Source organism: Micromys minutus (genome assembly GCF_963924665.1).
Source record: "Micromys minutus genome assembly, chromosome: 26".
NCBI lineage: Eukaryota > Metazoa > Chordata > Mammalia > Rodentia > Muridae > Micromys > Micromys minutus.
The window spans coordinates 14,362,728-14,651,085 of NC_137961.1; the positions used below are offsets into that span (position 1 = coordinate 14,362,728).

At 41.2% G+C, this 288,358-nt stretch overlaps 2 protein-coding genes and 1 long non-coding RNA gene across 9 annotated transcripts in view; 2 read left to right on the top strand and 1 right to left on the bottom strand.

Moving 5' to 3' along the window:
• Positions 1–65,732: 65,732 nt before the first annotated feature.
• On the top strand, positions 65,733–226,742 carry CLVS1 (clavesin 1; the record flags this gene model as incomplete). Its single annotated transcript, XM_080938471.1, has 5 exons — positions 65,733–66,187; positions 137,494–137,668; positions 204,335–204,445; positions 209,387–209,622; positions 226,655–226,742. 5 exons carry the CDS (start codon positions 65,733–65,735, stop codon positions 226,740–226,742), a joined length of 1,065 nt encoding a protein of 354 aa, XP_080794597.1.
• Positions 226,743–228,684: 1,942 nt separating this feature from the next.
• The window catches only part of ASPH (aspartate beta-hydroxylase), a 186,567-nt gene continuing 126,893 nt past the window's right edge, over positions 228,685–288,358 (bottom strand). For all 7 annotated transcript variants that reach the window (XM_080938668.1, XM_080938667.1, XM_080938664.1 and 4 more), the window contains 9 exons: positions 286,110–286,260; positions 284,108–284,244; positions 278,620–278,718; positions 275,724–275,813; positions 270,101–270,238; positions 253,677–253,812; positions 246,461–246,552; positions 245,973–246,106; positions 228,685–230,758 (listed from right to left, as the gene is read on the bottom strand). In XM_080938668.1, coding sequence (XP_080794794.1) covers positions 230,608–230,758; positions 245,973–246,106; positions 246,461–246,552; positions 253,677–253,812; positions 270,101–270,238; positions 275,724–275,813; positions 278,620–278,718; positions 284,108–284,244; positions 286,110–286,260 — 1,128 coding nt within the window. In that variant the 3' untranslated portion in view covers positions 228,685–230,607. The remainder of the gene's footprint in view (positions 230,759–245,972; positions 246,107–246,460; positions 246,553–253,676; positions 253,813–270,100; positions 270,239–275,723; positions 275,814–278,619; positions 278,719–284,107; positions 284,245–286,109; positions 286,261–288,358) is intronic.
• Positions 263,958–280,998, top strand: LOC308437581. The gene is made up of 5 exons (XR_013975564.1): positions 263,958–264,097; positions 265,054–265,135; positions 268,327–268,427; positions 280,428–280,599; positions 280,694–280,998. It is a non-coding gene; the product is annotated as an uncharacterized lncRNA (long non-coding RNA).

A 288,358-nucleotide genomic window follows, 5' to 3' on the forward strand; every position in this document is an offset into this window, starting at 1 on the left:
AAGAGACAAGTGTCTGACTCACAGGTTCAGGCAACCAAAAGTCAAGCAGATGTGAGAAAAAAGGCCAGCCTTTCACCTTTGATAGTGCATCCATGGGCTGTGGGAAAGAGTCAGTTGTTTTTTTAGCGAAAGTGACTTTAAGTTTCTGTAAGGAAACTTAGGCAATAGCTCTGTTACCCACTTACTAGGGGTTCTGAGGTCAGGGATTTCAATAACGGGTTTCTCAGTCATGTGATTTCAAATGTCAGCCATATGTAAGAACTGAAGAAACAAAGCGGAAAGGAGCAATTATTATTATTTTTTTTTTTTGCCCAGTAACAACTCCTCTTGTTTCTACCTGTTGCTTGTGTGGCCCTATTGACCAATGCTTGCCTTAGATTATGGAAACCCTTACATGAGGGGTACACAACTAGTGTTTTGTGACAATGGTGCTAACCCCGTCCCCACAGTCCCACCCTATGGTTCTCATATTGTACTGGATCCTCACAATTGCTAATACAGGAAACATCCCCACAGCACACTTAGCAAGCTTTTAACCATAAGGAGATGGTTGTAGTCATTGGCAGAACAAATCAAAACATCTGAAGATATTCTAAGCTGGTATTTGGTGCTACCATTTGGTGACAGGACAACATTTTTATTTTTCACATCTACATCTTCTTTATAATATAGTTTATTTCATTTTAAATTATAGTTATACCATTACTTCCCTTTTTTCTCAGTCCCAACCCCATTCCACTCCACACTTACTCTCAAATTGACTGACTTTTATTATTGGTTAGCACTGTGGTATACACACACACACACACACACACACACACACACACACACGAACACACACAAGCATGCATGTGCACACACACATGCACACACACACATCCATACACAACATGCTGGAGAATTGTTCCTATCTATCTCATTCATTTCCTCCACCATTCCCTACGCTTCCCGAGTCCTTCCTGAGCTGAGAATACAGGAGCTCAGTGATTCACAGTCCTTACTGATGGGAAACAGGTATAAAGACCAGATCAGACCAGTGTGGTAAACTGTGAGGAGACACTCACTGTACCCTGAGACTTTATTGTGCCTTCACCCAGCCTATGTTTAGGTTAGAAATCCCCATACAGTCAGTCATTCTGGGTTCAGATAAAGAGCATGTGTAGCTGCCTTATACACTGGTTTCTGTCACAGATTATATATCAGCACGGTTTTCCTAACCTTTATTGAGACCTCATTGTCACCTGGCAGAAAGTGGGCACCACGGGAATAAGACTGAGAGGGAAGAAAGAGGAGCCCCCAAAGCTTCTTGATCAAAACCATGTTCTGGAAGCCACGGTTTTCTCTAAGAGGTCTGTTTGAGGTTTCCCTGCTCTGCCTGCACCCCAACCTCCACTCTGCCTGTGCGGACTTGGGTAGCAGACTGAATCTTATAATTTCCCCAGAGAGGTGAAGACAAGTCGTGGAAAGCTTGGCTCTGGTTCGCAGACACTGCAACCCCAGGGTGAGTTAATGCAGAAGACTGGCTCCTTTTTCAGAGTAAAGATACAAAATTCAGGTTGTCTTCTTTCAAAGCAGAGTTGTAGGTCTTGGTTTGGGAGTGATATTTGAGCCAAAGTAGTGGAAGACATGTAGACAATCCAAGGATTTAAACTCAGAAGTTCTGGCATTACTATGATCGGGTTTTTGATCCTTGTTCAGCAGGGGACGGTTTGTCATAGTTTAGCTCCTGTCTCAGTGCATTTCTGGCTTGAATCTATGATGCTAAGACAGATTTCTCATTGGGATTTTATTTCTTCACTGCATAGTGAATGGATGACTGCACACACGCACAGCCACAATTAATGTCAGAAAGCACTGATTTAGGATCTTTCAGTTTTCCTTATTTATCTATTATGTAAAATGTCTGCTTCTCCCAAATTGTCTTATCTAAAACACCATTTTTAAATTAGTTAAATTTACTTAGTGTGTGTGTGTGTGTGTGTGTGTGTGTGTGTGTGTGTGTGTGCACCACAGGGTATGTTGGGAAAATCAGTTCTCTCCTTCTATCATGTGAGTCATGACATACTTCAATCACTTTATAGGTTTGTCAGTCTTAGGCTTGGTCATCGTGCTAGATAGTTTTATGCCAACTTGACACAAGCTAAACTCATCTGAGAGGAGGGAATCTCACCTGAAAAATATGTCTACATGGGATCAGGTTGTAAGCAGGTCTGTAGGGCATTTTCTTAATTACTGATCAGTAGGAGAGGGACTAAACCATTGTGGGCAGTGCTGTCCCTGGGCTGGTGGTCCTGAGCTCTACAAGAAGGTAGGCTGAGCAATCCATGAGGAGCAATCATGTAAGCAGCATCCCTCCATGGAGACTGCATCAGCCCCTGCCTCCAGGTTCCTGCCCTGCTTGAATTCCTGTCCTGACTTTCTTTAATGATGACGATGAGTAGTGATGTGGAAATGTAAGGCAAATAAAGCCCTTCCTCCACAAGTTGCTTTCGGTCCTGATGTTTTACTGAAGCAACAGAAACCCTAACTAAAACAACCATCAACTATAAAAAACAAAACAAAACAAAACAAAACAAAAAAAAAACAGTGAGGTGTCTGAGTCGGAGTTTCTCAAAATTGTTACAGGTGAGAGAGATGAACAAGCAAATAGAAAATGGCACGGGAATGTGCCCAGGCATAGGATCAATCCAGCTGTCACGGCAGGGACTTTTCTTTATATCTTTCTGTATGGCCATGGATCTGGAGATTTGAGTCATAGGACAGGGGTTCAGATAAGGGTCAGGACCAAAGTGGCCCCATCTAAGCTGAGTGTTTATCGTTCAACTCAACTCAAGCTAAAGTCAAAGATGTCAGGCATGAACTCAGGGTTGAAGACACTGGCTCTGGTGTAAGCCTTTGTATGCCACTCTCCTGATTTCTTTGTCTTTTGCACACTGAGAAATTATGAGAGGAAAAAAAAAACAGGTAGGACTATTTAGGTGCTCAACTGGGACTTTTGACTCAGGTAGCTTTAGTCAAGTCAGACTGAATGCATTCTTTTTTGTGTTCTACTAAAGTAATCTTATAGTTTTGAATCTGAAAATGAAAAAAATATGAGTATAAATGCTTCATTGTCTTTTATGTATAGTATAGACTTAAAGATTTATTTTACTTTTAGGTGTATGTGTCAGTGTTTGTATGTATTGTGTATGCTCATGTGTGTGTGTGTGTGTATGTGTTTGTGTGTGTGTGTGTGTGTGTGTGTGTGTGCCCAAGGAAGCCAGAGACACTGGATTCCCTGGAGCTGTAATAAGAGGTGGTTATGAACTGCCTAATGGGAATATTGGTAACTGTATTCTAGTTCTCTAGAAGAGGAACAACCACTCTTAACCACCTAGCCATTTCTCTAACCCCTCCTGATGGTTATTACTAACAGTGATCTTTCTCTGTTTATACTTACCAGGTCCTAGGAAATGTTTTTTTTTTTTAGGACCATTTTTATTCTCTCCCTCCTTGTATGTGTCTTTTTCTCTGTTGCTCTTTCCAAGAAAGGATCTCTCTATGTAGTCCAAGCTGGCCGCATACTTCTGCCTCAGTCTCCCAAGTTTGGGGATCATAAGTATGACTCACTGTGCCCACCAATAATCTTACATTCGTGTCAATCGAAATCCTTGGCTGTCTTTCAATGCTCTGGATAGAATCAGATTTCAAAATGAGATTTTCCTCAGAATTCTAAGATCTTGGTGAGCCAGGTTGTATTCCAAAGGATCATTCTAAATTCCTGTCAGTCATCTTTTCATTTTACAGGAGCTGAATAAGACCGTGAGACTTGAACCAGAAGCAAAAATTCTTAGGGTTCTTTTTCTTTTCTTTCTGCAGAACACAGCATTCGAACAGTAAAAGGAAAATGCATTCTGACAACGGTCATGTATTTTAGGCCTTGTATACAGCCTCTAGTGATCTGAGCCACTTAGCTGGACGTTGTCTACATTGTAGGACAAAATAATTAGTTAGACTTAGATGGAACTGGGGTTTCAACTGAGCCCACAGGCACCTCACACGCTGTGTTAATTCCACGTTTCCATTTGCTCCCTTGATGGAGTATTCCCCCTGGCTAGGAACTGCTCAATGTAGCAGAGAGAAAAAGCAATGTCCACTACTTCTAATTACGCTGTGGGATACACTGGCTTCTTTTCAGATTATATAAATCTTTAGTCTTTTACAGTTCCACCATGAAGCTTAGTGGAGCCACCGAGTCCTGTATTGTCCCCATGAAGTTACCTTTCCCTGTTTCTGAAGGTGTTTATTTTGTGCAGGCTTTCAAAGAGGAAATAAAAAATCCCAAGTCTGAGTTTTAGTTATAGATACAAGAGTGACAGCCACTAATTGTGACTGTGGTAAAAATGATTACTAGGCTCATTCTGGCTTCAGAGCATTCACATGGAGTAGAGATGTTCATTTGGATAAAATTAATATGTGTCTGAAATGAAGAGGCAGATATTGGTCATGTCAACATAATTACTTTATGAAACTTTTTGAGTCTTTCAAGATAGGAGAGTTAATTAGTGAACAGTCAGTTACCTTAAAAAAGAAGCTCTTCCCACGGTTTATTGTTCAAAGGTATTGTTAGAAACATTTTTGTACAGTGAGTACATTCTTAGCTTAAAAATAAGAAATTTGATTAGAGGGCTGGAGAGATGGCTCAGCAATTAAGAGCACTGACTGAGCAGAGGTCTTGAGTTCAAATCCCAGCAACCACATGGTGGCTCACAACCATCTGTAATGAGATCTGATGCCCTCTTCTGGTGGGTCTGAAGACAGCTACAGTGTACTTATATATAATACATAAAGAAATTTGATTAGAAAAAAATTAAAGCAAACAACCAGGCACAGTGACGTGTGCCTGCATTGAGCTATCAGAGAGGGTGAAGACGTATAGTTTCTTGAACCCAGGGGCTCAAGACTGGCTTGAACAACATACAGAGACTCCATCTTTTTACAAAAGAGGATGATTAAGTTTTCAAACTTTTGAGTTACATTTAGTGTTCCAACTTGAAACTTTCTCTCAAAATAGGAAGGCATGTTTCACATAGAAATGATTTTACTTTGCACACAGCTGAGTTTGAACCTCTTGATGGCTTAAGTAACATAAAATGAATAGCAATCCCAGAGTCATCTCCTTCTCCTTTTCTCCTTCTCCTCCTTCTCCTTTGTTCTCCTCCTTCCTTCTCCTTCTGGTTCTCCTCCTTCTTCTTCCTCTTCCTCTTCTTCTTCTTCTTCTTCTTCTTCTTCTTCTTCTTCTTCTTCTTCTTCTTCTTCTTCTTCTTCTTCTTCTTCTTCTTCTTCTTCTTCTTCTTCTTCTTCCCCTCCTCCTCATTGTAGTTAATTTCAAACCTCTCACTGATGGACAAAACCGTAGTGTACTCACAGCCTGTGGTGTCCTGTTTTCATGCATTTACCCTGGAATGGCTAAACTGAGGGTCTCAATATTCCCATTAGCTCATTTTGCCACTGAGAACTTCTCAGATCTGCCCCTTAGACAACTTGCAAGGCCCTGATGTAACTGTAGCCGCTGTACTGCGCAGCACACCAGGCTGTTTCTTCCTGCTATCTGATGTAACTTTGGTATCTTTTGACTGACGTCTCTCCAGTCTCTCTACTCTCTGTTTCTTTCCGTTTTTGTGAGTCCACTTAGTTTTCAAACACAGTGGATACAGCTGAGACCACGTGATGTTTGCCTTTCAGTGCCTGGGTTGCTCTGTTTGGTGACTTCTCTATCTACCTCTGTTGTTAAAACTCACAGCTTCCTATCTGAAAGGCTGAATGATATGCCATTGTCTAGTTAGACCACACTCTATCACTCTTCATCAGCGCATGGAAACCCCACTTGATTCCATGTCTCAGCTTTTGTGAATCATCATAGGAACCAGATACCTGGCCACATCCAGGTGTTGGATCACTTGGCAGTTTTAGATATAGGCCTATGGGCAGGCTGCCTGTTTTTATTTATGGAGCACCCCCATACTGCTTTTCAGACAGCCACACTCCCCTTCCCATCCTCCCCACCAATTTTGTTTGTTTTATAGTGCAGACTGGACCCAGAATCTCACACATGCCAGGCAAATGCTCCACTTCAGACCATTCCCAGCACCTCATCTTTATATTTATTATTTTTTAATAGCAGTTCTTCTGGGAGGGGTGAATTGATGGCTCATTGTGATTTTAATTTGTGTTTCCGAGATGATTAGCAATGTGGATCATTTGTTTTCCTTCATGTACCTGCTGGCCGTTTGTATGTCTTCTTTTGAGAAATGTCTGTTCAGGCCTGGGTTTCCTGAATTTCAATGAACGAGTTAAAGCTTGCAGCTAAGTGATTTGTCTCATCCGTTCACTCATTAATTCATTAAAAATATTGAGTGCCTGCTCTGTGCCAAACACTGTCAGGAGAAATATATCCAGGGATGAAGCGGAGTCTTTGTGAGATTTATATTTAAAGGGATAACATTGGCTCTTACTGAGCACTTGCCTCATGCGAGGCACTTCCATTGTGTTCTCATTTTGCTGCTCACAACTCTATCTAGTCTCGTTCGTCCCACTTCTACACAGAGAATTAGAATTCCAGAGTTTCATGTGGTCTGTGGATAGTATCTTGGGTATTCCGAGCTTCGGGGCTAATATCCACTTATCAGTGAGTGAATACCATGTGCACTATTTTGTAATTGGGTAACCTCACTTAGGGCGATATTTTCTAGTTCCATTAATTTGCCTGTAGCTGTCATAAAGTCATTGTTTTTAATAGCTGAGTAGTACTCCATTGTGTAAATGTACCATATTTTCTGTGTCAATTCCTCTGTTGAGGGTCATCAGGGTTCTTTCCAGCTTCTGGCTATTATAAATAAGGCTGAAGAAAGAAGACCAAAGTGTGGATGCTCCAGTCCTTCTTAGAAGGAGAAACAAAAATATTCACCGGAGCAGAGATGAAAGGAAAGGCCATCTAGAGACTGCCCCACCTGGGGATCCATCCCATATGCAGACAGAAAACCCAGAGAATTTTGCTGATGCCAAGAAATACATGTTGATAGAAGCCTGATATAGCTGTCTCCCAAGAGGTTGTTCAAGATCATGATAGATACAAAGGCAGATGCTCACAGCCAACCACTGAACTGAGAATGGGGTCCCTAGTGGAGGAGTTAGAGAAAGGACTGAAGAAGCTGAAGGGGTTTGCAGCCCCATAAGAACAACATCAATCAACCAGACTCTCCAGAACTCCTAGTTACTAAACCACCATCCAAAGAGTACAAATGGACAGACCCATGGCTCCAGCTGCATATGTAGCAGAGGATGGCCTTGTCGGAAATCAGTGGGAGGAGAAGCCCTTGGTCCTGCCAAGACTTGATGCCTTAGTGAGGAAGTGGTAAGGGAACAGAATGCCAGGATGGGGAGGTGGGAGGGTGTGGTGGGGTGGGTGGGTAGGTGGGTAAGCACCCTCATAGAAGCAGGGGGAGGGAAGATGGGATAGTGGGATTCTGTAGGGGAAACTAGAAAAGGGAGTAACATTTTAAACATAAATAAAAACATATCCAATAAAAAAATTTCTTAAACTCCCTCCCCACACACAAAATTTTTAGAGAGTACCTTGTCCAAGGCACAACAGCAGATGCAAAAATCTGGAATCAGAATTCTAGAGCCTGGAAATTCCTCAGTAGAGATACCAGCCGAGGTGGTTGATGGTGAAGAGCTGTCTCCTGGTTTATAGATGACTGCTTTTGCCTGTGTCCTATGTAGTACAATGGACAGACGGAATGAAATCTTTTTTGTATCAGGTTAGGAATCCAGTCGGTGAGGATCTCAGCATCAGAATTGATTCATCTCAAGAGCCCACCTCTTCCTGCCATCCCATCAAGGGAGGTTACAATAAAACTTTTGAAGAGGTGGGTTCATCTGTGATATTTCTGGGTGAGAGAGAGCCAGCTACACCCCTAGGGTCGGCCTTTGTCTGTGCACTGTCCTGGACGATTTGACCAAACATCAAGGGAATAAGTATCATGGCAACAACTTGGCCATGCTGTTGTCTCCTTAGGACAGGCAGGGTCACTTGGGTAAATTTGATATTTGCTTAGACTTTATTATTTTTACTTTTTTTTTTTTTTTGTTGAAACCAGCCATCTCTTTAATGATTCACTTAATGTCTGGAATTTTCTTCACATTTAGTCTCAGTTTCCTAGGTCCAAGAAGATTAACATATATAGAAATCACATAAAATAATATCTAATAGAAGGTAAACTGCTAATACTTTTTATATTATGTGTTAAGAACAACCCTGCTAATGTCTTTCAAAAACTAATCAAATGAAGAATTTCTTGATATCTGCGGCTCTGCATACAAGGACTTTCTGAACTTTTATGAAGAAATTACACAGAAGGGAATTGTACACACGTCTCTCTCTCTAATAAGTAAAAGATAATAGGGAGTATGAGCTTATGTGCTAGACAAGCTAAGTGAGAGCCAGACAATTTATATTCCAGTGGGCTAACCGAGGATTTGATGAGGGCGAATGCTGTAGATTGAATGAGGCTGTCCCTAGTGGATGAGTTAGAGAAAGGCTGATATATATGAACACTCCGTCTCCAGCTGGTGGTGCTGTTTGGGAGGCTTAAGAGGTATGTCCTTGCTGGAGGAAGTTTATCTTTGGGGATGGACTTTGAGAGCTTTTAAGGCCTCACCTTACTCCCACCTCTTTCTATCTGCTTGGGGCTTGTGCTTGCGATATGAGCTCTCAGCTTTCTATTCTTGCTGGTTTTTTTTTTTTTTCTGTTCTTTATAAAAAAATAAAAAGAGGTGGGGATATGTTTGGTGGATTGTGGTGAGGTATGGGGAAAGGGGGTGCCTCAGCAGGCCCATACTGAGGCATCGCTTCCCTCTGCAGGAAGCCACATGACAGCATAGTATAGAATAAAGTTTATTCAGGGCATGAGGAGGGGAGTTGAGAGGATAGTAGAGGCAGAGAAAGGCACACACACACACACACAAGCACACACACACAAGCACACACATACACACACACACAAGCACACATAGTGGGGGGAAGGGAGAGAGGGTGGAGGAAGTGTATGTGGGGGAGTAGAGAAGTAGACTGGCTATGAGCAAATGGGGGGAAGGGAATGGGGAGAGACAGGGGAAGGGGTAATGGGACAGAGCAGGAACAAGAAAGGAAGAGCAATAGAAAGAAAGAGAGAGAGAGGAGGGGGCAAGCAGCCCCCTTTATAGTGAGTCAGGCATACCTGGCTGTTGCCAGGTAACTGTAGGGTGGAGCTTAGACAAAATGCTGACAGCCAGCACGTCTGCAGCCTTGCCATGATTTCTGCTGTGGTGGATCTTATCTCTCTGCAACCGTAAACACACGCATTCATTCCTCTATAAGCTGCTGTGGTCACTGTGTTTTTTTATCTCAGCAACAGAAAGTTAAGTGACAGAGTGACCATATCTGAGCTTATTGGTCGTAAGGGCTACAAACTGGCCACAAAGACTTGACATGTCCGTATTGGGTAGGATCTGAACAAGGAACGGGTTTTTCCTCCATCTGCTCTTAGTCAGTTTGCATCAGTATTTTGTCTCTCAGTCCTTAGTGAAGTCTCGAGACGTGCTCTTTGCTTTCTGCTCACAGTCCAGCTCTGTCTCGTTCAGTCCAAGGAGAAGTGTGTACCCTCGCAATGTCCACCAGGCTTAGCTTGTCACCTGCCTGTCATCTTGATACACAAGGCTAATGTCCACTCATAGATGACGAACCCGCCCCTTTTCCGTGCACACACAGCGTTTCCTTGTGGGCTCTCTCATTCATGCAGGGCTTAGGCTCTCTGTTCCCTGTTCCCCCAAAGGAGGACTGTATGATTAGAAAGAAAGGATTAGAGCTCTGAGTCCTGTTCTTGGGTGCAAGTGGTCTTTCTTTCTCTCACCACCTTCCTTCCGAATGGACGAGAGGAGGAAGTGACGTCAGAACGGGTAGCTGAATTAGACAACCATCTCACAGGAAGCCACGGATAGAGAAACTACCTTGAAAAACGAGGGGAGCGTAATGATACCAGTTTGTATTTACTTTTGGATCCAGCCTCCCCACTGAGACAAAGGAAAAGGCCTCAGCATCCCATTGCCATTGCCCTGGAGCTGCCTCATTCCAGAATCTCGACGCAGACCACGAACCGGGGCCCACTGGACCTGGAGCACCAGTCTGCTTGGGTGAAGGTGTGGAGAACAGGGGTGTGTGGCGTCTGTTCTCGGCTTGACGAACAGTGAGCACAGACTGGTTCCAGGACAGCACCTGGTCTGATTAGCACTTGCTGTGCTTCGTTCTTCTCTTCCTGCTGGAATGGGTCAGCTTGCCAAAGGAGGCCTTTGTCTGTGCGTACGTCACTGTGCGTAATTACTCCGAAGGAAGAGGTGACTCGTCCCCGCCAGGACCATCTGTACAGGCAGAGCTTGTGCGTGTCTGTTATCTGAGTCTAGGCAGGCAAAGGGCCAAACTCATTGGAGCCTTGCTCTCATTGGCTGTGGCAACAGGAGGGGAGGCAGCTTCCCTGTCACCCCAGGTGCACTGACAATTTACAGCGACAAGTCACACAGCTATCCACTGCCCCTGCTCATGTGGTGGACACACTGGCTCCTATCCGGAGCACTCTGAGGTGTTTGACATTTGGGGGTTGCTTTTTTTTTTTTTTAAATATGGAGTTCTTTTTATGTGCAAAATTTTATGCTAGATGTTCAGAGTACACAGTATAAAGACACAAGTCCCTGTTCCATGTGAAGATAATATGAAACGTGTAGTCAGTTACCATATTAATCCAGGGGTATCTAATCAAAATGGGCACATGTTATGGGGCAAACAGTATGGCTTTTTATGTTCTAGCCATGTAATAATAGCAACAGTACTTGTATGACATTATAGAATTGGAGTGTCTCTATCATTCAGATGACAGCTGAGGTGTAGGCATCTTTACATATCGCGTATGGCCTGTACCTACCCAGGAGAATGACTGCAGCACACCAGGGGCCAGCCTGGTACCTGTGCTGCAAACCTTCATGTAATCAGCTCTTCTCAGATCAGAAGACATGGGTTCCAGCAGCTAAACGAGGCATGACTAGATCTCTCCAACCATACATGGAATGACTTTGGATCTTTTCATAATGAGCTCTTCCAAGCCAAAGGTAGTTGTGGTTATTTTCAAACCCAAGGCTCAAAAACCAGGTGCGTATCTTCATGGGACATGTATCCGGGCCACACTGCCAAAGGATTGTTGTTACCCTAACAAAAGTAAGATCAGTATGTGGCATACAAGGCTCACTGCACTGTAGAGATGAATTCAGAGGCCACTTAAATAGAAAATCTTGGGAGCCTAGGACACAGGGGCACCGATGGGATGTGTGTGTATATCTCAACGGCTCGGCTGTGCTATACATGATTACTGCAGAGGCTGTAGAATGTTCGAAGAGGCTGTGGAATAAATATTTCAAAAGTCATAACCCGGAATGTGAGCTAAACACAACACTCACTGACCACATGCCAAGAGAACGATCAGTGCCCCCCAAGGTGGGATGGTGCCAGGCAGTGCTTACATCCAGAGCACAAAGAACTTCCTCCAGTATCCTACCAGCGGCATGGCTCTGACATCCATTAGTAAACTTGCTCTCAAAAGACAAGAATCTCACATTATAGATAGAGTTAGCCTGAGGACGGTGGTTAACAACAACCCCAAATACCTGAGGGGGAAAATGGAACTTAGCAGGACCCGTCTTACATAGTTTCTAAAAACTGTGCAAGTGCCGTCTACAACATGATTTTAATTCTTAAAAGTTTGGAATGTGTTCGCATAGAACAGCAGTACATTTTGAGGACTGTACAGATTAGGAAAAGAGAGGAGAGTTCCCTGCTTGGACACATCCCCTTCTCGTGCCTTCTCCAGCTTATATCCAGAGAAAAGGAGTCTTCATGTGTAAGGACATGGAAACTCACAAGTTTCTTCTGATTTCAATTGCAGGTCAGTATATGAATGTCTTCCTCTCTGGCACATCCTGCGTCTAACAGTTGAAGCTGCACGTACAAACCACTTCCTGTTGCTGGGAACATACACTGTCCTGAGACTTCACCTCTGTGTTAATTGCCCCCATCTCTAAAGCTGAAAACCAGGCTGGCGAATGCAATGAGTCATTTGGCTCCTGCTCAGGTAGATGGTTCCAGCCCCACCTAGCAAGCTTGTTTCAGGGCCATGAAATCAGAGGCTGGGGTCCAACTGAGACTCGCTATATTACTCTCAGGATTTCTTGGGATGCTCCTGGCCTGCTTCCCTTAGTTGGTGAGAAAGCAAGGCCTGCTGGTGATGCCTTGGCTGTGTCACACTGCCCTTCCATCTCTTTTGGCTGTGCTTATCTGATGTTGAAGCGAGGCAGCAGGCTGCCAGGCTGAAGAGGAGCCGGAGTTGGCCCAGTGTTCTGCATCTCAACAAAGGGTGAAGGAGACTCTCGAAGAGTGTGCTCAAGAAGGTGACAGCTGACAATTAGTGATGAAGGTGGGCAGCTCACAGTCCCACAGCTTCTGAGGTGAAACCTATGGGGCTCCATGTTTGATTTTAGCGACAGCAGGCCCTGAGAAGGCTTCCTTCCAAAATGTGGCCGGCAGGAGGGTGTGCAGTCTTCCCTCCATTTCCTCAGGCCTCCCTCTGGGACTGAGAAATCTGACCCTCAAACAGCTTGGCCCAGGCCACGAAGCTGTCCCAGCACAGGTGACCCCGTTCCTGGCCCAAACCTTGGCTTTTTTTTTTTTTTTTTTTTTTTTTTGTGAAATCTTACCTCTCCTTCCAGCCTCCACACCTGCTCTGTTCTGTAACATCTCCCTGGGGCCAACCTCCAGCTGGGCTTCATTTAGGAAAACTAGAGGGAGGACAGGTTTCTCCAAAGAAACAGCAGTAGAGTTCACTTTGTTGATATCATTTTCAAAAACATAGAATGGTGGTTAAGCAAGGTAAGGCTACTTCCCTGGGTGGTTCAGCTACTGCAGGGAATTAATTCAAACAAACGGCCTGTTCTAAGTGCCAGGTCAGCCGAGCCCACAACTGCATCCTAGCATCCACACTTCCTTAGTGCTCATGGGTGAGGGAACAGTGAGCAATTCACAGGACGGACATGGTGAGCTATGTTGATATGGCAGGATGAACAATTTATCCAGAGAACCCAGGAACACTTTAATTTTACCCCCAGTCCATCAGTGTTTCATACACCTATTAATTCAGAGATGAACTGGAGAACAACCAGTTCCAGCATGTTGTGCCAAATCTGAAGCAAATTTTCTTAAATATTAAGCCCTGACCAAGATATGGCCTTTAGTCAAAAATCACTCCCTAAATTTTCTCAGCTGAATGGCCCAAGACTAAAAGGGCTGAAGGGGCTTTTATGGAGAAAGGCTCATAGGTGACTTCACTTTCCTATGAGTCTTTGTTATTTTCCCATGAACTACAACTCCCAGCATCCCAGAGGTTGCCTGGCCCTTGGTCTGGTGTGGCTTACAACTTAATTTTTGAGTCTTACATTGTCTACTTAGAAGACGTAGACACATGGGAACATGATCAGGAAGACAGAAGAGGATATTTTTTAGGTAGCTGGGGCTTGTCTCTAACCTATGAGAAAGCTGTCAGGATGAATTTGAGGCACTGCATGACCGGTATTTGAACAGAGATCGTTCGGCTACCTAGTTCTAGCACTTAGCAAATCACTGACCATAGCAATAGAGTAAGCTTCAAAGAGGTTGTTCATAGTTCTCTTAGGGAGGAAATAAAGAAGGAGGGGATAGTCCAAGGAAAAGACAAATTCTGTTTTCTGAGAATCTTTAAGCTCCCCCTTGACCCCACAAAAGCTGGAAGAAACTTCAAAACTTATTTCTCGAGTCTTCAATTATTAATTCAAGTCTAAGGGTACTGAGGTATAGACAAATAAGACAAAATTGCTTCTACTCTGACAAAGGTTTAGCACCTTGATGTAGACCCTGAGTCAGCATCCATTCTAGTGACTGCTGGTTTGAAGGGAACCTTCAAGGCCCAGAGGCCAACAAAAACGTGCCACTCTAAGGAGCTGCAATACTGAGAGACTGAGGCAAATGGAAGATTAGCCCCTTGCCAGAGTCACCTAAACTCTGGTAGACGTTTGGCCATTTTTGTTCCCAGCAATCTCTGACTATTTAAGAGCTACTCTGAGAAGCTGTGACAGATAGAACTCTGTGACCCCAATAATCTACCAGAGTCACATAAACAGGCTAAGCTAGCAAGACACCACTTGGCCAGAGAGCCAGGTTTACTAAGAACCTAAAAAGATCTGAGGGCTCTTTCATATTTACTTCTCACAGGCATGGGTTCCAGCAAATGACATGGCATGTACGAAGGAACCAAACAGCGAAGAGACCATTAAGATTATGCTGTATAGATTTTCAAAATCAAAGCACATTTATACTTTGAATACTCAAAAGAGTCTTCAAATGTCTCCTCTCTTCCCCTTTTCCTCCCGGCTCCATTCTTTCTCCTCTCCTTTGCCTCCCCCTCTCTGTTCTCTCTTCCTTCTTTCTTTTGTTCCTTCCTTCCGTTTGTCTGTCACAAAAGGGTGTAAAGAGGTGTAGGGAAAGTCCCAAGTTATTATGTTCTGGATGAATATGCTGTTGACTAGGGTGTGGTCATGTCAAGGACCAAAAACCAAAGACTCATGGGGAAAATGGGTGATTAAGCCTTTCTCTGGTCCATGTGTGGATGCTGAGAGTGTGTGCAGAAAATACCCATCACAGCTACCTTCCCATATCCCCTATCAGGTATTTACAGTCCAGAGACTATTCCTTTACAGCCCATGCCTACAGAGAATAGATAAACCTGCCTCCTTGTCCAGCCATACACAATACTCCTGCCTTTCTGTTCAACTGTACGTAGGAAATGTACTGAGCTTTGGAACACTGATTTTCTTCATCATCGACACCTGATCCCAGCTTTTCTATGTGTCTTTCTGCTTGTCTTTTGTTCATTCTCCGGAGCCAGATTTCTATCCGAAAGGATACACGTGGCGTTGAGGAGCTCACGGATGTTGGTATTCAGGGACAGATCTGAGGTGAGCATAGCCCCAGGACTCAGTTTCACTTGGCAAATGTATCATTGCTCGTTCCCTTGCGTAGGTGGGTTTTTTACTGCTTTTCAAGGAAATTGGCAGATAGAGAGAGGTCAACAGTAAGAGCTCTCAGTTCTGCCTGTCAGTTGGAATAATGCTGCCTACAATTATATCATATTGTGTGCAGTTTCTCAAGTTTTTACATGTTCTTTCAGAGCATGCTTTAAGAATATTTTATCAACCAAAGATAACATAATTTGTTTAATCAGCCTGCTATTGAGGCCATGTAGGTAGTTTCTAATTTTTTAATTCTGATACATATTTTTGTATGCATGGTTCATACCAGCATTTCTGTGTAGTAAGTAAACTCCCACATGCTGAGAAGGAAGACTTTAGTTTAAAGTTACATGTGTTCTAATAGATTTGATATATTTTTGCAGTTTTTTTTTTCTTTTTAGAAGGAGGAAACTAATTCACAACTTCTCGTTGCCAGCAAGGGACATGTCCATCTATAGAGTCCTCAGAATTTTATTTTCCCATTTTGATAGTTGAAAAACTGCTATTAAATTTTTATTTCAATTTTTTCCATTTTTTGAGATTACATTTACATCATTAACTACCTTCCCTTCTTTCCTATAAACTCTTCCATATACTTCTCCTTGACATATATCAAATTTATGACCTATCTTTTTATTAATTGTTTGTGTGTGTGTGTGTGTGTGTGTGTGTGTGTGTGAGAGAGAGAGAGAGAGAGAGAGAGAGAACATACATATTCTTAAATAAAAACCTGGTCAGTCTGAATAATGTTATTTATATGTATGTTTCCAGGGATGACCATTTGGTTTTGGATAACTAGTTGGTGTACTCTTCTTCTGGCAAGATGATTTCTTCTGCTTTCAGTATTCTTTAGCAGCCTGTAGATCTTTGTGTAGGGTAGAGCCCTTACAGGTTTTCCCCCTTTCTACCAGCCTATTCACTTAATAAAGATCTTCTCATTATTTATTTATTTATTTTTTATACTCCAGATTTTACCCCCCTCTGACTGTTCCATATCCCTTACCTCTCCCCTACCCCTTTGTCTCCCAGAGGATGTCCCTACCTCCCACCCCCTACTACATCAGACCTCTCTACTCCCTAGGGATTCTAGTCTCTTGAAGGTTAGGTGCATCTTCTTGGACTGAACCCAGACCTGGCAGTCCTCTGCTTTATGTGTGTTGAAAGCCTCATATCAGCTGGTGGATGCTGCCTGGTTGGTGGTTCAGTGTCTGAGAGATCTCAGAGATCCAGGTTAATTGAGACTGATGGTCTTCCTGTAAGGTCACCCTCCTCTTCAGCTTCTTCCAGCTTTTCCCCAATTCAACTACAGGGGTCAACAGATCCTTTCCATTGGTTGGGTGCAAATATCTGCATCTGACTCTTTCAGCTGCTTGTTGGGTCTTTTGAAGGGCAGTCATGATAGGTCCCTTTTTGTGAGCGCACCATAGCTTCAGTAATAGTGTCAGGCCTTGGGGTTTCCCCTTGAGCTGGATCCCAATTTGGACCTATTTCTGGACCTTCTTTTTCTCAGGTTTATTTTCCCAATTTTGTCCCTACAGTTCTTTCAGACAGGAACAATTATGGATCAGAGTTTCTGACTGAGGGATGGTAACACCATCTCTCATCTTTTTGTAAGAAGTGGGCTCTACAAGTGTCTTCTCCTTACTGTAGGGAATTTTATTTAAGATCCCTCCATTTGAATCCTGAGAGTCTCTCACCTCCCAGGTCTCTGGTACATTCTTGAGGGTCCTGCCAATTCACCTTTTAAAGAAGTCTTTATATACTCTAAATTAAATTTTATATATCAAATTTGCCTGCTCTCTCTCTCTTTCACACACACACACACACACACACACACACACACACACACACACACACCCCTGTCCTATGTTTTTGGATCACTCAGCTAACTTCCATAAAAAAGGGTTGGGCAGGGGCTTAGTTGGAACTGATAGAGCAGATGGCTTCTGCTTTCCTAGATCCCTTCTTTACAGAGTTCCCTCCTTACTTTCTTAAAGTCCTGGTTGCCTGCTGGATCCTTCATAGACATGCAGATTTTTCTTCCATGGCATTTGTGCTATGTCATTGCCACCTTGAGAGTATCTGTCCTTGAAATAAAGCAATTGAAGAAAATGTAAAACTTTCCCATGTGAGTTTTAGTCTCTTTAAAATCTGCTAGCTCATAGTCACATACTAACTATCTGGTTAGTTGTTTTTTATTTTATTTAGAATTTGGAGTTATCTGAGAGAGATACATCATGGTAAGCTCTTTTGATCTGTATGAAGACATTTAATTTCCAAGTTAAATTTTCTTGAGTTGTGATATTCTGTCAAATTTTAGTTTCACTTGGTCATAGTTTTGAGTTGAATCTTTTGTAAAAGATCTAAATATGTGCATTCGATCTAAGATTATCAATTTTTAGGGATAGAATTAGTTAAAATAGATTCAGATAATATGGTTTTACCATCTGTGCTGTCTGTAGTGATACATCCTTTTATATTCTTATTTATTTTCACATTCTCACCTCTCATTCTTCCTAAGGTAATGTCAACCATTTTAATGTTTCATTGAACCAGCTGTTGGCTGTTGAGTTGTTGGCTGTTGAGACCTCTTGTCTCTCAGGAGAAGAAATTTCTGGACATTCGTATAAGTAACTACCCTGCCATGAATGCTTTATGGTGTGGAAAAAAATTCTAATTCATATATTTCCCTTTCAATCTACCATCAGTATATATTTAATTTACCCTTAAAACCAAAGACTTGAGTCATGAGCCTCTAAAATTGGTGTTTCCAGTATATCAGATAATCGGGATTGAGCACTGACATCATTAATTTTTTTCTAAGATCAAAACACATTATGTATATGTATAAAAATGTTATGATGAAATCCAATGCTATATAGACACAACACATGCTAACAAAACTCACAAAAGATTATGGGTCTTCATATTCATAATTTTGCCATTTTTATTTTAGATTCTAGGTCATGGGTTTGTAAAATCTGTTAAGCAACATGGTTTATGGAACATGTAAGTCTCTAAACTGTCCCTGCTTAGAGAATCAAAAGAAAATTTTACTGGATTTTACAGTAGCTTTCAGATTTTTATATTCCATGAAGAACGTGTTTGAATATTGTATATTGTTAATGATTATCTGTCTAGGGCCTCCTGAAGTGTCATGGTTATGAAGTTATCTTTAATAAAGCTGCATGTAGTTTGGCTTAAGAAAAATAACCCCAAATTGGCCTTACTCTAATAAGTCATATGCTTTTCAAATCTAAATACCATCTTTGCCTTAACAATATGTGACTTTACATATATTACATACTATTGCTTTGAGAAAAGATTAACTAACATATTTTCATTTTTAAACTTTTTATTGATTCTTTGTGAATTTCACGTCATGTACTCCAATCCCATTAATCTCCCGTCCCCTCACTCCACCTTTTTCTCTTGCAACCTCCCCTCCAAAAGAAAACAACTTGTTTTAGATGCTGTAGTATGTCACAGTGTGTCCCACATTATACTCATTTTTCTATACTGCTTTGATTACAAATTCTCATTGCAACAAGTCATCAGTTTGGTTTGAAGTCTATAGCTTCTGCTACCCTATCAATACTGGAACCTCACTGGGACTCCTCTTGCATATCCTGTTGTTGCCTTGTGTTATGGGGACCTTGTAGTTTTGGATACATAGGACTGGCCCCTTCAAATGCTACCACAGACGTTGGGGTAGGCCAACTCAAAGCCCTGTATCTGAGTTGGTTAGGACTACAGCTTTCTCACACTTACAACCTCAGGAAGGGCTCATCTGCAACTCTGCTACCAGAACCAGCTCTATTGTTCCAGTGTGATGTGCTGCTCTCCTGAGTTCTACAGCTGGTGAGGGTTGGGATCAGCTCTCCCAGGATGCCCAGGGGAAGGGTTGTACCAATTCTTCACAGCCATCAGACTTCAATATGGCCCCAGGCAGCAGCCCAGAGAAGGGGTAGAAGCCTGGCCTTTGATGGTAACAGACCTGGATTGCTGCAAAATCATGAACACTGCCCTTAGTGGCAGAACAGGCCAGGACTACACCAACATCTACTGAAATCAGGCTGCTTCTCCAGTTCTGGCTCTCCCCATTATGCACACATCCTTCTGTTTCTTTTCCTTCCATCTCTCCACCACTTACTTGCTCATCTTACTGCACCTGGGGGTCTCTGGGTGTCTGGGATCATCTCAGAAGTGATCTCAGGAGTGCTATGCCCAATTCATGCAGTGTGGCACTAGGGAGGGGTCACCTCAGGCATGGTCTGTCACCAGCCTGCACAACAATAGACTGGTGGTTGTCTTAGGTTAACTCCTGGTCCAGATCCCCTAGTGCTAGACTTGTGATAGTCCTGGACTCACTCCCCATAGCCCCAGGTTGGGGTTGTCCTATTTATGTCACCTCCCACCCAGGCTGCATGGTCCTAGGCAGGAGTCCCAAATTTCCATTTTTTAAAAAAACATAGTGAATACAAATTTATCATCAAATTTATTTTTGAGTCTGAAGCACTTAGTGACTTATGAAACCCCGTCAGTTGTGCATCTAATCCTGTTATTATTTTCTAGAACTTTTATACCATCCCTCATTGGATGGAGCCTGACACGGTGACTTTCTCTAGCTCCTCACAATAAACTTCATTCTGCTTTCTTTGGGGGCACAGTCTCTCACTATGTAGTCCTGATTTGCCTGGAACTCACTACATTTAGGTGGTCCTGAACTCCCAGAGGCCCACCTTCCTCTGGCTTCTGAGTGCTGAAATCCCTTCTGTTTTCTATCTCTGTGAATTAGTCTATTAGGTACTTTACATATGGGAAGGCACACAACATATTAAAATACTATTTAAAAGCTAACTTACACGGTTAGAGAACTCACACAGTATGAAACCATCAGAGGTCGCTCTGTCCCGATATTGTTACTGACTGTCGTTTTTCTTTATGCATTCTGCTGATTAGATTTGAGAGGTGGTTTTATCGAAGGAGGCAATTTTAGAAAATTTCAAATCAAATAAATCACTGCAGCCTTCTCATGTCACACAGAGCTTCTAAGTGGATTAAAGAAAGCAAGTTTCACTACCAGGCCTACTTATCTACTTACACAGTGTGGTTATTGATTTCCTAATTGGAAATGTAAGTTTCTAAAGACCTGCAGGGTCTGACATCATGTGGCTATGGGGTGGTGGTCCTGATGCAGAGGCGGTAACGTCCTTGCTGTGACTTTCCCCCCCTGACCCACGAACCATCACCAAAATGCATTTGATTGATCCTAACACAGGCATTTCAAACTGACCAAACCCGATTACTGCCGCACTATTTGATTTAAACAGAACACATGTTGTGGGGCTAACTCCAACAAACGCATTAGCGGTGACACTTTCATTTCCTGTCACTGTGCTAATTGAGCAGACAGACATTTCCTTTGCTGTTGTGTGCGACACTTTGCAGCAGACAAAATATTGATAAAAAAATCTTTAGTTCTTGCCCATTACGTTGATGGAGGGCAGGTCTTCAAGGCCTATAAATTTGATATTTACTCCACAAAGCCCCACAGTTCAGATTCTAACATCTAAGATTTTATGAGCTTTAAATATGTCTTAACTCCAGACCATAAATACTTAAATTATATGTGATTTGTATGTACTGGGAAAAGATGGTATGCTTTCAGTTCTCTGTCTTCTGAGTAAATCAGCTTTGGACATGGAATTTTTTCCTGTCTGATGGCAAAGTTGGTCGTAGTTTGCCTGCCATAGAGAACAGGCTGAAAGACTATGTAGATTTCTATCCATGTGCCAAGGAGATTATAGAACATTTAGTGCATTTTATCAAACTATAGGGATGAAGGCTGGGTGACGCAGTGAGAGAAAGATGGAGCAACTGACAGCAGGAAGAGAGAAGTTCTGAGCCCAATGAGGTGAAGGGATAACGTAGGTTAAAACATTCCAGTTGTAAATCAACACATCTACTTAGATCTTCAGGTGAGAAGGCAAACGTGACAGCATGCCGCACACTATTCACTCCTGAGTTACTGGGTACATTTGTGTGTGTGTGTGTGTGTGTGTGTGTGTGTGTGTGTGTGTCCCCTTACTACATCAGCAGAGCCTGGTTTTGCATTGCCGTTTAGTGCATACTTGTTTGGTTATTAGCATTAATGGTGAGGATGATTCTGGCAATAAGTCACCACAAAAGTCAGGAACAGAAGGCAGGTCAAGATAGAAAGGAGAGATGGGAAAGGGCCTGGGGAAGAGTGGGAACAGATGCTGGGAAGAGCAGCTGGTTCCCCTCATCCCGCTCCACTCTTCTCCCCCTGTACTGCAGGGCTGGAAGTGCTCAGGAATTCTATTGTTTTAAGTTGGGAATATATCTTCCTTGAACTTCAAAGCCCTTAGTCCACAGTGAACTCAATAAGGACTGTGGAGTAAGATTTTTCAGAACTTTTGTGATAAGTCAAATGCATAAAAATACCTTAGCATTTAGGGAGTCAAGACAATAGCATTCAACAGTGCTACCTTCTGTTTCCAAAGCACTGCATGCTTTGTATCTTAACATTACAGTGCATCCCCATCTGCAGACATGACAAAGCACACCATGAACCCTGAAAAGAGGAGAAACTGTGTTATACAGCTGAGCAAGTGTGTGTGACCTGGACACTTGGAGTCAAGCTTAAGGCAGAAAGCAATAGAGGCAGAGCCAGGGGGAGGAGACCACAAGCCAAGGCAGTCCAGTGCCAGACCTCGCCCTGTGTCCCAGAAATTCAACACAGACTCTTGTTATTTCTTTCTTTCCTCATCCAGGACAATGGGACAACTTTCACCTAAACAGCTAATCGTCCTTGATTAACAAATTCCAAACCATCTATGAGTTTTTTTTTGTGAGGACAAGGAAGTGCAAGTGAATTTCTGTATTATGAAGACAACTTGACTAGTGAATTGATCACATGACTAATATTCTTGTTCCCATAGGTACTTACTCAGCACAACCCAGAGGTGTTGAGTGTGGGGAAGGTAATGTCTAATTGTAGTTTCAATTCATACATTCCAAGAACAATGGAGAGCATAATGCATAGGGTGTGGGTACAGCCTTCCTCTGACTCTGTGGTCCCTTTGATATGAAATGTTTGCAGTGTCCTATGTCTGCAAAATGACATATTGAAGATTATGGTAAGGCCTAGCAAGAATATCACAGACATACTCTCACACTTGTCTAGTTACAGCATATGTTATGAACCACTCAGCGAGCGAGTCAATACACCGTCTTGGTTGAAAAAAAAAAACAACACAGAATATCATCAGCAAATGGCTTTAAACATTGCACCTTACAAACGAAATACAATTCAATCATGTTGGCATATGCCTATAACCCCAATACCTGGGAGGCTGCGACAGGAGATGTCTGTGAGTTCAGGGATAGATTGAATCACCTCATAAGGTGGAGACCAGTCTGAACTGTATCATGAGGCCCTGTCTCCAATAAGAAAGAAAGAAGAGGGGAAAGGGGAGGGGGCAGAAAAATGAAGCATCATTGTTAGATTGCTAGGAAATGAAGCTGTCTATTTGGGAAAGTGCACAATTAAAAAAAAAAAAAAAACAAGCAAACAAAAGACAAAGGTCTAGGTTTTTATTTTTTCCTTTAGTACTGGAGGCGGGACCCAGAGTTTCATGCCTGTGCCATGGACTTTCCTACTGAACCCAATCCCTGCCTATCAAAGACCCGTCACAAAAGAATGAAATGATACACACAGGATGTTGTTCATGTGCCCTGCACGGACAGAGGTTCCGAGACTTAGCAACATGGAGTTATCGTGGCATCCGGTCAAGCCTGGCTTCACCATGTGAACGGAAGCATTTGGCTCTCTAGAGTACTGAGCCTTGATTAATTCCGTGTGTACTCAGGGCGAGCAGCTGGTACTGAGCAGGGATGTGCTTCTGAGTCAGGCTGCCTGGCTCCAGCTGTTGGCAGGGTACTGTGCACAGAATGTGCCCCGATCCAGCTCTTCCAGCCGAAGTTTAGCCTTTGCTGTACCCTCTTGGATCCCATCCTTGCCCATTCCCAGGGCCCAGCTGTTGCAGAACTCCGGCTCCCTCCTTCACACAGACGGTGGTCCCTCTGCCTCGAATGTGGGAATCTCCTTTCAGTAGTCTCCCAGTTTGCTCTCATTTTCAATGTCTCTTCCTCCTCTGCTTGCCCCCTCAAAGGACAGCCCCATCTTGGTGTCTTTCATTGTGCGTGTATATGTACTACGTGTTATTGGTGCACGTATAATTCTATGTACTCCCATTCTCTTATGAACAAAGGTGTCTATGGCCAAAGACTTCAAGGGGATGCTGGAGTCTGCTCAGCTTCATTAACAATGGTGATAGGGCAGGAGCATCAGGAAGTATGTCTGACTTCATGTGTATCCACCCATTAAATGATGGAGCAGGCAGTGCTTTATGCTTTCTCTCCCTTTCTCTCTGGCTCTAGCAGAGCCCGTCAGGGCGTCCCCTTCTGTACACCCACAGAGCAAGATCAAGTGTCTCATTCCTCTATTCTCTCTTCTGTCCTGCCAGGGCTCCGTCACTTCCTTCTCTTACTCCTAACCTTGCTGTTGCCTAAGGATGCTGGGCTGAGACTTCAGAGTTCAGGATCCTTTCTTTCACTCAGAGGAGGACATAAGGAGATGGGGCCCCACCATGACCCAGGCCAAACAGACTGACCCAAGGCCTAGGCCCTGTGTTTGGTACTGAGTTATTTATCCTTCTCTTTGCTGATGCTAGAAAATCACTGGTCAGTGTGAATAAAACACAAAATTTTGCAAAATCAACAAAAACAATTCCTCCCCCATTCTCTCCCTCTTCTTCTCTTCCACTCCTCCTCTTCCTTTCCACCTCTTCCTCTTTTTTTTTTTTTTCAAAGAGGGTTTTAGTTCATTACCTAAGTTGACCATGAAATAGCAGTCACCTTGCTTCCGATGGCTCAGATTATAATCACAATACCATACGCAGGGAGAAACTTCTTAAGATAGAAATTCCCAGGCTTTGCTAATATCCTGGGTTTCAGACAGAACTAGAGTAAGTACTATACAGGATGCACTACTCAATCCTCAGCATCACAACAGCAAAAGATCTTACCCCTTATTGAAGTTGAACTCGCTAGATCTATGCAGCTATAAACCCTCCTGGATATCACAAAAGCCAGCCCATTATCTTCAACAGTCACAATGACTACAGCTCTGTGATCTGAGTCAGAGTTTCCAAGTCACATGTGCTCAGATAAGTTTCCCAGAGATGGCTAAGTGATCCTGTCCCAAAGGCTAGACCTTATCCAACCTTATTTATATACCTTTCTGTGTCTTACAAATACTGTCTTTGGTTCTGAAAGTCCTGATATGAAAGAGTGTTGGCTAAGTGCCAGCTTCCCAGAACCTAAACAGGCCAACTGTCCCCTAGAGAGGAATTGTTGTAAGAGGACATAGTCCTTCCACAGTGTCCACAGAACCTGGAGTTCCATGACCCCCAAGGATATTCTAATCCTTGTCTATTCAAGTTGCTGATGTAAAGTCCTGTTGGGCTTACGCACACACAGTCAGTACGTCTTCTGAATACTTAAGTCATCCCTAGAGTACTTAGAGTATAGGATAAATGTGAGTTCTGTACAAACTGTGGTTGTGCATAACTTCTCAGGGAATAGTAACATGAAAAATACATAGTAGGTACAATATTTTTCAATGTTGTGGATTTGTGGTTGGCTAGCTCTTCTGATGTTGAGACAATGCTGCCATGATTTAGGTCCAGGAGAGTTCAACAAGTACCTCTGTTCCAGATCTTCAAACTCCTTGCATGTAGAGAGATGCAAAGGCTGGGGCAGGAGTGTCAGCTGTAGGTTGGGTGGATGTTTGTGCTCCTACTGAGTGCATACTCTGAAAATCTTGTCCAAAATGTGATGACAGCCCTAGCTGGTGGAAGAGTCATTGGGGGGTGATGGATAGAGTGGAGCCTTTTAGTATGGAATCGGTTCTCCAGCATGAAATTCTAGGATGTTTACTGGGTGTCTTCCACTTCGTAGAGTTCAGGCCACTTGTAAACCCCTCACCAAACATCAAGTCTGTTTGATGACTTGACCTTAAGTGTCTCAGTCTCTAGGACTGGTAAAAACAAAACAAAACAAAAAACAACAATCGCATTTCTTTTGATGATGAGACATTGAACTGGTGGCATTTCCTTGTTTTCACCCACTAAATGCCTCAAGATCTCGCTCTCTCCTTTTCTCATTTCTCCCTCCAAATTCCAGTGCATTTAATCACTAAAACATGCATCCATCTTTCTGCCTTTAGACAATGCCATGCCACTGTTTGTAAATTTCCAGGAAGTCCACCTTAAACCACAGAAACCCCATCAACTGCAGTGCCTCTAGACCCTTGTAGCTGGAGTTATCTATGGGGATCATGGAATTCAGGCTCCAAGGACACTGTGGGAGGCCTGTGTTCTCTTTCTGTGGGATTTTCTTAGTTAGGGTTTTACTGCTGTGAACAGACACCATGAACAAGGCAACTTTTACAAGGACAACATTTAACTGGGGCTGGCTTTCAGGTTCAGAGGTTCAGTCCATTATCATCAAGGTAGGAACATGGCAGCATCCAAGCAGACATGGTGCAGGAGGAACTGAGAGTTCTATATTGTTGTGTGAAGGCTGCTAGCAGAATATTGGCTTCCAGACAGCTAGGATGAGGGTCTTAAAGCCCATACTCATAGTGACACACCTACTCTAAGAAGGCCACACTTACTCCAACGGGGTCACACCCTCTAACAGTGCCACTCCCTGGGCCAGGCATATAAACCATCACAGGGACAGTTGGCCTGTTTGGGCTCTGGGGAGGTGGCACTTAGCCAACACTCTTTCACACTTGGACAGTGGAGGACTGCAACGTTCCTATTCTTCAGGTAAAGATCTCTCCGTTCATCTACATTTTGGCAGCAAGTATCATCGCTTTGTATTCTGAGAGTGTGCTGTTGGATGCTTCTTGGTAGTCTAAAGGAACAGTGTTCACGCTTCAAACAAATAGCTTCCTAGCCATACCTGGTAAGATCTTCTTTTCCAACAGGAAATCGACACCATTTCAGTGAATGAATTACATCCAATGACATGTGATAAGCTTTGCTGTCAGTTCCAGGACAGATAGAGACCCGCTTTCCACCATGCTGGCCAAAGCCCAAAGTCATGCCCAGTCTCACCTGAGCACTCATTTGGCCTGGACACAGAATGTCCTGCCTCCTAAACTGCAGGCTGAGTGTGCACTGGCAGAGAGGCATCGCTTCCTTTCAGCCTCTTCCCTCTCATTGGCAAGCCCGTTACCGATGTCAACCTCAAGACGCTTCTGGTGCACAACAGCAAAAGGCGGGTGTTGCTTTGGAAGTCAGCAAGCAGCTCGGGCTTAGAGGTGTTAGGGTGGGGCATGCTGTGATTTACGGTGGGCTCCCTGGAAATGCACATACATCAGCAGCATGGCATTGTCTCAAAGTAGGAAGATGAATGAATCTTTTAGTGATTAAATCCACTAGAATTTGAAGGGATGAAAGGGAGGAAAGGAAGGAGAGGGAGAGAGTTATCAACATCATTGGGGCACTTTATGGGTGAAAAATGACCTGGTTAAACGGTTCTTGGTTTAATAGTCAACTCAGCTGTATAAGATGAATGGCTCATACTTCCCCAGTTTGTCTAAGATTTCTGCTACATCATCCTTAAGCATACAAAGCAAGACCTGGGTTTCACATATTACTTACTTTTAAACACATGTTCGGTTACTTATTGTAATTGGGACTAAGAAAGGTGGGGTAAAAGCAGAGATGGCGCCTACAAATATGCCCAGATTTCAGTCTCCAGAGACCAGCATCAAGGTGCAGATCTAACTTTTACTGTTCAGTACAATAATTGACATACAACTTTTCAGCCAATAAGGGTGTTGGTTACACAATAAAGGACAAAATGGGGCATTTCACTTATTGTCCTGTTGAATCTAATTTGCTTGTCTGTGACCTGGGAGGGGGTCAGTCACCCAGAGGAATTGCTGTGGAGACAGAGACTTGGCCACCAGCCTAGGCTCCTTTGTTCTGTCTCATTTTTATTTTGCTAGGAGCCATTTCAGGTGGCAACTCTGTGGCTGGACCAAGATTCCTCAAATGCAGAAGACCATGGCTTTGTTTGTTTGTTTTGCTTTCCATCCCGTTTTTCCTTCCAACAGATTTGTTCTCACAACAGTCCAGTTATACAACTGTGGTTTTAAAAGCTGTTGATTAGTTTTGCCTGACTTTTGGGCATAGTTTTTTTATTTGCAAAAGAAAGCAGGCGAGTTTTGTGGTTTGAGAATGTGCATTTTGCAGAATGGCTTCCAGAGTAAGTGTGAGAAATTGCCCAGTTCCTGTCTGACGCCTTATATGGGCTCTTATCTATAACCTGTGTTGTCTTGGCATTAAATATCATCAACCCAGAGGACTTTTGGCTAGCAAAAGAGACAAGGCTTGTATTTCTACCGTTCTCGCTTAGTTTAGTGAGTGGGAGATCCAGGAATGGCTCTGAAGCACACTGGGGTGCTGAGTGAGCACATTGCCGCAGACAGGGCAAGGAATGTGAGCTCCCAAGATGTAGCTGGAGTCTCAACCTGTCTTATGACACCCAGTCTAAAGCCGGCCATTCAATGCCACTGAGCACAAAGATCTTGTCAGTATGTTGCTTGCTTCAGGCTTGGTTATAAAGGTCAAACAAAAAAATAGCAATAGGTCATAGTGTCTCCCTCCATATTTCACGGAGTCTGGGGCGCCAACATAAGCAGAAATCTCAAGTGGAGAAAGTGTAATTATCAGAACAGTTGAGAGGATTTTCTCTATAATCTACCAGGAGAAAATGAGCTGGTCGACAAGATGGTTCTCCCTCTGCGCCGCCAGCAGTTTCTCTTCAAGTCATTGGAAAACGATCTGTTGTGCTTGAAGTTTAAATGTCCCCAAGGAATACGTGTTGGAGGTCCGGTTGCCAGTTTGTTACACTATTGGAACCTGGTTCAGCTTTTAGGAAGTGGGGTCTGGAGGAAGGAAGGGGAGTTAACTTGGGGAGTTAACCTTGAAAGACATGTTTGGACCCTAATGCCTTCCTCTCTCCCTTTGTTTCCTGTCTGTCATGTGATAAACAGACTTTATTTAACATGCTTCCATGACGCTCTCCTCCAGGACAGACCCAGTACATGGTAACTGACCCATGGTCTGTGAAGCCACCAAGCAAAGAGAAGCATTCTTCGAGTTAGTTTATTTTAGGCATCTTTTCGAAGACATAGAGAACCGGCTCACACAGAAATGGTCAGTGTGATCTCACACTGCAGCCAGGAAATGCAGGTCTGAGGGGTAAATGCAGGCCATGTCTCGTGTCTCTGCTGAGCCTTGGAGTGCCCAGAGAACATTCCTTGTCTCTTCCTTCCTTAGGTGACCTCATTTGATCACATGCTGTTTAGTGTTGTCTCTATACCAAACATGTTCTAGGTTCAAGTTGAGACTTTCCCTGAGCCCCAGAGTATGTCAAATGAGACCTTCAGCACCATCATTTGGATGTTTTTTTTGGGCATTAGAAAAATAATAAAGACATTCTGAGTGGTCACTCTCTCAAACCCACCTTTTCCCATCCCCCAACTACCTTAACAATAGTGCTACCATTCACTTTATGCTTCAGGTTCACACTAAAGAGCCATTTATTCTAGGCTTTGCCCTTGGGTAGGGTAGTTATTGAATCTCCATGTTTACAGTCTCTGAGAGAGGGAGAAGGGGGGAGGGAGGGAGGGAGAGGGAGGGAGGGAGGGAGGGAGAAAGAGAGATGGAGGGAGGGAGGGAGGGGGAAAGAGAGAGAGGGATAGAGAGAGAGGGAGGGAGAGAGAGAAGGATGGAGGGAGGGAGGGGGGAAGAGAGAGAGGGATAGAGGGAGGGAGAGAGAGAGAGAGAGAGAGAGAGAGAGAGAGAGAGAGAGAGAGGGAGAGAGAGGGAGAGAGAGGGAGAGAGAGAGAGGGAGATGACATACGTATTCATTTTCATGTAAGTGCGTGAAGACACATTGGAGGCACATTGAAGAGCCTCTGAAGGTTTCTTTGCTGGCATGCATATTTCCTTGTGCCTCAGCTAGACAGCTCTGCTGTTAGCTTGTATTAGTTACCGTTTCTGTAGTTGTGATTGAAGACCTGACCAGAAGCAACTTAAACAGGGAGCAGAGGCAGCATGGTAGCTGTGTGCTGCTGGGATTCCTCTCATCTGGAGACATCGGGATTCAGGACAGGATCCTTTACGAATCCACTTCTTCCAGATAGATCTTACCTCCTAAAGGTTCTACAATTGCCCCAAATAGCTCATGGGGACAAGTGCTCAAACAGCAGCCGGTGAGGGATGTCACAGCCAAAGGTCAGACTGAATTTGATTACTTCTTACCATCCTGATATCACAGTCCCTCTTAGATAGTTTTTGATCTCTATTCAAGTCCCGGACACTTTCTATTCCACCCCCCCTGTCTTTGCTTTCCCTGACTATAGATCAGCCAGAATCCAGTTCCTCACAATGCTTTCCTCTGTTTGGATGTGCCTTCCTTTCATCCTCAAGGCTGCCCTCTGTGCTAAGAATAAAAACAGGTTAATATGAATCCTGAGATGGGGTGTGATTGGTAGACACAAGACTGCAGAAGTCTCTTGGAAGAGGCTGCATTTAAGCTGCCAAGTAAAGGATGACCAGAAGCGGCCTGGCAGGTTAGACTGTGCTGAATAACAGAGCTGAGAGAGTGTTTTTATGAAGAGTAATCAGATATGATAAGTGTTTATCACTTGCTTTATATGCCTGGTGCTCTCCTTCATTACGGTTCACTTTTATATCTTCCCTGTGAGGCAGGCACAGAGCATAGCATTGCTTGTATTGGGCATCACACTAACAGTGTAATGGCCCAGATCTATAATCCTAGCATTCAGGAGTAGGACGCAGGAGGAACGGAAGACCAAGGTCATCTGCCACATAGCAAGTCGAGCTACGTAAGGACTGTTTCAAAAGAGCTCTTAGAAATCATAGTCACTGTTAAGCTCCATGCTCATGAGGGAGACTAGCCTTATGTTACCCAAATCAAAGGAACTCCAATTATGCTAGAAGATTATAGAGATGTATTAGAGATGATTGTGATATTTGTGGTTATTATATACTGTGTTTCTCTTGGTTTTTAATTGAAATACAAGCAGAAATATAATATAACTTTATATACACATCTAAAAATGACAAATCCTGCTTAAGTAGTAGATTTTCCATTTTTTTAAATGTTTGCTAAAGAGGACTTGGAATTGGAGCCACAAGGAGAAGGTCCAAGAAGACATCGTGCAAAGAAACAGCTGAAGCAGAGAGAGATAGAACAATATTCTAATTCGTCCTCCCTCTCTTTCTTCCCCAGGCTGATAGAAGTTTCTGCCCTCTTCTATTGGGTGACCAGCCTGGATTGTCAAGACAGAGACTAAATGGTAAAAACTGTTTACACAAAATGTAGACAGGAGATTCTTGACCTACGCATTACAGTGCCATGTCTGGATTGGAACAAGATCTGAGGGCAGAGAAACCAGCCTCTGAGTAACACAAGGGTAACATTTACACAGTGCACAAATCATGGTGCTGACAGATGACTTCATAGGAAAAAGTTTCTGCAGCCTTAAAAGACAGGCAGCTCATAATTTTCACATCCTGCCTAAACAACTGATTAAAAATTACAAGTTTCCACCCAAGTTTAGCCTTCCCTCTTCTTTGCGACTAAGCATCCTTGTCAACTGCACATAAATTAAATGATAATCATGACTGAGGTACACAGCTAATTTGGGTTTATTGCCTTCTTGTATGTATAACAAATATAAGCCTTCGCAGATAGTTTCATTTTATTTTAAGACCCATAAAATGTGCTCCGATTTATTGTAGCTTCATTGTCATTTTAAGTTAATTTACACAGAAAAACTCTGTTCACTGTGATTAAGGAATCCGTCTCAGGACTGAGGATGGAAAGACCATTAATTAGACCTTTATTGGTGGATTGATCAGATGAAAATGCTGCCCCTCCCAGGCCTGGGATGACTTAATACAATGGAAAAGTTTTGAAGGCAGCAGCTTCAGGACTGGATGGCCATTTTAAATCTGCCAATATTAGAGGTGGTTAATTATACTGTCCGTAATTCTTACAGATAGCATTCAGAAGTGTTTTAGATGTTTTGACAAACAGCAGGGACTCTACACAAATTTGCATTGTATCCAGCCCTATGTTAGCAGCTAAGGGCTGAGTAAAGGGGGGGGGGGTGTGTTCTCAATCCTCATTTAGGGAAACTGTTCTACTTTGTCATTGTCTGCTTAGATGACATTAAATACACTTTGGCTCCATTTCTCCCACATCGTTACCTGATGGGTTTACTTAATTCAGGTGAAATTAGCTCTATTTGCCCAAGTCTAAATCTCCTTCATAGGTATTGATAATGCCATTTTTCTACCCTGATGAATCACTTAACCAAGGACATACTTAATTCTGGAGATTATCTCATCCTTTTTTTCCTTTCTTTTTACTCTCTTTTTTTCTCTTCTATCGTAAGCGAACTCTGATTAGTGGGTTCACTGCTTCATGGGCCTGGATGTCTTTACACATGTAACAAATTTGAGATCAAAGCAGAGAACTTGCTGTTTCCTCTTTTCATTTTGCTGCAATTGATTTTTCCAGCCACAAGAATTTATCCTCATTTTGGGCATGCATCATAACAAAGGATGTGCACAGTCCCTCATTAATTTTAGGTTTGGATGACTCAAAACACGTATCTTTTGTCCAGATTAAGTCGCTTAAAATGTGGTACCACTTTCTCGAATCGATTAACCTCTGCAGTCTGTTCTGCCTTCATAACTAACATTGCCGTCTTTCTATTTCTTCAAGTATAAGGAGGCCTGTCAGACATCAGCCTGCTATCATTGAGCAAGGCATAGATAGTACCACCGATGGCTCGGTTCTCTGGTAATGCAATGAATTAATGAACCAAAGGTGCCTAATTTGCAATCAGATGATCCTGAGAGATCAAAGCCAAATAAATAATGCCTATGAAATTATTAGAAATAGAATGGAAGAAAAAAACCTCATCTAACCTGGAGATTACAAGCATAAGGCCTCTTACAGACAGATTGCTCTTCAGTTTTGACTTTGGGTGTCTTAAGGGAATGCAATTGAGCGCTAGTTTACTGTGCTCCACCAACACCACACACACACACACACACACACACACACACACACACACACACACACACACACATGATTATCTCATTTGCCTGGGACCTACAGGCACTCAAATCTGAGACTTTTTAAAACAACCCAGGGGATGAGGAGATGATGACTTCAAAGTGACTGATTGGCAATAGGAGTTTGAACTTGCAAGTTGAAAGCTCCTTGGCCCTCAGAGCCGATATCTGCATATGCAAGACGACATTTCACAGGCAGCCTGGTTTCACATCCTGAGCAAGCCCCTTCCACCTTGTATACAGTAGCGTGCATCAGGATAGTTTAAAGTCAGAATGAACTAAAAGTCTGGGCCATTAATATAATACTGATACTGCAAGAGTATTTGAAAAGAACAGCCAACAAAAAGGTAATGGTTCCTCCTTACTCAGAGGTGGACTCAGATGATCAAGCTGAGCTGGAAACTGCATCGTGAGTCATGTGTCCAATGCCTCTTATGGGCTGACGTATTGCTCATTTGCGCAATGATGGTAAAGCCAATAATTACTAATTAACTTTAGCATTTCTTCTTGCAACAGTGAGATCAGAGCTTCCAAAGAGATCTCCGTAAGACACTTGCTTTCAAAGAGCCATCAGTTGCTGAAAGGAAGATCACACCAAATTAAAACAAGGAAAAACCTCATGGTAGGCGGGAAAATTATTTTCTTAGCCATTCTGTTACTTATCAATTACTCTCTTCTTTCAATATAAATTACCATTTTAAAAGATTGTTTGGGGGAGTGGGGAGATTGCTCACTTGGTAATGTTGCTTTACAAGCGTGCATCTGAGTATCATCCCCACTAGCCATATATGATTTCTAGAAGTTATGGTGTGCCTTTAGTAATCCCAGCTCTGGGGAGGCAGACTGGGTACAGGGGGTGGGGGCAGGGAGGTCACTGGCCACACAATCTACTTCAATTGATGAATCTCAGGCTAAGAATGAGACTCAACAGAGCAGACAGTATTCCCGAGGATGACAAATGGGAATGCTCTTTGGCCTATATACATGCCCCCCACCCCCACAAATCTCCACCAGTTAGTGCCTCCCTTTCCCCACCCCAGAGGCACACTCACACACAGGAACACACAAACCAAAAAGATCATTTGTTTTTATATAAAAAGCAACGGCATTTCTAAATCCACGTTGCCATTGATGTGGTCAACCACAAGTCCTCCTGAATCTTGAAGAACAAAAGGGAACACGGAAGTTTGCTCTGGGCACTACCAGACTCTTTGAACTTTCTGATTCAGAGCTAAACACCCTTAAGCAAACGATGCTTCCGTGGCCTCAGATTTGGAACACACCATTAACAAGCAGCAGGGAAGGTGACCACAGATGAAGGACAAAGTGCAGCCTGCTAATTAGAAATGCTCTCCCGTTACTCTTGACCCTAACAGGTGGTGTTCATCACGTTAGTTTACACTCCATTTCCAGTCTCTTCCCTTCCCTTCTTATTTCTTAGTCCCTGTGCAATCGATGAACTTGGAATTAGTCTCTTCTCATTATTTTGTTTTCTCTAGTGCAAGGTGATGCTAAGGAGCCCTAGCAGATGATGCGTATGAGTTAGGAACATTGCCCAAGAAACCCTTGTGCTTATGCATGGCGAGGCTGTGTTTCTGGCAGTGTCCTCCAGTTTGTTTTAACACCTTCATTAAGCTATGGCTTTGTCTTCACACCTGTAGTCAGCACCCTTTGAGTGCCTCATAATTATTTTCTCACTTGTTCAGTTCCTCCATTTGACTCTCTGTACCACGAGGACGAAGGATTACATCTCAGTTTTATGTTCTGAATACCTAATGCAGTGTGTGCTAGATTATTGAAAGAAGAAAGAAAGAAAGAAAGGGACAACTTAATAAAACCTCACAAGGTGAGTATCTGCAAGGAGTCCTACATTTAAAATCTCCAAGTGTTAGTTAACATATTAAACCAGAAAAGAGACACAGTGGTAGATTTGAGAGAACCAGAGAGGACGATTTATTCAGGGGCTGGTACCTCCAAGAGAAGGGAAACTGACTCCAGGCCTATGGCCCGAGCAGATGAGAGACCATAAAGAGTACAACAGTGCTTTCTGTCAAGTCCCCTCCTTATTCTGTGCCTTGCTCATTACCCTCTCACCACCTCACTGAGTCTGAGGTGATCTGTTCAGCTTACCTTTCAGATCTACCCTCTTCTGTCTCATTATAACACCAACATAAGAAACGTAAGTCTCCTTTATCCACAGTCCCGGCTTGTTCTATTATTTGCTCTTTAGGTGTGTCTGTTTACCTCTTTCTTACCCCTGGCCCATTTCTCTCTCCTTCTCTGTCTGTCTCTTCCGAATCCCCATCATGAGTTAATTCTAAGTACAGATTTAAAATTGGATACTTGGGCATGGGAAAGACTTGAGTCCATGACTCTTTTGAGATGTTACTGTCCCCAGGGATATGGCCAACCTCAATTTGAATCTTCTTTCCGTATTTTGAGGACCCAGCCTATAAGAATATTCTATCTAAATGGTTTTCAATTCTGTGTTTAGAGCTTGCGTGGAGTTCTTCCAAAGGTCTTGATGACAGAGTATCTTTGTGCTGTTGGTTAGGGATGAGGTTTGATATGCTTTCCAGTGTGTATTGCTCACACGCAGGCAGATGTCTCCTTCAAAGATGCTATGGATAGCAGCTTCTGTAGGAGGGGAAAATAACTGTTTTAATTTTAAAGGTTGGCTTTATTTTTAGTTTTGTGTGTTGGGTGTACCACTATGGATACAAGTATGCTGTTGCCTGTGAGGGTTGGGCTAGAGGTTCTGGACTCCCTGCAGCTGGAGTTACACACTGTTGGAAACAACCCAGCATGGGTGCTAGGTCCTGCTAAGAGGTATGTTCTCTTAACATCTGAGTTGTCCCTCCAAGATAAACATAAATATTTAGAAGGAAACATGTCCCTTTAGCAAAAACAATGGTAGAAAGTTCTTCTAAGTGATAAATGCCATCTCTAGTCATTGGGTTTTTATCAGTATTACAGTACCAGGCATACATTTACCGGTTGTGAAACAGGTCTCAAGTCTAATAAAAAATATGGATGTTTGCATCCACAACTGTAATGCAACATTGGGGGCTACCACCAACAGAAGAGCACGCAGGGGGTAGAACTAGGTCCCCCCACACGTATGTAGCAGACACGCAGCTTGGTCTTCATGTGGTCCCCCTAACAATTGGAGCAGGGACTGTCTCTGACTCTGTTGCCTGTCACTGGATCCCCTTCCTCTATCCAGACTCCCTTCTTGTTTAGGCCTCAGTGAGAGAGGACGTGACTAGTCCTGATAGTACTAGATGTCTCTCACCCTGGAGTGGTACCCAAGGGAGGCTGCTCCCTTTTCGGAGGCTAAGGGGAGGGAGTAATGGATGGAGGGATTTGTGAGGGTGGGACTTCGAGGAGATAGGGAGTGGATCTGTGGTTGGGATGTAAAGTGAATAAAAAGTAAATTGTTATTTTAAAAGATATAATAACCCTTTTCTGTTCAAACTCTCTTTTTGTCTGTGCTTTATCACAGCAAATGCAAGCAAAGTGCTCACTGGTCTTAGATTGCTAGGTAATAATTAGATTCACGTGCCTCTAAAATTTCAAATGATTCTCATTTTAGGATAAGCCTTTTGCCTTTTTTGTAATTTATTTTAGGAAACTTTTTATTGATTCTTTGTGAGTTTCACACCACTCATCTCAGTTTCACTCATCCCCCTGTCCCTCCAAATCTGCCCTTAGCCCTTGCAACCTCCTCCACAAGAAAAGTAAAAACTAAAAAACAAAACAACAACAACAACAACAACAACAAAAACAAAAAACAAAGCAAAACAACAACAAAACAAAAAACAAAACAAAACAAAAAAAAAAAAAAAACAAAGCAAAACGAAAAGCATCTTTCCATGGAAGCTTAAGTGTGTCATGGTGTGTCCCCTAGTGTACCCCTTTGTCTGAGCATCTTTACTGCAAATGTTTATTTCAGTGAGTCACTGGTCGGGTTCGAGGCCTCTGGCTTCTGCTGCATCATCAATGCCGGATCCTTCCCAGAACTCCTCTCCGTTATCCTGTTGTTGCCCTGTGTCATGGAGATCCTGCAGCTTTGGATCTTCACAGGCTCCAGCAGTTCACAGATAGGGTAGATGTTGGGATGGACCAACTCCAAGCCCTGGACCTGGTCCCGGGTGGTAGCGGAGTGGGTCAGCCCCCAGCTCTCCTGTACCCACACCAAAAGGTGCAGCAGCTCTCTAGCACTGCCCCCAGCTAGCTTACCTTAGTACTGGAGCCATCAGGCAGGGGGCCAGCTCTCCTGATCTCATGCCCTTGGGCAGGTTCTATTGCTGACACCACTCGAAAGGAATCAAGGGGTAGAGACTCTCTTCTGAGTGCTGCAGTCTGTTTAGAGCAGGACAAGCTCTTCTTGGACATCAACATGGTTTTAACAGCAGTCCCTAGCAGGGATGTCTGAATGGCCTTTTGGTAGTAACATTGGCCACAGACATCGACACAGCCTGCTGCTACATTCTCATGGACCTGCTCACGGCCCAAAGGCAGCAGCATGGGCCAGGACCTCACCACCGTCTTTGGTGGCAGCACAAGTTATTCAAATCAGGCTGTTCTTCACCACCTTTGAGTCTCTAGCTCTGACTTTCTTCACAGTGCACAAACCTTTCCGGTCCTTTTTTTCCCACTTCTGTACGGCATATATGCACATTATACACATCATACGGGCTACTGTGAACTAGAAAGGCTTGCACACTTTGCAGCACTGGTGGACCTGTGGTGCCTAATGGCGGCAGGCAGGCTCCAAAGGATTCTTAACTTTAAAAAAGTGTGTGTGTGTGTGTGTGTGTGTGTGTGTGTAAGAGGGATCAGAAAACACAAAAGATCTAGGGTGGTGGATGTGTGTGTAAGGAAACAGTGTCTTCTGCACACAGTAGGGCAGCTGCCCCTACAAACTCTCGGCTCTTGTGATAGCACACACAGAGCCTATTCTAGCCCAAGGCAGACTTCTAGACCATGACTCCAGATCACCAATATGGAGAATTCTACCCTTTGTCATGAAGCTGTTGACAGTTTAGTTTCTGAGAGAGGAGAGGTCAGCTGCTTTTTTTTTTTTCAATAGAGTAGCCCTTAGTAAGTCACCTGCAAGCCTGTGGAAAGACAAGAATGTCTGGGCAGCACAAGTTTATGTTGATGGATTCTTTTTAAAAAGACATGTTTAGGTGGATGGGAAGTGGGGTCGATCTGGGAAGAGTGTGAGGAGCAGGTGAATATGACCAAAACACACTGCACAAATTCTCAAGGAACTAAGAAAATTATTTAAAAACCTTTAAAAGTGTGAAAAGTTTTTTTATACTTATTCTACTTTATTTGAAATTTTGTTTATTTTTAATTTTGTGTGTAAATGCATGTGTGTGGATTACATGTACACCTGCTGCCAAAAAAAAAAAAAAAAAAAAAAAAAAAAGAGTGTCGGTTCTTCGGTAACTAAGTTACAGACATTCATAAGCTTCTAGGTTGGTGCTGAAAACTGGACCTTTTCAGGGGCGCCAAGTACTTTTAAAACATTTTATTGGATATATGTAAAAAAAAGGTTTTATAATATTTTGGTGAGCATTGTTTCTGTTTCCTAAGCCGGTGTTTGAAATCTTTTTTGATTTACTATGAAGTTGCGGGATACAACTCTCCAAGTTCTCTGGTGATGTCAGTCACAGCAGTTCATTTGTCTATATTGGGTGCTAGTTGACATAAGAGCTGAAATGTGTGTGTGCATGAGTATGTATGTAGCCCACATGCACCACATGTTATACTTTCCCTTTCAGTGAGGATGCATACATGCATGTGTACATATATATATATATATATATATATATATATATATATATATATATACAATACAACATATACATATTATATATACACACATACAGAACACACATATACATATTATATACATACAGATATAGTACACATATCTACATATTATTATATACAGACAGTATACATATATACATATTATTATACACATATAGTATACACATTTACATATTATAGATACACTCATACAACAATAGATATATTATTATAGGTGTACTCATACAAATCATGAACATATTATATATACATGCATAAATACACACATGTACACATTTATTCTTCTAGGAAAAAAGAACCTTGAAATCATCTTTCTCTAGTACTCTTCCAGTTTACCAGAACCCTATGGAAGTTGAGTCTTTCTTGAAAAACTTGCTCATCTTGAAGTCACTAAGGATAACTTTGCTCTGGAATGTAAACCAACTAACCATCTCTTACCCAGTTCCAGGGTTCAGGGTCCTTCTGGGTCCTCTGAGTCAGGTTGGTGCTGAACACCAGAGCACTAACAGCCTCCGTTTGGTGCAGGGACCACGAGAGTGAAACAATATGCTCACTGACTGGACCCACATCCTCTCTGTAGGGCTAGGTCCCATAGGCCATAAATGACGGACAGACACTGGCTATGGTGGGCCAATTGAACTTCAGCTCTAGATTCCAGATATTGGGGCCATATTCCTGTAGACTTATCTAGCATCTGGGGTGTGGGTGCAAAACATGCTATGCCTGAAGAAACCGGAAGTGTTTCCCAGTACTTCGCCTTACTTACAGCATAATTCTCCTTCTACACAAATGTGGAGAACTCTTGCTTCAGGCTGGTTCCTCTGCTACATCCCAGCTTCAATTTCCATGTGGCAGGAGTCCAAGGCCACTTTGTGGCCCTTTTTCTTCCTTCTTCATGCAAAAACCCCTTCTCTCTATTTTCTGCGTTGCCTCCTTTCTTTGCTCCCAGCAACTTTGTCCCTTTGCTTCTAATGGCCTTTTAGAGTAATGACTTGCAAATGACCAATTTAGCAACAGAACTCTTCTAGATGCCGAAATGAGCTGCAGAAAAAAATTCTACAAGATTTGAATAATAATATTCAAATTTTGCAGAAACCAGAACTTGCAGTGGCTAGAATCAGTTAAAGCTAATTTGTGCCTTAATTTCCCAAGCCATAAATCTAAATCCCTGCTATGATATCCACTGAGCACTCTGGAAGGTTGGAAGATTGTAAATTTAACATATACTATAAGAAAATGAATCTGAAATATTGGCTCAATAAGGTGAGCATGCAAGTTTGATGTTCTGTAAATTAGTCAGTCATTTATGAATGTATGTATAGAATATACCCACCTACAGTATACTGATGTTTAAAAAATTTTTATTGCATATTCTCTGCATTTACATTTCAGATGTAATTCCCATCCCTCAATCCCCTCCCCCACCCCCTTCCATTGCCTCCACGAAGGTGCTCCCTCTCTCAACCACCCTCTTCCACCTTGGTGTTCTACTACACTGGAAAAATGAGCCTTCACCGGACCAAAGGTCTCTCTTTCCATTGATGCCAGAGAATATTATCCTCTGCTGCATATGCACCTGGGGCCATGGGGCTCTTCATGCGAACTCATAGGTTGGTGTTCTAGTCCCTGGGAGCTGTGGTGGGCTTGGTTAGTTGATAATTTTGTTTTCCTCATGGGGTTGCAGACCCTGTTAGCTCCTTCAGTCCTTTCTCTAGCTCCTTCATTGGGCTCCTCATGTTCAATCTGATGGTTAGCCACAAGCATCCTTCTCTGTATCAGTATGGCTCTGGTAGAGCCTCTGAGGAGGCATCCATATCAGATTCCTGCCAGGAAGCACTATTTGGCATTAGCAACAGTGAGTGGGTGTAGTGGCTGCATATGAGGTGGATTCCCAGGTGAGGCAGTCTCTGGGTGATCTTTTCTGCAATTCCTGCTCCTCTATTTGTCCCTTTATTTCTTCCCAGTTTACTGATTTTTAACCTGTAAGATGTGTTGCCCAGGTTCAGGATCTTAGCAATATTTGTGGCAAAATCAATGTGAAACTTAGAAACGATCCTAAAAATTTAAGATTAATTATTGAGTGTAAAATTTCAACGTAATTGCTGGGGCTGGGAAGATAGCTCAGTGGATAAGTGCTCCTGCTACACAAGCATGAGGAACTGAGTTCAAATCCCCAGTACCTATGTAAATCCATGGGACCAGACATCATAATATGTATGCCTATAACCTCAGTAGTGTATGGGAAGGAGGTAGAAGGAACTAGCTTGCCGGTCTCCAGGCTAGCTTCAGGTTCAGTGAGACACTAAGAGAACGAGGTGGCAGAGAATTATACTTGGCATGTTTGGCCTCTGGATATGTGCAATTCACCCCATTCTGTGCATATACCACACACATACACACACGCACACACACACACACACACACACACACACACACACACACACACACACACGCATACACACATACACACAGTATAAGAAATAGAAAGACGTCGGTGTGACAATGTTTCTTTCTGTAGGTTTATTAGTTAAAAGAGTTGAACTTGGGAGGGAGATGGGAGATATGCTGGGAGGTGGGGAAAATGGAATGAGGGGCAGGTGAATGAATACACATGAACAAGATACATTGTATGCATGTAGGAAATTTCTGGAAGGAATCTACCTGAACAAAACATGAGTGTAAATTATAAATGTTTTACTTTGTATGTGATAAAAGTGAGCACAAACATTTTCTTTTTTCCTTATCGGTCACATTATGTAAGGTATGAAACAAAAAGTTTAGTTGAGGCTTGTAAGCAACAAGCCTAAAACCCACAGTTTCCATAGTTTGTCTTCTATATCAGATAGATCTTTCCTCTGGGATCAATTTGATCATTCTTTTTAGATTAGAATATTGGCTTATACTAAATTGAAAGTAAACATGTGAAGAATATTAAATATCTACATTAACATATGGTAACAAAGTAGTTTTTAAGAAACGCAGGACTTTTCTTCACCCAACCCCCCTAATTTTACATGTAGCAGCTCAGAAAGAGAAGAATAAATTCTCTATGCATCTCTATGTATCAGTTTAACAGTCAGTTACTTTTTAGTCCACACACATATGTTCCCATAGCTTTTCCCTCTAAAGGACATTACAATTCACGTGAGAAATGCATGAGTCTTCAGATATGGAGTCAGTGAGGAAAGGTCCTCAAATGGCTGCCATTGAACGGATTTGCTGCATTTGTTTCAGGCAGATTCTTCTTTTTGAGCAGAATCACCAGCAAGCACTGTTGGGTTTTTGTTTGTTCTTTTCTTCTTCTTTTTTTAATGTCCAAAATCTCCCAAGGATACTTGGCCCTGGTAGTACAAGTTTGTAATCCCAGCTACTTGAAAGGCTGAGGCAGAAGGATGCTAAGTTTAAAGTCTATGAAAGGCCCAGTCTCAGCTTTTAAAAGTTAACAAAAGCAGGGGTTGGGAGCTAGGAATACATTCAGTGGCAGAGTGCAGTCCTAGGCTCAAGCCTCAGTTTAAGAAAAGAGGTTAAAGATGGGAGGCGGGCCTCAATATCTCTCATCACTACTCAAATAGCAAGTTATTCTGAAAAGCTGCACCAGCTGGTGATCTGAGTAAGGAGGAGGAGGGTAGATTGAGGCTGTTTAAAACCCAGAAGGAAAGGGGGCATTGTGGATTAAACTACATCTCCTTTCAACCGTATACTGCATCCCTCTTTCCCAGTGTGAGAGTGAAAACAAAAGTCTTTACAGGGTCTTTAGATGATCAGATCACAAGAGTGAGAGATAGCGTAGACAGAGCTCAGGGGCGGAGCATTCGCCCACCTCGAACAAGAGCAGAGGCCCTCGCTTCAGTTCCGAGCGCATAAAGATGATCATGGAAGCTGGAGCTGGGACTTGGAACTGTTTGACTTCTGTAGGAGCCCTGCTTGTTCAGTTCTGCTGGGAGTAGTCTACCTGGGTAGTCACAGATCTCAGGGTTTGGTGGGAGCCACCATGATCCTAGGTTCTTGTCTCCCTTAGGCATGGAAATGAACAGAGACACAAGGGTAGTAGCAATCGTGAGACTATTTTATCTGAAAAAAGAACACACTGTTAAGGCAAGAAGCAGATTGGGACAAAGAGAAACATTTCAAAGTTCAACGACAGTGCTGTGCAGAGAACGGAGCTTTAATGTCACATGGCATTGGTTCTGTGGTCCTCCACTTGGGTAGGTGTTCTTGAGTAGTCTGTATCTGTTACACAGTTCCAATACAGTAGCATGCATTGCATGTTATATAGTTGCATCTTAAAGCTCTATTTTCTTCATTGAAGATTTTGCATTTTAGTATTATAACAAACCACAGGAAACCTTCAGACACTGTGGGGTTCCTCAGCGCCTATGCCAAAGGTTGGCTTCTGTGGAAGGGAGGAGTCTACTTTTACTCTTTAACAAAAGATTTTTTTACATATGCTACTCTGCAACCTTTGTGTGAGGCTTTCAGGACCTTCCCTCCTGCCCTACTCTACTGTCTCAGTAAAGCAGAAACATGGTTCAGGAATACTGGCTTTGGGCAGTCATCAGTTGGCCATTCACCCAGTCTCTGCTCTATCTCTGTCTCTGCACATCTTGTAGGCAGGGTGCCTTTTGGGTCAAAGATTTTTTTGTGTGGGTTGCTGTCCTTATCCCTCTGCTGGGAGTCCTACCTGGCTACATGAAATGGCTACAAGATCTATATCCTCCACTGCTAGGAGTCTCAGCTAGAGTTACCCCTGAAGACACTCTGGGGCTTCCCCCATCCCAGGTCTCCAGCATGTCCTTGAGATTGCCCCCCACTGCTGATATCCCTTCCACCCCAGACATATGATCTTGCCCCCACCCCTGACTCCTTTGCTCTCTTCCACCCAGTTTCCTCCTTCCATTGACCTCCAATATGTATTTTGTTTCCCCTTCTGAGAAAGAGTCAACCATCCTCCATTGGGCCTTCCTTGTTATTTGGCTTCTTTGGGTCTGTTGATTATAACATCGATATCCCGAGTTTTATGGATAACATGCAATTATGAGTGAGTACATACTATGAATGTCCCTTTGGGTCTGAGTTACCTCACTTGGGGTGATTTTTTTCTAGTTCCATTCATTTGTCTGGGAAATTCATGATGTCTTTGTTTTAATGACTGAGTTGTATTTCATTGTGTAGATATACCACATTTTCTGCATCCATTCTTGGGTTGAAAGATATCTAGGTTGTTTTTAGTTTCTGGCTATTATGAATAAATCTGCTAGGAACATAGTGGACCATGTGTCCTTGTGATATAGTGGAGCATCTTTTATGTATATGCCCAGGAGTGGTATGACTGGTTCTTGAGGCAGAAATATTTCCAACCTTCTGGAAAACAGCCAAATTAATCTTCAGTTTGTACAATCTACACTCCCACCAGCAATGGGGGATATTCCCCTTCCTCCACAACCTCACCAGCTTGAGTTTTTGATCTTAACCATTCTGATGGGTGTGAGGTGGAATCTCAGGTCATTTTGATTTACATTTTTATGATGACTAAGGACACTATTTTTATCTCACAGACAAAAACCAATTCCTGACACTGTGAATGATACTCTGTTATGTTTGCAGGCAGGAATCTAGCATAACTGTCCTCTGAGAGGCTCCACCCAGTATCCAATGAAAAGAGATACAGAGACTCACACCCAAACATTAGATGGAGCTCTGGAGTCTTGGAAGAAGGATTGAGGGGCTTATAGAGAGCAGGGACTCCACAGGAAAACTAACAGAGTAAACTAACTAACCTGGATCCTTAGAAGCTTCCAGAGACTGCATCACCAACCAAAGAGCAAGCATAGGCTGGGCCTAGGCCCTCTGGACTTATGTAGCAGAGGAGCATCTTGCTCTTTATGTGGGTCCCCCAACAACTGGAGCAAGGGCTATTCCTGAGCCAGTTGCTTGCCTGCCTGTGGTTTCTGTGACCCAAAATGGAATGCCTTGTCTGGCCTTGGTGGGTGGGACAGGATGAGCCTAATCCTTCAGTGACTTGATGCAGAGAAGTGTGTTAAGGGATGGGGGTGGGGCATGGGGAGTGGTGTTAGTTGGGGTGACACTCAGAGGGGGTCTTTTCATTCTCAAAAGAGAAGAAGAAGGCAAAAAGGGGTGGGGTGAACTTGCATGACAGGGTGCTGGGAAGGCAGGAAGGTCTGATGTTGGGTTGGAAAGTGGATAAATAAATTAAAAACAAAACAAGCAAACAAAACCCTCATGAAGCAGTGACTACAAAGGAAAGACATTGTTCTGGCAGACAGATTGGGCAAATTCCTGTAAAGGGACTTACTGTGCGATTATGAAATAGGAAAAAGTACAAAGTGTATTTACATTAAAAAAAAGATACTGTTCTTGGGAACAGGCAGCTATGGATTATGACCCCAACTGCCAAATTACTGAGGTATGATACTTAATTTCCATGACTCAGTTTTCCTAATAAAATGGAAACCATAAAAGTACCTGGCTCATGAAACTGCTGTGTATGTCCAATGAAATAGAGTTTGTAAATTGCTATATAGTTTGGATACAGGAACTGCTGATGTTTGAGCTGTTACCACTATGAACTGTTCATATCTGTTTAAGAAAGCTTCCATTCGATAAGTTAAATAAAATCAGGTCTGTTCCTCATCATCTCAAAACATACCATGATGTAATAATTCCTCTCTAGAATGTACTTTCATCAGGAGTGGTTTCCTGGGAATATAAATTCGAATTGTTGTTTTCTTTTTTTGTCTGTGTGCGCCCTCACAATGTAAAATCTGCTTTAAAAAAGTTAGGATTCCCCAGAGCATGTAGGCAAATCCCCAGCAAGGGGTAGTGCCCACTGTGGCTTACTGCTCATTTCCTTCTCTCAAGTAGGAGACCCCCAGGGAGGCAGTCATTAAGGGGTCTATTTCCTCAGAGGAAGGCTTACCTCACTGAAGCAGGTCTTAGGGGGAAATCAGAGCCCAGCGAGTAAAACAGTTTCAGAAAAGTCAGTCAAATGGAGCTGATATATTTTAATATCAGTGACAGAAATACATTTTAAATTAGTGTGATGGGCTGTGTTGGGATTCTGTAAACCCCACCCCTCAGTTACCTGGCAATAGCCAGGCATGCTCTGCTCCAATTACCTGGCACTATAAACAGGGCTGCTTGCCCCCTCCTCTCTCAGTCTCTCTTGCCCTCTTGTTCTCTTTCTCTCCAACCCTTACCTTTCCTTTCCCCTTTCCCTTTCCTCCACTCTCTCCACGTGCTCATGGCCAGCCTCTACTCCTCTACTCCTCTACTTCTCTCTTCTCTCTCTCTGCCTCTACTACCATCTTAACTCCCCCCATGACCTGAATAAACTCTATTCTATACTGTACTGCATCATGTGGCTGGTCCCTCAGGAAAAAGGGATTCCCAACATGGGTCCCCCAGAGGCATCTCCCTTGTCCCCAGGCCTCGCCACTCCTCTGTGGGCCACATCTTTCCCATTCTCTTCATCCCTTTCCTAACACATGGCTAAAATAATTAAAGAAAGAGCTATCGAAAACAAATTTTTGGGACAGGAAACAAATGCCACATTATTCCCACAGTCCTGTTCCTAGGTCTCAGAATCTCCTGCTTCTTGCTTTCTTTGTTTACTGTGATGCTCTGCTAAAATGAGTGATAATGGTCTAGGGACTCTCAAGTCTGGAGAAGATATTTCTTCAAAGGAATATGTGTTTGTCACTGTAATTAATTCATCTGGGATCTCTCAGCTAGAACAGATTTGAATGCCTGCTGTCTCCAGGTTTCCTGAGCTGTCCCCCCTCACACAGTTAGGGATTACTGAGCCCCGCTGTGGTTTCAGGTTACCAAAGTGATGATTTTGGTAACTGAGGTTGGGCTTTCTACTTAAAAGCTTTTCGGACTTGCTGGGCAGACTGGATTACTTTATTCTTTCTTTCTGTAAAGAATATCCAACCTTTGGCTGTTTGATGCTACACCATGATTCTCTGGGTGAGTATCAGTTTTTAATGATGTACTGTTAATCTGTGTTCTAAGCTTCTCCTAAAGGAGCCTGTACTTCCTTTTGAGCTTCTCCTATATATTGAACCTCCTTGCCTTTCTCTGTGTGGTTAAAAAGAATGCAACGATTTATTTTGGACAAGATGATAAAAGAAGTGACTGAGTTTTCAAGTATCCACTTCCCCCTCCATGATGGCTTTCACAATAATAGAACTTAGCTTCCAGTTTGACTTTGCAGAGTACAGGCTTCTTTCCCCCCTAGCTCCATCTCCATTCAAATTAGCATTGAAATCAAATTTTGTTGGATCAGACTTCTGATGTCATAGGTGCTATTTGTTGTCCTAACACAGATATAATGCCTCGAAAATGATTTCTGAAGAAAACAGTTTTCTGAAGAAAAAAAGTCATGTACTGTTGGGAGTTGCTAGCACTATGTGGTTAGCAAGTGAACATAAGAAGGGCTGTGGTCATTATGCATTGGTAAAACCCTTCCTGAAAACTGTCACTCTGGGCTGGAGAGATGACTCAGCAGTTAGGACTGCTTGCTGGGCACAGCCACCTGTAACTTAGGTTCCAAGCATCTGATACTCTCTTTTGGTCTCTGTAGCCAACAGGACACACACATAATCAGGCACACACTCACACATTTGAGGAAGAAGGAGAAGGAAGAAGAAGAAGGAAGAGAGAAGAAGAAGAGGAAGAGAAAGAGGAAGAGGAGGAAGAAAAACGCAGCAACAGCAGATTACAAAAACCTTTTAAAAATCTTTTATATGCAGTATCTCAGGAGTGAGAGCATGTGTTTATGTGGTTTACACAACATCCTAGCATGTATGTCATATTATTTACTGCACTTTTCAAGATAATGAAGAAAGAAACAGCCTGGTTTTGTAAAAAGAAATAAGACGACAAGCTTCTAGAAATCTAAAGTTTTGACATGTTGTAAAAACAAATTAATTCATGCTTTCAAAAGAAGAGGTAAATTAAGAAAGCATTTGAAACCTAGCTAATTGCTCAGGTTAGTGAAGTCATGGACTGTGGAGAAGAACTTACAAGCACCACTTTTCTAACACCAGCATAATCCCTAATTATAGTGTATGCTTCGTCCTTACATCACAAATAAATGTAATCCTCATGTTAAGGTCTTTCCACCAGAGACCATCATTGAACATCACAGCCAATTAAAATTCAGAGCTGTGCAGCCCAGTTGCAGAGGACCCATCTATAAAACATCTTGTACACCCAAAGTTTTGGAAGCATTGTCGAAGAAGAAGTAAGGGTGGGAAGACCGGAAGAACCAGAGGATCAGGGAGATTTCTGTGAGACTGTAACTCCTAGCACTGTCAGAAGGCTTCATGGAATTCATAACACTCACTGACATGAGTACATAAGCGAAAGCTGAATATGGATAACAGAAATAGACATGCCAAAGTGGATGAGCAAAAAGGTTGAGGCCTCAATTGCACACACACACACACACACACACACACACACACACACACGCACACACACAAATATGGGGAATTAAGGAATGCTGAGAGTGGGAGAAATAGTCTACCCAGGGAAACAGTACTCCAATATCAACGGTCAGTCCTGGAAATATACATACTGTTAATGACCTACAGCATAAGAAAGTTATATTGTGTGTGTGTGTGTGTGTGTGTGTGTGTGTGTGTGTGTGTAACAATGAATGAAAGCAGAGACCATGTATTTGGAAGAGAGATGAGAGAGGTTTATGAAAGGATTTTGAGGAAAGAGAAGATGCAATAATAGTATAATATCAAATATAAAATAAAATATACAAAAAGAAAAAAAAAGACTTGAGGAAAAACACCCTTGAAGCCCCTACCCCCATTTCCCCCCAAGAACTACATTTAAGGTATATTATTTAAGCAACGTAAAACCTTGTGGTAACCTAGAGTGTTTCAAAAAGATGTAAAATTAATTTGATCTTAAACTTTTGAAGATCATTCTAAAGGAACTAAATTGCTTTGGTAAGCACGGGGCCTGGGGGCATGTGAGAATGTGTCAATCCAGGAACACGCAAGCTGGAACTTGAGTGAAATTGGAGTGAAACTTTGGACCACAGGAGTGTGAGGTACATCACTCTTGTCCAAATCAAAGCTGCTGAGAACCCTAGGACTCTTACATCACCACGCCTTTTGTGGATCAGTCTGTGAAATCAGCTTACCAAATTCACCAAGAAATACTGAGCTGTTGTCTCAATCATCAGGAAGCCCCTGCTTGTGGCTATGACAGAAGCACTGTTTAACTCAAGGATCTAGTCTCAGCTTTCTTATTGTTTTAAAATTTGCTACCCAGCCAGTCAATTGAGGAGGTACATATTGGAACATTTAAATATTTGATGCTGTGTTTTTCAAGAAAATGTTTATTTATTTGGGTGTGTGCATGTTGGCATGAGTATACATGCATTATATGCTTGCAGAAGTCAGAGAGAGAGAGAGAGAGAGAGAGAGAGAGAGAGAGAGAGAGAGAGAGAGAGAGAGAGAGATGGGTATCGCACTTCTTGGAACCTGAGTCACAGAAGGTTATGGGCTGCCTGATGTGGCTGCTGAGAACCAAACCCATGTCCTTTGCAAGAGCAGCAAGTGTTCTTAACCACAAGTCATTGATCGCTCCAGCCCCTAGGCATGTGACTGCTGACTACATAGGTCTACTCCATAGTGTTTGTTCTAAACTGATCTCAGTTCTACTGCAATTGAAATTCAACTTGGAAATGAATTCAACTGAAGACATTTTCCTCAATTGCCATTTTAGATATGTCCGAGTAGGGTGATGGAAGCCAAAACGCTGTCCTGGACTGCGCTGTCATGCATCAAAGAGAACAGTGAGCAGCATAGAAAACTCCCACAAAGCAACTCTCCTAGCCTTCTGTACAGAAAGTCTTTTCTCAGACTGCCCATGATATTTCAGAAAGGAGAACTCAATGAGAAACAGATGCCTCCATCTTTTCCTTCTTGGGTTTAAGTATTTATCATCATCTACTATGCCACTGTCTGCTATGGAAGGGGGTTGGAGATTATTTGTCTTTTTAGATTCTCCATCTTTTAGAGCAGGAAGTTCTCCATTTGACACAGCAGGCATGAGGCAGTCACATCAGACCTAGAGATCTGGGATTGAAAATAGGTGTAGGGGTTGAAAGATTCTTTGGAGATGGATTCAGCATGTTCTGTGGGGTAAGAGAAAAAAACTTAAGATGTTTTGTTAATAGTTATAAGAACAGGCTGGTGTGTAAGGTGACTGGTCACAAAAGACCTTGATGATTGCCAACAATTCCCAGCCTCCTTACGTCAGGCAGGCAGGACCGTTAGACTAATTCTGGCTAGGTGCAGAAATGATTTGTGCTGAAGCCTAAGAGCAGGTGCAAGTTTTGCAAGCATTATTGTTCCCAACGAAATAATCCCTTGAATGGTACTTAAGTCACTATGCAATTCAAGCCCCTTTCTCTCTTCATCCCTCACCTTTCCTGAGAGTAAGAAAGAAGCCATTGTTATTGGAAGCCAGAAGACTTCTAGGCCATTCTGACTAGTATGAACTTTGGAATTTCAAAACTGACCTATATCCTCTGTAATAAAAATATCAGTTACAATTTTTATGAGTATATTGAGATATATGTTTCGGAAATACGAGTGAAATGAGATGTGATCTAGTTAAATAGAATGTTCTCATTGTCGCAATTTGACCTTAGTCCTCATTAGTTCATGCAGCCCTTAAACATTTAAGCTAGGCAGATGTCCAGAAAAATGGTGCCATTGTAATATCAGCCTATCATCTATTTCATAAGCAGCTGAATTCTTCTGGGTACTAATCCACACTTGCACTCTCAACTTTAATGCACCCTCAGGTGGATAAACTTTTGCATGTTGCAGACCAACCCATGTCGTCTAGATCATAATGCCCTGCAGCTCATTTGGGGATCACATACCAAATATCCTGTGTGTCAGATATTTTCAGTATGATTCATAAGAGGTAGCGACACAGTAATTTTAGGATTGGAGCTCACCACAACTGTATTAAATAAATGTAGCATTAGGAAGGTGGAGAACTGCTGGAATAGAGAGATGGGGTTTATATAAAAACATACAGAGGCAGCAGGCAGAGTGTGAAGGGAAAGCACATACTGTTGTTGGCACTTTGGGGAGAGAAACAAATGTTCACAAATATCAAGTACATCTGGTTTAATTTTCAGTGTAATTGACCTACCTGACACAGACCTATAATTCCAGCACTCCAGAGGCAGAGGAGAAGAATTGTAAGTTTATAACCATCTTTTGGCACCCTAGTGAATTCTAGGATACCTTGGGCTATATGCAACTCTGTCTCCCGAACTAATAGAATGAAAACAAAAGGCCCTTTTACATTATTTTCAGTGAAACTGAATTCTAAGCTTGCATCTTTAAACTTTAGGATATAAGACTGCAGTATGTTAGCTAGTAGTTTCTGTGGTCACCACACATCCCCTTGATGTGCTATGGGGCTATGGTTTTCCCAACAAACAGAGTATCAGCATTTATATGATCAGCATATTATGATCTCATGCATCTGATTTTTACTTAAAAATGCATTTAAAACTCAGCTCTGTTATCAATGGTGCCATTCAAATGTCTTGATCATCATTGAGCGTTATCTAAAAGGTAACAATGGTCAAGCAAATGCATCAAAGAACAAGTCAACTTTAAGCAAAAACTATTCATTTATTTATTTTAGAACTACACTCTGCTGAAATGCCCATGTCTCGGTTTGCATTTCTCTTAGCAGGAATAGAATTGAGAAAGTTGTGTATGTGCTTGTGTGTGTGTGTGTGTGTGTGTGTGTGTGTGTGTGTGTAACTGGTATCAATCAATACTACACCTCAGAAGAAGGGAAAATGTACAACACTTTTTTGTAAACACATAGTCCAGGCTGGCATTCCACCCGGACCCGCCCATGTTAGGTTCCTAAGGTATGAGATTTTAAGTCTGTGCCACTCCATCCAGTCCACAAAAGTATTAAAAATGGCATAAATCAAGAACAAATGAAATATTAGAATGGCTATTATTTAGAAAACACAAAAATGGTAAGTAAGAAATGGGAGAAAAAATCTTTATGCATGCTGGCAGGAATGTAGATTAGTCCAGTTTCTATGAAAATAAACATGGATATTACTCAAAAACCTCAGCATAGAACTACCATGTGATCCGAAGGGATCTAAGTCAGCATACCACAGGAATATCCGCCCAACAATGTTTATTGCATCATTATTCATAATAAGCAACATATGCAACTGGCCTAGGAAACCCTTAGGATATAAACAGATAAATAAAATTATATTGTTTTAGCCACAATGAAGAATGAAGCCATGTTATTTGCTGGAAAATGGATACAAATGGAAATCACCATGTCAAGCAAAATAAGTCAGGCAAGACAATACAAGTATTACATGTTTTTCTCATATGCAGAATCTAAAACAATGGAAAATGAATGAATAGCATGAAGGAAGACAGGGACCAGTACAGTACAGGAAGTAGTTCAGAGGTGCGGAGCGGCAGAGAAATGATTAAAGTACGCATGCGCATGAACGGAAACAGCACAAAGGGAATTAATTAGGGAAAGTGTTTTCCTTGGACAAGTTCTCATTTAGTGTCTTTGCATGTGTCTATGCTGAGCTGCGCTGAGCCTTTGAAGGCATCGCTCTAACTAAGCTTAAGCCACGAAAGCTCAGCATCCCCTGTAGACCATTTTGATGTGCTGAGCCTGATCAGATCAATTTCTATACAAAATTCATAGCTTCATAAAATACTTTAAATACACATATACGTGTTGTGGGTTATGTCACTCATCCATTTGCTCTTCTACTCAGGGCTTTTATTGAAGTGCTGAGAAGTTTCAGGCAGCCTTCCATAGCTTCTTACAAGCAGCAGCGAACAAAGTGGAGCTGTCCTCTGCCACAGAAGTTGTATATAATACGAATACATACGAGGGGTGGGCGGGGGGGGGAGGGAGTGAGAGGGAGAGGGAGAGGGAGAGAAACAGTGAGACACAGAGAGAGACAGAGACAGAGACAGAAGAGAGGGAGAAGGAGAGGAAGAGAGAGGGAGAGGGAGAGGGAAAGAAACAGTGAGACACAGAGAGAGAGACAGAGACAGAGAGATAGAAGAGAGGGAGAAGGAGAGGAAGAGGGAGAGAAAATGCAGTAACACTCGAGAGCTGGAAGATTATTTAAAAGTCATGGGAACTATATAATAGGAACACTGGAAAGAGACCCATCAACTTTCAGTGTTTAAATAAATTGTCGAATTTAGGTGACTATATGGAAGAAGATTGAGTCGCCTTAGCAGAAAGCATGCTTCTTACTACCCAGTGCTCCCACCAACCCAAGGAACAGAGGCTCCATTTGTGTCTTGTCCTCCTCATTTCTATTCTGCAAACATTTCTCTGTCTTTACTCTTCAGAAATGTGGCTTTTATCCAGAAAATCTTGCCGCCTGTATAAAATTAAGTTTATTGGTTTTGATCATTTCTATGATCATTAATGGAATTTATATGCATAAATACCTACACAAATTGCTGAGTTGATTAGAAGACTGTATATCATATACATTTTCAGACTCTTGAAATACATTCTGAATTGGGCCTGTAGGAAGGTTACATTTTACTCACTAACATCATAGGATATGGGATACTGTGTGAATTTAAATGTTTTTATTCCAAACCATACATTGTTGCTCTTTTACCCTTCTTTCTCCGTTTCTCTCTCTCTTTCTTCCTTTAGCAAGTCTTTGGTGCTGTATTAAATTAGGTGTTGCTTTTTAGTGGTGAGGTTGACTTTTGAAATGTTTGTTGGTTCTTCAGCATTTTTCTTTTTTCTTAGGAAATATCTGTGTATGAAACACATATTTGCTGTGATTTTTTTCCAAGTGATAATCTACATTCACAATCTTTGAGATTAAGAAATGTTATGCATTCAAATTTGTTGACCTCTTTCCTGTGTTTTCTTTTATTATCCGGCTTAGAAAATGTTCCATATCCCAAGATCATTAAAAATAAACATCTTGTACTTGTTTGTCAAATGTTTTAATTTTCATTGACAGATTTAACTTACCTGTTTCTATTTTGACAAGATGGAGCCTTAGATTTGAGCCTTTTCCAACAGCCCGTTTTCTGAATGTCATTTGCTAATAAAAAATAATTATTTTTTCATAGCCATATGGTGCTTCACCATTGGTCTGGCTTATATACACGGGACCTGGAACTTGAAATAATCTGCCTAAAAGAGTTTTCTTTAAATGTGGAGAGCGATTGTTTCCAGTACTCCCCCCACCCCTCAGTTGTTAAAAGATTACAACAATCCTTAGTACTGTATTGCCAGAATGGGTGAGACCAACCTGCGGAGGCATTTAGGACCCAGGGGAAAGCCAGGCTTGGTATAGAAGGACAGAGTCTCTGGCGCACACGCCTCCTACCCAAATCACAGCCCCGTGCAGCCCGGGCTCTCATTCACAGCTTTCTAGAGAAATCTGAGCTCCAACTGCCAGGATAGGGGATATCACCCACCCAGTTCAGCCGCGAGGACACCTGCAGAAACACATTCTCAAAGCAAGCCTGGGCGGCGGTGTGAAGGTATTTGTTGCCTTTTTCTTCCTTCTGTGTTCGCAGCGCCTCCCCGCCCGTCCCCGCTCTAGCGGTGCCATGGCTGCGGCGTTTCAGCACTTCGGCGCATGGACAGCTCCCATCTGCAATCCCACTGCACTCCATCCCTTCTGCACCCCACTCTCCACCGCCTCCGCGGTCCATCCTCTTGCCACGCCGCACAGCCTGCGCTCCCCAGCCATCGGCACCCCATCTCCACCATCGCCGTCATCATCGCCACCACCACCGGCGCGGTAACTACAGTCCACACAACTGTGTCTTGTCACTTAGACAAAGCCTGAGGTCCGCAAGGTAGAGAGGAAAGAGCTCAAGTTCTCAGGCATAGAAGGGAAAGTTCGGGCGGGCGGAGAGACCCCTGAAAACAAAGAGAGACGCCTGCTCCAGAGAAAGGGGAAGTGGAGGCAGCAGGAAGAGACCCCAGCAAAGAGACAGATGGGGACTTGCCAGACACCAGCAGTTAGCCAGCTGCCTTTCAGCAGATTAGAGACTGTTTAGTTCAGGAAATTAACATGGCCTGGGGCATAGTGTGATTCCAGGAAGAAATGTTAGCTCAGCCCAGATATTCTGGTTTTCCAATGGAGAGTCACCAGGAAGCAGGGTGGGGGCGATCGGTGGTGACTCACAGCACCCACATGCCTGTTTTTCTTCCTAGCATTTACCGTAGAAACTCCGAAATTAAGTTTTTATGGAACTGTTCTATAAAACGAGAACCCCTAAAGGTTAACTCCGTGGCCAAAATGAAAATTAAAACGATGGTCGTAAGAACCTAACAAATAAGGCTTTCCACTAGGAAATCCTGTTTGCTCAAATATTTCCTTTTCTTGTCTACTTACTTCAATTACCCATTCTTAAACCTCTCCTAGAAGGAGAACAGATATATCCCTGGCCCAAATGGCCAAAGTGGTAATGATATTCAGAGCAGATGGCCTGGCTTTGTTCATTACTAGTCAAGGACTGGCTCAGATTTGGAAGGCGAGATTTTTGTGTGCTTTCTCAGTAACCAGGAGATAACACCATTTTCCTATAAATAGTAAAGGGTAATAGAGTGCAGAAATTGAAAAGGCATTTTATGTAACTGTGGTTTGCCTGCCTCTGCTTTACAGTGTTATCGTTTCTTATCAAAGCAGATGGGGAGTTGAAACATCTTTCAAACAAAACATTAATTTGGACCTGATGGTCCAGTCTTAGCTAGGTCAAGGCACTTCCTTGATTGAACCAGGGTCATTTGCTTTCTAAAAGCTAACAAAGTGCAGCAAACAAGGGCTTGCCTCTCATGAACAAGAGTGTTGAAAGGGACTCTTTTGGAATTGGTTTTACTGAGCTGCAAAGTGTTGTAGTTTCTTCTGCTGCTGTCTTTTTTTTTTTTTTTTCTTTTGTATATTTTTAATTGTCTGTTTGCTTTTGGCAACATTAAATCAGGGTCTTAATTGAAATGTGTGGTATCTATGTAGAAATGTAGTCAGGTCATAAGAACATTTAAGCTAAAGCTCAGAAAGCCCCACTCAACAGCACCCTTGTACATTTATTTAATCTATCTCTTGGAGAAGGGTCAGAGAAGCTAGTTTTGTTCTTGCTTATCTTGAGAGGCACCACCCAAAAGCAAAGAGGCTCACAAACAGATATGTTCTGGAAGGAGTTTTGTGCAAAAATCCATGCTCAATAATCTTTATGAGTGAGGACTAGTTGTGTTGTGACAAAAGTTTACTTACTGTTACTAATTATATGAACTTAGGATTAGTTCTATTTGTCTCTAAATTTTACTCATTTTTAAGCTCAAAGCCTGAGAATATTTGGCAAAGTGTATTGCATTTAGTCATCTACCTGCTGTCCTTAGACTGATAATATGTACAACAACCAGGAACTCTCAGGTCTCTGGGAAAGATTTCTTAAAACTCCCTTATCTCTGTGCAAACAATGGTCCAGACCAGGAGGCTGAAAAAAATGTGTTCATGTTGCCAATTTGAGCTGCTTCACCAGAAACACAGGCCTGGAATGCAAAGCTTCCGAAGATTCCGTCTTCCTGTGCTTAATGCAATTTCCTGAGGCTGGTGAGATATCAAAGCAGGGCTGCTTCAGGGAGATTTACAGGTACCTGTCTCAGAAGCAATGCTTCTCCTCCCTGTCTGAAATACGCCAAGCTTATTAATTTCCATAGGGTGCTACTGTTGTGGCTTTCATAGTTTCTTAGGGCTGTTAATCTTTCATATTGATAATAACACAACTTTCTCATTTGAAAATGGACTTAAAGGCCATAAGAAACATTTCAACCCCCCCCCCCCCATCATAGTTCTCTTCTTGTGGATGTGCTTATGGAAGGGAACAGAATTTTAGAATCTGAATCTACAGCTGGGAGGTACATTTCCTAAAAGATGAAACCGTGTCCTCTTAGAACGGATTATGTCTGTTTACATCTTTGGGTTTGATAAGAGAAACACGTTATTATTGCTTAGAAATCTGCCCCATGACTTCACAATCTCTGTTGCTGCAGAACCACCTTTCATAAATGGACTCTGGCTGGCTTTGATCTTCTCTGTTTTTGTGACACCGTAACTTGGACGGAGGAGGTGACAAGCAGCATAGAGATAAAAAGCATGGCGCCTGTATGAATACATTAACCCAGAAAAGCCCTCAGGGTCATCAAGTGAGCTGGTCCTCCCTTTGTATACCTTTTCCCAAATAGTCATTGTTTAGGTAATTATCACTCATCCAGATTTCCTATGAATGAAGCTTTAAGAGAGGGCCCACAGTGTGACTGACTCCAAGTCTGCAATCCTCATTTGCCCAAGTGCTATATCTCTTTAGAGAAAACTGGACTCCAATTTCAGTTCAAGTTTTTCTTGGCTTAAAGGAAGTTAGGTTCACCTGGAAATATAAACCAGCTGGTTGGACACTGTCTGCCCCATGAAGAACCTTTATTTATTCAGATATAAGTTCATTATTTCTCCCACATTCTCTCAGTTTTCTCCATTGGGTCACCCTGTGCTCTTTATTTTCTATAGACTTTCTCTATGTCTGGAGGTATGGAAAATGCCCTTTGTAGGAGGCTAATTCCCCAGGCACTTGTCTTTCACTTGACTTCTGTGCAAGGAAGACTGTCTCAGGGGGGATAAGCTCTGTGTCCTAAGCACTAACAGCTGAATCTCTGATTCTTAGATATCATCCACATATCTGTTGCCCATTTCTGTTCCTTAAAATAGCATCACCTCAATTCAGATTCTATTATTGCTCAAATGGTATTATGTAAACGCCTATACCTTTATGTGTGTCACATGCATAGGTGACTTGGTGTTCTGAATTTTACAGTTTTGGAAGAAACAAGAACAAAGCGGTGGACCAGGAGAAAATGAAGGGGCTCAAGTTACAGGATTTATAAGCAAACTTTTCAAAATGGAGTCGTTTAATATTTCCCTCACACTTTCTTTTTATTCTCTTTATTTCCCCCCTCTTCTTCTTTTCCTCTTTCCCTCTCTTCTTTCCTTCCTTTCTTCTCACCCCATTCCTCTTCCTTCTCCCCACTTTGCCTTCTATCTTCTCTTTCTCTCATCCTTTCTTTCCTCCCCTGATCCTTCTTTTTAGATGCTATATAGTATGCAAGTATACATACATATATATATATATATATATATATATATATATATATATATATATATATATAATTTATAGGCTGCTATATTAAGCTGCCTTGGGAGCCTTTGCCACTAGTGACATACTTATTTTTTCTATTACTGTGGTACTGCTGCCCACAGACATTGTGAGATTTGCTTTGGGACAGGTCATTCATCCCAGCAATTTGAGGTCATTGCTTCTTGGGTCTGACATTATTACTCATTCAGTGAGTCAGGGGTACATCTGTGTTCCCAATAATAACTTACGAAGTTATGAGACTGCTACTGACTAACGAACTACTTTTGGTGAAATTCTTGATTGATTGATAATAGTTACACATATTTTGTGGGCTATCACGTGATCTTCCAGTGAATGTATATAATGTGCAATGACCAAACCATGCTTATTGTGTTAAGACCCTTCCTCCTTTTCTGCTGGGTTTAAGATATATAGTCATTATGAACCGTAGTTGACCCACAGTGCCCTGGAATAATGGAGCACGTTGTCCAAGTCTAGCAATATTCTGGTCCTTGTCTCACTTCTTCTCCATCTTTCCTCCCCTTTGCAGCCTCTATGACTATTCTCTTCTACCAAATCAATGAGCTTTGTCTCTTATATGTGAGGGAAACCATACTATTTGTTTCTCTGTGTCTGGCTTATTTCACTTAACGTGATGAATGAACCTCCCCCAAAGAAGGAAGGGCAACAATTACTCTCTAAAACTTCACACCACCAGATGTAATTGATAATGGATATTAACTGCAAGGAAAGGCAAACCATTCCAATGTCGGCTGAGGGGAAAGTTGTTGGGGCTCCTCTTTTCTCTCATCTGGCTCTGAAGCAACTTTCTCCATCCCACTTTCGCCTGACAGTTTTCTTTTTTCTGCTCATTGCTGGGCCCTTTGTTGTCTCAACTTCATCCATGAGAAGAGCCCCAGTTACATAGATGCCCTGGAAAAGCAGAGTGAAAGGGGAAACTTAGTGCCAATTTGGGCAGCTACATCTTCTGTACACCTCTAGATTATTTTCCCCAAATAATGGAGTCTGCTTGGGGAAACATCTTTTCTTTGAGGCAAAATAGTCAAGCATTTCCACATCTTCTCGTCCTCTCCCAGAGATATGCCTAACAAACACAACTGACCCACTTTGGATATGAAGTGATAACTAGTTGGGACTTATTATGGCAACAGAGTGATATTTGAAGAAGACATTTCAGTCTAATTTTCACATGTTTGTAACTGTCTCTCCCATGCACTGTCTTTCCACAAGATTATAAAGAGAAACGTACCCCAGTAAAAACCTTCTCCCACCTTAAGCAATGTAGAGGCAGAAGGAAACTCTGATGTCTTCCAGATTGCCTAGCCCCCTTTTGCATTAGCACACAGCAAACAGAAACCATGAGAGATGACAAAAGATTGTTCTAGAACTTAGGAGTCAACTGTTTGCCAAATTGCTCCAGTGTACCTGAGGCCTTGTCTATTTTCATTTTGATCTGGCATCTATTTTGGGTAAGAAGTTCTCAGTGTCTCTAAGTTGATGGAACTCCTTCCAATTTACTTTTAACCTTTCTCAAGAGTGGGAGCAAATGAAAGCACATGACTGTGTTTGGTTGCTATTTTAAAAGGATCCAAGGGAATCTGCACAATGAATATTTATGGGGCAGGAGTAAGCCCTGGGTTAAGGATGAGCTAAAGGTGATGGAATGTTGACAGTGAGCCAGGGCTAAATTCTGATCACACTACACTTTCTGATAATTAAAGGTCTCCCCTTTGTCCTTCCAAACTTATCTCCCTACCCCTGGTATAGAGAATTTTTATCTGAAAGTCGGCAAATATTTCATGAAAGTCAGTGCATGCAGCAACATAGGCAAATCTGGGACTTTGGTCCCTTGGTCTACAGAAAGGAAGAAGTCCTATAAACCATACCAACCCCATGAAAACCCAACAACTGCAAAGCCCCATTTTAAAGATAGACACATTCAGAATGTATAATTAACAACCCCTGGGCTTAAAGTGTGGGTTCCACTAGCAATAAGAGAACATGTTAGCATTCAGGAAAGATCTCAGAATCACCCAGAGGAAGAAACTTTGTTCAGCGTGATTGTAAACATTTGTCTAGATGGTCCAGTATCTACTTTGACTTTACTTGATCTAAAAATTCCTTGCACTGAATGTGGTAGTGAATTCCTATAATATGAACAATCAAGAAGCTGAGACAGAAAGATTGTGAACCCAAGGCCATCTGAGTTACATAGCAAGACCCTTTAAAAAAAAACACAAGAATAACAATAAACAGCTACAAGATAAAACAATCAAAGTAAACAAATTAAAAATCTCTGGCATTTTTTAGTGAATGCAATTTATATATTTGGAATGGAGTTTTAAGCAAAATATGTTTGAAATTTGTAAAAAATTTTTGTCCTAGTGGATGAAATATTTATTAGACTTTAATAGTTTGGGTTTATCATAAAGATTCATTTTTATTTCTTTTGTAAAAGAGGAAAACCCACAAAATAAACATGATTTTCTCATTTCATATGCATATTAATATCTTCTATGCGTTACTAAGAACACACAGAAATCACACTCCTTTGAAGCTTTATTTATTAGTAATTTGTGTCCATATGTTTCAAAGAATACTAAAATTTTGTTATAGGTTCTGTTGTTATTGTTTTAAGACAGGGTCTAATTTTGTATCCCAAATTGGCCTCAAATTCATAATCCTGCTTCAATCTCCTGAATCTTGTAATTACAAATGTAGTCACCGTCTAGTGAGGCTTTGTAGATATTATCTGTCTGATCATGACAATATTCCCTTCCATCTTCACATTTCATGCCTGATGTGTGAGTAAGTGTGTAACTCAGTATGTGAGTGAGTGTGAATGAGTAAGTGTGTGTGTGTTTGTGAATGAGTAAGTGTGTATGGGTGAGTTTGTGATTGTGTGAGTGAGTGTTTGATGAGTATGTGAGTGAGTGTGTGTGAATGAGTGGGTGATTGTTAGAATGCAGCTATCAAGAATGAGTTGCTAAAGATGGCAACTCCTCTGAGATAACAGATAGCTATGAACAAAACATGGAAGGTAATTTCCAGTATGAAGGCTTGTTTGTATTTGTATATGTATGTGTATGTATATTTATTTTATGTTTATGTATACATATGTATATATGTATACATAAATATATATACATAAATGTCTAATATATATATATACATACATATACACATATGTCTAAGCTCTCAGTCTCTCACCTAATAACTAATAACGTGACTTTAGAGATTGGCTGGAAATTAGATAATGTAATGTCAAGGCCCTTGGCACATAACAAGAAGTTACAAGTATTTGTCTTTTCCCATGCCACCACTAGCTCATTATTCGACTTTAAGCCAGCCCTGAAGCTAGTGTGCATCTCAACATCTTTTATTTATTGGGAGACAACATAATTATGATATTAACAAGAACACCACAGCTAATGGCAGATAGATTTTTTCATTTTATAAGCATCTTCAGTTGTCTCATTCCACATTATTTTCTTAGTGTTTCCCAGGAAATTATCTTTCTTTGACACATCGAAGGATCATTGTAACAAAGGGAATAATAATTGACAAAAAATGCTTTGAACTGTTACATATTTTTAGAGAGAACATTGCTACAATTGTTCTGATCTCTCCCAGGTATCGATATGGGTTTCTGAAGATGACCATAACAATAAAATTTATGGGAATAACCAGTGATGAAGGACCTGAAATAGGTTAGACTTGAAAATCTGTTTCACTGAGGGTTTTTTTGTTATTCTCTATACAGATAAAAATATGCTACACATTTATAAACCACTTCCTTAAGAATGAATTGTGTATAAGCGAATATTTATTTTTGTCTTACTTGAGATGAAATGCTTATTTGGAATCTATGGATGCCCGGTGTTTTAACTCCTAGCAGCAGAGACTTCCTTTTCTCCTCATTTATCCTAAAATACTACAACCCAAATTTCTAGTTTATTAGACATTTTCACAGATCATAAGCGCAAGCATTCTAGCCTCCTCTTTCAGAATAAAAAGCCATGAACGACCCTGTACCAGCTGGGAGAGCTAGCTGCTTTCTGTGCCCGCTTAAAACTCCCTCTCTGCTTGGTGAGCAGACTTCACTGTGATGGCATGTTTGTGCCTCTCTGAGGCATGGTAGAGGCAGAGTCTTTGATCTGTTATATTGGCCGAGGAAACAAAATGTTACTGAGAGCCGGAAAAGCACAGTCCTAAATAGCTCCAGCCATTTCCCAATGTTACAAAGAGGGTAGAGATAGTGGGTAGCTATCTGTAAGGTTCACCGTCGAAGGCTGTCTAAGAAAGTCTGGCAACCCAGAGGCAGAGTTGGGCTCACAAAAGGGTTAGTATGGAAGAGATTCAAGGGAAGGAGAGCAAGTGTCTCCAGCTTTGACAGGAATGTCAAGCAGATGTTGAGTAGTAAATACTTACACCTCTGCTACAGAGCAGAGGCAAATCACCACATGAAGAATATATTCCAGAGAGAGAGAGAGAAGAGAGAGAGAGAGAGAGAGAGAGAGAGAGAGAGAGAGAGAGAGAGAGAGAGAGAGAGAGAGAGAGATATTGTTTGGACCATCCCTTTTCTCCCTCTTGGCAAGACATTTCATTTCTTTGCATCTCAGATTCTACTCATTTTGTCCAGTTGTTCTGACATGTAGTGTAGTATCTAAAGAGACTATGTGAGTGTCTGGGATGTAATAATACAGCAATAATAAATAATGAACTATAGCTATTATCATGGATGCTATCAGGAAAGTAAACCTCTTTCACTTATGAGTAGCATATCAACTCCAATGTAATCCTATTTATAATTCAGAAAAGTCAAGCAAGAAAAAAAGCCAGTGGTTGGTTGAAAATGCTACATTGTAATAAACATTCTTCATACAGTTTTTTTTTTTGTGTGTGTGTGTATGTGTACCTCAACTAGCATTGATTGGTGTTATTTAAATAGCAGTTGGTTCAGGATTTCAGTGTGAAGGATTTACCTTTAATGAAATATATGTATCATATTAAGCACAAAATCCAGTGATCCTGGCTAGACTGTTCTCACCAGTAGCTTCAATTGCGTGCTGAGCACCGAATAAAGATGTAGATTGGAGAAAATTTATTTTAGGAATTATAGATCAGAGCTCCATACATAGCTATGTATGGAGGCAGGGCATAAAATATGCACCCTCAATTCTCCCCTTGAACTCACAGTAATTTATCTGAGATACATTGTTGAGTTCCTTGGACTGTGAGGTAAGTAACTTGCTCCAAAGCAGCTTTAAATCTTCTTCAGAGAACAAGCTGTTGCTGTGTATTGTGTGCTTACTGCTGTGTTCCTTGGCTTGGAACTGTGAACATTACCCAGAATGCTTTAGTGAGACCAGGAGCTGAAATACAATGTGCCTAGAGGAAATTCTCTAGGTGGTGGGGAGGGGGGGTTCTTTATAGATAAGGGAGGGAATTAAAGGTTAGCTGAATGGCTTTGAGAAAAACTAGCCTGCCCCAGATGTGGAAGAACCACTCACTGACTTGTAAAAACAGCATTTTGGCTGTTGTTTGCATTGATGCTTGTATAACTGGTCGCATCGGCTGCAACATGTACCCTGTCCTAGGCGCTGACAAAATGTCAGTGGTCACGATGTACTTCTTTGCTCACAGAGTTGACCCTCTTTATGTTTCAAAACCTGAGGATTCACAGATCAATAATAGACTCCCTCCTTTTATAGGCAATTCTGAATAAAAGGGTGGAAGGAGATGCTAATAAGACATGGCATGGTTAAGTGTCTGTGTATCATCTGATTTCTGAAGGTTGGGGAGGGTTTCCTGGGGACAGTGACTCTCAGACTGAGTTTGGAAGAATGAAGAGTTGGCAGCTAATCGTGGATGTTAATCACAGTGCGATATGAGTTTGTTTCAGTTGTAATACAGAGAGCAATGGGAATGCAGAAAATAAATTGGCAGCAAAGGCCATGGTAGAAAGCCTGTTTTCACCCTAAACACAGGAATGGATGATGGCTCCAGTTATGTCAGCACCCATGGATCTGGAGAGATGGGAAGATTTGAGAGCTAGTAAAAACGCAACTGCCTGGAAACAGGCGGTGAAGGAGAGCACATAAGAAGAGATGACTTTTAGATTTCCAGAATGCGAACCTTCGTAGGAGTTATTATCATTCACTAAGGGATAAAGCTGGGGCATCAAGTTCGGGATGGGGAATTGTGAATAGTTCAGTTTTGAAGGTAATGTGCTTGTATGGTCTGTAGGCTATATGCAGGAAGATGCTCAGGAGCCTGGAGGTCAGAGGAAAGCTAGGGAATGAAGCTATTTGCACACAGATAGACAGATTGTGGGGCAGGATCCTGGAAATTCTGGTATTGGCTTGCAGAAAGGGAGAAGAATGAGCAGAGGAAGGCTGTGGGGAAGGGATGGCCAGGGCGTGTGAGCAGAGAAAGGAGTTAGGGAAGGAGAAGATAGTCTAAAAAGGAAAAGGTCAGTATCCTGTACTAATGGATGTCACCCAAACTGGAAACTGAAAATTGTCTTTTAGATGTAGCAATATGAATGATATTCAACACTGTCTGGCCTGCTTTGTACCCTTGTAGTTTATGTTTGTTCCAGCATCATCATTGTCTGTCTTAGCCAGAGCCACTATTTCTGTGATGAAACACAATGACCAAAGGCAACTTCAGAAAGAAAGGGTTTTTTGCCATACATACCCTGAATCACATTCCACTGAGGGAAACCAAGGCAGGAACTCAAAGAAGGTGTGAACCTGGAGGCAGGAGCTGATGTAGAGGCAATGGAAGGGTGTTGAGTTTACTGGCTTTCTCTTCATGCTTTGCTCAGCCTGCATTCTTATAGCACCCAGGACTATCAGCCTAGGTGTGGCACCACCCACAATGGGCTGGGCCCTCCTGCATCAATTACTAACAAAGAAAATTCTGGACAGACTTGTCTATAAGTTGATCTTATGGAAGGAATTTCTCAGTTGATGTTCCTCCTCTCAGATGACTCTAGCTTGTATCATTAATACCTATGTTTTTATAACAATGATACCCTTATCTTTGGTTTTTTTGGTGAAAAGATGTTGACCAGGATGTCTAAGAGTGTAGGGATGGATTGGAAGAAGGAAGTATGCAAGAAAGATTCAAAGAATACAGGTGATTTTCTTTTTGTTGCTGTTTATCATTTGTATGGAGAAATAAGATGATAATCAAGACATTTTTTCCTGTGTAAAACAGTATCTCAGGACAATGGAAAAATGGATGGATTTAGAAGCCCATATGGGTGAGGTAGAGAGCAGACTGAAAGCCTCGTGTGCCTGTGGATTTCTTAGCAGGGGTGGAAGAAGCCAAAACAACAGATTCCACATGAGCCTGCAAACCTTTTGCATGGCCCAGAATGTCCTTCATTAAGGTCAAGCTTCCAGCCCTGAACTTGTCTGGTACCACCCAAGCCTTGGCAATAATCTTTCCATCAATTAGGCACTTTAGGGTTAGATTAGAGTGACCTTTAGTATCCTCAAGCTGCGAAGGGTTGCCTTTAAAAGATGTGAGAGGTTGGTTGACTTATGTCTGAGATACTTGCTTAAGAAGTGAGGCTAATGAGAAACAAGCAGTTGTGTAGCAGCTTTAATATCTCTGCTGTATTCTGGTTCAGGAATAGCCTCATAAACCTGCCTTAGCATCATCAACAATAAAACCATTTATTAATAAAATATCACTATCACTAATTTGACCACAGATCATTGTCTTAAGGAGTCACTCACTGTAACTAAAACTTTGTGAATGTATTTTAAATATTTGTATATTAACTATTCAAGTTGATAATAAAAAGGCCAAATGTCCTATCTAAAGGATTATATGCACTTAGTTACAAGGTATACCCTCATCAAAAGAGAAATAAACTCATTTTTATATAGGCTTTAATTAATATGCCCAGATATTCTCTATTTCATCTCTCTGTTGTTTCTCTTGTGTGCATCTGTTTTTCAGTAAGCAATGGCTTCGGTTTTCCTTCTCTTTTGGATGCTACCACCACATAGGACCTGAATGTCCTGCTGTTTTTTAAGGACAGAAAGAAGACTCTGTACCTGTCTGCTTTGGGAGCAATCTTGTAGGAGGACCATTGAATGGGCCACGGATTCAGCATACTTCCATGTGAATGGGACCAGTTTCTGTTCTTCCCAAACCTCAGAGCTTAAGTGCTTGGGAAGGAGATTTGGCCAAGATGACACATTTGCAGGCTGGGCTCAGTCCAGACACTATAGAGAAAGCTCGCCTAGAACTGAATGAAAACCCAGATGTTTTACATCAGGACATTCAACAGGTCAGAGACATGATCATTACCAGGCCAGACATTGGGTTTTTACGTACAGATGATGCCTTCATCCTGCGATTTCTCCGAGCCAGGAAGTTTCACCAAGCTGATGCCTTCAGACTCCTGGCCCAGTACTTTCAGTACCGCCAGCTAAACCTGGACATGTTCAAAAACTTTAAGGCCGACGATCCCGGGATTAAGAGGGCTTTGATTGATGGATTCCCTGGAGTGCTGGAAAATCGCGACCACTATGGCAGGAAGATTCTCCTGCTGTTTGCTGCCAATTGGGATCAGAGTAGGTAAATGTAGATAGTGTCTTTACTTGGCTTTGCTTTGACGTAGCATCATCCCTGCATGCTTCAGAGGTCAAATTCATTCCATATGCCCCCAACAAGGTTCTAAGACCCAAGTGTAATGTCACCCAAAAGCAAGAATACAAGAGAGTCATACCTCTGAGTTTTGTTGGACTTTAGAAGTAGGTGTTTCACTCATCAAATTGGGTCATTTCTTTTAACAAATCCAAATCCAAAGCTGGTGTTGTAGAAGGCCCATCTATTCTGTTTGGCATTATCACTTTTAGCAACAACAGTACAAAAAAAAAAAAAAAAAAAACCCAACAACTAGAAACCAAACCAAACCAACCAACCAACCAACCAACCAACCAACCAAACAACAACAAACCCGGATTTGCTAGATTGGTGTCCACGCATAAAATAGTTTTGTAGATGCTCTCTGTCACTTTAGAATCCTACCCTTCTGGGTGGCAGATTTCCCATCCAGATGAACTCCCTTCCTAAATGTCCTTTTTAGATCTCCAGACTCCACATATCCATGCGTGCTTGTTCATCTCTCTACCCAGTCCTTCATGCCAAAATATGGAATCAACTTTGGTGTCGGTCCCAATATCTGACTTCTCCCCAAATTCCACCCATCCCCATCTTTTCCTTTAAAAAGCTTTGCCAGTATCTCCACTCCACTGACCCCATCACTGTCGACCCAGTGTGGGTTCACATTATTTTATGAAAACAAGTAAAACAGAAATGTAAGAGTATATTGTTCAGCAGATAATGTTTTTGGAGCTTACCATATTGTCTACTAGGTATTTGTATGATCTCAGCTAAACATCCGAGACCATAGAATTATAAATGTCCCTGCCATTACTCATACTTCACATGTGATGGCACAAGAATACGGGAAGTTACAGACCTGGATTCACTGTTCCACATTTAGTGAAGCCAAAACGGAAGTTGTGTCCTGTTTGTATGCCTTGAGAGCCGGTTGTCATAGCCCAGCTATGTGATGCCTGATATCACTGTGTGTCATGTGACCAGGGAAGATGATGCCTGTGCATGTTTATCTCTTTGCTGGGTAGCACAGGAACCAGCAGATGTTGACTGGGGAAAAATGGAAGGAACCACTTGCTAGAACATCCACTGTGGCTGGGGCTTTCATAACAGTATCATAGATAGAAATTTTATGTCCATGGGAAGACACATGCTTAATGGAAAAATATATCAAAACCTTCCCAATGTTAGTTAAAGGAACTTCTGGTCTGTCTTTTAATTGTCTCATATTATGGCTCTTCCTACAAATAACAGAAGTGCAGGGGTTTTTCACAATCATTTATTCCTGGTGGATAAATCAAGTCAGGACCATCTGACTTTAGAAAAGTGCACAAATGTCAGAGCCGCACTTCAACGGGTTATAGTGATGTGGAAGAGACACACTTATCAAGTTCAGTTGTGGTTCACACTGAGCCTTGTTTAGTAATGCTCCACCGAGGAGAATGGTGTCTGGATTTTTACACTCTTTCATTTCTCATTTAATCAAGAAGCCTGTAGAGGTGTGAGTTTGAGGCACTTAAGACCATGTTGAGGACATACTGCCTTCATCAGTGAAGACCCATGTGTAGGTCATGGTCCAGTACATGGTGCAGTAGATAAATTTCTAGACGCCACCCTCTACTGAATAAGAACCATAGACATGTTATCTGAACTGAAGGGGACAGTTATGCTCCGAGAATGGCACACTCCCATTTTGGCTCTGGAAACCAGGCGGTTCTGATGATTCTGAAGAATAATCATGCTGATGTCACTGTGCTAAACTGCCAGTGTTCTGAGGCGTCCATCTGCTGGGACGAACTATGCACAGAGCACCCCCGAGCTGTGCTGTTCACATAAAGAAATGAGCCACAGTAAGATGTTTTATTTCGTTTTAAGATTTGGTCTGTGTATATCCCCAAATGTATTAGGAGGAAGAAAGAGGCAACACATCTCCGAGGAAATCATGGAAATGTTTATGATTATGGTAACTGTGGACAAGCTACTTCCTTCTCTGTTCCTTGAATTCCTCATGTGTAAAATAAGACTCTAGCTCTAATGGCTCATGTGTGAGAAGCCCATTCAGCCTCATCCAATGGATGAGAAGGGATTCTCAAATTCACTTTATAGGCACCCCATTTACTCAACTTTTTAAAAGTAATCTCTCTCCTCTCCTCTTTTACATAGTCCCATGACCTAATTTTCTTCTAACTATAATTTTATCCAAACCATTTTGCTTTTGACAAGGTAGTATCGGTAAGGCTATCCAGTTGGTATCAGACCAAATGCAAACAAACCAGTTTGAACATGAATATGAGCATCCCACTTGTGGCTCTATGCCCTCAGACAAGCAGCCTCCCTCAGACTGGTTCTTCTCCTGTAAGTCAGAGGAAAAGAGCAATGCCTTTACGTGGAGTGGGAGAGAGCAACGTCACACTGAAGTTCATTGTGTGGCATTGGACAAGCATTCAAGTAGACGCTGGCTTCTGGTGTTATCACTACTATTTTAAAACCTGATTTCAAAAATAATGGTAGACAGATGGCAAATAAGTTAGAACTAGATCCAGGAGGACACTATTTCAAAGCTGGAGTGGGGATTATACACGAAAGAAATCCGCCCACTGAACTAATGCACCTGCTTGCTTTCCCCAGATACCTGTCACACAGACCCTGTCCAGAGGAGGTTCAAAAGGCCACGGGATTATCTCAGCCTTGCAAATGTGATTGCGTCTCTCTGGGGGGTGTCAAATGATCAGGCAGTGATTTGAATATCTCACGTTACTGAGATTAAGGTGATTATTAGTATTTATTAAAACGATGTAAAATTTTATCTGTCTTGACATGACACATGTATAAAAGTGACCAGCTGGATGCAGATCACAGCAAATGCAAGGTAGCAACTGAGCTACCAGAATTCAAGCTGGTCTTGCCCAGCGGTGGAGACTGCAAGAGCAGAAATCTGTCTGGTTCCTATGCTTTCTGCAGCTGCCGGGCTGAGCTGAATGGTTCAATACAAAAGAACCACAAACTCATTCATAAAGTGAACATGGCCAGCCCTTGTAGGGCTAACAGAATTTTTCCAGTGCACATGCTTGATATGCATTGGGAGAAAACATTCCCTACTCAGTGATTCTTCTGATCGCTCGCCTTATCTCAGAACAGCATTAGCAAGACTTCACAATCTGCCCCTTTAAGAGTCCTAAAGAAAATCCATTCCTTGCCTTTTTATCTGAGCTGCAAATTTGCATGTGCACCCTTGCTGTCAGGATCCTGGTGCTACAGAGGGAAAGGCAAGCAGAAAGATGTGTGTGTATTTCTTCCTGGATTTCACTTCTGTTAAAGACAAAAGTTAAGCTTGGGTCCCATTGCTTTACTGTTTGCACTCTCGTTTTCTCAAGTGGAAACTGGGTAAGGCATCAGGCCTTTCAGGCTGCTGCAAGGACAAACCCAATCTTGGAAGAGTCCCAGAGGCAGAAGAGATTGACAAACTGAAGCCAGGTGGCTACCTTAAATTCCAGCACCCTCCCAACCAGTCCCACACCTACAGTTGAAACCACAACATGCAGCTGAAATCCTATCACGAGGTCTCTTGCTTGCAGGAGTGGTGGACATAGATTTACACCGGTTGATGTGCAGAAGGACTTCTTTCTTAAGAAAAATAAGCTAAGCAGGTAACACAGTGGGATACCAGGTAAAAAGATACTTTCCAAACACAGAAACTTTGATAAAATTATCAACATTTTTCCACCTGGAAAACTGATAACTGGGACAGACCATAACTCCAAAATTAGCTTGTACTGGAAGACTCTGTTGTTCTTATGAACCTGGTTTAAAAGCCTCTTCATATTGTTGATCATCAGTTGTAAGAAAAACAATTAGGGGACCCCAGACAACACAAGTCCCATCACACACTATAATCACATCCACAGTACTATCTGCTGTCCCCATCCCAAGTTCTAGGATGGGGGACCACAACAGAGGAACTATTACAAGTCAGAGTGTATGACGATGTGGAGAACATTCTTCTGTCAATACCATTGTTTCTCACAGCTGAAGGTTCAGAAATCAGCCAGCACATTGAAAACTAACCTGAAACATTGTTTTTTTAGGGAAGTTGAGGCACTGCAAGAAACACTTACATTTGGATAACTTTTAAAGAGTAAAGGAGGCTGGTGAGGAAGCTTGATTCATATCATCATACACAGGGACAAGAAGAAGGCCAAGCATTCAGCAGGCTGCTTCTCCTTTCAACATGTGACACAGGACAAAAGGACTGAGGATTAGCAAGCCCCAGGCAAGGTTTAAGACACAGAGCTAGGACAAAGCTGAGACAGTAGAGGAAAAAATTTAGAGAGGGACGGAAAGCCTCAGTAATATACTTAAAATAAATCATATTCCAATGAAATGATTTAGAAATTCACACTTGGGATAAAAAACATAGTTAATAAAAATCAACATTTCTAAAGGCTTGACAGCACATTTGCTTTGTTCTGGCTTGACTAAGCACAGTTCTGCCATGTCAAGCCAGTTTCTTGGGAAAAAAGCCTTTATTAAATTGTATTCTGTTATTTTGGTTCCAGTCCCTACAACAACAGACAGAGAGAGACACAGCTGCAAGTGTATTACTTTTCTGAAGCATTTCTAAGAGCATCTTCTCCATTACTGCCAAGAGCTGTTGGGCAGACAGAGCATCCCTAACTTACTGATGTTGAAGAAAGGGGTTTGGGAGGAGATGGTGCGGTCTTCTTCAGGGAGCAATGTAACTCACCCATGGAAAAGCTGAGGCTCACAGCTTCTATTCCAAGTTAATTTCAAAGACATCTGGAACCAATTACTCAGCCCTGGAGTTATTAGATGTTTCAAAAATACCATTGGAGCTTCTGCAAAGCTCTCTTTGTGTACATTCGTGAGTGCATGTGTATGTCAGAGGTTAGAATTGGGGGGGAGGTCTTCCTGGATCACTCTTCAGGGTCTCTTACTCAGCCTAGAGCTTATTCATTCAGTTGGGTTCTCCCCATGAACTCTGTGAATCTTCCTGTCTCCTACTCTCCGGCACTGGAATTATAAATCTGTATTACTATGCCTGGCTTTTATGTGCATTTTGGGTACTGAACCCAGGTTCACATACTTGCAAAACATGCATTTTACTGACTGAGCATCTACCCACCCCCTAGACTTGGTATTCTTTAATGTGATAAGTAAGAATGCATTCCTCATGGATTTTAGAACAACCAGAATAGTCATCACAGTCTGATCTGCTATGCTTCCTTAAGGTCCCCATGTAGTTCTCCTGTCCTGGGCTCTATTCAAGAACCACATCTCCCAGTTGTACCCCAGTCATCCCCTCCAGGCCCATCTCGTGAGGAACATGAATGTTCAGGTGTTGAAGGTGAGGAAATGATATTTCCTTCTGATGGTAGATCCAAACTAAGACACCTGGATCTGTCTGTGCCTAGAGATAGTTGTCTTTCAACTCAGTATGGTTTCTTGTTGTTCCCTTCCTTGTTCCTTGACACTGTGCAATAGTTCAATCTGGTAAATTTTTTAGAGATGGTAGCTCTGTCAAACCTCACTGGTGATTGCATACCTGCAACAACCTCTGTAGAACGGGTGTAGAAAAGGTGCAAGATGGCTGGCATGTCTATCGTGGATGAGTTTTAAGTCAGTTTTTTTTTATTGAAATCCTGAGACCATAGGTTGGGTGTACCTCTTAAAATTACAAATAAGTTGGCAGGCTGAGGCTCTCCTATAAAGGCACTCAAGAACCTTTTGCATCTGGCAGGAGTTTGTGCCTCATCTAGTTTGATTTTCCTGAATGATAGGCCACATTCTCACACATTCATGCTGAACACTTGTGGAAAAAAAAAAACTGGGGCTGGGGAAGTTGCCAAAAATTTCACTAAGGTCAGGTGAATGCTGTTCTCCAAATCCCCAAGGCTATTCAAAGGGAGATCCACCAAAAATGTTTAGCACCCTATTCTTTATAAAACAACAACCCGGAATTCCTATGGTAGTGATCAGTTCTCTAATTGTTAGGAGTTTGGAGGTGAGCTGGAGAGGGAGAGTGACCAAACACAAAACTAAGCAATGCTGGATATTTATCACATGCTAAGAAGTGCTCTCGCATAGACTCTAATAACCATATCTAGCAGGTGATGAAATTAAATAAAGCTCAAGGAAGTTAAATCATCTATCTGAGGTCACAGAGCTGTAAAGTGCTAACATGGGCAAAAACTTGAAGCCCAACTCCTTAAGTACAATAGCACACTACACAGCTTGCCTCTGGAACCTATCTGCCCATTTGGGGGCTAACTAAACAGACATTCAGAAGAGTGCTAAGGAAATTGTGAGGAAGCACTGTTAGTCACTTCTGGTCTCAAAGGACATGAAAGACCTCATGGTCTACAAAGCAAATCATTCATCATATCCTACTCTAATCCAATAGAAGCCTTGAAGATCACAGGTTGAAAATTCTTATCTAATATACTAGTTTGATTTTCTCTTGCTGTGATAAACACTACAATTGAAATTAACTTTGGATGTAACATTTTTGGCTGTTTGCCCGTTTTTTCCCCTTACTGGTTATTGTCTACCATCGAAAAAAGGAAAGGTAGGAACTCAAGGCAGGAGGCTAAAGGTAGTAACTGAAACAGAAACTGTGGAAGAACATTGCTTATTGCCTTGCTCTTCTGGTTTCTTCAGCTATCTTTCTTTCTTATATAGCCCAGGCACACCTTCCTAGTGATGGCATCACCCACAGGAAGCTGGGCCTTCTACACCAATTAACAAGTAAGAAAAATTTTCAAAGACACAACCACAGGTCATCTGATCCGGACAATTCTTCAGTTGATATTCTCTCTACTCAAGTATGTTGACTATCAGCTCTAGCCACCACAACCAATTATACTTGATAAAGTCAACCATGACAACAGAAAAATAAAATAACTTTCATTTTCACAAACTCATTGTCCAGTAAAGAAAATTTAATGTGACTTGAAAATTGTTTTTTTATAAATGACCTCAATCTAAGCCAACAATAGGGGCCAACTTTACCTACCCATTCCTTTTAACTGTTAAGAAAGTGGTCCTATCTAGATTCTCAGTTGACATCAGAATTTCAGCTCTTTGGCTTGTCAGTCTTCAGCCTCAGATGGCAATACTTTCTTCTCAATGTCCTTATTCAGTAACAATAAATAGCACGTGCTCAGCATAGCTGCTGGGATGAGCTAAGGTGCAGTAGGAAGAGTTTTCCACACAGTGAAGCCTTCTTATCTTTTTTTCACAGTTAAGAAAGTCCTCTTACTTTGACGTAATTCAGAGCCTCTAATGTCCAAAACAACATTTCCCATTCAACTGAAAGACAATAAAATGTGTTATGCAATTCAAAAAAGCTACTGATTGCTGAAGGGATGGGCTTGGAAGGGCTTATAGTATCCCTTCATTGCCGCTTCTTTAATGTAGCTTGTTATGCTAGATGGCCAAGCGATTCCCTGTCTCATTCAAATCTCTTCCTACACCAGTACTTGTTTATAGGCACAACTCATCACTTTCATTGTAACCAATAGGCAAATGCTCAGAGAAGTCTTCTGTCAACACCTCTAGGCCTGGTAGAAGCCATATCTCATGTAAGCCAATGGATGAGAAAGCCATATGTCTGAGTTTAGAGATATCACAGTAAACATGTCTGTGTAAGCAGAGTGCTACTTCCAAGGAAGGCATTAGTGCCTCTTGTCTCATGGCCATTACTTACAAAGACCAGTGGATTTGAGCTTAAGGAGTTGTAAGAATTCAGTGAACAACGTTTGATGGACCAATGTCTTTCTCTGTCATCTTATCATCTTGTGGATAAAACACTCTTGAGTGCAGGCACAAGATGACTTCTTCCTTTTTAAGGCAGGTTCCGGTTAAGGCAACCTGAGGAAAGTTGGTGTCAATTCCCCCATTTGGAGTGGTCTGCCTTATGAAAAATGGCTTCCATTAACCTTGTCTTAGTTTGCTCTTCACTGAGGCGTTGAAACACCAAGACTAAAAGCAGTGTGGGCAGAGAAGTAAATCTTTCTTTGTCTTATACTTCACGATCACAATCCCTCTGAAAGGAGGCACAGACAAGAACCTGGAATAAGGAATATGAAACAGGCCATGGGAGAACACCACTTACTGGTTTGTTCTTTACGGCTTACTCAGGGTGCTTTACTATATAGCTAGGACCACCTGACCCAGGGTGGAACTGCTCATAATGGTCTGGGCCCTACTGCACCTGTCATTAGTCAGGAAAAATCCCCCACAGGTTTGCCTACAAACCAATTTGATTGGGGGCATTTTTCTCAGTGGAGCTTCTCTTTCCCTAGATGGTCCTAACTTGTATTAAACAAAGAAAAAAATATTAAAAATTTTTTATTTATATTTATTTGTGTATGTTTATAAATGTGTATACTATGGTGTGTGTCTATGTGAGTCTCTCTCCCTCTGTGTGTGTGTGTGTGTGTGTGTGTGTGTGTGTGTGTGTGTGTATGTGTGTGTGTAAAAGGAAAATGATTCAGGGAATCAGTTTTCTCCTTCCATCACATAAATTCTGGGGATCAGGCTTGGTAGCAGAAGCCTGTTTCTTAGTCATCTTGCTGATTCTAAGAAACTAGTGTCCCTGAAGGAGAACTCATGGAAGAGCATTGCTCATCGTGGTGTCCTGCATTCACTTGAAGATTTTCCTGAAGTTGTAGCAGGCACTTGAATGTGCGTGCTGCTCTCTAGCCCTATGCTGAAGTGCTTCAGATTTTCAAGGAACCTGGACAGCATTTTTTGACTACTTGAGAAAGACAGCGTCAAACTGAAGAAACCTCATGGCACAGCCTTACCACCCCACGCTGGAGCACTGAGCCTCCTCAATATCCAACCAGCGGCTCTCGCGCCCTTTAAATATGGTTCCCAGATAATCACCCCTGAACGGTGATATACAGAGCCTTAAGCAGCTGCTGGAGATGATTAAGTGGCCGTGCTTAGCGGAGGCTGTAAATCAAGCTCAGAAGCCATTTATTGTGAGTGTACTATAGAGCAGCAGAAGTTATTGCTCCTCTACTGCGAACTGTAACATTAGGCAAGAAAATAAAGAGAGGCTGCATTTTGTTCTGAAGGTTTTAAGGTGATGTGTTCTTCTTCTTCGGCCTATTTTCTTTCTGTTTCTTCCCATTTTCTTTGCCTCTATTTCTTCCTGGTCACAAGTTTTCCATGCTGGACACATTATGCAGTAATTTAAAATATGGTTCTCCTTGGAATAACAACCAGTGTTATTCTGGGTCAAGGGCATTGGCATCAATAATTGTCTTGGGCCTGTAAACCCACATGTCCCATTATTTTAGTTAATCTTCATCACAGTGTTTGCAGAAGCTGCTATTGTCTATTTATCTGTTATTTTTTCTTTTATTGAAAATAGACTTTAATATAATATAGTTTGATTATCACTTGCCCTCTCTCTACTCCCCCAGTACCTTCCCACATCCCCTGTCATATGTATACATCCACTTTCGTCTCCAATTAGAAAACAAACACGTACCAAGAAAACTTTGACTATTTTCAGGTTACGTTTTGTTTTACATGTACTTTATGCTCATCGTAACTAGTAAGTTTTCAATGCACCCTATCAAAACTTAAGAAAATCAAGTACTGACAACAATATATTCATATAGTTTTATGGCAAAATGCTTTTTAAAATCTGTACATTTATCTCTGTTTTTTAAAATAAAGTTGTTTAATTAAAAAAGAAAACAAACAGGCATCTAAAGGCTAATAATAAAATAAAATACAACGAGAGAAATCAAAACTTAACACATCAGAATAGGGCAAAACAAACAGATACAAGGAAAAGACCTCAAAGGGTGCAAAGATGTGCATGTAATAGATCCAGATGCAGAGACTCGTTTATTCTCACGATCCGGAATCCGATAAAAACACTAAACTAGAACCTACATCATATACTCAAAGGATCTCTAGAATAAAATAAGAGAAAAATACATATAGATAAAGTAAAAATAAGATAAAAATCTTAAAAGCCCTGACATGACATTATGAGACAAGAAAAGCCCCCCAAAGATGCCTTTGTGTTCGTTTTTCTGTTGGGCTTCTACCGTTGGGCACACAACCACTCCTTAACTGTAGTTGTGTCCCCAGTGAGACTTCTTTGGAGAAAACTAAACTTTAACTTGCAAGTTGTTATCAACTGAGGATTGTTTCTGGATTAGAGATGAGGAACATGCGTCCATTTCCTTTATGAGTTCTAGGTCCCCCTGTGTTGTAAGCCTGCTCAGGTCCTGCGCACACTCTCTCAGTCTCTATAAATTCATATGTTCATTGACCTCGTAGAGTTAGAGAGGCTTGTTTCCTTGGTGTCCTTTAACTCTTCTGCCTCTTACACTCTTTCTGAAGTGGTACATATTGAGAAAAATTATCTATTTCTTTTAAATTGTGTAAAGTATATTTTATGATTCTCTGCATTTTCTCATCATGTGGCGTTATATCCCCCTTTCATATCTAAGTTTGACTATTTTGACAGCCGTTCACCAATTAAGTTGATTTTGAATAAGAGCTTGTCAGTTTTATTGGTTTTCTCCAAGAACCAACTCTTCGTTTCATTTATTCTTTGTATTGTTTTGTTTTTATTTTATTGGTTTTATCCCAGCATCCTTTGATTTAGGCACGACTTCTTCCTTTTATTCTAGAGCATTCTGGTGTGTGCTTAAGTTGCTGGTAGACTATCATTCCAACTTTTGTTTTTAATGGAGGCACTTAGTTCTACAAACTTGCCTCTTAGAACCACATTCATTGTGTCCCATAAGTTTGGGTATGCTGTGTGTTCATTTTTCATTCAGTTTTAGAAAGCATTTTATTCCTTTCTTAACCCTTTCTTCATTCAGTAGTAAGATGTTCAGATTCTATGAATTTCTAAGCTTTCTGTTGTTGTTATCTAGCTTTAATTTATGGTGGTCACATAGGATGCATGGCTTTATTTCAATTTTCTTGTATCTGTTAAGACTTGTTTATTTATGTCCAGTATATGCTCACTTTTGGAGAAAGTTTCATGTGGTGATGAGAAGACGTATTCTTTTATGTCTGGGTGAAATATTTTGTAAATATGTGATAGGCCCTTTTGATTTATGATATCAGTTAGCTCCAACATTTCTTTGTTTAGTTTTTATCTGGATGGCCTGTCTACTGGTCAGAGTTGGGTACTGAAGTCTCCCATTGTCAGGTTGTGAGGATCAATATGTTGCTTATGCTGTAGTAGTGTTTCTTTTACAAACTTGGGTGCATCTTGGGAACTGCAAAGGTAGATTTTTCCTTTGATGATTTTTTCTATTTTTTTCTGATCAGTTTTGGTTTAAAGTCTACTTTGCTAGATATGAAAACGGCCACACCAGCTTGCTTCTTAGGTCCATTTGCTGAGAACATCTTTTCCCAATTGTGAGGTAGTGTCTATCCTTGATGCTAAGGTATGTTTTATGGATGCAACAGAAGGATTCTGTTAGTGCATCCCATTTATTCATGTCTGTCTTTTTATTAGGGAATTGAGACCATTTGTGGTAAGAGATACCAGTGATCAGTATTCATTGATTCCTGTTACTTTGCTGTGGTGCTTGTCCCTGCTTTTGATTTGATGATACAAGGTTATTTCTTCTTATGTTTTCTTGGGTGCAGGTAATCTCTTTAGACTGGAGTTATCCTTCTATCTTGCTTAATTTACACATAGATGTTACCCAGATTTGCTTTTATAGAGAATGCCTTATTTTCTTCATGTATTTCGATCAAAAGTTTTACTGGGTATAGTATTTTGGGCTAGCATCTGTGGTCTATTACAGTTTTTAGAACATCTACCTTCTGGATTTTAGAACATCTTCCTTCTCCATTGAGAAATTCTAATAGATCTGCTTTTATGTGTTCCATGGTCTTCATCCCTTGAAGCTTTTTTTTTTTTTTTTTTTTTTTTTTTTTTTTTTTTTTTTTTTTTGCAGAGAGGATGATCTCCTTTTCTGGTTTAGTCTATTTGTTATTCTATTCACTTCCTGTTTCTTAATGGACATGTCCATCTTCAGGTTAGGAAAATTTTCTTCTATGACTTTGTTGAAATATTTTCTATGACTTTGACTTGTGTTTCTTCTCTTTCTTCCATTCCTATTAGTCTTGGCTTTGGTCTTTTAACTTTTTCTAGATTTGCTGGGTGTTTTGCACTAGGATTTTTTTTTTAGTTTTAACAGTTTCTTTAACTCAGGTATCTACTTCTTCTATTATACCTTTGATGTCTGAGATTCTCTCTTCCATTTCTTGCATTCTTTTGGGGTGGCTTGTCTATGAGGTTCCTGTTTGAGTTTCAACATTTTTATTTCTGCATTTTCCTGACTTGTATTTTTTTAATGATTCTATTTCTATTTAAGATTTTAAACTATTTTATTCATTTCTTTCCACTGTTTGTGTTGTTAAAGATTTATTTAAGGTATTTATAATTTCCTCTTTAAAGACCTCTATGATATTCATAAAGTCTATTTGTTTTGTGCCTCAGCTATGTTGCAATTTTCAGGGCCTGCTGTGGTAGGATTGCTGGCCTCTAATAGAGACATATTGCTCTGATTATAATTGATTGTATTATTATTCTAGCTCAAAGACATTTGGCTTTGGGGAAATTGTAATTCCAGAGAATGATATCTGGTCTTGTCTTTTTGGGGTGGGCAGTTTGTTCCTAGCTTTCTGTTTTCTCTTTGTGTTAGGAGGGTATGGGAGCTGTGTATTGCTTGGTAGGAAATTCTTCTGGGATTCTGCTGGGTGTGGCTACTGAGGGTTCAGGGTAAAATGTGTTTCTAGGTATTGGTAGCTGACGAGTAGAATTGGGGATGGGCCTGGAGGATGCTGAGGAGTGGTCCACAGGAGGAAAGAAAGCAGGGTGTTCCACCAGATGTTATTTAGTCCCTTGGAAATGGGGACTAAGACAAAGAGGAAGGGCTCTATAGGCAGTTCAATACTGAACTGGGAATGAGACAGGGATACTGGATTTGGAAAAGAAGAGGGAGAGGTGAAGGTCTGCACCTACCCTACCTGGAGGCCCACTGAAGACAAAACTGTCCAGACACAATGATCCTAAGAAACAGAGCTTGCTAATAAAGGAAAACCAAAACTGGTTCTATGGAGCATAGAGTACCAAGGGTTAGCTAGGAAGAGGTGAGGCTTAGGAGCTAAGTTGAAGCCAGGAACAGAAAATTTAGTTTTATGCCAAGGACACATCTCCTACCTGCCTTCTTTTTTCTTTTCTTTCTTTCTTTTTTTTTACATTTGATGTTATTCTTTACCCCGCCCTGCTCTTATCCCCCCTCACCCTCCAGTTGCCTTCACAAAGGTGCACTCCCTTCTGATCCCCTTCTCTACCCCATTGCTTTGGCATTCCCCTACATTGGGAAAACAGGATCTCTCTGGAACAAAATCCTCTTCTTACATTGATGCCAGACACTTCTATCTTCAGCTATACACACAACTGGATCAATAGGTCTCTCGAAGTGCACACGAAGCTTGGTGTTTTACTCCATGGGAGTTTTGGAGGGTTTGGTTTGTTAATAATGTTGTTATCTTTCATGAGGTTACAACACCTTTCAGCTCCTTTACGTCCTTTCTTTAGCAACCGCATTGGGATTCCCGAGTTCAGACCGATGGTTAGCTGCAAACAAATTCAGCTGTATCTATATGATTCTAGCATAGTCCCTGAGGGGGCATTTCTGTCTGGTTCCTGCCAGCAAATACTTTTTGGGACCAGCTATAGTGCTTGGATTTGGCGACTACATATGTGGTGGATCCCCAGGTGAGGTGCCTACTTGCCTTTCAAGTCCCACATCTGCAGTGAGAGGCTTTGATCTTTCAGTGTGTGCCACAATGATCTTCACTGTGCACTCCCTAAAAGAAGCCAGTGGAGGATGCTCCTCCCTCACGTCTGTGGCTACAGAGCGGGTTCCAGAAGTATCCTGTTGGCTGCCTGAACTTATGGGAGTGTAATCTGAAGCAATGGAAATTCTGGACAAGCCAGCACATTCTAGGCTCTTCTCAGTAACATCATTACTAAGGTGATTGAGTAATTGACTGAATAAGGTGATTGAACTTGAGAATAAAGGAGAAATCGTATAGGATGCTCATGCAGATCAAAACCAGTGGGCACAGAGAGCATTGAGAAAACCACAGAGGGATGAGGGCAGGGGCAGGGAGTGGGTGGAGTGAAGGTTGGACAGGCTTGTCTTCTGTGCGCCATGGGCTCAGCTGCCTCACGGAATAAGGCTATGGAAGAACATGATTTGATTGTTTCCTATAAGCTTCTAATTTGCATTCATACCTAGTGTCACTGTGTACCATACACACTTAAGCAAAGGCTTCATGTTGTAGATGCCACCATTGCTAGTGATGCTTAAGTATGTCCAGAGACAAGGGCGTATGGAAGGCCCCTTGTTCTTTGCCTCGTTCTCAGTGAATAGCTTCCTATTCTGATCAGCATTTCCTCACTCTGAAAGGCTTGTGTAAATTCTGGCAACGACCCACTCCCTCGCGTGTTTTGGAGAGGTCAATCCATCATGTAATTTCATTGCATGCATGCCAATGGGCTAACCGCACCTCCCACTGGCGGAGTGCTGCAGCTGGTGTTTGATCCGTGGACTCTTCCTCTGCAATGCCCTGCTTGCCTTCTATCTTTGGAAAAGAAAAGCATATTCTGGACATATTGAATTTCCCAATAACCAAGGGATGTCCTTGAGACCCAATTTAAATTTTTATTTTATTTGCCCCTGTTTAAAGTAAACAAACCTTGTTACACAGGGCTTGGTGGAAAACACTGTCTGTGAGGATGGTGAATAATTGTGGCAGAGACTAAACAATCATAATGCTGGTCCCTCAGGTATGGGCTTTGTCCCCTGCTACCTTGTCCACCCTACCATACCTTCTGACTTAGTGAATACTTTTTTTTTTTTTTTTTTTTTTTGTGAATATATGTATAGTTTTTGTTTTCTTTATTTCTTGGACTTCATACAGTCTGTGAGTTGTTTCTGGGGGAGTGCAAGTCTCTGGGGTTAGCATCCCACTATCAGTGACTGCATATTATGTCTGTTCTTTTGTGACTGGGTTATCTCACTCAGGATGATCTTCTCTAGATGCAGCCATTTTCTTAAGAATTTGGTTAAGTCATTGTTTCTGGTGGCTGAGTAGTATTCCATTGTGTATATGTACCACAATTTTTGTATCCATTCGTCTTCTGAAGGACATCTGGGTTCCTTCTAGCTTCTGGCTATTATAAATAGAGCCGCTATGAACATTGTGGTGCATATATCTTTGTTGTGTATTAAAGTGTCTCTGGGGTATATGCCCAGAAGTGGAATAGCTGGGTCTTCAGGTAGTACTATATCCAATTTTCTGAGGTATCGCCAGACCGATTTCCAGAGTGGTTGTATTAGCTTGCAACCCCACCAATATTTCTCCGCAGCCTCGCCAGCATCTGCTGTCATCTGAGTTTTGGATCTTGGCCAATCTGACTGGAGTGAGGTGGAATCTTAGGGTTGTTTTGATTTGCATTTCCCTGATGGCTAAGGATGTCGAGCACTTCCTCAGATGTTTTTCGGCCATTCGGAGTTCCTCAACTGAAAAAGATTTGTTTAGCTCTGTACCCCATTTTTTAATAGGGTTATTTGATTCTCTGGTGTCTAGCTTTTTGAGTTCCTTGTACACCTTAGATATTAGGCCTCTATCTGATGTGGTGTTGGTAAAGATCTTTTCCCATTCTGTTGGTTGCCGTTTTGTTTTCTTGACGATGTCCTTAGCCTTACAGAAACTTTGCAATCTCATTAAGTCCCATTTGTTAATCTTTGACCTTAGAGCTTGAGCCATTGGTGTTTTGTTCAGGAAATTTTCTCCTGTGCCTATGTGTTCTAAGGTTTTCCCTACTTTCTCATCTAATAATTCCAGTGTATCAGGTTTAATGTGGAGATCTTTAATCCACTTACACTTGAGCTTTGTACAAGGAGATAAGAACGGGTCTATTTTCATTCTTTTGCATGTTGAGTGCCAGTTGGACCAGCACCATTTGTTGAATAGGCTGTCCTTTTTCCATTGAATGTTTACTGCTCCTTTGTCAAAAATCAGGTGACCATATACATGAGGGCTCATTTCTGAATCTTCTATTCTATTCCATTGATCCACTTGCCTATTTCTGTACCAGTACCATGCAGTTTTCAGCACAATTGCCTTGTAATATAGCTTGAGGTCAGGGATAGTGATTCCCGCTGATGTTTTTTTGTTGTTGAGGATGGATTTCGCTATTCTAGGTCTTTTGTTATTCCAGATGAAATTGCACATTGATCTTTCCAATTCCATGAAGAACTGGGTTGGAATTTTGATGGGGATTGCATTGAATCTGTAGATTGCTTTTGGTAGGATGGCCATTTTTAAGATGTTGATCTTTCCAATCCATGAGCATGGGAGATCTTTCCATTTTCTGAGATCCTCCTCAATTTCTTTCTTCAGAGGTTTGAAGTTCTTGTCATACAGGTCCTTCACTTCCTTAGTTAGAGTCACACCAAGGTATTTCATAGTTTTTGTAACTATTGTGAAGGGTACCTTTTCCCCAATTTCTTTCTCCACATGTTTGTTTTTTGAGTATAGGAAGGCTACTGATTTGTTTGAGTTAATTTTGTATCCGGCCACTTTGCTGAACTTGTTTATCAGCTGTAGGAGTTCTCTGGTGGAATTTTTGGGGTCACTCAAGTACACTATCATGTCATCGGCAAAGAGTGATGTTTTTATCTCTTCCTTTCCGATTTGTATCCCCTTGATCTCCTTTTGCTGTCTAATTGCTCCAGCCAGGACTTCCAGTACTATGTTGAATAGGTAGGGAGAGAGTGGGCAGCCTTGTCGAGTCCCTGATTTTAGTGGGATTGCTTCAAGTTTCTCGCCATTAAGTTTGATGTTGGCTGTTGGTTTGCTGTATATTGCTTTTATTATGTTTAAATATGGGCCTTGGATTCCTGTTCTTTCCAGGACTTTTAACATGAAGGGGTGTTGGATTTTGTCGAATGCTTTCTCAGCGTCTAGTGAGATGACCATGTGATTTTGGTCTTTAAGTTTGTTTATATGGTGGATTACATTGATGGATTTTCTTATGTTAAACCATCCCTGCATCCCAGGGATGAAGCCTACTTGGTCATGATGAATGATGGTTTTGATGTGTTCTTGGATTCGGTTTGCAAGGATTTTGTTGAGTATTTTTGCATCAATGTTCATAAGTGAGATTGGTCTGAAGTTCTCTTTCCTTGTAGGGTCTTTGTGTGGCTTAGGTACGAGGGTTATTGTAGCCTCGAAAAATGAGTTGGGTAATATCCCATCTGATTCTATCTTTTGGAATAGCTTGGTGAATATTGGTGTTATATCCCCAATAAATGTCTGATAAAATTCTGCACTGAACCCGTCTGGACCTGGGCTTTTTTTGGTTGGGAGGCTTTTGATGACTTCTTCTATTTCTTTAGGTGTTATAGGGTTATTTAGATGGTTTACTTGGTCCTGGTTCAACTTTGGGACCTTGTATCTGTCTAGGAATTCGTCCATTTCCTCCAGATTTTCCAATTTTGTGGAGTATAAGTTTTTGTAGTAGGATCTGATGATTTCTTGAATTTCCTTAGTTTCAGTTGTTATGTCACCACTTTCCTTTCTGATTTTGTTAATTTGGATACTCTCTCTTTGCCCTTGTGAATACTTTTAATAGTTTCTTCATTCCCTTTTATAGCAGTAGCTATTGGTAGTTCTTTTTCAAAACACCCCTTTCTTTCTTTCTTTCTTTCTTTCTTTCTTTCTTTCTTTCTTTCTTCCTTCCTTCCTTCCTTCCTTCCTTCCTTTCTTTCTTTTCTTTTTTTTTGTGGTTTGGCAAGTCTGGAAACAAACTTGCTAAAATATGTGCTTTGGGCCTAGATCTCTGGGGAATCCCAAGGAACCAAGTTAATTAGCTGTAGCTAGGAATGGATTTACAGCCTCCTATCTGTATGTCCAGAAGTACAGTCTGCTTATAGCAGCAATAGGCGGGGCAGAAGCCATTCTCCACAGCCACTCTATTCGAGGCTCTAGACTCTAGAGCCGAGTAGACCTGATATACTGGCCAGTTTTTCTTCCAGGATGTTTTCAGCCTTGTACTTTGATGTCCAGGACATCTGCCTCTTTCTTCTCTTGAGTCGTCTCCCCAGCCTTTGGGAAAGAGATCTGTGTTTTCACCGGAACCTCGACTAAAGCTCATTTTTCTCTAGGTGATGACTCCCTTCGCTTGTCTCTTCACTTGTAGATTTTGCTCTCTATTAAATGTAAGACTTTGTCTTACAACAAGGCTGTGTTGGGGGAAGAAAATAGTGTCTGGCTTTTGGTTTATGCTCCCATCTCCTTGTCTTTTCCTTTGGTTCTTCATCAAAGCTGCCCCCACCTCCTCTTTTCTGAAGGATCATCATGACTTACTTGGCTGTGGTCTACCGCAGGAGCCACACCTTTTATATTGGCAGATTTGTGGTTGCACTGCTTCGATTCCTCCAGTACTGAGATAACCATCTTTACAGTCAGAGAGCCTCAGTGCGGCGTGAGTGATGCTTTCTTCCATGGCACCTGATGTCGACTGGGTAGCCGACATTTCTGGGTAAGTAGAGCGCTTTAACCCATTTCCTTCCTTGTGTGTTTGCATGTTGTATAAGGCAGGGTCTTGATAAATAGCCCATGTCAGCCAAACTGAGTTACTTGAATTGCTTGATAAGTATTTGTCTTATTGGGCAAAACACTCAAGCTGGGGTAGCATACGAGGAGAGGAAACTCATTTCTGATATTTCTTGGGGAAGGTCAGGATCAAGGCTACAGGGCTGTCTGGCAAAGGCAGCTGCAGGGTGGGATTTCCTGCCCCGTGCTGTGGAAAGAAGATGTACTGTGTTCTTGCATGTTAGAGTGTGGATGGGTGAATGAGCCAGATACTAGGGACGTCTCTTAGATTGGTGCGTTTGCTTATTCTTTTCGTGAAAGAAGGGGCTCTCAGGTTCTGGTTGCTTCTACAAGCCACCCCTCTGTACTGTCACTGTGGCCATTGATCTTCAGCATCTGAAACTGGAAGCAGTTTAAGCTACATCAGATGACATTATGCCAGATATCAGGCAATCTCCATTTGTTACTTGCAAAGCTAATGATGAAGAACACCTTAATTTCTATATTTTTTTTTCACATTGCAAGATTCCTCCCCCCCCCCCCGTAGAAATTCTAGGAAGTTTAATTCGTGAACAATGAAAACTATGATTTGTGTCATACGTAGTCCACTGTTTTCTAGAATGTTGGTCTAGTCTCTGCTCCTACGGGCAGGGCCCAGCTCTTCTCAGCTTCCATAAAGTGTACTTGGAACTTTTATATTGCGTTATCTTCAGTTCTGTGTGTTGAACAAAGCACTTTGCATAGGGAAGTGCTACATCTCAGAGATACAACCCCGGTCCTAAAATACTGCTCTTTGCTGGTTTGATTACATTGCATTCTCAACTTGACTTCTTCCCTTCCAGTTGAGAAGCGACACATTTTTATAAATACCTCCAACATTTTAGTGTGGCTGTTTTAACAACATATTTTTCCCAACATTGCAAAAGCAGTCAACTTTTGTGTTCATATTGGGAGGAGGAGAAAAATCATCCTAGACTTTATTTTGAAATCTTCTGTCTTCACAGTCCTTGCTGCCTGTGTTTCAGTTCTACTGTGTCTTCCATGGCTACTCTTTATTATTGTTATTGGAATTCTAAATTTGAGCTTGTTTAAATTTCCCAAGGTTTTCTACTTTTCTTTGCTCACCGTTAAATCTGACACTCGTAATCCTTCATACGAGCTCTCACCTTCCTTCTTGCTGAAGTAGGGGCCAAAGCAATAATTGAAAATTTTCACATGTTAAAAAGTATGGTTCCTCTTAAATAATGTTAGCCAGTAATATAGTTCCATAGCTTGGTGATATATATATATATATATATATATATATATATATATATATATATATATATATATATATATATATATATATATATTACTGCATGATGCATGTTTGCTGGACACTAGGTAGAGGGTTCACTGAGGACTCACAGCTGGTTTTAAGAACCTTAACACTGAGTAGACTCACATTCAAACTTTCAACATCAGCACTCCCAAAAAATCCCTTTAATTTATCAAAGAAATTCTCTTATTTCTTCAGCTATTGGATTGTTCTCATTATTTTTATCATCTTCATATGAAACTCCCATTAATCTATTATCAGAAGTTCTCATTATATTTCTATGACATTTAATGCTTTCTTTATATTTTCTATATTTCTATCTTTTAAAAGTAGATTTATGGAGTAGCTTTAAGAAACTGTGATCTAGTTTCTTAATTTTTTTTTAATAGCCACATCTGCTCTGTTTTAACTTAGTATATCTTTTTTTTCTTATAATTTCTAGTTCATCCTTTTCAAATTTGCCTCTCCTCCTCTCCCTTCTCTTCTTGGCTTAGTTTCATTCTGTAGCTCTGGCTAGAACATTTGGTATGTCCTCTAAGATATCATTGAATTCAAAGCAACTCTCCTGCCTCAGCTTCCCAAATGCTAGGATTATAGGCCTATGGCCATATCTTCCTTTTTTCCAGTGTACCTCATTCTTGCTTCTGTGAATACTTAACATTTCCCCCTCTGGATTCAGTGAGCTGGAATTTCCAATGTCTTATTCGGGAATACAGCCCTTATTCAGGAAGGAACAACTCATTCCCCTAGGATGTTGCATGAATGACTTTTACTGTGTCCTCACACTGGGGGAAACTGACTGGATTTGTCCTCATTCTCTGGCTGCCTCCCAGCACCCTATTTCTAAGGACCCAGAACAACCTGGCTTTTTTTTTTACAGACCACTTTCTGGGTTACCTGGTTGTTTGCTTCTAGATGCTAACACATTCTTTCTTTTGGTTCATCATCTTTCTCCTCTTCATTTTGCCAAATCCTGGAAATTGCTTGCTCCCTATCTGTGCTATCATGACATTTGATTTTTTTGTGAGAACAATCCACACTAAATTTTCTATTTGAGCATTTCTCTGTGTCAGGGACAAGCTCCCCGTATTGTAACCGTTGACTGCTCTCTTGTTTCTAATTATAATAATGAGGACTTTTCTAACAACGCAGTACTGCTTGCCAGACTGACCTCCTTTATCAGTTTCTTAATGTTATACATATGCAGTATTCTGAGTTGTTAAAAAGAGAAATTTCATTTTACTCTCAGATATTGTTTTTTCCTTATTGTGGACTTACATTAGAAGTTCATTCAATATATCTGATATATTCAATATCTTTGGTATCATATTCTCAGTGAGGTTTCTCCTGACCATCCAGCTTAGCACTACAATGTCTCCTCTGCAATTTACTTTCTGATTCTGTTCTGTGTTTTTTTAACGCACTACCTTTTCATTAGCGTGCTTAATCTACTCTCTGTAGTTACCCCTCTTTTAGCCTAATTTCAATGACACTAAAATATAAACTCCTAGAAGGAGAATAAAGATCTTTAGATCCAGTTCTCTGTTGGATCCCAAGTAGGCAAACAGGCACGGGCAAACACTATCAGGTGCTCATTAAGGGAACCTTGGATAAGTGATGGAGCTCTCCTGCATGTGGCGTGTTCTGCTCTTATTTACACAAGCAAGGATGCTCTTCTCTAATCTGCAGGTATAAAGGAGAAGATATGATATGGCTCTTTTGGTAAGCATCAAGTCCTGACCATCTTAGAAGGAGAAGCTGAACACTGAGTATAAGTTAGAACCATTATCCCAAGATGCTCACCCTGATAAAGTGTGGAAGAGTAACTACTACCTGGAGTCACCTCTCTTCTGAAAGTTTGCTCTTCTAGGACAAAGTTTGCATGAGCCGTAGGGACTTCCAGAGCCTTCCATTAGTGTCAATGTCCTCCCATCCCACCTTAATATGATTTTTTCTTATCAAAGAGTGAAAATAAAATAAGCTAGAAAGAATGGAAAAATGGGGAGGGGGAGGCAGCTGTTATTTTCTTCTGGGAACAGAAGGACAGATTATTAATTACCATTAATGGAAATATTCTTCTCATCTTCGTGAGCCAATTCTTCACATTCCAAATAATCAATAAGTGAATTTATGACTGTTAATGCTTGTCCCTAAAGGTCTTATTGTGGCTGTGGCATGTGTCTTGTAAAAGGTAGAGGCTTAGAAAAAAGCCTGTGGCCCTGGGTTCTATGGGACACTGGTGTTATAGGGACTTCATCTCTTCTTACAAGCATGTTGTGATGGAGAAGCTACTCCATGAGCTTGCTTTCCTCTGTATGCAGATGTTTCCCCTTCTGTTTCTCTGCCAACCAAGCAAGGTCACTGCAGGGGTCAGCATCATTCTGTTCAGGCCGACTGTCTCCAGAACCGAGTCAAACAAACCAAAGCACGCAAACTCAGGTCTCCTGCCAAATGCAGCAACCATCACGGACTGCAACAGTCATCCACGCTTTCTAGAACATTCTAGGTTTCTGTTTGCGATTTCCCTAATTTAAACACTCTTCAAGATTTAATATAAAGACTGTCTTTACTTTAGGCATTCCTCAGTGTTTTTTTTTTTAGACAAAACTGAGTCATCACTTTGCTCCACCCCATCTTAGGGCTGAATTGGTACATTACATAGCAGAAGCATCCTTGAGTGCATTCTTTAGCGGCTGTTTTCTCCTTCTTAATACATTTCAAGTATTCAGAGACCAGACAATGGTCATCTCATCCATCCACTGCTGTCCGAGAACCAACAAAAAAATTTACTGTCTCAACATGTGTTATTTCTTAACAGTTCTGGGAGCTGACTTTGAGATTCTTCCCTGGCTCTTTGTGAGCCTTTTCTGACAGATGTATTCAGTTGGAGGGAAGGGGTGTGCCATTTGGTCAATGGGTTCAACTGGAATGAGTGAACAGTTAGACTTTTCTTTCACTCCAGGTCTCTTCAGTGGCTGATTTTTTTTAGGGGACTTCCTAAGAGGCCAAAGACAACAGACACCATCACTTTCAACATCTGTGCCCTAAAATGCCATGTTCTCTCTTCCACCATCCTCTCATGTAAACAATGCAGAGGGCACTTGTGGTCAAGACAGCGATGAACTGGTAGAGCAAGGCTACCTGAAAACTCACCTTCACAGTATGATCTCCGACTGTGGAGACGGAAGGTGCTGTTTAATATGAACTGGTTTATAGTCTGATAAAGTGATTTCCTCCTTTATTATCCTCTCTGAGATTTTCTCTGCCGCATGGTTCTTGGTTCTTTCTTTCTCTGAGAGATGGGAGTTGAAGAGATAGCTTAGTAGTTAAAAGAATTCCATATTCTTGTAGAGAGAGAATCCAGGTTCAGTACCCGGGACCCACATTAGTTCCTAAGGTTCTAGTGCTTCCTTCTGGTCTCTGTGTGCACCAGGGTCACATGTGGTGCACACACATACATACAGACATGCAAACAGACACTCACACAAGTAACATAAAATTAAAAGTCTAATGTGAGTGCATTGATTCAGTATATCTCAATGAAACTAAAAAATAAATAAAAATTAGTAATGGTCTGGCAAATGAGTAGTGTTCTCAGTCTTCTTCCCATCAAACAGTGGAGACAGGGGTCAGGGGAAGGAGTCTCTTCTACTTGGACTTTATTTTTTTCTGATCTATGGTATTCCATCAATACAGATTTCCTGAAAACCTCTGACTGTCTTGTGTATCTCCTCAGTGTTTTCCATGTGAACTGTGTGTGAGCAACAGACATTACCATTAGATAAATGGCTGCTCCGCAGCAGTACCTTGAGTTTCTCTCTACTGGGCATCACTGAAGCGTTTCCAGGGCTTTAAGGAAAGCCTCAGAACCACCTTCTTGTTCTGATCTTCACTGTGAGACCACGTTGCACACTGATCCTTCATTTGCTTTCGGGACAGATTGAGAATATGAAACAGTTTTCCAACTCAACAAATTCTGGGCCCGTTTCTCTTTCTTTAAGTGACACTCAGAAGTTGAAATCTTCCTTCTTTAGTTCATCTCTCTCTTGACATAATTTATCATACACAGCTGAGTGCCAATTGACACTGTCAACTTTCTGCCAGATCCTCGAACTCATTAGGTAACGTTTCTGATGCTCTACAGCATCTCGGAAAATAGTCTTGTAAATGTTCCATCGTTCCATAAATAGATTGCCTTTCTTAATCATTTAATGCCGTTCTCCTTCCCACACTTTTCACCTAAAAAGCAGCCTTGCTACTGTCTTTTAGTTTTTGTCCCCACCCACATCTGAACTAAAGCCAAGGCCTCGTGTTCCAAGGCATGGATCCCTCTTTCCTGGTACCAGTGTGTGTTTGTTGCAATTTTGGTTTCACAAGCCCTATCAAAACTGGATGGCTTATAGTAACAGCAAGTGAGGATTTCTTGGGAGTCTGTGGATCAGTTGGGTGGTTCTTTGCTGGTTTTGCACAGCTTTTCTCACATGGCTGCACTCAAGTATAGTATTAGCTATGAGGTGAATTCAGTCATAGCAGCTGGAGAGATGGATGCCTGTATCAGTGATTTTATGGTCTGTTTGTTTGGCAGGGTCATGATGGATTTGAAATTGCAATCTTCCTGCCTCAGGTTTCTAGGTGCTGGGATTAAAGACGTATGTCACCTCCTCAGGCTTTTCTATGTAGTGTATCTGGTTTCTTGGTGGAATGACGGTGACTTGGGTCTAAGAAAGAAGGGGCAAATGCTACCATATTGGTTGAGGTCTGAAATCTAGAACTGAGCCGTTCCTTCTAGCATGTCCTGTTGATCAGTGCTAGCCACATAGCCAGGTTGGCTGGAAGAAGTGGATGGAGACCATGCTTCTGCACAGCACAGTCACATTGGAGACAAACGTGGCTTGTGAAGGGAAGGCTTCACAGCCATTAGATAATGTATCTCAGAAGCCAACTGCAATTAATTTTATTCCTTATGTCATGAAGAAGATTATCTGGCGTAAATATGTACTATAATAGGTACTTGTGGAAGAGGAGGAAGAATTGAGGTCAAATCTGATGCTCTATTTACAGCAGGCTCAGCTTCCAATACTCTCGACGGCGTTTTCTTCTGGTGATTTAGGGGATTTCTCTCCACATAATAAATGCAGCCAGAGAACTGCTGATTTTATCTTTTAATACTTGAAAACCCTAGAAACATGGCTCAGCTCAGCTCCTAGATTTTCGATTTAACAGCTCTCATGAATATGATATTTGGGTGACTGCAGAGAATGGGATAAAATAGAATTCTGGGGATTGAGAAAAGGGAGATTTACACACATGTGAGTACACCCGCCTTTATGTGAGTGCGATTGTAGAGAAATGTAGAGAGAATTCCACATCAATCCAGTGATGGGTGATTCCTACATCAACTTGACATAAATTCAACTCATCTGCAAGGAGGAAACCTTTGTTGAAAATATGCCTCCATGGGATTGGGTGGAGTAGACAAACATGTAGGGAATTTTCCTAATTGGTAATTGATGGAGGAAGGTACACCCTGGGCTGGTGGTCCTGGGTTCTATAAGAAAACAAGCTTAGCAAGCAATGAGAAGCAAGCTAACGAGCAGCATCCTCCATGTCTTCAGCATCAGTTTTTGCCTCCAGGTTCTTACCCTGCTTGAACTCCTGTCCTGACTTCCTACAGTGACGAATCTGAGATATGGAAGTGTAAGCCAAATAAACCCCTTTCTCTCAACTTGCTTTTAGGTCATGGTGCTTATCATAGAAATAGAAACTCTAAGACAAACCATTCAAAGAATAAGGCCAATGTTTTTCCTTTTCGTAAAGAAATGACACCCATCATGTATTATGTGCATTGTAATAAGGTTTATCCTGCGCATCCTGAGTGATTTGGCACCCAGCGGTGAACACAAGTGTATAGATGTTAGTGTAGAGTTTTTTTTTTTTCCTTTTCTGTCATGGCCATGTCTTTATGTTGCACATCTATTACCTTCTTTAACATTTGTGCTCATCAATAAGCTGATTAGTAAACAGACAATATCTTTAGGTTTAGTGATGCCCTCACCCATCAGCATGTAGCGCCAACTAAGTCAGGAGCATGGATCCTTCTCTCATCAACAGACTCTAGTGTCTTCCTTGATAGATTCCTCAACATGGCCTCAGTATTGTTAACCACGTGCCAGACACCGTGACACTGAGAAAACAGGACAGGTCTCTTCGTCAGCATGTAGTGGAGTCGAAGAAACTTGTTTCAATTAGTGATGTGATCCTGGTAGTAATAGCAACAGGGTGCCTCACTAGATTGTCCTTTGTCAAGAGAGCTTCATGTGTCACCTTTTATTCCTCCCCAAGCTGTGAGTCAGAAAGTTACTCCGTGCAATTATCAAGGAGAGAAAATCTAGGCTTTGGAAACCTTGTGGCTCGTCTAGAGACTAGAACTTGGTGAGATCGGATGGACTGTTTTAAATCTGCAGCCTAGTTTACCCTCCATCCCTGTCCACCTTGCTCAGGGCAGCCAGAATCTTACCTCCTTTATCACTACCATCACCAAATGGTCTTTTGTTCCTCCATCATGCAAATCGTTCTGTCTTCACTTTTACAATGTTCACTGTAGAGTGCTACCTCACTTCCTGATAGTCTGTAAGCCCCTGGAGTAATTAATGTCTGTTTCTAACCTGCCCCGGCTGGAATTCTGTATTGCTTACTGTCTGTGGTTCCGTGGTTCCCCACTTCTGTTGGTTCTGTGTCAGTGGATAGACTGTCTTTCTCTATAGCTCCCCTTGGATTTTTCTTCCGCTTTCTGTTTACATTGGACATGTAAGGAATCTTGTCATAGACTGACTCAGAGGCATGTTGTAAGGAAAAAAAAAATAAAGCAGAAATGCTAATGAATCACAACCTAAGAAGCTTTCCTAATGTGGAGCTCTGCATTATTTTAGGTCCTTTCCACATTCCCATTCACTTCTAAAGAACACTTACTTCTGCCTTTGTCGTTACTATATTCTCTCATTATCTCTCCCCTCCCCCTTTCCACCTGCCATCCACATTACCTACATTGTCTACCCGCTCACCACACTGCTGTGACTCATCCTCCCTCCTCCACCCACCATTGAATTCCCTTTTGTCTTCTCTAGGTGTCTTCTCTGATGTTTCCTCAATCCCCTGTGTTTTTCTTTCTTGGTTTATTAAGAACACACAAGCTGACAAATGTTTTTTCCCATAAAGCTTGGTTGAAATCAGTAGATTGACAGTCGGTGGTCCAGCATTTTGAAGGCATTACTTCATTGTTAGGCTTCTAACACAGCGTTAAGTCCAGTGATCCTTTATTCCTTGGCCTTTTACCTGCCTTCTGTTCCATTTCCATCTTGAATTATCCTGGGAGCATCTCATATTGTTCTGTAATTCATATGGCTGTGTTTGCCAGGCCTTCTTTCATACTCTCAGCTGAGAACTCTAAGGGACCATCCATTTTGAAAAGCCATAATCACTAGCCAGGGTTTTTGTTTTTGTTTGTTTGTTTTTTTTTTTTTCTTACCTTACACACTATTAAATTTCCTCCAACATTTCTCTGGCATTTACCTTCAAAAACTACTATTTGAATGTTTAATTTCTACAGTTTTTGCCTCTTTGTACTTTTTTTTCCTGGAGTCTTCTCCCACAATGATGGCTCCTTCTCCTTTGGGGTTGGATTTTGCATTTTCCTATTCTTGTTGGTGGTTGCGCATCTGTCTCGTTTCTTTTTTTTTTTCCTTTCCTTTCAGCTCTGGTATCTTTTATTGTCTTTTGGAAGATGTCAATTCTAGCTCTCTCAGTCCTAAGTTTTCTACAGATCTATTTTGTTCTCTTGTTTGAAAGAGGAGCACAGATTGTTACTGACTGTTGGTTGATGAATACTCCTCAAGTGTCGGAAGGTTAATGCTTCGATGCTCTGTGAGTTGAAGAGTTGGGCAACTGGGGGGCTCTGTGCTATCTCACATTTCTGTGGCCGTGCTGAGGCAGGACTGTCATGGTAGCTAGATCTTTTACCTTGAATGATGCAAATCTCAGGGAAGACTCTTCCATCTCCTGACTAGAGGGAAGGATGGGCTGCCAGGTTTCTGTGGGCTGAATGGAAAAGGAGCAGCAAGCGTGTGGGGCTGAGTGATTTCTTTTTCAGTTTAGGATGTAGATTTTTCACATTGTCCACTTGCAGCCTTGGCCTCGACCTCTGCTAGGATTTGGTTTAACTCCCCCCGACCCCCTGTGCTTTAGGTACTAAAATGTCCTTTTGGTGGATGGCTCTCTGCTTGTAGACCTGTTCCTTTAACCTCTTCCACACAGTCCTCTTTTGGCCCCCTGCCTGATTTTCCGGGGTGTTCTATCTCCTGGGCACCCCAGGAGTTTGTGCTATCAATAGAGAAGCTTCTTCCTAGTTTGCTTTCTCTGCTCTGTTGGGACAGCACCACTTGCCCATCTGGTTACCTCTTCAAATCTGCCACTATACCTCCTATGCACCACCACCTCACAGGTATTGTTTGGTCTATAGTGTGGACCATTAAAGAATAGTAATTTTCTCTATGTTAATAGCAATTTAGATAAAGATGAGCTAACCTCACAGATTCAGTCTGCCATCTGTGTTTGTTTGCTTAGTCAGATCTCAGGGCACAATGCAGGCATGGCTCCCACCTCAGTGTCCCAAGAACTAAGATGTCAGGAGCCAGCATGTCCCCTATGTCAGCTCAACCAGTCATTAATAAAGCTGAAAGCTTTATTAAAGTTTATATATGTACTTTTTCTTTATATGACCTTATGGTCTATTATTAACTATATGAATTATCATTGAAAATATCTGTATAAATTATCTTTCTCAAATTTTAGATTTATTTATTTATCTTATGTGTATGAGTGTTTGGCCTAAATGTATGTATGTAAACCTTATGCATGCTTATACCCACAGAGGTCAAAAGGGCATTGGATCCCTTGGAACTGGAGTTAAAAGTAGTCTTGAACCACCATGTGGGTGTTGTGAATCAAACCCGGTCTCCTACAAAAGCCACAAGGGCTCATAACTTCTGTGTTCTCTCTCCAGCCCCTGAATGATTTATTTCTTAAGGCAACACATTTTCTCGTTTATTTATTCTTATGTGCTTATTAATTATATTTTGACTATATTGCTCAGGAAGTGAAATTGTTGAAAAAATAGCCTGTATATTGGACTCATTAGTATAAATAGAAATATGCAATGCTGGCAGACAGGAGCCTAACACGACTGTCCTATGAGAGGCTCCACTTAGCAGCTGGCAGGAACAGATATGGAAACTCATAGCCAGACATTAGACAGAGCTCAGGAGTCTCATGGAAGAACTGGCCAAAGGACTGAGGGACCTAGAAAAGATAGGGATTCCTCAGAAAGACAAACAGAATCAACTGACTTCAGTCCTTGGGGGCACCTAGAGACTGAACCACCAACCAAAGAGCATACAACATGAGATGGACCCAGCTGCTGCCTCCCCTGCACATGTGTAGCAGATGTGCAGCTTGGTCTTCGTGAAGGTGCCCCAACAACGGAAGCAGGCACTGTCCTGACTCTGTTGCCTGCCTTTGGATCCTGTTCCCTAAATGGGCTGCCTTGTCTGGCCTCCGTGGGAAAGGATGTGCCTAGTCCTGCAGTGACTTCATGTACCAGGGTGGGTTAGTACCTGGGGTGAGGGGCTCTTCCCTCTCAGAGGAAAAGGGGGAGGCAGAGATGTGGTGAGAGGCTGTGTGTGAGACGGGGCTGTGAGGAGGGGCTGTGATAGTGATTCGAAGGAATAAGTAAATAAATTAATGGAAAAATAAGAGAATACGGAGAAACTTAAAGGTTTAATTATTCTTTTACAAAAGAATACACTAGAAATAATTATAAACAGAAAAGCTTGAGAAGGATCAAGTTTCAGTAACCTAAGGCTCTCTAGGATGTGGTGACTCCAGGAATAAGAGTAGCTCTCATGAAGAAAAAAAAATTCAGATTGAATTTTACAATTATCAAAAACAACCACAGTGGGTAGTAGAGAAGAGGGGCTGCCATGGTAGGAATACTGTGACCCCAGGATCTGCAAGGTCTCTGGAAGTAGCTAAATAAGACTAGAGACAATGAGGGCCTGACATGGTGACACAGCACGTCAGAGAGTCAGCTGCTGTGCCCTGTGTGTAGGCAGGGACTGCACGCTGGCTTTGCCAGAAACAGAGGCTTAAGGAAAGACAGACTCTAAACCAGATTTCTTTACCAGTCCCTTTGTTCTGATTCATTTCTGGAGAAAAGCAGTTCATCTAACTCTTAATGAGGCAAAGGACAAGCCTTGGAAGGGGCTGCATCCAGCCTTGTCCTTGCTAAGTAAGGGGTTGTCTGTGGCAGCTTAATCCAGAGTTTTCTGGGAGGGAGGTCCTTTGCAATCAGCTGGTTCTCAAAACACAAAGACTGGTGGGATTTCTAAACTGCGGCTATTTATCTACGATCTTAAGAATCAGGTCAATTGAGCATTGTCAGTAAAGACAGGCAAATGGCCAGGCCTGAAAAGAGAAGAGGCTGAGATGGGAGAAAACTGAGGAAAGTATCTCAATATAAGGAAGGGACAAATGAATATGCCGGTTGCCATAGTGATACAGGGAAGAGGAACAGGAAGCCTAGGCTAAGCGAGGTGACCACGATCTGCTCAGGTGGAGACGAGGCCATCAGCTCCTAAGTAGAGAATACAGTGGAGATCGTGAAGGCGAATGTGCTTTGTAAACCTTGTGCAACCAAGCTTACCCAAGACAGGATGAGGGAGAAAATGGGCTTTGCTGGCTAGTGGAAGTTTTCCTTTCAGGGCTGCTACATCCATTTTCTTCACACCAAGAGTTTATTTGTTAACACCTACTAAAACCCAGGGGATGCACGGGCATGTATTTTGAGCTTATCTTCCAACACAAGGCCTTTGCTGTCTCTCTGCATCGAACTTATTGTCTCAAAAGCATCAACTCTTGCTTTAGCAGAGCTGATATCAAAGCAACACATCATCTAACTCTATTCTATGAGCAACAGACCGCTGTAAAAACAGATTGTGTCTTTGGAGGAAGTAAACAGGCCACTTCCCTTTGGTTCCTCTTGAGTGCTGGCTGGAATGAAACCTATTTGTGTGACCCAGAAGGGGCATCCTGTATGGCAGATAAGGGAACTTTGGCTTGCCTACAGTGTAGGGAATAAAGGAGGGGTCTAGATGAAATGCTATATAGGTGGAGGAGCAATTCCTATGGTGATAAGGATTCAGTGAAGGAAACAAGGTCCATATCCACCCACCTGCTGGACCATCTGTCCGTCTTCTGTGATCCACCTGGGTCATCAGTTTATTCAGCTGGTGCTGTGGTGACACTCATTTTCCTCCAAGGACAGTCTCACATTTGAAGAATCACGTTTTTCCCAACTTGAGGCCCATTGCCCAACCTGGTGCATGCCACGTATTTCTTGTGGCATTTATTGCCATCTTAAAATAGGCTTAAGGCTTCTAATGGGAGGGGAAAATGTCCTTCCTGAAGCTAGAGGTAAATCTACACACTTTCTTGAGAGCACTCCAGTGCTCTCCCATTTGCTATCACACCTCTTGTGCACCACGGACAACTCTGTCTGGCATCTGGCTCAATCACTGAAGTGAACAGAAACTTCAGTGGTACTGCCTGTATGACAGAGAAGGGGTGTGGATGTGTGTGCCAGTGTAATGTGTATTCTTTGTGTGCATTTGTGTGTGTATGTTTTGTGTGTCTGTATGTGTGTGTGAGTATGTGTGTGTGGTATGTATATGTGTGTGAGTGTGTGTGTGTGTGTGGTGTGCGTATGTGTGTGCGTGTGTGAGTATGTGTGTGTGGTGTGTGTATGTGTGTGAGTGTGTGTGTGTGTGTGGTGTGCGTATGTGTGTGCGTGTGTGAGTATGTGTGTGCGTGTGTGTGAGTGTGTGTGTAAGTATGTATGTGTGAGTATGTGTGTGTGTGTGTGTGAGTGTGTGAGTATGTGTGTGTGTGAGTGTATGTGTGTGTGTACAATGAGTGAGCAAACAGAAACAGGAAATTAGAAGACTTATGGGAGCTAAAACCCAACCATCCTAATAATAATAACATCAACAGTGAGGGGAAGAAAGAAAAGAAAAAAAAAAAAAAAACTCCTTAAAAAGCCCAGGAGAAACTCATTAATGTGAAACTTCTCAAGCACTGGACGAAGTCAGCATTACAAACTACGGACAACTAAGGAAAGGTAGAAGAATGAATGTTGTCTACCAGTAGTAAATAGAACAAAATAGGCAAGACAAACAGAAAAATCCATCTGTCTCTGAACACAAAATGAAAAGAAAATGTAACAAGAAGAGCCGTCGGGGAAACAGATGTTCAGTGTCAGCCTTGTCAGAGTGTCTGATTCCAGGGTGAAGGTTACATAGATTGTACCACTTCTCTCTCAGACTGTGACATCCGTAATTCAGAGTCAGCCTGTCTGTGCCTGATGCCAGTTAGGAAAAGTGACTAATGGATCACACACAGGACTACAGATGCCTGGGTACTTAATACTTACCCACTGTAACCCTCTTTCAGCCCAAAGCAGTGAGTAAAGCTTGTGCAACGTGTCCTCTTCTTGACCCTACAGTGGTCTAACACACTTGGCTTCTCATTTCTGATTCCTGACGTAGGCGCTAGTAGAGCCCTGGATAGCACCTCTGCGTTGTTTCAGACAAAGTCCCCACGAGACTTCCCATCACTCCAGAACTACCAAGACATCTTCCATCTTTTAGAGATTGCCAATGCTGTGTCCCACTGCTCGGATCTAGCTTTGTCAGATCTAGCCAGTTGAATTTTCATTTCTGTGATGTGTTTGTATGCAGCCTTTTATTCTGGGAAATATATTCAGGAGATGGGATATTGCTGTCATTACTTTTAAAATGAGAGGACCAAAGACTAGACTCATTAAATAAATGACTCATCCGTGGATAAGAGAAAGAGGCAGGATGGTAGGGCTGACACCTAGAAATTACTTGTAACATCGTCTTCTTAATGGACCCTGCTTGGACGATGCCTCTGTGCCTTTCCTTTTATAGAGCACACCATGGAGGCTCAGGCATGTTAGGAAAATTCTTAAGATCACCCAGCTAAATAAGGCAGGCTTCCAGACATGAACATTCTGATTTCCAGATGATATCATTGTTCTTTCTGAAATTCATCTTCCCTCACAACAGATTCTCTCAGAAGGAGCTCCCTATCGGTGTCTCTGCTTTCTGCCTCTAGTGCAGTTTACACAAAGGTCTCTGTGGCTGAGTCCAGGACCTTAGCTAGGAGTTCCTTTGGCCTGTACCCTGAGTCGATGCTGGTTGCTTAGCTTTCCAGCGTCTTTGTGCCCAGTTGCCAAACAGAGCCAGACCGGGTCTGATTTATTCACTGTAGCATCTCAGCATTACCGGGTAGTGTGTCTGGTGCTGAGGGGAACTGGTTGTGTGTGAGCATGGCTGCTGTGATTCTGAGAGGGTTGAGATTATCTCAGGGAAAGAAGAGAAATGTGCCTACTGTCCTTCCCCAGCTCAGGCACAGCTAGCCTGAGGTCAGTGCTGCCCATCCCTTAGCCTACATAAGTAGGAACTAGGGGGCTGCGGTGACCCAGTGAAAACCCTCATCAAACCTCAGCCTCAGTTGCACTCCAGCACTTGGAAAGATAGCCAGTGCTGCCTAGACAGAGCTTCAGGGTGCTTGGAATTTTGCTTAGGATGCTAGAAATTTAAAAAAAAAAAGAAAGAAATCAAACAACTAAGCTCAGGCAGAATCACTAGCATCCATTTGTAAGGTGTTCAAAGGTGAAGCCCTGAGCTGAGCTAGTGATCTATGCTCTTAGAGGTCACCACACGTCCCTCAAGGAGTATGACAAATGAGCTGGTTACTAACCTGTCCTCTGAGGGGACATATTGAGAGTGCTTCCCTAATTTGGGCACGTCTTATCAGGAAACAAATATTCAGAATAGCTAACACCGAGGCAGGACTGTAAAATAGTAAAAGGTGAGAAGGAATGTTACCAATCTGTATTAGCATTCTTGAAAGGAACCTAACAGAATAAACACATGTATTTAAGCAGATTTATTACACTGGTTTATAGGAGATGTCTTGGTAGTCCAGTGATGGCTGTCTCACACTAGGAGAGAATCCAGTAGTTACTTAACCCGAAAGGCTAGTGGCATGAGCAATTCCAGTCTTGTGCTTGTGGCTCGCTGGAGTCCTGGACAGCTTCTGGTCTTCAGTCAACACCGGGAGCCCAAAGAAGCAGGTTCTGATATCAGCTAAGGATCACCAGAACCACAAAACGTATAAACTTGCTAGTGAGTGTGAGGGCAAACAGGCAGGAAGAAGCAGTTACCTTCTTCCACGATCTCTTACCTGAGCTGCCACCAGAAGGTGCACCCACGTTCGGGCCGAGTCTTTCTGCCTCAAACAATGTGATTAAGAAAATGTCACACAGGAGACCTCTGAGGCTTGTGTTTCAGTTGGTTATAGATTCAGTCAAGCTGACAACCAAGATCAGCCACTACATTTTCCTGAATTCTGGACTTACTCCCTTCCTCTCTGGTTATTTTAATTAGTGAATTAAAATTGTGTGTATTTATGCCAAACAACATGATTTTTTAGAAATATGCATATATTACAGGATGTATAAATCATCTAGTTAACATATTCATTATATCACATACATAGTTTTATTAGGTATAAACACTTAAAATCTAATCTCAGCAATGTTTAAAATGACATTATTTAACTACAGTTAAGTGATAATTATTGTATGTATATAACTAAGTGATAGTTATGATATATAACAGACTAAATTGTATAACTAACTAAATGTATAATCTTGACCAACATCTGCCATCCATTCCCAGCTCCTGGTGACTCTATTCTGCTCTGCTTCCGTGTTACACACATGAGTAAGATTGTAGTCACAGGGTTTGCCCTGTGTCTGGCCCATTTTCCATACCATGTTCTAACAGTTCAATAATCCACGTTGTCAGAACTGATAGGATTTCTTTCATTCTAAGCACACTTACAGTTCATTCTCATATATACTGGGCTTTATCCTTCCATCCATAAATGGAGACTTGGTTTGGTTTCATAGTTTAGCTGTTGTGATCGGAGCTAAAATAAACATGGGCATGCAGTGTCTCTTCAGCCTTCTAGTCCTTTTGTCTTGGTTCTATACTCAGAAGCAGGCTGATTAGTCAAACGACATTCCCGTCTTTAATGCATTTGAGGGATTCTCATACCATGGTGGCTGTCTTATCACTGGGCACATTTTTTTTTTTTTTTTAATTTGGACTAATTTCAATATTGTGCTCTTTGGAAGAAGACAAGAATTCTGTTCCTGAATTATCTCCAATTTTAATTGCCTCAATAACTTTAATCTGTGCTGTGGGATGTTTTTGAGTCGGCACTTTGGGAAATGTGAAAACAATTTGGTACCGTGGGTCTGAGTTGCTGTGTTCTGAGTCTTAGGTATCCATGCTGTCAGCCCAGTGAGAGAGTTGTGGGCAAGATGCAGGCAGGAGGACAAGACGCTTAAAAGTATTGTTGATAAAAACATAGAATTTCAAAATGCACCAAAGAGAATAAACAAAGCCTCGTAGGAAGACAATAGAAAAAATATCTCCTTTCCAGCTTCAAGCTGCTTTGTTGTTAGCCATTTTCAGACACTGCAACAAATAAACTCCATCCCACATGTTGCTAAGCGCACCATTCTGTTTAGAAAGAACCAGGGTTGCGGATTGCTTCGAGCCTGAAATTGGATGGCAGCAGGAAGCCGTTCAAGATAATAAACCCGTGTTAACATGCACAAATGAACATAGTCATCCTCTGGCTTGCCCAAGCAAGCTCTTTGTCATCCATTTTCCACATGTACACCATGTTCACAGCTGGCTGTCCAATCTCTTTTGGGGACCTTTGTGAATATGCATGTTCAAATTATTGCCCTGGATTCTAGACCAGGAATTCATGTCTATGTGCATCTCCTCAAACATCTATCAGGAGGCTCCTAATCAATTTAGGACCTGCCATCTGGTGTGGTCATTTTGGTGGCCCTCGCTGCTGAGGCCACACACCCTGCAGATAGCAATCCAGCCTGATTTGTTCTGAGCAGTCACTTGGATGGACAGTTCCCTTGGGGTTGGGAACTTTGTTTTAGACAAAAAGGAGTATACACAAGAGACAGACTGGCAGTGTTTCCACCCTTTTAAATGAAGGCTGGAGGGGAAGCCAGTGTTGTACCAGCAGATGGAACAATGCTACCTGAATCTGATTGATGGCTTTTAAGAGGACTCCGAGTGAACACAGCTGCTGCTTCTTTTCTTTGAATGAACACTGAGTCCACTGACATGGGACAAGGAGGACATTCACTGCTCAGCAGATTTTAAAAAGTCGTGAGGATTTGTTAAATAATTCTTTCATAGGAAGCAATAGATTTTTCCCAACCTTCAGAAAGCCACCTGTGAGCTTCTGGATTTGTAAAGGACGTTTGCAAGGCAGATACTCGGTGACTTGGTGGTGTACCCAAGATCTCTCTGGTAGATCTGAAGGTGCTAATCATGGTTAGTCTTACCCCGAGTCCTTGGAAGTTTGCTACATGCCCCTGCTTTTCAGACCCCTTTTATTTGCCTCGGGTCCAACATCACTTCATTTCGCCTCTTGATGAAGTCAACAAACATCCTTCAGTGGGACCACCTTAAGATTCTTCTAATTTGCACCATTGGCTTGATAGGGGAAAGGCCTTTAAACTGAGGAGAGAGTACTCTTTTTCTACTTTAGGAAAAAGATAACCCAAGGAGGAGAGGACTCGGCTCCTAGAGTCTTTAGTTAATGACCTTGAATTTGGACTCTTGCCTGTATGACTTAGCCCATCTCAATAATCACATAATTTCCCCCACACTAATGGTTTTGTGTGTTTTATTCTATTCTTCCTAATCAGTGAACTTAAAGTCAGAAATGATGTTTACCTCTATTCCCTGACCTCTGCATCTGACACAGTTCTTGGCTTATAGCACCTAGGCATCTTTTGTTGGAAACCCGAGTGACAGTTGTTGCTACTTTCAAAGTGTTAACCAAGTCGTCGAGATGCTGTGGCTTATGAAGGCTGCTTTATGCATCCAGTGGAACCATCTAGATGGACATTCTGGCATCAGTCCTAGAACAGCAAATAATGAAGTTATACCTCCTGCAGAGCTCAACAGTGTTGTGGGCAGATTTGTCTCTAGCGAGACTTCATTATTGCGTGTTTTAATTGAACTTGGAAAGATGGAACAACATCCAGAACAGCCATGCTGGGTGCCAATATGATCAAAGGACAGCGACTTATGAGAGAGTAAAGAGGTACAAGAAATAGAGACCCAATATTGTAAAAGTCTGAAAGTTTTCAAGTGTCCATATGGTATTGCCATCAGAGTTGATCTTAGGTTCTCTACACAGGAGAAGTGTTCCACCCAATTAACAAGACTTCAAATGAATTTCACTAGCATATCATGGGTCTCTTAAAATGCATAAATGTGGGTCTAGGAGATGCCTCAGTTGTCCAAATGATAGCGTGAGGACCTGAGTTCAGACTCCCAACAAACACCTTAAAACGGCAGATATAGTAGTGGTGATTTCTAAGTCCCTTATAAAGAGGCAGAAATAGGAGGATTTCTGCTGCTGGTCAGTCAGTCTGGTCAACGCAATGAGCTTCAGGTATAGAGAAATGTCTGGTCTCAGATGCAAGGCTGAGAGTGACTGAAGAAAAAATAAAAATGGACCTGTGGTCTCCACTTACCTGCACAGCACCTTTGCATGTGTACCTTCACGCACTGTGCACTTGTGCATGCACATCAATACAGTGTATGGAAGAGCTTTTACCTGGTTGATTGGGCCTTGGTGGTTCTGGTTTTCTGATTTATAACCAACTGTTTAATATATATTACTATATGGGGAATTTATTGGCTTATGTTTTAGCTTTGTCTTAACAAATAAAGTTTACTATACCTCTAGGTGGCTAGCCACAAAAAGGATCAGCTTTTCTTCAGCTCTAGAGTAGAGATTAATTGTTGGCAGGTCTGTTAAACAACTGAAGGAGATATGTTCATCAAAGCAAGTACAGCCTGATTTACCTCTTTTGTCCTTCCCTTGGTATCATCAGGGCAACCTATCCACAGACGAACACAGTCCTCTAGGTACTCAGAAAATCTGAATGAGGACAAACATCCACAAGCAAGGAAGTGAAAATTCAAAATACCTCCACAAAGACTTAGACAAACTGTAGGCCACTGTGGGTGTGTCTGGGTCTGGGGGGGTCAATTACAGAATTTAGCCTGAGTAAACTCATTCATCCTCTTTCCAATTACTCAGTGTCTCCAAGGCAAAATTCTCAGAGGTCACTTCACTTCCTAGAGATGACAGATTTCATTTTGGTGATGCCTGTGAGGAATCGTCAGCATCCTACAAGAAAGAAAAGGCTGTATAAATAAAACTCGACATACATGCTAGTCTCTTCCTCTGTTTACTTAAATCTCAACAAATAGGGATGAGGAACTAAACAAGTATGCAGTGCCTATATAGTTTCAAAGAACTACATAACCAAGATACATTACACATAATGTTAATAAAGCCCACAATGTGGCAATCTCCAAATAAAGAGCACACACCGTAAGATGCCAATACTGGGCACATTCTATGCTAGACCCTGCTCTTTAGGTACTATTGTACTATTTTCTCTACAGTATTCTAAACACTTGGTTCTTTTTTTTTTAAATTCAATATTCTCTGCATTTACATTTCAGATGTTATTTCCTGTCCCCAATCCCACCCCTCCCCCCTCCCATTGCCTCCATGAAGGTGCTCCCTTTCCTAGCCACCCTCCCCCACCTCAGTGCCTTGGCGTTCACCTACGCTGGGAACACAAGCCTTTGCAGAACCAAAGGCCTCTCCTCCCATTGATGCCAGAGGATGTAAAGACTTGGTTCTGTCAACTTAATATACAAATGGAGAATGTGAAGCACAGAGAAATTCAAGACAACGGAAAGAACCCTGCCCATGTAAGAGCTAGTTAAGTCAGATACAACCTTCAGACCCAGTGGCCTGTCCCCCAAGCTGCAACATGCCCCGAAGACAGTCAAAAAACAAAACAAGGACAAACAAACAAACAAACAAACAAACCTACCACCACATTAACAATCCCTCCTCAACCAGCAGAATCAGGCAGGAAACCCTGCTCACTGCGGTGTCATAGACAGCACCAGGACAAAAGCCACCCAGGTTTCTTGGATACCGCTCCCATTTCCAACATGTACGAGCACGTGAAGTATAGACTGGAAGTATAGTTGTTCTATCTCAGCCGTTTCCGAAGGGGAAGAGAGCCTGGACACAGTACTCACTGTGCAGGTGAATGAATAAGTGAATGTTCACATAGAACCTGAGATATTTTCCCTACTAAAGGAACCAGTTTTACTCTACCTTAGTTCCAAAACTTTCTATAACTCTTTTGGCTACGAGACCAGCTCCATTGGTCATTTGGCTCCTTTCCTCACTTTAAGCTGTGGCTTAACAAAAGCATATACTATTCATAGACTAAAAAGAAGGAAGACAAAGTACTATTTCAAAGAGTAGGAATGTATGTGGATTAATGTAGAAAACTGCATGTGTGTCCTGCTGTGGCATCAAAAAGGCAATGTGTATTGTGTTGGCTGAGGGTTGCTTACCTGGACAGTATCTTCCTCCTGAGGCCTCTTTCATGGCAATAGGGCTGATTTTCTAAACTGTCCTTATGATAAAGCGCGATTCCTGTGTTGGAGGGACTGTTACAGTGGAGAGCAGTGATATCAGGCTGTAAATCCACAGCAGTTGAAGGGAAGCATGTGTAGTCATTACTCATGACCCTCTGCCCTGTTCGTGCCTTACTGATTTCATCTTGCTATGGTGCTAATTGTATTTTTTCTCATTGCTGCTAATGAGTCTTAGGGTATAGTCAGCCACTTCCAAAATCACATTTGTATTTGCTTTTTTTTGTTCACAAAGCAAGTTAGTCTGTATCCTGATATTTGCAATATCAGGAACATTTTGTGAAAGAAATTACTAGGAAGCTTTCAGAGTCTGAAGCACTGAGAAATACAGAACTACAAGCTGGCAAGTTCTCTTTAAAAGCAAGGATGTACCCAGACACAGAAGTGATGATGCTTAAAGAAGTCCTAAAGACTCTTCTGTGTGCACATCGGTTGATATGCACTGGGATGCTCTCTATGAAGTCTCTCTGCTTAGTGTGTGTATGTATGTGTGTGTGTGTACATTTGGGATATTGATTGGCATCATGTTATCACACATGTTGAAAGAGGGACAGAGAGAGAGAGAGAGGGAGAAAGAGAGAGAGAGAGAGAGAGAGAGAGAGAGAGAGAGAGAGAGAGAGAGAGAGAGAGAGAGAGAGAGAGAGAAACTTCTTAGCTTCTTTTCTTAGCTGGCAACAAGGTAAGAGGTATGAGAGGAGATTGACTTTGTGGCTGGTTATCTCCTGGGGCTAGACAGGAATGGGGGTTGACTTGAGTTACAGGGCATGTATTTAAGCAATTCAGACAGAATCACCAGGAAAGCGACTGAAGGGCTCCAGACATACCTGCACTAAATTGCTGTTTTAGAGGCAATGAAGAGAGAGTGCATTTAGCTTTCTCCTGACTTACTTTAAAATGAGGCTTTTGGTTGGCCTAATGGCCTAAATGGCATCTCTTTGTTCATTAGATCTTAACAAAAACTATTGAAATATGAGTACCCATCCAATTTCCCCCACATAAAACCCTCCCTGAAGACATCTTCACATCTGGTACAAAATATCAGTCAGCATTTCTTTGCTCAAGCGGTCTGAGAACTCTAAAATGATTATACCAGCCTATTTGGGGAAGAGACAAGGGAATTTGTATTCTAGAAAACCTTCCCATATACAAAAGTGGGGCTGAGAACTTTGTCCCTACATAGATTCCCTATAGTAAAGCAGACAAGAAAATAAAACAATCAAAGAGTATATAACAGTGGGAATCTCTTGGGTATCCTTAAGGTGTGTATAGATAGATATGTATAATAAAATTCCTACCAAGCCCTAATGATAATCTTTTTGTATATCTCTAATTAGTTAAAAAGCAGTGCATAATTAATTTCAACTTGGCATCACCCCTCCCTAGGAAACCTACCAATATGGTGATCTCTGGAAATTTTTATGTGAATTGATTTTCATTTTCCCCCAGATAATGTGTCCATTCATTTGGCAGGCATTGAGTACCTCCCATGTGTAAGGCACAGTGCCAGAGCCTAGACAGATGATCATTCTATACTCATGGGGTTTCCCTGCTAATAGCAAAGGCAGTCACACAAACAACACTCCATCTGTCCATGCTCTGGCCATTATGAGGTGAAAACCCAACAAATCTGGCCACTTACTGTATATTAGTTAGAGGAAGAGGAAGGGGTAGTCAAGAATGCTCCTTGGATTTCTACATAGGAACCATGTTTGAAGTGGTCCCAACTCCTCCAATGGAGGAGGAGCAAATCTAGGTGGTCAGGTATTTCAAGGCACAGACCAAGAAATTTCATTTAGATTTATTCTCCCTACCCCGAGCTGTGTGTGTGTGTGTGTGTGTGTGTGTGTGTGTGTGTGTGCGTGTGTGTATTCTGGTTGTTTTGTTTTATTTTGTTATCCATTAGAGCCTTAACCTGAGTGCTGAGAATATTCTCAATTTCCCAACTGGAGTCAGTGAGAAACAATTTCACGTGATTTTCAATTTCAGTGTAATTGATCCCAAGTTCTCCTGGCTTGAAAACGCCAAAGAGAGAAATTATGTAAATAAGCCTAACATATTAAAGTCACCCACAGGAATGATCATTGCTGGGGAGGAGCAAACTCCAGATTCTAGAGAACTCCCCGAGCACACACAGTGTGCTATCTCCCAGTCACTTTTGAGCCCTGATCAACCTAGATCCTATCATTGGTTGATTTGCCATGCAAAGAATTTTTTCAGGACAGTTTGACTTTGTATCCTTTATAGACTAATAAACGTGTGGAATAGACAATTAAGCAGAACTCATTAAGAGGTTGTTCCTCTCTGCTTGTGGCCCTCCTGAGGGCTTTTGATCACTGAGTGACATGTCCCATGCAGGCCATTGCTTACCTCCCTCACCAGAGCTTCCCTATCATACTCACCTACTAATTTTGTTTCAGTTCCTCTATTTCCCCCAGAGAGCCATCCCTCTTAAAACATACTTGATGTTATCTGATGCTATTCTGAAACAAATTTTTTTCTCCACATTTAAAGTACGGTGATAGTGTGTCACAAGGGGGAACCACTTCAATAAACCATTAGAAGACCATTGAGTGAACCACCACCTGAATGGTGGTGTTTATTACTCCAAGGATAAGCTTGCATTCTTGTCTACCATCTTGTTAAATACATTTTTGGAACTGAAGAAATTTTATTGATATCATTTTCAGACTCTAGGTAGCTTAACAAGTATTCTCTTTTCCTGTCTTCTAACAAACTGTTTGTGGTTGTGTGCACTGAGATCAAGGACGAAACACAAAGGCACAGCTCCCATGTAGAGGACTCAAAACTGAGGGAAGTCTCTAGTTCACTGGAGATGTTACCCTCACTATGATGCTGCATTGGGTCCAGCACCAGGTTACTTCCTGTGAAGGTAACACACCTTTCTCTCTCTCTCTCTCTCGGTGACGATTTGGATAGAAATGATGCCCCACTCATCTGGAAAGCAGTGTGGAATGAACAAAGTGTCTTAAAAAGATTAGAAGGTTCAAAAATATTGTAAGAACATGGGTGGGATGTTGTTTTGTCTGTCCCAGGGATATATGACTAATTAATACATCTATGAGGACATTACCATGTAGAACACACTCAAGTACTTATAAATGCTTTGTAACTGAGCTACTAACTCAGATGGAAGTTCCAGGTTGCTGGATAAATTTGGTCCCCTTAAGCGTTAGAAAGGAAACATCAGACAAAGCAGGCACACCCAGAAAAAGGAAACAGTCAGGGCAAGCAGCCTTGGCCAGGAAGCCTTTTTGTACCTGTGGGCCCATGTTTTGTGTTGTTTTCTGCATAAAATACTGTTGTAGCCTTTGAACATTAATAAGAAAATTCCAACTCACCTTTCTACATGGTCATACAACAGCCTATAAAAATGTCTTCCCACATAAGATAGGACAAGCCAGGACCAGTGGGAGCTGCAGATATACCAGATAACACCGCAAGAGGCTCTGAAGGAAAACTTCTGTTAGGGCCACAAGTCAAAATATCAGCATGCTTAACAAGGTGTGACATCTGGGTGTGGTGACTCACGTGTGTAAATCTGTCACTCAGGAGACTAAGGCAGGAGGCTTCTCATGGCTTCCACTCCAGTGTGGGCTGCAGGGTGACATCTTGTGTCACAAAATCCTGAGAGCAAAACCAAACCAAACAGGACTGAAACTTAGACAGGAGAATGGAGGTTGCCTGATAAAATAAATGACTTAATAAGATGCAGAGTCTCATAGCCTCGCAACCAGGATATTGTAGCATGAGGAACAAAAATATGTGCAAGCATGTTTTCCAAGGGTGAGAAGGAAAGCTCTCCGTGCTGTGATGCTGTGGCCTTTACAGCTGGTGGAGGTGCTTTTCAAACACCAGAAGACATGCAGTTGTTCTCAACCAACACAGCTGAAGCCTTGCTCCTGGCAGATCTACTCTTAAAACCTGGCTCGTGAAATCCCATCCAACAGAAAGCAAACAGTAAAAGAGAATTGGGAGGTCTTACTAAGACAGGACAGAGAAGAGCAGAAGCAGGTCCCAGATGAAAAACTGGTTTCTACTTAATACATTTTGGAAATTACGCATTATGGTTGATTCAAAGATTCCCAGTATCTGACGGTCCAGATAATGGTAGTTAAGAGGTGAAAACAACAGGAAGGGTTTTGGGGGGTGGGTTTTATTAAACATACATTCTTTTCCTCATCATCTGAATACAGTTCCCCTCCCCATTTCTCCTTCAAGTTCTTCCCCACCTCCCCTCCCATCCAGATCCACGCCCTCTCTGTTTCTCATCAGAAAAGAACAGGCTTCTAAGAGATAATGGAATAAATTATAAGAAGATAAAACAAAACCTATCATACCGAAGTTGGACAAGTGAAGCCTACAGAATAGTAAAAGGGCCCCAAGAGCAGGCACAAGAACCAAAGAGCATCTTGTTCACACACTCGGGAGTCCCGTAAAAACTGGGAGCTATAGCATGTGCAGAGGACCTGGCGCTGACCGGAGTAAACCCCGTGCCTGCTGTTTCGGCCTCTGTGATTTCATATAAGCATTGCTCGCTTGGGGCCCCCTTCACTTCTGTCCTCCTACTTTTTCTGCCCTCTTTTCTGTGGAGTTTCCTGAGACACCTCTTTAGAGCTGTGTTCAAATGTCTTTCTCCTCCTGTCCTTCCCCCCTTCCTCTCCTTACCGGCCCCCTCCCGTGTATCTGGCTGGGGATCTCTGTATTAATTATGGGTGAATAAGACACCGATCTATTAGTGTAGCAGAATTTCATTAGGAATCATTTTCCACTGCACTAGGTGTCCATACTGCCCCTCAAATGCCCTTCAGTTCTAGCTGTGTCTCCTTTTATTCCCTCCCTCGATCCCATCTTCCCTCCCCTTCCTGTATGATTTTCCCATTCTACCTCCTCACTCCATTCCACCTGTAAAATCTATTTCACCTCCCATGGAGATCTATTGGATCCTCCCAGTCCCTTCTATGCCTGTCCTCTCTGGGTCTAAAGAATTGTCAACTAGTTGTCACTTATTCAATAGTTAAAATCCATATATAAGTGAATACATACCATATTTATATTTTCGGGTCTAAGTTACCTCCCCCGGGATGAGTTTTTTTTTTTCCTAGTTCCATTTGTTTGCCTACAAATTTCATAATGTAATATTTTGATGATTTGTTTTTTTTTTAAATTATGTGTGTTGATGCTTTGCTTGCATATATGTTTGGGGGTATCAGTTCCCCTGGAACTGGAGTAACAGACAGTTTTAAGCTGCCATGTAGGTGCTGAGAATTGAAACAGGGTCTTCTGGAAGAGCAGCCTCTTTACCTCTGAGTCATCTCACCAGCCCCGTATAATGTAATTTTTTAACAGCCGAGTAATGCTCCATTGTGTAAATGTACCACATTTTCTTTATTTATTCTTTTGTTGAGAGACATCTAGGTTGTATTGGTTTGTGTCTGTTATCAATTATCATGAAGCTGCAATATTATGGTTAAACAAGTGTTTCTGTGCTAGGATGGTGTGTCCTTTGGGTATATGCCCAAGGGTAGTATAACTGGATCTTGAGGTACATTGATTCCCATCTTTCTGGAGGAATTGACATACTTATTTCCACAGTGGCCATACGTGTTTGCACTTCCCCTGGAGGAGAGTTTCCTATGGCTCACATCCTCACCAGCATGGGCAGTCACTTATCTGCAAATAAAGATACATTGATTTCTTTCTTTCCATTTGTATCCCCTCGATTTCCTTCAGTTGTCTTACTGTCCTAGCTAGAACTTCACGGACTATATCGCATAGATAGGGAGAGAGTCAGCCTTGTCTTACTCCTGGTTTTTGTGGAATTGTTTTGAGTTTCTATCCAGTTAATTTGATGTTGGCTATCAGTTGCTGTAAACTGCTTTTATTATGTTAGGAATCTCCCTTATATCCTTAATCTGTCTAGGACTTTTATCATGAAGGGTTATTGAAATTTATCAAGGTTTTTTTTTTTTTCCTGCATCTAAGAAGATGATCATGTGCTTTGTTTTGCTTTGGTCTTCAGTTTGTTTATATGATACATTACAATATCCGTTTTCATATATTAAACTACTATTGTTTAATTTCTGTCAGGAAGCCTAGTTGATTATGTTGGATGATCTTCTTGATGTGTTCTTGGATTCTGTTTCCAAATATTTTCGCATATATGCTCATAAGGGATTTTTGTTTTCTGTCAGGTGTGGCCTGTGGATTATTAGGAGATGCCTGTGTGAGTTGGGGGTTGGGACAGGGAAACAAGTAGTATGAGGGAGGTTAGAAGGAGATGATCTGTGAGAACCACAAGAAATGTGGACCAATGAGGGGAATTAAATATTACCATTAATATGTTTTCAATACTGTAATACGGCTATACAAATCACAAGGAAGGACAATGAATTTCACTGTAAAAGAATCAAAATACAATTTTTAAAAAAATCTAAGAACCCAAGAAGCACAGAGGAAAATAAAAAGGGGGAAACGGAAAAAGATATAACCAGAGAAAGTAAACAAAAAGCAATCAGTAAGGTGGCAAGAAAGCACAAATATACCAACGATTATGTTAAATGTCAGTAGTCTAATGCACCCACTAAATGATGGAGATTTTCAGTGAATTGTTAAAATGCCCCAATAGTTTGGTTGTAAGAGATTCTATTGAAATTCATTCATACTGGTAAATTTAAAGGGAAAAGATTAAAAACAAAAGTCATATGAATATGATTAAAGATTTTAAAAAATGGCTAGATGAAGATGAGAGAAAAGGTTATTACTGTAAGCAAGAGATATTTCATAATTACAGAATGATTCATCTATTGGACTATTAATAATGTCAATGGCCAATGTGTATGCAAACTGAATAAGCATCTCAGGATACACAAAACAAAAATTTATAAGCTTAGAGATGTGAATACATTATACTTGGGAATTTCTACATCTCTTCCTAGGAAATGCTACAGGTGGATATGGGAACTCTGAGCCACATACTTGACCAAGGTCTCACTGACAAAAATAACAGAACATTCTTCCCCAAAAATAGCATGATACACATTTTAAAAATTTATTTAGTTTTTAATTAAAATATATCATTTCTCTTACATCCCTTCAACTACATGTTCCCAAATTCCCCTAAAATTCATTAATTTTTTTCTTTAGTTATTCTTGTGCACACATTCACACATATATGAATAAATATATGAATACAATTTGCTAAATCTGTTTAGTATTGTATTATGCTGTTAGGGGTGACCACTTGGTGTTAGAAAACCAATTTCAAAGTGTTTATGGGACATTCATCAAGAAAGACCCTATGTAAGGGCATAAAGTAAGCCTTAACAAAGAACTTTTATTGTGCAAGTGTGTTATTTCACCATGGCATAACTGAACTACAAATAAGTTGAAAGATAATGAAAAAAATAAAAAAATATATAAATTAAGCAACATACTTGTAAATAGTCCACAGACCAAAGGGATGACTCCAAGAAAGTTTGAAAAGTTACATACAACCAGTGAAACTGAAAATAGACTATATCCACAAATGCAGATGCTGGTAAAATGCTCCTGAGAAAGGTCTGAGAATATGACAGCTTATACAAGTGCTTGCTGCCAAGCCAGAGGACCTGAGTCAAATTCCCCAGCACTCAAGCAAACCAAAGAGCCAGATACATCCCCACATAGGCACCATAATCCCAGCACTGAGGAGTCAGCAACAGGAGGGTGGCTTGGACTTATGGTCATTAGACTAGCTCTAGGTTTAGTGAAAGAACCTGCCTCAAAGCAATTCAGTAGGATGTGACACATGACTTCCTCCTTTGACATCCATATATGCACGAGATCATGCATGGACACATACTAATATCACACGTGTGCACATGACACACACACATACACTCACACACACCCACACTCACACTCACACACACACAGCTGAAAGACAACCAGTATGAAATACATGGACAACATGAGGAAGGATGAAAAGACAAAATTCTAAGTTCCCTCAAGTAACTAAAGAGGAGAATAGAGCAAAACTAAGCCCAAGAAAGCAGAAGAGATATAACTATGAAGAAAAGCTCTTGAAATGAAGTATAGAAAAACCAACACAAAAAGGTAGCTTTAAAGGTTAATAAAATCGGAACTGAGAGATAGCTGAGCAGTTAAGAGCACTAGCTGTTCTCCCAGATGATTGATATTTGATTCCCAGCGCCTACATGATGTTTCACAACCATTAATAATTCCAGTTCCAAGGGATCTAGTATCGTCTTCTGACCTAAGGGCAACAGACATGCAACTTATGCACAGACATACATGTAGGCAAAACACTGAAACACATAAAATAAAAATTAATGCCACTATAAAATGTAAGTCAAGATGTCAGTGACAGAACACTGATCATCTATCAGAAGGTCTAATATATATATATATATATATATATATATATATATATATATATACATTAGGGTGAAGATATAGCTTCATGTCAGATGCTCCAGTCTCTACTTTGAAGACCCAACTCCATAAAGAAGGAAGGGCAGAGCCAGTGACGCCTACTGGTGAAGGAGCAACAGAACCAGGGTACAGGGAGATGGAAAATCATCTCTCAGCTTGGCAATTTCTTAAGTGTAACAAACATCCAGCTGCTATAAGGTGCAGAAGTTTTACTCTTAGACATAAAGTGAAGATGAATTATAGCACACACTCACATTAAGCCTGTGTGAAATCATTCGATTCTGTTTGCAACACTCCCAAGTTAAATCATTTCAGTTCCTGTCTATAGGTTTAATGATTCAACTTCTTTCACATCAACAGCATGGAATATGACGAAGCTATAAAAAAGAACAAGGGAATTACACATGCACCAGCTTGGATAGAGTTTAGGTAACTATGCTGGGTGCAAGAGAAAGCCAATCTGCAAAGGTTTAATGACATTATTTATGATATGCCAAGGATGATACAACTTTAGAAATCAAGGACAGATTAGTAATTGCCAGACATTATGGGTCATAGTATAGAATCTGGCTTGTGAATTTGTCCGTATAATCAAAGACAGGCCTACTTAAGTCAGATAAGAGTCTGTTAAGTGGGGCTGGAGAGATGGCTCAGTGCTTAAGAGCACTGATTGCTCTTCCAGAGGTCCTGAGTTCAAATCCCAGCAACCACATGGTGGCTCACAATCATCTGTAATGGGATCTGATGCCCTCTTCTGGTGTGTCTGAAGACAACTACAGTGTACTCAAATAAATAAAATACATCTTTTTTAAAAAAGGAAGGAAACCAAAAACCAAAAAAAGAGTGTATTGGATGAAATATATACACATTTAAATGACTAAAAGTGCATATGAACCCATATTCATGTCAGTTAAAAATATTTCCCCCTGACACTTTTAACTATGGAGCTGGTTTACCTCTCATCCATGCCCATAACAATTTCATTTTGTACCAGTTGATGCTAAGCTTTGACGTTGCCTTTGACTTCCTCAGCTAGAGTTCTCGAAATTACTCCCCACGAGTTGGGGTGGGCAATGAATTCAAGTGCTGACACATCACTGTCTATATATACATTCTTCCAGAAAGAGTCAGCCTGATTGTATGCTAGCCTTTGGAACTTACTCTAGTTCAAGATGAACAAGTTCAGGAACACATATATATTCACACACACACACACACACACACACACACACACACACACACACATACACATACATGCATGTTTATGTATATGCACATATTCTAAGCAGCTCTACAAAATGTTGACAGTTTTTTTTTTTTAATAAAATGCCAACTGTGTTGTTGTACTATCCTTCCAACTTTTCTGTTTGCCTGGACATTTTCTTAATAAAAAGTTGGCAAGAATAAACCCTGCTGTCTGCCTAGGGATTCTATGATCTTTTCTGTCCCTTCCCATAGTGATATTCAGACACTGAAGTTCAAATCGTGGCTCTGATATTTATTAGCTGTGTCCTCTGGGTCTTAGCTTGTCTCATGTATAAAGATGAAAGCTTTAGAAGAGCTCTAAAACTCTGTATATCTTAAGGTCACCAGAGAAATTGATTTGAAATCTCTGGGTAACCTATTCACATTATGAATCGCCCTCTGTGACAGTATATTCTTGCTTCCAATCTGTACCTCTCAAAACAGTAATTTAATAACTTTCTCTTTCTTCTCAACCCGAAAAGGAAAGGAAAGGAGGAAGATGAGGAATTCTTCTTTGACTGCTTGGGAACCAGGCTTCCCTCCTTGCTGCCTTGCTTCTCCCCTAAGTCAGTTGTTCTCAGCCGGTCACATCAATGTGGCCTCCCAGGGCTGTGTGCCAGCCTCATTCGCCTTTTCACTGGCCATGGTCAGCCATATTTTACTCCCCTCTGTGTCTTTTCCAAAGTGTGCCAGTCCAAATCCTAGCTAATTTACTTCCATTGCTCCCAACTGCCCACTGTCAGTCCTCTAGTTATAAGTTCATATTTGTTTATGACTCCAGGCATTCTAATTTGTTTTTTTTCCCAAAGCATGATCATGCAGACTTACAACCAAAAAATGTGTTCAGCCTGTATGACAGTAACACCAAATCCACAGATGCTAAAGCCACTGTAAAACAGTGGCATGGTATTTACACAAGGACCAAGTGCATCCTTGCAGGTCTTTAAACCATTTCTTAACTGATTACAATTCCTAGTGCAGTGTGAATGCTACATAAATAGATGAGTACTGTGTTGCTTAGAGAGCCATGGCAGAAATAGGAGATTCTCTCAGCTCATATGTATTTCTTTCTCTCTCTTTTTTTTTTTTTAACAGTTTTACACTGTGATTGGCTGAAATAAACCTATGAAATTTGTAGATATCTCTAGACTCAGTTTTCTACATTTATTTCAAGCAACGTTGAAATTTTGTATTATCATAATTTAAAATGTAAGTCCTTTCAACTTATATTCTTATTTATTAAAACACCACATTCATAGGCTTGCATTTTCCAAAATTATGTTATTGGTACAAATAATAGTTTATAACTTTTGCTTTAAAAATATTTTTACCTGTTGATCAGTACTTACTGAAACAAATTAAATCATCATCATTTGAAAAAATAAGCTCCAAGACCATGTCTTCTTGTAACCTGACTGAGTTTAACACATAGCATTGAGTTCAGAGACTGTAAAACCAACATCTGTCAAGAACTAAAAAAAGCAATGGTTTCCATAATGCAAATAAAAAGGGTCTTTCTAATTAATAATACCAGAAACTTCAAAGATTGATGGATCTAGAAAGAACTCTGGACTCAGGTAAACATTTATTACTCAAGTCAGGAGCAAGCTTACTAGGTATAAATAATCAGCCTGAGATAAACTAGTTTTTATTCCCAGCTCAATGTTCTCCCTAGACCAGCAGTAGCCAACTGATGCTGTGTTTAGTTACACTTACCAGCTGGACCTTTAAGAGTTGTCAGTGGCTAAGTCCTGTTTCCTAAACTAACTGTCCTTTGGTCTTCTAGTTTACTGAACACTACCTCTGGGCTTGTGCTGAACTTTGGGGATGACATATCTTCCAGCCTCTGAGACACATGGACATGCTGCAGAGCCATTGTGGACAGTCCTGGAAGAGCTGGCGGGGGGAGTCACTGTGGACTGAGATCTAGAGGAAATAATGGGAGCCCAGATCCTTCTCTAGAAGAAGCATCTTCCCCACCTGTTCTTCCTCTCAGAGTAGGGCTTGCTGTGAGTGGGTGAAGAGAAGATCTTTATTATCACCAAAAGCTAAGCCCAAGTTATATTTAGGACATGGGTGATGCTGACACATCCTCATTCTCAGCCCCCACCTCCACCCCCAAGAGAAGCATCTCAGAGTCAGATTTAGGTTAGGCACATCTTTTGAGACTTGGTTAAACAAGCATTTGTGGGCATGCATTTAAAACAGAAATACAAATCCATCTACCACACAATGCACCCTTCTTACTGCTGTTTAGTCTCCTAGAAAAAAAAGGAAGGAGAGCACATTTGAGACACAGAGGTTGGCAGGCAGCCAAGAGACAAATCTGGTTTGAGAGACAAACTTAGCTTAAGCCAATGTCTCATCTGGATGACTGGAGGTAGCTTGTGAGAGTCCTATTGCACAGATGTATCGCTTAGTCCCTCATTGGGCCATCCTCTCTGTACTCGTGTGTTCTCATATTCACTCCAATTGGTGGCTGTGAGAATGAATGAAATGGCGTGTGTGGAATATGGGATACACAGTACCTCGTGCATACTATTCTTGGTATATATCCTTGTTCTTTCTTCTGAGGGCCAGCTAAATAAAGTTCGCCCAGGATGAGGGCATATCTTGTGCTTATATAATCACTGTCTTGTGAGATGGTTGTGTTCTAACATGGTGCCTTGCATACTAAAAGAAAAGGCTCTGTGTATGATGATTCAAAAGTAGTCTGGAGAGCAACAAAAAAGAGTAGTCTTCTTAGTGATATTTTTGCATTAGGTGGAAGTAAGAAATGTTTGTGTTCTCTTTTCAAGGCATTTAATGTGGAACATCAAAATCCTTCCGATGATTTTTGAAAAATCTGTGACCTTTTCTTAGATAATAAACAATAATCGCTACAGTTGATTTTCCCTAAGGCCTCTGTTATGGCTCTCAGCAATGACAAATGAGTTAACAATGCATCCAGAAATAAGGAGAAGTGAGTGAGGGAGAGCTAAGGAAAGCTTGGCACATGTGATGTCCTCCAGGCCCATTATTTCACCCATATAATCCTAAACCACTGCAGTAAGCCAATGTACTCTGATCATCAAAGAAACGCAACTCTTTCCTGTCTTAGACATTGGTTAACTGAAGACCTCAGATCTAAACAAGGCTCAATAACCCAAACAAACGTAACAAGTCTTCCTTGGTGTCAGTCCCTGAGGAAAGCTGTTCTGGGTTAATGTCAGGCAGAACAATCCATTCTCTACTGTTTACAATCTATGAGGGATGCCTTGATGTCATCCCCAGGAAAGAGAACTTCTCTGTCTCAGCCCAGGCCAACTTGGCCATTTAGAGATATTTATGTACAGGACTTGTGCCATGGAGTTGCCTATTTGATATTCATTTATTGTACTCTAAAAAATTACTTACCAGACACTTGTTAGGAGTGGTAGAGAGAGAAAGAGAGAGAGAGAGAGAGAGAGAGAGAGAGAGAGAGAGAGAGAGAGAGAGAGAGAGAGAAGACAATGCAAGAGGTGTGTAGTAGGAGTCAAGGCTATTATGATAGGAGAGAAAGGTTGAATTTGACTCTGAAAGCAACAAGAGCAAGTGAGCATTTGTCCAGAGCAGCACAAGGAAGGAGTAGATGAACACTTACTAAGAAGAACTTGGTTAGGGATTCAAAGATGGAATGAGGGAGAAGAGGAATTCAATTATCTACCCACAGTGGAATATTCTCAGTGAATAGCTTTTCAGAATTCTTCATAAAAGCTGGTGTTGGAGTCAGAGTTTACAGGCTTAGAGGGGCGTCAAGGTGGGGATTCTGGTAAACAGCATATGAATCCCTGAATGGAGAAGTCTCCTTAAGAAAGTGAACATTTGTTTCATACACAAATTTAGTACATTGTCACTGTCTTCTGACACACCAGAAGAGGGTATCAGATTCCATCACAGATGGTTGTGAGCCACAGATGGCTGCTGGGAATTGAAGTCAGAACCTCGGCAAGAAAAGTCAGCATTCATAACTGCTGAGCCATCTCTCCAGCCTGCTTCCCAGTGCTCCCAGGAGCACCAACCAAGGAGTGTACAGGGAGGGATCTATGGCTCTAGATACATATGTAGCAGAGGACTGCCTTGTCAATGGGAGGGGAGGCCCTTGGTCCTGTGGAAGTCTGATGCCCATAGGGAGATGTTCAAGCGGTGGGGCAGGAGAGGGTGGGTGGGGTGAGGAGCACCCTCATAGAGGTAAAGGGGAGGGAGGAGAGGGCAGATATGGCATGGGGGGTTTGTGGAGGTGTAACCAGAAAGTGGGATATCATTTGAGATATACACAAATAGAATAATTAATAAAAAAGATAAAAATAAAGTAAAAATGTACTCAACACTTAAAATGTGATGAGAGTCCATACTACAAAAAGGAGGAGAATGCTCTAAATGGATGGGGAGAACAGGAAGAATTGGTCTTGATTCCATACCTTGCTGAGCCTCCTCTTCAGTTACTATTTCTTCCTGAATTGTTGTCTGAGGTTCAGAAACAGTAGATACTAGATGCAGGAGCCACAGTCCTTGTTCCACTGAGCAGTGAATTGTTCCTTACAGTTGCATTGAGCTTATCTGAGACTGGACTTCATTACGTTATCTAAGATAAGAGTTAACTGACATTTGGGATCTTTTTCTGGATTTCTTGTACTTTGCAGGTTATTACTCATTACTGGCTTCACCAACAAATACTGGTAGCATTCCCAGTGCAAACTGGCAACTCCCTTTCTCTCTGTGCACAGAAGCAGATGTACCCTAAGTGGGTAGGGAAGGGGAGAGGAAGAGAGGAGGGAAGGAAAGGGGAGGGAAGGAGCCCATCTTCCTTTCAGAGTCACTGTTATCATAAAAATTTAATTGCTTCATTCTATTTTAATTGCAAATCTATTCTGTAAGTCGTGATTCCCAACCTCCATACTTCCCTACTCCTTGAAATTTCTGTAGTCAGCGATTAGAGTATTTATATGTTGTCTCAGGATGCAGCGAATTATACATAGGTTAGAGCAACCAATGACTCCTGAATGCACAAGAGAGACAGACGGCTCTAGTGTTCTCTCTTGGGAACGGACTCTGTGAACAGTTAGGAAACGTATTTCTGTGGTTAGATGAACAGACATGGACCAGACAATGACACGTCAACCTGAGCGTTCAAGCATTAAAACAGGAAAGAAAATTTAAGAAAGAATTTTCCAGAGGCAGAACATTAACATTTTCTCTTTTTGGACACTAAACTCCTTGTCTTCTAACATAGGTCCCAAACTGTTACTGTTTCCCAGCTGTTATCAACTGCTATGATTGTGTTATGTGAAGGCACCCAATTTCTTCTATGGAAAAAAATCCCAAGTCGAAAGATGCACTTTCTCTTTTTGTGAGAATTTAAGATGTAGATGTACTTATACACATAGGCAATGCATTTTCCCACTTCTGTTTTGCTATTCAGGGTGTGGAATATTTGGGACCCATTTTGAAGATAAGACAAATGTTGCTGGTGCTTCACAATGTCTCCTGAAGGGTAAATGGCAGGAACAATAACTCCAGACTCTAATAGCTTAGAGAACTTTGCAGTGATAATCTATGATGTAATTAAAGCAAAGAAACCAAGGTTGTCTTTAACCACTCCTGTAATATAATTTCCCAGAGAGGCACCAAAGATTCCATGGGGAAAGTTACCTGATGGGCCCAAATGAACTAATTCCACCACTCCTAAGGCAGGAACCACTGACTACTCCTTTAAGTTTTATTGCTCACTTTCTGTTGACAGATGAGGCATATTGCCCTACATCCATTATTTTATGTTAGAATTTTTATATTGAAAGCCGGGCCACAGAACTCCCAAGTAACTGGTTCGTGAGATAAGGCAGAGAACCCATATGGTCAACAGTGAGTAGAAGACACACACTTCAAGATATCTACTGACCTCCTCCACATATGCAATCCCCCACACACAAAATTAAGTGATGAATAAATAGTATAAAAAATCAAATTGTCACTTTTACACTTCATAACTTGCTTAGATCAACTGGGTGTAGTGGGTACCTAGGAGGCTCCATTTTTATGGTAAAGTTAAGATTTCCATGAATTCCATACACACACACACACACACACACACACACACACACACACACACACCTGCCTTAATGTAAATAGTCAGATAATTTATGTTTGTGCCTAACAGTTAACTCCCATAGTCACAGTATTCTGGCCTCTACCCATTTACTGTCTTTCCAGTTAAAAAAAAAAAAAAAAAAAAAAAAAAAAAAAAAAAAAAAAAAAAAAAAAGCTTCCATTTCTGAAGCAATGGAGGAGTTTGCCGGACACTTTTTTCCCTCCAGCCTATGAAAGCACTTATGGTTTGATTTCAGGAGATAGCCAAGCCATGGGTGACAGCTGTTATTTGTGAAGTATTAAGCATGAGAGATGGCTAAGACAAAGAATTCTTCCATCAGACTTGCTTCCTGGCACCTTGACCCATAAACAGTGTACTTAGAGAGCAGCATCACCCTGAGTCTGAGAGTGCTAAAGTCACAGGAATCTCAAGGTGTCCTGAAGAAGATACAGGCACTGAGGAGTGGCAACTTACAAAGCAGCAGACAAGTTGCATTCATTAATGAAGACTGTGAAGCTAGCCCCGTGATATAAATACACTACTACTGTCCTGTGGCTTCTTCTTGCCGTCTCTCATGAATGCATTGATTGCTACTGACCCCATGGCTTTTGAAGAAGAAGGCTGGATGTTTTTAAAAGGAGACATGATACACTAATTTTGTAAACTTTAATCAGACGGCAGAGTCTCTAAGTTCAGTGCCTATTTATTCTTACTGTGGGAATTACAGTTTATAGGGCTCAGATATTTAGTGATCGACAACTAATTTTAGAGCCTGGGTTTCTCTTGAGTTTTAGGTCCTGTGACTCTCCACAATGTATTGATCCCTTGACTGAGGACAAACCTTTGGAGATTTTGTTTTCAGTAGGAAATCTTCTGTACTAATTAACATTGTGAGATGAGATACAATATATGCTCGGCTCATTACTGGTGTGCCTTCTATGACAGTCTGTATGATAGGTCATTTTCCTAGTGCACTATTTCATTTGAGTTGCCTTAAGCACTATCTTCAGAATTGGTTACATTGAGAAACTATCTCCTGATTGCTGATTGCAAAGAACTGCAAAGTGTCATCAAGAGGGAAGGATCTCAGAGTGTGGAATCACTCCGAGCACCGTGGTAGCATCTGATGAGTGTTTGCCTCACGTGCCTTCTCTCTCTTGATCGGGCCTCTTCCCTTGAAAGTGACTTTATGGTTCTGAGTCAGATCAACTCAGGACAAAGAACCGTGCCACTTTAAAGAGTGACTTTACCATAAACACAGTATTAGATCTGTACATGCTCGCTGAATTCTACCAGTGACCACCTGGGGGGAAGACGTTTGTGACTCTGATCTGGTGAAATATGATACTCGTGGTATATCTAATGCTCAGTGACATTTCGTGGAATATCAGTGACGAAACATGTAAACCTAATGGTGGTGGTGCTAGTGGCAGTGGTTGTGTTAGTGTTGCTGCTCTTGTTGTTCTTGGTGGTGGTTGTGGTGGTGGTGGTGTGGGTATGTATATGAGAAAGGGAGACAGAGACTGAGAGACAGAGATACACAGACACACAAAGAGACAGAGCTCCTCATTGTGAGCTCATTCCCAGTGGTTGTACAGGAAGACTGAGGAACTTGGAGAGTGGCCACGTGTGTTTAGATAATAAATGTGGGGAAGCCTTAGTTTGAGAAGCTCCAGCGGGAGGCAGAGAGGCTGAGCAGAACTAAGAACAGTACTGATTTAACTACATGAGGTGCTCATTTGCATTCCTGACAACCTTCCTAATTCTTACTTTTACGATATTTCTCAGCCAAGGGAGTTACCAAAATAGACAAGCATGAAATCAATTTTTCACTCTGCTTTAGAAATGGATGGAATGCTCACTTCCATTGACGCTTTTACTCATTTATTTTTAAAATTTTCTCAGCTTAATAAAGATTGCTGAGTGAGGTTACCCTGTCCTCAGATCCAGGTGTCCTGAAGGGGTCTTGTCAAACAAAACGCTGTGACACACCAGCCTTTCTGTCTATAAACATGTACAAAGCATCTGCTATGAACTGCTCTACAGTATTGGTTGCTTAGTGACCTCCTTCACCCACACACAAACCTTGTGCGGATGCAAGTACAGCCATTTTAATCAAAACCAAAGTCAAGCCAAGGAAGTATGGTGGCGCATGCGTATAGTCTGAGCTACCTGAGAGACTGGGGTGACAGGTGAGGAATGAAAAGGTTTGGGAACAGACTCAAAGAAAATGAAAAAGACGTATAACAAAGTAAACAAGGAACGCACATCAGAAAGGCCTGCTTCCTTCCTTCTGCTTGTGCCTGTGGTCCCTGGTAGCTCCTCACTCTCCACTAATCTCTCCAGGAGAGGAAAAACTCTAGAAGACATACATCAGGCATCAGTGACAAGAAAGGACAGCAATGACCTAGGAGAATGCAGCCGCGTAAGTACTGCGTGGGCTTGGTCTGTTTGCAGTGTCTTGAAATATGTGTGCCTGCTGCTTGAGTTCCCGTCCTTCCTTCTGTCACGAGCAATTATTTATTGAACTTCCTCTCTGTGAGAGAACTCGTAATTGATTAGGTTTTACAGGGGAGTACACAAGGCTTTCAACTTTCCTAGAGCTCACAGAGCAGTCCACGGAGGCAGAGATACTTAGGATACAAGGACAATAAATAGTTTCCCTTGAACAATGCTGACTTACAGTGACTTTCATCTACTGTGACAGGAATGCCTCCTGGCCACATTAATACATAACATAGTGTGCTGCAGCCCTTCCGACTCACTTCCTGCCTCATGGTGCACCTCTCATCTTCGGTGGAATCATTGTGCAAACCTCTGCAGAGAGTCCCGTGGACTGTCTCCGTGTTTCTTTTTTTTTTTTAAACGACTTTATTTTGCAAAACAAAGATAAATGTAAAGATTTTAAACATTTTTTGCTTAAAATTATACATTTTTGTCAGTACTGTTTTTTCAGACATTAAAATAAATTTTACATAAAACCATGTGAATATGTTTTTTAGTCAGTACTTGATTTTTTTCAAGGGCTTGACAGTATGCATTGAAAACCTACTAGTTGCAATAAGCGTAAAGTACATGCAAAACAAAACGCAACATGGAAATAGTCAAAGTCTTCTTGTTTTGTGAATATATGTATATTTTTTGTTTTCTTTATTTCTTGGACTTCATACAGTCTGTGAGTTGTTTCTGGGGGAGTGCAAGCCTCTGGGGTTAGCATCCCACTATCAGTGACTGCATATTATGTCTGTTCTTTTGTGACTGGGTTATCTCACTCAGGATGATCTTCTCTAGATGCAGCCATTTTCTTAAGAATTTGGTTAAGTCATTGTTTCTGGTGGCTGAGTAGTATTCCATTGTGTATATGTACCACAATTTTTGTATCCATTCGTCTTCTGAAGGACATCTGGGTTCCTTCCAGCTTCTGGCTATTATAAATAGAGCCGCTATGAACATTGTGGTGCATATATCTTTGTTGTGTATTAAAGTGTCTCTGGGGTATATGCCCAGAAGTGGAATAGCTGGGTCTTCAGGTAGTACTATATCCAATTTTCTGAGGTATCGCTAGACAGATTTCCAGAGTGGTTGTATTAGCTTGCAACCCCACCTGTCTCCGTGTTTCTTATTTCTGCCATTTCCTCTGGCTCTTGTCCAGTGCAACATCATCTCCCTCTACTTAGGCTTCTCTCTAGACCCTGCTCCTATTCAAGTCCCAGCTGAGCAAGTCTGGGTCTCTATGTGCCCAGATGCTTTCCCCTTATGTGCTCACTTACGAGCGGTCCCAGAAGACAGAATGCAGGTGGATCCCAGCACATTTCCGGCTCACTTTTAATAATTGCTTGCTTCATTCCATAGGACCATGCCTTTCTTCCAAACACAGAACAATGTTTTCACTGCATACTTGTTTTTTTATATAGCTCTTTCTGCCTATTGCTTTTCAAGTCCAGTGTCTGAACCTTCCTATTCTTCCTGGACCATCTAAAGAATTTCTGAAAACTCTCTTTTTATTACCCCAAGCAGATTGCAAGCCACTATTACTTCCTGTGTGATCCCACATTTCCTCATGCAAAATTAAAAGCCATTATGTTTATTAGGATCTTCCAAGCAGGATAAGGAACCAGTCACTTTATGCTGGTTCCATGGGCTTTGCCTCACTTCATCAGCTCTAACGTGTTGGGTAGCATCATCTTCCCTCAGAGATGCAGCTAAGCAGAAAGAAACTTGCCAAGCTCAAGCGGAGCAACCATGACTCGAATCTGAATCCACCAAACTTCAAACATACTTTTCAGACCTTGTTACCCTTCACGTCCAAAGGCTTTCTGATCCCTTATACAGATTCAGGTTTTCCAGTTTTATCTCCTATTGCTTTGGTTTGGGCTCCTTTTTTTTTCTATTACAGGTGGCTTCTGCTTGTATATTATGGTTTATATAAAATAGATCTTGTGTTTTATGGGTGTAGTGTTTGTTCTTTTGGTGTGTGTATACCTGTGTGTGCATCTGTATGGACGTTTCTTCTTTTTAAAACATTTCTGATTTGTTTGATTTGTTTTTGTTCACTTCCTGTTTATTTCCAAAAGAGAGAGAGAGAAAGAAAGGGCATGGAGTTGGGTTGGTGGGAAGCTGGGGGGGGGGGGGATCTGGGAGCATCAAGAGGAGGAAAACCTTACTGAGAATGTATAGTATGGAAAGCAGTTTTATATGAAGTAAAAGACATTGACTAACTACTGAGCTAATGCCCTTATTATGCATTGGGCAGACTAATAAATTTCAAGTGGGCAAATGCACTTAATATCCACTACCTTTTCTGAAATTTCAGGAAGAGTTGTAAGACTAGGACTAAATGTGATGCAATACTGCATTTTTTTTTTTTCCCACCCGGTCTCCATTGAAACCAAAGGAAAGTTAACCATAAGTGAAGTTATCTTGCATGACATGCATGTGCAAACCCCCCACACACAATTTGTATTATTGTTCTTTAAACACATTCCAAGAAGTAAACAGAAGGCTAGAATCGAAGTGCTTCATTTAGAGTACTTCTGAATGGCAGGTGTGAACATTGTGATTTCTGTTGGCTATAAAGGAGACAGAAAAACTGCCAGGGTGGTCTGCAGAAACGTGTTTTTATCCTTTGCTTTACATTAATGAAGGGCCATTTTCCTTATTATTTTCTTGTTAGCAGAGTTTTATCGTGATATTGCTTAGTGTCATTTTATGCCTTTTCATATAAAGCTTTAAAAATTAAGATTTGCATTTGTCTTAGTTTGGGTTATTGCTGTGAAGAGACACCATGACCAAGGCAATTCTTAGAAAGACAAACATTTCACTGGGGCTGGCTTTCAGCTTCAGAGGAAGCTTGGCATTGTGAAGGCATACATAATGCTAGGGGGAGCTGAGAGTTCTCATATTGATCTGAAGGCAGCCAGGAAGAGGCTTTCTTCTACACTGGGTGAAATCAGCATAGACGGCTTCAAAGCCAATCTACAAAGTGGCACACTTCCTCAAACAAGGCCATACCTCCTAATAGTCCCAATCCCTATGGCCAAGCACTCAAACACATGAATTTATGAGGCCATTCCTACTAAAACCACTACAGTATCGAGAATTTCATACTGTGATTATATAATTTCCATCTTTCCCTCTTAACTTCTTCTCGGTGCTCTTCCTCTCTTCCAAATTTATGACCTTTTAAAATAATTATTCTGTTGCATATGCACACTTCCTTCTTATCAGATTGAGCTCATTTAGTGTTGCTCTTGAGTGTATATGTTTAGAGGTGACTTTGGGATTGGATCATCCATCATGAGGTGTGTGTCTGGAGAAGACTGAGTTTCCTGTTAATAGCCACTGACTGCCTGTAGCTCTGTGTTTATGTTTGGCCTTGTGGAATCTTTCCCTATCTACACCATCATGTTAACTGGTGGTTTCATCATTCTGGTCTTGCTTAAGGAACCACATTGTTGAGATTTTTGTGATTGCACTACCCCTGTCTTGCTGTTTTCCACTTTCTGTTCTATTAGATTTCATGGATGCGGTTTTACATTGAGGTCTTTGATCCACTTGGACTTGAGTTTTGTGCAGGGTGGTACATATGGATCTATTTGGATTCTTCAATAACTGGCCCAAATTAAGACCCATCCCATTAGCAAGAACCAATCCCTAGCACTATTAATGGTACCCTGTTGTGTTTGCAGACAGGAGCCAAGCATAACTGCCCCCTGGAGGCTGCACCCATCGGCAGAAGGAAACAGATGCAGAGACTCACAGCCAAACATTAGATGGAGCTTAGGGAATCTTGAGGAAGCATTGGGGGAAGGCTTGTAGGACTCATAGAGGACAGAAACTCCACAGGAATATAAACAGAATCAACTAATTGGATAATTGAGGGCTCCCAGAGACTGAACCACCAACTAAAGAGCAGGCATTGGATAGATCTAGACCCCTGGACATATGTAGCAGATGTGCAGCTTGGTTTTCATGCAGAGCCCCCAACAACTGGAGTGGGGACTGTCCCTGATTCTGTTGCCTGCCTGTGGATTCCATTCTCCTGCCTGTGCTGCCTTGTCTGGCCTCAGTGGGAGAGGATGTGCCTAGTTCTGCAGTGACTTGATGTGCTGCAGATGGGGGATGTGAGATATAAGGGGTGAAGGTGGGGCTCTTCCTTCTCAGAGGAGAAGGGGGGTTAAAGAACATGATCTCTGTAAAGTAGTACTGGGAGAAAGGGGTGGCTGATATTGGGATGTATAGTAAATAGATAGATGATAGATAGATAGATAGATAGATAGATAGATAGATAGATAGATAGATGGATGGATGGATGGATGGATGGATGGATGCATGGATGGATGGATGGATGGATGAATGGATGGATGAACAAACAAACAAACAAACAAATAAATAAATAAATACATAAATACATAAATGGAAAATGCTTAGTTTTGTTTTGTTTGCCTTCTGGCTTCTTTATAACTGTCAGGTGTCATACTCATATGAATGCACTTCTAGGCTTTTTATTCAATTTCATTGACTCACCTGTTTGTTTTTATGCCAATAACACGCAGTTACTGAAATAAGGAATGGTGATAACTCCAGATGTTCTTTTATTGTAGAAAATTTTTTTAGCTATCCCGGGGTTTTGTTTTTTCATATGAGGTTGAGTTTTATTCTCCCAAGATCTGTAAAGTATTGTATTTGAATGTCAATGGGGATTGTGTTGAGTCACAGACTGCTTTTTGATAAATGACTATTTATGTTATATTGATCTTACTGATAAGTGGACGAGACATCTATTTTCTGAAATATCTTCTTTGCTTTTCTTCTTTAAAGACTTAATGTTTTAATCATACAGGTGTTTCACTTGCTTGATTAGAGATACCACAAGTCATTTTCTATTATTTGTGGCTATTGTGAAAGGTGTTGTTTCCTTGATTTCTTTCTCAGCCCCTTTGTCATTTGTTTACAAGAGGGCTACTAATTTCTTGAGTTCAACTTTTGTCCAGCCACTTCACTAAAGGTGTTTATCAGTTATAAGACTTTCTTGGTAGAACTTTTGGGGTCCCTTATGTATACTATCATATCATCTGCAAGTAGCAATACTTTGACTTCTTCCTTTCCAATTTGAATCCCCCTGATCTTCTTTAATTGTTTTATTTCTCCAGATAGCACTTCAAGTACTATACTGAACAGATATAGAGAGTGGATAGCTTTGTCTTGTTTCTAAGTTTTGCAAAATTGTTTTGAGTTTCTCTATGTTTAATTTGATGTTGGCTATAGGTCTGCTATCAATTGCCTTTTTTATGTTTGTGTATATTCCTTGTATTCCTGATCTTTCTGAGACTTTTATTATGAGGGGATGTTGGGCTTTGTCAAAGACTTTTTCAGCATCCAATGATCTCATGTGTGGTTTTTTTCCTTTCAGTTGTTTATATGGTGCATTGCATTAACACATTGTTATATGTTGAAACATTCTTGCATTTCTGGGATAAAGCATACTTAATCATGCAGACGATCTTTTCTTATGAGTTTTTTTTTTTTTTTTTGTTCAGTTTGCAAGTATTTTATTAAGTATTTTTGCTTCTATGGTGATGAAGGAAATTGGTCTGTAATTTTCTTTGTTGAACCTTTATGTGGTTTAGGTATAAAAATGACTGTGGCCTCATAAAGTTAAGTGGGCAATGTTCTGTCTATATCTATTTTGTGGGATAGTTTGAGGGGTATTGCTATTAGCTCTTCTTTGAAAGTCTGGTATAATTCTGTGCTAAAACCATCTGGCCCTGTTTTTGTTTGTTTGTTTTTTGTTTATTTTTGTTTTTGTTTTTGTTTTTTGTTTTTTTGGTTGAGAGATATGTAATGATACCTTGTATTTTTTTTAACATTATAGGGCTATTTAAATTGTTTATATGGTCTTGATTTAACTTTCGTAAGTTGTATCTATTAATAGCATTGTCCATTTCATTTAGATTTTTCAATTGTATCAAGTACAGGTTTTTGAAGTATGACCTGATTCCTTTTTTTATTTCCTTAGTGTCTTCTATGTCCTCCTTTTGATTTTTATTTTATTAATTTGGATATTTTCTCATTGTCTTTCAATTAGATTTGGAAGTGATTTAAATATACTTTCAAATTTTTTCCAAAGAACTAATCCTTTGTTTCATTGATTCTTTCTGTTCTTCTCTTTGTTTCTATTTGATTAATTTCAGCACTCAGTTTGACTATTTGCTATAGTATACTCTTCTTGGTTGTGTTTGCTTCTTTTTGTTCTAGACCTTTTAGGTGTGCCATAGAGTTGCTAGTAAGAGATATCTTTAATTTCTTTATAAAGGCACCCAATGCTATGAACTGTCCTTTAAGAATAGCTTTCATCATATCCCATAAGTTGAGATATGTTATGCTTTTATTTCCTTGAATTTTAGGATGTCTTTACTTTCCTTATTTATTTCTTCTTTGAACCAGTAGTCATTCAGTGTACAGTTGTTCAGTTTCCATGACTTTGAAGTTCTTCTGTTGTTTCTGTCACTGTTGGAACCCAGTTTTAATCTGTGGTGGTCTGATAGGATACAGTGGTATTTTGGAGAATGTTCCATAAATTGCTGAGAAGATATAGTCTTTTGTGATTGGGTGAAATGTTTTGTAGATATCTGTTAGGTCCATTTGGCTCATTCAAATTGGCTCTGCTAGTTCAAATATTTTTCTATTTAGTTTCTGTCTGGATGACCTGTCCACTAGTGAGAGTGGAATATTAAAATCACAATATTTTCAATATGTAAAATTCAGTGTGTAGTTCAAGCTTTAGCAATGTTTCTTTTACAAATGTGGGTGCCTTGCATTTGGAGCATAGATGTTGAGAACTGAAATATCATCTTGGTGGATTTTCCCTTTGATGAATATGGATCATTTTTCTCCATCTCTTTTGATAAATTTTGGGTTGAAGTTTATTTTGTTAGATATTAGAGTAGTTATATCAGCTTTCTTCAAGGGTTCATTTGCTTGAAAAATCTTTTTCTATCCTTTTACTTTGAGGTAATATCTATGTTTGATGTTGAAGTGTGCTTCTTGTATGCAGCAGAAGAACAAAACTTGTTTTCAGATCCTTTTTGTTAATCTGGGTCTTTTTATTGGGGGATTGAGTTCAATTATATTGAGAGATATAAATGACCAATGATTGTTAATTTCTGTTATTTTGTTGTAGTTGCTGGTAGTGTTTTCTTTTTGTTTGTTTGTTTCCTTTTTTTAGGTTATGCTGGTGTGAGATTATTTATTGATTTATTGTCTGTGTTTTCTTGGGTGTAGTAAACCACCCTGGATTATAGTTTTTCTTGCAGTACATTCTGTAAGGCCAGAATATATATATATATATAATCTGGCCTGGCATAAATGCCTACAGCACATCTACAGCACACCTGTTCAGGCCCTTCTGTTGTTTAGATTTTACATTGAGAAGTTGGGCCTAATTCTAATAGGTCTGTCTTTATATGTTACTTGGCATTTTTCTCTTTCAGTTTTTAATATTCTTTGTTCTTTGTGTTTGGTGTTTTATTATGTGGTAAGGGGACGTGTTTTTTTTTTTTCTAGTTCAATCTTTCTGGTGTTCATTAAGCTTCGTGAACCTTTCTAAACATGTCTTTTAGTAAGAATTTTTTCTTCTATGATTCTGTTACAAATATTTTCTGGGTCTTTGAGCTAGGAACTTTCACCAGCTTCTATTCCTATTATTCTTAGGTTGGTCTTTTCATGGTTTCCTAAATTTCCTGGATATTGTGTTTCAGGAATTTTTTTTTTTTTTTTTTTTGATTTAACATTTCTTTGACTGATGCATCTACTTTATTTTTGTATGTGTGTTTTCAGCACCTAAAATTATTTCTTCCACTTCTTGAACTTTGCTTGGGTTGCTTCTTTCTATAGTTCCTCCTTACTTACCCAGATGTTTTCATTTTCAGAATTCCCTCGGTTTCTTTTTTTTTTTTTAATTGCCTCTTTGTCCATTTTAATGTCTTGAATGGTTTTATTTATTTCCTTCAACTGTTTATTTTTTTCTGGGCTTCCTTGATATTCTTTAATGTATTTATCCATTTCCTCTAATCTTTTGATTGTCTTTCTCTCAATTTCTTTAATGGATTTATTCAGTTTTTTCTTTATGGACTTCTAACATCTTTATAAAGTTGGTTTTAACATTGTTTTCTTGTGACTTAGTTGTGTTGAAATATTCAGGGCATGCTGTAGTAAGATAACTGTTTTCTGGTGGTAACATATTGCTGTTGTCGATTATTTTCTTACACTGATGTTTAGGCATCTGGATTTGGATTGATTATAGGTCTAGCTGCTGACTTCTGTGGTTGTCTTTGTTGCATGAGTATTTTCTTCCTTGGTTTCTATTTTTTTCCGGGTCTTCTGGCTGGATTGACTGGTGACTGAGTAGAGGCTATCAGCCCAGTTTGAGTGTTGGGCTTCTAATGGTCTGCTATGCCTCTGTTCCAATAGAAGTTTGCTGGCAAAGTTGGGGCCTGGAGTTGGACTATGTACTTGACCAAGAATCTTGGCCAGGCTTCTTGCATGCTATGAGCTTTCTGCCTGGTTTTCAGAAAGCTGTCCTAATCACTGGGGTTCGAGAAGCTGGCCTGACCTCTGGCTTCCATAAAGTGTGTGCCAGGATATGTTGATGCAGAGCAGAGGGGCAGTGGGAGTTATGCTGGGTATTTATGGGTGAGATGGGGGTTGTTTTATTTGGGGTGGCCTCTGGTGAGGTAGAAGCTACCTTTAAAATTCTTAAGGGAGACATTTGTAAATATTTAATCACACAGGTAAATATTAAGATGGACATGAGAACTTTACAAATATTCATGACTTCTTATTACAATGAAAAGATTACTGCAGGAATATGCATTGTGGTTATGGAAGTGGATGAGAACTGTACTATTTTCCCCCATGAATAATTATTACTTATAATCTAAACCTAACCCATAAATGGTCATCTGCTCAAATATGACCTCTTTTTTTTTTCTGATATAGTACAAGCTCTGGGTTTCAAATCTTAGAATGAGATTGAAAGAAATGAGTCAGTTCTTAAAAGTTAAACATCTTCTAATTGGCAAACCCTATTTTACACAGTTTTGTTTCCCATTTGTATTAGATTTTAAAACCATAAATGGTGATATTAAACAACAATAAAACTACAAACACAAGACACCCTTAAAAATAATCTGCATTCATAGTCTCTAGGTGTCTCAGTATTGATGATGAAGATACTGTGAAAACCCACTAAGTACTAGTCAACTAAAATTCTCATGGGGAAATTCCAAAAGATTTTCTTTTTAGGGTAATTCCTTGCATTTCACTGGCAATTTACAGTTCACATGGTGCTTTCATAGGAAGTTAAAAAAAGTGTCGTACTAAATTCTGAGATTACAAAAGCTATGCAAATTATGGAGTGAATGAATGAGATGTAAATACTCCTCTTTATTGGTTATTTCATCCTGAGACACACGCTAACATATTCTGAACTAACTGTGACTTTGGGTAAAACGTCGTCTTTTTCCTCTGGGTTGTCAGAGTTAAACAACCTATATCTACTTCAGTTGATCTGGTGAAGACACTCAAAATGGCTTCTGTTCTACCAATCATGTTTGCCTTAGGCTGAATTGTTAATGGCCATTTTTGTTTGCCTAGCAATGATTTTCGAGCGGGCAGACACAAGGCAAAAGGCTACAAGTTTCAGCAGGTCTATTTTATTGAGAAAAAAAAAAACAACCCTATTTAGCAACAATTTTAGAGTTACAAATTATGGTGAGGGTGCCACAGAGACTCACTTGGTATTCTGCATGAAACTGGTTTGTTGCGTTTAGCATCTGAGATCAGGTGGCAGCATTTGTCACAACGAAATAACTAAATTCAGCTATTATTTTTCACTATGATCCACACATACTTCAGATCTTCTTGGTTCTTTTTTTTTTTTTTTTTTAATTCTGTCTCATTTTTCACTCAAGAAACTGTTATATTTGGCTGTCATGTTCCTTAGAGTCCCTTTGACTGTGACAATTGCTCAGAATTTCCCTGTGCTTTGACACAGTTCACAACTGTGAGAAATAGTGGTCATCTGTTTTGGGAAATGTCCTTCAAATGAAGTGTGTTTAGTGTCTGCCTCACTATTGCTTTGATGGTAGGATGTGGTAGGGGGAGGGCAATTCTAGAAATAAAGTACCATTTTTAACACCATAGCAAAAAAAAAAATGTTACTGATGGTTTCTTTCTGGAGATATCAGAGATATTGGTACCCTGGCTCTGGCTGTGTCCCCAACTTTCTGCTCTGAGTGATGACTCGCCTCCTTACTCTATCTACCCTTTGGAGGGAGTCGACATGCTCAGCCAGTGTTGATGGAGTGCCAGTTACACTCCAAATCTTTCAGGGTGGATTATCTACATAAATGACTCAGTTTAATGGCTATTTTAATTTTCAGATACCAGGAGTGTTTTACAAATGAAGCATATTGCCAAAAGGAAAGAGGACCAGGGTGGTGGTAGGGGGTGGAGCAATGGATTTATATGAGGAAGCCAAGGATGCAGGAAACGAAGGGTTTATTTCCAGCAAAGGTAAGCAGCAAGGATTCTTTAGCAATGAACCCTCATAACACCTGTGCCATCTGGTCTCCCTGTGCCCTGAAGTTCAGCCGGGAAAGTGAAACACCTGATGTAGTGGTGGGTTCAAGTTTCACCACTATGGCTCCTGGCAGATCACACTCATGCACCTGCCCAGGAGCTAGCTTTGGATCTGTGAATGGAATACACACACACACACACACACACACACACACACACACAGTAGCTTGTTTTTAACATGCCATGGTTACCTCAAAGGCTAGGCACTCCTAATGAAGTTTATCTTGCATTCAAATGTCCTCTTCTTTGTCTTAAACCATCCTGCCTTGATCTTTTTAACCTTTCATGATTTATTTAATTCTTCTTCCTTCACTTTCAGTGCTGTAAGCTCAGATTCCCAGGTACCCCAATGGTTATTTCCAGCTCATCACCAGATCTTTCTAAATTAGCATTTGAAATCCCCTAAACATATAGTTTTTGGTTCCATGTTCCCCTGAAATCAATATTTCTTCACAAGTCAAAGCTGTATTTCTGACTTACATAAATTGTCTGGTAACCTCAATCCAAGCCACAATCAAAACTAGCTCCTTACCTTACCCTATGTTTCTAAGACTACACTCTCTCTAAAATAGACATTGGTTTTAGAAGAAACAATAACGGTAAAAAATAATCTTCAAAAGCCACCATTTCCATCTAGAGGTCATACAGGTCTATGAGCATCATGTTTGCACAGTTGAGGGTTCTATGTGGGTAGCTCTGCATGCTTCTCTGTCCCCATACATCAGGTCTAACATATGTAGTCATTACGTAGGGAAGTAGGTTTATGGAGGGAAGGGAAGTTTTAGCATAATAACAGAGATAACTTGACATTGATAGCAGGAACTGAGTGAGATGTTTATTTTTTATTTTTATTCCCTAAAAGACTCCACTCTCTATCATTTGAGTTATTCATCCAAAGCAACTTCACTTCAAGGCTTACCCCAAACCATCCTCTCTTCATACACTCTTTCCAGACTGAGCATGTGGTATCAATCCCTCTCAACACATGTAGCACATTTCTAGCCCCCTCACTCCAACTATTATCTTTAAAAGTAGAGACAGGGCACACTAGCTTATAAGTGTAAGCGTGAAACAGAACTCCGAGCTTGTAATCCGTGTGTGCCAAGTTACTGTCCTCCTATTCCATCACAGATGCTCAAACTGAATTCTTAGGGCATTATGATTAGGGTTCTAAAGTAGACTGACCATTTTAGGAGTACAACCCTTAGACAGTGCATTCACATAGCGAACTTTCTGCTTTTAAGGAAAGCATGAAGGAAGTCAGAATTTACAGACAAATGACATCCAGGTTTACACCTTTCGGGTCATCAAAGACCTTGACTATGAAACTCTTGCAACATGTTAGATCTTGTTGTTACAGTTAGACGTAACAACAAGATCATTTGAAAGTACTTCTGCCATCATTTCCTTGTGATTTCCTTCTGAAAACTCTAGAAATGAAAGTCAGCCAGTGATTTGGACCAGTGATGTGGAGGCCTAGGCATAACCCTGGAGGACTATCGTCCTACTTTGTATACAAGTCTGCCCGTTGTCATAGTTACTGATGTACTCAAAGTAATTTCCCTTCTGAATCACAACCTGTAGACCTTTAGTGAAAATAAGTTGTTCTTCCTGCCTGCTTTCTTTCCTTCCCTTTTTCCTTCCTTCCTTCCTTCCTTCCTTCCTTCCTTCCTTCCCTCCCTCCTTCCTTCCTTCCTTCCTCCCTTCCTTCCTCCCTCCTTCTTCCCTCCCTCCCTTTCTCCCTTCCTCCCTGCTTCCTTCCTTCCTTCCATCCATCCATCCTTCCTTCCTTCCTTCCTTTCTTCCTTCCTTCCTTCTTTCCTTCCTTTCTTTCTTTCTTTCTTTCTTTCTTTCTTTCTTTCTTTCTTTCTTTCTTTCTTTCTTTCTTTCTTTCTTTCTGCTACCCATGAGTCAGATCTAAAAACACAGTAGCAATAGCATAGGTGTTTTTAAACTCTCTATAAGGTTCTAGTGTAGAAAAGAAATAAAAGATACTTAATCAAAATAAGGGTCCATGATTGAGGTTTCACTCATTTCTTCAATAAAGAGTCACCGAGCACCTGGGCACTGAAGAGACTACCTAGGTCTGTAGCACAGCTCCTGTCCTGTGGGCATCAGAGCCTGGTTTTTTGTTTGTTTCTGGGTTTTGGTGTGTGTGCACGTGCACACACACATCAGATAATCTGTCCACAGTGTGTGTACAGCGATGCAAGGGGAGCAGAATACAGAGAGCCATGGAAAGCAAAAGAGTGCTATCTCATTCAATCAAGGGTGGCGTTATGACAAAATTAAGAGGAAGCAGCCATCCTAGCCATTTTGAGGCATTGATTTTGGATGTTTAGCAATAATATTGTCATTTAGTCTGCACTGAGAAACATTGAGAACCTTAGTATGACTCCACATGAAGGATTCACAGGGGTGGGGTGAGGACAGCAGAGACACTGCACACAGTGTGCCATCTGTCAGCCATCAAGACTCACATCATTCCTTTCTGTTCCGGCTGCAGGAACTCCTTCACAGACATCCTTCGTGCCATCCTCCTGTCCTTGGAAGTCCTTATTGAAGATCCCGAGCTCCAGATAAATGGCTTCATTTTAATTATCGACTGGAGTAATTTTTCCTTCAAGCAAGCCTCCAAGCTGACTCCTTCTATCTTGAAACTGGCCATTGAAGGGCTGCAGGTATGTTCAACAACTATGCAATGCAGATGTGCCTGACTGTACTTTTGCCTGATTATTACAACCGGAGTCTTATCTGTCCTTTGGAGGGGAACAAAGGGAAACTCACTTATGTGTGGTCCATATTTCACTTCAGCCTGAGCTTAAATGTTTGTTGTTTTTTCTTCATTAGCCTTCATTTTCATTAACCATCTTAAATTGCTGCTACTCCAGGCATGCATTACCTGCCAAAGCAACAATGATGGAAGTCTGGAGATGTTTGGCTAAGTCCCAGAGTTCACAAACTGACAACTAGGAAGCACCTGCTTCATATTTCTTTTCCACAGTGATGGCATGGGGGTTGGATCTCCAGGATCATTTTGAGCCCCAGAAATGTACCATTTTGGATCTACCCAAAGCTCTCTATGCTGAAGAATCCATATGAAAGGAGATTGCTTCCCTGGGAACAGTGGAAGTTGATGAAGCTCAGCAGGCAGTTGCCAAAATGGGTCCTTTGAGGAAAAGATTTTGTGTTTAGGGCAATTTTCGAGGACCTTCTGCATTCTTCTCATCTCCCAGAGCATCATCTCCTTTTAGGGACCAATGGCTCTATGAAAAGTAGCTAACTTGGAAATGTTGGGTTATCCTGAGGTGACACATGTTCAAATCCAGGATTAAAGGCACATTTTGGAAGCTTTTTAAAAAATCAGCATAGGTAAAGTTCACCTTCTTTCTTAATCTGGTAGAAAGATTTATTCAAGGAAGTGACCAGTTCCTTTATGTGTAGCCACACACCAAAACATGGACAGCAAATACTTGTGCTATTCCAAACTCGAGTCCTGACATCCACAATATCTGTGCACCACCAGGGATGGTGGACAGCTCCGTTTCTTAAGCTGTGGCTGATTCTCTCACAAGCCTCTGAGGAACCATGCCTATCAAATGGATATTTGGACATTCACATGGTTTCCTCTTTCCCAGAGGAGCTGACATTTCAGAAGAGAAACCTCCCATGCCCATGCTCCTGGGGACATTAAACTGTCCTTGTACATTGTGGGCACAGCTTAGTTGCTTTTCTATGTACCAGATGCTCAGATACAGTTAACAGGCTTCATAGTCTTGCCCATCAGTTGCCCTGCCTGTATCACCTCTCCTTCCCTCTTCTCTTCTCTGTCCTGGACCACAGCTTCTCTCTCCAACCTTTTGATAAGAGAGATTTGAAGATTCTCATGCTCATAATTAGGCTGACCATTATTTCTAGGAATTTCTTCACAGGCTTCTATATTTTCTTTTTAAGAGATGATTTTTAAATATGTAGGTTGCTATGAATGAACTCATGTTCCTTTACATATCTTTTCTTTTCAGAAAAAAAAAGCCCTTTAGTTGACCCTATGTTCCAATTTTTGTTTTTGAAAAAAAAAAAATGTGTGGATTATATAACAGGCCCTTGCTAACTTTACTGAGCAGATGCAGGTCTTCCTGCATTAGTGCTGGTAGGCGTGTTTTAAAGGTGAAATTATGTACAAAAACTGAGCTATCATTGTTACAGGAAATATTAGATGAACCTGGGTAGGTTAGGATGGGTCCCATTTAGGTAGGTCAGGATGGGTCCCATTTAGGTAAGTCAGGATGGGTCCCATTTAGGTCGGTCAGGATTGGTTCCATTTAGACCTTCATGTTCCATGTTTTGAGGTCCAAGGTGAAGTCCACAGTGTCCTGCAGTTCCAGTTAAGGGGTTGCCTCTCCTGGGATGAGTGAAGGTTTGTGAGAAGAGTCGTTGGGGGTAGGGGAAGGTACGTGCTCTATGATCTTCATAGCAGTGTGGGCTTCTTTTTACGGAGACACTCTGATTGTGAGAAAGCATCAGACCGTTCTGTATTCTAACTATCTAACTGTGGTATAGCTTTGTCTCTTCAGGCCAGAGGATCCTTAGAAAGTGATGGATGTCTCCTCATGAGGCAGGAGAGCCATGGCCAAAAGGAAGTTAAGATAAGATATCTTCCCAATGCTGAAACCCTTCAATGCAGTTGTTTCCTTGTGCTGTGTTTTGCTATGTTATGAAATATAATGTAAGTAGCTGATATGCGACTCCCAAATGGGTCATGACCCAGAGGCTGAGAGCCACTTATCTAGGAGATGGATGTTCTAACACCGTGCTTTTAAAGTGCATGCTATCTTGGGAATAAAGAAGCTACTGAGGCAACTGCCAGAAGCCCTGCTCTTTCCCTACAGTAGCCATTCTATGTAGGGACTCAATCCCTTTTCGTGCCAGGCTATTCTCTTTCTGACTTCGGGATCATTTCGATACTGATACCACTATCTCTTCTATGTGTCTTTCTTTATTACAGGGGGTTATCCTCATTTTTAGGTGACTATGAACCCTTCTGATACCTTGAAAAGGTTATAACTAGGACCAAACAGAATTCATTCATTTTTAGTCAATTGTGCTATACAGCAATAATTTTCTACAGGTCTCTAACTGTTGTGTACAATGGTGTTATAACATAATGTACTGATTTCAGCAGCAACAGCATCACCTGTTGGCCAAGTTACCCCACATCACTGTATCATCGACCAGACTTCCTCATCTCTTCATTCTGGGGCACAGATTGGGAATTGATCTATCATAAGCATTTTGAGGTGCTGCTGCTGCTGGTAGGGCCACACTTTGGTGTGGGTAAGAATGCAGTCTACTCTCTGGTCTTTCATCTTGTTTCTGCACCTCACAAATCATTCTCCTCCTGGGTTCCAGTTTTCCGTCTGCACAGTCTAGTGTCCCGACACTATCTCACATGTGAGTAGCAGAAATGAAATAAATAGTGTTTTTATTTAGCCAGCGCTTCATGAATGTCTAAGTGGTACTGAAAGGATGAAGGGACCTAGTCTATAGACTCATTTGGCTTTGATGCACTTGTGTAAATGAAATCTGCTTTTCCTGGCTCTGTAAGCCTGTATTTCTGAACACTGACCCTCAACAGCCTCCTCACTACTCTTAAACAAGGAAGCTCCTTATCTATCTGTGTTACCATGACTCAGGCGCAGATGGTGTCACCTGCCTGCGCAGCATCACCTTCCTTTCTATTCCTGTGGTGTGATCTTTTCAATTATCACCCAGTAGTGGAGGAGTGAGTCCCGTCTCAATAGCTTGACACAGGGTGCTGGGTAGAGACTTATAAACAAATGCACTTTCTCACCTTAAGGCTTGCTGCAGCAATGTCTGCAGCATCTTTGTTTCTGTGTGCTAAAGCATGTTAGAAGCAGAATGAAGGGATAAAAAGATATTTTGCATTTTGGACAAAGAAGCCAATGAATTTGTGTCTTCTAAAGTTTTCACGCATGCTCCAAGAAAAGGCTTCGTCTAAGCAAACTGTCTTACATTCTCACACTACAAAGCTGTAGTTCTGAATTTGCAGCAGTGCAGTCTGTAATTATGGAAGTAGTAGAGGAATAAAACATCTCCTAAAAAGGTCTACCTCATTAAGTGTCAATTAATCTGAGGAAAATAATCAGGGCTGATGACAGCCCTGGTGATCCTGATGTGTGGCCCATTTCAAATGGTTCCAATAAATACGTCTCTCTCTGGTATACTTTTGTTACATAGTCTTTTGGACTCTTGTGTATTGTAAACCTAGCCAGTCTTCTAACTCAGTTCAACCCATGGAGAAGCAATCTCTCAGTCTTTACTTCTAGTTTAGTCACAAAGGTAAAGAGACAACAGCCTCTGATGCTGGGAAAGCTGTGCCTTAAAGCAAAGCCAGACTTGTGAACAAATGGGAAAAAAATTCCAAAAGGAAATAAAAAACACTAAACAAATAGAATCCCAACTAGAATATAATCCAATAGAAAAAACACTAAATAATACAGAAGTCACAGAGAATGGTTTCCTGGGCAATGCCCCCACCCCGGCTCCTTCTGAGAGATGAATGTTGGATAGGGAAGTAAACACGCCTGTTGTACCTCAGTAGAAGAGAAAATTAGAATTCATTTCATAGCCCACAGCTAAGAAGCACCAGGAAGGACTATGGTGCACACCCATGGTAATCTGAACAACTTAGAAAACCAGATGACTGACTCAATATGGGAGATTTGTTTCCCATGACGATCATTTAGAGCTTGTGAATAAAGAAGGCAATTTAGTTACTTTCTTCATCATTATGATCAAAATGCCTGACAGAAGCAACTGAAGGGAATAAAGATTTATTTTGGCCCATTATTCCCAAATGAGCCATTTATTGTGGCAGGGATGGTATACACCTATAGAGTTGTAGGCAGGTGCTTCTCCCCTACATAATCCAAACATTTTACCCCCTTCTCCTCCTCCCTTTCCTTCTTCTCTTCTCTCTCTAAGTACACTTCCTTTCTTTCTTTCTCCCCCTCCCCATGAACTCACCAGAGAGCAGCTTCCCAACAAACATGTCTTTAATATACTCTAAAAAATATGATAATTGAAACATGCAATGGCTGCTTATAACATCTTGGCGGATCAGAAGGCAGAGTGGAGGAAGGCACTGTGCTATGTCGTCATCTTCATAGGCCTGCACCAAGCAGTGTATGCTTTCTAGATCGACCCCATGTTCTAAAGACTTACAACCTCCCAAAACAATGACAGTGTCAGAGTATCTCAAAACAATGACAGTATCCTCATGAGCCTGGAGGTGGGTATGAATTTCACAGTGAAACCACAACAGACGTTTCAAAGGCTGACTAGATAGACCAAGGGGGGATAAGACATTAAACTAAAAGAAATACTAAAAGCTAAAAGGGAATTTGGTGACCAAATAGGAAGCAAAATAAGGAGATTTGATTCGTGAAAGGGCAAGGTTCAGGTGTGAAGTAAAGGTGAAGGGGGAAGCTACTGAATGAGATGATACTGAGCAAGGTGGATAGATATGGAAAAAAAGGCACCACAGAGCATTCATTCTGGGCCTGGAATAGAGTTTGATCATTTCCCCCAAAGTTTGTGTGTTGAAAGTTTGGTACTGTGTGTGATGTTGTAAGTTACAAAGGTAGAACCTGGTGGGGGTGAACAGGTCATTATGACACAGTGTGTGGACAGTGTAGCTCCTGTGGGACCTCACTGAGTTATCACAAGAGTGCTTTGCTCTAACAGAGCAAAACCGGCATCTCCTGCCCTGTGATCTCCTATATGACTATAGAATATCATTCTTGTCCCTCCCTAACTCTGCCTTGATGCTTCCGAATGGTAACAGCCAATGGGTTCCTAAACAGAGGAAAACTTGATGGAACAACATGATCCTGTACTTTCTGCCTCCCAAATTAGATCCAACAAGCCCTTCTTCTTTAAAAAGTATAATTTCATTAGAGTAATAAAAAATGAACTAAACCCATTAGACATTTAAACTTAAGACCCAATGACATAGTGTAATGATTTACATTAAGTCTGAAAAGAAAGAAGAAATTTAGGCTAAATCTATAGATTTGGGTTTTTTTTTTTAGGTTTAAAATACATTTTCAAATGTATTTATTTTATACATATGACTGTTCTATGTCTGCATATTATGTGCATAACTATTGCCTACTAAGGCCAAAAGATGGCGTCAGATTCCCCGGAGACTAGAGTTACATGTAGGTGGTTGTGAGCTGTTATATGGGCACTGGGAATCAAAACCAAGTCTTCTGGAAGAGCAGTCAGCACTCTTAACCTCTGAGAAAATATTTTTAGTGTCTATTTTTTAATTAAAAATTGCCATATTGTAATGAATTTATAAATAAAAACATCACAATGCTAAATTAAGGAATCTACTCACGCAAGCACTTGCCCTGTTCAAACTCTACATCTCAGGGAGCCTCCGTCCAGTGAGTGTGGATGTTTTAAGCCACGCAGCCCCACATAGTGTTTTACACTTCTGTTACCAATTACATTTTTATGTAGTCATCTACCACAAGAGAAGAAAAATCACGATAGAGTTGAAACTAGAAAAGCAGTTAGCTTTATTCCTCACATGTCCTCTGTGTCCATCACTCATTCCTTATCAGCTAATAGTCTGTGTACATACATGTTACATGTTACCTATTGCATATTATATATGTATTGCATATTACACATTACATGTTATATTTTATATAGTATATATAATACCTAATATATTATTAACAATATGTTATATCCAATATGTATATAATTATGTATATTATATGATTATATATACATACATATGCATACACATTGTAATTACAGGCTGCAATCCTCATATTAGGAGAACATACATTTCTGAGACTGTGTGATATTACTTAATATTATACATCCTAAATCCATCCATTTTCCTGAAAATTTTGTGATATTCTTAGATTTCACAGTGTCTGAAAATCTAGGAAAGATAACATTCAGGCAAAACTAAGGACTGGGAGGCAGTGATTGGGAGAATTATTCAAGGGAAGGAAGAGAAGCATCAGCTCAGATGAGGTGTAGCCACAGAGGGGGCAGGAAAGCTGGGCCAGAGAGCTTTAAGGATGAATGCAAGAGCTGAGAGTAGGGCTTCCAGGAGGGACCTGGTGTGACACTATGGTAGGGTGCCAGCTAGAAACTCTGGTTTGAGAGAGGAAGATACATACATCTCAACATCAATAAATATATGTCACCAGACTATGGTCTCAGAAACATGGGCAAAAGCAAAGCAGAGGAAACATGGAGATGGTAGCGGAGGGAATGTTCAACATCACTTTTCTGCCGACAGAGGACGATGGCCACCAGAGGAAAGCTTAGGGTCCTTCATACAACAGCAGGAGTTCAGTCTGGGCAAAGTGTTAACTTCTGCAAATTCTTTAGTTACAGCAAAACATGTTTTTCAAAGAGTCAAGGAAAAGACCTCTGCCTCTTGTGCTTATGAAATGAAGTGTGAAATGTCTGTCCGGGGATTCTGTTCTGAGTGTATCATTGTAATGCATCTGTAGAAAGATGCCATTGCAGATTTCTAATTTGGTTTATGTCCTGGGGGACCCAGCATCCAGTCCAAGCAACACTTGGCATTCCTAAAGGGCCTTTTCCTGCATAACCCACATTCTCATGAGCCATGTGTAGAAAAATAAGAACCCCTGCAAGCATTACCTAGAGTTTTCTGTTTCTAAGGGCTAGAAAACCAACTCAAGCCAAAGCCTAGCAGAGTGGAAATGAAGAAGGATTTACAGGGCAGAACAATTCTGACCTATGTTGTCCTTGAGGCTCAGCCAGACTTAGCTTTAGAAGGGAATGGGTGCCTGAAGAATCAGTCTGTCTTTCCCTTCCCATCTGTCAGTCCGTCTCTGGACAAGCTTCTTTTCAGAAGTGTTTTTCTATGAGATGTCTGACAGTTCCCTGTATAAGTAAGAGACCCATGGCATCTTCATCTTTTGCCAGACTAAAGAGATTAAGGGGGGTTTCCCCAAGGTGCTGCATCTGAAGCATAGAAAGTCATTCGAGATAAAACATGTAGAAGACTATTGAGATAATAAATCAGGCATCCGTTATGAATGAGACTTTAGTTTCCATGGAGACCAACTAAAGATCTCACACTTTTCCATGTGTCTTACCATGGGAGAAAGTGTTCTGTTGGGGAATGAACATGTGAGTTCCTTTGGTGAAAATGAAAGCATTTGTCTCAAAACAAGCAAACAAACAAACAAACAAAATCACTAAACATTGCTAACCCCTGTTTAGTGCAGAGGAAAAAAAAATCAAAATACAGTTTCTTCATTTTTATATTAGAAGGATATTGTTTTGTATGTAGAAATATTAATATATAATTTGCATTCACAAAATGTATGGCAATGTAAATTTTTGGAAACTGAAAGCATCTAAGTAATTAATGGAAGAACAAAAAATAATCAGATCTTATGACCCAAGGGTCCTGTATATTAAAAATTAACACCAAAGGTAGCCACTTGCCTGACTTCAAAACCACAGAATGGATGTTGTAGAGTACAGTTTAACAGCACCCTCCCAACAAAACAAAAAGCAAACGAACTAATTAATGTCTACTTGTTCCTATGTCAGCCAGTTAGGCTCCATGATACTGGGGCCAGTGTTGACTGTGTTATTTTTATAACCGATCTAATACTGTTTGTGTCTTCATGTAGCATTTGATTCAAGAATAGGATAGAAATTTTGGAGACATAGAAATGCAGTGCCATATTCCTTAAGGAGTTTGAGTGTGATTGTATCACAGAACCTAGAATCTGCAGGATCACAGTATTACAAAAATCACTGTCTTCGGCTGCACACTGCCTTTAAGAGGTGCTCTGTTAGAGCTGATTTGCTCCCACATTACAAATAAGTCTTCCTGATACATTCTTCACTTAGTATTTACATGATGAGGGCAATATTAAGAAATAGCAATTGTCTGGGGGGGGGTATTACTCAGTGGAAGAACATGTGTATTCAGGGCCATGAGTTCAACTTCTGCCTTTCTATCCCAGCTGATAGAGAAGATACAAAAATAGTGTAAAATTTTACTTCTGAACCTGGAAACCATGGAACTCAGGCTGTTTTGTGTACATGCTACTATTCATCTGTGCCTTGAGGGACTCCGTGTGTCTTGGCATCAGATCCGATGTGCACAGGTGTGATCCTAAGCAATCTGGAAGAAACCCTGTCAGGCTCAATCAGGACTACCAAAAGAAGGACAGATGCAGAATATCAGAGAGGTTTTTGTCTGCAGTCGTTGCAGTGTGGCATAAAATATTTACAGCTCACCTTATTTCTGAGTGTATCTTAAGAGTTATAGAGCAGATTAACAATTCACTGTTTCCAAGACCCCGTTTAAAGGTTCATGGAGATGGGAGATCAGTTGGATACTGTAAGTTATACAGTATGCAATAATAATAATGCAAAAGCGGAATAATAGCACCTAATGCTATATAAATTCAAATTCCTCTCCAAGCCATCCATTACAACTTTCATTACTATAAAGAAGGTCTTGGGATCATTTTCAGAACAAGGAAGGAAGAGAAGAAAGAAGGCATGGGGGAGGGAGGAAGGAAGATGGGGAGGGATCTCTTTGGCTTATCAAATACTCTGCTTCATAAGCCAAAACATTTCTGGACACTAAATGTAAGTGCTTGGTATTTAGTGATATATCCTACATACAGCATCTTGTGTTTGGTGATGTGATCACTGTGATTCCCAGTGAGATGTCACAATTTTCCATAGGTTTATTAAACATTTTATTCTCCCCTCTGCATATGGTTTGATAATAGGCACCAGCCATTTGGGGGTGGGGGTAAAATCTTGCCTTACTAATAGTTATGATCATTTTCTAAGCCTTTTCCTTATGTCACAAAAGGTTTACACAATTTCCACTAATATTTAATGGTGTTTCTCTTATTTTCACATAGTTGTAAAAGGTTTCATGGAAAATTTCTTAAGTTCCTTTGCTTGAACTTTATAGTGCCATCCCTTTTCCCAGGTGTTAAATAAAATTCGCTGAGTATTTCCTAGACGTGGATTCTTTCTAAATCTATCATTTTATTGAATCTTGGTGTTTAGAAGCTGTGTGGAAGAAATCTAACGTGACTGTGTTTCAGTGTGTCCTGGTGCCTGTTGTTGGGGAGTACATCCTGAAGTGCACTCTAGAAGGCAAATGAATGGATGTCTAGGAAATATTAAGACAGCATGGGTAGAGCAAGAGCCCTGTCAGCTTTCTCCAAAAAGTCGGACCTAATATTCGAAAAGCGCATGCTCCCTTCACATCAGAAACTACTTCTAGCAGAAGTAGAAGGAGTGGCTTCCCATCAGGTCAAAGACTGAATGAAGTGTTTCTTTGGAACCATCTGTAAAACAAAACAAAACAAAACAAACAAACAAAAAACAAGCAAGCAAAGGCATTGGTCAGCTAGAGATACAAGGCAGTTGTAGTAAGGCCCAAGAACTATTCTAAAGAGTTTTAGAAATATTTCTCATTCTTGAGGAATTCTAGAATGCGTAGTCACAAAGTTAATTTTTCCTGCCTCTATAATAGAATGGATTTTAGAAACTTTTGTTGAGAGTATTAAGAATATGAAAGAAGGAAAGAAAACCCAAGAAGCTAAGCTAATGCCAGCTCAGCTAAAATGTCATTAGTTGAAAGAAGTAATTCTTAATGCCTTAAGCTGCAGACTCATTAGGCTTTGGGAGGAATTATGGATTTCCTTTTCTGTTAGCTTGAATAAGGTTTTCACGAAGATAACACTGGAAAAGCAATAGTATAAGACAGCATTAGAGTGGATTTTGAGTCATTGCAAAGGAAGAAGCCAATTGTGAGAGAGTCTTCACAAGATTCAGCATAAGCTCCTGGGTATCTTGAAGTCATGAGCCTGTTCCCAGTTGCTGTCCTAGGACGGGCACATAAGGCTATTCTTCTCGACTGTCTGGGTGAGCGTGCCTTCATTGAATACACTGCTAACAACACTCTATTCTTGACTGCTCTTGCAGTTTCTAATGTGTGTTCCTTAATTTTAAAAGCATCTCCTTCAGAAACTTAGCTGTATATGATTAGTTTAATCCAAAGAATAATAATAAATACATTGAGAGCATAACAGCTAGTATTATGTATCTGAGACTAACTTTCCTACTCAACCAAGTCTACTCCATCTTTGTCCATGTCGTGATTTCTTCTCGGATGATGATTAAACTGTACATTTCCTACCTCGGCACTCGTGCTGGTACCTCAATCTATAATATCACAAACCCCTCTACTCTTTCATCTTCTAGAATTTTCCACATCTCCATGATGAACATTGTTACATACTGATAGGTCGAATATCAGCACCTTAGATTTCCTCTGGATGCTTAGATCCTCCGTGAATTACTCTGCTCATAATTACTGTTTTAGATCTAAGTGGGAACATGGGGGGTGTCATACATCATTGTGACCCAAACAGAGATGCTTCAGAACCTACAGAAGAATGGTAATGTTAAGAATGATTCTCTGAGGTGCAGGTGGGATGCCTCTCAAATAAAAGCTCTTGTTCCTCAAGCACAAGGGGCTGTGTCTGGATTTCAGTATCCATGTAAAAGCCACTCATGGACATATATGTATCTCTATTCCTGATACTGTGAGGGTAGAGGCTGGACAAATCAAGGTAGTCAATGTACTCGTCTGGTATCTGTGATCAGACATGCATAAACACGCATATGCACACACACAGAGTGTTTATACATATACATACTTTCATATATGTATATGTACACACACGCCATCCCACATACAGCTTCACAAACCCCATAAACACATACACCACATATACACACGCACACACACCCCACACTATGATTGCTCACTTCTTGGGATTTGCACTTCAGTGGGGCTGGGTAAGGCCTGAGAATATGTATATCTGAACATAGTGTTGACACTTGTGATCTCAGCAGCACTCTTGGAGAATCATTTCTTTATAGCTCAGTGTTCCAAAGCCAGCTAATGGCACATGCGGAGAGCTCTCTATGAACTTGACTGTCCACCTGGGTAAGAAGACCACTGTCTCTTTGAAAACTAGCTTTGAATTGAACTATCTATTTTCTGTAATTTTCAAATATTTTAAGATCATAAAATGTTGTCCCAAATAACAACACCGATATAATTCATAAATCTCACCCCCACCCCATGGGTACATAGTTGGTATTCGATCTTAAGTGACTTTATTTATTTAATGTTTCACAGACTTTCAGCATTTTTTCTCCATCCCTAGAGTTGCTGCTTGGGTTGGGACCTCAGCAGTTTTTCCCAGAGGACAGGAGAATTTCCTGACTTTATTTATGCATTCGTCTAAGTAGGGTTTAACACATTCATACACTGCATGGTTGTCTTTGGAAAAAAAATACTTCTTTAGTACACATCATTTACTTTTAATTTGATAAGAATTTGAAGTTTTAGGTTTAAAAATCAATGATAAAAATGCACTGGAACATCTTGCAAGTTTTCCAAAAAATGTAACGAAAATCAAAACCCACCACAGCTATGCCTCACATTGTGTTAGTCCTCTTTTTCTCACACAGGGTTATTTTTAAACTTAAATCTAATTTTTATACTGCTTTATTGAGATTCAATTTACATATCATATAATTCATCCATTCCAAATGTGCAGTCGGTGGGCTTTAGAGTACAGAGGTATGCAACCATTGCTACAACCTAATTTTTTAAAAACATTTATTTAGGACGGAGGTTCTAGCAGAGCGTAAACATGCTTGTCTTGAGGGTATAATGCCCTGAGTTTCAACTCCAGGAGAACATGAATGAGACATGCCAATACATACCTGTCACCTTAGCCCTTTGGAGGTAAAGGTAGACAGACAGGAGTTTGTGGCTGTCCTAGGCTAGAGACCCAGTTCAAGGGCAGCGTGAGAAGTCTGGGTCCCTGCCTCAAACATTTTTCTTTTCCATACAAAGCAGTTCAGTTCCCATTGGTAGCTAACTCATTACTTTCTCCACCCTACCTAGAGCTGGAAGCACCAGAACTTCACTTTCCGTATGCATACACTTTCTGATTCTTGTTATGTCTATGAAAGAAATCATACAATGTACAGTCCTTCGTGCCTGACTGCTCTCACTTAACATGCTTGCAAGACTCATTCACATGAGAGCCTGTGGCAGTATTTGGTTTCTTTATATTATTGAATAACATTCCACTGTATGCTCACACCACCATTTAATCTATTTCTTTCTTGCCTGACATTTGTGTGCTTTGTACTTTGAACAAGTATGAGTAGTGCCTGTGGTGATCATTTATATTGATGGTTTTTGATTTTTACTTCATGTGTGTGCATGCACATGCATGCCATAGCTCATGAGTAGAGGTCCAGACATCTTGTGAGAGCTTCACTCTCTTTCTACCATGTGAGTCCGAGAACTTGAACCCAGGCTATCAGGTTTGGCAGTAGGCATCTTTACTGGCTGAGTCATCTTGCTGACATGTAATACGCTTACAATATATGTCTAGGAATAAATTGCTGGGTCATGTAGTAATTCTTCATTGAAAAATTTGAAAAACTATTGAATTATTTTCTAAAGTTGCTGAATCATTTAATATTCTCTCTTGCAAGGTGCCAGGGTCCCAGTTTCTCTATGTCTTCAATTATTCACCTACTTGAGGCTTTTATTATTGGATTTTAAACTAAAGCCATGGCTGTTCCAAAGCAGTGTCTTGCTGGGACTTTGCGTTTCTCTAAGGATAGATGATACTGAAAACTGTTTCCTGTACTTGTTATTCATGAGTCTTTGTAGTGAAACATGTCTTAGAATCTTTGCCAACTTTTAATTGACTTCTCTTTAAATTAGTGAACCGTGTGATATATGGATATATTCCCAATATGATTTCTTTGCCATATGAAATGTTTCTTTGCCAACAGAAATCTATAAATCATAAAGGTTTTCATTTTAATGTAGTCCCACTTATCGTTTCTATTCTGTAAATACATGTGCTTTTGGTTATATACCCAAGAAAGTGTTACTAACCAGCCAGGTGACCTGCTGGTTCTAAGATCTTTGTTCTAAGAGATTTATATTAAGATGTGTGTTCCAATTTGAGGCTTTTTTGTGTACATGGCATAGGCACGCCCAGAATCCCCTTCCATTAAGATTGCCCCAGCATCACTATTAAACAATGTTCCTCCTTCTTGAGTAGTTCTGTTTTTCTTATTGAAACCAACCAGACATGGGTCATTCATTTCTCTACCTAATATCATTCCATTGGTTGACATGTTTCCAGGTTGTGATACTGTCTTGACTACAGTTGCTTTGTAGTGGTGATTTATAATGACAGAGGAAATGTGAGGTGCCCGCTTTATTTTCTTTGTCAAGATTGCTTACGCTATTGAAGATTTTTCTACACTTTCACATCAATCTTAGAGTACGTTTGTCAAATTTGTCAGAACAAATCAATCAAACAAACAGTGCCAACAACAACCCTGAACCTGTTATTTGAAACATGAATTTTAATCTTTAGATCAAGATTATTCTGGGGTAAACTATCACTATCTTAAATATTCAAAGCACTGGATGTTTTTCTATTTCTTTATCTCCTGATTTAAAAAAAAACAGCCTTTTAAAAATTATTTATTTTATGTGAATTGGAATTTTGCCTCCATGTGTATCCATGAGATGTCAGAACTTCCAGAGCTGAAGTTACAGCTATTGGCTATCATATGGGTGCAGGAAATTGAACACAGGTCCTCTGGACAAGCAGAGGATTTTCTTAACTACTGAAATAGTTTTATATTTCACTTTTTCAGTGTTGACCAGATGTGATGAGAGCAGATATTTTGCCTTAGCTTTTGATTTTAGGTAAATAGCATTCAAAATTTTATTGTTAGGTATGAGGTAAGTTGTGGGTGTCTTGTTAATGATTATTAAATATACATAGTTTATTAGATTAATGAAGCTTCCATTACTCTGGGTGTGTTCAATCACTACCATCAGGTTATCTAAAATAACCCCTCAGAGTCTGATTATTTTCATCCCCGTTGAAGCTTATGCTTTGTAGCCTGGTGAGAGATCCTTGTAGGCCTGTCCCATGTCTAATTTCCAGACCATGTCCGTTGGCCCCGCCCCTGCAGTCATCTGTGCTTCAGTCACGTAGGAAACCACATAGAGCATGCTGTATTCCATGTTGCCTCTGTCTCTCTGCTTTCCCCTTGCCTTATCCTCAGCAACCACACAATTGATCTTCAACATACAGATCAATTGTCACTAATTTCAAAACTTTGTGGATAAACTAGAGCTACCCTAGCTGTTCTTCTTTTGTATATATATATATACACACACACACACATACACATTCATAACAAAATGTGGGTATTTTTGTACTAGAATGTAATGGTATTTTTTTCTGCCTTCCTGATCTAAATTTCTACCTCTGCATACAGGATGCAATTCTCAAAGTCAGATGCTATATTAGATATCTTTCATATTACAGGACCTGGATTCCACCATGCTGATGGACAGATGTATGCATGAGTAATGAGATTTATGCCACTTTTTATATTGAGCCTTCATAAATTAGTAAAAAAAATTCACATAATTCTATAAAAAGCAAGAGTCCCTAAAGGCAAATGCAGCTATTGTTCTAAGTCCTCGGAATATAAAAAGAAAAATGACTAGCAAATAAAAAGACATGTCAAGCAAAAAAAAAAATGTATTAGAATCTTGAGTTTCTAGAAATTTTCTCTGTTTCTAGAAATAGTGCTCTGTATGACATTTTACCTAGGGACACTACTCCCCACATCTCCTACTTTTTTACCCATAGTTGTCCACATAAATTATCCTATAGTCTATTCCCCTGAAGAATTATGGTGGTACTTACATTAGTTGGCCACACTCACATACTAAAGGGTCAATGACTGTCACCTGCAATTGCCTTTGAAGCAAGTTTCACCAAGTGGCTAGCATTCAAACAAGAGTCAGTGAAACGTAAAATCCACTAATAATTATGAGAAGGAGCAGAACATACAGGAGTTCTGCCTCTTTACTGTCATGAAAATTTTTTTCTGGAAGGTGAAGCTCATTTGTCCACAGCTATGGATTGTGTAGTCAGATTCAGTTGCTTGGATGGTTGGTGGAAGAAGAATGCTTTCATTGACTGCGTGCAGTATCTGTGTATTCGGGGACTCTGAGTGAAGGCCAATGCTCCGTGACACACTGAAGACCAATGCTCCGTGACACGCTGCCTATTATCCGCTCTGTGAATGTTTATTGAAAGCCATCGCAGACAGAGCCAAGGAGTGCTTGGGATATGTCAGTGAACATTATACTGAGAGGAGCAGGCAGTAAACAGTAACCACATCATGTCTGTGCATGAGCTATATCCATAAGATGCTGAACATGATGAGTGCCACAGAAAAGAAAAGAGCCATTGAGGGTGCTTGAGACCAGTGAGCGTATATCAACAGTGAGAAAAGGACTCTGCTCAGTGCTGCCTCTCAGCATGAGAAATATTAAAGGAGGGAACCCTGTTTAAATGACTTTAAAATACTACACAGTGTATGCGTATATGCAAAATCACATAGCATCCCAGAAACGTATAATTTTTATTTTTGATGTACCAGTAACTTTTAGAAGGGAATTTAAAAATTGTAAAAGATACTTAAATTTACATTTAGAGAGGGAACATACCATGACTTACGAGTGCCTCTTTGGGGCACAGTCTTGAAGGAAGTAAAGTTGTTGACTACAAACTACTGGGTAAGATGTTTCCTGCATAGGGAGGGTGAAGGCGGCATCATGAGATGCCAGGGTCCTTAAAGAGGCCATGGCATAATACACATTCTTCACTTTTGGTCAGGTTTTGTGCACAGTGATAAAAGATTAGTCAAGGTAGAGTATTCTGTCAATATTTTTTAGATTTAATAAAACAGGGAGGTTTTGAGTAAAAGTGATTCGATCTAATTTATATTTTAAGCATATCACAGACAATCCCCGATTTCCAGTGTTTTATTTTTTCACTTTGTAATGGCACACAAGCAACGCTGTGATAAAAACCTAACACAATCACACTTCTGGTTTGAAATGAATGAGTCTATCAAGCACACGGCAAGCAGAGGTGAAAGAACAAAGAGCAACATAACTGGATTCGGAGCTTACCCAAACCAGCAGAAATAAGTGGGAAAGCCTGGCTAGGTCACACAGGAATCCCCAATTGAGAGATTTCCCAGCAGAGCAGAAGCCATGGAAGGGCTTCCAGCTTTCTGTTCCCACCATAAGCATTTTGATACTGTGGGGTAAACAATGATCACCTTTGAATACTGGTTTACTAGGGTACAATGTTTTGCTGTTCTCCTTCTTCCTTGTTACAGAGCCAGGGGGCCAGCCTGACCCAGAACAGGGAGTCTTGACCAAATAAACATCATTGAATCTGATACAATGTTCCCAGTCTCTTCTTCTCAGTCAATTCTCTGTAGGCACACAACAAAAGCACATAACAATTTATTGTTACAATTTGTTTTACAACTCAGTTGAAACTGTATTTCAAAATGAGCTGTGCTCTTTGCTCAGGCTAAGGATTGGTGGCCTTAGCCTCTCTTTTCTTGAAGGCCTGCAGAATGATCCTTAGCCACAGCCACAGTTCAACCACAAAGTTAGGAGACCCAGCCACCACACAGCAGGCTGTGTTGTGGAACTTTACTGTTTGGTATTTTAGGGAAACTATTAGTACAATTTAGATTTGAGGGATTTTTGTGGTTTTATTTTTGGTTGTTGTTGCTCTTTGAGTTTTTGTGGCTGAAACCACAGCATAAACGATAGAAATGCTAGGCGATTTCATATTAATATATTTATTAATAATATAATTATAATAACACAATTAATATATTTAAATATTTAAATATTTAAATGTAAGGTATCCGATAGACCTAACTTTAAGATTAGCAGAATAGGGTATGTCACGTGGGACAAAGGGGTTGTTAAAGGTGCCTTTGGTGCTTTAGAAAAGTCCTCTCCTAAAGGATGCAGGGAAGGATGTAGAATTCAGGCGAAATGTCTGAGATGGGGCGAGAGAGAGAGAGAGAGAGAGAGAGAGAGAGAGAGAGAGAGAGAGAGAGAGAGAGAGAGAAGAAAAGAGAAGAGAGAAGAGAGAGAGAGAGGGTGAGAGGGTAGGAGAGGGAGAAGGGAGAAGGGGAGGGGGAAGGAGGGAGAGAAAGAGGGGGAGGGAGAGGGGAGGAGAGGAAGAGAGGGAGAGAGGAAGGGAGGGATGTAGGGAGGGAGAGAGGGGAGCCCAGCTTTGCATATTGCTAATGAACTCTCCATAGAAAAGCCACCATGGAAGAAGTTGTGTTTGTGATCACTGTTATAGAAGTTGGTGTGAGGCTGTAAGAAAGGGCACTCTATACCCATGTGGGATCCCTAGGGAAATGGGAAGTGCTGTCCTGAGAAAGGACCAGGTTGCTAGTGCAGTCAAGAAATAGTAAGACTATTCCAGACCCTTTAATAGGAGCAAGCAGAGAGCCAGCTGAACATAAATATTTATGGAAATGCTGAGGACACACTGACAGATAGCTTAGGGACAAATACCACTTGTGGGGCTTTAAAGGCCAGGCTCTCTCAAGAACACTGCTCCATTGAACAAGGCTTGAGTCCAAGCCCTCTCTGACTATTGTCTACAGTTTTATCTTGGAACGATTCCAGAATATTATAGGAGTGTTCACTGTTCCCTCAGGCTCTGAGATTCAAAGTTATTTGAGAACAAAGTCTTCAGATTTGTTGTTCTTCTTCTTCTTCTTTGTCGTTGTCGTCTCCTCCTTCTCCATCTCTTTTTAATTAATCAATTAATTTTATAAAATGTTATTATAGCTCACAACATTCGTTACATAATAATATATGATGAATATACATTTTTTTTTCTTTTCTTTTCTTTTTTTCTTCAAAGAAGGACTGAGGCTTTCATATTTTGGCTTTTCTTCCTTTTGAGCTTCATAAGGTCTGTGAGTTGTTTCTTGGGTATTCAGAGCTTTCTGGGGCTAGTATGGAATTATCATTGACTACATATCACGTGTGTTCTTTTGTGACCTCACTCAGGATGATATTCTCTAGTTCCATTCATTTGCCTAGGAATTTCGTAAAGTTATTGTTTTTAATATCTGAGTAGTACTCCATTGTGTAAATGTACCACACCTTCTGTATCCATTCCTCTGCTATAGGACATTTGGGTTCTTTCCAGCTTCTGGCTATTATAAATAAGTCTGCTATGAACATGATGAAGCAGGTGTCCTTGTTATATGTTGGAGTATCTTTGGGGTAGATGCCCAGAAGTGGAATATCTAGGTCTTCAGGTAGTACTATGTCCAGTTTTCTGAAGAACCGTCAGACTGATTTCCAGAGTGGTTGTACCAGCTTACATCCCCACCAACAGTGACAGAGTGTTCCTCTTTCTCTGTATCCTTGCCAGCAGCAACTTAGCGCACCACATGCAAGAAATTTACACCTCACTGTGGATGGGAAAGAAAGAAAAACTCAGGAGGCAACATCCCTTCCAAGGGTATAACTTGGTAAACTAACTTCTTCCTTTCAGATCGTACCTCCTGAAGGCTCTGCCACCTCCCAATACTGCCACAGGGTGGGGACCTTTGAGGGTCACCCTCACACTAGTTGCACATTTCTAAGAACGAATGTTTTGAAGCACTTCTGCAGGTGAGTGACAAGGACAGTTAGTACTCAGCCAGTCAGAGACTTGAAGCAGAATGTATGACTCAGCATCCTCCAAAAGCCTCCAAAATGACGTCCAAGCTGACAGAGCAGGGAAGTCATCATCAATCTTAACCTCTATACAGAATGAGAAACAGACTTGCCATGACTAAAGAGCTGTAAGCTTCTACCAACTGAGGGTTAGCTCCAGGAAACAAATCAAGGGATCCGCTGAACACAGGCAAAGGCGGAGTGACAGATGCTCGAATCCCAGGGGCTGTGCTCCTGGGTGTGTCTGAATGTTCCAAAGAACCGTCTGTGGGTTGTTAATGCGAATACTTGCTCGCCTGAAATAAGACCGAATTAGTCACTGCAGCTCTTTAGGAGCTCAGTAGGCACTACTGTGGCTCCTCTGACTCATAGGTTCATGGGTGTGTTTGCCAATTTACAAACACCATTACTTGTTTTTCTCGGGAGCACAGGGTCACTTCCATCATTTTGAAGAAAACCCATGCCTAAAATACGTGTCTAAATATTTATAGTTTGCCTTTCAGTGATTCTTTTATATAAAGGATGTTCCATATAAAGAGTAGCTGGCTCACCCAACCCACTCTTAGAGACTAATCACATGACAACACATATGCTATGTCCACTGAAGGATTACTACATCCTCACACAGAATATTAAATGTGTGTGTTCGAGAGTCAAAATTAAATAACTCTGCCAACTTTCACTGTTTCATCAAGGATTTCCTTCTGGTGAAACTGGCCCACTTAACTTCTAGGGCATGGAAGTCTGGGGGCAATAATTTCGAGTGTGCTTTGGGCCACTGTCTGTTCATGTTATGTCATTGATGCAAATGACAAAGCAGTAAAGACAAGCCAAATGAGGCTGCTATTATTATTAAGATAGTTTAGACTATTCTATCCTTCTGAAAACATAAAAACATATTAAGAACCTCTGGTGGATGCTGCTGCTCTAAACATCATGTGTGTGTGTGTGTGTGTGTGTGTGTGTGTGTGTCTTGAAATTCTTGTATCAAATATATTTAAAAAATTAGGTACCTGATAATAGTACCTGACGGCTATGGAGACATGCTCCCCTAAAGTCTACGGAGCTAATGTTTCGGATGGGTCTGCTTAAGGGAAGAGAATGAATCCAGGCTGGGACTCATTCACAGTTCTGTCTTGTTAGAGATAGAGAAAGTAATTTCCTTTCAATTTTCTTTGTTTCCCCCAACTCAGATATCTCTACTATTTGATAGATTGTTGATGTAAACTTCAAACCAACTTCCAATACCTGTCACAACAGATTTGTGAATTTAGAAAAAAGAGGGAGAAGCAAGAACATGTTTTCCAAGAAAATGTCTCTATTCTAGTGACTTACTATACAGACATCAGCCTTCAGCAGGGCTGCAATTTTATTTATTTTAAAATGTGACTTTATACATACTTTCACTGTGACAAAATTCTACCACAAATATACTTAGTTTGTAATCATAGGAATGGAAGGAAACAGAATCTTTGTGTGTGTGTGTGTGTGTGTGTGTGTGTGTGTGTGTGTGTATGTGTGTGTGTGTATGTGTGTATATGTGTGTATGTGTGTGTGTGTGTGTGTGTGTGTGTGTGTGTGTGTGTGTGAATAATACTTTGTTTATTCACTAGAAAAACAAACACCAAAGCTGGATGGGTCTTATATACAAAACAAGATGCTGTTTTCAAGGGTTAAGTTTAAGGTAGGAACACAATGACTCAAAGTTGTTTCTCCCAGAAAAACATGACACAATGGATTTATTATACATAGATCCGGATTTAAGACCACAATAGGACCATGATGGGACCACAGAGTCCTGCACCACATCAAAGCTCCAACTTGGCAGACACGGAGGATGGTGTGAGTATGTGTCTGCATTTGGGTATAGAAATGTGTTATAATTCAGACCCAGGTGCATAAAGTGGAAAACTCCCTTTCAGGTTAGAATGCCAGCAGAATTCAGACACAAAGTAGACACACAGAAATTCAGTATACTGAGCTGCAGATCTCAGGGGAGACAGGTGTGACCACAACACAGATGTAATCCTCACATCTGGGGTCCAGCACATCTTCAGGTTCCAGTTGCCATAGCTACCTCAGCGCCAAGGTGGTATCGTTCTGCCTAACTCCCAGGACCCCAGTGTAGAAGGGCTGCAGAAAGCCACGCAGATTGCTGGTGTAGGAAACAGAATCTTGTTCATTCACGATATTACAGGAAGATTAACATAAAAATCCTTCAAATGAAAGTTATGGCAAAACACTCTCAGAAGGATAAGATTCTGTAGTCTCGGGGATTTCATACTATAGTGAGCGACATTATGATTAGTGAGAAACTTAATAAAAATAAGATTTACATTGGTCTCAAATCAAAGGTGCCTAGTCACGAAGGGATGGCTTCAGGATGCAGATGGCATGGAGCAGAATAGTAACATGACAGAGTTAGTCACATGTCAGAAGTTCCCCAAAGCTTGAGGCAGTCAGCAAACACCTTGTCAGTCCCCAGTATGTGAAAGACACCTAACATCCTGTCTGGAACCTGTCTAAACATTCAATAGGGCTGTCCATTTCCCTCCAAAGCCTGGTGACTGCCTATAACTTCCTCCCTCAGGAAAGATTGCTTTCAAAGGGCGAATCATTCTTCCTAAAAGGAACTGTCAGTCTCCTGAAACCCCCTATGCCAGTCCCTCTAACGGTTCCTATAAAGCTTCATATTTGGCACTAGTGGTTTATACATGTGTGCCACAGTTAACATTCACTAAGCCAATGTTAACATAGATACTTGCAAAATTAAAACATCTACTTTCATGTCTATGAAAATGACATTGGAAATTGAGATAAAATCTTTGGGGGCTCTTTTCCTTCTGTTGGCCTGGCTTGCCCAACTTTTATATGATGGGTTTATCTTATGTTTTGCTGATACTTATTAGAAGCCTGTTCTTTTCTAAAGAGAGACAGAAAATGGATCTCTGGAGGGGAGGGGAGATGGGGAGGTATTTGGAGAAGCAGAGGGAGGGAAAACTATATTTAAATTATATTGTATGAGAAAAGAACCTATGTTTAATATGATGGCATTACCTCTCCATGATAAAATAGACTTCCTCAAGGAAGAGTACACCAATAGCTTATCCAATACAAAATTATAAATCCTGAAAGCATGCATGTAACATTATCAGACAGGTGTGTGTGTGTGTGTGTGTGTGTGTGTGTGAAAATGATGTCATAAGCAAAGGAGAAGAATGGGCAGTAGAGGGATAAAGGGAAAGAGGGGTAATGATCGGATTATATTATAATATCAGAAACAAAAGAAATAAAAAAGAAAGGGACAATAAAATAAAAAAATTGTAATAAAGTCCCTAAAATAATTTCATTCCCAATGACAGAGTCTTGTCTTAGTTGGCTTTTCTGTTGCTGTGAAGAGATAGTATGACCACAGGAAGTCTTACAAAGAAAAACATGTAATTGGTGCTGGCTCACAGGTTCAGAGGTTCAGTCCTTTATCGTCACGGCAGGAAGCAAAGCAGGCAGACATGGTGCTGGAGAAGAAACTGAGAGTTCAACATCTGGATCCCACGGCACAGGAGCCTGTGTCCACACTGGGCGTAGCTTGAACATAAGAGACCTTAAATCTCACTCTCACAGTGACACACTTCCTCCATCAAGGTCACATTTCCTAACAGTGTCACACCCTGGTGACCAAGCACTCAATTGACGAGCCTTTGGACAATTCCTATTTAAACCATTAAAATATACCTTCAAATCAGTTTTTGGAAAAAATAAATTCACTTTGTGCAGTGGATCCTCAAGAAAGTGCATGTTTAATAAATGGGTCCTGTAGTCTTAATTTAAAATGAGAGCTTTTTAATTTAAATATATGTCTTTTCTTGGTTTGTCAGAAAATTCAGGTTGTTTTTCGTATTTTTAAAATTTTATTTCTACACTCAAGATTTTATTCCCCTCTCAGTCTACCCTCCCACTGTTCCACATCCCATACCTCCTCCCTGCACCCCTTTGTCTCCACAAGGATGTCCCTACTGTACCCACTCCATTAGACCTCTAAACTTCCTGGGACCTCCTATCTCTTGAGGGTTAAGTCAGTGGGGAGAGGGAACTTGTAGAGCCCACATCCAGCAGAAAGTCAGGGCATCAAGTGAGGGACGAGGTTGCCATCCCACAGTCAAAATTCTGACCCATAATTGTTCCTGCCTGAAAAAAGACTGCAGGGATAGAAATGGAGAAGAGCTTAAGGAAAAAAATCAGGGAAAGGCCTAAAAGGGGATCCAGCTCAAGGGGAGGCCCCAAGACCTAAAACCATTACTGAGGCTGTGGCATGCTCACGAAAAGGGACCTATCATGACTGCCCTCCAAAAATTGCAACAAGCAGCTGCAAGAGTCAGAAGTAGATATTTGCACCCAACCAACAGAAGCTGCTGACCCCTGGGGTTGAATTGGGGAAAGCAGGAGGAAGGTAAGGGTGACTCTGTCAGAGGATCAGCAGGCTCAATTAACCTAGACTCCTGAGATGGCTCAGTCACTGAATCACCAACCAGGCAGCATACACCAGGGGATATGAGTCCCCCAGCACATATACAGCAGAGGACTCTCGGGTCTGGGTTCAGTCAGAGAAGATGCACTTAACCAAATCCAGTTAACATTCTTAACTCCAGTACACTGAAGTTTTAAACAAATCATATAAGAAAACATTTTTTATCCAGATTTTAAAGAGCTTAAATTTTCTGTAAATGGGACTAGAAAGTTGAGTCTGTGTTTAAGAGCAGTTGCTGTTCTTGTAGAGCACCCAGTTCAGTTTTTAGCAACCATGCAATGTCCCATTCTTAACTCCCATTCCAGTGGAATTAGCAGCCTCTTTTAACCCATATCTATTAGACATGTGGCACATTCAGGCAAACTGATGCACATAAAATGATGCACATAAAATGAAAAGAAAATGACTTATAAATTGATTTTATATATTTCAACATTCAATTTAACTGATTTATAAATTTTAGATTTGTAAACAAATTATAAATCAAAAAATTATTTATAAATTGATGTATAGTAGAACACAGAAGGGTGAAGCCTCCTTTTCTGTGCCAGTCTGAGAGTGCCAAAAGACAGCAGAAATGTCTAGTGTCAGCATTACTTAAATGGCTTAATTCACATAATATACATTTGCTAAAGACATTTCCACTTCCTAGACGTTTGTGCTTAAAATAAAATCACACCATTTGACTTGGGCCCTGGTTGTTCACTGATTCATGCAAGTATTATTAGTGAGACCATACTGTGCACTGGATACTATTTCAGGCACAAGAGTATTCTGGAAAGGAAAGAAGACATGGTTCCTACTCTCCTGGAGTTCACAGTGGTGAGAGGAGGGACAATACATGATGAAGAATTAGTCAATGAAGCCCACTCAGTCAGTGGCTTGGTTCTGTTGAGAACATAAATTGAGAGGATGGAAGGAGGCCATGTTGTATATCTAAGAGGTAAACTTTCAGCACAGACCTAAAGGAGAAGGTGAAGGACAACATTCAAAGAACCAGGGTAGAAACTTCCAAGCAGAGGCAGCAGCTACAAGTGCCAAGACCATTCAAGTGGTTGTTGAAGATCAACTTCTAAGGCAAGATATAGGCAGCAGTTAACAGCGTTGAATACGCTTCCAGAGGGCCCTGGTTCAATTTCCAGTAACCGTGTGGTGGCAAACAATCATCAGAGAATCCAGATCCAGGATTTCTGATGCCCTTTCACCATACACATAAAATAAAAACAAAACAAAAACAACAAAACAGAACAAAAAAGACAAGTCAGGCAGTGGTGGTACACACCTCTAATCTCAGCACTGGGGAAGCAAAGGCAGGTGAATCTCTGAGTTTGAGGCTACCCTGGTCTATAGAGTTCCAGAACACATAGGAAACTACACTGAGAAACCCTGCTGTCTTAGTCAGGTTTTGTATTCCTGCACAAAACATCATGACCAAGAAGCAAATTGGGGAGGAAAGGGTTTATTCAGCTTACACTTCCATATTGCTGTTCATCACCAGAGGAAGTCATGATTGGAACCCAAGCAGGTCAGGAAGCAGGAGCTGATGCAGAGGCCATGAAGGGATGTTGCTTACTGGCTTGCTTCCCTTGGCTTGTGCTCAGCCTGCTTTCTTTTAAAACCCAGTTCTACCAGCCCAGGGATGGCACCACCCACAAGGGGCCCTCCCCCCTTGATCACTAGTTGAGAAAATGCCTTACAGCTGGATCTCATGGAGGCATTTCCCCAACTGAGGCTCCTTTCTTTGTGATAACTCCAGCTTGTATCAAGTTGACACAAAACCAGCCAGTACAGCTGGTATAAAATTCAAATTTTCCATCCATGTGCAATTGATCCTCTGTACCAAGGGAGGTGTCTTTTTATATGTGTTTGTTTCCTAGAAGGCTGCCTGCCATTTCTACACAGTGTTGGAAGGCTTTATTCCTCATTACCTGCCACATATACTTGAGCGTATTCATGCAGAGATACCGCACTTTTTTAATTATTGAGACTTAAAAACTAAGTTTTGCATCCAATCACTCTGGTTCCTTTGAGTAATTCTACATAGTATAAATGTATCTGCTGGGAATAGAAATAGAGCTGATTGCCCAAAGCCAAAGACATGGTTTCTGAGGTCAGAGTCACACAGGGGCCATGAGAGCAACATCCCCCTTCCATTTACATTCTCTGCAAAGCTACATGCCTCTTCATCCCACAGGTCTCGTCATTAAAACTGATGTTTGTGGAAATGGTAAGCTTCTTCCTCCTCCTCCTACTGTGCTTTCACGGGGTCCCTGACTCCCAGACATGGGGGGGCACTTTATTTGCACCCCAGACTACTGATCCAAATCCTAAATGCTTTTCTAGAGAACAGATAGTTATTAGCTCTTTATAGAGTCAATTTAGAAACCCATGCACCCAAAAAGTGTATGTAAGCCAATTAAATAAGCAAAAGAGTGGATAATGGGAAAGGGGTCACTTCTGAGTCTTTTAAGCTTGTTTCTTGGTCTCCAGGAAAGCATTGAATACCTCTCACCTGAGTGGTTTTAGCCCATGGTCATTTCACCTTCAGGCTGGGAGGGCAGGTGATCTCCCGAGAGAATAGATCAACTCCTTCAGCAGAAGGCTCACAGAACAGATCAGAAGGGAGAAAAAAAATCTAAGAGCTGGAGTATGGGGTAGAGTCTGTGAAATGCTGCTTGCCGGAAGTGACCTGGCTCTCACTCATGAACCTATGGAACCTATGGCAGCCATGGTTACCTGCCCAAGGTTGCATGGTGTCAAGCCATTTCAAACTTAACATAGACAGGAGTGGAGCTCTCCAGGCTACCACCTTCACTGAGGAGCTATTGGCTATTGACAGCCTCTGGAGACAGACAATAGTTCTTTCTGAGGATGTGGTCGGTTTCTCACAGCCAAATGCATGCTTCCACATTCACGCACATGTGGATGGTACCAAAACTTGAAGAGGGAAAAAGAACATGTTTGGTAGGATATGGGGGAATTATATGATGTAAACGAAGCTTTGTATGATTGTATTTCATTGCAAACATGGATGAAAAAAATTAAGAATAAAGCAACAGGTTTAAAAAACATAGAGGGAGACGGGGAGAATAAGAGGTGAAGGACCAGAGAATTCGAAGGAAAAATAGTGGATCCAGAACTAACGTTTGGAGTCATTGTTGAAAACATTTAACATCGATGGCGTTGATCAAAAGAAAAAAAAGATAACCCTACAATATAGATCAAAGACATTGAGACTCCATGTAACTTCTATTATTGGATGCCCAGCTTCTCCATCCTCAGCCTTCCATAATGAAGCCTCCCTGTCCCCACTGTCCCAGTGAACAGCTGTCCTCAAGTGTTGACCCAGAGTTTGAAACTGACCAGGGTCTCTCAGACAGAAGATACAAATCCAGGGCCCACTGTTATCCTCTTAGACCCCGGTGTCAGTGCCATATCTTCACTATTGGCCCCAAGGATCACCTACGTCTCTAGTTAAGTCACTCAAAATACTCAGAGGTGGGTCGGCATTGGGAGACAGGCGCAGGCAGCAGGGAAGATGAACGATAAAGGGTACCAGTGGGGAACAGGGGGTTTCTTCACTCCCAAGAGGTTCAGGGCTCTCTTGCCTCCTCTACCACTGCCATGCTCTTCCCAGACTGGCCTCCCACTCTCTCTGTGTCCTGCTGTCTGTCTGGATTAGCCAACTCTGCTCCCATGACCCCGAGGAAACCATCCCATCCCCAGAGCCCTATGCCTCTCCTGTACCCATGGGCGCACATGCATTCTAACATGCATTTACCTCATACTGATGTCTCACACTCAGTCACAAACCCTCTCACACATACACACTCAGAGTCCTTCTTTAGTTCACTCCCCTCACGTATCCACACTCTCCTCCTCTCACACGCATGTGCGCTCGTATCTGCTCCCCTCACACTGGGTACCACGGTCATCCTCTCTTGGGCTCCAGTTCACAGTCGCACACCATATTCCGTCCGTGCTCACACCCGCCCCGGCACACACTCTCCTTGCTGTCGTTCATCCAGTCACTGCCAGTCACCGTCGTTCCGTCGCTCCTCCATCCATCCGTTTGCTTCCAAGTTTCCCCTTCTTTCTTTGGAACCAAAGAATCCTCCGCTGAGCATGCTTCACTGATAAGGAAGCACACAGTGAATCCAGGTGCTTGGAGTGACTGAAGGCACTGTCGTTGAAGTCAAATCTACAGGAGATTTTTTTTTAAGTATCCATGGACTTTATTTTTTTAAAAAGGATAACAGTGCGTTTAGTTTGAAGAAATATCACATATCTTAGAGAACACAAATGGTTTATGATAAGTTTTTAATAAAGTATATCTGTAGAGCCATGGTTCTTTTTTTTTTTTTTTTGTTAGATATTCTCTGTATTTACATTTCTGATGTTATCCCCTTTCCACCAGTCCCATCGCTCTTTTCCCTCCCATTGCCTCCGTAATGTTGTTCCCTCTCCCACCTCAGTGCCTTGGCGTTCCCCCTCACTGGAAAAAACGTGCCTTCACTAAACCAAAATCCTCTCCTCTCATTGATGCTAGACAATGCTATCCTCTGCTGCATATGCACCTGAAGCCATGGGTCTCTCCATGAGAACTCATTGGTTGGTGTTTTAGTCCCTAGGAGCTGTGGTGGGTTTTGTTAGTTGATCATTTTGTTCTTCTCATGGGGTTACAGAGCCTTTCACCTCCTTCAGTCCTTTTTCTAGCTCCTTCATTGGGGTCCCTGTGTTTAGTTGGATGGTTAGCTGCAAGCATCCTCCTCTGTAACAGCGAAGCTCTGGCAGAGCCTCTGAGGAGGCATCCATATCAGGTTTCTGCCAGTAAGCACAGGAAGTGGGTTTAGTGGCTGCATACAGGAGATTTTTTAACCAAGCACAGACAGTAACAGATGAAGAACCATGTAGTACTTAATCTTCATGTGGAACTTATCAGAAACTTTTACCTACTTTCTTTTAACATTTTTTTTTTTTTGTAATTTTGTATTGGGGTTGAGATTTTTAATATACTTATTAACTTATGTGTGTATGCCCATATTTATGTTTGTATGGAGGTAAACTTGCCTTGGCACATAAGTAGAGGTCAAAGGACAACTTTGAAAATGGTCTGTTCTCTTCACACACCTTTACATGGGCTCCGGGAATGAACTCAGTTCTCCAGGCTTACAAGGTTTACAAGGCAGACACTCCACCCACTGAGCCATTCCAGTGACTGGAACTCTTTTTTCTGTGCGACACAAAGTGAGAACAAGAGACGTTTCAATCAACATACTTCTGTAACCTGACAGGACTCTGAATGTTCCCCAAAAGCACGAGAATGTCTCTTTGCTTTCTGACATCGCGGTCTACCTGTAGAGAGATGGACAGAACCAGCCAGCCTGAAATTAACCAAGAAGCTCTGAGGAAAGGGTAAGAGTAGAGAAGAAGAGAAACCCCACCTAGATGCTGAGAGTTCATAGGATTAAAGTGGCCCTCAACTGTCTTCTATAGCTGCAAATCTCTCCATGCCTACCCTGGTGGAGAGGGATGAGGTATTAACGTGGCTCTCATCCCATACATTTGCTCAAAGAATGCCATCTAACAATGCCCTCCCCCACCGATATTAGGCCATTTGATAGCATATGTTGCAGACTCACAAGGTGTAACCCTTACTCTTTATTCATTGTAAGCCCAGGGGGAGGCAGAACATATTCCTCATCTGCTGGTTGAGATATGGGACGGTAGACAGTGGTATTATCAGCCCAAGGACAGAGAAAGAAGCATGCTCTGGGTGAAGGATCACGGCTTCTGGTGTGGTTCCCCCCGAGCTAGCTCCTGCCTAATCTGTCTTTTGTTCAGCTTCCTCCTAAATGTTCTGTCTTCATATCCCTGCTCTCATCCCCTTTGCCATTTAACACATTTGCTTGTTAGCAATTTCTTGATGACCAAGTGAAGGGTGGGACCCTCTCAGTGGCACCCAGTTACCACCAGCCTGGCGCTGTGTGCACAGGCGTGTGTTATGAATCTCCCGGCACCGAGGGATGAGATCAGCCTCCTTGTATCTATCTTTGTGTTTCTGTAATAAATTATGGCTGGAACCTTGCCGAGTCACACACAGTGAATCTATAAGAAGAAAAATGGCCCCGTAGGAGGTCTTCATTTGTCTTTTCCAAATGACATATTTCAGCTGTCTAAAGGCATAGCGCTTTGTTCAAAATATCAAAGTAACCTAGTGCTCCGTAGATTCACTTCATGTTCATCAAACTGTCGATGGGAGCACAGAGTCAGGGGAAGGACAGGCGATCAGCAAATCCCAGGGACCCTAAAGACCATCAGTACCTCCAGGTGCGCTGCTATCTGCTCCATGTGTTTCCTTCTCCAGGAATGTAAACTATGTGCCTTCAAAGAGCAGAAGCCCATGCATTGTAATTAGGAAGGAACCACGCAGTAAGGAGTCCCAAAGGCTATGCAAGATGAGCCCCTGTGTATAGGAGATAATCTTCTATCTTCATTGATTTCACCCTACCTTCAATTTATACACTATCCAAAAAGCTTGGAGGTTTCTGAGCTAAACTCCGATGACCACAGCACAAAGCCTGATGGATCCCCTGCCTCTCTCAGCATAGGCTCAGAAGAAGTGGGTGCTGTGTTCTCTGTGGAGACTGAGTAAGACTCCCAGGCAACACTCACTTAGGGTGAAGAGGAGCCTCACCAATCTGCAGGTGTGGGACATGCACTCAGAGAACAGGGCCATGGGACCCGTAAAAGGAGAAAATAAGAAACGAATGAGATGAAAACACCTAAAGAAAAGCATGGACCAATGTGGCTGAACCAGGAGGCAGAAGTCCATCCCTAGGGCCCCATTGTGCACCCATGTGTTCTGGGTTCTGAGGAACATACTGTGCATCTGAATTATTTAGGCTATATTTTTCCGAAGGCTTTTGTGTCTTCATATGTGACTTCAAGCCAAAATTGACACATGGAGTTCTAGGCTTATTTTTAGCATTAGTTACTAAACTTTATGGTTATCTGGTAGGCTTACCCCCAAGTGTCTGAATTATTATTTTTGCTTATTTTCTCAACTCCCGGTGCTGTTAACATCTTTGGTCACTGTGATATGTAGCCATCCCCCACCTTTGAAGAGTTTTTTATGGAAGAAGTGAAGAAACATCAGTATGTAAATTAATTTTACTAGCATCAAACATGAAAACTGACATTTTAAAAAATGAGGTTAAAAAGTAAGCTAAACCATTATCTAATTAAGTGCTCAGAACTCCCCTATTTCATGATTTAAAAGCCATCCTTAATCTTGTTCCTTATTCTCAGAGCTAAAGGCCCAAGAGCCATTTTATGACCAAGAGTCAGGAGCTGTCAGTGGGTGTTTAGATTCAGAAATACTGAGGACTCCGGTGCAGTACATCTTCCTGATGGCTAACATCATAGCCAACGCCCAGCATTAATGCCTCAGTCAAAAATGTCCCATTCTTCACTATTGAAGGATTTTATTTTACTTTGGCCAAACTGTCTTAAATCCTATGTTGTCCTATGCTTTTCCTACAGAGAACAAGTATATTCTATTGCAAAAGAATCTCACCATCTTCCCAAACAAAATATTTAAAATGGAGCCTTGTTCTATTGGTTCCTGAGGCCATTACTGGAACAGCACAGTTCCTATTCCAGACTTGATGTCTTTGACTGTTAAGTGTGAATAATAGTTATTCTCAACTACATAAAATTTCTGTATTTATTTTTATTGTGAAATTTTATGCATTAATCTCATCTGTGTCCCCCTTGCATTCTGGAGGCCAACACTGCCACCAATGTCCTTCCTCCTGTCCTTTACTATTTGCTCATACAAACTTCACAAATAAATATAGGGTTTTTCTTTGTATCAAAGCATGTATCATCTCTCTCTCTCATACACACACACACACACACACACATGAGAGAGAGAGAGAGAGAGAGAGAGAGAGAGAGAGAGAGAGAGAGAGAGAGAAGAGTCAATTATTCGATTATTATTTCAAGGGTCAAATGAGATGAGACCCAGGAAAGAACTTGGTACAGGGTAATCAGCACATGTCCAGGCAGGAAACACCACCAGGTATTTTGGAATTTGGTTAATCTCCTTAGCATCAGGAGGTGGAGTGAAGGACTGGGTAGAAGGATCAGTTGATGGGACACAGATGAACTCAGAGAACATATTCCATCTAGTAGAGTTGTCCCAGATGCCTATTCAGGATTGAACAAGACTACTACGTACACAGTTACCCATCGAAATATATTGTCTTGTCTGAGTGGTCAATCATAAACAGGATGGGAAAAGAGAGAGGTCAGGTGACCTAAATTATAAACCACTACATTTTCAAACGAAACAAAAGAAGGGTAGGGAGATGACTCTTCATGTGAGCCCAACGACCTGAATTTGGTCCAGGAAGCTCACATGGTGGGAAGGAGAGAACCAACTCCTACAGGTCAAGTTGTTTTCTCACCTCCACATAACTTCCCATTGATCATGTGTGCACACAAAGACAGACACACAGAGAGAAAATAAGTAAATGTAGTAAGAGCAACACATAAAGTACAAAGAAGACCACAGACTGAGTTCGATTATTTAAGCCAGGAGGGTGAAAATAAGGGAGGATGTGTGAGAAAATGGGGAATTTTTCCTCTAAGAGATTTGAAATTACATCTGAAGAAGCAGTGAGTAGAATTGCCAGCACACTGAAGGCTGACAGCAGAAACCTGCAGTCACCAGCCACGGGGCCTCCAGAGCAGAAATGAAAGTCAGGCTTCACTTTTACCCTTGTACATTAATAGAATTTTGCACCATTCTGTGGGCCCTCCCAGGAAGAATATGGTCATCTGGCTCCAGAGCTAAACTTCTTACTCCTGAATTTTCTTTAGGTTTCTACACTGTCTCAGGATTCTAGGCATAACATACTGACTGTAGATGGTTTTTCACTTCACATTTGGAATTTGACTACACATATACAAGTCTGTTAATGATACCATTGATGTCCAAGGGGCCTGAGGTAAACTTCTAAATTAGAGTTTCCAAGACCCATTTTCCAATCCTTTGTTATTTATCTATTGCATACACTGGCTTTATAAGGCAGACGGTGAAGAATTTGTCTATAATTTCTATAAATCTGAAACTTTAAAAATCGGCTTATTATTTTCTAATATCTTTCTTCTTTATACATTCTGTTTTGCATGATGCATACACGTGTGTTCAAAGGCATGGAGGGTTACATGATGGAAGAAAGGAACCAGCCCCTGCAAATGGCCCTCTGACTTCCCTGATGTGTGCATGAATGTGGGCACGCACGCGTGTGCGCGCGCACGCACACACACACACACACACAAACTAGAAAGTAAAAAGGAAGAAAATTAAAATTTTCTTTTAAATATATCATGTACTTTGTCCATATTAACTCCCACACCCTCCCTCCTTGCCCTCTACTACCCTACATTCTCTCAGACAATCTTGTTCCTATTTTAACGGCAAGATGTAAATGACTTTGTATTTATGATTATGTATCTAAATAAATATATAAGCTCTCCAAATAGGTGATAATTTAGGACATTCTTTTCCCAGTCTGGGTTATATTGTTTAACACATGAATGTCCCCTCTCTACAAACAATATAATTTCATAAAATTCCAGCCTGCATGCATACCACATTTTTTTTAACATTTTAATTGATTATTTGTGAGTTTCACACAACACCCCAGTCCTACTTATCTCTCTGCCCCCTCTTATCTGTCCTTCACCCTTGCAACCTTCCCCCCCCCAAAAAAAAAATTAAAAACACACAATCAGAACAAAGCATAGAAAACATCTCATCGTAGAAGCTGTAGTGTGTCCCACTGTGTCCCACAATGGAGCCCTATGTCCACACATGGTCACTTGTAAATATTCATTGTAATGAGTCATTGGTCTGGTTCAAGGTTATCTGGCTTCTGTAACATTGTCAATACTGGATGATCACCAGGACTCTTATTTGGTTGTTGCCCTGTGTCATAGAAATCCTGAAGCCTTGGGTCAACAGTACTGGCCCTTTCACATACCCAACAGTTCACAGATGATGTCAATATTGGGGTGGACCAAAGCCCATCTAGGTCTTGGTGGTAGCAGAACTGGTCTGCCTGCCAACTCTTCCATATCTGCACCACCAAGGTGAGCTCTCCAGCTCGTCTCCAGCTAGGTCACCCATTGCCGCCATCAGCAGGAGGCAGTGTTAGCTTTGCTGCTTTCTTGCCTATGTCACCAAAGCCAGCTATCTTGTGCTACCCAGTCAAGGTGCAGGGCCTGCTCTTCCCAGTGCTGCAGCCTGTGATCTGGGCTGGCTCATCCATGTCTTTGCCATCAGGACCAGCTCCATTGCAATGCCCTGTGAGGTGAGGTGCAGGGCGAGTTCTCCTGCTCTCATGACCTCCCAGCTTTCCCAAAATGCCACCGGTGGTAAAGGGAAAGGCAGGGAGGGCATCACCCCTGCTCCCCAGCCATCTCTTTGCAGAGGAGTTGCAGGGTCAGCTCACCTGCAAGCCTACCACCAGGGACGGCACTCTATTGAGCTGTCCAAGTTGAGATGCAGGAACCTCATCCAAGTCCTGCAGCAGACAAGGGATGACAGGATGGTAAGAGTTGGGGCATCACCTCTATTGCTGTGCCACCCCATTTTAGACAAGTGGCAGGGCCACCTCTCCCACACAAATATCTTTAGGGTCAGCTCATCCATGCCCTGTCACCAGAACTGGCTCTGTTGTGCTGCCCCGGCAGGATAAAGGGCCTGCCCACAGGAGTGCTTCTGCTGGTGAGACGAAGGGCCAACTCTCCAGAGTGTCACAGCCAGAGAGGAGCAGGGCCAGTTCTCCACATTCCTAGGACATCTATGTGGTTCCAGGCAGCTGACAAGACCAGGGACCTTTCCATGTTCACTAGTGGTAATATGAACCACAGACATCAACACCTATCCCTGACACTACACAGCCATGCCCGGACACAGTCCTCAGTGGCATCATGGGCTGAGACTTCATCATGGCCTCGTCAGGTAGCATGATTGGATACTCACCAGAGGCTATTCTTCTCCACCCTTGCATCTCCAGCTCCAGATGGCCCCTGGGTGACCTCTGCCTGCACACTCATGGTGTGGTAGCAAGTGGGATGTCTACAGGTTGCCTTTGTGGCAGGGTGGCAGACAAGTCTTGAACGTATTTTTTTTTCTCTTGTACATTCAGTGCAGGCAGGTCTGTGGGAACAAGGCACAGCAGTAGGCAGGTCTCTGCCTTCCTCCTCCTGTACTGTGTCTCGTGGTGGTGGGCAGGCCTCTCTGTATCTTAGCATAGGAAGACAGGGCTCTGTATGTCTATGGATGGAGCTATGTGGTAGAAGGCAGGCTTCTAGGGATCTTTCCCTGCTAGCACCCTGTGGCATGGCTTACACATTTTCTTTATTCATAATCTGTTGATGAGAATCTATGCTGATTCCATTAATAGTTACTATGGGTTTGTAAGACAATAATCATTGATGTGCAGGTATCTCTGGTATGTTGACTTAGAATCCCTCAGATACAAATCCAGGAGTAGCACAGCTGGATTACAGGGCACTTCACTTTTTAGTATCTCGAAGAACATCCACACTGGTTTTCGTAGCGCCTCTGCTAATTTACATGCTCACCAACAGTAGAATTCCATTTCCTGTGAATCCTAGACATTTGCCCTTACTTGGTTTTGTGACAGTATTAGTTCTGACTGGGGTGAGATACATCTCAATATAATTTTAAGTTGTATTTCCCTAATTGGTTAAACATGTTGAACATTTTCTCCTTAAGTTTATTGGCCATTTATTGTTTATCTTGTAAGAGTTGTCAGTTCATTCCAAAAGCTCATTTACTGGTTGAGGTTTGGGGAGGCATTATTTAGGTGGGATTTTTTTTTTAAGTTCTTTTTGCATTCTAGACATTAATCCTCTGCTACATGCATCGCTAGCGAAGACTTTCTCCAGTTGTAGGTTGTATCTTCCTTCCATTGTCTCCTTCACTGTCTGAAGAGTTTTAAGTTAACATAATCTCCTTTATCAACTCTTGATTATGTTTCCTTTATATGGAAAGTCTACACCTGTGTCAAGCCACACCCTGAAGTATGGAAGTTCCAGAGTTTTGAGTGTTCCATTAAAGATTCTTGATTCATTTTTGACTGATGTTCATGCTTGCTGTACCCTAAGGGTTGTATTTCACTCTCCTCCATGTGGATATAGTTTTCTCATCAACAGTTCTCAGAAACATTGTATGTTCCACAATATATGTGTTCTTTTTCCCAAAAACCAGGTTGACTGTAGTTGACGGCTTTTATTTCTGACCCTCTATTCCCAGCTTCTTAAACTGTAGATAGTCACCCCTGACTGAGCCTTGTCGTAGAATCTGGAAACTGTACACATTTGACAGCAGCAAAGGATTTCCAAATGACAGTGGCCAGAAATAAATTCAAATCTAGCTTACAGTGACTAAAGGTCTTTTCAGTGTATACGTGTGCTGCACATGATACTCCCCCCACGGCACTGGGTATGAGATCAGATGTGCATTTTGCTCTGTGGCAGCTGAGAGTCCACACAACATCAGGAACACTGCCGGAAACAGTTTGGCACAGATAAGAGATCACTGTTTGTGAAGAATTATAGTGCTTTACTGTGTCTATGAAGTGTTCTGTATTTACAGAAACAGCCCTTAACTGCAGAAAACACTTTAAGTAATTTCTTACTAGCATTCTTTAGTGTGTAAAAATCAAAACTTTATATCTTTGCATTGTACTGTTTAACAGTGTTTGGTGTTTTTAAAAATATTGTTTGAATTTATAGTGAGTCTAATTTTTTTAATGCTAAATTAATTTTGGTTTGGGATCAGGATAGAATTTCTAATGATTTTTTTTTTGAGTGACCCTGAATACACTTCTGCAATTTTGTTCTATGTGTTAGATGAATACATGAATCTTGGCACTGATGATAAAATAAAATCATCAATTTTTTATGTCCTGCAGCATAAATATTCAGCCAAGATTTCATTCTTTATATAAATACAGATCAGCATCTCCATCTCACTAATGTGTAAATTTGCTTTGGTTTTTTACAAACAGTATATTTGTATCATTACAAAGAATTGGTTTAAATTAATTATTTGTGATTTACTATCAGTAAATGTTTTAATCTGTGTGCCTGTTTCATGAGAGTATGTACCCAAGGCCATGTCATGGCTCAGATGAAAATAGGGACATGAATGAAAAACTCTAAGAAACCATGCTGTGTTCTCTTCTATGGTCTGTGTTTCTATTTTTGTTCAATATCATGCTGGTTTTGTTACAACAGATCTGCAATATAACTTCAAATCTTGCGGTCTCCCTAGCATTGCTCTTTTTGTTCTGGGTTGTTTGACTGAGTCTTTTGTGTATTCATGTGAGTTTGAGAATCAATGTTCCTAGTTTGGCAAAATAGTTTATGAAATTTTGATGGGGATTGCATTGAGTTTGTACATCAATTTTGCTAACAGACATCTTTATAATATTTATTGTACCAGTCCATGAGCATGGGAGGCCTGTCAGTCTTCTGGTATTTTCTTTGACTTTTTTATTTGGCATTTTAACATTTTCATTGCAGAGGTTTTTTGCTTCCTTCTTTTTGTTTGTCTATTTATTTAAAGCTAATAAGCTAACATGTATAAAGACTTTTCTCCCGCTCTCTTTCTCAGAATGTTCATTATTGGCCTATCATAAATTATTTGGTTTTTTCATGTATTTGTGTATATGGTGTACATGTGTGTATGTGTGCTCGATTGAGTATGGATACTGTGTGTATTCAAATGTGTGTGCATATGTGTGCACATGTCTGTGGAGGCCAGAGGTTGATGACAGAAGGTTTTCCTCAACCATTGTCAACCTTATTCATTGAGGTAGGGTCTCTCAATTAAAACCAAAGCTTGTTGAAATGTCTCTTCTGGTTAGCCAACTTGATCCATGAATCTCTCCGCATCTTCTGAATAATGGAATCACTAGCAAGTCAGCACATTGTTCCTTTCGTCTGGGCATTGTAAACTCCAGTCATCAAGTTTGCACAGCTGAGGCTTTAACCCTTAAAGTCTCTTACCAGCCTTCCTGATTTGTTTTGTGTTGAGTTTTAATCCTGTTTTGTTTTGTTTCTGAGAGGATTTTTTTTGGGGGGGGGGTACTCTAAACTTTTATGGTGTAGTGTCCAGAATCTGTATGCGTATAAAGATATCATCTGCAAATAATAATATTTTTATCTTTCTTTCCTGATTGTTTCAGTTTTATTCTTTCTCTTTTCTTATTGCTCTAGCTAAGACTCTGAGCATTATATTGAATAAGAACAAAGAAAATGAATATCTTTATATTATTTCTGATGTTAATGGAAATGCCTTCGGTTTCCCCATTTCTGTTGGCTATAGGTTTACCAAATAAAGGCTTATTGAATATAGTCTATATTGGGTATGGAAGTGTATTCCTTCACTTACTAACTTTTATGGGGTTTGAACCATAGTAATCTTGGACTTTGGACTTTGTCAAAAGTCTTTTCTGCAGCTGCTGAAGTAATCATGTGGTTTCTGTCTCTGAGTCTACTTGATGCGTTTATTTCATGTGATGTGGTTACTAATGCTATTTATTTGGGTGAGTTGAATATCATTGCATCCATGGAATATGATAACAATAAATGATATTTTTATGATCCTAAACCAAGTTTGCAAGTGTTTTAAAAGATTTATTATAAAATAATTATTATTTAATATTGATTCATAAAATTAGTACAATGGCAGTTATTCCTTAACCTTTGCTAGTTAGTTCTCCAATAGCCACAAAGAGAGACTAATATTTATTAAAATTTTCTTGAGCCAAATGCTGAGCAATTATTACTCCATTCTAAGCCTCCCAGCTCGCCAAGCTTCTCCCAGACACTATTCCCATCATATTTGCATTTTCTCCTTTCTTCATCTATTTTCTAGTGTTTTTCAAAAGCAGTAACTTCACCTTGAAGCTGTCTCCCTACTTCCTATTTCTTTCTCCACCCATTCTAGAATTGGAAGTCCCACCTATTCTTTCTAAAGTTCTGTAATGGCTCCTTGCTTTTGACTGGCAAGATAGAGAATGAATGAGAAACAATGTCTATAAAAACTTGAGACACAAGCTTCTAGGAATAAACGTGACAAAGTTATGTCAGGATTGAAACAAGATATGAGGGCAAATAAATCCGCATAAAATAACACAGAGATAACCTTTATACAATGCACAAAACATTATGCTTCTAATTTATTTTTATTTTACATATATTAGTGTATTGTCCACATAACTATATGTGTACCATCTTGTGGTAAAATGAAAAAGGTTCTGTTGCTACCAGTCCCACAGTCTCACTCCACAGGAGCCACTCCAGTAAGGAACTGGGCACTCGGTCCCACACGGTCCTCTAGATGGTTAGTTACCAAGCCTGGTACCCACACATCTCATTCCATGGGTCCTGCACACCCTCACCTGGAGCAGGCAACAGAGCTGGAACTGCACACTCCAGCTGCCCCTCAGCCATTGCTTTCACACACTGTCCTACACAGCTCAGTAAAAACATGACTCAACAATCAAGAACTTATCAAACAGATTTATATGTTAAATTCTCAATCCACAATACATCTAAACAATCAATTTACTGCCAATTAATAAAGATATAAACCACTCACCCAGACAAGATAAACTGATCTAGTTCATTTTGATCTGAACCATTCTCCTCTGCCACCTCCATCTTAAATCTCTTGCTTTTTTCTTCTCTTCCACCTTACTTTCTCTCTGTCCCCACCCCCACTCTACTGTCCAATCATGTATCACCTTGACATCAACCTAAAGTACCACATAAGCCCGGTGCCTAACAAAGCAAGACAAGGGCATTGGATTCCCTTAAACGGGAGTTACAGATGATTGTAAACCTCCATGTGGGTGCTGGAAACCAAACCCATATCTTCTGGAAGAGCAGCAATTGCTCTTAACAATTGAGCCATCTATCCAGTCTCAGATTTACAAGTATTTTATTGCAAATTTCAACTATTTTTATTAGAGAAATTGGCCTATTATTTTCTTTGTTATGTCCTTGTCTGGTTCTGGTATTAGGCTAAGATTGGCTATGTAAAATGTTTTAGTAGTATTCTTTGTTTTCTATTTTAAGGAAGAGTTTGGGAATTCTTGAAGATTTGGTAGAATAGACCGAGAACTCAAGCAGCAAACCCATCTGGGCTGAGGGTGCTCTTAGATGAAAGCTTAATTGTTTCTTGTTATACCTGTGTTTAAGTTGTTCATATTGGTATGTATATAGAATATTTTCCATTTTTTAGAGTTTCAAATGCTTAGAAATATAACTTTTTCAAAACACACCTTAATGTTTCTCCTGAGCCTCATAGATATCTGTTGATTCTCCCTTTCAACTCTAATTTTATTAACGTAGATATTCTCTTTAATTTGACTAGTTTGGCTAAAACTTGTCAAATAATCCATCTTTTCAAAGAAACAAATACTTTATACTGATTTCTTTCATTTTTAAAGTTATATTCCAATAATTTCTATCTTCACCTTTATCCATGTACTGATATGCACATCAGTATATACATATACTAATTTTTCATTTGATTTTTCTTAATTTTTCAAAACTTAAAGTTACATCATTGAGCTATTTTCATGAGATCATTCTGACTTTTAACTTAAGTATCTATAGCCGCAATTTCCTCTTTTAGATATCATTTCAAAGCATCCCACAGGTTCTAGTAAGTTGTGTTTTAATTTTAATTTGATTTTATGAGTTTGCTTAAATTTCCTTTCTTACTTCTCTCATGTTGCTTTCATTATTTAGTTGGGCATTGTTTAGGCTCCATAAGTTTTTATATTTGCTATAGTTTATCTTGCCATTAATTTTCAATTTATTTCATCATGATCAGACACAATATAAGAAATTGTTTCAATTTTCATGTATTTGTTTAAGAATTACTCTGTGTCCTAAAATGTAATCCACATTACTGAGAAGTTGCCAGGATTCTATGGAAAATAATTTATATCCTTACAACTTTGGTGTGTCTTTGCTGACCTTTCGTTTGATAACCAGTTTATTGACTTAAATGGGTAATTAAATAATATACTATTATTGTGTTAAGGTCAGTGTTTGTACCTTACATTCTACAATGTTTGTTCATGAAATATTGAACATCAATGTTTGGTAGGTATTTGTTTATAATTATTATCTTCTTTTAATAGATCGATTGTTTAACCATTACAAAGTTACCTTATTTATAATAATCTTGATTTGAAAACTAATTTATCTCATATTTGTATAATTAGCATACCTACTTGGTTGCCATTTCATTTTTACTTGGAATATCATTTCTTCATGGGGCTATTTGTCTTTATCAGTGATATATTTTATGTAGGTAATACTATATAGACTCTTGTTTTATAATATAGTCTCATAGTTTGTAACTTTTAATTGTATAATTGAGATAATTGAGATTCTAATTTATTATTAAAATAAATATGTTTATTCTTATTACTTCATTGTTTTTGTAAGATCTGGTATTTCCCTACTTCTCACTTATTTAGCTGTTATAATGAAATTTATGTTTTTCGTGTGATCTCATTGGGGTGTTTATCTTTCTCTTTTTGTGTATGATTTTTTTCAGGTATATTTTGTAAAGCTTGCTTAGAGGTGATGAATTTTTTTATTTTGTGCTTTCTTTCTTATTCAATTGTGAGGGATAGCTCTTCTGAATATAGTAATCTTCATTGGCACTTGTTGTCTTTCAAAGCTTAAGCACATAATTCCATGTGAATTATGTGACTAGAGAAATGTGCTATTACAGTTCATGTATGAGTTGTTACTCTTTCAGCCTCAATAATCTTTTGATGTTGTTTTATATACTCAGTGTTTTCATTATAATGTGATATGAGGATGTTCTTTCTACTCCTTTAGCTTTAGTGTCTAAGTATTTATTTGTATCTGGATAACCATTTTCCCCCTGGATTTGAGAAAATTCTGCCATAGGTTTATTTAATATTTCTATGGCTTAACCTGTACGTTCCCTTCTATACTCATAATTAATAAATTTAATTTTCTAATATTTTAATAGACCTGTCAGGTTTCATTTTACCTTGTATTTTCATTAGGATCTGGATTTTCTGATTCATCTATCTTGTCTTCAAGTTCTGATATTGTATGTAGGTTTTAATGCTACGGTCCTGTTCCCCAAATGGTTTTTGATTGATCAATAAAGTTGCCATGGGTCAACTGCTAGGTGGAAGGAAAGAGGCATGACTTTCAGGTCCTTGCAGGCAGGCTAAGAGACACAGAAAAAGAAAAGGGAATTTTCAGCATGCTTCAGAGGAAGAAAAGTTGACCATTCATGTGAGATCTCTGGTGGAGTGGTGAGTTATAGGCCGCTTCTCCAGGCAGGAGGTTAGAAACACAACAAGGTGAGGGCAGATTTAGGGTGTTGATCTTGGACTAAAGGTAATTAAGTAACTAAAGTTGAGGGCAGATTTAGGGTTCTGAGCTAAGAGTATTGGGAAGGGCACACAAGCCACAGGAGATTAGAAGGACTCAGCAACTGAGTCAATAAGGAAAATTGAAAATGAGTCTCTCTCTCTCTCTCTCTCTCTCTCTCTCTCTCTCTCTCTCTCTCTCTCTCTCTCTCTCTCTCCCTTTCTCCCTCCCTCCCTCCCTCCCTCCCTCCCTCCCTCTTTCTCTTTCTGTGTGTGTGTGTGTGTGTGTGTGTGTGTGTGTGTGTGTTTGTGTGTTTTATCTGCCCATCTGAGGGTAGTGGCTGGTTGTGTGGTCTGCCTGGAACTTAAAGCAGAGTACTAAGAACTACATGTTACAACCTTATCTTCTATTTACTCCATCGTACTGGTAAAATTTTCTACTAAATTTTAGTGTCACTTATTGAGGCTTTTCTTACAAAAATTCTTTGTATCTTTATTTATTAAATTTATCCTTAATATCTTATGAATTTCTTATTTATCTATCTGTTTACTTATATACTTTTCAACTCATTTGACACTTCATGACCTCCTGAATTTGTTTATATCCATTCCTTTGAACTCTTGCCTGGGATTTTATTTAATTAATTTTTATTAGATTCTATTACTGTGAAACTGGTATGTTTTGAAGAAAACTTATGGCTCTGATTTTTTTTAATGTCTCTTGTGCTGCTATATGAGACTTGTACATCTCAGATTATGCTGTTGGCTGGATATTTTTACCTGTGTTCTTCCACTGAAGAATTTACAATGTTCAAATGAGATTAAGTTATAGTAGATTTGAAGTGCTGTTCTTTTCCACTAACCTAATGATAACTACATCTGATGCATAGGTTTGTCATAAAATACAGTGACAACCAGTTAAAGTAAAGTTTACCTTCAATTGTAATAACTTTGGGGAAATAAAAGTACAGAAGTAGTATGATACATACTAAAATATTAGTTGGTAACAGAAGAAAATTAGCTAAGAATAGTAATTTGTATTAAAGCAACAGAAAAAAATATAAGAAAAATGCGAAAATAGAAGGGAGGGATAATAAAGAAAACAGGAAGGCAATTGAGCAGCTCCTGCTAAAGGCAGAGTGAAAAGACAAAGAGGTAAAAAATTGCAATAAAATAATCTACAAACTCCAGCACTTGAGAGGAGAGGCAGTGAGAGCCCATGCCTAGGTCTGTCCCATTTTCTTTGAAAGAGCCTGTCTCAAAACAGGTTGGCAAGAAGAGTGCTGAACAAAGCAGCCCATAAATCTAGTATTCAATATTAAATTGGTTCTCTTTTTATGCAGATGTCCACCTGAGCTCAGGTGCAGACTGTTCTGTGTGCCCACTTGCCTAGGTGGTACAGAGCCTGTCTCTACATCTTCTTATTTTTCCTTCTCTGAATATTTGGGTTGGTGTGTTTCAATGAGTGTGAAGTCTTTTTGATGTTATGCTTTCTGTGTTGGTCATGGTGTTCTTTGCCTTATGATCAGAAAGTATGGCCCATGGATCTGGCAATGGGCATTGGAATAGGAATGGGCTCACACCAACCATCCCACTGGAGTACTTGAGAGCCCAGCACTTTTTAAAAAATTGTCTTTCTTCTGGGAACTAGGGAGGCCCACTGTATGGCTCAGACCAGATGTCCACAACTTGAAGCACTGCACAGGTCTAATTCAAAGCTTTTTTTTTTTCCTCTAGCAAAAGATGTTTTTAGGCCAGGACTTGAAAAACAGTTTACTAACCCTTGCCCTAAGTTTCCAGTGGGAGTTATGTAGGGAACATTCTTTGTTCCTGGAGGTATCTAGTCACCAACTCAGCATGGGTCTATTAGAAAGCTGGGTCTTGCTGCTTCTTCAACTCTGGAAAGAGATTATTCCAGCACATATAGCACATATATGGTGTGTTAACACCAAGAGCTCCTGTGTAATTGGATGGCAAATCTGTTCAATGATGTAATTAGTGGCAGCTATGCACTTTCGGCACCTAGGGGTTTTGCTTTTCTTTATTCTCCAACTCTTTCTTGTTTGTTCCATGTACCACCACTCTTGCTCCTTTTCTTGCAAAAAAGATTTTTGCAAGATCCTTTTCTTTCTTTGACTATTATGTGACAGGAGAAATTTGTTGTCTGGTCCAATCTATTTGGAGTTCTGTAGGTTTCTTGTATGTTCATGTGTGTCTCGTTCTTTAGGTTAGGGAAGTTTTCTTCTATAATTTTGTTGAAGATATTTCCTGAGCCTTTCCGTTGGGAGTCTTTGCTCTCTTATACACCTATTATCCTTAGGTTTGGTCTTCTCATTGTGTCCTGGATTTCCTGGCTGTTTTGAGTTAGGAGCTTTTTAATTTTTACATTTTCTCTGACTATTGTGTCAATGCTTTCTATATTATCTTCTGCCCCTGAGACTCTCTCTTCCATCTCTTCTATTCTGTTGGTGATGCTTGTGTCTATGAATCCTGGCTTCTTTTCTAGGTTTTCTATCTCTAGGGTTGTCTCTTTTTGTGTTTTGTTTACTGTTTCCATTTACATTTTTAGATCTTGAATGGTTTTGTTTAGTTCCTTTATCTGATTGCTTGTGATTTCATGCATTTCTCCAGGCCTTGCTTGTTTATCTGTGTTCTCTATTTTTTTAAGGGAGTTATTCATGTGCTTCTCAAGGCCCTTCATCATCAACATAAGGCACAATTTTAAGTTCAACTCTTGTTTTTATAGTGTGTTGCTGTATGTGTGTATGTTACTTGTGGTGGGAGAGCTGGGTTCTGCTGTTGTCAGGTTGTCTTGGTTTGTGTTGATTAAATTCTTGCACTTGCCTCTTACCACCTTCTTATCTTTGATGATAGTTGATATTGTTGTCTCTGAATGAAGCTTGTCTCTCCTGTGTGTCTGTGGGCTATGGAGGGAGATCAGTCCTGGGTGTTCAGTTCTCTATGGGCAGGCTGTGAGTTCTGATGAAAATGGGCCGGCTCTAGCTCTAGGTGCAGATGGAGGCCTGCAGGGTACAGACCCAAGTGGTACATGATACCTGTGCCCTGAAAGTTCCAAGCAGTCTCTCCCCAGATAGTAAATGTAGAGTGAGTGTAGGATCACCCATGAGCTCAAGAGGGAGAGCACTCCTGCATCTCCTCTGGGTGCTCAACTCACTGTGGCAGGCCTAGAGTCCTGATGGCTGTGTGCTGGGTCTACCCCATCATCTGTGTTCTTTTGTGCATGATTTACCTCACTAAGGATGATATTTTCTAGATCCACTCATTTGCCTAAGAATTTTAGGAAGTCATTGTTTTAAATAGCTGTGTAATATTCTGTTGGGTAAATGTACTGTATTTTCTGTATCTATTCTCTGCTGAAGGACATCTGGGATGTTTCCAGTTTGGGGCTATTACAAATATGGTTGCTATGAACATAATAGAGCATGTGTCCTTTTTATATGTTGGAACATCTTATAGGGATATGCCCAGGAATAAGATAGCTGGGGCCTCATGTATGACTACATCTAGTTTTTTTGAGGAGATTGATTTCCAGAGTGGTTGAACCAGCTTGCAATCCCACCAACAATGGAAGAGTGCTCCTCTTTCTCCACATTTTTACCAGCATCTCTCATCAGCTGAATTTTTGATCTTAGCCATCCTGACTGGTAAGAGATAGAATCTCAGGGTTGTTTTGATTTACATTTCTCAGGTGACTAAGGATTTTGAACATTTCTTTATGTACATCTTGGCCATTGCAGTTTCCTCAGTTAATAATTCTCTGTTTAGCTCTGCTTCCCATTTTTAATAGAGTTATTTGGTTCTCTGGAGTCCAACTTCTAGAGTTCTTTGTATATATTGGACATTATCCCTCTATGGAATGTAGGATTGGTAAAAAACTTTTCCCAATCTGTTTGTTGCTATTTTGTTTTACTGACAGTGTCCTTTGCCTTAGAGAAGCTTTTCAATTTTATGAGGTCCCATTTGTCAATGGCTTATGATCTTAGAGCATAAGCCATTGGTGTTCTGTTTGGGAATTTTCCCTTGAGCTCATACGTTCCTGAATGCTTTCCCCCAGTTTCCCTTCTATTAGACTCAGTGTATCTGGTTCTATGTGGAGGTCCTTGATTCACTTGGACTTGAGCTTTGTACAAGGAGACAAGAATGGGTCAATTTGGATTCTTCTACATGCTGTTCACCAAATGAACCAGCACCATTTGTTCAAAATGCTATCTTTTTTATTCCATTAGCTGGTTTGACTTCCTTTGTCAAAGATCAAGTGACCGTAAGTATGTGGGTTCATTTCTGGGTCTTCAATTCTATTCCACTGACCTACCTGCCTGTCGCTGTACCAACGCCATATAGTTTTTATAACGATTGATATGTAATACAGTTTGAGGTCTGGGTTAGTGATGCCCCAAGAATTTCTTTTTTTATTGAGAATAGTTTTTGCTATCCTAGGTTTCTTGTTTTGCCAGATGAATTTGAGAATAGTTCTTTCTAACTCTATGTGAAATTGAGTTGTAATTTTGATGGTGATTGCATTAAATCTGTAGATTGCTTTTGGCAATATTGCCGTATTTACTATATTAATCCTGCCAATCCATGAACTTTGAATACCTTTTCATCCTCTGAGATCTTCTTCAATTTCTTTCTTCAGAGGCTTGAAGATCTTGTCATACAGATCTTTTAGTTGTTTAAATAGAATCACACCAAGATATTTTATATCATTGTGACTATTATGAAGGGTGTCATTTCTCTAATTTTTTTCTCAGTCTGTTTATCCTTTGAGTAGAGAAAGGCTACTAATTTGTTTGAGTTAATTTTATATCTAGCCACTTTGATGAAGTTGTTTATCAGGTTTAGCAGTTTTCTGGTGGAATTTTTGGGGTCACTTAGTTGTACTATTATATCATCTGCAAATAGTAATATTTTGACTTCTTTCTTTCTAATTCCTATTCCTTTGACCTCCTTTTGTTGTGTAATTGCTCTAGCTAGGACTTTAATTATTATTTTGAATAGGTATGAAGAAGGTAGCCTTGTCTAGTCCCTAATTTTAATGAGATTACTTCAAGTTTCCCACCATTTAGTTTGATATTGTCTACTGGTTTGCTGTATATTGCTTTTACTATGATTAGGTATGGACCTTGAATTCCTGATCTTTTCAAGACATTTAACATGAAGTGGTGTTGAGTTTTGTCTAATGATTTTTCAGCATCTATTGAAATGTCAGTGTGGTTTTTTCCTTGAGATTTTTATGTAATGGATTATGGTGATAGCTTTTCATATATTTAACCATCCTTGCATCCCTGGGATAAAGCATACCTGATCATGATGTGTTCTTTGATTCCATTTGTGAGAAATTTATTGAGTATTTTTGAATCAATATTCATAAGTTAAATCGGTCTAAAGTTCTTGTTTTATGTTGGGTCTTTGTGTGGTTTAACTGTGACTTCATAGAAGAAATTTGATAGTGTTCCTTTATTTCTATTTTATGAAATAGTTTGAAGAGTATTGATATTAGGTCTTTGGAGGTCTGATAGAATTCCGCACTAAACTCATCTGGTCACTGGCTTTTTTTGGTTGGGAGAACTTTAAAAACTATTTCTATTTCCTTAGATGACTTATCTGTTCCTGATTTAAATTTGGTATCTGTTATCTGTCTAGAAAATTGTCCATTTCATCAAGAGATTCCAGTTTTGTTGAATGTCAATTTTATTTGGTATTAGAATAGCTACTCCTGCTTGTTTCTTAGGACCATTTGCTTGAAAAGTTTTCTTTCCAGCTTTTACTTTGAGAGAGTGTCTGTCTTTGTCACTGAGGTGTGTTTCCTGTATGCAGCAAATTGCTGGGTCCTTTTTACATATCTAGTCTGTTAGTCTATGTCTTTTAATTAAAAAATTGAGTTTATTAATGTTAAGCGATATTAAGGAATAATGATTGTTTCTTTCTGTTATTTTTGTTGTTGGGGTAGAATTGTTTGTTTGGCTACCTTTTTTGGGGGTTTGTTGAAAGATTACTTTCTTACTTTTCCTAGGGTGTAGTTTTCCTTTTTATTTTGGAGTTTTCCATCTATTATCCTTTGTAGGACTGGTTTTGTGAAAAGATATTTGTAAATTTGGATTTGTCCTGTAATATCTTGGTTTTGCCATCTATGGTAATTGAGAGCTTTGTTGGGTATAGTAGCTTTGGCTAGAATTTGGGTTTTCTTAGAATCTATATGGCATCTACCCACAATCTTCTAGCTTTTATAGACTTTGTTGAGATGTCTGGTGTAACTCTGGTAGGTCTGTATATATTACTTGACCTTTTTTACTTACTGCTCTTAATATTCTTTCTTTGTTCTGTCAATTTGGTGTTTTGATTATTATGTGACAGGAAGAATTTATTTTCTGACCTATTTGGAGTTCTGTAGGCTTCTTGTATGTTTATGGACATCTCTTTCTTTAGGTTATGGAAGTTTTCTTCTATAATTTTGTTGAAGATATTTACTGGCCCTTTAAGTTGGGAATCTTTGCTCTCATCTATATGTATTATCCTTAGGTTTGGTCTTCTCATTGTGTCCAGGAGTGCTGGATGTTTGGGTTAGGATATTTGTTTGCATTTTGTCAGTTTTCTATGATATCTTCTGCACATGAGATTCTCCCTTTTATCTCATCTATTTTGTTGGTGATGCTTGCATCTATGACTCCTGATCTTTTTCCTAGGTTTTCTATCTACAGGGTTGTTTACCTTTGTGTTTTCCTTATTGTTTCTATTTTTATTTTTAGATCCTGTATGGTTTTGTCAATTCCTTTACCTGTATTGTTGTTTTTTCATGTAATTCTTTAAGGGAATATTGTGTTTCTTTTTTAAGGGCTTCTGCCTGTTTACCTGTGTTCTTTTGTATTTCTTTAAGGGAGTTATCTATGTCCTTCTTAACATACTCTATTATCATTATGAAATGTGATTTTAATTCAGAATCTTGCTTTTCCCTTGTCTTAGAGCATTAAGAGCTTACTGTATTGGAAGAACTGAGTTCTGATAATAACAACTGGGCTTGGATTCTGTTGCTTAGTTTCTTGCACTTGCCTCTCACCATCCGGTTATCTCTGTTGTTAGCTGGTCTTGCTGTCTCTGTCTGTGGCTTGTACCTTTTGTAAGCCTGTGTGTCAGCACTCCTGGGAGACCAGCTCTCTCCCAATGTGATTTGGTTATGTGAAGCTTGGAACAGGTTCAGCTCTGGGGCACAGATGGAAAGAGGGAGAAATGACTTCATTAATTTTTAAGCTGTTTTTCTTAATGAATGTATTGGTTTCACAAAGGTCTTCCACTCATCCACTGGGTAAAATCTACAGCCTTTTGAGGTTGTGAGGAAATCTAGACCTTCCCTTGGCCTATGGCTACTCTTTTGCATAGTAAACAAAAGGCAGACTTTGTTTTTTCTGTTCTATATCTCTATCAACAAAGAACACAGACTAACACACATGTGTCAAAATAGATTGGACTAATTTTTGTAAATGAGTTATAACTAGCACATATGTTATTTACTGTTACATGACAGCATTCACCTTAACTATGCAGTAGTGTAAGCAGATCTTCTTTTAATTATTTACCAAATTATGCATGTTCTCATAAATCCACTGGCACATAAATGTCACAATCAAAACATGTATATCCTTGCTCTACTTTTTTTCTTGTGATTTTCCCAATCAAATAATGCTCTCTCAAGGGAAACTTGGTCACGCTATCTTTATATATCTAATATCCCTAAATACAGTGGGTCTTATAGGATAATGTGAAACAGACTTTTATGCACATCATTGGTTATTCTGACAACATTTGAGTTTTCTTTAATTAGGACTATTCACACAAAGGAAATGAAGGTAGAACATTAAGATAATATCTTTTATGAAATGCAAATGTAATTATCTATTTCTCCTTGCTGTGACTATTTTATCCACAAGCATATTAAAAAGGAGAGTTTGAAAGTGACTTCTTTATGTGGACAATGGGCTCCAGAAGATTTTAATCCACCTACCCTATCTGGCTCCACAATCATCCAATTGTTCCACTATAACATGACATCAATTCCTTTAGCTTTGTGCAAAGTCCAGGTCTCACTTTCTCCCTGTACAATCCACCCTCCATCAGCTTGAATTCCCTTTAAAGAAATGAGTATTGATTATAAAGTGATGTTAATGTTTCAGAGTAATTGAAAAGTTAGGTAAGAATGTAAGAGCAACATCTCAAGCCTGATTCTCAAATTTTCTCCTTTTTTATGACTGTAAAATCTTGGTAAGTGTGTTTGTCTTGCCTCTTTCTTCATCCTTCTTAATTTTTATCATCAACTTCTCATGGCTAGATTCTTGGATTCTGAGCCAATCATCCTTTATCATCCATCTTAAAGGAAAGGACATGCTAGGCGGTTTTGTTTGTAGACAAAGAAAAAGTGTACTTCATTGAATGTATCTAAGATACTGTCATTTTAATACACAGTTAACATTCACAAATATTAAAAACAGTTTAATTTTTTACATTTATTATTTTCAGGATTGGAATAATAATAATTATATTATAATAATAACATTTCAGCATTTTCCGTTTTTTTCTCCAAACCTTCCCTTCCAAACCCTGATATATATATATATATATATATATCTCCTCTTCTTCAAATTCATTGCCTCCTATTTTCACTTATTTATATTCCTAAATTTGACCTGTTTAGTTCATATAATAATGTATGTATTCAGGGCTGAACATTTGGTATTGGCAAGACCACCTATCCCACTTTCTAGTTACCTAAAGTTCTTTGTGTAGGGTTCAGATCTTGAGGGGTTTTCCTTATCTACTTTGGCATGTCCATTGGTGTCCTTAGTCAGCTCACATATGGGTTATCAGGTATAGCTTCTGACAATTCCTAGAAGACACATTTCATGAAACTCCCTAATCCTCTGGTTTTTACAATCATTCTGCCTGCTCTTGTACAATGTTCCCTATACTTTGGTGTAGAATTATTTTGTAGTTATAGTCTTTGGGACTGGACTTCATAATTCTGTATTTTTATTGGTTGTGGTATTCTATAGTGGTCTCCATCTGTTGTAAAGAGAAACATTCTTGATGAGGGGTAAAGTCTTCATGTATATAAGGATAAATGTTTGTATTATTAACCCAAGTTTTCAAAATATCATGGCTACTGGATACTTTACACCACATGTCCATTTAGACAGACATATTTTGAATGCTCAGTAACCATTTGTGTCTGATTACTTCTTTACTAGATAGTATAGACTTATAGGCACAAGCTGCCTACCAGCCACCAGCTATAGAAGTGTGAATTAAAGGCTGCACAGAGAACTGATAGAGTTCAATACCAAATGCTGCCAATACCAAATGTTCAAAATATGTAATGCACAAAATATGTAAGTCATCTGCCAGAAAAAAATACTTCCATCTGTGTTAGAAGTATCAAGAGTTGTGTTCAAATGAACCCATTTCTGTGGTTACTGTAGAAATTCAACCTAGATTTTCCATCTGAGAGATACAAAATTATCATGTGGTACAGAACAAATCTGAGTAACCTGGTAATACTTTCAAGTGGTGTACTGGCTGGTTTTGTGTCAACTTGACACAAGCTGGAGTTATCACAGAGAAAGGAGCCTCAGCTGAGAAAATGCCTTCATGAGAGTCAGCTGTAAGGAATTTTCTCAACTAGTGATCAAAGGGGAGGTCTCAGCCCATTATAGGTGGTGCATCCCTGGGCTGGTGGTCCTGGGTTCTATAAGAAAGCAAGATGAGACTTTTGCTGTCTCTCTCTTGCTCTTGCTCTCTTGTACTCTTCCTCTCTTGCCTCCCTTGCTCTCCGGCCCTTACCCCCCCTCTTCTGCTTCCCTCCCCCCACTCCGTTACTAAACCCATCTGGTCACTGGCTTTTTTTGGTTGGGAGAACTTTAAAAACTATTTATATTTCCTTAGATGGCTTATCTGTTCCTGATTTAAATTTACTCATAACCATACACACACACACACACACACAGAGAGAGAGAGAGAGAGAGAGAGAGAGAGAGAGAGAGAGAGAGAGAGAGAGGGAGGGAGGGAGGGAGGGAGAGAGAGAGAGAGAGAGAGAGAGAGAGAGAGAGAGAGAGAGAGAGAGAAACAGGCTGAGGCTGAGCACACCATGGGAAGCAAGACAGTAAGCAAGAGCCTCCATGGCCTCTGCTTCAGCTCCTGCTTCCTGACCTGCTTGAGTTCCTGTCCTGACTTCCTTTGGTGATAAACAGCATATGGAAGTGTAAGCTGAATAAACCCTTTCCTCCCCAACTTGCTTTTTGGTCATGATGTTTGTGCAGGATAAAAACCCTGACTAAAACAGGTGTTTTTAGAGAAGTTCAGTCTTTCCAGTGCTCATTATTAAACTAGTGATGACACTGTTTTTCAATAAATATAGAAAAATACAGGCTGTGGAGGAAGCCCAGCAGTTTAAAAATGGGTACTGCTCTGACAGAGGACCTGAGTTCAGTTTCTAGCACCCATTCTGTGCAGCCAACAATCTCAGCACAAGAGGATCTATTGCCTTTATCCTCTGAGGGTAATCACTTGCACATAACTAAATATATACACAAACATATACAAAATTAAAAATAAAAATTCTTTTTAAAAGAAATATAGAAAATAGAAAAATACTACTCAGGTTTCTCAACAAATATGTGTTGGGTTAAAGACCAAATTAAAAATAGCCCACTGCCGGTTCTCTGTTGAGAAAAATATCCCCAACTCCAGGTCACAGAGCCTATGGTCATTTGCATGCTGGTATTCTGTTGAAATGACTTTCATAATTCAAAAGAATAAATTTCATCTCAGTCCAAGGTCATTATTTGCTCTGGATTATAATATAAATCCTCTTGCTTTCATTAATAGGGCTAATTTATTGCACTGTGCACACTGAAATCTAGTTTGGTTCCTATGAGTTATAAGGTATCTTGTTGAGACTGTCGATGGTGAATTTTTAAAGTAACTTCACTAATCCATATGCAACAAAATAACTTTCTATTTTTCTTTAACAAAATACCTTTCAACTGTACAAATCCGTGGACTTCGTTACATTCATAGAGTTGGGCACATGCCAACACTAATTTCCAAATATTCTTATCACTCCAGTGCAAAACTTTTTGTCCATCAGCATTCACTCCACGGAACCCCTCCCGGCCCAAATTAAAAACATTTCAATGCAAAGCTTGGAATTTTTGTAATTAGAGTAGGCAGTGGACAATTTAGAGTGTTGTTCTTTATTGTCTGCAAATCATGTGCTTCTTCATCTGTTCTATAAATATCTACTGGACAGCGCTGGTGTGCCGGAGCTGGTGTGCCAGAGCTGAGGAGCACAGAGTTTTGTCTGTGTGCTGTGCTCAGAGTGCATAGGTTGCATCTCACTTGTGTGCTTGCTGGCTGTAAAATCAGGCACAGCACCCTTTTGCATGATATTTATTTCAAGTTACTAAAATGTCATCATCCACTCTCCCTGACCCCGAAGAACTGTGAACAAACTTTCCCGGGGATGTGCAATGAGGCCTGTGGCTTCTAGGTTTACCCAGATAGAATTTGCTTCCCACAGCAGGGACTACTGAGTGTATAGATGGGTGTCTGTCCAGTTCTGTCTCACATTCTGTCCCTAATCCTGTCCTGTTCTTTATTCGCTATTTTGTTCCATTCCTTTCTGAAACCAACCTGGGTGTGCCCTTGACTACCTTTCAGCATTCTTACACACATGTCTCTATCCACATCACCCCATACCCAAAACATTATTTCTACTATTTCTTCCTGTCATATATTTATATGGAAAGGAAAGGCTTACCTAGTACATAATTCTAACAGTCCATGATTACTTCCAGATCCTGATTTGTTTTTTACTTCACTATATGTAAGTTATATTGTTTGATAATTATGTCTTATATTTATAATGCCTTCCCCAAATATAGTGATGCTTCCTTAAGAATAGAAACCTCGTGGGCCTGGGAATATAGCTCAGTATCTTTGTTGTAAAGGTCTTTCCTAGCATACTTAAAGCCTTAGGCTTGGTTTCTCCTGAAAGAAAATAAGAGACTACAAAGGTACTGTCTCTGATTCTGTCTCTGCTCCTGCCAGCCCAGCCCAGCCCAGCCCAGTCCTGCCCCGCCCAGCCCAGCCCATCTGACAATAGTATGATCCTTTACCATAAAAGCATAATGGTTGATGGAACCAGTATAGCTGACAGAAAGTTCGGGTATTAACCAGCTTTTCCTAATGACCTTACTTTTCCCACTCATTTTTTTTATTATTATATATCAGTTTTCCTCTTTCCATTTCCTTTCTCTAAATTCCCCCCATCTCTCTCTTTCTCCTGTTCAGATCCTTGGTTCCTTTTTTTAAAATTGTGGTGTGTGTGTGTGTGTGTGTGTGTGTGTGTGTGTGTGTGTGTGATGATAAACATATGAATACGACCTGTTGAGTTCGTTTAGTATTGCTGTATGTCTATGAGTTTAGGGCTGACCACTTGGTATGAAACAATCCATTTGTGGCTCATCCATAGGAAAGACTAGTTTCCCTGCTTTCAGCATCCCTTACTTGTCTATAGTTGTTTGTACAGAGAGAGGCCCATAATATTTCTCCTTCTACAGTAGCGTGTCTATTGGTGCTTTCCTTGCTTAGATCTTCTTTAGGTAGTTATGATGCTGAGGAAAGCTTCTGCCTCTGTTCCCACATCCGTCACCTCAGATTCTTCAATAGTAGCGTCTGTGGGGTATAGATAAAGACCCATGAATGGTGTGGGTAGGAGAAGGGTCCCTCCACCCAGAGGAAGAAAGGGACATGAAAAGAACGGGCCTGACATAATAGACTATCGTAGACATGGTCTGTTGGGTGTTACTAATGACACAGTCAAGACATACATGCAAGATGGCATAGAGCTGGCTTGGCCATATGTTCATGCTGAGATGGATGTCTAACAAGGAGGGAGAGTAAAGGCTTAGAAGAGGGAAACGCCTAGCAAACTCCTGTCCCCAGACACCAGGCTACACCACTGAACAGTCACTATAACCTGAAGAACTATAAGGAAGAAAGTGAATACACACTGGTTTAGTAACTTGCTGAAAGCCCCCTTTAAAGACCAGAAAAGCATTTGCGCCATAAGGTCTCCATAAACACATTTATGCATTGAATCCTGGATTAGGATGACAAAGATGGAGAGAGAATTTTTTAAAAAATATATTGACAATATCAGCTGTGTCCTGAGACATATGTTTTGCACATTATGTAATAGGACAGATATTTAGTGAGTACAATGGTTCAAATGTACCTATTAAAACAAAGTGACTTTTTTTTTTTAAGATGATAATGGTATAGCCTAGAGAGTAAGGTCTCAGGAATGCAGCAAATCCATTGTGAATCTTTTCCTTAAGTAGTGGGTTTCTATTTTCCTAAGTCAGCACTTCATGAGAGCATGTGGCTGGGATAGCAGACTTGAGTTATAAGCATAAAATGCACACACACACACACACACACACACACAGCTCTTTCTTTCCATAGGCACTGCAGTGATGTCATTCAGCAGAAGTATGTGAATATGTGGGATAAATTAATAAAACTCTTGAAAAAGCTAATATCAAGTTCTAAAGGAACTAATTATCAATAGAATAGCTAATGGGCGTCACATCCAGCAAATTCAATGACATATATATCATTTTTTTCTCTCTAGTTTTTTCTCTAGTCATTTCCAATATATTTAGCTCTTTGTTTATGTCAATAGATGCTGCTCTTTTCATGACAGAAAGTACTCAAGTGTTTATAATGGTTGGCATGTACCAAAAACCTAATTGTGCTTTTATGATGTGGCCCTGGAAGAGCACTTAGACCTCTGCAGCACATGAATTAATGTGTCAAGGCCCTTGTAAAGTCTACATTCCCATCACAATTCTTCTATAGACATCTTCAGACACATGGATATATCTATTCTTTATGTGTGTTTAAATCAAGTTTTATATTTCCTGAAACCACTTAAGTAGTTATATGACAGTAGGAGTCTTCTCTGGACAGTGAGGTTGTCACAAATTAATTTAGGCTCCTACTTACACCTGGAGACCGAGGAGCAGAAAAAAAAAAAGATAAACGAGATACTTTTAAAACAATGTCTATTGACACATATCTGCTTATGAGGTGCAGTGTGATTTAATACATTTACTCAATGTACTGAAGGATCACGTGAGAATAATTAACATTTGTTCCAGCTATGACACCTTTCTAAAGGAGGACTAAAATTCCTCTCAAGCCATTTACTAGCATCTGCCTTCAAACTACACACACACACACACACACACACACACACACACATACACACACACACATACACACACACACACACTCACACACATACACATACACACACATGCATGCACACACACACACACATACACACACACACACAGTTACACACATACACACACATGCACACACACATACACACACACACATGCACACACACTTGTATGAGTGTGTTTTAACATGCATCAGAACAGCAAAGTCACATGGAGGCTGCAAAAGGAAATATACTGCTAATATATTATAATATAATACAATATATCTATTGTATGCTGAGCCATTTGGCAATGCACATCTCATAATGCAAGAGTTATAGCAGACTTTTGTCTTAGCGGGGGTCTTGGCACTGGGTCAGATGAATCCTGCTGTCTCTTTGGTGGGGACCCAGGTCCCAGTGACCAGCACATGTGTCTGTGGGTTCTGCTACTGTTGGCATCCTGCTCTTAAAATGACACCAAATCCATTCTCCATAAACATAGGTTAGATGGGGTGGAATGCAAAACCGAATATATTTTTTCATTCACAGGATCCAAATGATTCTTGTGCACAGGTGTGTGTGTGTGTGTGTGCACATGTGTATACAGGTACACTTAGCCCTGTGTGCACAGGTAGAGGCTAGAAGTTGGTATCAGCTGTCTTTCTCTAGGACATCTCACCTTGTCCTTTAGGTAAGATTCCCCACTGAACCCAGACCACACTCTTCTGTCTAGAATGGCCAGAGAGCCTCAGATATCCACCTATTTCTCTACCTGTCTCTTCCTAGACACAGGATTGCAGTGAACCCCACTGACCAACTTTTACATGGGCCCTATGGATTCATCTTCCCCACGATCCATCTTCCCAGCCCCTGAACTTTTAACTATTACCACTTTTGGTGTTCCCTCTTTAAATTATATCTACTGTGACTGAAGTGTTGCTGGACTTGCTTGTTGCAAAATTAGTGACAGACCAAAAGGATGAATCACTGACGAGATGTTCAGCATTCACACAAGGCGTAGACGGAATGACCTCTGTATCGTTCTGCTGTATTTCCTTCTCACGGGGGCATCAGGACTTGGGAGCTTAAGCACTAATGGGCAGGGTGTATCTCATAAAGCAAGCTGTTTCTGCTGGCATTGATTTCCTCCGTGAACCAGCCATTCAAGGGAGCTGGGTTTCTCTGCACATTGGCTTTTAAATAACGAGCAGCAATTATCTATTTACCAGTTACAGGTCCTTGGGGAAACTTGAATGAAGATGAAGTATTGTGTAATAACCATAATGTATTTGCTATCAAATACTCAAATATAACCCCTTCTTCGGGTCAGCATGGGTCGAAAAGCTAGACGTGATCTTTATAGCAAATTCAGTTTCCAGTGCTTGGGTTCAGTTCTGCTGATACAGAGTGATCAGGTAGATGGATTTATATTCTGTCCCTTCTGACTCTAAGTCCTAGCAGAGGTCACCTCTCTCGTCATCTTGGCTGGCCATCAGTGAGATTGGCAAAGCTAGCAAAGTAGATAGCTCTCCTAGGTGGAGCTTTATTAAGTAAGAAATAAAGGAAGCAATTGATGTGGGCATCCTGTTTGGACTGAGCACTCTGTCTCTTATCCTTAAAATTTTGACCAGTTATGTATCTCTGCACTGACTGTGCCCACTGAAAGTGAAGCTTCTAGACCAAGGCTAAGAGCAGCCAAGGTCTATGAGCACAAGTTAAATATTTAGAAAGCAACTAGACAACATAGGCATTTAGCAAACTAGAAGTAGCAGGGTTAACCCTAAAGCAGATGGTCTCCCCAGCCATGGGCTTTTGACCAACCAGGGTTATAGTACCAGGCATACAGTTCCTTCCTGTAAACGAGGCCTCAAATTCAACCAGAAAATGCTGACTCTTCCCTTACCAGCCATGTCATTACAGCACCAGCGTGCACATCTTGCCTGGCCGGTCGGTAAGATCACATCATTTTTCCTGTACTAAGTGATTTCGATCAGGCACAAGGACTGTTTATCAAGACAGTCCCTAAATTTACCATCAGTTTTCTGCTACCTCACTGAAAATTCAACAGAGATGCATTGCCTCGTGCTTTTTCAGTTATTCTTTCCCCTCTTGTTTTATTCCTCCATTGCTTCCCACTCAAACCTTTCCCCATCCATATAATATTGTCAGTGTGTTCTTGGGGATCAGACGGGTGAAAAATGTAGGGGTTCCAACTGGCTACTTACGTCCTAAAGACTGTTGGATACAGGTGTATATGTTTATTCTTCACAAAAGCGTTGTGTAGCTCCTTGATGGCTATAATGTTTAGCTGTATTTATGAGCAAAGAGGAAAATATAACTGAATATATAGGATCCTATTTTAAATTCTTTGCTTTTTCCCTCATCCAATTTAAATTTTGTAATAAAGATATAATTATATCATTTACCCATCTCTCCAAGTCTTCTTATTTGCCCTCCTTCTCAAAATTTATGCTACTTCCTTCATTATTATTGTTATGTATTCATACACTTAACAGTACATAAACACACATATGTGAACACACATATAAATACATATAAATACCTGTTGAGTATGTTTTCTGCTTTTGTGGGGTGTGTATGTGTGTGCGTGCACATGCGCGCGCGCACACACACATGTGATTCTTGAGGCTAACCACTTGTTGTTGGATAACAAATTAGGGGCACCTCCCTGAGAAAAACTAATTTTCCCTTTCTTGGCATAACTGTGTACTCACATCCTTTGTATAGGTATAGAGAGACCCATGAGATTTCCCTCTTCTATGTTAGCATGTCTTTTGTTCTGGTACAATTTAGGCACTCATACTAATGAGGTATCACAGGGGCAGCTTCTCTGTCATTCTAGAAGACATTCTACAGCAGACTGCCTGCCCACCTGACTCTCACAATCTTTCTGATCCTCTTCTGTAAAGATTCCTGGGCCTTACTCGATTCAGAAGGGCTGAGACCAACAAATGACCAGAAATGCTGGACATGGAGCATTCATTGTTGGTGTGATTGCAGCTACTCTAAAATTTGATGTAGATAGTTGGAGTGGAAACTTAAGGATTCTTTGGAGAGTCAGTTGTGTTGGATGGTGTTTTGCTGGGGCAAACGCATGAAGGCTTCCTCTTGGTGAGCAGGTTCTGTCTGCTTTCTCACACTGATTACTGATATGTAAATCTACCCCCGTGCAGAGCTTTCACATGGGTTCTTCATTTCTTTGCAAACGAGTGCATAGTTATCCCTACACTAATGATTGCGATGTGGCATGATAGAAATCCACCATCAGGCAATATGGCATTTTTTACAGGCTCCCTTGCATCCATGAAGCCAATTTACATTGCTAAAGATGTTTTTCTCCTCCTGCTTTGAAGTGAGAAATAGATGTCGTTGGTAGGGCATGCATGAGGGGAATAAATAAGATCTAAATGCACGCTGTGTCCTTGCTGTGCCTGGAGAACTCCATATGTGCAACTACTTGAATGAAGATTAGGCCCAGAAGACACTTGGGAAGGAGACCATAGTAGGAGGAGCTTTGGTGGGATGCCCCCCCCACCCCCTTTACATTTATATTTTAGCAGGATCTTAACCAATGCTGTGAGTCATCAGTTTCCTGAGCTTTAGTGGTCTTGTTTAAGTTTTCCCATGAAAGCATGAGGAAGAGAACCAGGAAGCTGAGAGCTAGAGAACGTGGCTCCCTAGGCCTCCCAAAACTAAGTGAGTTTGGGGTTTAGATGTGTTTTTGAATACTGTTGTACAGTACCTTAGCCTACAAGCATTACAAGACAGACCAACAGCTCCAGTAAGTGCTACGTTATCCAGCAGGAAAAGTAACCCACAGCCACTAGGAGCAACAATACTTTATCACCAGTGAAAGAAAAGCGAAATGCTTTGGCCTCTACCGTGGTATCCCTATATTGTGATCAAGCACAGCAAGGAGGCTAAGTGACAGTTGAACAATGGTGCCAGTGTAGAGGTAAAGTGTGGACAGTTTGACCATTTAACACGATGAGCAAACTAAGAAATACAAGGTCCACTGAACTCTATCCATGATACCCAGAGAAAATGGAAGATCGGTGCTTTACTTGGATTTTTTGTTTATTGTCAATATGCTGTGTGGGTAGAACAACCATCTTTCTTTTGTGGTTAGAAGTATGGGGCATTCCATCAGCATTAGGACTATTCAAGTTCCCTTTTCCGAGTCACTCCTACTCCCTACCCCTCTACCCACCTGTTATGCTTTACATTTCAAGAATATCACAAAAATAAAATCCTGCAAATATATAATTTCAAAGAAAATTTTTTGAGACAAGAGTCTAACTATATAACTTATGCTGACCTTGAACAACACACACACACACACACACACACACACACACACACACACACACACACACACACACACGACCTTGGGTTATTGCATATAGCATTAATTTTACCTTTTGTTGTGTCCCACGGTCTGGACACAATAGTTGAGTCACTTATTGAAATATGTGTTGGTTGTGTTCACTCAGACTACCACAAATAAGGCGTCTATGCACATATCAGGTTTTGGTGGAATCAAGTCTTTGTTTTTTTTTTTTGGGCTAAATGAGTATAAAACATGGGGTTGGTGATAAGTGACTCTGAAAATGGGTAAATTTTATTCTATTCCCTATTAATAAATGACTAACTTCATTCTTCTAGATCTTTACCAACATTTAGAATTATGTATATATATATATATATATAATGTGTTGGGTTGCTGTATGTATGTGTGCATGTGTGTGCACCTGTGTCTACAACTACTTTCCTACATTAGAAGTCTTGAAGATGTTAAATGCCTTGTTTTAACACAATCTATCTTATTCCTTGAGGCAGGGCCATAGACCATAGACCAGTAACTTCAACAATTCTCCTGTCTCTGCCCTCCACACTACCACATTTACAGGCTCAAGTATAGCTCTATGTGGCATTTTATGTGGGTGCCTCTCATTTGAACTTGAGCTCTTACACTTGTGCAGCAAGCTATCGCATCACTGGGACAGCTTGCCAACCCCCAAAGTGGTCATTATTTTTAACACCATTCTGACAGGCTTGGAGTGTGGTTCTCTGGGGCGGTTTGCTCATGATTAATGATGTAGAACTTGTGCTTATTTGGCACCTGTATGTTTTCTTTAGTGAAGTGTTCCTCCAAGTCTTTTGTATATGTGCTAATTGGATTATATATTTGTGTTCTTCTAGTACTACTGTGTTTTGGTGTGTGTGTGTGTGTGTGTGTGTGTGTGTGTGTGTGTGTGTGTGTGTGTGTATTCTAGGTGCCAGTTCTCTGTTTCCTAGGTTATATAGATCATGCTTTTGATCCAAGTCTACTAGTCAAATCTAGTCTCTTTGCCTAGCCCTACGTCTTGAATATAGACGTCTTTTGTTTTATAAAAGTGGCAGAAAGCTTAGGCAACTTTTTTTTTTCACAGTGAAGAATGATTAAGGAAGAGAAAGGAGCCTAAACTGCCTTACGATCGGTTAGTTTGGATAATTTCAAGCACTCCCTAGTGCGAGGGCTTCACCACTAGTCTGGGTTCTGACCCTGTACCGCTACATTCAAAGGACAAGCAGTGCAGAGTTCAAAGGCCTGAGAAAGAGGTTAGTAGACATGCGGGAGATGGAGTGACTCATCTTCCCGTGAGAAGACAGCTTCCAGGATCTTCATTTGCTTTCTCACTCATAACTGTGACAGCCCCTCCCTGGACAGGAAAACCCCATATGTCAAAGTGCCAGGCATAAAAGATAGAAGATATTAATACAAGTATGACTGATTTTGAAGTTGTGCCCGACTCGTAGGTTAGAGTAAACCCTACATCGTCATAATGTATGTAATTCTTTGCATAATTTGCTAGGTCCTACTTACTAATACACTGTGAAGGACTTTTCATTTGCACTCATGAGGAATAGTTTGAATAGTGGTTGGAAGTTTAATTTGTTAATATCATTCTTGTCTAGTCTTGACATCAGCTTCATAAGTGAATTGGGACATATTTTTTTTTATTTTCTGAAAGAGATTGTATGAGGTTGGATTTTTCTAGTGAAACCACATAAGCCTAAAAATTATTATTTGACAGTTTTAATGTTCTTAGTAATTAGAGGGCTATCCGAATCCCTTGTTCCCTGATGAGCTGTGGCAGTTTGAAACTCAAGAGTGATTCCTGTCCCCTAGGTTGCCACATCCCCATGTACATCTGTATTTCTGTCCTTTGACTCTCCTTTTGAAGTTGTGTGACAGGCACACTTTTGTTGCTGACATTGATATTTTGTTATATTTCTCTTTGTCAGTCTTAATAAAAGGCTGGTTGGTTTTATATACCTCCTAAATGAACCAAGACTTGGTTTCATTGATTTTTCTTGACCATTTTTCCATGTTAAACACCATTGATTTCTGTTCTTCTTTTTCTTGTTTCCTTTCTGTCCCTGGCTGTGGCTTTGTTTTCGTCTCCAAACTCCAGACTTTGCATTATTGATTTGAAGGCCTTCTTCTTTTGTCCAACACATATTCAGTTTGGCAGATCTCCCTGCAGGCAGTAGAGAAGCTGTGTTCTGTGTTTTCATTTTCATTCAATGGCACAGTTTTTTTTCCTAAGACATCCTGTTGTGATACATCTATGTGTTGTTTAGAATCTTGTGGATTTGTTTCCAATTCTTCTAAATTTTTCTGTTTTGGGGGTTGAGTCCCTTTTTAGTTTTGAAATATAGTTTTGTGACTATATTTATTTGACTTGAGTTTTAATTTTCTTATGGCCTGGGTTGCTCTGTCTTGGTGTATCACCCATGCAAATGTTTAAAGAAAATGTATTCTCCTGTTGGGTGGAATATTTTATAAATATATAAATAGAAGTTCCCAGTGGGGAAGGAAAAGAAACCATCACTTTTGATGCAAGTTTGGGAGTCAACCTGGTTCTCAGATTATCTTCATAGAGCCCATCATCATCTACATCTTAGGTATTGGTGACTGGGTTGCTGACCACAGAGGTGAAGGTTCTGGATCACCCCTGGGTATTTTACAGCATGTCTCATGTCCAAATTCTGCTTATTTAGTTTTAGTTTCTCTAGAGTGACAGTTTAGGCTTCCTTTGGTAAAGTGATAAGGGGTACAGGTAATACTGAAGTTATAGAATGCCAAAAATAATAGCAATAATAAGACTCTGGTAACTCACTATTTAAGGCAAGTCCAGTTTACACAGTGTTTGGTATAATGAGCATGCAGAAGTACATGCTAAATGATGAGGGGTGAGTCATGAAACAATTTAACCAAGGCTAACCCACTTGAGATGTGTTCTGGGCATGCACCTTCAAGAAGTCCCTTAGGATATTGGGAGATGCCTGAGTGTGAAGACAACTTCTCCTTGGCCTGCAGTTGGATCATGTGATCAGCCAAGGGGACCAAACTGGCAGGCACTAACTGAAAGCTTGTCATTATTATCATTTCTTCATCATTACTGTGCTGTGACAGAATTCCTGCCAGGATGTCATGGAAGGAAGAATTCATCTTGCTAACAGGTTCAGAGAAATCACTATAGCGGTGAGCAAGGCTTAGTGGCTGGATCCATTTGGACTGTGGTGACCAAAGATTGACAGATTCAGATAGCATTGTCCAAAGCAGAAGTGGGGCTGGCCTGCTTTCTTCGAAGGCCTACCCTAGCATTCAACTCGAACTTCCACAACATCCCAAAACATCCCTATGACCTGAGAGAATCAGGGATCAAAGCACGAGACCACAGAGGTCCGAACTACAACAGTAGACTTTCTAAATTCAGCACCCCCTCTGCACCTTTCCCCACAATTTATACACTGCCGGCCTCTACCCAAAACATTTGCATGTAGCAGTTACCGAACAGGAAGACCTCTCATTTGAACCTTATGGGAGGGACCTGAAAAACAATAACCCTGTTTCTACTTGAACTCAAGCTAAAAACTCCCAGACTTGGGTTCATGTGGTTTTGTTGCACGTTTTCACTAGCTGATTTGTGTGAGGGCAGTAAAACCCTGCACTGCACGGTCTCTGTGGCACATGCATGACTCTGAGTCACATTAGAGAGAACTCACAGTTGCTGAGAGAGAGGGCACTTCTTTTTAACCTCCCGGGGTACAGACAGGAGCCAGTTTTTGATGCCTTTGATGATTGACATTTTGTAGACTAAAACTAAATGTCTTCAGATATTTTTAAAAGTTAATATTCTCATTATGGTTTTTCCTACCGTCTCTTGAGTATTTTTTAGCATTTTCTTCCACTTCACTAACTTAAAAATACAGAATAAAAAAGACCACCAGAAGAACCATAAATATTCTTATTAGTTACAGTTCAAAACACACACACGCACAGAGAAAAGTTTGGTTTTTATGAATAAATGCTCCATTCCTGTTCTTGTTCTACAACCTCTCAGAACTCACATTCATCATGTAAATTATGTTTCTGAATAAGAGATCAAAAGGGACAAAAAGCAGGAATCTGGGTTGTAACCCTTCTTAGAAAGAAAGAGCTTGGAGGAACAGCCTCATGTTTTTAAGACCAAAAACATTTCAGGGTTTTGGACTAGACAGTCACTTGTTGATACAGAGCTTGCCTAGCCCATTCAAGGTCCTGTGTTTAAAGCTTAGCACCAACAGAAAAACTCCAACTCTTTTACACACACACACACACACACACACACACACACACACACATTTACAGCTTGGATCTTTCTGAAATCAAATGTAAAAGAGTAAGACCACCAACCACTATTTTCATTGTTTCCCATTCTGTAAAAATGTCTAGCTAGAAGTAAAAGTTCTTTTTAAGCTTCTCAAACGCCAGCCTTTAAGTTCGGCTCCATAAACTTGCATTGAAACAAGGTCTCCTTGTGGCAGATGCCTAGGCACCCTGTAGACATAAAGAGTTCTGGAGAAAGTTAACAGCTCTCTTCGCTTGTTATTATAGTAAAAGTGAGCCGGCGTGGCATCTCTTAGCACCCACGGAGAGTGCTTAGCTGCCCTGCTTCTTCTTGTCTTGCTAACACTTTACAAGATGGTTGTTGCAATGGGCCTCACTGCCAGCAAGCTTGGTGGCACAAATAGAATTTATGTGTTTCCCCTTTTAAATTCCATCAGTAGAGACAAACCCCAATCTGCTGAAACCACACATCAAAACTTCCTCCCCAAGATTCTTCCTCCTGTGGACCCCTAAGGCTCAAAGCTTACAAGTAACAGGCTACTGTTCTGGCCTGGATTCCAAACTAAGAGCTATTATTAAAATGTCTTTTCGACTTGATATTTGAGAACTGTGCAGGGGAAGGGGCTCTTGGTCTCTTAGGGGGTCAACCACCCCTCCCACCACATTATCTTTTCTTGAGTATGTGCTGTGTGCTCCCAGGGTGGGGTGTACAGATAGATCCAGATAGTCACCTATAGTCCATATTGTCAGACCAGTGTCATTGAGAAAGCCTGAAGTCTTAGGTCCCTTGGGGGTCTTTGTGCAGTCCTTTCTTGTGTAACCCGTACAACCTGCTCACTCACCCAGCAAGGGCAAGTCCAAGTTCTGGGCTATTGTCAAGTTGACACAATGTTATGGAGAGAAAATGGAGGGAAAGCAGGGACTGAGAGCTGTATTCAGAGCCATCAGGAACTGAAGTGTGGTTATACCATGCCATGAAAAATTCTGACTTCTAACGATCCGGGTCACATGTACTTCTGTGCACCTAGATGAGTCAGTCATTGCCCCTCGGGGAGACTAGCCCAGACCCTAGCACACTGTTAGGCTGTGGAATGGAAAGAGAAGGAGGAAGAGGAGGAGGAGAAGGCAGAGGAGAAGAAGCGGAGGAGGAAGAAGAAGAGGAGAAGAAGAAGGAGGAAGAATAGGAGGAGGAGGAAGAGGAGGAACAGGAAGAGGAGGAGGAGAAGGCGGAGGAGGAGGAGGAAGAATAGGAGAAGAAGGAGGAGGAGGAAGAGGAAGAGAAGGAGGAGAAAGAGGAAGAGGAGGAGGAGGAAGAGTCGAAGGAGGATGAGGAGGAGGAAAGAAGGAGGAGCAGAGGAAGGAGGAGGAGAAGAAGAAGAAGAAGGAGAAATGAGCTAGGAAGGCAGTGGAAGGTAACCAGGCCAGGAGCTGAACATCTGAGCCCTTTCTTTCCGGGGAAGTGGGGACTTCTGCCAGAGGAGCAGGCTGTCCCCTGCGGTGCTGCTGTCACCCAGAGTGTTAGTAACTGATGTGTTCTCTCACCCTTTGTATCTCCTTCCCAGGACAGCTTTCCTGCTCGCTTTGGAGGAGTCCATTTTGTCAACCAGCCCTGGTACATCCATGCCCTGTACACGCTCATCAAGCCATTCCTTAAAGACAAGACAAGAAAACGGGTAATGAAAAAGAAGTGTCTTTTAACTTCCAAATGGGAGAGAGAGGTTCCTCGGTGACAATTACAGTGCTCTTCCGTGTGTGCACTCCTTAGCCCCTGCCAACAGCTTTCACTGTGGCTGTGCAACTTTGGAACATTTGCACCTTAGCACGAGTTTACAAATAACTTGTGTTTAATCAATAATTCTGTAGAATGGGTTCTTTTCGGGGCACCAGACAAACCAAAAGAAACTTTAAAGATGTGAAAATACCAGATGCCAATTTTGCTACAAATGCCTATAGAAATAGTGCATGAAGCCACTTCTTGCTCCTATGTGATTTTTTTTTTTTTTTTTTTTTTTTTTTTTTTGTGGGATATGTTTGTGTTCAGATGTGGGGGAGGGAAGTCTTATTTTTGTAACCCAAACTAGTCTCAAATTCCTTTTAGAGGTTTATTTATTTTCACTTTATGTATAATATTGTTTTGCCTGAATGTATATATGCATATGTACCTCAAACATACAGTGAACATGGAAACCCAGAGAGGGAATCAGATACCATGGGACTGCAGTTATAGACGATTTTGAGCTACCATGTGGGTACCAGAAACAGAGCCTGGGTCTTCTGCAGTATTTGTGCTGAGCCATCTCTCTAGTAAATTCTTAGAGCTCCTATCCCTGTGTCTGGAGTTCTGGGACTATAGGCACTCACACAGTTGCTACTTCTTGTTCATGGACTATGTCAGTAGCTAGCATTTTGTCCGGTATCAGCACTATGAAAAGTGGTTCTTCGTGTTTTTTTTTTTCTCTCATGGACCTCAGTAACTGCCAGATCCATCATCTGTAAGGTTGAAAACATTGTCTGTTGACTGTAATAATCTTAAAAAGGAAAGCTTAATATAATATCAGTCCGCATTTGAGAAGTCAGCCCCTTCCATCAGAGCAGGGATAGCAAGACATGCTCCACAGATGAATAACAGGCATCCCCTCGCTACTCTGAATCTGACTTTCCTTGTTTATTATTTGGAAAAAAATTAGCTCCCATACCACAGACTCTTTGGAGTGATTTAATGAGACAGTGCATGAAAACATATTCACAACGCCATTCATGTACCAGACACTTGGTGACTTTTGTTGCTTTCTACCCCTTTATCTTTTCTTCCCCACTAGCTTTACTAAAACATACTTGACAAGTGACATTGTGTGTGTTTAAGGAATAAAGTGCATTTATTTAATATATAAATATATAGCAGCGTGATTATACCAGTCACACTAAGATATCTGTATTTATGTAGCTGATGATAGGAAATTGTATGAACACACACACACACACACACACACACACACACTCACTCACTCACACATCCAGGGTTCCTAAGTTTCTTCTTTTTTAAAAAATTTTTTATTCTTTGTGAATTTCACGTCATGCACCCCAGACCCAGTCTTCTTCCCATCCCCTTATATCTGCTCCTTTTCCCTTGAAACCTTCCCCCAAAATACACACAAACACACCCAATCAATCAAACAAACAAACAACAAAAATGCATAGAAAACATATGGTGGAAGCTGTAGTATGTTGTAGTGTGCCCCACAGTAGATCCTTCTGTTCACACATGTTCATCGCAATGAGTCATTATTCCCATTCAAGATCTCTGGCCTCTGTGACACCGTCAATATTGGATCCTCTTGGAACTCCTCCCAGTTATCCTGCTGTTGCCCTGTGTCATGGAGAACCTGCAGCTTTGGATCAGTAGGAGTGGTCCTGTCATGAGTGCCCACCATTCCCAGATGATATAGATTTGGGGATGGACCATCGCAGAGACCTGGACCTGGGCCTGGGTGGCAGTAGAGCCACCACCAGCAGGAGGCAGGGTCAGCTCTCTTGCTCTCATGCCCTCGGATCCAGATCTCTGATTATCATAGGTGGCAAGGGGCAGGGGGAGGAGAGCCCCACCCCCTCATCCATAACACTTTATAAAAACCAAGTGATGGGGCCAGCTCTTACCCTAAAGGCTGGCTCACCTGTTTAGTCTCCACCAGGGCCAGCTCTACTGTATGCTGCAGCTGGTGAGGGGCAGGGACATCTCATTTCCTCTCATGACCCCAGGGCCAGCTCTCTAGACTGCTGCAGATGAGTCGTGAGGACATCACCCCCCACACACACAGCACTACCTCTGAGCAAAGGGATGGCAGAGCCAGGTGCCACCCCAGTCCTCACTCAGGGCTGGTTCACCTGTGCCCTTACCACCAGGGTCAGCTCGACTGTGCTGCCCAGGGGGAGGTTCAAGGCCTATTCTCCCAAGTGTTGAAGTGGGGTTAGCTCTCCATAGCTCATGATCCTATGGACAGCTTTCCTGACTTCTGGAAGTGGTAAGGAACAGGGGGTGTGGATTGTGACCTCTGCCACCCCATAGCAGATGAATGGCAGGGTCAGCCCTCCCACACTTATGACCCAAACACACACACCCAAACCCAAGCACCTGCCATTAAGGCCAGCTCCACCTCTCTTTTGGGTGCTGCTAGCAGTGATGTACTGGGCCAGTTCTGCATAGCTCCTGGAATCCAGGCAATCCTCAGCAGCTGTCCTGACTAGTGACATCCTCAAGTCATCTATAGTAATATGAGCCCCAGACATCTACACCAACCCCTGCTATTGCATAGCCACAGACTCAGACATCACCTTCAGTCATAGCTTGGGCAGTGGCTTCACCATGACCCTAAGTGGCAGGTCTGGCCACTCACAACAGGCTACTCCACTCCACCCTCAAAGCCATCTCTCTTCATGAAGAAGCTGCTCCACTTCTATTTCTCTCCCATCTGACCATGGCATACACATTGTGGTCGCTCTAGCTGCAGGCTGGCCACATGACTGGCAAGCCATTGGTGATATCTCCCATCCACAATGCCTGGCATGTCAGCAGCCAGTGTTTATAGCTCATCTGAGCCATGCACTAGAGGGATGTGGACGGCATAGCAGTCTGCAGGTCTCTGTCTTCCTTCTTCCACCTTATACTGCCTGGATTTGATTTCATTTGGTCTGGTTTTTAATGAGTCCTAGGCATAAAACAGCTTTGGCTCCCAAAATAGGCAACACATGTTGGGCCCCTGACTGATAAACAAACACCACCACCAATAAGCTATCCCTTCACCCATTGACAGAGGATGGAGGTTCTTAATTCTTAAGCCTTGAATAATCTTGGGTTTTAGTAGTGGATTTTTGGAGAAGGGCATGTTCCTGTTGCCAAACAAGGACAGAACTTAGAACTAGACATCGCCAGCACCAAGAAGCAGAGGGCTTATAAGACATTCTGTAGTCTATGGAGAACCAAGAACCACATGCCCAACTTTGCTTGCAACATGGCTTCAGACTTCTACTATGGGGATAGTGGAAATTCCTCCCACCGTAGACACAGTCTTTTGAAACAAAGCAGGGAGCTTCTAGAGCTCTTAGCCTAGGACAAGTGGGCCCAGCCTCCTACATCTGTGTTCATCTGTGTTGGACTGCAGGATCATCAGGATTCCCAGAACAGAGTCACCTTAAGCAGCACATCTTGTCCCTTAAAAATAAATTATGTGGGCTGTGTGAATACAAATGCTTAGCGCAAACACCAGAGCAAGAACTGGTGTGTTTCTCGTGCTCCACAATCCCCCTATGGAGTTTCATAAAAACCAGGAGATTTTAGTTTATTCACAGCAAATCTTTTTTAATATTGACTCTCACCCATCACCAACAGCAATTTCAAAAATGCTCATTGCTTTCCCAGGCACTGCAACACCCAGAAGAGCTCTATACTTACCTTCTTGTCCCTTCTATCTGTATGGTGGTGTTTGCTGTTAAATGAACGCAGGAGAATGGGAGAACGGGAGTTTGTTGCTGGCATCCATATATGGGTACTTTAAACACACATTTAAATTTCATCATTGCCAGCTGTGGCATGCATGTCCAGGTATAACTGATGGTGTTCCACTTGGATACCACTGGCTTACTCCGTATAGTTAATTGTGTGTAACTTATGCATTGCATGTAATTATTGTTTTCCTGCAATGTGTATAATAACCAACATTATTATAGATGTAGTTTAAATCAACTCTCAAGGTCAATTTCTAAATTGTAGTCAGTGACAATTATCTACTTGTGACATGTGATTTGTGGATTTCTCTAAAAACATCAGAAATGCAAATCTTTGCCCCCCTTCTCATTTTGGCCACTTTGGATGATTATACACTGTGTGCTCAGAAAACACAAACTTGTTTGGGTATCAGTGCTCTATGCAGGCGAGAAGGCAAAACTATGGCAAAGGACTTCCTACGACACATTCTCAGGTCATGGCTAGACACTGAGTAGGAACCGATTGAGCATCTATGTAGTACACACAAGGGGTATGCTTGTTAGCAGAGCAAAACATCATCATCTCGTTCTAAGACCCAATGGAATGAATGGGAACAGGACTAGAACCATCAAATACAGAGGAGGGCACACAGAGTCAGCATGGGCAGGACCAGGGACTGATTTAGACAGGAAAAGCAGAATGCACAAGAGCCCAGCATATTTTCAGGGAGAGGTTGTTCTTGGCTTGGCCTGAGAAGATGGCTGGAAGTAGAGAGGTTCTGGGGACCCAAGTTCTCAGGGAGAATTAGGGTGCTCAAAACATGAACAGTTTGGAAGCAGTTGGTATTCTTAGTAGGAATAACTAGGAGATGACTGAAGGCACAAATTTGCGTGGTAGGCTATGTCCAGTCTGTTCTTAAACTTCATTTTTTAAAAACAACTATCAATACAGTCCATTTTCTAAGCAATAAAATATCCTTTTTATAATGAATAAGCCATGGGCACAATATAATTGCCCCTTTGAACATCATGGTCACCAGAGACATTTCCAATTTGTCTTTGCCAAATTGTGTATTAGATTAAACAGCCGGTCACGTTTTAAATTTCTATGGTTGGTTATTTTTCTCCCTTCCCAGATTTTCCTACATGGAAACAATTTAAACAGTCTTCACCAGCTAATACACCCCGAGTTTCTGCCCTCTGAATTTGGAGGAACCCTTCCTCCTTACGACATGGGGACTTGGGCCCGGACATTACTTGGTCCCGACTACAGCGATGAAAATGACTACACCCATACTTCCTACAATGCCATGCATGTGAAACACACCTGCTCCAACCTGGAGAGAGAGTGCTCACCCAAGCCCATGAAAAGGTAAGGCCTTCCAGGAGGCATCAGAGCGGCGATTTAGATCTTACTGTGGCTTAAAGAATTGAAAACTCTTAGTGGGCACAGAATGGAATAAAATAATTTTAATTAGAGTTTACAGAAAATGGGTCTTGGCTGCTGTCACCTTTACACAGTTCAAGGGAAGAACTGTATGTCATGATCACAAACTGACTCTTACAGTGCTAAAGTTTGTGAAGATACAGAGGACATGCTCTTCCTTTGGAAAGCACTGATGACAAAAACAACCTAGTAGAGAACATGCCTGTCCCTCATCTCTTTGGGACCAAAGGAGCATTGTTCAGCTGTAGCACCATTAAGCATTAGGATCACCAATACAAATAAGATCATGATGGTGTCCCTCTAGAAAATACACCAAGAAAGACTTTGAGCGTGCTTAGAAAGTGGCTCGCATTTGAGCCTTGCTCGGAGGGAAGGGCCTTAGCAATTCTGTTAAAAAGGGACTGATGTGCCCAGCATGAAGGATGAACAGGGGAACAGAGCCTTAAAAAGATAGGGAAGCCATGATATGTAGGCTTGAAAGTGTAGAGGGTTATGGACATGCAGTAAACCCCCAGAGAGTTAGGCTTAACTGGTAAAGTGTGCTGCATGGGTGCTCAAGACAATGCCATGGAAGAAGGTTGCTCTTGGTTTTTCTCTTTTTATTTTCTATCTCTCTTTTTTTTTTGTCCCCCTCTCCTTCGCCATTTGTAATTGTTTTAGACATTTCAGAGACAGAGCCAGCGTTTTGTTAGCTCTGACAGTCTACCAGTGACCTACATGCCTAGCCTGAGCCTGGCTTTTGGAATTTGCTACACAAACGATCCTGGTACACTCTCAACACAGTAAAGGTTAAAATCCCCATCAGTCACCATCTCAGTCCCAGGTCTAGTCTCTCTCCACCCATGGGCACTGGTATCTGACAGACTAGGTCTTTCCACTTGTATTTTTCATGGACTATATGCACTATCTGTTCATGCCTAGTTGTTTTCTGACATCTAATGATGAAGATTCATTGGCTGCACTCACGCGAATAAATAACCAAGGCAGTCTGGGTAACATCAGGAACATCTTTCCTCACAGGTCTGGGACAAAGAGAGCTAAGAGCAATGTGTCAGGACAGTCAGCATCTTTGCAGCTTCTCTTCCTGCTCTGCAGGTGGCTGTCTTCTCCCCTTGTCCTTACATGATCTTCCTTCTGCTGATGTTTGAGTCCTAATTTCTTCTTCTGAGAACATCGGACATGTTGGCTTAGAGCCCACCCTGACCACATTTTACCTTAATGACTCCATTCAAATACAGTCATAACCAGAGGGACTGGGTTGAGAACTCCAGTCTGGAGGTTCAGCAACAGAGGGAGAATGTGCTGATTAGACTGCATCTATCTGGCCGTGTCCTGCAGATGTAGTTAATATACCTAATGTGGCCCAGGATCCCAGAACACTGATATATCACTGTAGCCACTGCTTTATTGGTGAGTATTTATTTAGGCTGTTGTTCAGTTTGTATGTTTGCTTCTCCATTTCAAACAATTATTTTCTCCGTGTTTGCCCCCAGCTCGTGTCCATTTCCTGGGAACAGTTGTCTGAGAAGCCTCAGATTCCTTCCATTGCTTGACCCAAGAGCCTGACCTCTTTAGGTTTCAGCCCATACTGCACGAGGATGTCCTCAGGGGCAGTTTTTACCCACAGTAATTAAAAGTTAACTTTCCCCAGACCCAGACACCTCACTGGTGCAGGGCCAGAACTTTCCATTCATGGCATCTTCTGCACCTCTTGGAACCAGTAGAATGAAAGAAAATTGAAAATAGACCTGGGGAGAGCATCAATCTAAACTTCTCTGGCTTCCCATCTGTTATCACACAGACCGTTTACTCCAGCCCTGGGTTCCGGGAAGCTTCCTTTTGCAGTGTACAGATCCAGACATGCAGTGATGTACGACCATGTCAGCATTCTGGATGGATGACCTTGGAAGAGTATTGTGAGGTCCAGTGGGTGAGCACAGGCTCCAGGCTCCTCTATGATTCTCAACATGCATCCAGTCCATTTGGGGTGAAGTGTCTTTGGTGGACTGTCTTCGGTGACTGATTGGTTTCTATAAAGAGGCTTTGGAGCAAAAGTGGCCCTGAGGTCCTATTAGCTGGTCACCGGTTTCTCGATGGAATAGTTTACAGTAACATGGTAGACAACTGGCTCTCCACAAATTAGGGGCTGTGACAGGTGATGCTTCCTTATTCCTTGGTAACTGTGACCCTGCCTTTAATAAGAAAAGATGTTAATTACTACTTTAATGGAATTTTCTTTAAACAGGACATTTCAGGGTTTTCTTTAAGCTAGTGAATACCTGGTAAGAGTTTGAGGCATTCTCTGTTCCAGTATTTTAAACTTTCTGGAATTTCCTGAACTTTTCGTGTGTGTGTGTGTGTGTGTGTGTGTGTGTGTGTGTGTGTGTGCCACAAACTTGCCACAGTGCATGTATGGAAGTCAGAGGACAATCTAAAATGCTGTTACTTATTTTCTATTTTGTTTAAGATGGGGGTTTCTTTTTTCGTCTTTATTTTTTACTCCTGAGTATGCCAGACTAACAGACCCACATGAACTTTGCCCATCTCTCCATCCCATCTTATGTATGAACATTGGAATTACAGCCATGGACTCCCATGTTTGGCTTTACCTAGGTCCTGGCATTTCAAGTTTGTATGAAAAGTACTTTATCCCCACTGAGCCCTCTTCCAGTTCATCATTTCTGGGGTATTATAGTTATTGTTATTTTTAGGAGCCCTCTTTCTCTCAGCCCATTAGTTGTTTCAAAAAGTTTAAGTGTAAAATAGCTCATTCCCTCCTTCCTAACTCATTGCTTCAAGGTATCTGAAGAGCCTGTGGCCAAATTTGTGCAGGTTTTTTTTTTTTTTTTTTAATCAGCGATGATTATTTTTGTTGCAAATTCGACAAAAACCTCAACTGCCTTAATTAAGAAGGGAAGTTCATTATTTTACATAATGATACAACGTGTCAAAGTAAGGTGACTGCAAGAATGCAATGAGAGCAGGTTAGTGGTGACACGGAACCCACCACCATGTCCGACACTACTGTGAGGTTCCCAAGCTTACCGTCCCGGACTTGTGTGGGAAATTCATGCCCAGACATAGGGGCTTTGTTAGCTGGACAGGAGAAGGGAAGGGCCTGGGGCTGGAAACCAGCTATGCAGGCTTAGCTAGACATGTAAGACTGAAGTTTCTTTCTAATGAAGTAATTGCATGACTTTTAAATCCGTGTCTATATGTGTGCCCTCTCTTCTCATCATTAGGAAGTATTTATTATTTTCTGATTCTAGCCTTTCTCTCTGGCAAAGTAATTAAGATGGCTATAGGTATGATAAGAATATAACATACCCACAGGGTTCACTGTCTTTCAGTAACTGCTGGTGAATGGCTAGTCATTTTATGAGAAGTTTACAGACATGCAAACATACATGCATGTATACATAATCCATGGATGCATACATGCAAGCATACCTGCATAATCCACATATAAAATTTATACCCATATATTTGTATTGATTAGAAGATTACTGATACATTTCATTAACTTTTTATCTTAGCTTCATTTGGACTTGGCAGTTTGAGCTCTCCCCTAAAGCTGGAGCCATCTGATTACATGTACTTGGTGCAGAGGAGAGAGTCTGGGTAGGAGCTTGGCTTCCAGGCAATACTGAGAAGGAGAAGTCAGGGCTGGCAGCTTGCAGCATGCCAGAGATGACAAACGGCTCCTGGGTTTCATTGTTTTGTTTTTCTTCTAATTCTCCTCAACCCCGAGGCAGCTGTTCACCCCACTGTGGATGATCTCAAGATAGTCAAGAGCATCTCTCTGTCTTGGTTTTGCTGGACACAAATGAAAGGGAGGGCTTTGAAAAGCTAGGATTTGTGTTACCCCCTGAACCTGTCACCATGTGCACAGGAAAGACACATCTAATTTGCAGGATTAGGCCACGAGGTTGTCCAGTAAATGGTAGGGGACAGATATGAACTACATGAGACTGTTATAGAAGAGAGGGTAACGGTTCCTAAATGTGCATGGACCAGATCAGAACTGTATCCCCACTACAGCAATGCAAGCCATTCCTGCCAGAGAGAAAGCACATATTTTAACGTATCCACCTGTTGAACTTGAGCAAGCTCCTTCTCCACTGTATCTGAGTGCAGACCTGTTCTATTTATAGATGAATGTTCCCTGCACAGTATATAAAAATACATTTTGTGGGAGGGCGGTATAGAAAAATCATGAGGTTAAGATCAACCTGGGTCACATAGCAAGACTCTATCTCAAAAGTTAGAGAGGCAGACAGACAGACAGACAGACAGACAGACAGACACACACACACACACACACACACACACACACACACACACAGAATAAGAGAAACAGAAAGAGAGAGAGAGACAGAGAGTGAGAGACAGAGAGAGGCACTTACCTTTCTTTGTATCACTAAAGACTTATGACACTTCAGATCCAGAGGAAGTCCTTAGAGGTCATCTAGAAGACATTAGAGTTTGCACCATTAAAGCTCTTTCCCATTATCCTCCACATGATTATGGGTGCACATGGTCTAAATGATACTGGATGCTGAGAGTGTCACTTTTACTGAGCAAACACAAGCTTGTATTTGTGTAACAGAGCCATTGCTGGTTCATCAACTTTAAAATATATATATATTAAATTTCAACAAAGCAGACTTGCTTGATACTTTTACATTTCCCGCATGCACAAAATACCCGCCATTTTATGTGGTATGAGGAAGGATGTGAAAGAATTTTATCCATCTTTGTTGCCACTGCTGCTCATGAGAAGTGTCCACACCTGAAACATGAGCCTCCTGACATTAGGCCTCAGGGATCTTACCCTGTTATTCTCAATTTCCTTTGCAAGCATTTTGATGGATTTTGCTTGGCACATGATCTATACAAACATATTCAATGTAAAAAGAAAACCACAGTGCATATATATTTTCCTTTTATATTGATATTAAAGTTATACAGTGTTTCCTTCTCCATGACTAAGGTCATGAGATATCATGCAAGGGAGCAGGGAGAATCTTATATCAATGACACGTTTTTTTTCCAAGCTTTTCTTCATGTAGAATGGCTTCATGTCTTGCTGTGTTCTTGCCTTCTCATGCTTCCACGAAGGTACAACTCAGTGACTGGAGTGGACAATGTATAGAAGCCCAACCTGGATGAACCTTGACTATTAAGTTCCACATTACTACATGATATACTTAGATTCATCTGCTTTCCAATTTGGGCCTACACTGGGAGCCCTACTGTACAAGGAGAGGGATTGCTTTTTTTTTTTTTTTTTAAGAAAAAAAAAGCCAAATTTGGGAGCATTTTCCGATAATTATAGCATTTGGCAATCTGAGGTAGGATAAATGTAAATTCTAGGCCAACCTGGGATATATAGAAAGACCTTACATCAAAAACAAACAAGCAGGGGGCTGGAAAGGTGGCTCAGTGGTTATGTTCTTCTGAATGCCCTGAGTTCAATTCCCAGCAGCCACATGGTGGCTCACAATCATCTGTAATGTGATCCAATGCCCTCTTCTGGTGTGTCTGAAGACAGACACAGTATACTCATGTACTTAAAATAAATAAATAGCTCTTTAAAAAATAAGAAGGCTTTAAAACAAACTAACAAACATCAAACAAACAAACAAAAATTATACAATTATCCCAGCCTTGTTTAACTCCAGGATTCTATTCATATCTTGGCAATGAAAAGAAAGATTTGAAGCCCAATGATCCTGAAGCCACCAACCCTTTCTCAGCACCCCAAAGTGATGACAGGAAGGAAATATTCTTTGCTCAACAGAGTCCATTTTTGAAGGGGCTAATGTAGACTAAGAGAAACACTGAGAAGCAGTGCTTCATATTGGATCCAATTGCCAGGCAAAGAACCAGGCCTGTCCACCCCATCCCTACTTTTAGCATGCATTCAGAGGGCATGTCCATGGGTCTGAGGCCGCAAGTCGCAAGTCTGTCTGTCATGGAGTAGAAATACTAATGTCAGCCTAGCACTAGTTACACACACACACACACACACACACACACACACACACACTCTACTGACACAGTTGCTTCACTCACAAAGTAGATAATGAATATATCACTTTTGGTTATTAGTACTATGCTGAGATTCCAAACTGGTATCACATGCCATAGCTCCCTTTTGGTATATATTTAGATTAAATTTTTTTATTGCTGGGCTTTAATTTTTTTTTTGTTCAAGGTGGTAAGAGTTGTTTACATAAAGTCCAACTCAATTCTAGGAATTTCTAGGAATTCCAAAGTTAGTGTTTGGTGCAGTATGTTTATAGCTAAAGTTAAACATTTAGCACTTATTAGGGATCTTATAATGATCCGAGCCACCAAACACATAATGGCTCTCTATCTTGGTGCTATCACAAGACCGTAGAACTTTAAAAGATGGGAGGTCAAGAGTGGGTCTTGGGTCATTGGTGACATGTTGTGTCTACCTGCTTCTGTTTCCCCTTCAAAACACACACACACACACACACACACACACACACACACACACACCCCAGTTTTGCTTTGTTCTGTGCTCCCACCATAATGTGCTCCGTAACTATAGTCCTAAAAGTAATGGAGCTAATCAATTTTGAAATGAAATTGCTGAAAATGTAAGTCAAAATAAGGCTTTTTTAAAAAACCTTTTGACTATCCTTTATATTTATCTAGTTGCAGAAATCCTGCAAACACAGGTACAGAAAGAAATTCACAGAAGAAGAAAGCTAACAGACTCCAACTTTGACTTCAGTTACAATGAAAGCATAGTCACTGCTTTAGAGAAACTTTTGGTCCATCTTCATGTGGAGAGACCAGTGCTTTGTGGTCCTCAGCAGCTATGTTATCAAAAGTCTACTCTTGTTTCTTTTGGCCAAATATCTTCATGCTTGTGTTTCTAGAACATCTTGCTGGATTGTACATAAAGGTGAGAAGGTGGCATAAAGATACTGTGAGCCACCTGATTTGGGGAGTGGCTGAGCAGAAGACAGATCTACAGACCAGAGTCTCCTCTCTTTAGCAACCTGTACTACTTATATTTATATATGATGGAAGGACCTTGTGAATCTAGTAATTTTCAGTAACTTCCTGAGACTCCTGAGTTGTTTATTTCTTGAGATTTACCGAGCTTCCTCTAGGAATTTCCTGAGTCTTAGGAAGCCTCGGACTAGTATGAAATGTTTCAACTACAAAGAAATTGTTTCAAACCCTCTCTCCATCTCTCTGTATCTCTGTGTCGCTTTTTCTCTCTCTGTCTTTCTGTCCCTCTCACTCTTCACTTTTCCTCCCCTTCCCTCTTTCTCCCTCCTTTATTGTGTATACTTGTGTATAAATGCATGTGTGTATAGATGCACATGTATGTGTATGCACCCATAAGTGTAATTCATAGGAAGGGCACAGCTCAACTTTGAGTGTTAGTCCTCTATCACTATCTACAGCTCTTTACTTTTGTTTGGATTTGAGATGGATTCTCTTACTGGCCTGAACCCCAATGAGTAGGCAAGGTGGCTGATTTGTAAGCCTGAGACATTTTCCTTTCTGACTTTGCAGTTCTGGGATTACAAGCAGCACCAGTATGGCCAGATTTTTGTAGATTCTAGGGATCAAACTCTGGTTCTTGTATTTCTGAGCAGGCACTCTACTAACTAAACCATCTCCTCAGTAACCTCCTTGTTTTTTGTAGTCTGAGTTCACGTTTGTTGGATAATTATTCATTTCCAGCAGAGTTAATAGATCACGATAAAATGCCAACCATGGGAAAGAGTGACAAGTGTCAGTGTAAGCACAGAAGGACCCTACTTTTGGAGCAGGACAAGGAGTCTTGAAGTGCAGAGAGTGTTCCATACAGACACTGAATCCACAGACATTATATAGCTCAGCATCTCTCAATGAATAGAACATAGTCTCTACTGATCCTCAGTTGTCTGGTGTCCACTTCAAGTAAGGTTGAACACTTTAGATTTGGGGTGTCATCGCTACTCAAATAGATGAAGCTTAAATGCTATTGTTTCTTGATGTAAAGGAAGGAAGGCCAACTCAAGTATTTATACAGGTTTCTAGATACTGGAGTGATCTACACGTGTTGACAGAAATTTGTTAGCAGTGTGTGTGTGTCTGTGTGTGTGTGTGTGTGTGTGTGTGTGTGTATGTGTGTGTGTGTGTGTGTGTGTGTGTGTGTGTGTGTGTGTGTGTTTGCTTGTTTGCTTGTTTTGAGATAGGGTCTCACTATATAGTCATCCACGATGTAGACCAAGTTTGCCTGGATCTCACAGAAATCTGCCTGCCTCTCTGCCTCTGCCTCCCAAGTGCTAGAATTAAAGGTATGTGCTACCACCAGCAGCTATAGTTAGCATTTTTAAAGAACAAAAATAAATAGGTATCTAGCCTCCTGCTTAGTTGGGCATTTGACACAGTTAGAAATGCAGCTTTTATCTTTCTCTTCTGAGGCATAAGTGAAGGGAGCCATCTCTTCCAACTATGTCATATGTAGCCACGGATCAGTGAAGTGAAAGAAAATCTGTAGGATGATTTTGTTGGTAAAAAGAAAAAAATGAATGGGAGTAGTTAAAGCCTGTGTATAGAGGCATGTTTCCTCTCTTTTAAAAGAATGACATGAAGAATCATGAGATAAAGATGTCTAAGTCACTGATGAAGCAGAGAAATAGGGTTGATCTAGAAGGAAATGGACAGATGTGGAGAACTCTCTGGATTGACTACAGCAATCTGTGATCACTCACAGTTTGCACTCTGAGATTCTGTTTGTGTAAGCACGCAACCTCTTAGAAAGGGAGCCATAGCCCAGACGAGAAGGGCAAGGCATATTAATTACTCATGACACGTACTGGTAAGTAAACACTTGGCTGATTCCAATTAAGCTGGAGCTTTTGTCCTCGGTGGTCAGCCAAGAGCAAACCTCTTCTAACCTTTGGTGATCACATGCACAAAGCTGAGTATTTGGCAGAGCGTGTGAGAGAACCCTGTAGAAGTTCCGCCATGTTTTCCAGTGGTGTGATCCTAGTGCAGCTCTTTGCCTCCCTTTTCATTTCAAACTGATGCTGTCGTTAGAGTGTCATGTTAGCTCTGTGTCTGCATATGATGTGTATGGATGCCTGTGTGCATGTACATATGTCAGTGTGGGTAGAGAGGCATCAGTAGATCCCCTTTCATTTTAGCTTTGAATCAGGGTCTCTCACTGAACTTTGATCTTTGATTAGGATTTGAAATCATCTCTGAGATGTCATTTCCTCTAGATTCTGAAAGTCCATCAACAGTTAACATTTACAGCACCTATTTTTTTTTTAGAACAATCATTCATCTATTCACTAAGATTTCTACTAAGTGCCAGATTACAGAATAGGTTAGAAGGCTGTTAAGAGAATGGAATATGGATCCCAATTCCATGAGCTCAGAGTAGCTAGCAGTGAGTTAGGTTTCCTCTGTGAGGGGTAAACAGCAATTAATTGACCTTATTATTATGCTGTGTAGATTAAACGAGGGCAAATATTAGAATTACATGGTGAAGGCTGAGCCATAAGCAGGTTTGAGATGCTCCTGCATATACAAAAGTCTGTGGCCTATGTAGAAGCAGCTGCTGCTGAACAAATCTTACAGATGTACCTGGAGGTTGCATAGGGGCTCCTAACTCAGTCTCACAGAGAAACATGCTTAGAAGAGGTTTGCTGTGAACTATCACATAGGACTCCAAGGTTGTGTGTCCTCTGGCCTCCACATTCCCTATGTAAGCGCTCTCTCTCTCTCTCTCTCTCTCTCTCTCTCTCTCTCTCTCTCTCTCTCTCTCACACACACACACACACACACACACACACACACACTGCATTCTTCTTTCCTCCACTTAAAGCCTTTTTGTGTCATGTCTCCATTTGTCCCTGGACAAAGTCCAGCACACTTATTTCTATGCCCCATTGGCCCTGTCTGGAGCTCCTGAATACACATCCAGACATTCTTGTCCTTGTATACTGATCTGCAGCTCCTTAACCTGATAAAAACGGAAACAGTAATTCACTGAATCTAAGAGGCTTCAGTTGTACACGAAATCCTGTGTGCAATGGTGTTAATACGATGAACCACGCCCTGAAAGTGGCCATGGAACTGGCTTGGTCTTACTAAGTAAGCATTGGACATTTGGAGCCATCACCATCCTTCTTTCTGCCTGAGGAAGTTTGTCCCAACTGAGCAAGCTCCCCTGTCCCATCTTCTCTTTCTTGTCATTTAGTCACTCATCCATATATTTATAAGCAGACTCTCAGTTAATATGTAGCTCAGGCTGGGCTGAAATTTGCTAAATAGTCCAGACTTGCCCCAAACTCACACCCAGCCTGCTTCAGCCTGCTTCAGCCTGCTTCAGCCTGCTTCAGCCTGCTTCAGCCTGCTTCAGCCTGCTTCAGCCTGCTTCAGCCTGTTTCAGCCTGCTTCAGCCTGCTTCAGTGCTGGGATTCTAGCTATGCACCAGTATACTAGGTTATAAATTTGTCAAGACCACAGGGAGCAAAATAACTTGTCTTGTTTTCTTCATTCCAAACAAAATGCTATATTGGTCTTCCATTATTTGTCCATCCATCCATCCATCCATCCATCCATCCATCCATCCATCCATCCTTCAGCCCTTTGTCCACTCATTCTTAAAGTTCATTCACTGGGCCTTTGCTTAGTATCTGTCGCTGTCCTGGCTGTGTGTCACCACCATGCCAGCTCTGAATCTACTCAATATGCAGATAGCTATTGCAGATAGCCCACTCTGCAAGTGACATTCTTGGATAGATGTGGATATTCAGAGGCCTGGTATTCAGACTCATCTAATAACACCAGACAAGTTCCCTTAATATACTCTCATTTGATTAAAAACACAGAACTATGAAAGGGCTCTGTTATCAAGAGTACTAGCCATTCTTCTCCAAGCCATCCTGGGAATGAAATGAGTCACCAGCACTGATTGCCTCAGCCGTTGGCAGCCTCAACCCTTCTGCCTTTCCAGAATGTCCCATCCCGGTCCTGCTGTGGTGATGTCACCAGGCTCATGCCACTGATTCTGGATGGAGGGAAAGCAGTGTGGATGCCGAAGCTGACTCATGGCTCCCCAAGCTGGTCTAATCCTAGAGAAACATGACTGCTCCAAGTAGGCAGTGTGAATGCCTGCGGTCATTTTCTGTGCTTTTTATTTTAAGTTCCGATTTCAGAGTTGATAAGAGGGTCCGCAAATAGCTATGCGCTCAAAACCCGCATATCTTGTGCTCCTTATGACTACCTCCTACACCTGAGCTCACTCTCTGTTAGCAAAAGCACCACAAACGCTCAGTGTTCACACCTCAGTGCTTGCAAACCTACACCCACCAAACCTTAAATGACTGCAGAGATGAGACTCTTCCAAACACAGAAACTCCTGTAGGCCTCACTTCATCATCTCCTATCCTTATTAAGAGAATACACACAACAAACACCGTCCCTGACCTTGAATGATGTGTAGTAGCTTGACTCTATACTTAACTTTTTACTTACTTCTTTTATTGGTTCTTTGTGAATTTCACATCATGCAACCCAATAGCACTTATCTCCCGCCCCTTGATACCTTACTTCTACCCTTGAAACCTTTCCCCAAAGAAGAAAGGAATCTCACTTGGGAAGATGTGGTATGTCAAAGTGTGTCCCACAGCATACCCTTTTGTCCACACTTCTTTCCTTGCTAATGTTCATTGCAATGAGTCATTGATGTGTTTTGAGGCCTCTGGCTTCTGCTACATTCTCAGTACTGGATCCTCACTGAGACTCCTTCTTTAAGGCATCCTGCTGTTTCCCGTGGAGGTCCTCTAGCTTTGCATCTACACTAGCTCCTGCACCTGCTCCAGTAATTTCATTGATGGGGTAGATTTTGGGGTGGGCTAACTCAAAGCCCTAGATCCAGGCCTGGATGGTAGCTGACCAGTTTTCCCACATCTACATCACTAGGACAAGCTCTCCAGCACAGCCCTAGCTAGCTTGCCCAATGCCTTGGGTAGAAACAGCTGTCCTGCTCTCATGCCCTGGGGCCAGCTCACCCAACCCCATGCCAACAGGACCAGCTCCAGCATGATGCCCAGGAGAGATGCAGGGCCCTCTCTCCCAAGTGTTGCAGCAGGCAAAGCCAGCTCCATGTTTACATCACCCTGAGACTAACTCTGCAGATGGGGCAAGTGGGGAGAGCATCTCTCTCTACCCATGCCATCACACTGTAGCTGAGTGTCAGAGCCAGAATTCTTGTGCTCACCTGCAACTCCACAACCAGGGACAGCTCTACTGTGCTTTCTGGAACTAATGCAGTGCCCCACTATTTTGAGTATCTCAGCTGTCAAGGGGCTAGGTCAACTCTCCTGATCTCATGTCTTAATATCCAGTTCTCCCAGGATGCCCAAGTGAGGCGTGGGGATAGCTCTGTATAGCCCACAGATATTAGCATGACCCCAGGTGGCATCCCAGACCTTGGAAGGCTGCCTGGCCTTTGGTGGTAACAAACCTCCAATGCTGTAGGGCCACAGATACAGACATTGCCCTCTGGGGAAGCATGGGCCAGGAACTCACCATGGTGTTAGGTAGCATTGCCAGCTACTCACATTAGTTTGTTCCTCAATACCTCAACTCTCCAGTTCTATTATTCTTCATTGTGCCCACATCCTTCTGCTTCTTTTTTTTTTTCCATCTCTACACCACATACTTGTTATCTCCAACGTATAAAGGCAGAGTTAATTTGAGGACATAAAGCTGATGTTGGCACTGTAATCTAGAAGAGATTTCCTTAGGGGGATTTTTTCCTATACTTGAGGTTATTGGAGGAAAAAAAAAGGCTTTGGATCATTTAAATGTACTGTGTGTGTGTGTGTGTGTGTGTGTGTGTGTTCTGAATATACATATTTTTGGTATGGATGCACATTTACATGGGGTGCATACACATATGTACACATTCATGTGTGGGTCAGAGGATAATCCCAGATCTTATTCATCAAGTGCTGTTCACCTTGATTTTTTTTAAGAATCAGTTTCTTCTGTTGGCTTTGAGTAGACTGAGTAGACTGGCCAGAAGTTCCCAAGGATCTGCTTATTGCACTTCCCCAGCCTTGGGACTGCAAGCATGTCTTTAGTTTCTTAAAAATGTGAGTTCTGGGACTCAGGCCTTGATGTTTGTGCCATAAGCACTGAGCTATCTCCTCAGACCCAAATTTATTTTTTAATTTATTCTTGGAGAATTTCAAACATGGGTAAAATGTGCTTTGATCAAATCCACCCTTGACCTCCAGCAGAAATTTCTTCTCTTCCTGGAAGGAAATGAAACAAGCTAAGGTGTTAGATAGCTCTGAATTCTTGCATAAAACCAAACCTCCTGTGGACTTGGGAAATTAAAATGACCTTTGTGGGGTTCTCCCTGATGAAACACAGAGGTTGATTCAAAGAAAAGAAATGGTTAACCCTGACTCAAAGGACTACCTAATCAAACCATCTCTGTAGCACCCTTTTGGCCCTGCCATTGTGATTCCTGGTGTATATTTCATGTAAAGGACACAGCAGTCAGGCCCTTATAGGGTTCCTCTATAGCTCAGATGGGCAATGGAGGTCAATTAATAAGAACACAGACGAAGCAGAGAACCACAGGAAAGCATCCCCTGGCTATGAAGATTAGGTGAAGCCTTGTAGGGATTGCCTTCTCCACCACTGAAATTACCCATCACCCTCTGCATGACTCTGAGGTTAGATGGTATTTTTGCATTAGAAAGAGAAGAAATACAAACATTTATTTTAGCACCAGAACTTAGCTTCTCATGGGTAGATGGAGCCACTAAATGGTTTTCTTTGCTGTGCCTAGCTAAGCACTCCAACCAGATGAAGACATTGTCATCAGAGAGCAATTGATTTGACTTTCAGAGGCAATCTGTATTTAGCTAACACACTGAGGGGAAGATTCAAGAAGGATCCCAAAGAAATGGTGTTTCCCCCAGAAATTTCATGCTAGGTGAGGGAAAGGTCACCAGCCAAGAGAGGGAGTGTCTTTCCTGAGATTTCAAACAATTCTAACACATTGTCAGACAGGATGAGGCTGAAATCCAGATGAGGATGTGTCAGGGGTACTTGAGACCATGCCTAGACCATGCTGGGTATCATTGCCTTTCTTCCCAATGTGCTTGCATAAAATAAATCTCATTCTAATCTTTTCCATTACAAAAAAAGAGCTTTCTACTTTTTTTCCAGTGAATTTCAAAGATTTCATAATATAGTGGGTCACTGTCATTGAGTTTTAATATTAAATGTCTATTGTGTGACTAGGTAAATAGAATCATGTCAAAAGTTAAGAAGCCATGTTCTTAATTAGAGAACATACGAACCTGGGGCAAAGTGTTGTTTGCTTCCTTCTTCATTCTTCATATCAGGCCTGATGTTACTTATCAGTCAATCAAGACACACTCTATTGGGTAAGACATTCCAGGTTATTGCTGTCAATGTATATAATGAAAGAACTAATATAGGTCCCAATTACATCCCATGAGGGAGGAGTGAACAGTGGCCATCTAAAACAGATAGTGTGTGAGTGATAGATTTGCCCTTCCATCTCCCCTTCTTTCCACGTTCTCTTCTCAAGCATCTGTCTTCTCTGGCTGGGCCATGGGGCATCGTCCCAGCTCTACATTCTTGTTTGAATCTGTGTGTCTGGGTAACTCAACACTGAAGGTTTCTGCACGTCTGCTCACAGAGATTGATATAGAGCAACGCTTCACAAACATTGTCAGCAGGAACAAATGGTGGTTTGAAAACATTGAGAACTGCCTGATTTTCACTCATCATAATGTGAGAAGGGAAAGTTTGAAAAATAAATCTAATAGTCATTGAAATCAGAGGTAATAACGTGGATTGCCTAAACGTTTTAAGATCTAAAAGAATGGAGGCAGGTTGGATACATGAAGCAAATTTAGAAAGAGAAAATTTGTTTCTCAGCCTGAAGGTTTCTTAATAGTACTTTCAGGATAGAAGGGAGACGAGTAAACAAAACCATTTTTAAGGACCTCCTTCTGTACACTGATGCCAGAAAGGAGAATGTGGCTCTTTATAGCCCCAATAGAAGAATGAAAGATACAGTGATCATTTCACTCCAGGTCACACCATGAATATGGTGGATAACCAACTTGCTGTTGTTGTAAAAAATCTAGACATCTTGGCTGAACTGGAATAGTCAGGGAGAGAGACCTTGAACTAAAATAGGGCTTCGAAGCAGAGTCCTGAAGGGATTGTTTATGCTCAACCCTCCACAGAGGTTGTACACAGTATATCCAACCACTGACTGGGCAGACTTCACTTCTTATAGTAATTTCCCAAATAACAAAATATCTACTTCGTATTAGGCATTAGAGTCTACAAGAGAGCAAATACTGTGTCTATGCAGATACTATACCCTAATATAAGGAACTTGGTTATCTGTTGACTTTTATATCCAGTAGGGCCCTGAAACCTAACCCCATAGGCTGAGAGGGAAAGATGGCAGGATCCTATAGCTCTGGAAGGAGGAACCAAAGACAGGACACAGGCGTCTTCAAACCCAGGTTTGAGTCCAATGTGAAAAAAATACTTGAAAGTATGGTCTTTTGGGTTACAGAGGAGTAGAGTTCCCAAGTTGGCCATCTTCAAGAAGAGGTGTATGAGCAATGTCTATGAGCAGCCAGACCTCACCCTGACTCTGGTTCAGGTGCTGTCTTATGTAATAAAGTTGGTTTAATCTGTCAGAAAGGAGTTTAAAGTTTCAAATAGTTGATTGCCACCAGGCTCTTTTATTTCCACAAAATCCTCAGTACAAAGCAATTAGGCAGTGGTCTAAGGATCTGGAGGGAGGCGACAGATGTGGGAGGCCATACAGCTGTGGTCTGGAATGTTTGCTTTATTTTTTATATAGGACCTCGAAATATAGCTCAGACTGGCTTGAACCCACACACCTCTAGCCTCAGCCTCCCAAATGCTGCTTTTACCAGTTTGTCTTGATAAATCTTCTGGAGTTTCTGATTTTTCTGTATTTATGTACATGAGCATTCCTTCCTTCCTCCCCAACATTCAAGCTGGGCTTTTAAGTAAAACAAATCGAGGAAAATGCCATTCCAGCTGCTGCTGAATCCATCCATGTCACCTCCAAACGCTATAGATGGCACCTAGTTCTGGCGTTTGAGTTGAGATGTTTGTGTAGTGATTCCCACCCTCCTCTGAATCTCATTATGCAATTCAGGCTGGTCTGGAGCTCACTATACTGCCTAGGCAGGCCTGCTTCCATCTCCCCAAAGCTGGTATTAACATCCATGCTCAACACTGATTTACTTCTTAGTCTTGCGCTTTCTGGGCTAGGTACATATTATGAAAGCGGCTAAAACGTTAGGCTGCAAGTCATTTCCCACTTAGGATCAGTGATATCCCTGCAGCTAGAGCTTCCAGGGGCAGAGCTGCCCATGAGCACATCCTGTTCTCCATCTGGTTATATTGTTTTTTTCCCTAAGCTATTTCTCTATTGATCCCTTAATTGGTTTTCGGCACTTAAAAAGTGGAGACCGTAGCTCCGTTTCTCAGGGTTGCAAAAGTGGTAAGCTCATACATGTGCAGAACCCTCAGACAACCACCAAACGCACACACACAACAGTGGTTTTTGCATCTATGGAATTATCTTTATTCTTATTTGATAGATGGAAACATGGACAAAATATTACTCTCATAGTTACGGTTTATTACAGCAAGAAGATACGGATCAAATTCAGCAGCAGAAGAATCTCAGCATAACTAGGTTCAATCTTCATTAAAAATAAAAAGAAGAAGAAGAAGAAATAAAGTGGGGGGAAACAGATACCAAACAGGAAGTACTAAGTAGCCATTTCACATGCTTTGATTTTCCAGCATGGACTGTCTGACTGTGTGTGTCTCCTTTCTCTCTTGTTAGATCTCAGTCTGTGGTAGAAGCAGGGACCTTGAAACATGACGAGAAGGGAGAAAATGAGAACACCCAGCCACTGCTGGCTCTGGACTGAGCCAGCATCATGTGACATCTCCAGTGGAGCAGCCACCTAGCAAGCCTGGGCAAGTGACCTACAGACATGTGTACTCTGCTTGACATGAGGCCCTCCATTCCAACCCCAGCCATGACTGTCAGCAACCATTGGTCTGCACAGCCTACCCTGGACAAAGATCTGAGAGATGCTTTTAAAATGTAACGAATTCATTTATGTTTTAGTGGGGGAATGGTGGGGGGAGATGAAGAAAGGCATTTATGTAAAAAGGATTCTCCCTCCCCTCATATTTATGGCAGCAAATGTACTTGAAAGGGGGGGTGGGAAACAACCTAAATTAGTCGCATATACATTGCTCTAAGGATTCACACAGGAATCCTCTTCAGGTTTTGCAAATTAAGATGAAATGCATTCCCAAATAAATACAACAGAGTTCAACTGTGCAGACGTATCAGCGAGTTTAATGCAGTGCTGAACCCCAGCAGCAGTAGCTACTATAATTTCCAGTTGTACTGATGTCTTTTCTGACCTCATCACCGGCATCTAAGTGTTCTGCCTAAGCTTGCAGGTCTGGCTATTTGTAAAGTTTTTAATTTACGTATCTATCCTGCAAGAATGATTCTGACCTCATGTTGTTTGTCAGGCCGACTTCATGAACAGGCAGTTTGAGAAAATGGCTGCTTCATCTTAGCAAAGTGATTTCCTGTAGGCATCTGGAGGAATGCCTACAGAGAGGCGGTGACTCATTGAAAGAAACCACACTGGTGACTGATGAGTCCATTCAAGTTAGTTCTCGGGTTACTATGGCAAAAAAGAAAAAAAAAATGCTAGCAAATAAGTCACTTTGTCCCAACCCTCCTATCACCCATGGAGAAAGGCCCTGAGGGAGCAGGCAGTCAAATCTCACAGAAAGACCCTTAAGGATGGCTCAGCATGTAAGTACCAAGCTAAAGTGGACCAAGAATGCAAGATGAAATGCCAAAGACTAACCTACTTCCTTCTCCATCCTCCTTAGAGATGGATCCCAGTTCCCATTCATAGAAAGTCAGAAATCATCAAAGGGTAAGGATATTTGACCTGAGCCATGTTTCCCAAGACCAGTCGAGGATTTGTAGCTATTCTATTCCCTAGCCATCTCTATGGCATAGACTTATAGGACCAGAGTGCTTAATATCAAAAAATTTAACTGATAACACTTATCAAAATACTTTACATTTCAAGCATTGGGTAGGTTGATTTACTAGCTGAACATCCTAAAGAACACAGGAAACCAATTCAACTTACTTCCAGCCATAAACACCCAAGCCACATTGCTAACTGTGGCCACTTCCTTCTCTTCCCTTCCGTCCCTCTTCCCCAAACATCTCTCTCTCCCCATTCTTTCCCACCTTTCTCCTCCTCACCCCCTTCTCCTTTTCCTCTGTCTTTATTTCTCTGTCTCTCTGTTCTTCTTTCCTCCCTTTACCCCTCTAGTGCTGATGTTCAAAGCCAGGGCTTTTTCATGTTAGGCAAATGTTCTTTCTACCTTAGAGCCCTGAGCTACAGTCTAGATGTACATTCTTTCTTGGTTGTTCTAATGTTTTATCATTTTTTTTTCTACTGTCAGAGCATAGTGACAGAAGCTATTTTTATGTTCCAACCTTGAAGAAGTAAAACCGAAACAGAATTTAAAATATTTCCCAAACAATTGCATCACAGTATATTAGAGAAAAAAAAAAAAAACCCACCAATTCATTTTGTATAGACCTTTGAATCATAAAGTAACAACCTTGAAAAATATCTACCAAGACATGGATAGAAATTCTTTTCTTATGACACAAGTCAGAGAAAAGAAAAATTAAAGTGAATTAGAAAATCTTTTATTGCTTGTGTGTATAAGATAAATGTGAGATCCAAGTACTCAAAATGCTGTTGGAGGCAGCTACTGTCAACACTTGTGATCGTAATGGTACTTCTGGCTTTTCACATGGCAATATTTAGAATCCGATTGTAATGACCATATTTTAAAAAAAAAAAAAACATGTTATATTTACTAAGTTGGAAACTAATTTTCACGCATTTCCACCATTTTATTACATGAATGTAAGGTGATAGTTTAACAATGAGAACACATGGTTTGCATTTCGTTATGTGTATGTAATATATAAGAGAACCAAACCCAGCAGGTAACTTAGGGTTACTACATGAACACTGGATTGTATTGCCTTTTATCAGTAAGTTCCCCCATTTAATAAATACTGAAGAACACAAATAACGTTTGGTTGTCTGAGAATTTATTTTCTTTTCTGGAATTTGGTGAGGATTTGATACCCCCCACCCCATGCCTTTGCCATCTGTTTTGGAGGAATTTTTGAACACTGGCAAAAGAAGGAACAAATATCTATTTTAAGAATGGGTACATATTTTGTAAACTTTCCTACTAAAAGCTAATGTCCTTAAGCTAGAAGGGAAAGAATCAATTTCAATGAGTTGCTCTTTAAATGAGGTACAGAAAGCTGCTTCTTTTGGCATTGGTTAAAAAGCATGCACCTCTGTTTTATCTGCCTGTGTGGCTGGAATACCAGCCATTTCTGCAGAAGTGTTGTTCAGGTGGCTTGGAGATCAGTGCAAGAATGTCATTACATTCTACGGCTTGAGTTATCTTTAATTTTAAAATAGAACATAAAATGCAGTAATGCTTTATGCATGATTATTTTGAGGACTGAGATGACTTTCTCCTGCTCTTTCTCAGACATGAGTAGCATTCAAATCAAACATGCCTGTGAAATGCTGTTTCATAATATGTTGAGATGGCTAACATTATTTTGAGGGGGCTGGGGGGGGGGAGGTGGGAATGCACTTTGAATTCAGAATCAAGCATTCCTGACCACCTAGGATGCTAGCATTCCTGGCCACTTCCTATGCTGCTACTCCTACATAAATAAAATAGTGAAGAGACTTCCGGAGACCAAGAGGCCATCTTGACACTCTAGTGGAGCTATAGTAGGCAGACACTGAAGATTCCAGGCCTTGTGTACAGACGGCAAAGAGCCAGGCTCCCTGGGCCCCTGATCCTGAGCAGGAAGTTTCACTTCCATGTAATATTTTCTCTCCAAACTCCATTATCTGTGGTATTTTCCTATCACAATATAAAATGTTTCCATGGCATTGCTCAGTGTAATTAAAAGAAATGTTGCTCTTAGAAATAAGAGCTTCCTATTGTTAGCACAGAGAAAGGGGAAGACACTGAGCATAAATGAAGATACACAGGTAGACCCAAGGGCAAGTAAGTATTGGCACAGTCCGGGCATCCTGGTATAACTTTCCATTTATGTTAGTAAAACAAAGTTCTTTTCTTCACATGTGGCTTTTTTTTTTTTCCTAAAAGGGAGATGCCTGAATTTACTAGGAAAATTACTATTTAACAGTTAGAAGTAAAGAATTTATACTTCTTGTCATTAAAGTCAACAAAAACATGGGGGGGGGGGCAATGGTGACTGAATAGTTTAGCTACTTAGAAAAATATAACTGCATAGAAAAATTACAAACTAAAGTGATTCATTCACAGTTTCTATACGTAGTATATCCTCCGTGTACATTGATGTAGGCACTATTCTATGTAGAAAAAATATCTTTGGCCAGCCACGTAGACAACACAAGCGTTCCCCTTCAATCCAGGCACTGGTTCTGTGCTGTCGTGGGTGACATGAAACAAGAGGCCTCCTAAGTGAGCTGCAGGAAAGTAAACACTCCCTCCAGTGAGTTCTAACCCAGAAGGAACCTCAGAGGTCTTCAGCTGCAAGGCAAGGGGATGAAGAGTTACGGCACTTGAACTTCTATCTGCACACCCAAAAGGGACCGGAAAGGCAGCCTCCCCGGAGGGCAGGCAGATCTGTGTCATTGCCTTTCAAATTGCAGGAAGGCTGCGTCTCTGCTGAGGGGTCAGCTCGGGGTGCCACACGTCCACAATGAATATCAGCCGGTAAGATGAGGCGTCCTGCCAAACCTCATGCTCAAAAGAGTCATCAAAGATGAGCACCTTGCCCTCTTCCCATGTCCTGGAAGAAACACACAAACAAACAAAACGTGCATTTGTCAGTAATGGCCTTAGGAGTTTCACAGGCCTGGGGACCAGTTTCTGTCCATGGGCAGGAGGCCCTTTTGTGACCTACTTTGGGATCCGACAATAACATGAAGACTCAAAATAGTCCTCCATCAATAATTAAGAACTTCAGGCTTCCTTCTCATCTTACACTGAGATGCAAAGGACACGTGCTGGTGATGAGGATATGGTGACAGTCTTCATACTATGTGTTTAATTTGACTCCAGCCTTAAAACAGTTGTTTAGTCCAGTATGTGTTGAGAACGGTGGTTTTCAGCCCTCCTACTGCTGTGACCCAACCCTTAATACAGTTCCTCCTATTGTGTAACCCCCACCCATAAAATAATTTCATTGTTACTTCCTAACTGTAATTCTGCTACTGTTATGAACCATAGTGCATTTATTATAGGATATCTGATAGATGTCCCCCATGAAAGAATTGTTGGATCCCCAAAGGGTTGCAGGCGACGGGGTTGAGAACCGCTGATCTAGATGCGTGCCCTGGTAGTTCACACATGGGACAACTTCTCGGGCAACAATTCTACAGCTGTCCCATTTGTCAGTTCAGAGACTAGTTTAGGCTTCTGGGTGGTGAGAACCAAAGTCTCCTCCCCTAGAAGTCACATGAAAGGCAGACACATAGCATGCGCACCTATAATCCTAGTGTTCCTGTGGGAAGATGGGAAGCTGCGAGACAAAAGCATCTTGGGAAGCTTGTTGGCCAGCTGACCTGGTGTATGCAGTGGGGAAGAGCAAGAGAGACCCTGCCTCAAACGATGTAGTGTGGGGACCCACACTCACTGCTGTCTCTGAGTTTCACACCTCTGTATGGGTATACACATGTGCCTACAGTTACCTTCACACAAATGTGTGTACACTCGCAGGAACCCATTTCGCCACCCGCATACCATCCACATAGAAAGTTAAAGGGCAGGCAGGTTGAGTTACAGCATCTCTAGAGCGTCTTTCTGTTTCAAGGCCTGTCGGTGTGCTGCCGTGTTCTTCCTCCAGTTCCGTGTACCCTCATTCACCGAGTGACATTTTGGTTGCTACCACAGTTTGTCCCTTGTGACTTTGCTGCTGAGAACGGGGATGGGGGGGGGCACTGTCACCTTTTGGTCACTTGCTATCTTTTTTTTCTGTCTATAGTGTAGTCCTGTAGTGTAGTCCCTTATAGCCACTGACCTTGTTCACTGACCTTGTTCAATTTTCTGAGAACACTAAGATCAAGAAATGACCCTCCCCCCCCGGTTTAGGTAGATTTAAACAAAGCGGGCTTAGTTGATTCCTCTCATTTTCCCCCCTTTCTTTTTGGTTAGTTCTTTTGTTTCCATGTTTGATTTCCCATGATAACAGATACCAATTCTGTCATTTGGTGCCCAGTCTAAGTTTCCATCCTTTGCAAACCTTGGAGTGAACACTCTATTCCCTACATTCAGAGGAATTATATAAAACAAGTAAGCAACACTTTTGCTGAATGCAAGATGGAAAGCTGAGAAGCGTGCAGGACCAGGAAGGGGCAGGCAGGTGGGTGGTAGATGGGGAAGAGAGACTGATCTTTTTACTAACTATGAGTTACTGTTTTATCAGTTGATTAACTTAGAAATGTTATTGTTAGATTTCTCCAACGTGCCAGTTATTCTTCTCTGGAGTGACGTTGCCTCCCCTAAATCCATCCCCACATTTGAAAACTCCTGGAAACATTTTCTCATTGTCATAGACGGTGTGGAGCACAGTGCTGCCCTCTAGCGGCTAGAGACCAGGGATCCTGCTGAAGATCAATGCACACGATCGCCTGAGCCGGATGGTCACAGTGCCAGGGCCTGCAGTGCGTGGTGCATAAAATGACATCAGTCACGTTCTCAAGGAATGTGTCCCGGTAATACTATGGTAACCAGCTAGTACTGCTTTTGCTATACAATAACTCTTTGCTAAGGCACAATAGAAAGTTTTAATTGCTTAAGCAGAATTTTAATATTAAAAAAAAATTCCTTGTGAAGATTTCCTTGAAAAGTTAGCAGCATTTATTTATCACATTAGTGTCACTGAATATGTATCTTCATGCTAATATGTCTATATAAATAAAGGGGCACTGAGTCTGCCCACACCTTTGGTGGGTTTGAAAAGCACCGCACGGTCACCACCTGCATGTTTCCCTCCTGGTGCTTTGTTTAGACGACCATTTTAGAGTTTGTTTCTCACGCAGCTTTCTCCTGAGGTTCTGCTGGAGGCCCCATAAGGTGCTAGGCAGCACCGATTTAAGATATTCCATGTATAACCCACTTACATAGTAGATGAAGCTAAGAATATAAACAAGATTAATTTCCAATCTGTCTATTTTCCCAAGATAGACTACGACTTAGGAAACACCTAATCTGGGTTCCTGGTCACTGGATGTAAGACTCATTTTCTTCCATGAAATGGCTCTTCAACAAACCGACTGAGCAGGAAGTGAAATCATTTGGACCCTGTGTCAGGTGTCCTCCTAAGAGATGACAACATTCCCAAGATGTGACTGTAAGTGCTATTATCCAAGGAGCTATCTCCCCAGCCCTGCAGAGATGTATCTTAAGGGCATTATACTAAGTGAATGGAGGCTGTCACTAAAGACCCGACTCTGTGTAATTCTGCTTGGGTAAGGTCCTGGATTGGTCAAGATCAGAGACTAAAAAGAAAGAGGTGGTGTGCACTTAATATTCAACCACCCAGACTACGCTAATCGGGACCTAGGTTGGGGTAATGGCTACAGTGTGGGTGAATGCTAACCAACCACGCGTTTTAAAACTGTTAACATATTTTACTTTATAATGTGCATTTAACCATGATCAAATAAGGAAGTACAAAGAGGAGAGTCAACAGGGACAGGAGAGAAAAGAGCACAAAACAGCATCAGAACACAGTGGGACACTATGGCCTTTCAAAGGATCAGAATAAAACGTTTTGGGTCTGGCATTTGACACTTGTGTGATCTGGGACAAGTTACTGATGCTTCTTTATTAAGGATGATTTGTTCCCTGATACATCTATCATGAATCAAAAGGCCCATGCATTACTGATGTGTACAATACACTACCCAGATTGAATGTGCCAGTCTATCCTACATATACATGCTCTGAATGTTGACATTAGTCTAGAGCTGGCAAGGTCATCTAATGAAAAGCCTACTTACTGTACACTGATGTGTGGAATTGCTAACATTACTTATCAGAAACCAATACCCAACAAATCCCAGCAACATAGCACCCAGTAGCATCCTGGTTGGTTGTCCAGGTGATGGAGTGGCTGCCTGAAGCTGGGTTGCTGAGTTCCAGCATCTCTAGAAGGTGTTAGCACATATTGCTGACCCAGGAAAAAAGTAGAAATTACAAGTTCAGTTTCTAGAAAATGGGTTTCATCTCTTCACAGTCATAAGGTTGAAATGCTGCAGGTATTGCGTGTTGAGGCACATTTGAATTTGGCACATTTATACTTGTTTTCCACCTGCAGACTTGCAGATATGGTAGGCATTCAAATTCATAGTGGGAATTATGAAATAGCCATGGAAAGAAAACAAGAAATATGGAGAAGACAATAGACTACCAAGAATATATTTGACATTACTCCTTATGAAATCTGATTTAAATTGTGAAGACTGAAAATATATCTTGGATACCAATGACAAATGGCTCTTATAAGTTATTTGAGCACCAGAGAATCTGGATGCTATTTCAAAGTCTACATGTAATTCAAATAAAATATAACATTCTCCATTGCATAAATGACATTTGATTAGTGTAATAAAACCAAAGATTTAGGAATATTTAAAAAAATCATAATCATTCCATTCACTAGCTTATATTTCCTGTGAACTAGGAAGAGTGATTCCTGTGGAGCATAGAGACGCCGGAACCACTGTTTATGGATTTTCTAGTATTCCAAGTCAAATGTGTATTAGATGTGTCTTTCTTGCAACCTGTGGGCCACATATTTCCTGGGATAGTTATAAATATAGCCTAACACAAAAATCTTCAACTTACTTAAAACATTGTGGGATCTTTTTTTGATAACTTGAACACATAGTTCTTCAGCATAAATTCTATAGGTGACAATATGGTCTTGCATTGTGGAAAGGTTGGACATGACAGAATCATTACTTAACTATTTTTTTTAAAAAATAATAAACCTAATAGCTGGAGGGCATTTCCCTGGATTGCATACTGAGTTTTTCTTTGACAAAATTCACTTTTGAACATTTCATTGACGTATGGCATGTGTGCGCATGTGCTGTGAGCACGTCTCAGCTGCATGTGTGGTGGTGGAGATGGAGAAGATGGTTGCCTTCCACAATGTGCATCTCATGAGCTAAGGTTGTTGCACTTGGAGGCAGGCACCTTTACTCACTGAGCCATCTCATCAGCCCCTGATGGAGTTTTGTAAGTCTTTAAAAGTCTATGCAGAGCTTGAAGAAGTGTGGTCATGAGTTCAAATGATCTATATGGTGAGTACGAGGCCGGCCTGGGCTATTCAATTAGACCTTGTATCAACAGTCCTTGAATTTTCTGTTTCCATGGAACACTGCAGTAGTAATTACCTAGTTTAGATCCTTTCCTTAAAAACATAGTCCTCTGTCTTTTCACTAGTTTTCAGAAGCAGGATAAGTAAAACTTCAGCTTCAAATATCTCAAAGAAGCAAAGGAAAGCACAATAGAACCCTACTCAAGCCATGTCTCAGTCTGAGCTGACACATGGTTAACTTCAACAGATATACCAACCTGGGAAAAAAAAGTGTTTCCCATCGCAAAGAGACAGGGCATGCAGTTGCCATGAACTTCGGATCTTTTCTGAATGAAAAACAAAGGATCGGTGGCACAAGAATAGTTTCCAGAGCACTTGCTTTTCAAGAAGAGCTCCAGCAATTATGACTAATGGGTGAGTTATGATGCAGGCAGCTAAAAAAGCAACAAAGCTTTTCAGTGTGGCCTTGGGAGGCAGCCTATTGGAGCTGGTCCCAAAGCTCTCCTATGAGGGCTCACGATACAGGGTTAGAGGTGGTATGTGCTGGATAAATATGCTGCTTACTGTTTGAATATTTTACTATTGAAAGAGGAAGGCCTTATGCCTCGTATGCCAAAAGATGCAAGAATATCCAGTAAGATAAAGCAATACTGCATAATCCTTCAACTTCTCAAATTATTATAATCATAACTAATGATAATAATGGTGGCATTATTATACTTAATAGCTATCACAATTGCCACCAATATTAATAAGGCTAGCAGTGACACTGCATGCTTATAGACTTCCACCTAAAACTCCTACAGATAAAAATGTTAGCAAGCTTTTTGAGAATGTTTTCAAATGGGTGAAAAGTCATTGCATAGTTCTAATTTTTATCCAAAGGAACTTCATGAAGACAAAATCCAGCTCGCTCAACACAGGCTGATTCTGTAGAAGCTGTGGAAATCCCTTTACATTTGCTGTTACAGCTTTGTCTTAGTCAGGGTGTTACTGCTGTGAACAGACACCATGACCAGGGCGACTCTTATAAGGACAACATTTAATTCGGGGCTGGCTTACAGGTTCAAAAGTTCAGTCCATTATCTTCAAGATAGGAGCATGGCAGCATCCAGGCAGGCATGGTGCAGGCAGAGCTGAGAGTTCTACATCTTCATCTGAAGGCTGCCAGAGGGAGACTGACTGCCAGGCAGCTAGGGTGAGCATCTTAAAGCCCATGCCCACAGTGACACACCTATTCCAAACAAGGCCACATCTTCATATAGTGCCACTCCCCGGGCAAAGCATATTCAAACCATGACAAGCTTGTAGCTCAAGATCATGGCTTGAGGGGACAGTCTTAGTGTGTGAGGATGCCAAGGGGTGACCTAGAAGGCATTTAGTCTGGCTGAGTGGAACACAAGAAAGAGGGGGTTCAGAGCCCAGAAACAATAAAACCCAACCCAACCCTTATACATTCTTATCTACTGCAGTCTCCTAGTTTAGAAATTCTGGCACAGATTCTCAAGGATGTGAACCTTCCTTTGTCCCCTTGTCCTCAAAATACACAGACAGAAATCCTCTCCTCCCCGCACATCTTACTGTTTTGGAAGCCAGGGTGCTTGTGCTCTCGCTACAAAGGGCAGCTCTGACCTCAGCAAAGTCTTTCCCGTATCCATTACACAATGTCTGGAAAAGGACAAGATAGACCCATGGTGTCCTTTCAGCACTGAAGTTCTCTTAATTCTTTGAGTGAAACTCCTGGTTATGATGAGTTCATTCTTTCACTGACAAGGTGCAGAAAGCAAACTTTCATCTACGTCACAGGCACTGTTTGCTAGTTTGTTCACACGTGAGTACACCGAAAATATTAAACCATGCACTCCCTGGCATACTTGGCCTTGTCGCCTCTTCCCTCAGTCCCTTGTGGGGTGAGCCCTCCAGCTGACCTATCAGAGGAATTCCTCACCTGGTCCTGTGAGGAATGAGTCCTGTGTCCTCCTCTGTGCCATTTCTACCTTCCTTCTCTTGGTTCTAGGCTATCAGTGGCAGAAGAGGCCATGACACAGATAAACAGAGAGGAACACTGTAAGACAGGATGGAACAGCGGAGTAAAGCTCACAGGCCTGTGCTGGGTCGTGTATGTCACTAACACAGTTGCCCAGGAAGAAGAAATATTAATTGAGCCATTGTTCCTATTATTTTGTCCTGTGGGCAGGTCTTTGGAGGCATTTTCTTGGTTAATGGATGATCTAAATAGGCCCAGCCCATTGTTGGTGGTGTTATCCCTGAGCTAATGCCTGGGCTGTATATAAAAGCAAGCTGAGCAAGCCATGGAGAGCAAGCAAGCATGTAAGAGGCATTCCTCCACAGCCTCTTCTTCAGTTCCTACCTTGACTTCTCTAGATGACAGATTGCAAAGAGTGGGACGAAATCTTTGCTCCCGAGTTGGTTATGGTCAATGTTTTAATACAGAGACATAGGATAAAAGGACAGCCTTGAACCCAACGTCTAGTATCAGGGCTCGTCCAGGAGAAGAGTGAGAAATACATGTTGGGGAGAGAGTTGTGCTGAGCCAGCAGAGCCAGAAGACTACTATACCGATGTATTTAACTTGTACACTTACTTAGATATCAAATGTTACTACTCTGCAACAGGCAGACCATGGAAAAACCACTCTTGCCTACTCCCTGAAAACCCACTTTCCATGTGTTCCGTGCTCTCGTCAGCCATGAGCCAACACACCTTCCAGGTGATCGGTTATCATGCCCTGACTCTTTATAGTCCCCGAGTTTGTACTCTAGGTGACAAGAACCATCACTGATGTTGCAGGAGTGCTGGGCTCACTCTTTCCAATCTAAAGGAAATATGGACCTCTTCTATAGCAGCTAAACGCAAAGGTTACAATGACTCAAATATATGGAATACATGTACCGCGCAGAACTCTCAGTGCATTGTGAGTGTATTCATTCCTGTGGATGGCTTTAATAGTCAGACTATGAATACACAGGCATTTGTCATTCCCATTTTACAGATGAAAAAAGTCAGGCGTAATGAATGTAGTGGTTTGAATAGGCATGGCCCCCATAGGCTCATCTGAATGTTTAATCATCAAAGAATGGCACTAATTGAGAAGGATTAGGAGGTGTGGCATTGTTAGGTCGTGCTACTTCAGTGCTTGTAACCTGTTTTTATGAAAACACATAATGCTATAAATCTGAAGACCCTGGGATGTATGTCCCCCACACAGTCACTCCTCAAATCCTATTAGAAAGACTGTGGTTTGTGAAGCTTTCAGAGGCTGACCCCAGCAGCTTCCACATCATTTACCACTACAGGAAAATGATTTCCAACTTCTCAACAATTCATTCGACAATCAAACCCTTACACAATCCATTTTCTCCACAGGCACTGCAATTTCCTGCGTAGGGTAGCCGCACACACGTGTGCATTCTATCTAGCTGAGTGTAGGAAGAACTGTAGATGTAGTCTGAGCTGCACCAACAGGGTCACACACACGCTATACTGGTGCCTTTAACTCACCAAGTTGCTTAGACACAAAATGCTATTATTTAACAGCAAGCAAAGTTCAGGGGAAACATCCTACTGGTTAAAAGTCATCTTTTGTGTGGCTCCAGAGGGGCAGGCTCTGGTGGCTATCTGAATAAAGTCTCACTGCAACACAAATGGAACAGAGATTAATTTTGTGGGACAGATCTCTGATTCTGGTGGGGAGAAAAGAAAGTGGGTAAGAATATTTGGTTGCGAATGATTTAAAATTCACAGCTCTTCTAATGTGAAAGTCATAAGACTTAATATGTCTTCTCGGGTACCTGCTAAAAACAAAGCAAAATCAAAAAGCACTATGAACCTGTGGCTGATTAAAAAATAATTTTTCTTTAACATCGAATTTAACAGTTCGATGTTTACATAGCCTTGGAGCCTTGGGAGATTCAGAAAGACACATGTTACAAAACATACTGTTTCTTTCTTTCTTTCGTCCTTTCTTTCCTTCTGCACAGAAATATATTGACAAAGAGAATGGCTACATGCCCGTTCACCTCTCACTGGACACTAATGCCAGCGTGTGCTTTCCTGACCAAGGTCAGTATTAGATCAGTGTTGCTTCAGTTTTCAGGCAGTGATGCTGGCCTGCAAAAGTTATGAGGTCACCGGATCTTAGCACAGTTCCAGTTTGGTTTGAAATGGCCTCCTAGAAACGTGAGATAATTCCCAAAGCCCACACATCTTAGCCTCTCCTTAGAGTTGTAACCAATGTCCCCTTGCTGGTAGCATACTTATCTACCACTTTGAGTTTTTTTAGCTTTGGACCAAAGTTACTAATGAGCTAACACACAGCTCTCAGACGTCTTAGCTTCTGTCATTTGAAATTATTAGCTTGAAAGTATAGCCCAACAATTTTCAACCTGTAGCTAGAGCCCCCGACCCCTTTGCTGGGTCGGATGACCCTTCCGTAGGGGTCATCTAAGATGACCAGATATCTTAATTATGATTCATACCACTAGCGAAATTCCAGTTATGAGGTAGCAACAAAAATAATTTTATGGTTGTAGATTACCACAACAAGAGGAATTACATCAAAGGGTCGCAGCATTAAGAAAGCTGATAGGGTTTTCTGGAAAGGAGAATCTTGATTGAGGAAATGTCTCCATCGGATTACCTGAAAGCAAGTCTGTTGGGCATTTTCTTGGAGAATCATTGATGTGGCTATACGTAGCAACATTGCCAAGCAACTGCCTGAGGGCCTGGTTGGCTATCCATACACACAGATGTGAACAGACCAAGGAGTTCTCCAAGTGCTGGCCTTTGGCGGCTCATTTTCCCTCCATGGTTGGCAGTGGTGAGAAGCAGTAACCAGGAGGGAACAAGAAACGGTACTCCGTCCTTATGTTGCAGGCCTCTGGGACCAGGACTCCTTCCCCTGGGCCTGGTGGGGCTTTTAGGCAGGTCTAGAACCCAAGATCTCTGAGCCCTTGGTTGCAGCTGCTGTTGCAGCCTCTAGGCTGATCTCTATTCATCCTTCAGGCCTTGACAGTAGCCTTTAACACTGGCCAGTGTCATAGCCAGGAACTGAGACCCTTGGCCTTACACACTTAGCTCTCTGGTGACAAAGGCCTGCAGGTTCTGTGCCCTACCTCCTTGAAGCATCTGGTCCTTCCTCACTGTCAGCTCCCACCCTCTCTTGCCATCTCTCTACTACCTCAGCCACCTTTCTTTCTGCTGCCCTGGCCAACTTTGAACTGCCCTGCAGCTTCAGGGGCCTGCGATTTGGCCAGCTTGACCTTCCCCAACCTGGCTCGTCCCCAGCAATCACTGCTACTGGCCTGTGTCTGCTGCCTTCTCTTGTGTTACTAGCTCAGTGTACATCAATAAGTATAGTCAAGGAAAGTTTACTTTTTTTTTTTTTTTTAATGGACTTGATGTTACAGTACTAGGTGAAGCACAGGGGAGTTTATTTCAGTTAGCTCTACTAACCGAAGAGCCTTGTTTAGGTTTGGGTCAATCACATCCTTGCCTCTGAGCACCAATCAGTGCTGTCTTGCTGCTGCACAGCCGGGGAAGAGCTCCATTCAGTGGTCTGACTGCACATAGTTGCAGGGACACCCAGAGTTCATTTAAGCTTGAGGTAGCAAAGTCCAGTTCACAGTTTAGCTTTCTGCTGCTGAGTTAATCGGCTGTGATCAGCACTTGGATTTTTGAAGCTATCTAAATAGTGTGGCAGACAGATGGTGCTGGTAAAAGTACTCCCTGCTGGTTTTATGACAGTCCTTTTGCTGAAGACAGCCATGGCAGGACAACTGTCCAATAAATGCCATGCAGGGAGTCACATGATCCATCCCCACCATCTTTGCTTATTTGCAGCTAAGTGGACACTAGGAGTACGTACAGCAACGACTCAGTGAATTATTAATATCGACAGTACCTTCAATAGATTTTAACAGTGCTTTGTCGGTGCTTCATGCTTGCCCAGTGGCATGGGAAGCAGTGCCCCGCCCCCCATCATGTGTCTTAGCAAGGCTGTGACATTGGCCCTAGGAATATAGTTCAAGTCATAATACCTAAGACTGAGCCTAGTTCTGACTACTTGTTAATATAAAAAACCCCACATCTGCTGGAACATTATTCTGAAATAAAGATCTGTGCTGATGTCAAGTTTATGCTTTTGAAATGATAGCAGCCCTAAACAGTTTTAGGGTCCCTAAATCCAACAGTCCTGGGTCAAAGAATAAACAAGAAAAGACAGGAAGCATGAGGTGAAGGGAAGTATCTACTATCCAAGGAACACCAGGGCTAAGAAGAAGTCCCAGAATGAGAAGAGAGGAACAAATAGTCCTTTTAAGCCCCCAGAAGGAGCCAGCCCTGCAAACACCTGGATCTCACATCTGGCAGAAGGAAGTTCTGTTGTCTTACACCATCTATCATTGTGGCCATTTATAAGTTCCCAAATAAACTAATACAAACAGGCAGCTGGTTTGTATAGTTTAGTCTTCTGAGTTGTAACAGGGGATTTTAACAAGCCTGATTACTCTGGATTACTGTTAAGAATGACGTTGTACCTCAAGTGCTTAGGACTGGCTGCGCTGCGGGTATGTCACTGGTATTAATAACGCGCTTCCTAGTGGCAGCACCAAGAAGCATCTGGATAATGCCCCTGAGTAACAGGATCAAAGACGACCCCTTACATCATATTTTTCTCTGTCTTATAAATTGTTTCCAAGGGACACACAATCTCATCTTAAAACCAGAAGGCACTGGTAAACGGGAAATGGTATTTTAAGGTGTGGAGGCTTACATAGCTTGCAAGCTGACTGTCAGAGGAAAAAGAAAAGGTTGGGTTTTGTGTTGCAGTGATGGAGTATTTAAAGGACTCGCATCCTGGCAGGAATCTCATGGTTCTAGGGGAGCAGAAATCTGATCATCAAGAGCCAACAACTACAGCAAACAAACCTCGTGGGTAACCTACTCTTTCAGCAGGCCAGATGTCAGCCAGGCTCTGAAAACTCACTCCTGCCACCAAGCACCAGGAAGCCCGACTTCTTTCCTGGCATGCTTGTTTTGACACTCCGTCCTTATACAACGGATCATAGAAGAAAGCTTCCAGATTTTGTTTGAAAGCCTTAGTATTCTCAATCTTTACAGGCTGTCCAGTACTCAGTTTCCCTGGTATTTGTACTCTAAGCAGTACGTAGAACTTATGAAAAGCATCATTCTTTCAAGGAAATACTAAATGGATCCAAAGCACCGCTGAGTTAAGGACTGAGGATGAGAATGCTCAGAGTAGAGCACTCCCGACAGCAGGGGTGGAGAAGGATTGCTGGCAGACAGCCCTGGTGAGGAGCAAGGCCCTCGATGCTCCCAGCTCCTCTGCAGAAACAACCCAGTGTCCGGTAATAGGCAAAAGGGTGGTGAGTACTTTTTGAAAATGACGGTGGATTTGCAAAATAGACCACCTGCAAATTACTGTTGATAGTAGTTTTTTTACTGTTGCACGAATTAGAGTGCATTTTAGCTTGGCAGAAACGGATAGTCGGTAAGTTAATATCCTATCGAGAGTCCTCTAGGTAAACTGTGTGACCCCTGTTTGGTGAGAACCGTTTATCTAGGGGGTGGTTTAAGATTCATGGAGGGGATAGCAGTGGCTTGCCTCTTCAAGTGGGCATGAGCGACTGGAGTATCTGATGCAGAGGAACATCCATATAGACAATTCCAGGTAAGGTCACTTTGGTGGATTGCATATGCTTGGCCAAGGGAAGTGGTACTATTAGGAGGTGTGGCCTTATTGGAATAGGTGTGGTCTTATTCAAGGAAGTATCTCACCATGTAGGTGGGCTTTAAGGTCTCCTGGTGCCCAAGCTCTGTCCAGTGTAAATGAGACCCTCCTTCTGGATGTCTTTGGGCCAAGATGTAGACTCTCAGCTCTTCCAGAGCCATGCTTCCCACTATGATGATAATGGACTGAACTTCTTAGACTGTAAGCCAGCCCTAATGAAATGTTTTCCATTGTAAGAGTTGCTGTGGTCATGGTGTCTCTTTACAGCAATAAAGCCCTAAGACAGTCATCTAATATTCTGAGCTCTTGGAGACTTTGTGGTTACACCTCTGGCTCTACCTACCCACTCTCCTGCCAGCCTGCCTGTCTGCCTGCCATGACCATATGTCAAGCTGAGCTTTCTTCTTCATCCTCGGGTCTCTGAAGTCAAGGGTCAGTTCCACACTATCCTGCCTATGCCTAAAGGGATGCTTCATTGAGTAATTTGGGTACATGTAGCTCTAAGCAGAACAGATACGAAGACGGAAGGGAGGAAAAGAGGGAGGAATGGATGGAGACAGGGAAGGAGAAAAGATAGAGTGAATAAGAGACAGAACATGCATGGAAATGGTTGAAAGCCACCAGACAAGTTCTACAGAGTATCTGATATTCAGGAAGGAGAACTGAGCAATTCTAGCCACTTCCTTGTGCTGTCCTCCATCTCTGCTCCCCATAACAACCCCTCCCCATTACACCTCCTCCCCATAACACCCCCTCCCCATAACACCTCCTCCCGATAATATACCTTCCCCATAACACCTCCTCCCCATAACACCCCATCCCCATAACACCCCCTCCCCATAATATGCCCTCCCCATAACACCCCATCCCCATAACACCCCCTCCCCATAACACCTCCTCCCCATAACACTCCCTCCCCATAACATCCCCTCCCCATAACATCCCCTCCCCATAACAACCCCTTCCCATAACACCCCCTCACCATAGTACACCCTCCCCATAACACCCCTTCCCCATCACACCCCCCTCCCCATAACTGTTATAACTCAGTTATCAGTCAAGCTGCCCCTCAGAGCTCCTGCCAAGTTTGACTCTCAAATCACCGTTTTCATGTTCGACTCTATCCTAGTTCTAGCCAGCTCTTGGATAGTTCCCCTATATTCCAAAAGCAATGTAAATAAAGGAAGCATAAACACTAAATTCACTGTCTTTTCTCTTAACTGGCCCCAGACATTTCCAGTTGCCCGTTTGTCCAAGCACCAGCACCTGCCTGCTGAAGACTGAACGTGGAGAACCATCTTTGACTTCTTTGGTTATCACACTCTGGGAATTCCCCGGAGTCCACTCTCTCCTGTCTCCTGCTTCTTTGTCCTCCATTTCTTTCCATCACCCATTTTTACTCGTCTTCACTTTGGAACATTTCCCTGTGTCCGTTGCTGAGGGTGTTCTCACCCCCGCCCTTCAGACAGTAACCCCTGACACTATGAACTGAGCCCCTAAGTTTGGTGTCAGAAGCTTCGTTCCTATGAACTGGCCTTGTCCACACTCCCTCCCTCACCTTCCTCCTCGTGTGCTCTCTACTCTTGGCTGCTGAACCACATAGTGTTTTTCAGATGTGACATCTTTATTTTCATAGATGCTTCAGAATGTTTTCCTCTCAGCTTTCAATACCCATCACCCTCCTGTCTAAAAACAAATAATCAAGCAAATTGCAAGGACAAGACAAAACACTACCCAAGACTCCCAAACCTTACGGGCAAGTGACCCATTTTGACCTTTGACCTGTGATCCTCTTGGGGTCACTAGTTCTCATACTGTCTTCCTGGTCATGTATATCTAAGAGCAGAGAGGAGAGCCCCATGTGCCCCACCATTGTGTGTCCTATAATATTTGTCTCGTCCTCCATTCTGCCTCCTACCATAGACAATAAGGGCTGTAGAAGAAGGTAACTTCCTGATTTCTCATCCATAGGAGCTTCCATTTCAGCATGGTCAGCAGGCTAACAGACTTAAACAGCAATGGCGGCTTGCCAGAAGAAACCACTGAGACCCACACCACTGCACATGGCTTAAGAGGGCAAATGGCAGGTCTTACTTTCATGAACTGAAATTGGATCCTAGTAATCAGTGTACTCTGAATGGATAAAATGGCTGTCTACACAACTCTTCATGAGAGTGAGAGCTCGTGGGACTTGTTAAGTGTGTCTTGAGCAAGTGTGCCTCGTTCACAAGAGGGTGAATCAGCTGCTGGGATTAGAAGAGGAGAAAGCATGACCTGAGTTCTAGCATTTACCATGGCCTTGCTGACGTCAGGAGGAGGATCAAGTGCTTCCTAGGATCGTTCACTTTGCCATTCTACAACCCTGAAGAGTCAGAATGGTTGCCAAAATTTATAAGCAGGAAGTTGAGATTTAAGGAGATTAAGTAACTAGTCTAAGTTACGTAGTGACAGAAATGGTTCTGCAAGTGGTCGTCACTCATGGAACCATGCTGTTGCCTCTAGAGCAAAATGCAAATGCCCACTGGGTGATGGCTTTGAGGAGAAAGACTTCCTATACACATACATAGCTCAGGCTGTGGAGCCTTAAGCACAATGTGGAATAGGGAGAACTTAAGGAAAGTGAATTGACCCTAAATGCAAGGTTGTCCACCTTGAAGAATCAAGGCAGCTGGGCAGGCAGATGAAGGCTCTGGGAGAAAATGCAGACCTTCCCTGACTGTGAATGACATCTACACCCAGGAAGCACAAAGAAGGTCACACACTAAAGTCTGGATGCAAATGACTTCATTCCTATATACTGTACCTACCAAGACAGGGACATGATCCCATCTACCACAGATTTTCTGTTAGGAACATCTGTTGTTGGATGATGGCTTAAAAAAGAATGTCACAAAGGAAACATACCTGGTCTCATTGGCACACCGGATCTTGCAGCCTTCCTTAGGAATCACCAACCCAAGATGCATTCGGAGCCTGCAGTTTGTGGGTCCTGTGTGGGGCCACACATGAGTTCCAGGGTGCATGATGGAATATTTGATCTGTACAGAAAGAATGAGACCCAATTATCCATTTAACAAGGTGTGAAGAAGCAGCAGAATCAGAAACAGTTCATATGAGTCTCTGTACCCTTGGGACTTAGATTCATGTCCTATTTCTTGTGAAGGAGCCAAGAAACAAGCGTTCTAGTTTCCCACAAAGTGACATAATATGCAACATTTTCCACCTTCAAATTTTGACATCAACCACATGAAATTATGTTTTATTAAAAAGCAAATGGGAAAAGAGACATCCATTGTGCCCAGGGAAATAAGTGTGATTTTTGTAAAGGTCAGTTCTGCCTCTTTTCTGACAACAAACTGTCTTCTTCCCATCTCTGAAAACACCCTTGGTACCTGTCCTCTTCTGCATCCTGTTGTCTCAGAAAACTTTTCTAGTAAAGTACAGGTCTTAGGAGCTCCTTTACAGGCATTCTCATTTTTCCTTCCTAGAACAAAACAGGATAAGACTATTGAGAGAAGCAAATCAGTTGTCATATGCTTCTGTGGTCTCAGCTATGCTGCAAGTTAACTAGGAGGATGACTTGAGCCTACAAGTTCAATCTAATCACATAAAGAGACCCTACTGAAACACACACATGCACACACACACACACACACACACACACACAAGTAACCAAACTGTAGTAACACTTTATCTCATCCCATTTGAGCCACATGTACTTTTATGATCACTTTTGCTGTCAGAATGTGAAGGCTAAGAGAAAAACAGAGGTTAATGTCATTATAGGGTCCTTCCATGTGTAAAAGTGTGAGAGAAGAGTCTATAATTCAGATTATAAGAAGACTGACCAGCCATTGCTGGTTTTAGAGATAGACAAGGGACACAAAAGCCATTGGGCAGATATAAGAATCTGAAGCCGGTTGAAGGTAATGACTTGGATTTAGCGAGTGAAACCAACTGAAGAGTTCTGAGCCAGGCCTTCAAGTCACTAGTTTCTGTTAATGTGTCATAGTACATACTGGAAATTAATACAGCCTCTAAGAAAGGAGAATACTTTTATATATACTCTATGCCTAACCTGAAATGCAATTTAAGAGATAGGAAGACATTTTGCATTGGAATTTAGTGCATTTTTCAATGTTTTAAGAAACTTTACATATTGCTAAAATGACATTTAAATGAAGAACATCAGGATCTTTAAGCAAAAACCAAGTTTTATGAGTAATTGTATCAAGAACAGATTCTGGGACTTCATCTTCAGCATCTTGGATCACGAAAAAATCCTCCACATTCTTCTTGGGATATGATCAAAATGCATACAGTATCATTAGCTTTCATGGAGGCCAAAAAACAACAGGATTTAGTTTTGGTTTGCTTTTGGCTTTAAAAAATGACATTTTTGTTTTCCTATTCAAAATTTCTATAAAAGAAATGACATCTAAAGAGGAGCTTGATGTTAATGCTCATGTACACTAAGATAATCTTATGCTGAGAACAAAATGAGTTCTAAGAGATATAACACCGTGACTTCTGCCTCAGTCAAGTGGGCCTCTAAATTTGGAAACAGCTTCTACAGTTTTACTAGCTCTTTGCAGATGAGCTCTTTGCTTCTTAATCGAGTCCATTGCTATGTGTTCCTTTTAGTTAGTAATATTGTGTCCTGAGGAGCCACACAATTATATCATCTGGAAAGAATAGCATACAAATGAATAAGCCGTCATAATGGACGTTTTAGCCCTGGTTTTCCGGGGCAGCTATGAGCAAGGTTTTGGCAGGACTGGCAGGGACCATCACCTATGGCCTATGCTGCTCAGGCTGAAGCTGGGTGAAGTCTGGCAGCTTGAAAAGCTACCAGAGCATCTCGGTTTCTCTCTGTCCATTAGTTAAGGCCTGAGCTTCTGTAACATCTGATTGGTCATTTGAGCCAAGACCACCAAATGGATCCTGTCCAGGACTTCCTCTGGTGAGGTCTGAGATTGCACCTCTAGGTGCATAAGAAGTGAGAATTCCTAATCTACATATCCACAACCTGAAACTAACTGAGCTTTCTGGGTGGAGTGTTCAAACGACCTCAGGTCTAAATCATGCTTTGATCAGAAACACCCAACTGGCAAAGTCCATGCCCTAATTCCCAGGTCAGGAAAACTTGGAAACCTGAGCTATTTCTTGGCTCAAGCATCAGGGATATAGCTTGCACATCTCATGTAGTCAGAAGGTACAGAGCATCTTTCAGGAGAAGGTTGCACAGTAGTGGTTCAACATCCACGGCTTGCAACCCATTGTTTGATGTATCCCCATGTGACTGGAAGGCCCCATTAAATACAAAAGCTCTGTAGTGCTCACTACAGTCAGATGCTTAGAGTGACATATGATGTTCACTGTGCCCGGGAAGGAAGCCACTCAGGTCTTATTGTACACAGGACAAACTGACACACAGAAGGAAACACAGTAGTGGAAGAGCAGAGTTGGCGATTACAGTGCAGCTGTCATGGATCCAACATCTAGGCTTTTAGATAGGTTTTGTGATGGGCCCACCTATGAGGGAATTTTTGCTTAGTTAGATTATTTGAAGTAGAAAGGAGCCACTTCTAATCTAAGTCTTTGAGGCAGGGACTCACATCTTTAATTCAGATTTTTTGAGATGAGAAGACACATCTCTTAGCTGGACCACACTAATACCGGAAGCCCATTTAAAGGACTTGGAAGAAGGCTCTTGGGAAAAAGCTCCTCTCTTTCCGTGCTTGCTCCTGCCCTCACTAGCAAGTTCATTTCTTCACTGGCAGTAGAACCCACTTCTTCAGGATTCCAGTTTATACTGAAGACCAGCTGAGACATCTAGTCTCATAGACTGAATGACCTTTGCATTCTTGAATGTTATTTTCATAGGCAGCTGTTGTTGGATTAGCTGGACTACATCCTGTAAGTCATTCTACTAAATCTTCTTTATCTCTTCCCCTTCTCTCTCTCATTGTATATATTATTATATTATATATAATATAATATATTATATATAATGACAATATATTATATATATTATATTATGTATAATATATATATTAATCCTAAAAGTTCTTTTATTCTAGAGACCCCTGACTAAACCAGGTCTCAAGACAGCCTCTTTCTTGTCCTTTACTAGTGAGTTCCCATTACACAGATACACTGTAGAATTACTGGCATGTATTCAACTCTTCTTCCCAGTATTCGCTGACAGTGGGAACTACTCCAAACTCAGCACAACTATTTTCATTACTCTTTTCAAGGAGATTCAGGGCATGCCCACATGAGAGATCAAGAGAGAATACATTCAGGACTGTAAATGAGGACCATGATTTCTAAATCTTATGCTTCAAAGACTAACTCCTCATTTTGTTACATTACAGGTTACAAGGCAGGAGGCATTCAGTTGAGCCTGTAATTGAATGAGAAATGCCCAGAATTGATAACATAGTGGATTTGTTTGTGTTTTCATTATTAGTCACCAAAGTTAATTCTCAACAAGCAGCAAACTTGGTTTCTTTGGGTAAATAGCTCAGGCAAAAGATCTAACAAGCAATGCAGATATAAAAGAATAATACATCACTTGCACGTGACTTTATCAGGCAATATTCATGGAGTTAGAGACCTGGGCATACTCTTCTTAATATCCAATACTCTTCAGAGAAGAGAAATTTCATTCTGCACAACAACTCTGATCAATGAGAGTGGCTGCTCAGCACAACAGTGTAAACTGAGCTTGTTGTTTCTAAGCCCTATAATTCAACATACAGTTTCCAATTATATTATATCCTGGGCCACACGGAGATTGCAGAGGACTTAAAGCTTTAGTCATCCTGAAGTAATGGAGGACTGTTAGCACCATTTCTCCTAGGCTCTAAAATCAAGATGTATCGTATGGTTCCTTTGTACTTTTTTTTTTTGGCAATAAAGCTTTAATCTGTGAGCAAGACACATGTGAAACAGTAGACACATAGTAATTTGTTAGAGTTCTGACAAGCAAGCACAGTGTCTCATAAAATCCAGACTAGAGGTCTAGCACTGACTTAGGCCCTGAGTCCTGCAGGTATCCACTTACTAACTTATTTGTGAAGAAAATATCTGATATTTATCAGTTCTATCATTCTTCAATGCTAAAAAGTTGATTATTTAACATTTTTGGTTTTGAGTCTAGCCTTTAATGGCTGAGCCACACCATTGTTTGGACAAAGTAGCAGCCTATAGAATAGAGAAAGATTTTAACCAAATACACAGTTAGCTATATATAAATATATAAAGAACTATATAAATAACTAAATATATAAAGAACTCAAGCAATTAGTATCAAGAAAACAACCCAATTATAGGATGGGGTATATATTTAAATAGAAAAATCTCAACAGAAGAATTCAACTGGCTGAGAAAAATTTAAAGAAATGTTCAGCCTTCTTTGCCATCAGAAAACGTAAGTCAATACTATTTTGAAATTCCATCTAACTCCTGTCAGAATAGCTACAATCAACAAAAGAAGTCACAACTCATGCTGGAGAGGATGTGGAGTAAGGGGAACAAACACTCATATACTGCTCGTGGAAGTTTAGACTCATACAGCTACCATGGAAATCAGTGCAGCAGTTCTACAGGAAGATGGGAATCTATCTACCTTGAGATCCACTTATACCACTCCTGGATAGATACACAAAGTATCCTACCACAGAGATACTTGCTCAACCATGTTCATTACTGATCTATTCATAATAGCCAGAAATTGGAAACAACCTAGATGCCCCTCAACCAAAAACTGCATAAAGAAACATGGTCCAATCACAAAGTGGAAAAGTATTCAGCTGTTGAAAAAATGATTATCATGAAATTTGCAGGTAAATTGATGGATCAAACAAATGAACAAAACAAAACAAATAAAGAAACAAATAGACAAATGCATCTTGAGTGAAGCATCCCTGACCAAGAAAGACAAAATGTTATTATTTAATTATTAGATTATACGTGCATATATGGTTTTATGTCAATGACTACTAAACTACAAGCCATAGACCCACAGAGAGTAGGTATAGTGTAGGGAACTAGAGAGAGCTGATAAATCTGGTTAGGAAAGAGAAATGTAATAAATGCATATGGATGAGTTGGTGGAGGGTGGATGGAAGGATCAACAGGGGTTTGTAGGAGGGAGTACGTGGAGCAACAGGTAAAACTGGAGGGCATTTGAGGGGTACTATGAAAATCTAATACAGTAGTAGCATTCTAAAAAATATCCAAATAATGGAAAGAGTTCCAATTGGCCATCTCTTGTTACCAAATGAAGCTTCCTATGGAATTCCTGGCCAAAGGGGTCCCATCCATGGGAATATTCAAATAATCCAGGCTGTTACCAAGACTATAGATTGCTTTCACAAATGGGCAGCAAGACCCTATTCCAGAAATGACATCTATACTATTCATTGAACATGGAGATATTGAACTGGTGCCGATATAGAGCCTTGACCCCTACATGCTAATATCTTTGGAACAGGATTGTGTAAATAAAAATGTAAACACCACATTAACAATGAACCCTTTATCTGCAATGATGTATGGCTTACAAGATATGCTAGTGCAATGGTGGCACACAACATATAGGAGTAACCAACCAATAACTGAGTTGACACAAGGCCCACTTCACAAGATTAAATCTGCACTCAGTACTTCTTGGGTGACCAAGAACCTGAGACTAGGGACCTAGCTCAGGGACCTAGGGTAGAAGTCAAGTAATACTGGTCTAAAGAAAAAGAATGTAGTCATAAAATAACTCTTAATGATACTCTGCTATACTCGTAGATCAGTGCCTTGTTCAGCCTCCATCAGATAATCTTCGTTCTGCACCAGATAGGAACAAATATGGAGGCCCAGAGACAGACACTGCAGAGTGAGAGACATTGGAACACTCAGCACTAAATGGAATGTTTCCATCAAATCCTGTTTCTCAGACCTCAGTGAACCCGGTGAAAGGGGAAGCAGGAAGAATGTAAGAGACAGAATGGATGGTGGACACCAGGAAAACAAGGCCCTCTAAGTCAATATGAGCAAAACTTACATGAACTCACTTATACAGAAGCAGCATGTATAGGGCCAGCATAGGCCTGCACCAGGTCCTCTGTGTTTATAGTATGGTTTCCATAATTTAGTGTGTGTTATGTAGGAGATTCCTGAATATGCAAATGAGTACGTTTTTGATTCTTGTGCCTTCTCTTGGGCTCTCTCTCTCTATTTTTTAAACCCCTGTTGGTTTGTCTTGTTCAACTTTGTTGTGATTATTTCTGTTTTATCTTATTATATTTCATTTGTTGCACTTTTTTAAAAAAATAGAATGAATAAATGAAGGAATAAATACCTAGCCACTAGGGTAAAGGTTAACAATTGAACTGTCATTTTTATCTTCTGGGAGAGGGAAACTCAGTTTTTCCAAATAAAATGACACTGGGCACATGGACCACTTCGGAGCAGGGATCATGTTCAGGAATAGTTGACCAACGCATAATGGACCCCAGTTTTTATTTTTGTTGTTGTTTGTTTGTTTTGGGGTCTGTGTGTGTGTCTCTCTCTCTCTCTCTCTCTGTGTGTGTGTGTGTGTGTGTGTGTGTGTGTGTGTGTGCGCGCGCGCGCGAATGCACAAGTGCTTTTATGTGGTTATAGTTAGTTGTTGCTGAAGGAGGAGTGTAATTTTATTTTGTTCTCTTTGTTTGGGAGGTTTTATTGGTTTGGGTTTTTTTTAATCTGGTCTTTTGAGAAAGAACTTAAATTTGAGTGGGTAAGAATGGGGAAAGCACCAAAACATTTTAAATTTAAAATGTTTTAAATAATAAGAATATAATAAAAAGAAAAAAGTTGATTATTCAAAAAGGGATACAAGAGCTGGGGAAATAGAACCTGGTATTCATCATTTGCCTAATATATGTGAAGTTCTCCATTTAAATCCTGCAAAACACACACACACACACACACACACACACATTCTCTTATACACACAGACACACACACAATTATTTTGATTCAAAATGGAAATCAAGACATAAACTCAGTCTCTTTTAAAACTCAAGTGAAAAAAAAAAATCACACACATTATAGATTGAGCATCTGAAGCCACATATCCATTAGCCTAAAATGCTTATATCAATAAAGAATGTAACAAATTTACTAAGGCATTTCAACCAAAATGCCCTTCAGAGCAACTGGATACCAACATGAAGAAAAACAAGAAGAAACTTATGAATGAGGATTTGGAAAACAGCCATTACATAAAATAACGCCACGTTGTCTCCTGCAGTGGCTTCCACCCATGCTGGCATCGTTCTGTTCCCCAGCATCAACTGCATTTTACAGCAGTGAATACAGTTAAGAGAGACTCCCTTCTGACACAGGGATAGATGCGCTGGACTCTCTAGTTACTCAAACACTGTAGGGCAGGCTCTTCAATTGGAAGCACTTATGCATTTATTTACATATGTATACAAATGAACAGATGCACCTGTTTAAAGACGGTGAGGGCATATCATATGTCCCAGGCAGTCGTCAGTAGAGGACCATTCACTCTTCATCTGGTAGGTGCATGAGGAAAATAGTCTAGAAGCCAAAGCTCACCTTGCTGCCACAGTGTGAACTGGCTCCAGTCCCCCTTCTCCCGAAGATTTTCGTCCTCAGGCAGGAAGAAACCTTTGGCTTTATCCATTACCATGAGGCCTTCATCCCGGATGAGTTTCCAGTTTCTCTCTAAAGACTTCAAAGGAGATTTTAGTTTCACTGAGATGAAAAGTATGTCCTGCAGAGCATCTCATAGTGACTTTCAGTTGCTTTGTTTGTTTAAGAAAGAAAGAACTAAACCACCAACCAAAGAGTTGGATACATGAATCATCCATGGGTCCAGCTACATATGTAGCAGAGGATGGCCTTATCTGGCATCAGTGGGAGAGGAGGCCCTTGGTCCTGTGGAGGCTCAATGCCCCAGCGTTGGAGAATGCTGGGGTGATGAGGAGGGAGTGGGTGGGAAAGCACCCTCTTAGAGACAATGGGAACAGGGGATGGGATGGAGGATTTGCAGGAAAAGACCAGGAAAGGGGAACAACATTTCAAACGTAAATAAACAAAACGACCAGCCAACAAACAAAAACAGCTTGATTAAAAGAAAAGATAAATTTAAAAAAAAAGGAAAATTCTTGCTTTCATTTGGAAGCTTATTTTGTTCCTTTGGAACCTCTTCTCAAGTATATTGAGGAGGGAGGGAGGGAGGGAGGGAGGGAGGGAGGGAGGGAAGGAAGGAGGGAGGGAGGGAGGGAAGGAAGGAGGGAGGGAGGGAGGGAGGGAGGGGAGGAGAAAATTCAGATCTTAAGGCAGCTTATTATTGGTTGAGAGTTCTGGCTAGCTACTTCTGCAGAGGACCAGGAAACTCCAGTTCCAAGATTTTACCATGCCCACCCATGGGCACCAGGCAGGCAAGTGGCGTACATGCATTCAGGCAGGAAACATGCACACATAAAATAAAACGAAAACTATGAAAACCTTTCTTGCTACAATCATTTATATTATCACCTTCTCTCCCTTTCTCTCCCCCCCCCCCAACCCCTTACTCTTCCCTCTCCCTTTAATCTAACAACAACACTTGGTCTTGACCAAGTTCCACATGACTCCAGAATCTGCACTGGAAAACAGATCACAGATTTAATTCCAATAGTGTTTCTTACAGTGACATCTTTCCAACAAGACAAACAGCAGTTAAACTTTCAAAGGTTTTGGAAAACCAGCCACTGGAGCAGGATGCATTTTAAAATTAATAACAAAAGGAAAAAACTTGTTTGGAATTCAGCCAAGCAAACATGTCCTTGACTTATTACTTATAAGGCTGTTTTAGCCTTAGCCATGGTTTGCAGTGGGTAGATTGAGTGACAGATGCTTCTGGCTCTTGTCCCCATCACAGTGTGGTGTCCCTTAGGGGCAGGAAGGCTGCAGGAACAATGGATAGAATCAGGCCTGGCTGAGTCTTGCAGAGCATTAAGGCGGTACAGAATGAAACTGGGGTTTCCGAATAGAAAACCCATTGTTTCCCCATGCTCCAGGAAAAGTGTCTGCAAGAACAGAGAACAAGGGATCAGCCCAGGAACGTGATACCTGGATTTCCACACAAATCAGGGATCAGGCACAGCTCCCTGTGGGTGGCTTAGAAGAGGGAATCCGGAAGTAGCAGCACAAATAGTAAGATTTTGCATAGCCTGGAATCAGTGAGAGCCTTCTGAATGTGAGCTTCCTGGAGAACAGCACGCTATGTTGGGGTAAACAGAGGCACATGATAGAATGAAAGTGGATTTGGCGGAGCTGTCGTTTTTTTGTTGTGAACAACCAATGTTCCATGGACTTATGATTTCATGTAGGAAGAAAAAAAATAAATAACCCTGAATAAATCAGAATGACTCCACAGGTAGCAGACTCCAAAGAGCAGACATTTTCTGATGTGTGTGGGGACTATACCGACCCGGCATGAAGCTGCTACCTCATACATAATTTCAAATTTCCTCAAGCATTTTCCCACAGAAAAAAATGTCAGTGCTGTGCGATCTGTATGCAGGTTGCAACCTACTCTGGGGCAAGGAGGTGAATGTCAGCTGGTCACCAGATGCCAGCTGTTAAACCAAGGTCAAACAGGACAAACCCAGGCTGCAACTAACATGGCTTCTCTGACTTGCTTACTTTTTTTTTTTTTTTTTTTTTTTTTTTTTGAAATTCACTTCCTTTTCTCTGCCTATAAATACAATCTGCTCTTCTGCTCCTGGGGTAAGGAATTCTGAGAAATTGGATGCAGACTTCTCCCCAATTCTGGAATCACATATAAGGCCAATTAAGGTCTTAATAGGCTAGATTTGTCATCCTAGCTCTTAAAACCAGGGGGACATTTTTTTTGTATCCCGTGGAAACCACGGGATCTTTTAAAATATGGCAGGGCATGGGATTTTGAGTAGAGAATGCTTTGGTAATTCTGTTTCTGGGAAACCCATCATCAGCTTCCTCGAAGCCTAGGCACATCCTCCTCCTGGGAGGATGGCTGTAAATCACTGGTCCTCACTGAACACAGTCCAACAGCCACGGTCCCCATTTACTCATCCCAACCTGGCAGCTTATAGCTAGTAAGATCAAGAGCACATTTCAGTAAAGGGAGGCTCAAAAGTCTTTGCTGTGTTAGGTCCCTGGAGTTAGAGAACTGGATGATTTTGTTGACGTTTCAAGATTATGAGAAGGAGGAAAAAGCGCACCCCAGGACTTTGGACTTTGCTCATCATGAATGCTTTTAAGTTGCGACAGTATTATTGTAGCTTGGCCAAGTTGCTAGATAAATCTTTTAGACTCTGTGAGTCTGACACACAGAAAAGGAGAGAATTACCTCTCTAACACATGAAATTCCTTTCCAAATGAGGTTCTCTGAGCCTTACAAGGGCAAGCTTTTCCTTCCCCAACCCCCAGTCTTCTAGAAATCCCTTTTGTTTCTTTTGAAAGCTGATTTTAAGGGCATAGTTGGAAACAGCTGATCTTTTTTGTTACTAAAATAGGGCACGAAGTCCTAGGAGAAAATGTTAAGGTGATTGCATCACTTAATATGATTTAAATTTTCTACTTAAGAACAGGCTGTCTTTTTATATAAAATGTCACTCCTGCACCCTTCACCTGCCCTGGAAGTGTTGCCAAGGTACTTTTTCATGGTAGTAATTAATTTTTCTTCTTCTTCTTCTTCTTTTTCTTCTTTTCTTCTTCTTCTTCTTCTTCTTCTTCTTCTTCTTCTTCTTCTTCTTCTTCTTCTTCTTCTTCTTCTTCTTCTTCTTCTTCTTCTTCTTCTTCTTCTTCTTCTTCTTCTTCTTCTTCTTCTTCTTCTTCTTCTTCTTCTTCTTCTTCTCCTCCTCTCTCTGTCTCTCTCCCCCTTGTGAATGTGTACGTGTGTTTAATTAAACAGTTAATGACTTTTACTGGTGTAGGGGCACATTTATGTCATAGTCTGCATTAGCAGGTCAGAAGATGATATGAAGGAGTCATTTCTCTCCTACCATCTGGGTCTTGGAAGTCAAATTCAAGTCACTGGATTGGTGGCAGTCTCTTTTATGTGCTCAGCCATGTAGCCTACCTGGATTTTGTTTTAAAGCCTTTTTTCCCCTTGTATGTGTCAGATGAGTTGAGTGACAGCTGAAGCCCAGAGATCAGGTCAGTGCAGAAGGTCCCAGTACCTGACTCAAACTCATGGGCTAAAATGCCACACATGTCCCCATCTTATTGCCACAGTTGACTTTTGCTGTCAACTTAGTGGACTTCGAGATGCCCAGAAAACTAGTAGAGCACAGTCCTAGGGGCACCTGTGTAGATGATTCCAGAGAGGTGTGGCCTAGGGGCTGGAGCAGCGAGGCAAGAAGGTGCGCTCTGAACATGGGTGATGTCATCCAATCATCTGGGAGCTTGGATGGAACTAGACGCAGCACAGGGAGTAAGCTGGTATATGATTCTCTCTCTCTGCCTTCCCCTTCCTTCCCTCCCCCTCCCTCCTTCCTTGGAACTAACCAGGCTCCAGCCTTTGGATAAATCACACTCTAAGCTTATGCGTGCTCTTTTGGTTGTGTTCCTTTGTAGCCGACTATGACTAAGCAAGAGCTACAGAGATTTCTATTTGTGTCTGTAGGAAAACACCAACTTGTTTTTCTCTTTTGAGCTCAGTACTCTGTTGTAGGTATGAATGGCTGGAAGGGTCTCTTCTGTTGCTCTAGGGCATAGCATTTCTCCTCAGGAAACACAAGATGACTCTTGGAGTGGTTATTAAGCCCACAGCCCACAGCCCTATGGCAAGCAGAGCTAGCAATAAAAGTTCACTCTTCCATCTCCTTCTCAAAGTTCTTATAGTACCCATGGAAAGAATGAGGGTCACACCTTGGCTCACAGACTATATACTGTGGTGGTCATTAGCCTGATTGCCCCCAGAGCTCTCACAAATTGGGGTTCTCATGGGCTCCCATGTATAACAGTTGATCCAGCCATGCTCAGGTACCTGTCAGGAGAAGAAATGCCCTGATGCTCAGACATCCTGCTCTGTATCATCCAGGGAAAGCAACTGAAAGATAGCTCCCACCCATGACATGTGTCAGAACTGAGTGAACCATAAGATGACACAGGTAAGCCTGGTGCACACAAAGGGAGAATCGGGTGTTCACCAAGCACGACCCTGTACATTTTGATGGAAAGAGCTTTTAACTACATTAATGACTCTGAGAGGTCTCATCTTCAGAATGATTGAATAGGGCTTTAGGAAGAACCATGGGAAGGTTACTGTGTGTGTGTGTGTGTGTGTGTATGTTTGTGTGCTTAGCTGGTATGGCCCATAGCCATAGCTCTCACTGGGTGGCTTATGGACAATAGAAATCTAGTATTTTATTTATGACCCAGATCAAGAAATTGGAAGCTTTGGTGTCTGTTGAAGAGCTATTTCATATTGGTGCTTTTCCCTAACAACTCACAATGATCACACAGGTAAGGCCTGAGACTCATAAGTGCCCAGCTTTACGAGCCAGTCTCCTCTCAAAAGTCCCCCATCTGAATGCCTTCAACACGGGGAGTCAGGGATTCGACACAGCAGAATGTGTCAGTCTGTCTGTTTGTCTGTCTGTGGAAGTGGGCATGCAAAGTAACAGGGTAAAAGAAACAATATGTACTTTCTCCACAGTTTTCTGAGATTCACTGAATGCCTCTAAAAATTGATAGCAGAAACTTAGACACAGAATGAACACTGCCTGCACATTTTTTCGAAGCTTCATTTGAAATATGAACTCTTTGGTCCTTAACTCATCCATTTGATAAGACCAGAGAGAGAGATTAATCGATCCGCCTATCTGGGCCGGCTTCTGGGAAGTCAGTGCCTTTCCATGCCTGTTGCTTCTGGTGGCTACATGGGTTTTGGAACCCAGAGGCCTGCCACTATAGAGTTACAGGGCCTCATAAACCAGTGGCTTACACTCGCCTGTTAACCTCGCCTGTGTCCATCTCTCTCATTATCTACAGACAGACTACAGAGTCCCGGCACTTCTGACGGAGCTTGTGAGCTTTGCCCCCATGGAAGCTCTGGCCTGTCAAAGCGGCTTCCTCTTCCACCCCACTGACCAGACAGACCTTTCCAACATCCGATTGTTTTCAAGCCCCTTCCCATACAGACCTTCAGAACTGACTTCTGCAATGCCTTTTTTCTTCTTTCTCTTTGAAGCCAGGTAACTAACAGCTCAGTGGCAGAAACCTTGGGCTATGTTCCTTGGACCATTCCCCACTCCTCAAAAAGTCATTCTCCTTAAAAAGCCAAACAAACTCACTTCCACTAGTCTCTTTGCTAAACTTTTCTCTTAATGAAAAAAAAAAAAAGTGTGTTTGTTTAATAGCTAACCCTTACAACACATAATTACAATTACAATAAAACATTACCCTCTCCTTTCTAACCCTAACCCTACTCGCAGCTCCCTCTTTTAAATGTTTCTTTGCCTGTTTTTATCTAAATAAGATGTGTATATTACTAATCTTGACTATGAATTATAGCTGCTAACACCCACCGAAGGGAGGATGGTTAACAACTTAAAATTTGATGGCTTTTTCTTTCCCATCTTGGTGATCGTTAACTTCAGAAGTCTATCACAATCTGGATAAATTCACATTCAGATTTTATAATATTGTGACAATGAGAGATCACTCACACTTGAGTTGTAAGATCACACTTCATTTTCTGTGGAGCTGGTAGACATTCTGCCCCCCCCCCCCCCCGCCCCCAGTGGCTTAATTTTCTAAGGCATGTAACCAAGTTCTTTACTGCCTCTAGAAAAAGGTTGCTATATGATCTCTTGACACCACAGGTTGAATGTGCTTGCTCCAGACACCCGAAAACCCAAATGCTTCCAACCCAAAAGCTTTATGAACAGTGATAGTTAGAAAATAACCTACCACAAAACTTGGTTTCATGTGCAAAATTATGCAAAATGGGGCATAAAGTTACTTTCAGCCTATGGCTACAAAGTACATCTGAATCAGCAATGAACTCTGTATGCCTAGAAGCTCCTGTCCTCAAGATATCTCTTCATAATAAATCCTAAAAGGCAATTCTGAAACAGTTCCATCCCCAGGCATTTTGGGTGCCAAATTCTACATAGAATTTGTTTCTCCTTTTCTAAGGTAATAATCACACAAGCCACCTGGATGGGGCTTTTCACACCAGCTGCTGTCTGGGCTCTGTGACCTTGCTTGACCTGGGCCTAATACTGGGCAGCCCATTATTCCTAGACTACTCTTCTTACAGGACATAGCACCGGTAAAATTACATGTCTAAAAATATTGAGGGCATGTTTACCCTTGATCAAAGCTTAGACTATGTACAACATGTGTTTCTTCAGAAGTTTTTTAAAGGCAACTAATCATTTCTTTCTAGTTTTTCTTCTTCTCCAACATGATTAGAATCTCACCTGTGTCTTGCAATATTCAACCGACAAAGCCTAGGTAGACACAGTTTGTACAATGTAATCGTTTTTGTGTATTTTGTGAAGATGAGGATGTCAACACTCAAATTCATGACCACACCCATCATCACCATGCCTCAGGCTATAGTCATGATGTTGCTCTCCTGTAACTCAGAGTTTGTGCCATTTGCGTCAGCATTCCCAATTCTCTCCACTCGTCAGCTCATGACAACCACCGTGCTATTCTTGGCTACTATAGCTTTGACTCTGTGAGATTTCACATACAAGCAATATCACACAGGATTTATTTTTCTATGTCTGACTTATATATCCTTCAGGACCAGAAGTGGTAGAAAATGAAAATGGCTCCTTTTCTGAAGGCCATGTAGTATCCTCCTGGGCTTATGTACAATGTTTTCTATCCATGTATCTGCTGGCAGATACACAGATATTGTCATATGTTGAAATATGTATGAATAATGCTACAATAGATTGGGGTAGGAGTTGGGAGGGGCTCACAATTTGGTATCATTTTCCCTGGATATATATGTATTATATTAATTATATATACATCATATATGTGTAGTATATAAACTCTCATATTTTAATTTACTTGTCTTTGTAAATATATATATATATATATATATATATATATATATATATATATATATATATATATTGGGGGATATATATGTATATCCAAACCATACATGACTGCTGGATGAAATTATAGTGCTACTAATTGTTTAGTGGAACAGTCCCGCACTATTTTGCATAATAGCTGTATAATTTATATTCCTACTGTCGCTGCCTGGGAGCTCTTTCCTCTACATCCTTGTCAACACTTCCTTCCTCCTCTTTATGAGGCCTGCTCTTGCATCTCACCATGGTTTTGATTTGTATTTCTTTGACTAATGCTGTGAGCCATTTCTCACACACCCACCGGTCATTTGTTCACACTCTTTAGGAAACATCCATTTTAAGTCAGAATATTTGCCTCTGAGGTGCACATGGCCTCATATATTTTAGACATGAAATCTTAGATATATGTTTTGCTTTGCAAATAAGTTCTTGAATTCTGTAGGTCCCCTTTTCACTTTATTGACTGCGCCCACGTGCAGTTTAATGTAATCCCACTGGTCTATTTTTTGCTTTTGGGGGTTTGTGATTTTTAAGTCATACCAGGAAATCATCACTAAGACCAATGTCTTTTTATAACTTTAAAAGCGTTCCTGCTTTAAGCTGTTTTACTGTTACTCTTGGGCACCTGATGCCTTTTAGATCTCCATCACCTCCACTACCTCCTCCTCCTCCACCACCACCTCCTCCTCCACTTCCTCCACCACCTCCTCCACTTCCTCCTCCTCCTCCTCCACTTCCTCCTTCTCCTCCTCCACTTCCTCCACCTCCTCCTCCTCCACTGCCTCCACCACCTCCTCCACCTCCACCTCCTCCTCCACTTCCTCCACCTCCACCTCCTCCTCCTCCTCCTCCTCCTCCACTTCCTCCACCTCCACCACCTCCTCCACTTCTTTCTCTTCCTCCTCCACCACCTCCTCTTCCTTTTTGTCCTCCTCCTCCCCTCCCCCTTCCTCTCTCCTCTTCCCTTCCCTCTACTGTTTCTCAGATAGGCTGCTTACTTTGCACATTTGATTCTGCCCCCCATCAGCCCTGTGATTCTGGGTAAGTTACTCTTCGGTTACCCTAGGCTTCTCATTTTAAAAGCTTCCATCAAAAGTCTCTGAAAGGGATGGGGGGCAATGAACAGCAAAGGCCCTTTGAAAAGCCACATATATATATAGAAACCTATTCTATCTTCTCACTGGGACCCCACATGGCCCGACTTCTGAAGGGGGCACCTCTGGGTTCTATGGATTTAAATCATACTCTCAGAAGGACTCCAGTTAGATGGGATCAGGGTCCTCTTCAGTGGCCTGCCTTTAATTTACTCACCTTTGTAAAGATCCTACCTCCCATTGTCATCACATTGTGAGGTACTATTGGTTGGCACTTCAAGACATGAATTGGGGAGAGAGAGAGAGATGATCCAACCATCAGAGTAAAACATGTTCAAGTAGGAACCTGTTCTAGCTAAGAAAGCGAACAGCAGATGGGAGGTCCCCAATCATTCTCAATCAAGAAGATGAATAAATTCATATGAGTAAAAGTAATGGCGAAAAAGATAAAAAATTATATTTTTGCAGTGTGTGCTAATGCACACTTTCAATCCCATGACTGCAGAGGTAGAAGCAGAAATATCTCTGAGTTCCAGGTCAGACTGGTCTACATATTAAGACCCCCCTCTATAGAAGAAATAAAAGAATTATGTTTTTAATATGTAGAGAATCATAATACAAGAACTAATAGGGCTCAGAGTAATCTATGTGAGATATTCTGGATGATTGGTGATTAGTAGTTTGAAAAAAAAACTGACATTGCAGATAGGCAGTTGAGAAAGTTCTAGTGATATCAGGTACCTTGTCAGGATCTGGTAGTAAATTAAAAGAAGGGGTGTGGTCAAAGGGAGGTGTAGGCAACAGCTATACATTTACCTGGAATTAGAATGGACTGATTCCCATGATGCATTTTAGGATCTACATACCTTTTAGAGATAAAATCGGTTGTCTTAAGTCTTAGCATGCCAAGCAATGTGCAGTAATGTGCCAGGCTTTGAAAACAGCAGCCACACTGAGGCCTTGCCCCTGTTCTTGGTGGGGGAGGGGGCACAGCTGAGGTGGAACAGAGCTCAGGCCACGGCAAGTAGAGTCTCAGGGCAAATTCTCTGTGCAGTAATTTTAATACAAACTCACAGATCAAAGAAACAATTGCTAGCTAGCCCAGATGCATTCTGACCAGCTCTCCTTTTCTAAGCTTGAAAATAAAGATGAAAGAAAATATCTATCATTTCTTATTGTGGAAATAAAACAAGACCAGTCAATTCAAAACAGCAGAATCCACTTATTCTGAGCTTGGAGGGTGCTGGGCTTAGCCAACAAGAGCTTAGGCTGCAGGGGTGGGGATGGGGAGTCAAGGGAAGATTATGGAAGATAAGAAGGGTGTCTTCTGGGGCTAAGTCAGAAGTGTCTTCTTGGCTTTCTCTGGTTAAGCTAGAACGATGGATAAAATCCAGCAAAAGTGTTATTTGTGAATCAGATCCCTGCCATTTAGGCTAATGTTACAGAAGTCACTGCCAAGTTTCCTAGACTTTCGCTGAACACACAGCAGTGTGGTCTTCGGCAAGCCTAATGCTTTCCGTGGTTATTTTAGTGGGGCTGGTTCACCAGGCAGGCTCTTGTGTGGAGTTTAGTCTTTGGGCCTTTGTATTTGGCATAATATTCCAAGCTGACGGCTGCAGGGACTTGGAAGGCAAATGAGATATTTGAACATACGGACACTGAAGATACTGACCTGTATTTACGTATATCAAGCCACAGACCATGAACTTCTGCCTCAAGCATTTTTAAACCTAGCATGGAATATGAACTATAGACAATCATCTGCCGGATGGGAGGCAGAGAGTCTGCTTCAGGTTGGGCCGCCGCTTACCTCTGCAAATAGGTATGTCAGTTGCTCAAGAAGGTTTTACCTAAGCTCATGTCAGGACTCCAAGGATAAAACCTGGAGACCCCAGACACTTTTTCCGTTCTTCTTCCCAATGAGTGTAGATGAAATCTCTCAGCATCCCACTCTCTCGGCTGGCTCTTCAGTTGGGGTGGTAAAGCTGTGGTTGAGCCTGTGACTGTTGTTGGAGGCAGGTCTTTTGCCCTACAGCTCCAGTTAATGTCTCAGGACAGAGCCAGCATCTAAACCGCACCCAGGAACATCCTAGGGGGTGGGTTTCCCAGTTTTGTGTTTTGAGTCTAAACAAAACCTTGCAAGAGAAGGGGAAATGGTGTAGTTATTTTAAATTTAGAGATAAAACAGTCTTGGCTGAATGCAGGTACTCCTCAGAGTGCCAGAGCAGAGAGTAAACCTGTCTCTGCCTCTAATGGAAATAGGGGTGAGTGAGGGGTGGGGGATAGGGGCTCCTCCTACAAGGCTCACCTCTGTGCACAAGGCTTTCTCAGTCCTTCACCTCATCTTTGTTTTATTGCCATTTTCAGTGAGGATATCACCGTGGTCCTAAGTTAGAAGTGCACCTTAAAACAGAGTACAATACTATGCAAATCTCAAAGAATTGCTTTTATTGCTTCTCCACAGCTCAGCCCTGGCTTTTATGTAAAACAGCTAATCCTCTTAATTTGTGGCTTAATTCTACACTAAATCTGACATTTTCCCCCCTTCCTCAATCCATTTCATTTCAAAGCAAGTTCAAGTTCCTTGAGAGCCTTCAAATATTTAATCACAGAGAGAAATGTGTGAGCCCTAACATAATAATTACTGGGTAATTCCTCGTTCCTCCCAGGTGAGGTCAATTCATTCATGATAGAGTTCTTAAAAAGAGCAGCATCTAATGGAACGGGACAGAGTTCCACTCTGATCACCCAATCCTTCCTGTGCACACAATGCTCCAGGGAACTTCTCCAACTGAAAGGAATCTATACTGGAAAGAAAGGCAAACTTCTACACACTGTTTGCTGAAGCCCAGAGAGGAACGTAAGTGTTTTTCTTTTCCAGTGCTGAATGCAAGGAGGTGAGTGTGTAAGAGGCAGGGTAGGTGCCTGAGGGTTATTTTAACCTTGGTGGGTGGGTTTTGAATGCACTAGGGTAACCTCTATGCAGGGGTGTTTACATCTGAACTGGCCTTGAAGATAGTTGATCAAATTGCTAATCTCAACAAGCTGCTAATCTCAAACAGGAAGTGGGATTCTCAGTGTGTGACAGCTTTTCTCCTTGTACCAGTCAGTAATGCTTTCTGTTTCAACCTACCAAGGGCTTTAATCCATTTTTATATCAAATTTTAAGCTAAATGTCTCTCAAGAATTTGGCACTTTGATATTTCTGAACGATATGCAACAACCTGCCAACTTTAATGAAAATATACCCCAAAGAGAAAATACTGCTGTGAACACTTTTCTCTGCTTCTATCTAGATTCATAAACCCAATGTCAGAGCTCCTGAATTATAAACTCCACAGTAAGGGTCAACAAGTCAACACAGTGATGTAACAAAAGGCAGCTTTTTCTTAGCTTCATCCCAACCAGCAAGGAAACGTTCCTCTTTGCCTCTAAATGCCTGTATGAAGACATACTGGTAGTTAATGTAAGTCACTCAAGGAGTTTAGAGACACTCTAAGAAGTTATTTTGAAAGTATTTTGGTCAGATGTGACAGTCACAATATCTGGAAGGTTTCTATTTCAAGATACCAATGGCTGGGTGACTCAGGATAATCAGATTTGGAATTCTGAAATGAAAGATTTCATTTGATGTCTGCCAACTGAACAGTGACAAGCTGTGTTGTTTCTCAGTACTCGGCCATCCCTGGCAGCAGAAATGCCCTGGGATGGTTTTCATTTGAAAAGGTCACTCCATGTACGATAGTAATCTTTGTGCAAGTCAAGGTAGTGAGGTGCAATAGTCCCACATAGACCTGAGCTGGAAGATGTCACCTACTCTGAGATTATATGCTGTTTGACTCTTAGACTAACACTCAGGATCTATATTCCTTCTTTAAAAAAGAAAAAAGAAAAAAAGCTGAGTTTGGATCAGGTCAAGTACTAAAGCTCAGAAGCTCAGTTGCATGTTATTAGGAAATAAGAACTTAACTAGCAAGAGAATCACATGACCTAAGAGCAAATGTCAACACTTCTGAAGGGCATCGGTAGGGTACAAGGGACGAGATAGATTTAAGGGTAAAGAGATGGGAATTTCGGCCAGTGGCTTAACTTCTCTCAGCCTTATTTCATTCATCTATAAGTCAGTCATAATCTTTTAGAGCTCCTGTAAAGATTCAATAGGATATTACATGAAAGTGCTTAGCACATTGATGGCTGGTAGGCAGCATTTAACGGATGTTAATTATTACATTATTATTCCAATAATAGAGGATACTTCAAAATTAACTTTACGGTTGCTTGTAGAGATGCACAAAATCACAAAATTATAACCACCACAGTACCAATACTTAATCTTTACTGAGCATTCCTACTTCTACAGAACACAGGTGGAGGAAATGCCACATGCATCTTGCAGATAATGAAACTGAAAGACAGAAACCATGGCCAATGTCTAGTGCACATAGCCATTGGGATGACCGAAAACCTTAGCAGGGGGTGGGGTTTCCTAGATTCAAGTTGGAGAATCATTAACATTTTAATTTTGAAAGAATTTCTTGACAAAACGTAAGTCCTTTATTTGAGGCCACTTCCCATTGTCCCTTTTATTCGGGCTCTGGAAAACACCTATTTTCTGTGTCAGTTGATTTGCCCAGGAAAGTCAGTTTCTATGAACACAGTTACATTGTGTGCCCTTCCTGTGACTAGCCTGTATAACTTAGCATGATTTTTTTAAGGTTCATCTGCGTTGGACAAGGTGTCAGGACGTAATCATTTTAATTGTTATTGAATAGATATACCCACCACATTTGTCTGTTTGTTCCCCATTTTGAAGGACCCTGATTTTACTAGAACAGAATTGCTGGGTTATAAGCTCATTCTCAATTCAACTATTTGAGGAGCAACAATAGTGTTTTCCAAAATGGTTACACCATTTCCTATATCCATCCTGAAAGCTTAAAGGTGTATGTTTCTCCATCTGCATACCAACACTTTTTAATACCTGTCTTTTCTTTTTAAACAGCTTAGTGGATATTAGCACTTTCTTTAAAATAATCTAGTTTGGTTTGATACAATTTTATTGCTAATTTAATTAACTACATTAATACAGTTTAATACTAATTTTAGTAATGTACTGACACAATGTTAATTCTTCTTTTCTACTGTATGAAGACCCAGTGAGGGGAAGCCAACAGTGAACCAGGAAGCAAGCTCTTCCCAGACACCTAGAATTGTTAGGCTCATCTCACGTCTCTCAGATACAGATTTTTGAAAACTGGATCTGTGTTGTCCCTAAGACATTCTTTTTGTGGGATTTTGTTATAACATTACAAATGAACCAAGACACTCAAGTAAGAAAGGCATAGGAAACAGGGGTTTGCATGGTACGCAAGCCTTCACAGTGAATGAAACCATTGATATAGTTGGATATAAACCACAGAACGAGAAGTCTATATGGTAATATAGCTCTAGTCAACATTTTCATAGCAGATAAACAAAAAAAAGTAAAAATAGCTTTAAAAACTAATGACAAAAATGCAAAAAATGAACAGAGAAATGTATGTGAGTAGAAGCATGTGCTGACAGACAAGGATATCTAACACTGTAGGCTGCCTTCTCAGATGTTTTGGCTCCATTAGGTACCCACCTCCCCCAAATAAGCCACTCAGCTCAGAGGAAGCCCTCTGGACGTATTTATTGGGGTTTTTGGACAACTTCACAAGACCTTGCCCCTCAAAGTGGCTCAGTCAGACTGGTAGGAGACAGATCAATGTTCTAGGTTGGTAAAGCAATATTCTTTCTGCTCCCGGAAGCTGGGGAGCTACTCTGTGTCTCATGTTGCCTTGTACCCATGAGTGCCCGTCCGACATGTTGTTACCAACAGGAAAGGCTCTTCCCAGAAGTCTCTAGTGTTGGTGTGGTGGCCCAATGATGCTTTTACTCTTCCCAGCTCCAGTCCAAGTGCTGCTGAGAGCAATCTCACACCAAGGACAGAGCTGACCAAAAAGGAAGGGTAAGGCCAAGAAACCATCTTCCTAACTACCTTTCCCCTCACCTCTGTTCTAATACCAGGCTTTCAGCTGTGGCACTCAACCAGGCTCCCTGCTGTCAAAGCCGTCTTTGAGTTCTATTTCTATCACTTGAACTTGAGAGCATCCTGAAAGCTCCAGCAGGTAAGGCAACTTCCAGAGTCCAGGAAATAGGAAAGATACAGGAGAGGCAGAAGAGCACAGCATGTGTGCTGAAGGAAGATGGAGTCTGACAAGGAAACATAAATGAAGGGAGGCCCTAAGAGCTCAGGGTTCACAGAGATGTTCCTGTGCTCTTCCTGCTCAGACGTGGGGCCTCATAAGTACTGTTTCCCAACTGACCAAGTGCTTGAAGCCAGAGGAAGGGAAGCTGGCTTTAACAGTGGAGTGCAGGATGATAAGATATGCAGTTACATGAAATAAGAACAAAAAGTCAGATAAGGCCTGCTTCATCAGTACACTGGAAGCTTATTGTAGCTCTTCCTCCTAGACAGACCAGATTCATCAATAAAGTCTAGTAGGTCTTAAAGACATTTTATTCCAGGTGGTTTTTTTTTTTTTCATACAAACACGTGACTAGCGGTTGGATCTCTGAGTTCAAGGGCAGCCTGGTCTACAAAGCAAGTTCCAGGATATCCAGAATTAACAAAGCAAAACAAAACAAAAAAAGTGACTAATTTAAATCATACATCCAACAGTAAAATTTGAAAGGCCCAAACTATCTTCTAGATAATACAGAGGAAGATGTAGCTCTTTGCATATGCACTTGGGCTCAGGCACATAGAGGAATTTCCAAGGGCTATGTGATCTCTAACAACACCACTCTAATGGAAGTGGAAAGAAGACATCAATTCCTGCTATCTGCTACTAAACCAGGCATCGAAAATACCTGTAAAAATATGTCATAAATTCAATCTTCTCATTACATTTTCTACTTTGATTCTATAAGAAAATGATTTTTCATCTAAATGAAGATGATTCCTTACGAAGATAAAATTATTCGTATTGCCATAGAATGAGGTTATTTTTAAAAAATTAATTCATAGACCTGAAAATTGTGTTTCAATTTTACTTTATGATTATTCTATTGAAAGGAATAGCCCCCACCTCCCACCTGAAGAAAAATACCCATAAAGCTCAATCATTTTTAAGAGCATTAAGGGTAGGAAGACTGAGAAGTCTGAGAACTGTTATTCCACACAAATGTCCTCCCTTGTCACCTAACACCCCAAGGATTATTTTTTGTCAATGATTCAAGCTAGAGTCACTTGGAAATGGGGATCTATAATGAAGAGTTGGCTTCTTCGGATTGGTCCATGAGCAAACTGGATATATACTGAAGCAGGTCAAGCAGGCCCACGAGGAGCAGTGCACTCCTCTGTGGTCTCTGCTTCAAGTTCCTGCCTCCAGGTTCCTGCCTCCAGGTTCCTGCCTTGAGCTCCTGCCCTGGCTTCCCTTGATGATGGACTATGACCCAGAAGCTGAAATAACCCTTTCCTTCCCAAGCTGGTTTTTGTCAGTGTTTTATTACCACCAAGGAAAGCAAAATAGGCCGTGGGTTATTGCTGTGATCAAGATGACCACGTTGTATTAGGAAGGACTGTGGGAGGATTTTGGAACTTTGGGTAAGAAAAGGTCTCCGAGTGTTCAGAGCATAGTGATCTGGAATCGGGTTCTTGAAAGACACAAATGGACAGATGAGGGCAGTTTGACTCAGAAGGCGTCAGCTAGGAGGTTCTCTCACTAGAAATGAAATGCCTTTTCTCGAACATTCCTTCCACACCTGTGCTTCAGGTGCTGCAGAAGTTAACACTCACCTTCACTAGCTCCGTGTAGCCAGTCTCCCTGGGTGTCCACCATGGCTGAGCCTTCAGACCATTCACATTGTAGAGGGAACGCTGCCAGACGGAGGCAAAATGTCCTCTCTTGTGACCAAGTTCATACCACTTATATGCCTGAAAGAACAGAAAGGCCGATTAGTATTGCTCTCTTACAGAAAGCATTTTGATTTCAAAACTGAAGGACATCACACAAGCCGGTACAGATTCCTTGAGTTGTCACCTGGCCACCAGGCAGACCCACTGTAAATACTCTACAGTGAACACCTACATCCTCCTGATGCACAGAGTGTCTTTCTTCAGCACCGGTGCTTTTGCAGAGGGCCCCCTGGTGCTCCCCATGATGCATGACTCACAGAGCCAGAGGTCGCCGTCATGGCTCAAGGGGCACTGACAGTAACCTGTCATCCACTGCTATGCTGAGAAGAGCTCAGAAGTTCACGTTTGGTTTCTGCTAAATGTAGACTGAGTTCACACCCTACAGAGCTGAAAAAGCTTCAGACAACTATGACCTTTGTTAATTCCGGGACTATCTGTACCTTGAGATAACAGACTAAATATCTTACCCGATCGCTGGTGAAAATTCTGTGCTCTAACCTATTAGGATAAGTGAACGCCAGCATTTATCTTCACTCTCAGGTCGTCGCCAGCTCTAGTGGATTCTGGATTCATGCCTCTACTAGTTTGGTTTCCACACATCTAAGCCAGTTTAAAAAGTAATTGGTTGTGCATACACACAGTGTAAGACAGCCAAGGAGGCCATGTTTGTATTTACCTTTCGTTTTGTGGGTTCCATTTTTACAGTTTTCTCTCAAAGGATCTGATTATTATTTAAACAATTTCAAATACATTTGCTATTTGCCGAAACGGGCTGCTAAAGCCAACCAAGAGTAAATTTATTTTCCTAGTAACTTTCTCTGATGTTCCATCGTGACAGAACAGATAAAGAGACAATATTATTCTGGGCTGGTCATAAATGGTATAGAAGTTATAGCTATAATAAACGTTGTATGGTGTATCAGGCTTTTTTATAGGAAACTTTTGTTCATGAAGTGTGTATGTTTTCTGAAAAAAGGGACAACATTCATGGCTTCGCATTGGCTCTCAGGATACACACAGCATCTAAGACTAGCTTTTGTGGGGTGGGGCTATCTGGCTGCAGAGTCCTTGTTCCATATGGCCGGTCCAAATAAGGATCCACCGTATGCCCCTAAGTGGCCCTCCTCTCTTGCTGCCTGACCCTCACACCGTTTGTCTTTGGATAGAAGAGTGTCTTTTCTTTTTTAACTATTTAAAGATATTTATTAAGCAAAAGTATTGAGATAAACTTTATCAGGTCAGTCAGAATTTATACAGAGTTGATACAGTTTATAAATGGGTGATATTTAGAGTTCTTAATTATCTTCCTCTTAAATCATTCCTGTATGCTCCACCGTTTCTCATTCATGTGCATTTATTTATTTATTTATTTATTCTTGAGACAGAATCTCACTATTCCAGCACACTGAGTAGCATTTCTTCCATTGCTGTGTCAAATATAACCGTTGCTCTTTTGAGAACTGATTTCGAAAAAAATTATGTACACCCCTCCCTAAGTCATATACAGTGTCTCCTCATATAGGCCAGGTGACCTCCAATGTATAATCCTCCTGCCTTGGCTTCCTCTGTGGTGAGATTATAGGCATGTGCTATCACACCTGATTGAATGATTAAACATGAGTGCTTTGATCAATAAACAGAATTTAACGTTAACTTAAATACCTTCTTTGTAAAACTCCAGATATAGTAATTTAAACATAAAAAAATATTGGGTTCTTTTTATTTATTATTAAAAAAAAACATGGCAGTAAATAAAACCATAGGTTAATGTATGACACTATTAACTTATGAAAGTGTTTAACAATCATGTTGCAAAATGTTCTTGCTCGGCAGAGTCAAGGGTGTGCTGATGGCTCTCATTTTCCACAGTACTCCAGGATTTGCCTGTGACATAAATGACTTCATCAGCTCCTTCAGACCCGAATCTCTTCCTTTTATAACTGTCGAAACTGAGAGTTACGATGCCTACATTCTTAGACGAGAATTCAAGGCCTCTCAAAACCAGCTAAATACTCCTTCTCTCTTTGTAACACCTTTTGAAACCTTAAAAACACTTCTTCATCATCTTTCTCATTAAAATCTCAAAGAGCACACATACTAATACTTCTTATATATTTTCCTTGAAAAACATGTAAGTTGGGCCCAGAGTTTCTTTAAAGCCCAGAAACTTAAAATGGCTAATTGATGTCAGGCAAGAAAAAAAAAAAAAAAAAAAAAAAAAAAAAAAAAAGAAAGAAAGAAAGAAAGAAAAAAGAAAGAAGGCTCATTTTTGAAATAATTTGATCATTATGGTCTCAGCCAACTTGAATTTAAGTCTTTATTTCTCGAACCTTCTGCTGTTCAACTGAGCACCATTAATTACAACATATGATTCTTTTTTAGAAGTCTGGTAGTTCATTAATTTTTGAATCATTAGTAATTCACTGGAAAGACTAGCTGTGTTGATGGAACAGTGTATAAAAAAGTAATTCTAAGACAACCCAACAGGCAGTGTGGCTCATGCTGCAGTCTTCAGGGTCTTGGATGCTGTCTTGTGCTGAGTAACTGGACAAGGTGGGTCCTTACCTGCCGGCTCACTCTATCTGTGCGGTCTGCTCACAGTACTGCGAGTGCTGATCTCACAGTAAGCACCATGCATTGAAAACAGCCCTGAATTCGAACTCGCTCATCTTATTTTTTTTTATCAGAAACAAAATCCTCACAATGATAGATCAGAAATTTAAAAATTGCTTCTACTGGTATAATATAGAACAAATTCAACAAATTAAGCTAGATTAAAAAGAAAACATATAAAACGACAACAAAAATTTCTAGAAAGTTCTGTAAAGTAAGAAACTAGTGTAAATGACCTCTGTTTCTTTTTATTTTGTTTTGTTTTTCTTCTGAGACAGGGGCATGCAGCCCGGGTCGGGCTCAGACTTGCTGTGTAGCTGAAGGTGACCTTGCATTTCTGATCCTCCTGCCTTTCCTTCCTGGATGCTGGTACTATGGGTACCACCACACTCAATTCCTGTGGCGCTGGGGACAAGAAATCTAGGAACTGAGCTACATCCTAGCCTTGGGCTACCTTCTTATTTTTATATCATTGCCATTTCTACTTTTGTCAAGTTATTGCTATGTGCTTTTTACACACACACACCCACACAGACACTGACACACACACACCAACACCCACAGACACCAACATACACACACACAATGAAAGCTTCTACAGACACACACATAGACACAGACACACATACAGATACACACAGTAACACACACACAAAGCTTCTAATCCTGAAATCTGCATGGCAGATCTGTCCTGAGTGGTTCAGCTTGAGCCAGCCTTTCTGGCGTATTGGTACATTGTGGCTGGTACATTTTGGGAATAACATTGGTTGGCAACTTACCTGTGTTAACTATAAATGGCATTGCGTGGACATAGGGTTCTGTTTTACTTTGGATCATAAATGGTTTGCAAATAAGGTGGCTGAGGACAAAGTGTAACTAATGTAAGAAGCAACAGCGAGGGTCTTACAACCATCACTGGGGTGGCTGATAAGAAACTGGAATTAACATCCCCTGAAGAAAGAGGGGAGGCTGCTAATGAGCCCAGGAAGCCAGTTCCTTGAAACTTGCCCTCAGGAAGGGAGAAAAAGAGGTGCTAAAGCTGACCCCAATTTTTATTCAGATGTTGGCAATAAAGGAACCAGAGACAGAATCTAAAAGAAAAATGGCGGAGAGGAGGAGCCAGCTTGCCGTGTGAGCTCCGTGCTGTGACCCCAGACTGGCTGGAGATGTGTGAATCTGCATGTGCAGAATAAGACTAGAGTTGAAGGCAGAATGTGGGCTCAGGTTATGAAGCCTCTGAAGCCTAAATGCTCCAGGGCTGCCGCGGGTCCTCTTCCTCCTCTCCTCTCCCATACTACTAGATGGATGCACCAAAATCCATTTCCTCCTCAGCCTTTGTGGCGGAGGCTGTGGGTGTGACTCCCACTAGTTTATCCTCTCTCAGACCAGAAGTGTGTTCCACAAATTCAAGCACAGAGGGTAAGCCCTGACACGCAGACTCAACACCTATTATTGGGTTACGCTAACATGGGGCTTCTACGGGCTTGTTCCCATTCCGTGTAAGCTTGAATCTTTATGAACTTTCCAAACCGAGGAACTGTGCCATTGTTTGCATATTAATGATAATTATGCTGGCAGAGCAGCCCCCTAAGCTTAAATACCAGGCTCATAACCAGTGTTCAGTAGTGAATTCATTGTCCTTGAAGTAAGAGCTGTTTTCATCTAAGATATGAGACGAGGTAGATTTCTTTTATCTGTCTTTGCCCCGTACCACGGCATGTTCAAAGGCAAATTAATTAGTGACAATTGTATTTACAGAAATTGAATACGGACTTTTACCTAGTGTTGGATACTGTGGCAGACAAGTTCTTATCTTTCTCATCCAAAGGAAGGTTCTTTTTATATCAGGAAGGAACAAAATAATGACTACCCGTCAGCAACGCCTCCCCCTCCTCTTCACTTCTAGTGCCTTGTTCTATTTTAGTCAAATGATTGGTAGGTTAAAGGGGGAAAGAACACAAGAAGAGAAAGGTAGAAAGAAAATAATGTCAATCATCCAAAGCTCTACTGCTCTGAAGCCGTTCATGTTTCTTGTAGGAGACTGTGTAGTCACACCCCTTCCCCACTTGGCTCTCTGAGCTTCCACCTGCCCAGAGGGTCTTACATTCTTATTAAATTTAGAAATTTGAAGTTGTGTTGTCCTTAGATCTCACATATGAAGGGCAATGGTTACAAAGGGTCACTGTCCCATTTGCTCTGAAGACAGCTGTTAGAATTCCTACAATGGTATAGGACCTTGTTGTTTATCTGCATGCAAGTCATGGGGGTCATGAAAAGGCTAGAAATTCATGGCACATGATCTCATGACTACTGTCTTGTTTACACACAGTGACAACTGTACTCAGGAAAAAGGTAATGATCAGGAAGATAATTCACTTGTTTTAGTTACTGCACCAGTGCACGCACTGGTACGTGTCATTGTCCTAGCTATAAATGTTCAGCTTAAATGCTAAATGTAGAAGGTACATGGTTAGCCGTTAAGGCCACTATGCCTACGAATTAGTCAAATAGTTGGCTCTAAAAATAACTACTGCAGAAATTCAGAAATAAAACATTAATTTCTGTAAATGTTTCTTAAAATTAGAATAATTTTAGAGAACTCTGTATTTAATTTCAACGACACTTTTCAAAGGCTTTTACTACACACACAGATACACACACACACACACACACACACACACACACACACAAAGTCACATTTCAGATTACATGTTCGAGATTTTGGGAAAAGTAAACTATAAAATTCAAACCCCAAAGATCTTATAAGAACACTGCCTTCATAAGTTATGCTAAGGATGTTTGTTTGGTTCCAAGGGTTCCTAGCAGTTAAAAAAATCTCTCCCTAGTTTATCATTTACTGGAATAAAGTCACAAATCCAGTCAGTCATACCTCTTTGTCCCCGATCCTCTGCATGGCATCACCCAAGTGGAAATAAAACCGGCCGTCATCCGTGCCAGGGTCGCCGGATTCAATTCCTTCCTGGAAAAGGGCAGTGTTACCATCTGTGAAGGGTGACATTTGGGAGTCTCCTTCCTGGATTTCTGTAGAGTTTCCTTATGAATCTCATAGGAAACTACAATATCTCATAGGAAAACCTTGAATTTTCTTGTCACGATTTTAAAATTAGATGATGAGGTTAATCCACATTTTACAGTGTAAAAATAAAATGAGAGAATCAACCTCAGTTTAACAATAAGGTTATCATTAACCAACAGTGGACTAGCCCATAAGTTAGCATGCACTCTGAGTACTTCCACAGTGGGAGCCATCATGTTTCAATATTGCAGATGGCTTCCCTGGCTGGGTATTTCACATTTATTTTGCTCTCCAAGTCTGACCATATGCCACCCACAGTCTTTTTATCCATGAACCCAAACACTTTTTTGCTTCTGTTTCAAGCAATGACAGTCTGAGTACAAGTGACATTTCTTTCTACCCTAAACAAATGTGCCACAGGCAGCTAATGAAACTTCTTATTAAAATCTACAAGATTCAAGAGGACCCCAACTGGACTTTGGACACAGGTAATTTTTACTGAACAATTTCTGTTGTGAGATGCTCTGTTCTTCCCCCTTTTCATAAAAGCACTGGAAATGAGATTTTTTTTGTTTGTTTGTTTTAAAAAGGGAAGAGAAAATACTGAGACTGAATATGGTAAAGAAAAACAATGGGGAAAAATATGAAACCATTTAATAGCAAGGACTTCTTTTCCAAAAGCTACATCTTTGAGGCCTTTCCAGGAAAGGCACATTACCTAAGGTTGGTGGGATGGCTCAGTGGGTGAGGGCACTTGCTGCCAAGCCTGATGACCTGATTATTATCTCCAGGTCCCAAATATTGCAAGGAGAGAGCCAGTTCCTGCAAGTTTTCCTCTGACCTCCAAGTACATGGTGTGAATGCACACACACATGATTCACATACCTATGAGTGTGTGTGTGTGTGTGTATATATGTATATAGATATATATATATGCAAATATATGTATATATATGTGTGTGTATATATATATACACACACAAACATTTCTTCTGAGATAATATAAGAACCATATATGTTTTTTCTTATTTTATATATATACACATACACACACATATACATACATGTATACACATGCATATACATACATATATACATAATATATATTGAACAACAGAAGTTTTATGTGTATATATGTGTGTTTTGTGTATGTATGTACATATGAAAGAAGAAAAACCATATATATGGTCTTTATATTATCTCAGAAGATACCTATATAAATGTGTATATATAGATGTGTGTGTATATATATATATGTATGTATAGATGTATGTATGTATGTATGTATGTATGTGATATATCTTTCTACCCTAAACAAATGTGCCACAGGAAGGTAATGAAACTTCTTACTAAAATTTATAGGATTTAAGCCACACCAGCTGTGTGTGTGTGTGTGTGTGTGTGTGTGTGTGTGTGTGTGTGTGTGTGTGTGTGAAGAAGAAAAAGCATACATGGTCATTATCTTCTCTCAGAAGAAATGTTATTTGTACAATCTTGGAAATTAGCATCTAAAATAAAGAATGACTGGTGTGTAGCATCTTTGTTTGTTAAATATCTTCCCTGGCTTTTGCTTCCCCACCACTGTAACTGGAAGAATACTCTCAGGCCTCCAGGGTTGAAGGAGATGTGGGAGCACTTTTAAGTCAGACCAGTGCACATGCCCACACATCCCTGGTAAAAATGGAAAGGTCTGCAGTGTCTGGTGACAGCCAGGACAGGTGGGAACACAAGCCCTCTAGAGGGGCACCACTGATCAGAGCTATGCCCCAGGGTTGTGGACCATAGAGGAAACTAGAAGTCTGTCTGACTACACACAATGTGGGAGTTCTCCAGACAGGCACCAACTGCAACAATGAGCATTGGTCGAAGAGGTCACAGAAGCCAGCCATACTGCCACTGTGAGGGGTTCAAAGCTCTCCTCAGCTACGTGTGCATACAGTAGCTCTCTTCTACAGTGGGGTATACTCTTGGCCACCATATTGTTACGATTCGAGCAAAACAAACTAAACTTAAATAAACTTTAAATCTCTTTCTCAGTTACAGTAGCTACGTTTTAGATATTCAGTGTGTGAATAGTATACATAAATAATCTCTTTCCTTTTCTGGTTTATTTTATACATATCTATATGTACATATAGATATAGATATAAATATAGTATATTTTTGAGACAGGGTTTCTCTGTGGAGCCCTGGCTGTTCTGGAATTAGCTCTATAGACCAGGCTGGCCTCGAACTCACAGAGATCTACCTGCCTTTGCCTCCTGAGTGCTGGGATTAAAGGCATGCGCCGCCACATCTTTAATATTTCTATTACAGCAAGAATTTTATTCGATAGACCTGACCCAAGTCCAAGTGCTATTCTGGTGAACTAGCCACGTTGCAGTTTAATATGGTAGAAAAAGCAATAATATATTTTAAGATTTTGAGTCATTAGCCCTAAGGTCTTTTTCCAAAAGTGTCTGCTTGTAGGCTGAAGCATCTCCTGCAGGCCCCTGTGCTTTGGTCTCCAGCATGAGGTGCTCTTTTGGAAGCTTGTAGAACCTCACTTGTCACCAGGGCTGGACCATGATGGTGACTCTGCTTCTACCTCCAACTCATGGTCCCTCATGCCTGTGACGCATGCACTCCGATGCTAGGAAGAGAGCAATGCATGCCTATCACTTAGAAGCCATGGCCGGAAGCCACAACCGAAGGGGATCTCAAGTAACTCCAGGAAGAGGGTGTATGGGAAGGAGACCATGGCCGCTACCTTTAAGTAGGGAATACTCTCAGCTATCTTGTTCTGCGCCTTCAGGATGAAGCCGTAATGCACTTTAGCGAAGCCGTCATTCGGCGTCACCTTCAGCACCTGAATTCAAAGAAAACAAAGAGCGACTGTGATGAAGAAGAGTGCATACAACCGACTGTCCAAACAAAACCTAATTAGTTTTGCCGTACACGGAAATAGGTTAGGACGTGGCAGCTTCAAACACTGTGGGAGCGCGCGTGCCTCACTGCGATCATTAAAGGTACCAGGCTCAGAGCCTCTCAACTCACAATGCTTTTCACACTTGCTCCCTGAGTAAAGTTGTGAGTGAGAACGTATGCTGGAGCATGCGTGGTTTTAGCACTGTAACCAGACAAATACCTGACGACTGATATGATTTCAAAGTAGTTTAGTGATTAGAAAAAAAAAAAAAATCACTCTGAATTTTTTTTTTTTTTTTTTTTTGTGCTTCAAGACAACTCTGAAGGGTTGTTCCACACAACTTTACGTACATGCTGAGGCATATTAGCATCTACCCGTGCACTAAAACATCCGTCTGTGGTCACTAGAGTCAGTGGCAGAAGCTGGGGAGGTTTAAGTGATCTGAGCCTCAGTGTTGGCCTAGAAAGCTACCAGATGCTAATTCTTTACCTCTGTGCTAAGGCTGCATGCAAAATGGCGGGGAACCTGAAAGACCTGTGCCCTACTTGGGTAACTTTGTGGAAGTCTGCCATTATTTCAAATAACAAGTTTTTTAAAAAAAAATATGAATGAAAGTTAAGTTCTTGGGTGTGCAATGATTTTAAGGGCTGAATATATAGAGTTGATGAAAATAACCCAACTGTCTGGGATCAAACACCCAGGTGGCGATTTCATATAAGCTGCTCCGCTGTTCATCACCGCATGCATTTATTATGATTTTAAAGATGAATTATTCAAAGTGCCTCTAAATTAAATATGATCAGCGAGAAAACAACACAAAAGCATTAGACCCGTGAAGCTGCTTAGGGAATGAATTTCTTGAACCAAGAAGAAGAGGGAGAAGATGGCTGAATACCTCTCCTATCTATCCCTAAGCCAATTAGGGAAAGGGAAGTCTCAGCTACCATAGGAGCTTCACCGAGGAAGAGCAAACCACCATGTCTGCATTAGACTCTGCCTATTTAACGCCTACTTAAAAGGGTAACACCCAATACTCTCCCCGCTCCTGCACTGGACTGAATCTCCTCTCTTTCACACACTCCTAAAAGACCCCCCAGTGGCTGATACTCTGCATCCTGGCTGTTCATTGTCCATATGGGATCCCCAGGGAAACCACTTAAATCCAGGGTCAGATCTGATCCTTCCTCGGGTTCATTTTACTTAGCATGAAAGACTACATTCAAGGAAACACCTCTCCAGCCTCCACCTGCCTGGCTCTGCTCCCGCCCCTGCCAGCCATCCCTGTGAGGCACACTGGACTCCTTGTTATTCATAGCCAATGGCACCCTTACGACAAAATGTCACACTGACAATACTCTCTTGGCTCACTCTTTCCTAGGGCATCCAAGTGGGTCATCCCTTTACTTGTGTAATAATGATTGTGTGGAAGACCTACCACACTATTGCAGTGTATTTTACCCCTGTTTATCTCCCAACTAGAAAACCAACGCTACTCCCAGCCCTATGTGCCCTCCAGGTTCTTCATCCCTTAAGCCTGGTGCTGGGGGAACTCCCAGCATCTCTATGATAATGGTGTGGACAGCTGCACGCTGGGCTCTCCTTCCTACTACAATCTTTGTAAGTTTGAGATCTGTTTCTTCCGCTGACAGGCCCTAAACCATACCCTGGGGCTGAGAATGGACTTCTAGGACTGAGAAGAATCAGTGTTGACCATAGTTCTGTCTGCACTGCTACAAACAAGTCATCACAATTACTGCACTACGCCAAAGACACCCCTGCCTACTGTGGTCACACAGACATCTTCTCAAGTAGCTGTGAAATGTAAGCATTTTCTAGGATTTCAAAACCCATCTAATACCTCTAGGTCCCTGATATGCAAACAGGAATGAGATATTCTTTTCTCTCTCTCTCAAAGGGCTCTCAATCAAGTACAGGAAATCAAAGCACAGCAGACAATAATGACATAACAGCTTCCAGAAAGAAGCAGAGGCATGCAGTGGCCCCAGGGGAGGACGACCCAACACACGTGATTAGAAGAAAGGTCCACAATGAGGGAGTTAGAGAAAGGATGAAAGGAGCTGAAGGGGTTTGCAACCCCATAACAACAATAACACCAACAAACCAGAGCTCCCAGGGACTAAACCACTATCCAAAGAGTACACATAGAGAGACCCATGGCTCCAGCGGCATATGTACCAGAGAATGGCCTTGCTGGGGATCAATGAGAAGAGAAGCCCTTGGTCCTGCCAAGGTTCGATGCCCTAGTGTAGAGGAATGACAGGGCGGGGAGGCAGGAGGAGGTGGGTGGGTGGTGGGGAACTCCCATAGAATCAGGGGGACAAGGGAGAAGATGGATAAGTTTGGAGGAAAAACTGGGAAAGGGGGTAACACTTGAAATGTAAAGAAAATAAATCCAATAAAAAAGTACTAAAAAAAAAAGTGAAAGAGAGAAAAATATAATAAAAAAATTGGAGGAAGTCAATAAATCCCTTAAAGAATGTCAAGAAAGCGATGAAAAATACAAACAGTTGAAGAAAATGAATAGAAGTGTCCCAGACATGGAAGCAACAAAGAGAACACAAACGGAGGGGATTCTGGAAGTGGAAATCTAGGTAAGTGAGTAAGAACTATATACACAGGTATCACTAACAGAATATGAGATATGGAAGAGAGAATCTCAGCCATGGAAGATACAATAGAAGAAACAGATAAAAGAAAATGCTAAATCTAAAATGTTCCGAAAACAAAACGTTCAAGAAATCTGAGACACTCTGAAAAGATGAAATTTAAGAACAATAGAAATAGAGGAAGAAGATTCCCAGCTCAAAGGCTTAGAAACTATTTTTAACAAAATCATATCTATAAAGATACAAGAAGCTTGCAGAGCACCAAATAGATTGCAGGACACAGTAAAAGAAAGTCCCCTGGCCACATAATAATCAAAACACTAAACACAGAGAATAAAGAAAAAAATATTAGAAGCTGCAAGAAAAAAAGGTCAAGTAATATATAAAGGCAAACCAGTTAGAATTGTATCTAGTTTTTCAGTAGTGACACTGAAAGCCAGAAGGGCATGGGCAGATGTCTTGCAATCTCTAAGAGATCATTGATCCAGCCCAGAATACTATACCCATTTAAATTTAAAATAACCATAAATGGAGAAAACAAAACATTGCATGATAAAGTCAAATTTAAACAATATCTATCTATAAATCAGCCCTATAGAGTGTGTATATATATAAAAGCAACTATAAAGGATATTTAAAGAACACTGCTGACAGAGGCATGACAGACTTGGCTCAGAGAACCATGGTGCTTGGGGTACATGAAAGTCAGAGGAGAGCAATTCTACAGAGGGATTTGGGTCAACTTAAGCAGAAGGTGATCGATGTCCGGTGAAAGCATTGGGAAGGCAAACAAAATGAACGAAGGACTGGTGACTAGGCCCCAGAATGTAAGCTCCATGAAGCTACAAGGACACATTCTGAGCCACTTTAATAAGCTCAGGTCCTGTGCTGCTCACTGTGCGTGTAATAAATGTGTGCCGCAGAGAGATATATACGCAGAAGGTGAGTGGGGCAGCCAAGAACTTGGGATGAGGCTGGGTTGGGATTCCAAGCTGGTGGCAGTGTACTACCTGGGGAAGGAGATGGGGGAAGAGCCTTGCTCTTGTGGGAAGAGCAGCCTCTACCTTACCTCCGTAAGCTAGTCTCTGTACTGAAAACAAGAATAGAAAACAAACAAACAAAAAATAATCCAAAACTAAAATAGGGTCTCACGATGATTTTCATACATGTCAAAAATTACTGTGACGAAAAATAGGCTGCCCTGGTAGTAGTTTCTGAAATGACCTTGGGGGGAAAAAAGAGATAAACACACCAGGCCAAATGTTGGTAGGGAAAGAGCATCCATTAGCCACAGCTCATTAGCTCAGAAGTAAGAGGCAAAGCAGAGGAGTACCCGCATTACTTTCAATGTGTGAATGCTTCTTTTAAAGGAAAACCAATCAGTTGTGTGATAGTTAATACCTAGAGCTCTCTGCATCCGAGTATGCTCAACCAAGTGAGAATATGGTCCTAGGTGAATAAACAACACAGAGTAATATTGGCTTTTCAAGGTGAGGAAAAACATTCCCCATTTCTGAGACTTTGCGTTAGGTAGAGGGGATGAGTGTATTCAAGGGAGAGGGAAATGCAGTTAGATGCTGGTCAGTATGTGCTTGCTGCCTGCTGGGACATCACTTGTGCTTGGCTCCCAGGAGGTACCCAGGGCTCTTTAGACTGAAGTGGAGGGGCAGGGGCAAAAGAAAGATTCTGAAAGGAAGGAAATGAGAGAGTTGGGAAATTAGAATGAATTTTACAAGGAGAAGAAGGGAGTGTGAGAAGGAGAGGCATACACGGAGAAAGGATCCCTGGACTTCAGTCTTGTGTCTCAGATGGTTTGTTCATTTTTATATTCACATGATCCTGAATCACTGGGACACATGATGCTTCTTCTAACCAAATTCTGCAGGACAGGGGACACCAGGTATGTTAGCAGACACCATGTCCCACAACGACAATGCTGAAGTCTCAGTCCCTCGTGCCGGTATTAACGATGTCCTAAAAAGCCAAGGCCAAACTTCCGCTCTCTCAAAAACAATCAAAATTACAACAAGGATGGAAAGACAATGGCTTCACATTCCAGTGACTTTATAATTAAGCACCAAGAGCAACGGAAGCACAAAGTACCTCTTTGTGAGCTGACTGAGGGGAAGGCTGCTGCTGTTGATGATGTTTCCAACACAGAAGAGACCTTTCTGCTACACACCTAGCTCACTAAAGTAGCAATTCAAGTAAAGCCAGCATCCTGGAAACCATTGATCCAGAGACTCAGTTAAAGAACCACAAGAACCCTTGTCTGTCTTTGTTTTACAGAGCTGTTAGCTTTCTCCTGCTTCAAAGTGCATTCAAAATACTGTTTGCTTTATAGCAAATAAATTCCCTTGTTGCCTAAAGAAACCAGTTTTCCAGGTTTTATAGTTACTTGTGACTTAGAGCTTATCTACTAAAATGTCCACTATATTGTAGAAACCCTTTGAAAGCCATCTCGGGCCCAGGATGAGAAGATCAATGCCCCTTTGAAAATGGTATAATCTACTACTTTTGCCTGAGAGCCTTCTACTTGAAAACAGTATATTATTTACACTTATTAACCTCATCTCAATTCATCTCAATCTTTTTCCTATCACAACAAAAACCCTTAGAAAGGTGTCTACACAGACTGATTACAAAGGAAGCTTAAACAAAAATCAACTAAAATTTGAACTGTCCCGACCACCAGTGCTTACCTCTTCATAAACCTTCTTGGCACTGTTAGTATCTCCCATCAAGAGGTATCCTACGCCAAGGTCGTTTTTTAAGGTCGTATCACTAGGGAACAGCTGAACTAGTCTCTGGAGAGTAAGTAGAGAACCTCTCATGTGACCTAGTGTTGGAAAACAATGAGCAGGGTTAAAAATACTATGTATACAGACCACCTTACATCTGACCTTCTCTATGAACAGATCAGTAAGCCCCGAGTAGTATAGTTGCAATGCTATTTGTAATTGTTCTACGCAGATACTAAATAGTGAGTCGACCATAAATTGTAAAGACATGCTTATTCTCTGAGTCGATTCACATCGACAGTTTTTATCTTAAGTGCTTCCTTGAGATAATGTCAGTTACCAAGTCTGCTGAAACAATTTTGGTTTATTAGCTTTTTTAAAAAAAAAATTCTTTTAAGATGGAGTGTAGCTAATAGAGAGCCTGAGATTGGGTGGAATGGTCAGGACAAAACTTAAATGGGCACCGGTGGACATGGAGCAGGCTTCACCGTGGATGCCTTCTCTAACAGAGGTAACTGGTCTCCAGGCACCACTAGTGCAGAGGAGATATTTCCTAGTACTATGGGAGCCTCTGGTGGACAAAAGGCTATGGTGCAGTACATGGCTCAGGAAACCACAGCTGCTGTTTACTTGGAGGCGAAGATGGAAACAATCTGAGTCCCCACAGTCACTGCTCTTTGTCACCTTTGCAAATTGGAAAAGCAAACTGCAAGTGAGGGACTCGGTGTCCCAAGGGAGACTTAGCCTTTGTAAAAACCTGCCTTGCAGGGATGGGTGCCTGCAAAGGGGAATATTAATTAAGGGACAGAGGCAGGTTCCCTCAGGGAATGCAGCTGCTGCTTAGCTAAGAGAAGAAAATTCCTTCTCCACGGTCTGTGCCGCATTGCTGGATAACACTACTCCATCAGGACTCTGGGTGGTTTGCCCAGGTAGTCATTCCCTCTATGGTGCAGACGGCATAGGTGCCATCCGCGCAGCTACCTCCTGCAGACACCTGCTGCTTTTCCTCCCACCCCTTGTCCGGATCCCCTGTTCTACTGTGAGACAGGATCTCTGTCCAGTTGCTTCAGAGCCTTCTCGCATGACCTTGCCTCATTCTCGCCTCAGCAGAAGAGACTATACTAAAAACCGAGGGATTTCTGTGGAAGGTGAGACATCTTCACAAGATCAAGAGACCTTGATCCAGGCCTGGGAGGCAAGAGAATCTCTTGGGATCAAAAGGAAAAGGGAACCAGAGACATTCTGTAACTCTAAGTTGGAAAATTGCTTTAATAAATTCCCCCAAGCAAACAAAATAAATGTAAAAGTCCACAATGATTTTGTACGTGTTTCTAGGCATGTGTGGGGTGCGTAAAGAGAAGCTAAAGGACAACCTTGGGTGTTCTTCAGGAACTATGAGCCTTGTATGCTTTTCTGAGAGAAACTCAATGACTGGAAGGCAGGCCAGCCTTGCAAGCATCAACACGTGTAATACCCAGAATCCAAGCAAAAAGGCCTCACATGGTGGCACAGGTATGTAATCTCCATGCTTGTGAGGCAGAGACAGACAGATCCCTGGGACTAGCGAGCCAGTTAGTCTCCACACAGTCTAGGCTGTTTGAAGAGCTTCAGGCCAGTGAAGATCCCTTCTTAAGAAAAATAAGGAGGAATGGCATCTAGGTTTTCCTCTGGTCTAGACATTCATAGATACTTGCTTCTATACATGCATGCATGCATTTGTGTGTGCACAGACAGACAGACACTCCCATACACAACTGCCCCACAGACACACACCTGTAAGTGTGCACAATCACGGATGCTAGACTTGGTTAAATGTAAAGGAGGTGTGTTTAGGCAGACAAGTTACCAGAAGCCAAAAGGCAGGTTTCTTCCCAGGCACCTGGACTGTGAAAAGACACATTGTGGCTGCCACTGAAGGGGGTCAGATTCCATGTCTCCCCAAGTTAACCCGTCTGCTTCTCACCTAGAAACTGCTGTCTTTCTGACCGGCGCTTCAAGCTCAGCTTCACCAGGTCTGTGGGGGCATCCGGCAGGTCGGCCGCCTCCTGGTAGGTCTCGATGGCCCTGCGCAGAACCTCATTGCTTCTTTGCTTCTCTGCCAAGTCATCTTCACACTAGAGGCAACCCCCAGGCAGATCAATGCTCCATTACTCCAATACTTATCATTTCCCCCAGAGATCCAATGACAGTGGACTTTTAGACATGCTTTTCAAAAGGACCACAGACCTTTTCTTTATCGAATGGTACAAACAAAAGAAAGCCGGACAACTGCTGTTTCAATAACAGCAAGGAAAGTCTGCTGCTAGGTTACAGATGAGAAAGAAGACTATAAGATCAAAATATACTTTGTAGGGCTAATGGGGATGGCCATAATAACACCCGAGAGCATTAGACACACAGGACTCTAATCTATGGTCTGTGACACATGCGTTTCCCTCATTAATTAACTCATTTAACAGCACTTTTCCAGGGTCAGATCATCCTACCTATGTGTCACTCTAATTCAACAGATGAGGGTGGGATCTTTTCTCACTATGTTTTGATTTAGGAAGGGACCGAATGACAAATACATACAAAGGTGCCATGCATAGAAACAGAAGACCTATGCACAGTAAGTCCAGGATGGGGAAATTTCTGGTCTAATCAAGACAGTTGGGGCAGTGTAGAAAAGGGGCTGGAGAGTGAAGGTACCGGGAGAGATCTCTGGAGGCAGAGAGAAAAGGATGGGCTGTGGCTTTCTAACACAGAGAGGAACAGAGGAAAGGCTGCAAGAGTGGAGGGGAGGAGAGGAGGGAGGGGAAGAGGGATGGGGGATGGAAGGGAGGAGAAAGGTGATGAGGTCATCAGGTGGTTCAGGCCTGGTAAACTACTGAGGATTCTGAACTACTCCGTGACGAGAAAGATGAGGGGCTTTCATATGTCTAGAATCTTGAAGGGAGCCAACGGATTGTGCTGGCAACAGCTCTGAGAACAGGCTGAAAGACAGGCGGAGGTAAGGAAGCCAGGGAAGAACATGGACAGCAGTAGCTTCGGCTAATGCAGCGGTAGAAATGAGTGGTAAGAGAAATTATAGGTTCATCTTGAAGGTCCGGGCTGAGAGATTTACAGACGCTGCGACTTTAGTATAAGAGACAGAAAGAGAGAGGATGACTTCAGGTATGAGTGCCTACCTGACTGAGCTGTCATCCCCTGAGAAAGAGAAGATGGGACGGAGGCAGTCTTGGGAAGCATGGAATCGGTTCAGTCTTTGGTGCACTAAACCAAATGCAAGTGGAGATAAGCACCCAGAAGATGCATTTCTGGGTGTGGAGTTCAGGGAAAAGTTGGTGTTAAGGACACACACAGGGGAGGATGGAAGTGGTATTTAAAGTTGGAAAGCTAGAAGTGTCTTTGAGTATAGACTTGAGAGAATTCCAAGTAGGGATACAATGGTTTTAAGAGGAAGAGAAGCATGCTCCAAGTGACGACCAAGTCAGACAAGAGAATGACATTGAGAAGAGAAAGTAATGGCCTTGTGCAGCCTCGATGGGCCTGCCATCATGGTTTCCATGGGAATGTTAAACACATGCCTCACTGGGACAGCGTCAAGAAAATGTGGGAAGGATGAGGAAGGGCTAGTTTTAACAGGAGCCAGAACATGTATGTGCAGGTAGAGGGGGATGGGAGCCCAGGAAGAAGTCTTAAGGATAAGAAAGTACATCCATTTTTTTCTGTAGATGCAAAGTACCCAGCAGAAAGGGAATACCTAAAGACAAAAGAGAGCACACAAATGTAAGAAGTGGTCCAGTGGGAAGGGAGGGGAGAGGACAGTTCAGACCTGCCAACAGATGAATGCAAGGTACCAGGACATCTGTGTGAGAGGGCGGAGTCTCTGGATGCTTTTATTTTCCTAATAAGATACCACCAAATTTCTAACTTGAAATTGAGATTGGGAATGAAACACCAGAGACAGAAAAATAGGGGAAAGTGTAAGGTGGTCCTCGGTAGCTATTCAGATTTTATAGATTTTCATTTGTAGAAAAAATAATAGCAGTTCCATGCTGAAAGCAGCCTATGAAAAATTTTAAATCAGGATATATAAATGTAATAATGATTTAACATAAACTGTGTGCTGGGTTAATATTTAAAGTCTGAGGACTTTGGTGAGAAAAATCCTCATAACTCTTCTCTCAGCTGACAAATAATTTGTAAAACACAACACCAGTTGATAAA